Below are 288,358 nucleotides of genomic sequence, written 5' to 3' on the forward strand. Positions count from 1 at the left end.
CATGGAGGTTAAAACCCATGGATCATGAGTCATATGGAAAGTCATGATTTACATGGTGTAACCCTAATAGCCACAATATATAAAGACCCCATAGCTCAAGAAATCAGCCCTAAGGATTCACATGAGACGGCTAGTCGATTTTGAGCATTATAACTTTTCTCTCAAGTTATTCCAATTTGTTGGTGGTGCTGTGTGAGCCATTTGAGGTGTCACATTTGGGGCACTAGGCTCTAAAGCTCCATGGAATCAAGCTACAACAAAGAGGTATGTCATTCTACTAGATTCTTGTATTGTATATACTTCATATTATGTTAGTTAGGATGAAACCTTGGAATATTGAATATTTGCATGTATAATAGAGAAAACATAGATCCAAGGTTTATAAGGTTGTATGTGCACCATAGGATGTTGGTAACATTAGAAAACCCAACAGTGGTATCAGAGCCAAGGCTTGTTTTCAATTATACTTAATGCAAACTGCTGAAAAAATCGATTTTCTGGCTATCTGGACTGTGGACTCGCCAAGTCCATGAACAAATTCATCCTACTCGTCGAGTAGGTTCATACACTCGACGAGTATGAGGCCCAGATTGCAGATTTTCGACTTTTAAGGCTGTAATTGGACTAGGAACATTACCCTAAGCTGTTTTTGAACTAATAAACCTGTTTTTGATGTGGTAATGATCATGCTATTCCAATTTCAAAGATAATTATCATAATTTCAAGATTTGTATTAGTTCATATGTTCATGCTAATTTCTTGAAGATTGATAATTTGAATTATTTTGTTCTTATGAGTTAGTTTAGATTAATAGAAAAATTATGTGATAATTTGTTTTCGATCCAAATTAATCTAAAAGTTGTTGATAATATGTGTTTTTGTAACTTGTCCTCAAGTTATATGAAAAGTCACATTTATGATTTTTAAAACTCATAAAATTTTTCCATAAGTTATGAAAATAAAGAGTCTCATTTTTAAATGTTTTAAAATCTTCCATAACTTGTCCTCAAGTTATGGAACTTGAAGAGTTTTTCATTAAACTACTTTAAACTCATAGGTTATGGAAATCAAAAGTTTTTGAATTGTTCAAAACTTGCCCTCCAGTTTCGAAATTTGTAAAGTCCCCCGCCCCCATGAATACTTTAATTCCAAGTTAAACCCTTAGAATTTTAATAGTTTAAAATTCAACCCTTATACTATTATAATATTATAGGTTTAATATATATATATATATATATATATATATATATATATATATATATATATATATATATATATATATATTGTGTGTGTGTGTGTGTGTGTATAAGAGTAAGTCAGTCTTACCGTTAGTAGGCCTCATTCACGAAGCCGGTCTATAAGGGGGTATAAAGTTACTACCTATAAAATGGCAGTTTAATTGGTGTCCACTCTCACCCACCGCTTCCTTGACTGGTGAAGGGTCGTTAGCCGAACGGGTATGACAGAATTTTAATTCTCCCTTCATTAAAAGTATGATGATAAATACTAAGTAACTAAACACTTATAAATTCCCAATCTTAGTTACTTAGGAAAATGTGAATTTGGTGCTAACCCATGAAATTGCACTTTGCACCTTGTTAAGTCGTTAGTGGAGCGTGTTTGGTTAACCGACACACTAATCTAGAACTGACAAAGTGTGGCAAAGGGTAGCTTCATGTTAATCATAGATCAATGGAGCGTGTGTGGTTAACCGGCACATTGATTAGGTGGTTGTAACATTAAGTGTAGCAAGTTAATTTGCATGTTTATTCACTCCTTGTTTGTGATCCTCGGCATCCCAAACACACACTTGAAGGGCACAATCGAGATTTAAACATACCATTGAATAGTTCAATGAATCTCAAAAGATCTAGGAGTTTCAATTCATTTAAAACCTAATGTTAAATTTTGTTTTTCATGGTGGAAATTGGTAAATCGTCATTTACCTACCTTCAAATATTTTGTAGCTTGGATTACAACATCCCTCTTCCAAGTTATAAAATAATTGTTTTGGTCCTAGCCTTTATATTTCGTATTGGGTGTTGTATTAAGGACTTAAATCAACTAAACTTGAATTCCTCCCACATTGATGTCTAGTTATGACAACTATGGTCTTCCTTATCCTTTTTGGATAAAGCTTTCCTAATGAAGATGATATCTCAAATGACAATCAAGGTGAAAGATTAATCCCTTTGTTGTGCATTAATGGGACTGGAAATCATAATTCACTTCCTCCACCTCCTCCAATTATTCTCCCTAACCCACGAGTTCTTGAATAGTTCAAGGTTACTCAATCCTTATTGGCAAGCAGTGTCTATATGTGCTCACATATTGGAGATGAAGTCTCATATTGACAAGCTGGGAGAGTTGGGTGTCGAAGTCTCAAGGAAGTTGGCTGTTGACTGGGTTCTTCAGTCAATTCCTAAGTCATATAGCGGGTTCTTTAAAGGACTACTATGTGACAGACCACGACATGACCCTTAATGATCTTACCTATTTGCTTGTTGCTGCTGAATCAACAATGATTTGGGGAACTGGTAAAGCAAATTTGATTGGAAGATCTACTTCCCAAACTCTCATTGACATTGACAATGGAAACGTTGGAATTCAAGAAAAGTCTTCTCTTCCCAATGGAAAGAGATCGGCCATAGTCAACCCGGTTGACCAAATGGTAAAGAGAAAGGCTTAGTATGAGAAAGTCCCATCTACCATTACTAAAGAGTCCATAAGTTTCTATTGTTAAAAGAAGGGGCATTAGTTGCGAAGCTGCCTTATTTACCTGAAAGGTCACTAGGATGGTAAAGGTAAAAAAAAAAGTTACTATGCTTCAGGTAAAGTCCACTATCTAACTCTATGAAGTTCCTATTTGGAGATTCTTATTACATGATGTGACTAGGTTGCATTTTGATGTTTTAAGAATCAAAGAAAAGAGAGGAAGCGTAAAGGAAGAGTAAGCTGATTTTGATCGTGAATAGATGGATTTCGATCGCATGGTTCGATGATCAGAATTTTGAGCTGCTGCTTAAGAGTTATGACAGATTGCTTAGGAATGCATAATAACATAATTTTCATATGTATTTGCATTGTAAGGATAAGTTTTTCCGCAATTTTAAAATAAAAAGAGAATTTTTGATTTTATTTATTTTAAGTATCCTTACAATGGAATTTGTGAAAATTATTGTTTATATGATAACATTGATAGCAATATTGGAAAATAGATACGATTCTTTCGTTTGTGGTAGTGTCATAATTTACCAAATAAGGAAAGATTCTCATAACCCAAGTTTCAGTTGGACAGAAACTTGGAATCATGCAACTTGGATTGTATGATGAATGAGAATTTTTTCATCTTTGAGAAATTAAGACTAATTCCTTGTTCATATGTATATGTGAGTCAAGTGAAGGACTAGGAGATCGGGTACACTTGGTTGTGCACTGATCAGGTCCACCAAAAGAACGATAAGGCTATTCGTCATGATTTACTAAAGCTTAGTAGATATGGTTATGCTTACAGGTTTAAGTGTAATTCTGAAACATTTGAAAAATGTCAATGTATGACAGGACGAATGAGTAGAATCAAATTAGGCAGAAAGATAAATGTTTTTCCAATCTGAAAAGATGGGAGAGTAATTTAGTATCATGTTTTATGATCATCCTAATGATTATGAAAACCATGTCACAATTGATCCTCTAAGGACATCTTAGTGCATTTGTTTAACTCAGAAGATGAATCGTGAATTGTTGAAATGGTTAAATCAAAAGATGAATCATACTTCGTTTCCAAAATTGAGTCTGAGAGTAATACTCCAAGATTGTAACTTGAGTGACATAATGTTAAGAAGGTTTGAAACACTTATCAAATGTAGAGTAAAATGTTTCCTACTCTTGTACATTTGAAATTGGTGAGTTGTGATGTTTTGGATAAAACAAAGACCAACTAAGGCCAATTGTGTGAAGTGTTTGTCTTGATAAGAATCTGCACTAACTCTTGAATATTTGCTTTGTCAAGGAATGGTTCTTGACAAGAAAATCTTATATGTCAAGAGTTCAGTGGGAGTCTTAAAGATCTTGAAAAGTTTCAAGAACTAATCAAGGGTATTGTTCATCACTGGCACACGACTTGAGGTTTATAACCTATCGTGTTGACATATTCTTGTTTATGTTCCCATTCAAGTTAAAGTTAACTATGCGTATGAGTTCTATGAGTTCTCAATTGTTTGCATAACAACCTGGAAGCAATGGTAGGCCCTTGTGCTGCCGGGTGGCAAGAAAACTAAGATTAAACAAGTTCAGTCCATATGAGTTTGGATTTGTCACTAACCTTGTCTTGTGATTATGCTTATGAAAAATTTACATGGATAGGAACACATACACCATAAAAATCTAAGTGTCATAAGGTATCTCTCCGATTCATGAAAATGATGGTGAGGAAACGCTTTGACTAAGTAGATTTCAAGTAAGTAATTGTGATATTTGCATTCTCAAAGTCGTTAGTGGAGCGTGTGTGTTTAACCGACACACTAACATGGACTAGTGAGAATGGCAAAAGGTCTAAACATTATGATTACGACATCCCTCTTCATAATTGTTTAGACACACATGTGTGCTATCTAAGGAAAGGTGTATGATTTTTATAAAGTCTTATCAAAGCATCTCGTATCAGAAATCTGAACTTTGGTAAGAAAGTCAATAAGTATTGATTTCTAGAAGTCCAGCTGATTTCTGGATCAATGTCAAAGCTAGTGGGAGCATAAGTGTTATGCTGATAAGAATATAATTATCATGTAAGTGGGAGCATGATTATTATGTTAGTTGTTGCAAGTTAGCAATGTTAATTATAGAAAACAAAAGTGTCAATTTGCAAAGTTGTTTCGCTATAATTAAGGGAGAGGAAATTTTACTTCATTCCAATTCTATAAGCTTAGATTGTGAGTCTTTAATCAAATTTAGTCATGATTACATTATTTGCATTCTAAAATTTGATTATGGTTACGGCATCCCTTTCCGTAATTCGAATTATGAGAACATGGCAAATAGAAATAGAAATATTATAGCAAAAGACTGGTCTAGTATCATGTCTTTATGTGAGACATCATGAATTGTGTCCCATATGCTTTGGATATAGGATCGATTACATGTGCTATAATATTCATCCGTTCTAATTTTTCCAAATTCCTAGGGCATTAAGAAGGAAAAAGGAATAAAACTCGATATGACTAAAACGATTAAGCAATTATTGACGATAATCTGAGGTTTACCAAAGATTGGTTGCTCATGGACAGTTGGAAGTATGGTGTAAATTTTGGAAGGACCATATTGACATATTCTGAAAAAAAGGCAACTCTTGTTCAGAAGTCATAGTCAAAATGGGAATATGGAATTGTTTCCATAGGTGGAAGTTGTTCTTCAAATCTGTGTAAGATTAGAAAAACTTAATCCAAGAAGGATGTTCAAAGGAATATACTTTGAATGTGAGACTTCGTTTCCATGGAATTGCTCTCCATTGGAATACTTTGTAATGTCTGTTGTCGAGTCTTTTTGACTTTTGTGCATAGTCATTACAAAAGGATCAATACATATAAGTTTAGAGTCTAACTGATTTCAGTAAATGGAAAAGAATCTTGTATTCTTACATCTGCGATAAGGATTTGGAATTGTGAAATGAGTATTATTGAAATGTTTTTCAATTGATCTATTTCACAAAGTAAAGACCATAGACAAACATAGTGTGCATGCTTGGAGCATGGTATAACTATTATTTTAATTTAAATATTAAGTTGATAAATCAAAACATTATACAATGAATAATGAGTAATCAATATGACTCAAAAGTGTTTGGGCCATATAGGATTAGTATTATTCTTACGTTTCATTTTGCATGTTTTCACTTCCCGGATAACAAGGTTATTCAAACCATCCACAGTCGATCATACTTTGGAAGTAGGTATTGAGGCAAGACTGTCATGAATGGGTTTGTAGTATGTCTAGATGTTTTAAACATAGTTGCAGTATTCATGAGTGCTCCTGGAATAAGATTCAAGTATTGGATTAAACCCACGCTCATTTGACTCACTTCATGGATTTATCACGAGTGATCATGAGACGATAATATCTTATATTCTTCAAACGGAGAGATATGAGTTACAATCTACAAGTCGGTTGCACATTGATAATGTGAAAACGCACCAGTAACTTGGTGTTATAAAACGCATTGTTGTGTATGATTTGATGAGTAGATAGAGCAATCATATGAGTCGAAGTTTATCCATTCATTTTACCCTTGGAGGGAGAAAAGCGATATATGTGGGCCCCTTGATGATTTAGTGATGACAAACGTAAGTGCTCAGTCGGTCCTAGGCTGATTTGATTTGTTCAATTAGTTGGTCGTCATAAATCGGAAATTGGGAAACAACAGATGCACACAGAGAATGATAAAAATCCATGTCTTAGTCCATATGATATCTAGAATGGAGGAATATATGATCCCTTATCTAATGGACGCGTCATTGATTTGTTCAGAGTTCGACATCGGCTTTTAAGAGCTAGGATTGCTAGTCAGATTGCAGAGTCTGTTGAACTGGTGTCTAAGTCCATAACTATAATTAGTATGTACTTGACCCGATTTGGCATGGTCCATTTGGGTTGCATGGCATCGGAACAATTAGGATAGACTTTTGTGAGAAAATGATATTTATGATTTATTAATATATTAGAAGTTTTAATATATTTATATGAAATCATATTATTTAATTAGTATTGATCAAGAATTAATTTGGAATTAATTCTGTGATCAAAAAAGACTAACTAAATATATGAGGATTGATTATGTAAATCATTCATTCTTATATATATGGGCTTATGATCCATAGTTCTTCATGTTGGGCTAAACCCATGGGGTAACCCATGGATACTCCATGGAGGTTAAAACCCATGGATCATGAGGAATATGGAAAGTCATGAGTTACATGGTGTAACCCTAATAGCCACAATATATAAAGACCCCATAGCTCAAGAAATCGGCCCTGAGGATTTACATGAGAGCGCTAGCCGATTTTGAGCATAAGAACTTTTCTGTCAAGTTATTCCAAGTTGTTGGTGGTGTTGTGTGAGCCATTTGAGGTGTCACATTTAGGGCACTAGGCTCTAAAGCTCCATGGAATCAAGCTACAACAAAGATGTATGCCATTCTACTAGATTCGTGTATTGTATATACTTCATATTATGTTAGTTAGGATGAAACCTTGGAATATTGAATACTTGATTGTATAATAGAGAAAACATAGATCCAAGGTTTATAGGATTGTATGTACACCATAGTATGTTGTAGCATAGAAATCCCAACACCTATATGCTATAGTCTACAGTTAACGTTGAATTGGTTTCCATGAATTGGATTTATTTATTATATTGTGTTATTCCTTTAGGTAAATTAACTGTTTGATAATAAACATCAATGAACAACTGATCTTAATTACTAAATTCATGTATGATTATTGTAGCATCAAAATGGACAAGTCTTGGATAGGATCATACCGAAACACAGAGACTTATATAAAAGGTGTTGCAGAATTTTTCAAATATGCAGTACGTAATTCCAAGATTTCCAGGAATGTCGATCCTTTAGATACCAAAACAAAGACAAAAATTCTATGTCCATGTATAAAGTTTGTAAACCATATATCTCGTTCAGTTGATGTGGTAGATGCTCACTTATTCACTAATGGAATTGATTGAACCTACACAAACTGGACTAAACATGGAGAAAAAGCGGAATCACCAAGTAATTATGTTTATACAGAGGATTTTTCCATGGAAACATCATACGGTGGTTAATACACAAACTTCACAAGAGAAATGCCAACAGATGTTGCAGAAACAGTGGTGATGGTTGAAGATACAGAAGATGATTTCATTGGGGACCCTCACAAGTTTAGAGAACTGATAGATGATGCTGAGAATCCCCTATATAAAGGATGTCCTAAGTTTACAAAGTTACCTACAATCATAAAACTACTCAACTTAAAGAGCAAGTATGGAGTATCAGATAAGTGATTTACAGAATTATTAGTGTTGATCAAAAATATGTTACCAGAAGGAAACGAAATGTACAGTAGTACATATGAGGCCAAGAAATGATTCAAAGCAATGGGTTCAGGGTATACAAAAGGTACATGCATGTGTCAACAACTGTATACTTTATAGGAACAAATATGAACACACCACAGTATGTCCCACTTGTGGTAAATCAAGATGGATGGTGGATGAAAAAAAAATTAAAATTTACAAGAATATTCCAGCAAAAGTGTTGTGGTACTTTCCAATAATTACACGAATGAAACGACTGTGACAACTGGTAGTTCTAGGTTAATCAAAGTCAAAAAGTAAGCTAAAGTCAAACAAGTCAACGAAAGTCAACTGATTAGGACATAAATTTGTGGTTTATACTTAGCTTTTAGAGTTCTCGGTTTAGGACTGAAAACACTATGATCTCGGTGGCACTTGGACCTAAATCACCATGTGATTTCGGTGGGATCAATGATATCTCCGTTGAATAAACAAAAATCCTACTTTTGGATTAGAAACATTAATTTCGATAATTCCAACATATATTATTGTAGTATAAATAATATTTTGAACACATTGTGCTATTATTTTTATTGATACTACTTCCTTTATAATGATTTGAATTTTTATAATTCAAATTAGATAATTAGACATTAGTTTTACCATTTTTTTATAAAACACTCATCTTTTTATTAAAACTCTTAGTTTTTATAAACGATAAAAGGGTTGACTTTGGGTGCATGGAAATCCCCAAAATGAGTCAAATCCTACTCCAATTTCCCAACAAAACTAATACCCAACATACACCCACGTATTATCCAACATGTAACCAAGCAAACATCCCATCACCCAACCCCACCACCCTCCCTTCCCCCTCCCCTATAAATTTCGTCCAACCCCCCACCACCCCCCCCCTCTCATTTCACCATCTTCATCTTCTTCATTCTCTCAATTTCTCTCAAGAACACTCTATTGTTCTCAAGGTTAATTGTCCACAAATTGGTTCTTCAAATTTTGGTAAGCTTTCCTCCATAGATCTACTGTTTTTACACACATTAATACTAGTTTTGTTACATTTACACACATTTACATGTGCTATTATCCATAGGGTAATTCGACATTCAAGTGTTCTTCAAACATTTTTAAGTGTTCTAAGCTTGAAAATCTTCATCTTCATCTCTTTATCCAACCACAAACACACTCAACGCGAGTTCATACCCTTCATTTTCGAGTTTTTCAAAGTTTTAGGGGGGGGGGGGTACAAGTAAACAAATCCTATTTGGGTGATCTAAAGGCTTTGCAAATTAAAAATACAAGTTATGTCACTAAAATATATCTAAGCTTAAAAAAGCTTTTTACAGAAAAGTTGTGGTCTGTTCACCGACTGTTTTTCTCTACTTAAACTTCGTATATTTCAAATCTGTTCAACATGCAAATATTTCAGGTATATACCTTCTTAAGGACTACTCGCACGTGCTCATACGATTTTTCTACAATTTATGGTAATTTTTACAAAACTGCCTATCATTTCAGAACATTTTCGGACCAGTCTGTAAAAATGAACGTTTCCACTCTGGTTAGAAACCACTTAAGGTCAGGGAAAAATATTACGGACGAAGTAGACTCATTTTCTAAGCTCTGAGAGTTCACGAATCAAAATTTCAACTTACGATAATGTTTCTATAATTTTTCTAAAAACAGTGACAGAAAAGTCAAAAACCAGAAATTGTCTTTATTATACTAAATGTTTCATACTTGTGTTTAGATGTAAGTTTATATGTTATAATATTTCAAAACATCTAGACATGATAACTTACATGTGTTTATATATTTGATTATATAAATGGACTTAACAAAACATTCACAATAAACAATAACTGGTATAGTTTACGGGTCAGAAATACTACTTTATCTTTTCGGACGAAAGATATAATTATTTAAAGGTGTAATTATTTCTACATTATGTAACCACTATGGAAGAGTAATACTTTAATTTACAAGAAAACGAGTTTTTAGTACAATAGACGTAAACTGGTTGATACTGGTTGTGAGACAGTTGGCTTCACCGTACCCACCAGAGTACACATACTAAGACCTGCATTATAACCAGAGTCTCTTGTAGGGAGATCATGTCACTTGTATATAGATCTATACGGGATTGACAACCCCGCACCTAAGATGTTAGCTACAGTCAGACCGGCAGGTCTAGGGTGACTGTAGTTGAGAGTTGCGTTTAATCAAGTATGAGAATCAAATCAGAGTAAATGATGAACACGAGATGTAATAAAGTCTGGTTTAGCTCATATTACTTTCAATGAAGAAGAGTACAAAACTGATAGTAAACATGAGAAAAAACTCTAGTATCAACTCTAGTATCAACTCCTATTTATAGGAGGCTGAAAGTACAAAAAATACTAACGTTGGACATTACGCTTCATTAAAAAGAAGCCTTAGCAAATACATAGAAAATATACGAAATAGACAAATACACAGACTTTGACATATTACAAGACATTTCGACTCTACAATCTCCCCCTTTGTAATCATGTCGAACTTCTCAATTCGTGAGAATCTGTGCAGCAAAATACATCATCCTTCGTATATCTGAGTACCATGTCATCACCTTCCTTAACTCAACTTTATCTCCATCATTATTCTTCTTGCAATTATTCATACGAACAATGAAGTTCGTATATTGCGAAGTAGTATATCTTTCTATCTCTGAAGACTGGAATAAAAACCTCTTAGCTTTTCCATTCTTGTCTTTTCCAGCAAAGACCAATCCAAAAGGCGTTAAGCATATCTCCCCATCAGCATATTTCTTCAGTTCAGCTTGAGTCTTCGACAATTCCATAGCCACTTTCACTTCCTTCCGAAGAGTCGTTGACAATGCAACATCAGTCAAGGCTAGACAATTATAATAATTGTCTATGACAATTTTGATATGACCAAGACCTAGTCTCAAAATTTCCTTATTAGTTCCTTGAAGTTGCGAAGCCTCCATGTCTTTCAAAATTAATGCAACTTGAATCAGGTCATTCAAGTTCATTAGAGGAAAATCAGCAATTGAGAAATCACATACTTGATTGTTCGCTCTTACAACATGATACCAAAAATTATGTATCATATTCTCGAACATTACATCTTTTGTTATACTGACAACCTTCTTGATTTTGATGAGTGACCACACTTCTTCTTGTTCCTTTCCCACAATAGCATGAAACCTAAGTTTCATATGAAGAAAGTCATCTTCTTTCTTGAACTTCTCTATCACCTAATACTGAGCAGTAATGAACATCATTTCGTTAACAGGAAAGTCGAGTTGATTCATATCAGAATTTTCGATAGAATAACTCCTTCGTGGTTTCTTCTCGAATGCATACATTTGATTGTATGGCACTCTGACTTCAATGTTTTCGTAACTATGCAACTTCTTTGGATCTCCCTTATCCATACCAGGTGGATCATTCTCACGAAGCCTCATAATGCTTTGAATATGTCTTTGTCTCTCCATTTCAGCTTCTATCTCAGCCTTCTTCTCTTTTTTCGATTTTTCAATCACAATCCCTTCCCTTTTCCATCATCTTCGGAAGGTTTTGGTTTAGAAGAACTTGAACTTCCTCCTCAAGTTGTTTATACAAACACAATCCCTTTCACTATTGGTTTTGTTGTTGTCTTGATGGCTTCTGTTGTATTCACTTTTGGAACTATACGTATTGAGACTTGAGTAGATACAACTTTCGTTAATTCACCAGCAGTAGTAACAATCTTCTCAATCTTTTTCGGCTTATCAACCCTTTTTGTAATTTTCAAAGATTTTCCTTCTTGAATTTTCTTTTCTCCCCCTTGCACCCCTGTGACAACAGTTGGGGTACCAGCAGGCAACATGTTGGCAAATTTCGAAATTGGAGCAACAACCTTCTGAATGGCTTGATCCAAACTATGTAGCTTCTGAGTTAAAAAATCAGGTGTTAAGAACGAAGTTAGAGCTGGTTTCGACACTAACTCCTTCAGTTCACCAAGCAAAACACCCATCTTGTTGAAATTTTGAGCATGTGCTGTATCCTTTGCATCAAACTTGGGAGTTAGTGCTTGATACCATTCAACAACCGTTCTGACTGTAGCCGCTATAGTATCAACATTCGACTTGATTGTTGAATAATTGGAATTCAGATCATTCAGCTCTTTGGATACATCAACCTTCAGCTCTTTAAGTTTGCGATTGACATCTTTTCGTACTGTCTTGACATCTTTAACAAAAAGAACATGTCTTTCTTTTGCTGTCAAACGAAGATCTTTGAGTGCAGAATTAAACGAATCAGTCTGAGATTTGATCCTTAATTCGTTACTTTTATCCATAACATCCAATTGCTTCTGCAGTCGAAGCTCCATTGCCTTCAACATAACATCAACCTCTATTCCTGAAACTGAATTCTTTCCACCAGAATCAGCTTGTGACTGGAGAATAGAGTTAAGCTTCCTGTTCAGAATTTTAAACTGCTTACCAGACATCAACATGTGATCCGGTATATCCTCTTCTTCAGAATCAAAATGAAGATCATCAAACGTTCCTCCGAAACCTCCTCCATCTGTTTTATCATCGGAATTTGGTTTTGGTGGATCGGTGGATTGTGATGGGAAAAGTGTAGTGAAGGGTTGGTGTAATAATTGATCAAACGTTGGTGAAGTAGTGGTATTGGAAATGGGTTTAAGAAAAGGTGGAAGTGAAACAAAAGTGCTTGAAATAGGTGTAGAAGAAGATATAGTAGGAATACCTTGAAATGATGGATCAACACTCACCACAACATGTGCACCCGTATCAGATACGTTTGCAACAACGGGAGAAATTGTAACCTTCTCAGGAACTGATTTGGGTACAACAATTTCGAGTGGAACTGTTGTTGTTGGCAACGAAACATTTGTGAGAATCTGTGGTTGTGAGATTTTTGGGGAATTCGAACCCAAAGGTGATTCTGGTATGACCTCGCCATCTAATGACTCATCTTGAACCACCAGCTTTCATTTCTTTCTCTTCTTATTGATATGCTTCACCATATCCTCAACTCCTTGCTTCTTGGATGATGGTGAAACTGGTGCAGGAATCTCACGAACTTTCACTCCTTTTCTGTTTAGATGAGGTTTGCGAATAGTTGGAGATTGATCTTCTGATGAAGTTCGTTTCTTAAAAGAGAAATTACTTAATCTTTTGAACACACCAGATTTCGAAGGAATCAATTCCCTCGAAGAGTCAGGAACAACCTTCTCCTTAGGCTTCTCAGTTTCGTTTGCAATCTTCTTAGGAGACGTAGACTTAGCTTGTTTCTTGGGGCTTTCGGGAACAACATTATCATCTCCCTTCTTTGACTTCTTGGATGAACCTTCACCACTTATTTTCAGTAAAATCCCAGTTTCGACTGAAGGATTAACATGTTGCAAGTATGCCACCAATACTGAATTTGTTGGATCAACTTTCTTCAACATCCCATCAGGAATTCGAGCAACATTTGGGAATACTTATGAATCATCTGCAACAGTCTTTAGAAAATGATACTTCACGAATTCTGTCTTAGCCTCATCAGCAGGAACTGGAATACCTTCTTTCTCATATACATACTGAAGAACCAAACTCCAGTAACATGCACACGAAATTCTTTTTACCACATCGTGTTTTCCAGGCTCTTGATTAACTCTTTCCAAATCTGAGTAGCATAATCAACATTGAGATCATAGTACAACCCTGCTACCATAGCATAACTTCCATTCTCCCCTTATCAAGCCCTACACTTCGCCCAGTTAAGCAACGAAGCTATATCCCGAACAAAAAATTCCATATGCAAGGAAAACCAGACTTCTTGAAATCACTGATCTTAACGAGTGGTGGCTGATGACCTGTCTCGTTAAACATGAACATAACTTGATCAGCAGTAGGTTTAAAGAATGGAGGGGAATTTGGAATCACCAAGATTTGAGTAAACAACTTCTTCGTGTGTCGAATTCTCTTTTCATTCACCAGATTGAATGTGATTACATCAGTGGCCTTGCTGTAAGAAGCAGTGGAACCGGCCATTGATAACCATGACAACGGGACTTCAAAAGCATGGAACATCGCAGTTGCGAGACCTGAATGTTGAAGAGCAACAATCAGCATCTTGAGTTCTTCAGGATATATTGACACATCTCCTTCAACTTGATAGTTGGTGCTTTGAATCTTCATAAGTGGTTGAGATGCAATTTCGTCAGTAGTGTCTGTTCGAGCAGCAGCCATTGATTAGGGTTTTGAGAAATTCTTGAAGAACAGAGAAATTTAGGGCTTTTTGATCGTCTGAGAATTTAAACGTGTAATGAGAAAAGGAGATTATAACTTCCTTTTATATGTATCCCCAATATAATTCCAAACGGTTTCTTTAAAGAGTAAGCCACGTTTGTCCTTGAATCTCGCACCATTAGATGTAACGTGTACCATGTCAGATAAAGTGCCTTGAAAGTCGGACCGCGTTGCCAAACCGTCACATCAAATTGTTCGTGAGTACCAAGTGTATAAGATCGAAAACCTTCGGCATAGAGGTTAGGCTCTTTCGGCTTTGGGATTAGAGACGAAGTCATATGCCAGACTGTCGAAATCATCAGCCTGAGTTGGTAATACTCAGAACCTCAAGGATTTCGTGAGTGCAGTGAGCCGATAGAATAAGATAAGAAGCAAACTAACGAAAAGTTGGGATCTATGATGTCGAAAAATAAAATTTCGACAGAAAGGCAGTTAAACCCCGGGCAAAGGTTACTTCGTTAATTATCAAGATAGATAATCAACAACTTGTGTGGTTTCCCGTGAATTACAATCGAATACTTATCAAGAAGTATCGAAGGGCTTCTTTTTCAAGGCATCATGGGTGGCTTAAAAATTTCGTTACATATCATCCTAAACATAAGGTGAGTAATTGTAACAAAAATTACTTGTGTGACCAGTGTAATCAGTGACAAGTATGCTTTGGATTAATTTGAAATTGACAATTAAAAGAATTGATACTCCCACGAAAATCATATTCAAAGAAAAATTATTTTCAGTTGGATCCTGTTGGGTAACAAATGTCGTGGGCTTCGAACATTGGATCAAGACCACTCATAACAAAAGAATATGATTTGGAGCATCGAAATTTTGGTACTGAAACAAATGTTTCGTGACAATATGGAACATAGTTCCCCGTCAATTCCTTAAAAAGTTAGAAAATTGGGTTTCACTTTCATCACGGCCTCATGAATGAAGATCATAAACACGGAGTTTTGATATGTCTAAGTCATGATTGGTATGATCAATGACCTCTTGGACATACGTCATTGTTTGTGAAATGTGTTAGAAGTTTGAGATGAAAAAGGTTGTTTCACGAATTCAATTGTACCTCTGTTATGCTTGGACCAAACAGAAAACTCTTAACTCATTTGAGAAGAGTTAGGTATCTCAGTAGACTAATGTGAATGCAAGCCTGATTGGGAAGAAATTTTTGTAATGAAAAATTTCATTAAGGCTTTCGAAATCACACATTGAGTCAATGGAGGCTTGGGTCGACATGTTGTAACATGCTTCTAAGGATATTCTAACTAGTACAAAGTGTCGAAAATTTACCTTACCCTAGAAACGCAAGCTTGACCCTTGTAAAACTTCCTTGGAATCTGCACTCAGAAAGAAAAGACAAAATACAAAATAACAAAAATCTTTTTGGTGTTTTATGTTTTTGAAAAGAAAGAAAATATTTTTGTGTTTTTAAATTTTTCGAAAATTAAAACAAATAACAAAAGAAAATCTTTTTGGTATTTTTGATTTTTCGAAAGAATACAAATTAACGAAAATATTTTTGATTTTTCCAATTTTTCGAAATTAAAAAATAAACGAAAACTTAAGAATGTACCAAATTAACAAAACTTTTCTCTCCTAAATGTCGAAAATGAAGCGTATCGAAGCGCTGAATATGAACATTAACCTCTGAATGGTTAATACTATACGCCTCTGAATCATCCAATGATGCCTCTGAATCGACACTTTTTTATCTTCTTTCTTTGTTATTCTTTCGAAAGTAGTCCTGGAACCGAACTGGCTTCAATCATTCCCAATCCTGTCAAAATTCTAACAAATGATTTTACGTCCAATGCTTTTGTAAAAATATTAGCAAGCTGATCAGTTGTTTTTACAAATGAACTTCAATATTGCCATCTTCCACATGATCTTTAATGAAATGATAACGAAGTGCAATATGTTTGGTTTTCGAATGTTGTACTGGATTATGACAAATGCGTATAGCACTTTGTGAATCACAATACAATGGAAACTTTTTCATATTAATTGCATAGTCACGCAATTGACTCTAGATCCATATGATTTGCAAAGTGCAAGCAGCAGCTGCAACATACTCAGCTTCAGCAGTAGAAATTGCAACACACGTTTGCTTTTTCGATTGCCAACTTACAAGCTTCCCATCTAACAATTGACATCCTCCACTTGTACTTTTTCGATCAAGTGTACATCCTCCCAGATCTGCATCCGAAAAAACTTGAATGAAAAATCCTGATTTCGAAGGATACCATAATCCTAACGAAATTGTTCCCTTGAGATAACGAAAAATATTTTTCACTGCAGTGAAGTGTGGTTCTCTTGGATTTGCTTGATACCTAGCACAATTACATATAGAAAACATGATATCAGGTCGACTTGTTGTTAGATAAAGCAATGAACCTATCATACTCCTGTATAAAGTAAGATCAACAGCAGGTGTGTCTAACGAAGGTGTTAGCCTTGTTCCAACCGCCATTGGTACTCTTAACTTCGTGCTATTCGTCATTCAAAATTTTTCGAGCAAATTCTTGGTATATTTTCCTTGATTGATGAAAATTCCTTCTCTGCTTTGATGAATGTTTAAACCAAGAAAATTATTGATTTTACCCATCATGCTCATTTCAAATTGGCTTTTCATCAAACATTCGAATTCACTAGACAAAGCAGGGTCAGTAGAGCCAAAAATAATATCATCGACATAAATTTGAACAAGCATTAGATGATTCCCAAATTTCTTTGGAAATAATGTGGGGTCAACTGATCCTTGTTTAAATTTCGATTGTTTTAAGAAACTGGTAAGAGTTGCATACCAGGCTCTTGGTGCTTGTTTTAACCCATATACTGCTTTATCTAAAATATAAACATTATCAGGATACTCTTCATTTATGAAACCTGGAGGTTGTTCAACATAAATTGTTTCTTCGAGTTCACCATTGAGAAAAGCACACTTCACATCCATTTGATAAGCATCAAAATCTTTGTGAGCTGCATAGGCCAAAAATATTCGAACAGCCTAGAGTCTTGCGACAGGTGCAAAAGTTTCTTCATAATCGATACCTTCTTGTTGCGAATATCCTTTAACAACTATTTGTGCTTTATTTCGAATAATATTTCCATCCTTGTCGGTTTTGTTTTTGAAAATCCATTTTAATCATTGCTTACCATTTTGACACGTCTTCGAAAAAGTAGAAACATTTTCTTTTATAATCGTGTTTAAACTCTTTGCTACAAAACATAGACCTATGACATTGAAGTTCATTTTATGTGTAAAAGCTTCATTGAATCTTCAAAACACTTTTGTTTGACATTTTTAACAGCTTTCTCATTTAGACATTGTAATTTACTTTAATGTGTTTTCTCGAAACCCAACATGATATTTATGCAAATTTCTACTTCAAACATGTTTATAAGACATCTCTAATACTTGTATTTCAAAACATACCTTATTTGTGTACTTTGCTTCAATATGGTTTTATAATCTATAAAGTTTTTAAAAATTATAGCATTTGAAAACTTAGTGTTCACTTTTAAATTTCCAGTGATACACTCTCAACAATGAATAGCTATTCTTCTAAATATATTCAGTTTTTACCTTATCCATTTTAATCATTGTTGGACTTCCGTTTAAAAAGTCAAAATTGTCAGATTTTCAATTGCCATTTGTAGGGCTTCTTCTTTTTCACAAATGGAGTTTAACTTAATATGTAACTTATGAATTTTTAGCAATCCTTAGCAAACACTTTAGAACTCCTACATGTCTATTTAATCATCAATATACATCAAATATTGAAGTTTGAAATATATCTCAACCTGGTTTTAAATCTACCTATAGGTATTGTTCTTATAATTTTAACAATAGCAATCATTGACGCCGCTACCTTCCTTTTTCTTCCCCCCTAACTTGATTTCTCGCTCTCCTTCTGATTTTAGATCTCGCACGCCCATAATAGTAACATTATACCTTGTCTAACTTTGTTTCTGTCTATTTTGCTTCTCCTGGTATCATGTTCGTATACATAAAGACTAGAAGTCTACCCTTTCGTTTTGAGCGATTAATACGTGTATAGTCATGAGGCATACCTTTGATTTAGTCAACTTTGATATATTTAATTACGCCTTTTATCATATACATCTTGTTTTTATTTTGAAATCTACTATAAACAAGAGATCCTTATTTACATTTGCTCTTTCGTTCTAAATTCGGAAACTTGATTTAAAATGCAAGTTTCATTGTATTTTTCCTTATAATTAATACACAAGATGAATACCCGTGTTCTTATCATTTTTCTATATCTGGAAAAATATACGTGAAGGAGATGTTTTCTTATGTCTCTTCTTTTCTATAAATACATCAAAAGTTTTGAATTTTACGATTATCTATTCTCTAAATGATTGTTTTTGTAGAAATACTAAACTAAGAATGCACTATTTTCAAAGATTGACATTTTTACACCTTTCTTAAAATAGCATTTTACTTTGCAATTTTCAGTGAGTTCCTAAACTCTCAAACTTGTTTCCATAAATATTCCGACTCCTCGTAAACTTGTATTTGGCTTGACTTAGACAATTAGTCAATTTTACAAAACGCGTAATATCAATATTTCTATAAAAAAAAATTCCCTTAATGACGACTTAAACATTTAACTTTAATTTATCATTTTATTATTTTACTAATTCGTTTGATCGCCACACATGTATCTTCATTATCTTGGAATTATTACACATTTTGATAATAGTGAGATTACTTATCATTTCTAATCACTCAAATTGTTATCTAGACAAGGTGATTTAATTTATCATAAACTTGCATCGCCTCCATTTGCGACAATGACTCTCTAAATATATATATTCTTCGAATATTGTTTTATTATAGTAAGAGTAACCTTGGTAGTAAATATTGCTTCGGAAATCCTCGATCGTTTCGTAACTTATTTTATAGACGACACCTAAATAGCCTTTACATTCGAGAGGTACCAAAACTTCGTTGCTTACCCTTAGTGCGTATCTTTAGGAACTTACCTTCGATCGCTTCTTTTTCATTCGTGCTACCCCTTCTTATTTCAGATTATATATATTTTATATATTTAGTAGCCAACCCGGAAGTGAATAAATTGTTCTTAATCCCTTCTTTATTAGATGGCGAATTTACACTTACTGCTAATTTAGAATGCGACTTAAGGATCAATGCGGATTTAACGCTCAGTGCAGTTGGTGCTTCAGCAAAACTTATACCGCTCTCTTAATTCATATAATATCTAACTAGATGATCTTTTTCGACTAGGTCGCCATGGTTGGATCATGATTCCATGAACCAAATTTTCCACAATCTAGACGATAGAACTCGAATTAGGGACGCACTGATTTGATTATAACTAAAGAAGTTGGGCCCTTCCCTTGAGGAATTCACCAAAAGTAATCAAAGAACTCTCAAAGTCACCACCTCTCCATCTAGACAATTATGTTCGGCTAATTTCTAATAAAATACGTCACAAATTGAATTTCGGGGCAAAATTCCTTCAACCGGGGGAGACTGTGACAACCGCCAAAATTCGAGTCGGTTCTAGATTTGAATAAACTTAGTTGCACGTATAGGCACGACACATACTAGACTTAGTAACTAGAAGTTAAGATATAACCTATTAGAAACTTGGAAACAATTAGAAACAATGGATAATGTGCTTGGATTTGACATTGGTATGTGAATTCTACAACTACTTAACTGTAGTGACTATCCATATTCGGTTCACTCTTTGACTCGAACACCTTTTCATGAACCATATACACACATCATTCACTTGACCTATAAGTAGAAATTAGGTCAAAGCCTCATAGAAACTTAAGTCAAAGTTGAAGACAAGGACTAATATACTTGATTCCTCAATTTCACTTGAATCTCGGAATCACTACATAGAATGCCAATAAACCGATAAAATAAGTTACAAACATTACTTATAACTATACAAGAGTTATAATAACATAAGATAATTTGAAGTCTCAAAAATTCTATTGATTTTGATATCCCAAGGATTTACAAACTCTCAAAAACCCTAAATGCCCTAATAACCTAAATTTATAAACTTTAACCTTAAAAATTCTATAAAAATAATTATGAACCTTATAATATTATGTTATAATAATTAAAATTATGAAAATGCATTCAAGGAAAATAAAATTTAATACATTATCATTTACCCTAAATTTATAAGTCAAAAATCAAGGTTTCATGAGCAAAAACTTGGTTAGGGTGTATATTTTATAAAAAGTTTGATATTTTTATAAAAGAAATGAATTTTTTTATAAAAATAAAAGAGAGGGAGGGCATTTTACACTCAAAACCGTCCACCCTCTTCCCAAGACACTTCCCCTCTTCCCAAAACACATAATCACTCCTTCTCTCTCACACTCCATCTCCTTCACTTCTCTCTCTCTCTCTACACTCTCTCTCTCACACTCCACCAATTACCACACTCAAACTCTCTCTTTCTCTCTCTAATACCACGAAATTCTCTAGCCAAGAACATCTCTTAACCTTCAAATCTTCATCTTCTAGGGTTGTTCTTCATGGTAATCACGAAAATCCTTCAATCTCCTTCACTTTTCTTTCTAGTTTTAAAGGTTTTTCTTGCACTTGTCCTTCTTCTACACCATTCTTTGTGAACATTCATGATAATAGCCATGAATTTCGAGTTTGATGATGATGGTGGTAGGGTTTCACCCAAGAACAACATGCATGTTGTTTGATGGTGAAATCCAAGGACCAAAACCTATGTCAATCCCTAAAATACGGATTTTTATAAGTTTTAGAGGTTCATCTACCTTATGCATTCAAGTTTTTCCTTGAAAAACATCACTATGAACAGAATATATCCATGCATGGTCTTCAAACCGTAATGCATGTAATGAACATCATGTTAAGGAGCTTGATGATCAAAGTACATTGTTAATAGTGCATGTAAATGATTTTATTCATAAAAAAATCTAAAAATCATTTTCTGTTCAAAATAAAATTTTCTCAGAATCCCAGTAAGATAATAAGAGGATCTGGAGAATACCAAGAGTTTTTATCATTTCCTTGATTTACTAAAATTGTTACAAGAAAACAAGGCCATAAATCATAAAAAAATACTTTCTTAAGTCTATAAATCCTAGCTAAATTCGTGGATGACCCCTATGCGAAATAATGACTTCTTATTAAGTTTCATCGATTTTTGTTACTGTTTAGTGTGGTTTTGAATTTTCTTTTTGTTTAGTCCCAATAAATCATAAAACCACTTTCTAAAATGTGAAATTGATATATAACAATTTTCGCAGTTGCTACCAGGAGTATAAGACTTAGAACAATATTTTCAGAATTTTTCATAATGGATTTCTATTTGTCCCCGATTTTTGTATTTATAATGGCCTAAAAATAGAAAAAATAGTTATTCTCATCCAAAATTGATGAAAATTTACCAGAACACCTTGTAGTACATTTGGATGCTACATGCAAATTTTGATGATTTTTCTCTTCTGTATACTATTTTTCTTCTATTTTCTAAGATTAAGTACACTTAAATACACAAAATCGGAATCCAGTAGATAAAAACCACCTTTGGGAATTTTCCCAGATTATTTACACTGTAAATGAACTTTACAAAAATTTTGGTAATTTACTTTAACTGTTTAATAATTATTCTCCAATTAATGGTTATTTAAGAGGATAAAACTAAGAAAAATAGAAAGACTAACTGAAAAATATCTTTTATATTTTTCACAGTTTCTACATGTATAATAACAGTGTTACAAAAATGTTGGGCAGTTTTGGAAACTGTTTTCTATTTATTTCATTTTTTATTCGAATAAATTCTCAAAAATCATAAATTTGGGTTAAATAGTTTGGAAAAATCCATTTTTATACTTTTCCCAGCTTAATTATGTTTAATAACAGCATTACAAAAAGTTTGGGGTATTTTCTTATCTGATTGCTATTTTTCATGAGTTTTTATCTATTTAGAGAATTAAATATAAGAAAAATGGTTATACATATCTATAATCCATGAAAATTTATCTGGAAATCTTTTAATACTGTTGGAACCAAAATCCGAAGTTTTGTAATTTTTACTAACCGTTTAGTATTTATCCATGATTTTATGATTATTCAAGAAACTAAAATGGTGAAAAATAGTTAGACAAATCAAAAATTCAAGAAAATTTAACTTAAGGTCTTTAACTTCAATTAAAACTGAAATGCAAAGTTTGGGAAATTTTAGAACTAAATTGACTTAGTTTTTGAATATTTAACCATTGGAACGCCTCTTAAAATGTTAAATATTAGCATTTCAATAATGGGAATTTTCCACTTAAATTGTTATATAACAATTGATTCATTGAAATTTAATTTTCACAGAAAAATGTTTGTAACTTATCAATATTAAATTTTGACACATTATTGGCATAATTCTATTGTAGTAGTAAGTATACTAGTATTAGATTTCAATTAGAGACTCATTAGTGTGTAACATCGTTGTAGGAAAACGATAGTGGTACGAGTGGAGCGTAGATCAAGGCATCATTTGCATCATCTTAATGCATAGTGAGTATTCACCACTCCCCTTTTTTCGGTTTTTACGTTTTGGGGTGGAAAAGCATGTCATAAACTATTTATGTTCGTTATATTTATTTGACTCGTATAAACTTGGTTGCTATATTTTTCATATTGTGAGTATTCACCACTCCCATTTTTTCGGTTTTTACGTTTTAGGGTGGAAAATCATGTCATAAACTATTTATGTTCGTTGTATTTATTTGACTCGTATAAACTTGGTTGCTATATTTTTCATATTGTGAGTATTCACCACTCCCCTATTTTCGGTTTTTATGTTTTCGGATGGAAAAGCATGTCCTAAAAATTGTTTATTGTTTGTTGTATTTAAATTGATTTGTATCAAACTTGATTGCTATATTTTGCATATTGTGAGTATTCACCACTCCCCTATTTTCGGTTTTTATGTTTTGGGGTGGAAAAGCATGTCCTAAAAATTGTTTATTGTTTGTTGTATTTAAATTGATTTGTATCAAACTTGATTGCTATATTTTGCATATTGTGAGTATTCACGCACTCCCCTATTTTCGGTTTTTATGTTTTGGGGTGGAAAAGCATGTCCGAAAAACTATTTATTGTTCGTTGTATTTAAATTGATTTGTATCAAACTTGATTGCTATATTTTGCTATATCTCTCTATGTATGTCTATGCAACACGGAACATAAGAACTTATCGTCTTAAGTCTCTTCCGTTACACTTTTCTCTAAACATTAACTCTTTGAGCCAATGGTCATTATGGATAGCGCTATTAGGAATTGACACCTCCTCACTCGCCCGATTGCTGGAGTGCATGATACCATATAGTCTATGGAACGATAAGCATAAATCTTGATAGGGCATCAGTCATAGGCTTGGTTGGGAACTCATTGTTTGCTCATATACATACAAATTCGTTTATTAATTATAGCAATGAACTCTGTTTCACATTATAGCAATGAACTTTGTTTCTCATTATAGCAACGAACCTTTATTATTGAAAACTTATATACTTGTTTTAGCAATGAAATTGTTTGCTCCTGGTAACAACGAATATTATTTAGATTTTTGAAAACTCATTTTAGCAATATAGTTTTATTTATAGAAACTTTTATCAAAACTTTTATTTCGATTCTTGAAACCAATATTATTTTTAATCTGTGAGTACTCACCACCTATTTTTATAGTTGACGCTCGTTTTACATGCTTTTTCAGGAATCATCGAGTAAGTGGCACTTAGGGACACATCACTTTTAAGAGCATTTTCATGTGTTGTATTTCAATTTACATTGTAATTTCTTTTAAAAGTTGTTCAAATCCATTGTAAATTTGTAATGATTTTTAATACTATGGTTGGTGTTGTCTTTAAACTTTTGCTATGAAACCCTTTGTACTGCCACGCCTCGTGATTCCGCTTTAGCAGGGTGTGACATGCATCTTCGTACATTTCTTCATTTTCGGATCCTGCAACAGAATTATTATCATTTAGTTCATGAAATTCATCATTTTCATCAAGATTTATGGTTTCAGTATCATTATGCTCCCCCTCAACATAATTGTCATTATGATGCTCCCCCTCGAAACGTTTATTTACACTGATATTCTCCCCCTCGAAAGGATGCTCCCCGTCAACAGTTGAAGGTATATTCAAGTGCTCCCCCTCCACTTGAGCATCTAGCATACTTTCGCCATTAGCAGTTGTATCTGATGTGATTGTCGAATCATCATTATGTTTCAAAGATTCAGGAGTTTGATTATCTGCAAGATGAACTTCAGCATCTGCAGCCCTATCTGGAACACAAAAAATTAAATTATAATCAAAATAAGATGAATTATAACTTTCAGACTCCTCATTTGATTCATTAAGAATTGGTTATTGTTCAAATTGTTATTCAACTTGTTTCACATAATAATCATCAAAGGTGAGATTAAACATTTCTTGAACTTTTCTTGTTCGCTTATTCAACACTCTGTATGCAACCAAATTATTTGAATATCCCAAAAATATTCCTTCATCAGCCTTAGATTGAAATTTCGAAAGATTATCTTTGAGGTTCATGATAAAACACCTGCAACCAAACACATGAAATAATTTAACATTTGGTTTTCGGTTATTTATGATTTCATACAGAGTTATATTGAAACGACGATGAATAAAAGATTGATTCTGAATAAAACATGTTGTCGAAACTGCTTCTGCCCATAGATATTGAGAAAGATTCGCATATGTCAACATTGTTCTTGCTGCTTCGCAAAGAGACGTATTCCTCCTTTCAACCACACCATTTTGTTGTGGTGTATATGGCGATGAGAAATTATGCAAAATTCCTTTCTCAGTTAAGAACGAATCAACCACCTTGTTTTTAAACTAGGAACCATTATCACTTTTGATTTTTCGAACATTATTTTTCAGACTTGTCTCAATTTTCTTGATAAATTCAATCATTGTTTGAGCGACTTCAGATTTTAACCTAAGAAAATACACCCAAGTAAATCGTGAAAAATCATCAACAATAACCAAAATGTATCGTTTCTTGTTGAGAGTTTCAACAGTTGATGGTCCACAAAGGTCAATATGAAGAAGTTCCAGCGGTTAAACAATTTTCGAACCTATGACAATTGGATGTCCTTGACGATGCTGTTTTCCTTGTTCGCAAGCTGCACATAAAGTATCATTGTCAAACTTTAGAACAGGTAAACCTCGAATAAGATCATCTACTACCAACTTATTTAGATTTCGAAAGTTTAAATGTGATAAACGTCGATGCCACAACCAGCTAACATCAGATAAAGCTTTCGAAAGTAAACAAAGTGAGGGCTTCCCAACAATAGGTTTGAGGTCAAGAGTGAACATATCGCCAAATCTTTTTGATTTCAGCAAAACTTCGTTCGTCTCAACTTTAGAAATGATACTCCCTTCTTCGTTAAACACAACTTGATTGCCAGTGCCCACAACTAGTTGTGAAACACTTATCAAATTATGTTGAAGAACTTCAACATAAGCAACACGATTCACTGTAAATTGTCCATTTGTTACTTTGCCATAACCTTTAACTTGACACTTGTGTTTATTTCCAAACTTCACTACTCTTGCATTGTCCAAACTTCTAAAATCATGCAAATTCTCCTTCCTTCTAGTCATGTGACGTGAGCAACCACTATCAATGTACCATTTCGCATCATATTGCTCGTCACACAGTACCTACAAACATTAAAAGAATTTAGGTACCCAAGGCTGTTTGGGTCCTTGGTCGTTAGTTTGAAAAAGTGAATGAAATTTAGAACCTAGAGCCCAATTTCGAACTTTGGTTTTGAAAGTGTCAATTAAGTCAACATCATCAGTTAAAGGTATCAAAACATAATTTTTCGATAGTTTTGGACTTTCACTGACTTTCTACTTATGCTTCTCAGTGTGTTTGTCCTTTGAGATTGGTTGCCATTTTTGAACTGGAGTATTTGATTCTTTCGAAGATGAACTTCAAGATGAAGTATCATTCAAATACTGTTCATAGGCCTTCTTGATTTGATGTTGAGAAAACATTCCCGATTGATACTTTTTCCCTTTTTCCTCAAGCCAATGATTGATTGTTTCCACCCCAGATGAACCTTTTGTGTACGAAACTTTAGTTGTTGTGTGTGTGGATGGATTCGGAAAATTTGGTTTTTCTGAAATAAACTTTGAAGATGTTTTGGATTTATCATTCATAAATGTTTGATTGTCTGCAAACTTTCGAACGTTTTCAAATTTTCGAACATTCTCAAATTTTCGAACATTGTCAAATTTTCGAACATTCTCAAATTTTCGAACATTGTCAAATTTTCGAACATTGTCAAATTGACGAACAATAGCAAAATTTCGATTTGTTCTATTTGAAGAAAATATGTTTTGATCATTTGTTGGTTTTGGAAAAAATGAATTTGAAGTTGAAAACTTTTGTTGGCTTTTTGAATGAAAATTCTTTTGTTGCACATTTGTTTGAAAAGTCTTTGAAGTCGTTGATTTTGAAAACTTCGTTGAATTATTTTGATAATCAGACGAAGTTGTTTGAGCGGGATTTTCCTTTTTATCCGAAAGAGTTGAAAACTTTGTTGGTACTGATTTAGACACTCCATTTTCGGACATTTTCTTGGTTGGTATTGTTGATTGCTTTTCATTTGACACTGTTTGCCAAAAAAAATTCTTTCGTGCCTGTCTTTTCGAAATTCCTTTTTCATTCGAAAATTTTTCAACAAGATCCTTAAATTCTTGTGAATTAAGTTTGACATTCTCATTTGTTTCGTTAGATTCTTGTTTCAAAATCTCTTTTGTATTTTCTTATTTTTCATCCCATTTTCGTTGTGGGTTTTGTCTTTGAAAAACACATGAATTTTTTGTTAGATTACTTTCGACAGTGCTTTGGTTTGAAAAGAATCCTTCGTCTGATGTTTTCTTGTTATCTTCTTCGACCATTTTGTTGAACTCTGGTTTGATGTTTTCAACATTTCCTATAGTGACAAACACTTGATTCGGAAATACAACATCATCTGAACACTAAAAATTTGGATACACAACAGTATTTGTTTGCAAATAATGAGCACCTTTTTCAGATTTTTCAGTGTCTCCAAACACTTGTCGGAAATACAACATCATCTGAAGACTTTGTCGAAATTTTCAGTGTCTCCAAACACTTTATCAACAACAAATCGTGGAATGGATGTTTCATTCAAAACATTCTTTTCTGTTTCAGAATTGTTCGACATTTCTTCTTCTTTCTCATCATCACTACTATCCGTTTGACTGTCTCTTACACTCACATGATCAAGGCCATAAACATTCGAAGTAGATGGTTTATCAGTGTCATCCCCAACCATCAAATCATCACAAATTTCTTTACCTTTTGACTTACATGTGACATTAATGACAGATAACTGAGAACAATCGATACTTTCCTCCTCCTCAATTTCACTGATTTCGCTAATGACAGTATCATTCACTATCACAACAACTTCATCAACATTCAAATATTCGTCTATTTTAACAATACCATAAGCAAATCCATTTTCAGTCACTTTATCGAATTCTGCTATGGTTTTCTCACAATCATAGGAAAAACTATCAACTTTCTCTCTTTCGAAAAAAAGAAAAGGCAACAATTTCCTATGTTGTTCTTTGCTTATGTCAGATGAATGATGCAATGAAGTCAATTTAGCATAAAGTCTTTTTGCTGAATTACAGTAAATGTTTCTCTGAGCAAGTAACATTCGAACTTCATTATCTAGACATTCCCTATCATTATTCACATTATTCAATTGCAATTCCAAATACTCTACTCTGCTTCGTTTCGAATCTAGAAATTTTTGGGTCTTTAGCAACTGGATGTTTAGTTTCATAGCTTCATTACTAGCAGACACCACAATTGTATCAAAGTAAGCAACAGTATCATCAAATGCAATTATTTCAGAATCATAAGCTTGTAAAGGAATGTTAAAATATTGAAGAATAGAACGTACCTTCGTTGTCATTGGTGATTTGTCTCCTGATTTGGTCATGAAACAACGACCAGTCACCAATTCGTCCTCATCCTCTTCAAATTGTGCGAACATAGACCCATGCGTCGTATTACGCATTTGTTCGTCATCAGACCCTGAAGACCAGATCTGATACGTGCCATCTTCCTCTCCTTCGCCTCGTGCAACCAAAGACATCCCCTTCGCCTTTACACAAACTTCTTCCAATCTTTCAACATAATAGGCTTCTTCCATGACCCTATTCTCTTTCTCTTATTTCTTACGAAGAATACAATCATTTTCTAAATGATTTGCTCCGTTGCAGTAATGACAGTCAATGCCCGAATCTCCCTTATTTTCTTCTCAATTTTGGCTTCAGTTGCCTTCACATCATTCTTCTCGAATTTCTTCTTCTCCTCACCTACAGACTTATTAACGAAACTTCTTTTCACATCACTCTGCTTCACCTTGGGATTGAAATGTTTCTTCAAAAACTTTTTAACTCGGTTGTTCGAGTAAAAAGCAATCGCTTCATCATCAGATTCATTAGAAAGCCTTCTTCATCAGAATCATCTTTCTCAATAGCTTCTTTCTTAGACACTTTCGAAACAAGAGCTAAAGGACCTCCCAAGCTAAGTTTCGACTCTTCAGCCATCTCATTCACTTCACTTTCGTGAGTTTTCAACTGATTATACAAATAATTCAGAGATGAAGTATCGAAGCTTTCTTGATTCTTCACCATCATGCTAACACTTCTCCACTCCTTACGAAGTCCCATCACAAAAGTGAGATTGAACTCCATTGATGACCTTATGATTCCATAACGATTGCATCTATAGATTAGTTCATTAAGACGATCATAGTAAACTTCAATCGTTTCATTCTCTTTTTGTCTAAACTCTTTCAGCTCCACAAGACACTGCTTAACTGAGTTTATCTTCGTTTTCTCGCTTCCCTGATACTTTTCCTTAAGAGTATTCCAGATTTCCTTTGCAGTTTTACAAACATGGATGTAATTGTAAACAACAGGTGGTAAGGCACCTTGCAATTCTCTCAAACAATGCTTTTCGTTGTTCTTCGGCCTGGTGGATTGATCAGTAACTGCAGCTGTTGATCCAGATGATCCAGTATTTTGAACATTCAATGGAGGTTGAGCGATTCCAGTAATGCAACTCCAGAGTTCCTCGTCCAATCCGTTCAAGTAATCCTCCATTCGATCAACCCACTGATCATAATACTCTGGAATCAACATAGGAATCTTCGTAGAAGATCCTAACAGATGAGAAAATGAAGTCATCGTGTTCATGTTGAAATTCCCCATTAACGTACGAATGATATTTTTCAAAAGAACTGGAAGAAATTTGAAATTGAATGATGAATTGTTTAGAAACTAAAAAACGATTACTCGATTACACAATCAAACGCACAATCAAATCAAAACTATAGACCAATGATGATTTTCAGAATCAAACAGTGCGGAAACTTTTGAGACAAATTCGCGACTCAAAAACTAGAGATTCAATTGAAAATCAGATCTTCACAGTATTGATTCCTACTTTGATACCAATTGTGGTTGAGAGTTGCATTTAATCGAGTATGAGAATCAAATCAAAGTAAATGATGAACACGAGATGTAAATAAAGTCTGGTTTAGCTCATATTACTTTCAATGAACAAGAGTACAAAACTGATAGTAAACATGGGAAAAAACTCTACTATCAACTCTATGTTCAGCTCCTATTTATAGGAGGCTGAAAGTATAAAAAATATTAAGGCTGGACATTACGCTTCGTTAAAAAGAAGCCTTAGCAAATACATAGAAAATATACGAAATAGACAAATACACATACTTCGACATATTACAAGACATTTCGACTCTACTGTGACAAATGTCTAACATTCCGACGCCTGAAGAACGTCGTAGCAGGCCACTAGTCGCTAGCATGGTTATGATAACTCACATTGGGTATTAACAAAACATTTGGTTTACGGGGTTAACATACATTCAAGTAGTTTTATATAAAGATAAAACTTTATAATACTATTTTCCAGTACAACACTACTTACATTTTTAGTCATCGGATTTAAGACTTACAACTCATTTTAAAGAAAATATTGGATTTTCTGAAAGTTCATTCAATCATTTTTTTACAAGGAAAAGTTACCAATCCTTCTCATACAAAAATCTTATGAACTCACGAACTTAATTGTTGATACTTTTCAAAATCACTTGTATTCTCAGGAAATCAGTAAACGTGTACTCAAAAGAGTTTTTGAGGAGAGGGCGTCGCCGCGTCACGTCATTTATTTTTTCCATATGTAGTGATATCAAGTAAACAATATTTCAAGCATATTGTAAACTCTTTAATTATCAATATGATGGTTGTAGTGCTTTGATCACTACTACTAATTTGTATTGATATTGTATATGAAGTCATCCACCCCTAGACGTTTCCGCGGTTCTGGTTTGGGGGTGTGACAGATTGATATCAGGGCATTGTTTATAATGAACTAAGTATCAAGCAATGTAAGATATATAACTATAAATACAATAGGGCTAAAACACTCTGACTAAGAAGCATACTTTTAAAATATAATAGTATTTTTTTATATAAAAGTATACGTACATGCATACATACTAGAACAGTGTCATAATAAGAACCATATAAAAAGTATGTAATCATATTTGGGATAAATATGGCCTGATCAACCATATTTATGCAAGATATGACTAACATGTGTTTGGTAATGGTCGTGGTGAACAACGAATCTAAAGCTTACCAACCCCCCATACAAAGAAACGCTAAGAACCAAGCATAAAGTTTAACATACTATAAGAAAACTTTGTGATACTATAGAACCATACACCTAGATTCTTTATGTGTCTCTTATACCTCCATTCTCGCTCAGACGACATGGCCGGATTTCGCCACGAAGTCCCCTACTACCCTGCTATGATATCTAACGGATGGATCGAGGAGGAGCCAGAAGAGGTTCATGAGGAGGATCCAGAAGAGGATCCTGAGGAGTACCATGAGATGGACTACGAGGAGGAGGATTCTGATGAGGGATCAGACGAGGAGGAAGGCGTTGGGGAGATCGTTAATGAACCTTACCCTATCAGAAGTAGGCCTGAGCCGCTCCCACCTCCCTCCTTCCAGGTATATAGACACCCTAATAGGGGTCCTCCTTGGATGAACATTCCTCGTAAGAGAATATTTCCCATTGAAAGGCAAACTTTGGTGCTGACATCTACCTCTATCCAGGATGCACCCCCACAATGGACAACCCAGCTGCATGCATGGACTAGAGAAGACGACTGACGATCCACATTCGGCATGCACCCACCCTATCATGCTCCGGGCCCCAAAACCCTCACATATCGAGCACTACCTCTGAATGTACCACAAGTGGTCCATTTGGACACTCAGGTTCAGGCTCTCTATCACGAGGTAAAGAGATCGGTGGCGAAGCCCAGAACACGACAATGCAAATTTGACGCATCCACGAGGAACAAGAACACCATACGAGTGTCATGCTGAACCAATAAGCAGAGCAGGAGGAGATCTCGGATCACCTACACTCCTTAGAGGAGGAGATGGCGGCCATGAGACAACAAATCCTTGCAGCTGAAACTAGGGCAGTCATAGCACAAAAAAGAGCAGAGGAGGCCACTCGCGAGATGTGTGAGATGGAGGGGCCCCTTGTGCGTTATTTTGGTATATGATAGACTAGTATAGCCAAGTGAGTTAGTGACTACGCTTCTCATACTATGTGTTAGGCTCATTGTATCTTTTATTACAGCTACTAGTAGTAAATCAAGCGAGGTACGCCCACCAAAATCCAATGTAACCCGAATCAACTTAATGTTTTGACATCAATATTCTATTTTGGTACCTTAACATTAGTACAATGCCTACAACTACTTACTACCATAAGTACATTATGATGATGTTGGTCGAAACATTGGGAATCGTACAACAAAACATGTAATAGATAAGATACAACTATCAACGACCATAGTTACTTACGAACTCGTTTCATACCATACAATCGAATCATGCCACCAAGCGGAAGTAACTAGCCTATCGGCGCAACGCTAGTTCTACAAATGGACCCCGCTACATTCCAAGCCGCCGTAGCAGCCGCCGTGGTAGCAGTCATGGCTCAACTTGGCACTAACAACACAAACGGAAATGGGAATGGTACCAACAGTTCCAATCATGGTGACAACCAAGGACACCAACGAGTGTGCTCCTACAAAGACGTCCCAAACTACAAACCTAAGAACTCCTATGACAATGGTGGAGTACTGCCCAAGAAACGAATGTTCTGGAACATGAAAAGGGGTCGTTCAACTCAAAAGCTTGCCAAAAGACAATAAAATGTAGCAATCCATACCACCATTGTCCCTACTGCCTCAGTGCCGACAAAACCATATGCTGGGAACCTGCCTAAATGCAACAAGTGTAACTTTTATCACAATGGATTCTACCGAGAGAGGCACTGCAACAACTATAGCAAAAGGGGGCACACCGCTCGTTTCTGTAGGGTACCAGCTTAACAGACCACCCAAGCCACTAATGCTAGAGTGGGGCAGGCTTGCTAAAGCTATGGGGAGGCAGGGCATTTCAAAATGGAGTACCCAAAGACTAGAAACAAAAATGTCAGAGGCATAGGGAGAGTGTCAACAGCGGGACATGAGAAAGTGACGACGTACCCCACTGGGATTACCGGTACGTTTTTCCTCAAATAACTCATATGCATGCATACTTTATGATAGCAGTGTGGAGAGGAGTTTCATGAGCCATAAATTTGGACATTTCCTCAAACAAAAACCTCAAACAGTTAATGAAGCATTTACCATGGAAATGGCTAGGGGAAGAACTGAACCCACCAACTGTTGGATTAGGTGTCTAAGCCCATAACTATAATTGGTATGTACTTGACCCGATAATAGTTTGGTCCATTTGGGTTGTAACACTCTGGAACAATTTGATAGGATGGATATTTGAGGAAGAGGTTATTGTGATTTATTAATGTATTATAAGTATAGTATATTAATTGAGAAATCACATTATTTAATTAGTATTGATCAAGAATTAATTTGGTATTAATTTACTGATCAAAAGAAACTAATTAAAGTTACAGAGACTGATTAGGTAAATCAGTAATACTTCTAGTTGGACTCATAACTGATGTTGATTAGAGTTGGACTAAACCTATGTGAGAGTCCAAGAAGGTTTAGCCCAAAAGGACTAAGAAATATGAAGAGTCATTAGGGTTTGCATGGTTGTAATCCTAAGCTATAAAAGAAGTCCCTAACACCTAAAATCGCCCCACCCCAATGCACACTACAGTTTTAGCTAGCAGATTTTGATCTCCCAAGCCTCATTCACAAGTTCATTCTCTTGTTATTGGTTTGTTATAAGACATTTGAGGCATCACACTTGAGGTGTTAGGCTCCTAAAGGTCAGAGATAAGCAAGCTACTACACAAGGTAATCTTCTAACTGTTTTTTATGATTCAAATGTTACCTTGCATGCTAGTTTAGGCTTTATGTTTTGGGAAAACAATGTTGCATGTATAATTAGAGAAAACTTAGATCCAAAGCATTAGGGTTGTATTTGCACTATAGGAATGCTAGAGTACATAAAACCCATCAGTGGTATCAGAGCTTAGCGTGTTTTCTATTATATTGATGCAAATATGTGATTTTCAAAGTTGAAAAAATGACTTTTGTGGCCACTGTCTGATGAACTCGACGAGTCCATAGATGGACTTGACGAGTAGGATGAGTTTTGCCTTGAAATCGACGAGCCCAAAGCTTGGCTCGACGAGTTGGTTCATCAGATGGAAGAATTTTCGAGTTTTTTTCCTGTTTTGGGTTAGGATCATTACTACAAACTGTTTTGGTTCATAAAATTTGATTTTACTAGTATGGTAATGTTTATACCCATACAAAAACATTAAGGTTGTCAAATTTTATGATAATTACTTGATTTTGTGAAAAACTAATTATTTGTAAAATTTGAAGTTATCTTGTAATATGAATCAAATTAGGTCAAATTGGTAAATGATGAATTATGTGATAATTGGATTAGTTAAATTTGATCTATGTGTTTCTTGAAAGGTTCCATAACTTGTCCTCAAGTTATGGAATATGAAAAGTCCTTATTCATGAAACAATTAATTCTTGTAAGTTATAGAATTCAAGAGGTCTTGAAAGGTTTCATAACTTGTCCTCAAGTTTGGAATTTGAAAGGTCTCATTCATGGAACTTAAAATCCATAAGTTATGGAAATCAAATGATTTTGACATGTTACAAAACTTGCCCTCAAGTTTTGGAACTTGAAGAGTCTCATTTATGAGACTTTAATTCCAAATCCTAGAATTTTAAAAGTTTAAAATTCAACCCTTATACTATTATAATATTAAGAGTTTAATACCTATATATATATATATATATATATATATATATATATATATATATATATATATATATATATATATATATATATATGTGTGTGTGTGTGTGTGTGTGTGTGTGTATAAGAGAAGTCGGTCTTACCGTTAGTAGGCCTTATTCACGAAGCTGATCTCTAAGGGGGGTATAAGGTTACTGCCTATAAAATGGTGGTTTAATGGGTATCCACTCTCACCCACCGCTTCCTTGACTGGTGGAAGGTCGTTAGCCGAACGAGTAGGATAGGACATTAATTCTCATTAATAAGTATAATGATAATTATTAAAGTAACTAAACTTTTATAAAGTCCCAATCTTAGTTACTTTAACAAAAATGTGAAAATGGTGCTATTCCATGAAATTGCACTTTACACCTTGTTAAGTCGTTAGTGGAGCGTGTGTGATTAACCGACACACTAATTTGGGACTGACAATGTGTGGAAAAGGGTAGTTGGATGTTAATCATGGATCAATGGAGCGTGTGTGGTTAACCGGCACATTGATTAGGTGATTTGTAACAGTAAGTGTACCAAGCTAATTTGCATGGTTATTCAGACCTTGTTTGTGATCCTCGACATCACAGTCACAAACTTGAAGGGCATAATCGAGATTTAAACATGCCATTGAAAAGTTAAATGAATCTCAAATGAATCTAGGAATTTCAATTAATTTAAAACTTAATAATTAATTTCATTTTTCATGGTGGAAATTGGTAAATCGTCATTTACCTACCTTCAAATATTTTGCAATTGGATTATGGCATCCCTCTTCCGAATTGTAAAATATTGTGTTGGGTCCTAGCCTTAATATATCATTTGGGTTCTATATTAAGGATCATTATATAATCTAAACTTTGTCTTTCTTTTCAGATGTCTTCGAACACTGCTTCAAATCCAAACGTTTCAGGCTCTTTCTCCCTCATGAACTTATGTGGGAGGGTCATATTTGATGGATCGAATTTCAATGATTGGATTCGAAACATCCGAATGGCCATTTGCTATAAGGACAAAGAATATGTTCTCGACAAAGAGCTTAAAGAGATTGATGAATCTACCGCTACTCCCGAACAGAATGTTGAATACAAGGCCCATGAGAGGGACGCGACCAAAGGGTCGTGTATTATGAGTGCTACCATGACTGCTGAGCTTCAGAAGTCCTATGAGGACTTTTGGCCTTATGAAATGCACCAAGACTTGATGGAAAAGTACCATCAAAGTGCTAGGGTGGAAAGGTATGAAATCATAGCCTCCATGATTACAACCAAAATGAAGGATGGAGAGTCTATCACGGCCCACTTACAGAAGATGCAAAGATTTGTGGACCGCTTGCTGAAGTTGAATGTCAACTTCGATGAAGAGTTAGCCATAGATATTATTCTACACTATTTGCCTTCTTGTTATGATCAGTTTCGTATGACCTATCATATGAACAAGGAGGAGGTCACTCTAAGCAAGCTTCAAGGCCTTTTAAGGACTGCTGAAAGTAGTCTTAAAGTAATATATGTTGTTTCTACTCCTACTGCTGCTGCCCCTGTCTTCGCAATTGGACATGGGAAGGGAAAAAAGAGGAAAGCTTCCTCAAAGAGCCACAAGGGAAAGTCCCATGTTGGATCCTCGTCTAGTGGGTCCAAAGGTGGTCCTGCTACACCCTCCTCAAATCCAAAGGAAGCAGAGTGTTTCCATTGTCATGAAAAAGGGCACTGGAAGCGAAGCTGCCCCAAATACTTACAGGACATAAAGGATGGGAAGATCAAACCCTCCTTCGCAGGTGTTTATACTATTATGTCTAATAACTCATCACATGCTAATTCTTGGGTCTTGTATACTGGATGTGGTTTTCACACTTGTTTTGCTTTGCAGGGACTAAAAAGAATTAGGGATGTGGAGCACGGGAAGATGAACTTGATCATGGGGAATAGGAAAAAGTCGTATGTCACCAAGATTGGAGTTTATACTTTATTGCTTAGTAGTGGGTTAAATAAAGAACTGAATAATTTTTCGTACTCGTCTGATATGGCGAGAAATATTATTTCCTTTCATAGTTTGTATAAATAAGGTTTTACCTTTTCTTTTAATAATGAAATTGGTAGTATTAATGCTTATTATAATGATACATTTTATTTTGAAGCATTACCTTGTAATGGTATATATGAAACTGTGATGGTTGTGGATAACTTAGGAAATAATGTGTTGCATATTGATTCGTCCAATGTTTTGGATACATCATGCTTATGGCATTGTCGTCTTGGACATGTTAACAGGAAGCGCATAGCCCAACTCCAAACGGATGGAGTGTTGGAGTCGTTTAACTTAAAGTCGGATGACACTTGTGAATCTTGTTTGCTTGGAAAGATGACCAAGTCACCCTTCACTGGTACTCGTGAAAGGGGTGAAGGTTTGTTGGATCTCATACACACCGATGTGTGTGGACCCTTCAGATCTGCCACAAGGGATGCTAACCGCTTCTATGTGAATTTTACTGATGATTATATTAGATATGGGTATATTTACTTAATCAAGCATAAGTCAGAAACTTTTGAAAAGTTCAAAGAGTTTAAACAAGAAGTGGAGAATCAGCTGGGCAGGAAGATAAAGATGCTTCGATCCGAACGAGGAGGAGAGTATCTTAGCATCGAGTTCCAAGAATATCTTAAAGAATGTGGAATTGTTTCACAATTGACGCCACCTAGGACACCACAGCTTAATGGTGTGGCTGAGAGGCGTAATCGAACATTGCTAGACATGGTTCATTCCATGATGAGTCGAGCTTCATTACCTATCTCATTCTGGGGGTATGCCTTAGAGACTGCCGCCCATATCCTTAATCTAGTCGCAACTAAAAAGGTTTCCAAAACACCTCATGAGATGTGGATAGGGAAAGTTCCCTCGTTAGCACACATCAAGGTTTGGGGCTGCGAGGCTTTTGTGAGAAAAGAAACTCACGACAAGCTCGAACCTCGTAGTGAGCGTTGTATTTTCATCGGCTATCCACAGAAATCCTTTGGATATCTCTTCTATAGACCGAGTGACAATGTTGTCTTCATTGCAAGGAGAGGAGTCTTTCGTGGGAGAGAACTCATATGCCAAGAGGACAGTGGGAGGCAAATTTACCTTGAAGAGCTTCAAGAGTTAAGCGATGAAGGAACCTCAAACACTAGTGCACAACCCGATGAGGAAACTCCTGTTGAACCGATTGACGAGTCCTTACCTCTGAGGCGTTCTAGTAGAGTTAGACAGGCACCTGAGTTTTATGGTTTCCATATTACTACTGAAGGTGACACAATTATCTCTGATAGTACACTGGTAAACTTGGATGAACCTAACAACTATAAGTAGGCCATGGCAGGCCCCGAGTTTGCAAAATTGAAAGAGGCTATGGACAGCGAGATTCAATCCATGTATGACAATCAAGTTTGGAACTTGGTTGACAATGTACCAGGCCGTAAGACAGTCGGGTGCAAATGGATCTTCAAGAAGAAGACGGAAATGGATGACAAAGTACACACTTATAAGGCGCGATTGGTTGCGAAGGGATTTACTCAAACTCCTGGAGTTGACTAGGACGAGACCTTCTCACCAGTAGCGAAGATCAAGTCTATAAGGGTTATGCTAGCCATAGTTGCGTTTCATGATTATGAAATATGGTAGATAGATGTCAAAACCGCTTTCCTTAATGGGAAGTTGGCTGAAGATGTTTACATGAGTCAGCCAGAGGGTTTTGTAGATGCGAAGTACCTTAATATAGTGTGTAAGCTTGATAAATTCGTTTATGGATTAAAGCAAGCATCTCGCAGATGGAATCTTTGTTTCGATGAGAAAGTCAAAGAGTTTGGTTTTTCGATAAGAAAGGATGAGTCATGCATATATGTCAAGCCTAGTGGGAGTATAGTTAGCTTTCTGGTATTGTATGTGGATGACATACTACTCATAGGAAACGACGTTCCAACCTTGCAGGAAGTTAAATCCTGGCTTGGGAAGTGTTTTGCTATGAAGGATCTCGAGGAAGCTGCTTACATTATATGGATAAGGATATTAAGAAATAGGAGTAAAAGACTAATAGGACTTAGTGAAAGTACCTACTTGGACAAGGTGTTGAAACGTTTCAACATGGAGAATTCCTAGAAAGGAGAATTTCCTATCTAGAGAAATACCAAACTGAGTAAGACTCAGAGTCCGAGTACCGATGCCGAAATAGCAGAAATGAGTCGAGTACCATATACTTCCATCGTTGCCTCGATCAAGTATGCTATGACATGTACTCGCCCAGATGTGGCTTTTGCTTTGAGCATGGTTAGTCGATATCAAGGGAATCCTGGTAGAACTCACTAGATAGCAGTAAAGAACATTCTTAAGTATATACGAAGGACTAAGGACTAGGTGCTTACCCTCGGTGGGAGTGATGACTTGACAGTGACAGGGTATAGTGACGCCAACTTTCAGACCGAAAGAGATAATTTCCACTCTCAGTCGGGCTGGGTATTTACCCTAAATAGATGAGCAGTAACATGGAAAAGTTCCAAATAAGAGACTGTAGCTGATTCAACATGCGGATCAGAGTACATAGTAGCAGGAGAAGTAGCAAAGGAGGCAATATGGCCGAAGAACTTCATTGGAGACCTTAAAGTTGTACCAGTTGTAAAGGAGCCTATGGATATTTTCTATGACAATGAAAGTGTAGTTGCCTTAGCCAAGGAACCAAGGGATCGTGGTAGATCTAGGCACATTGATAGAAAATATCACTTTATAAGACATCAAGTTGAAGAAGGACAACTCGTAGTAAATAGGATATCGTCAGCGAAGAACCCGACAGACCCCCTTACAAAGGGACTCAGCAGGGATAAGCAATTGTTGCATGTAGGGAGTATTGGGCTGAAGGACGATATTAGTTTTAATGATTAGATAGATATTTAAAAACTTGTAATAGCTAAAATGTAATTGACATTTGATGATTAAATAAAAGGAGTTTTATTTATAAGTAAAGTTACTATCTTGTGTCAATTATTTACTATTGTTTCATTTTGCATGTTTTGACTTCCAGAATAATAAGATTATTCAAACTATCCACAGTTGATCATACTTTGGGAGTATGTTATGTAAGTAGAATGTCATGAATGGGTTTTGTAAGATTGTCGAAGGTGTTATACATTGCAAAGGTTTGCTACAAGCATTCATGAGTGCTCTTGAAATAAGATTTGAGTATTGGACTAAACCTACATTCCCATGAATCACTTCATGGAATTTATCACGAGTGATTGTGAGATGATAATATCGTATAATTTTCAACCCAAGATAGATGAGTTATTGATTTTGAGTTGGTTGTACATTCACAGTGCGAAACCGCATCAGTAACTTGATGTTATAAAACGTGATGTTGTGTATGATTTAACAAGTAGTTACTACAAGCATATAAGTCGAAGTTTATCTTTTCCTTTTATCTTAAGAGGATTAAAAGCGATATGTTTGGCCCCTCGATGATTTTGTTTTGACTTATGTGTCAGGCCCGGTCAGGACTAAATTGATGTTTTCAATTAAGTTCTATGTCAAATAAATCAGAAATCGGGAAACAAACTGCTGGACAATAAGTATGACTATGTTCCATGTATTTGTCCGCATGATATACTGAAGAACAGAGGATTATATGATCCCTTATAAATGGCGTGTCAGGATTCGACATTGGCTTTTAGAGAGCTACGATTGCTACTCGGATTTTGAAGCTACATTGGCAATTATAGTTATTAGACTTATCCAAGTGGAAGACTGTTGGATTATGTGTCTAAGCCAATAACTATAATTGGTATGTACTTGACCCGATAATAGCATGGTCCATTTGGGTTGTAATACTCTGGAACAATTTGATAGGATGTATATTTGAGGAAGAGGTTATTGTGATTTATTAATGTATTATAAGTATAGTATATTAATTGAGAAATCACATTCTTTAGTTAGTATTGATCACGAATTAATTTGGTATTAATTTAGTGATCAAAAGAAACTGATTAAAGTTACAGGGACTGATTAGGTAAATCAGTAATACTTCTAGTTGGACTCGTGACTCATGTTGATTAGAGTTAGACTAAACCTATGTGAGAGTCCAAGAAGGTTTAGCCCAAAAGGCCTAAGAAATATGAAGAGTCATTAGGTTTTACATGCTTGTAATCCTAAGCTATAAAAGAAGTCCCTAACACCCTAAAATCCTCCCCCCCCCAATGCACACTAGAGTTGTAGCTAGCTGATTTTGATCTCCCAAGCCTATCTCTCAAGTTCATTCTCTTGTTATTGGGTTGTTATTAGATATTTGAGGCATCACACTTGAGGTGCTAGGCTTCTAATGGTAAAAGACAAGCAAGCTACTATACAAGGTAATCTTCTAACTATTTTTTATGATTCAAATGTTACCTTGCATGTTAGTTTAGGCTTTATGCTTTGGAAAAACAATGTCGCATGTATAATTTGAGAAAACTTAGATCCAAAGCATTAGGGTTGTATGTGCACCATAGGAATGTTAGAGTACATAAAACCCATCACCAACGACACACACCTAGGATGCACCCTAACTCTAAACAATCATTCCTTCCAAATCAACCTAATACCGGTGACAATAGGAAACTTCGACGTGATCATTTGCATGCTTTGGTTAAGTCCTCACCATACCAATATCATGTGTTGAGAAAGGCGGATCAACTTAACTTACCAAATAACGAAACCCTTGTTATCTATGATTACAAACCCGACACAAACCTCCGAATCGTCTCTTGCACCAAGGCTTAGAAGTACCTACACAAGAGGTACCACGCCTTCCTAGCCCCCGTTGTGGATGAGAAACAGGAAATGAAAGACATCAAGGATATTCCAGGAGTCTGTAACTTTCGCGATGTATTTGTTGAATCATAAAAGTGACCCTCTTAAACTTGGTCTACCGCAGCCTTAGCAGATCCGCAGTCAACTCTGTTCAGCAACCCCATCCGAAGTCATCATCATCCTCAGTTCACTATCTAGTTGTCTTAGTTTAACTCTTTATCTACTTTTGTTAGAAAACTCTCTATTATCCAGTATGCCTTGCATGGCTATGCTTAGATAGTTGAACCGATGTAATATTTGAGTCTCTATATATAGAGCTCAATCTTTCTTATTAAATACATCTCTCTAATTACGCATCTTGAATCTCTTATCTTGTGTTATTGATCTCATCTCTTTCTTACTCTCAAAGTTCACTTGAATATAACTGATTATTATCTCTCTTCGGAGCAAGCCATTCGTGACTTAATCACTAAGTTTGATCTCACTTACTAACTTGGCCTGAATGCATTCCTTGTTAAGAATCAACTTATGTCTATACTTGATATAACACCTGCTGTCATTTATATTTCCTTACATTTCCGCAACTAACTCTCTAAGTATCTAACTCGTTAACTTATTATTATTGTTGAGCTTTTAGATCCTTTGAGATAAACTATTCCGCAACTATACTTGTTCTAACGTTTTTTCAAGTGTGTCTCAAGTTTTTCTCTAAAAAATTGGTATCAGAGCCATAGTGGTTGCTTTTTGAAGCAAAACTCTGATTTTCAAAAGGCCTTCTATACCACTGGAGCTCATTTCTTAAAAACAAAAAACTTTTCAAAAAACACGGAAATATGGCACAAGCGTTATCTCTAAATGTTTCCAACAGTTTTGGTGGTTCTAACTGAGCCCCAATATTGGTGGCAAATGAATATCATCACTGGTCTCAGAGAATGGAAAGATATTTAAGGAGACTTGGTAGAGATGTATGGCGGTCCGTAGAAGAAGGACCACATGTCCCTGTTCTTACACCAGTTCAAACTGACGGCGCCACAGCCAGACTAGGAGGAGGTCAACCAATCATGAACCGTCCCACCAAAGATGATCTCGATAAAATGGAAAATGATGTTGTTGCTTTTTATGAAATATCTTGTGGAGTTGCTCCTGACAACTTCGACAAGGGCGGAGCCACCCTAGGACCAGGGTAGGCCTAGGCCCCCCCTCAATTTTCATTTTTTTTGTAAGTTATTTCAAAAATTATGTGTACTTCAATTGGCAAGCTGCCTTACTTCTTTCCCAAACCACTGCAAGTTCCATTCCATCACGTTTTCTTAAGGAATTCATTTTTAAAGTTACATATTGCCCCATCATATTTAGAAGTTAAATTCTTTTAGTAATTTAGTTTTCAAATTTTGCATATTTTACACCTTAAACTTTATAAATTTGCACAATTCAATTTTTAGCTAATTTAATTTAGTTTTTAGTTTTTCTTTTTCAATTTATTTTTCTTGTATATAAAAAAATTATATTTAGGGGCCAATTTTCACTTTTTACATAGGGTCTTCAAAATACCATATATATATATATATATATATATATATATATATATATATATATATATATATATATATATATATATATTATTTTATAAGGAACACCCTAAAAAAAAATTTGCCTCCGCCCCTGAACTTCGACATTATCATAAACTGCAAATCAGCAGAAGAGATCTGGGATGTTCTCAAGAATTTATATGAGGGCTCAGAACAAGCTCAAGATAAGAAGCTCACAACTGCACTCAATGAGTTCAACAATTTTAAAGCTCGTACTGGCAATAGTTTGGAAGACTCCTTCAAAAGGTTCAACCTGATAGTCACTAAGTTATCTAATGCTGGCACCATCCGTAGTAACCATGAAACAAATCTCCAGTTTCTCAATGGTTTGGAAAGACACTGGAATACTGCTAAGATGATAGTTCAAGGAGACAGAAATATTCATTCTTTGTCTCTTTACAAGCTCTACGGGGAACTGCAAGCACAAGAATCCACCGTACTCAAAGACTATGCTGGCTTCGGAGGACCACTTGCTCTTATAGCACAAGCTCCACATAATTAATCCTACTCTCCCTCGTATGACACTCCTCCGCAGTCATATGAAGTTGACTCAGAGTATGATGATGAAGAAGAATTTCTGAAGGCTATTGCTCTTGTTAGCCAATAGCTCAACGGCTACCACCTTCTTCATTTCGTAAGAATCAGCAGTTCAACAAACCTCCATTTAACCGCAACTTCAACCCGCGGGATAACCATTCTCGATATCCCAAAAGTTCACCTCAATCTCAAAATACTCAACCAAAGGAGGCAACGAAGTCCATCCAAACCACTGACTCCGGTACTCCCTCAGAAGACAAAAGTGATGTTGTGATTTGTCATAAGTGCAACAAAGAGAATCATTTTGCCAAAGACTGCAAGGCAAATGTAGTGAAAGACAGAGCATTCTACCTGAGAATGGCTCAAGAATTAGAAGAAAAGGAAAAGGCAAGGGCATACGTAGCCCATGTAAAAAGAGACCATCAAGTTTGGTCATCCGGAGATGAAGAAGAAGCCATCAGCAACGTCAAAGGAAAAGGCAAGATCTGCATGCTGGCAACTAAGGATGACGATGGGTCTACAAAGCTTGAACAGAACTACTGCTACATGGCAAAGGATGGAACTCTAAGCATCGTCGAACAGGTAAAACTCATGATTAAAACTCTAAACTATAGCATGCGTGACTGTCAACCCTTTATAGACAATCTTAATGACACATGTGCTGCCGTCCTTACAGACTATAACAAAGCTCTAGATGAGAATAACATAGCGTCCCAAGAAATGTTTCATGTAAGAGGACGACTGGACAACAAAATACTCAAAATGGCTATGTTAGAAAAGGACTTAGAGTTAGAAAAAGATGCAAGAATGTTGAGTGAAACACAACTAGAGATAGCTTTGAACCAGAAAGATTTAGCTCAGAGTGAGATTGTACGCTTAAATCTATTAATAGAAAAAATGTTCAATGAAAGTGAAGCTATTGAAAATTTGGTGAATAATGGAACTGTGGACAATACATACAATTGGGGTTGGTCCAATGGATATCCTACTGCAAAGGATTCCTCACCCCGGTTTAACAAAGATCGACTGTATGTCCCTCCAGACCGGGAATTTCATTTCCCAGTCAATGACAAAACTTTTCCCGAAGACATCAGAACACACTTCGGTAGACTTCATAATCAAATAATAATTGTGTCATTAAGGAAATTGTGCATGAGGTTTCGGGTCACACAGGTGATCATAGAGAGTCCCGAAGTCTCACAGGACTTCCCATCTCTGCCCTCGGAACGTAGTGTCTCTCACTGTAGTCATGAGCCGTAGAAGTCCCACAAAAAATCCACAGAAGTCCCAACTCCGTCTTATTCTACGGTGGTCAAATCATCCTTACCGCATTCCTCAATCAAAAGCTCTGCGACTCTTCAGCCAATTCATCATGAATTACCCATAGAAAACTTTGAAGTGGGTCAATGATCTCAAAACCCTGAATCTTCAAGTTCGGATGAATCTAGCCCTCGTTTTCAAAAATTTTCAAAGGTTTCCAGGAAACCGGAGCTGAACACCAATGACTGCGGTTCTCCAAAAACCTTAGCTAAAAAGGCTTTCAAAGAGGAAATTCGATCCCGAGGCACAAATCAACAAATTTTTTCTAAAAACAAAAGGTATATCAGATTTCCAAAATCTAAGAGTCCAGAAAAGTTTGTTTTCTCGCACTATTTTTCAAAAAACTCTCCCATCAAGAAAACAGACAAAAAAGAATGTACAGTTTCAACAGTCATTCCAAATTCATCTGCCACAACCCAAAAGAAAGTAAAGTCTTTTCAAAGCAATGGTTTTCAAATCTATTCCTCAAATGATCCAAAATGGAAGGGTATGTTACCCACTCCAACACTTTTGAAATCACATCAAAATTTTAACAAGTGGAAGGGTATTTTACCAAACCCAACAAAAAGGTCCAAAAGATCTACACGTGCTAAATCTTTTTCGAAACAAACCTTTTCATATTCCAATAGCACCAATGTCAGATCTTACAACTCTCGGACCGGGCACAAGCCTACCTCATCATTTAGACCGCGGACCAAACAAGGTGTCAGAGTAAAAGACAAAATTTCCACATGTCAGTGTCAATGTAGTTGTCAAAATGGTTCATCTCATGTCAAATCTGGTTCTTTTCAGAAACCTCGTAGCTTTTCTAAAAATCGCAACACTCCAAAAACTCACAACCACACAGGACTAGGCTTAAAAGTTGACACGAAATTTGTCCCTGCAATCTCGGTTCATACATCAATCAGAAACTCATATTTTGTCCCAGGCTCCAAAGTAGTTTGGATGCCTAAACTAACCGTGTAATTCTTAGGCCTTGTGCAAGGAGGAACAAGAAGAAGAATGGTTAATCGACAGTGCCTGCTCCTTGCACATGACCGGAAGGTTAGAATACCTTCAGGATTTCAGGCCAATTTGCAACGGTGGAAATGTCACATTCGGCAACAATGCGAATGGGATAATATGAGGTTATGGTGTTCTTACTACGGGAAACTTGTCTATTCAAAAGGTTGCTTATGTAGAAAGCCTTAAACACAATCTCATCAGTGTAGGCCAACTATGTTTAGGCAGGCCATCGCGTTGAATTTGATGACCAATTATGCTCCATAATGACAAGCGATAGGAGCACTTGCCTGATCAAATCCAGATTCAAAGGTACTATGTATCCTACGGATGTCTCTCTGATCATAGGCAAACCGCAACTATGCTTTCTATCCAAAGCAGTATCCGAAGTCAGCTAGCTATGGCACCGCAAGCTAGCTCATCTCATCTTCAGACACATCAACAATCTGGTCACCGGAGAACTCGTCCGAGGTCTTCCAATCCTCAAGTTCAGCAATGATACTATCTGTCCTGCATGTGAATGTGGAAAACAATCAAAAGCAAGTCACCCTATGGCGATTGATTCTTCAATTTCTTAACCACTGGAACTCGTGCACATTAATCTCTGCGGTCCATCTACCGTAGCCAGTCTTCATCACAAGAAATACATACTGGTTATAGTTGATGACTTCACTCGTTTCACTTGGGTCTTCTTTCTAAGACTCAAATCCGAAACTCCGCAGATACTGATCAATTTTATCACATAAATTGAACTTCAGATCAAGCTACATGTACGCCGCATCCGAAGTGATAATGGAACCGAGTTTACCAACCATCTCTTAAACAGTTTCTTGGTTTCTAAGGGCATCACTCACAATTTCTCAGCTCCCTACACACCTCAACAGAATGTAGTAGTAGAGCGAAGGAACCGCACTCTGGTAGAAGCATCCAGATCTATGCTCAACTTCGCACACCTTCCTCTCTACTTCTGGGCCGAAGCAGTGGACACAACATGCTTTGTGCAGAACCGAAGCATTGTGTGCAAGCGTCTCAGTAAAACTCCTTATGAGGGCCTTAACAACCGCAAGCCAAATGTCCAATTCTTCCATATCATTGGGTGTAGATGTTTTGTAATCAACAACAAAGATCATCTTAACAAATTCGCACTGAAGTCTGTTGAATTCATCTTCCTTGGCTACTCAACAAACAAAGTTGCTTATAGGGTTCTCATTAGACGCACAAGGCTAATAGTGGAAAGCTTCGATGTCAAATTCGATGATTATCACATCTGCAACATTGCTCCATCAACCGAAACCAAAGCAATTATGGAAAGTGATATTCCTGCCTCTTCGGGTCCACTAAACCTAGTTGAAGTAAACTATGACGATCTCTTCGACCCTGTAGAAACAACCAAGTTATCCGAAGTTCTTGTGTCCCCGGAAGCTCAACAGCAGCATGCTGACGTATCTGGTCCTACACCATCCGATGAAGTATCACTAAATACTTCCACCTTGCCGGTTGAGGGGGAAAACTCAACTCCGGACCATACAACAACCATCGAGGTTCCATTACTAGAAGATGCAGCTCCAGTTCCTCTCCGCAGAGGATTTTAACCATCAAACGTTTCTTTGGACTCGGATGATGAAAACATAGAGAACATCGACACAAGAACAGACTCCATAGTTTTCACAATTCCAATAATCCAGGGGGAACCTTCTCAAACTCAAGAGGAACTTCCATCAACAATCTAGGGGGAACCTCTTCAAATTGCTCAAGATGATTCCGCAGGATGTTCTCAAGTCCAGGGGGAACTGCAGTGTCCAACCACAGAGTCTTCTGATATTGAAGACATTCCCTCTACCGCAGCTGCTGATCATCTACAACGCCGTCTACACGTATGGACGAAGGACCACCCACTAGGTCAAATCATCGGCAACCCATCCGCAGGTATCTAGACTCGATCTACCAAGGATTTATCTGATCACTATCACTTCGCAGCGTTTATATCCTCGGTCGAGCTCCGAATGATCAAAGAAGCATTACTTGAACCAGACTGGATATTCGTAATGCAAGAAGAACTAGAAGAATTCAAAAGAAACAAAGTGTGGCAACTCGTTCCGAAGCCGCAAGGTCACACTATTGTTGGTACTAGATGGGTGTACAATAATAAGTTGGATGAATCTGGTGCGGTCGTCAGAAACAAGGCAAGGATAGTTGCCAAGGGATATAGTCAACTTGAAGGTATTGACTATGATGAAATGTATGCTCCAGTGGCACGAATGGAAGCCATCCGAATCTTCTTAGCATACGCAGCTCACAAGAACATCAAAGTACATCAACTGGATGTGAAAAGTGCTTTTCTCAACGGTGAATTAAAAGAGCAGGTTTATCTTCAGCAACCTCAGGGCTTCGAAAGTCTTGAATTCCCAGACTACTGCTACAAGCTTGAAAAAGCAGTCTACGGTCTAAAGCAAGCCCTAAGAGCGTGGTACGAGACTCTCTACGAATTTCTCTCTCGTCCGGATACAAAAGAGGAATGATTGATCCCACTTTATTTAGAAAAGCAAATGGTAATCACCTTATGCTTGTACAAATATATGTGGATGATATCATCTTCGGATCAACCGACCAGGGAATGGTGGATGAATTTGCTAAGCTCATGACCAACAAGTTCCAAATGAGAATGAATAGAGAGATTAACTTCTTTCTAGGACTTCAAGTGAAACAAGTCCCTCAAGGGATATTCATCCATCAGGAGAAATACACCACTGAACTACTAAAGAAATAATCAATGTACAACTGTTCTTTGGCTAAGGTCCTTATGTCCTTCGAATATAAGATATCTGCTGATCCTTCCGGCGAATCAGTGGATCACAAGACTTATAGAGGTATAATCGGTTCATTGATGTACCTCACCGCAAGCCAACCAGACATCATCTTTGCAACAGGTGTATGCGCAAGGTACCAGGCTGATCCAAAAATGTCACTCATGACCGCAGCCAAGCAGATTCTAAGATACTTAAAAGGCAGCAAGACTCTTGGCTTATGGTACCCCGCAGGGAATGACTTCAGCCTACAAGCATTCACTGATGTGGATCATGCCGGATGCAGACTAGATCGAAAAAGCACCTCCGGTGGATGTCAATTTCTGGGTGGAAGACTCGTCAGCTGGTCATCTAGAAAAGAAAATTATGTATCACTGTCTACCGCAGAAGCTGAATATGTGGCCGCAGCCAGCTGTTGTTCACAAGTCTTGTGGATGAAAACACAACTTATGGACTACGGATACAAGATGCTGCGGATACCAATTCTGAGAGTGCTATAGCGATTTCTCACAATCCCATTCAACACTCTAAGACAAAGCATATTGAACTACGATATCACTTCATCAAAGACCACATCCTGAAAGGTAACATTGAACTGATTTTTGTCCATACTCATGAAGAGATTGCTGATGTCTTCACAAAGGCACTTGACTCTACAAAACTCAACAGTTTCTTACAAATGTTAGGAATGATGAATCCGGACCCACAATTCTTTTTGAATTGATAGGTACCGCAGACCATCCTTGGTCTCTCTTGCGGTCCTAATTGAAGTTATTTATGATAGATAGTTTCGGTATATCCTATGTACCGCAATATATCAGACGTACCGCAACTATATATCATATCTATCTTTCAATGGTCCTTATTGTTTGTTGTTACTAATTTTTGTTCAAGTGTTCTCCTCAGATCTTCTACTGCAGTCATCTAACCATCCATCCGCAATTACAAAAGATCCATCCGCAATTACAAAAGATTCATCCGCAATAAAGTCTCAATCCGCAATCACATTGATTGATTTCTCAACTGATTCATAAATTCTTGAAATGTGGTGTGCTATTTAATGATCCTTCATTAAATAAGAAAAACATTCAAAAACATTCTTTGTGTAGCATATCACTGTCTCAGTTCGACATTTTGAATAAACCTTGTGTCAGACCTATTTTGGGTATGATGACAAAAAGAACGATTTTCCATAAAAATCTCCATTAAACTGTCTCTTCCTATTACCCCCAAAACGTCAAATCCATTACATCTTCCTCTTTTGTACAACGGATTAACCCCTCACCACACGTTCTTCAGACGTGATGTTATAGGGACTGACATTTCATTAAATGCTACCCCTTTTGGAAAATTTCAAAAAATAAAATAAACCTCTTATTATCTCATCTATGGCTGAGATTACTTTTCCTAATAAAAAAAAACAAACGGTTTTACCCTTATCCAATTTCACTTAGGGTAAAATCAATAACAGTTTCAAATCCGCCACTATAAAACCCTCTTCTTCTTCCCCAAGAAAGTTTTACGCTTTCTGAACACTCTCAAGACGAACTTCTTCTCCTTCATCTTCTTGCACTCTGTTTTCCTGCAAGTTCTTCAAAATTTTCTAAAAATGGTGAAATCGGATATCTCGAAGAAGCACTCTAAGGCATCTGCCTTTGGTCATCCAACTGGTTCAGATTCTGCTTCAAGGAACCAAATGCCAACAATTGCTTCAAGCAATTTTAGGGCATTGTTCGACGAGCATTCTTCTTACAAGGCTCCGATCAAGTTGATGATCAAGTTTCTGTCAAATCACCCACTATTTGGCCCTTTGATTCATTCACAAATGTGGTACCTCTATCAACACTCTTCAAATGTGCCTTCTCTACATATCGACCCCTCAACAACCTTCAAGAAGTGCATCTGAATCTGGTGAATGATTCTTTGGTTATTCTGACCAAAGAGAAATTTCTCAACGCCATCAATCTGTTAGTCCATCCTTCAACGAAGTTCTTCACCCCAAGCATGGCGGACATTATTTCTGCACTTTACGAAATGGGTTACCAAAAGAAGCTGAAAGACATAAGCGAATTCAAGAAAAATCAGTTGCTTGCGGTATGGCAGTTCGTGTGGCATTTCGTGATCCGCAGTCTATCCGGCAGAACCGGAGGCACTGATAATATGGGCCTCAAGCTGTTAGAGTTGGTGTGGAGTATTTTTACTGGCCACGATGTCAACTACGGTCAGATCCTATGGGATGACTTCTTGCAGTACATCCCCAAGGAAAGTCTAAGAGAAAATCCTACCGAGCTCACCTTTGCAAGATTCTGGTCTCTATGTATCTCAGACCTTCATGCGGATGCTGGACTGAGCATGGCCAACGATATCAACCTCTTCATCACCAGAGATCTAAAAACGTACAACCCCTCTAAAGATCAATCTACTTTTAGACCCATTAGACGGCTACCAGTCCACATATTGTCTTCACTTGGTCTTGAAAACATTGATGTCACAGACCACATTGAGGCTACGGAAGGTATTGACCCATACCTTCCTACCCCGCCTCTTCCTAGTCAGAACATACAAGCCTCATCCGCACCCATCATCCCTGGTAGTACCGCAGTCCCAACCTCCACCACCCTATCCAACACTAGTACAAAAAAGACCTACGATCACACTTTCCGAAAAACGGCCTGTGACACTTTTTATTAAAAGTGTAGCGAAAGGTCACTGAAAAAATTTAGAGATTGTTTTTGGATACATTTAAATTAGTTTGCGTGGCCATTATATATATAATAAAAACTTTAACCACACTTAATTATACCAAATGTGACAAATATTAGTCACACTCGAACACTGAGGCCATAGGTCACAATCAGCCACAGGTATCGATTAAGATTGTCATACTTTTTTTATGAGAGACAGTAGATAAACGTATTGTGACATGAGTCAGTTATATGTGTGTCTATAACCAGGTGCCTTTTTAGCCACATAACAGACAAAGTAGCTAAAAGGTGATACATATGGTCACACTAAATATTTGTGTGTCCATAGGGTGGTTCTATACTAGTTGTACTTTGTTAACGCAAGAAAAGAAAACAAGTTAGTATTGGTTATTTATGGTCATGTACCTTTTATTATGTGTGTCAAATTATGATGAATTGGCTTTTAGAAGAAACAAATATTGTGTGTGTAGGTAGCATTTAGTTATGATTACAACTATTATATGTGTCTATATGTAAATATAGTTATAAAAGAACAATAATGTCTTATCGGTATAAGTTGAAGTTAAGGTAGATTCTGTCATTATGCCTAATCCCAGGGACTAGAATTGACAAGTTTCATAACTTCATTGTCTTCTTCTGTTTACCATCGCAGGAGCGCAACATGTTGTTTTCCCCCATTTTCCCTCTCTCGTACCTATAAGGACTCTACCCGAAAGGCATTCAACTCAACCAAAATTATCGATATAAATATCCTTGCATTAGAGACTTTAGCGTTTAGGGTCAGAGAGAGAGAGAGAGAGCCACTGGAATCTATCAAGAGTGGGTGTGTGTGTGAAAATAATGTTCATCAGCATTGTCACTCAAGTAAGCAGGAACTAATCGATGGTTCAGGTCGATTCCTTCCCAACAATTGAAGAAAAACCTCGAATATGGTTGGGTTTGGACATCGTCGAGCCTTCCTTTTGTTTTGCTACCTCACCGCCGCCTCCATGGGTGTTGTTGAAACATCGATTCTAAGGGAAAGAAGGCAGTCGAAAATTGGAGAATCGTAGATGCAACTTTGGTCGGTTGGTCTTTGCGTTAAGTACTAAGGCAGTGAAATTGTAGGGCTTTTCAATATTACTGAATGATGATGGCGAATTCCATAATTAAATATCTCTTCAAATGTAATAATCGATAGTTTGAAGTTTGAAATTTTGGTGTGGAGAATATTAATATTCGTGTATTGCTAGTCCTTCTTGTTTTCATAATCATCCACTCCACAACAAGTTTAACAAATGTCATTCATTTGTCAACTGAAATCAATTTAGTGTTTGATGAAAAAAACTTATTGATAAACTTATTTGCAGATTTGAATATGGATGTTGTTGTGGAGCCGGTCCAATAAGAAGAGATGGAGTGAAGGAATGAGAAAGAAGGGAGAAAGCAATACAAGATTAGAAGGAGAAATGGAAAACAACATATAAAATTTAGGAAATAATTTTGCCTCTGTAGAGGCGATGAGCAGCAGGGGAAATCGGATTTAGGATTCTATCCAAAATCATGAGGAGTGGATTTGAAATAAATAATGAGAATGAAAGGAGGGAAAACAACAAAAACCGAGGGAGTGTGAATTTGTAAAAAAACTAAAATTCGAAAGATTTTGAATTCATGGAAATTGAATTTTATTTGTTCATTTGCAAAAACAATAAGGATTGTCAATTTACTCATTTTATATAGTTTTTTTTATGGTTTATGAATTTATAAACTTTTTATGGATTTTGCATCCAAAGACCTTTAAATACTAAAAAACAAATACTAAAAATATATATCTTTTTCTTTTTATTTATGATACTCTATAAAGAAACTAAAAAAATAATCATTATGGTTTGTTATATGTTTTCATACGTTTTAGTAGTATTGTTTTCGATTTGATCTCTCTTAAAATTGAAAAGGTTATATTACCCTTCAAATGGCTATCGGACTCGTGTTATAAGTTTGGGTTTAGTGACATGGATCGACCATTTTATCTTTAATTTTTAATATATTAATAATTAATAAAAAAAATTGTACATATTATATGCAGTTTTGCGGTGCGGTTTTTGATAACTAATAATTGCACCGCACCACATATTTGCGGTTTTTGAAAAATAGAAACATCACCGTCGATTTTCATTGTAGTTGCGGCTTATATGGTTTTTTCGGTTGTTTTTAGTTCTATTGCGGTTTTTTGCTCACCCCTAGAGTTAATAAATTGTACCATCTGATGCATGTGTATATGTATGCAGGGCCGACCCATTGATCTTGAAAGCACTGTACAAAAAATAAAAATGACCCTTAAATATATTATTTTATATAAGAAAATGTTATTACCGTCGTTAATTATATTAGTATGCTGTTTAAAAACGGAAAAACTACTATGTACAAATAATCAAAGAAGATAATTAACAACGAAATCCTGACATAATCTATACGACGACTTAATAATACATCGTCGACAGCGAAAATTTCCTTATTCGTAAAAACATTCGGGCCCATGTCGTGTGGTCCCACACCTCGCACTTCCTCTTGGCCGACCCTGTTCCTCCATGTACCTCATATATATATATATATATATATATATATATATATATATATATATATATATATATATATATATATATTGACATATTATATGGTTTCACCATATATTGTTATTAAAAATCTAAATAAAATGTAAACTTTAACATTTCATTTTGTAGAAAAAAACCTAATAAAATGTTCAAATTCTTATTGTCACGTAACTTTTTACATTATTTTATTCAATACAAGCTTATAAGAAAGTTATGATGCAAGGTAAATTAATTTTGTAATATATAAAGTTAAAAACAATTTCTGTTGTAAAAAAAGCCTCAGAAAAAATGTTAAAAAAAGGCCAATTAAATCTAAAATTCAAAAAGTAGTTTGTAAAGGGATAGAAAAGGCGTACAAAAGCATCCTGCGTAAAATAAAAATGTCAACTAAATTTATATTATATAAATAGTTTGTTTTGGAAAATTAAAATTTCATAGAAAAGTAACACCGAAGGAATTGAACCCGTGCTATAGGATTGACGAAGCGCTCATTTACCAAGCGAACAAGATGTGTTATATGTCATATCCTAAACAGTTTGCTAATTATTTAAATGAAAATTACATAATACGGCTAAAACTCGAGCCCTATTTTTTTCGGGGCCCTGTACGATCGCACACATTGAACTCCCCTAGGGCCGGCCTTGTATGTATGTATGTATGTATGTATGTGTATGTATTTTGATGCATATACACATATATGTGTTATGACTTCGAGCTTAAAGCTAATGGTTTAAAACTTATGTTTTATTGTTTATGACTTGTAACTTTGGGCTTATGTTGTATATTTTAGAGCTAATGAGATATGTTGTATGACTTATTACTTAGTGTTTAATGTTTATGGTTTAGTGTTTAATGTTTGTGGCTTAGGGTTCGTGGCTTAAGGCTTATTTCTTATGGAAAATAACTTTAGGCTTATGGCTTATGGGTTAAGGCTTTTGACATATGGCTTATGCTTAGGACTTTTGGTTTATGGCTTATGGTGTTTACAGCTAAGGGCTTTAAGCTTATGACTTAGGACTAATGGCATAGTGTTTATTTCATATGGCTTAGGGTTTATGAATTATGTATTATGGTTTATATATGCTAAGGCCTACCTCATTTCTACCTCACTCCATCTCTACATCACACTTTCAACTCGCTTGACACTCTTACACCACATACCCACCTCACACACCACACCCCACCATCATTCCTATACCCATACCCACAACCAATCCTACATCCCCAACCTACCCTTACATCTACCCAACCCCACTCATCCAGCCACCCTAACACTCACACCCACAACTGGATGCATTACTCTATAAGCACTAATCCCTGACAGATAAGTTCTTATCATTAAGCATTATTCCAGAAATGTAAACATGTAGTCCCTAAGTCCTTATCTTTATGTCATAAACCCTAAATCCTTAGCCTTAAGCCTTATGCCTTAAGCCATAAACCTCAAGTCATTTTCCTTAAGTCTTGATCAACTAACCATAAGCCCTAATCCATAAGCCATAAGTTATAAGTCTTAAAACCAAAAGCCTAAACCCTACACCATAAGTTGTAAGTTGTATGCCCAAATCCCTTAGCCATATCCCTTAAATCCACAAGCATTAACCTACCCACTCCATACCCACCCACTCATCTACCTAATTCTTCCTCACCCGCATGAATACCACCCACATCTTCCTACATCCACGTCCACACTCCCTCCCCCACCCACCATCACCCCATATAACCTACACGACCCACACACATATATATATTTTCATGTTTTAAACTTTTTATAGATTTTGAATCGAAAACCGAGTGTTGGAGATATTTTATTTTATGTACCTTGTATATTTAAGATATATTTAATATATATATATATATATATATATATATATATATATATATATATATATAGTTAATTTATGGAAGATATATTTAATAATATATCTCAAGCATAAACTTTGAGAGTTTGGAAGTTTTAGTTTTTATACAAACTTTCGAAATTAAATCCGAAAATTTCATGTTACTGCTCTTATTTTGATTTCCCCCTTCCCACTTTCAATTTTCCCCCTTTTTAGACCTAATTCAGGGTTTGGACCATATGCCAATACGCTCCTCCTTCTCTTCTACCATCTATCTTCCCTTTAACCTAATATCCATCGTCGTCCATACACAATGTCGGTCGAATCACAATTGTCTATCCACTCACGACAACCTTGCATCTCACACATCTGAGAGTCACCAGCCACTAACCATCGACAACCTTCATACCATATCCCACAAGAATCCACGATGGAATATGCTACACAGACCCGTGACTACCATACGCCACCTACATAAGAACCACTGACATAACCACTAAATGCCTCTCATCCCCATTTCTTGCGCCTCCACCTCTTCTAACCAACGTCACTGCTCCACTCTATATTCTACTTCATTCATCTTAGAAATCGATTGCTAGTGCTACAGGATTTTTCTGAAGTTCATGGGAACCACTTCACCTCTGTTAATTAGGTAGCCACGCAAACACACAAGTGCCTTGCTCTCCGGTTCTATTTTTTCTTCTATAACACGAGCTATCAAGATGTGGGTGTAAGGGGGTCGGCGACGGCTAAAGCATTCCATGTTCTCCAGTAAATCGATTGGTAAAGGAGATATCATATTGTCATAGATATTTTATATACTTTAATTATAAATTCATTGCCAGGTTTTATAATTATGATACGATTTTACTTCCATTTTGTGTATATTTTTGTTTCTAGAGAAATATAGTGTCATGAGGAATATGTATTCCAACTTCAGATTCTATTCTCATTTCTGGATGTTTGTTCTGTCCATCTATTAGTTCAAGTATGATCTACTTACCCCGATTTCTCAAATTTCCGATTATCTTGGATACAAATTGTGAACTCCATGGTGGGAAGATCCACAAGCGACATGCTCATAGGTCCTGATAGGGCCATTATATGCAACCATGATCACGAGTATGCCTTTATCCTCCTTTTAAACTTTCTTTTTCAATTTCCTGTTTATTTGATTACATAATGTGTTGTTATTTCTTAATTCGTCATATATGTTGTAGAAACCACATGTATGTTATGTTACTGAAGACATTGTGCAGTTAAATACACCCATTCTCAGATAAAAATGGATTAATGAGCTTACCAAAAGGACTTAATGTTTAAAGTGAAAGGAAGAAGGGTTTATGTATTCAGACCCTACTCTCTACTACTTCACCTTTACCCCTGTCCATCCTTACTACTTCTACTTTTAACTGATGTATCCTTAGAGAGAAGGGTAAAATAGTCATTTGCTCCATTCAATTAACATATTCGTGTCATACAGATTGCAGGTGTTGCAGTCATGAAAACATTTTGCACTGATGAGCAGATTTTTTCCCACATGAAACTTGATGGTTTTGTTACTGTTGTTGACTCTAAGCATGCCATGCAACATTTGAATGAGGTTACACCTAGATTTATGGTAAATGAAGTAGTATAACAAGTAGCATATGCATATCTTATTACTCTAAAATAAAGCAAGCCTTTCTTTATGACTTTTCTCTAGTGATATATATAATATATATAATATATTCACCTCTAACCAATCACTTTACAATTCTACTTAACAATTTGGCAGATAGATTTGGTAAGCAAAGCTGACTTGGAGGATTTAACAAACAAAATGCAGGTCGAGTTTTTCTTTACTTCACTTTCCTGTTTATGTATGCAAAACTAATTAAAAATTTGATGAATATTAATTGGATGTTGGATTTTTATTTTCAACATTTAAATGGAATGACAAAGATAAAGAAAGCTAAATTTGCCAATGTAGATGGTTGTTGCTGTTTGTGGGGCAAGAAAGAAAGAGCTAGTTGTAGATGGAAAACCATCAACCTTTTTGATGGATTTCTTACGAAATATGTAAGTAGTTAATTGAATTCTTAAATCCATTTCTTAATCTATTACACCATTATATTTCTAACTTTTTTTTATAACGACATTATACTTTTAAAATTCTATCCAATTATAGCATTATACATATATATTTTTTCTTATAAGGACAATTCAATAATAAATGAAAGTATACGCAATAAAAGAGATTAAAGATTACATTGGTCACCCCGACCAATGCATAATTATAACACTAGTTACTTAATTATTCATATTTGTCTTAATGTTTGACACCTACAATTTTTTTTCCTCCAGATACGAAATCCAGCAAGTTTCCCAAATGTATCTATCACATCACAACTCTTTTTCTTAATTATGAAAGTTCCAACCTTCTCACTTGTTGAAACTTTGTAGGAATGAAACAATTGGTTGATAGTTGATACTGGTCTGAATGAAACAGAGGAAGTTTTATCTTTATTGATTTCCAAAAGGTACCCATTAGAAGGTATTCCCTGATAAGGTAAAATCAATTATCATTTGTAACTCTATATGTATTTTTATACAAATAAATTTATGAAGATCCATTTGACTAGTTATCATATATAACTCTATATGTATTTTTATTATTTGTTATACATACATACTTCTCCTTTAAAGTTGCCCAATATGTCGTGATTCTCTTTCATTTTAGAGTAGGAGATAGTGATACATAAGACAGTTGAGTAAAGTGAATTATTTCACAAAGGGATCAGCTAATTTGCTTAGTGAGGCTGGTGAACTTTGTTCTTTTACCTTTCTTCATACTACATTATCCTTGATTTTTGCATTGCTTCATTTTGAATCTGTTCTTGATGTTTATACTAGACATACACAGGAAGCATCCTAATTGTTGTCAACCCGTTCACAAATCTTCCTCATCTGATGCTCTTCTCAAGAAGACAAGGAGCAATACAAAGAAGATGAATGTCTAGTTATGTTTAGGTTTTCGTTTATGATGTGTTTGATTTTTTAACAATTATTTAAATTCTTGAAATGAGGACAATTTTCTTTTCTTTGATATTTTAATTTGGAATGTAATGTATGGATTTGGATTTCAATTTATGAATTTTGTTTTTGTTTCATATTGTTGGGTTTCGTTATTTTAATTTAAATTAATTTGATGTGTCTACAATGTATAAAAAGTAGCAATAAATAGTAAGTTAAAGTGGCTGTAATATAAAATTTGCCATGTTTTATAGGTTTTTAATGTCTTTAAAAATATACAATGGTTACTTTACATCAATTTTTTGTGTGTGGCTAAATGGTTAACAATAGCCATAATATACAAGAATTTTGAGACTAAAATTGATTTAAAATGATGTTTATTCTAAAGTTCTTGTGAGTAAGTTAAACAATAACAACATGAAAAACAATTTATGTGGCAAATAAATACCATAAGTGATTGTTGTTGAGACTAAATACTAGTTAATCGTCACTTACATCATTAATTATATGTGTCCATTTACCGAACATGGACATGTTCACCGTAATTATATGTGTCTAAAATATACCCAATAGTTTTAATACGATACCGAATAGTCCTTAATTTTAACAAAATGTGTGTCTTTATAATACTTATGATTGTATTTCACTTAATTGTGTGTCTCTATACGATTGGTTATAGTCACAAAAATTGATTGTTTTTTGTGACTAATAATTACCAATTTGCCACTTATGGAAGTAATTACATATGGCCATTTAGCAAACATGGTCACACTCACCATAATCACATGTTTACAAAAGATACACAATAGTCTTAATAAAATTTAAACTGTGTGACAATATAGAAGAAAACAACTACACTAAAACATCATGAATGTCGCAAGTTGGTGATATACAGTCACAAGGTTTACTAAATATATGTGACTACTGACGGTTTAACGCTATAATATTGGATATTTAAGGAACAAAATTCTGTATACATTTGCCACACTTTTATAATATGGCCACATGTTTTCATATCATACGGACACCACATTTTAAAGTGACCATAAGAGCCATACGATGGCGTCACCTTTCGTCACACTTTCAGTGAAAAAATAAAATGTCACTATACGCATATGGTCACACTTTTTTGGTGTGACTGTAAGTCATTTTTCTTGTAGTGCAACTTATCTTTATCAAAAAGGCGCAAGCAGTTAGCCTCAGCCCATCAAGGCCCCCGCAACACCATCAAGAAACATGGAACCCTAAAGAAGAAAGATGCTCCCAAAACACTGAACCATCCAAGAAAAGGAAACTCATACAAACTGTGTCCTCAGATGACGAGTCAACTGAAAATCAATCTCATTCTCCCTCTATGAGTGATTCTGATGATGACGCACAACCCATCTCTATCCTCAAGAAAAGAAAGACCAATCCCTCTGACCAAATGCGTGACCGGACTGATGCTGCAGCCTCTCAAAAGGCTCCGGTAGTCATTGGGGTGGCCGCAGACCCATTCAATTCAACCATCGAATTCTACTCAGACACAGAAAGTGTGTCTGTTTTAACTGAACGTGGAGACTCACCACCAGCTCACTCCCAAGGGGATGGAACTGGTTCTCGCCCTAAGGTCTCCAGGGCTTCCCGTCTACATTTCTTTTCACCCGAGGAGTTGAACTCCATCCTTTTGTCTGTAACCCAAACACTTCAAACACCATCCCAACCGCAGGGCAATTCTTCCGCCGTTGCCAGAACTGAGCCGAGGCCAGACTTGACCACGGGTCAAGGAGACCGAGGAAGCTCAGGAAATCCTAATCTGCTTACATCTTTTCCAGGTGGTTTAGGCACGCTGAGCACCATTGTGCAAGGATCCGTGGACCCGAGGGACACCTCGGTGCGTTTTCAAGGATTTAATGGTAATGAATCAAATGATTCATGGCTACACTACAATCCGGTCTCAGAATCCGATATCAAGAAATATTCCGCATTCCGTAGGGCATTTCAGGCAAGTAAGGACCAACAAACCAAGCAGCTTCAACAGAAACAGTAGGAGATTGAAACCGTGGCAAAGTATTGGGCCGACACCATTAACAACGCCAACACTGTCACCACCATTCTCAAAGTACAAGAGTGGATGTCCACAATGGCTGACACAGTCCGCAACGCTCATACCACTCTTGGTGGTGAAGGTACATCAAAACTCCCTCCAACTCCAACTGTTAGAGATTCTCAAGATGATGGCACCGCAACAGAAGTTAGCTCCGCTCCTACATTCAGATTCGATGACTTTGATCTCAATGAGGTAATTCAACCTACCCCTTCTGATAACGATTTAATAATTTTTGATGAGGAAGAAGCTTCGAGTGGCTCTCAACACTCAACCTCCAGGCCGAAAGAGAAAAAGAAGAAAAAGAAGATTGCAGTGTCCAGAAAAGAATTTCTGAGTCTACAAGCCAAAGTTGTCACACCCCAAAACCGGAACGGCGGAAACGTTCTGGGGTGGAGGACGTCATGTACAATATCATAACAATGCATAATAGTAAAGACAAGCAACAACATCCATTGCATTAATAGAATAATTTTAATACAAGCGTGTTTTGTATAGTATGTAAGACACCAAAAGTATGATCAAAATAAAAGATGAGTCTTGTATGTGCTCCATCTTCTCAAAAGCTTCATCGGTACCTGTCTACTGATGACCTGAGAATACAAGTTATTTTAAAAGAGTTTATCAGCATAAAGCTGGTGAGTTCATAAGTATTTAGTGTCATTGCTTGTATGAAAATGTTTGTAGCAACATAGTGTAAATGTAGTAATTGATTTCAAATGTTTGTAAATAGTATACTCCCTAGAAAATCCTATATTTTCCAGTAAAATGTAGTCTTCTAGCAAGACCCGACTGTTTGTATGTTTGTTCTTTGGTAACAGTAAGAGTTTTCCCCAGTGAAACTATCAGTATGAAATTATAGTTTTTAGACTTCACTCATGTAAGGTGATTACAAAATAAATGTAATAGGGGAAAAATAATGTTTTACCCCAGCAGTATCACTGCTGACTAATAATGATAAAAATGCAGACTCCAGGTAGTATTAAATGTACAATACACCTCGAGGAGTCCGTTTTGCCTTTAATTCTTAATTGATTAATTAAGGGTTTGAATGTGAACTCGTATGTAACCGTGCTGATCGACGGCTGAATAACTGATGGCCCTCCACGTCATATATAATGAGGTAACATTTTGTCACCCCTTGGCCTTTCGGTTGGGACTGTAGCTAACAGTCGGGATGTGGGAGTGTCTGTCCCATATAGATCTATACACATAATGCCCGCTCTCCCTCCAGGAGACTCTGGTTACAAAGTGATACCACAATGAAGTGACGTATCGAGAAGTAGTATGTCACATTCTATTTATAGTATTCAAAAGTTTGTATAGTATGTCATAGTGTAGTGATGTTTTCTCTTTACTACTATATAGTATATTCTCTTGTATAGTGTATAGTGTGTTCCCTTATATAGTGTATAGTATGTATTGTTTCTCAATGTAGTACTTATGTAGTGACTTGTAAACGTACTGACTCTTGTATATATCGTTGTAGTAGTAATAGTGAGTAGTAATCCCTTAACTATATCTATTATAGTTAAATAGCAATGATGTTTGTATGCCTTTGTTACACAAAGGTACTGAACTGAAGTGAAAGCTTTTATATCCAACACCTATATATCGGATATATAACTAAGATTTCAACGACATTCGAAAAAATAACAGGATACCCTAAGTCCACAACCAAACAAGGAACATGAAATAAGGTGAGCTATCAGTCCTAAGTCCTTCAAGTCTTACTTATATAAATATATTAGTGTAGATATGAGTTTGAAAATAATGTAAATTTAAGAAAGTTTGAAACAGTTTTAGCAACTAAAATAGTTTGATAAAAGGGTTTTGAAGTGCTTGAAATTCATAATTTTGATAGCAATTTGAAAGTAATAGTAAATCTTTCTGTTTATTCTAGTTATCAATCACCTATGATTAAGAAAATAACTAAATTGTTTCAACTTGTATTCTCTCCCCCCCCCCCCATAAAAGCATTTAAAATCATTTCAAAGGTTGATTAGGGGTATGAACTCACCTTCAGTGAGTGATTTGGATGGAAGTGTCGGATAGGATGCTAAGTGTCAAGTGAGGACTTGAACACACATACGGATCCTATTTAACATGTAATGACACATATATGTATCTAATTAGTCATTTAACAACTAATTAATCAAGTATGGACACCCTAAAACATGAATGACACTTTGATTCAAGTGCTAGGAGTACCAACGGGTTGCATCTAAAGAGAGTATGGCCTCACATTGGAGTTTACCGCCCATATGGTAACACCACATGAGTTTACGACCAATGGTCACTTCCCCCATAAGTTTACGGCCTTAAACTCATGGTAATTAGTACCATTTTGTGTTTTAGGATCTTACAAGTCAAGGTTAAGTACCCTTTGATCAAGTCCACGCCTTAGGAAGTGATAGTGGCACAATTGCACCACCTTTTAGAGTTTACGGCCCAAGGACCAACTCCCATGGAGTTTACAGTTTAGGGTTTACGGTCCTAGTGGGTTTACGGCCGTAAACCCATGGTAACTTCTACCATTTCGTCGTTTAAGGTCCCTAGCTCATGCATGAAGGGATCTAGTCCAATATCCAAGCTCTAGGAAGTAATGGTGGCACATATGCACCACCTAATGGTGTTTACGGTCCAAGGAGATTGCCTTGGCCGTAAACCCATGTGTTCTTGGGGATTCTTGGTGTTTTTCAATGGGTTAACAAGTAATCTAAGCACATAACTAGTTAGGAAGAGTGTACTTACTTATAGGAAACTTGTAAGAGTGTTTAAGGTCCAAGAACACTAGTGTGTATTCTTGGTGTTCTTGGTGAAATGAAGAACACTTGAAGATCTATTAAAAAGAGAAGATTTCATGGATGAAATCATGTATAACTACTAGATGAAGTGTTGTATCAACAAATCAAGAGAAGAAACACTTACATTTTTGGAAGATTTGGAAGAAGATATTATGATACTTGAGAGAGAATGCGGTTGTTCTTGAGCTTGGAAGTGAGAAATGAGGAAGGAAAGGAGTAAACTCATGCCTCAAGCATGAGTTCACGATCAAAGGGGAGTTCACGGCCCAAACCCCTCAAGTTTGGCCGTTAACACCTCATTAAGGTGTTAATTATTTTATTTGTTCCCCTATAATCCTAGAAAATACTTCCGTTCATTTGTTCTCTCTAAGAATTAATATTAAAAATACCCAAACGGACTTTAAACCGAGCTAAAAATTAGCAGAAATGGATTTGACTTTTAATTGAAGTGCATGGTTGTACAGAATAGAAATTTCGGGTTGTCACAAAAGTGGATCAGATTCTTGCTGCGGTTAAGCCCACTCAACCGCAACCTGAAGACCTACCTGGACCGCAGTCACTTATTGAAAGAATTGAACGACTTGAAACTCGTGAACGACTAGCTGCTGAGCGAATTTCTTTAAAAGTTGAAATAGGAATCCGATCCCTAGATACAAGTCATCAGGTTGATCATAATCAGTTTATGGCTACTGCGGAGCGCCTCATCTCTGAGGTATCCGCAATCAAGGCAGATCTTCAAACAGCCATTGCGGATCAGTCAACTCACTCAAAGAAGCTGATAGATGAAACTCATACCGCCTATGAGTCCACCATCTCGGTCCTACAATCTACCATCAACAGACTTCACGCTCTCTATCTTCCAGCTTTCATGGTCCTGAGATTCTTCAACTTACCAAGGAGATTCATCGACTACTCTTCAACACCGCCATCCCAAACATTCAGCAACTGGCTGATGTACTCAAAGCTCAAATCCAAGAGGTGTGTGCTAAAGTCGATGGTCTTAAGCAATGGCTTGAGGAAGCCCCTGTTTGCATTCCTCAAGAGGGGGAAGTGATGAAGACCATCATTCAAACAGCATCTCTCAACATAGGAGCCCCCTTGTCGTAAATGAAAAAGTTCCCTCACCGCAACCATCTCCTCACAAGAATCCAAGCCATCAGTCACCACCGCAACAGGAAATCATTCAAGAATCTAATCCTTCTCATGAGCTACCGGAGAGTCCTCCCCATTTCAAGAACCTAGCATCCAACATGTCATCCGAACATTCCAATGACTCTCCCGCAACAAAACAGAAGAAAACCGATTGGAAAGCAGCCAAATTTGCTGAGCTTATCTGGGTAGAAAACGGATTCGACATCACCATGGATGAATCCTTAGTCAATTCTTGGATTAATCCCCACCGAAGACTGCTGGATGATGATTATAAACCCTATCTTACTTATGCTGAACCCCCATCTGACGGTTAGTAGGATATTCCAATCTCCCCCAATGCAAAATACTTCACTGTACTTGAGCAGTTTGACCGCAGCTTACCTGATCACAAGAGACTTCCCATGGAATTCGAAAGACTCAATCTATTCCATGCTAAACATGCTTCTTCAATAGAGAAAATCTGGTCTAATGATAGACCATCCGCAGTCAAGAACATTAAGCCCCGAAAATTCATGAATGCTGACTTTATCCAGTATACTTTTACAAGAAGGAATCAGGACTACGACCGCACCCAAGATGACTTCCCATGCATGAATCCAGAAGAAGTCTTCCTGATAGCAAAGGTGTTCCAAAACAAATCCGAAAAGTATCCGAAGATGAAGATATCACTTGAAAGGGCAAGCACATTTCTAATGGAAACCGTCTGTGACTTCGCAAAAATTGATGCAGACATTCACCCTGCCCTGGCCAAAAAATTCGATCTACCACCACTTGATCCTGCACCGATGCTTATTGAAGGTTATCAAGAAATATCTTTGGGTGTAACAAGCTTCCCTGATCTTGGAGTCATTTTTAAGTGAAAGCTCAATGAAACAAAATATTTCATTCCTTTGACTTCCATGAATCGTCTCACAAGGAAGCAACTTGAAATTTGTCGAACCGCAGTTCAAAAGTCAAAACACACAACTGCCGAAGTTAAGTTCAAAATTTTATAGAGAATCACCTGGTTGGAGAATGTCAGAAAGTTTTGGTGGATTCTCATCAAGTTCCTAAAACTTGATAACTGAAGAGAAGTTAAAGCGGTCACTTAGGGGGAAATTGTTGAATCATAAAAGTGACCCTCTTAAACTTGGTCTACCGCAGCCTTAGCAGATCCACAAACAACTCTATTCAGTCACCCCATCCGAAGTCATCATCATGCTCAGTTCACTATATAGCTGTCTTAGTTTAACTCTTTATCTACTTTTGTTAGAAAACTCTCTATTATCCAATATGCCTTGCATGGCTATACTTAGATAGCTGAATCGATGTAATATTTGAGTCTCTATATATAGAGCTCAATCTTTCCTATTAAATACATCTCTCTGATTACGCATCTTCAATCTCTTATCTTGTGTTATTGATCTCATCTATTTCTTACTCTCAAAGTTCACTTGAATATAACAGATTATTATCTCTCTTCGGAGCAAGTCATTCATGACTTAATCACTAAGTTTGATCTCACTTACTAACTTGGTCTGAATGCATTCCTTGTTAAGAATCAACTTATGTGTATACTTGATATAACACCTAATGTCATTTATATTTCCTTACATTTCCGCAACTAACTCTGTAATTATCTAACTCGTTAACTTATTATTATAGTTGAGCTTTTACATCCTTTGAGATAAACTATTCTGCAACTATACTTGTTCTAACGTTTGTTCAAGTGTGTCTCAAGTTTTTCTCTCAACAGTATTCCCAGAAGACCTTCCGGGAATACCACCCGTGCGCCAAGTCGAGTTCAGAATTGACTTGATTCCTGGAGTCACTCCCATATCCAAATCCCCATATCGATTAATGTCAGCGGAAATACAGGAATTGTCCAGTCAACTGAATAAACTAATGAGTAAAGGATTTAATAAGACCGAGCTTCTCACCCAGGGGAGCGCCAGTCTCCGTCGTAAAGAAGAAAGGCGGATCATTCCGTATGTGTGTTGGCTATCAAGAGTCGAACAAACTCACCCTCAATGACCGATACCCCTACCCTGAATCGATGATTTGTTCAATCAACTTGAAGGAACGAGCTACTTCTCAGAAAGTTGATCTAAGGTCGGAATACCAACAACTCAGAGTTGCGAAGGAAGATATCTCCAAGACTACTTAAGACTCATAAGATCAACTACACCACACACAACCTTGATTTTGGTGCCAATAGTGTTTTCCTTAAAATACAGAGACACTACCTTTATGGCACAAAGTGCACAATCTTCAGTGACCATAAGAGTCTCCAACACATTCTGAATAAAAAAAACTCAATACGAGACAACGACGATGGGTGGAACTCTAAATAATTACGAATGAGAAGTTCGTTATCATCTGGGCAAGGCTAACATAGTAGCAGATGTTCTAAGGTGAAAAGAGTTCTTGGGCCGCCGAGTAAAATAATTGACCATGACCATCCATTCACACCTAACCACGTAGATCAAGGAGGCGCAACTTGAAGCCTTGAAACCCGAAAATGTTGCAAGTGAAGCCTTACGGGGAATGGATAAAACCCTTGAGGTCAAGGATGACGGAGCTCGTCACCTAATGGACCGAATCTGGACACTGAGATTTGGCGAGTACAGAGACGTTGTCATGAACGAGGCTCATAAGACCAAGTACTCCGTTAATCCCGGGTTGGATAATATGTATCTAGAGAAACTCTATTGGTGGCCAAACATGAAGGCGGAAATCGTTACTTATATGGGCAAGTGCTTGACTTGCGCCAAGGTCAAAGAAGGATACCAAAAGCCCTCGGGTTTGCTTCAACAGCCAGATATACCCGAGTGGAAGTGGGAGAGGATAACCATAGGCATGAAACCAGTTGGGTAGTCATCGATAGATTAACCACATTCGCACACTTCCTTCCAATAAAGGAGAGAGACAAGATGGAGAAACTAACAGGGACTTACATCAAGGAGATTGTACGATTACATGGCGGGCTAATATCCATTATCTCTGACAGAGATAGCAGATTTACCTCACGGTTTTGACAATCACTACAAAAGTCCTTGGGAACCAGACTTGACATGAGTACAACCTACCACCCACAAACCGACGGGCAGAGCAAGGGAACTAATCAAACGTTGGAAGATATGTTGAGAGCTTGTGTGATAGACTTCAGTACAACTTGGGATACCCAGTTACCACTCATCGAGTTCTCATAAAAAAGAACAGTTATCACATTAGCATTAAGGTTGCTCCACGTTGTCGAGGAACCGGTAGAGATCATGGACAAGGAGGTCAAAAGGACGAAGCAAAGCCGCATACCCATTGTGAAGGTTCGTTGGAACGCCAAGTGACGGCCTGAATTCACATGGGAATAAGAAGATCAAATGAAAAAGAAGTACCCACATCTTTTCCCTAGCTCATGAGTATCCACTCTAGAACAAATTTCGAGACGAAATTCCCTCTAACGGGGGAATAATGTGACAACTGGCAGTTATGGGTCAATCAAAGTCAACAAGTCAGCAAAAGTCAAACAAGTCAATGAAAGTCAATTGATTAGGACATAAAATTGTGGTTTATACTTTGCTTTTAGAGTTCTCGGTTTACGACTGAAAACATTATGATCTCGGTGGCACTTGGACCGAAATCACCATGTGATTTTAGTGGGCTTAATGATATTTCCGGTTGAATACAAAAATCCTACTTTTGGATTAGCAGCATTAATTTCGATAATTCCAACATATATTATTTTAGTATAAATATTATTTTGAACACATTGTGCTATTATCTTTATTGATAATACTTCCTTCATAACGATTTGAAATTTTTTAAGTCAAATTAGGTAATTAGACATTGGTTTTACCATTTTTTTTATAAAACACACATCTTTTTATAAAAACTCTTAGTTTTTATAAAAGATAAAAGGGTTGACTTTGGGTGCATGGAAAGCCCCAAAATAAGTCAAATCCTACTCCAATTTCCCAACAAAATTAGTATCCAACATACACCCAGGTATTGTCCAACATGTAACCAAACAAACATCCCATCACCCCACCCCACCCCACCACCCTCCCTTCCCCCTCCCCCATAAATTTTGTCCACCCCCTCCCCCTCTCATTTCACCATCTTCATCTTCTTCATTCTCTTAATTTCTCTCAAGAACACTCCATTTTTCTCAAGGTGAATTCTCCTCAAATTGGTTCTTTAAATTTTGGTAAGCTTTCCTCCATAGATCTACTGTTTTTACACACATTAAAACTAGTTTTGTTACATTTACACGCATTTATATGTGCTATTATCAACAGAGTAATTCGACATTTAAGTGTTCTTCAAGCATTTTCAAGTGTTCTAAGCTTGAAAATCTTCATCTTGATCTCTTTATCCAACCACAAACACACTCAAGGTGAGTTCATACCCCTTTATTTTTGAGTTTTTCCATGTTTTAGGGGGGGGGGGGGGAATACAAGAAAACGAGTTTTCAGTACAATAGACGTAAACCGGTTGATACTCGTTGTGAGACAGTTGACTTCACCGTACCCACCAGGGTACACATACTAAGACATGCATTATAACCAGAGTCTCTTGTTGGGAGAGCGTGACACTTGTGTATATATCTATATGGGATCAACAACCCCGCACCTAAGCTGTTAGCTATAGTGAGACCTCCAGGTCTAGGGTGACAATTGTCTAATATTCCAACGCCTGAAGAACGTCGTAGCAGGCCACTAGTCGCTAGCATGGTTATGATAACTCACATGGGGTATTAACAAAACATTTGGTTTACGGGGTTAACATACATTCAAGTAGTTTTATATAAAGATAAAACTTCATAATACTATTTTCCAGTACAACACTACATACAATTTTAGTCTTTGGATTTAAGACTTACAACTCATTTAAAAAAAAGAAAAAATTGGATTTTCTGAAAGTTCATTCTATCAATATTTTTACAAGGAAAAGTTACCAATCCTTATACAAAACTCTTATGAACTCACAACTTAATTGTTGACACTTTTCAAAATCACTTGTATTCTCAGGAAATCAGTAAACAAGTACTCGAAAGAGTTTTTGAGGATGGGGCGTCGCCGCGTCACGTCATTTATTTTTGCCATATGTATTGATATCAAGTAAACAATACTTCGAGCATAATGTAAACTCTTTGATTATCAATATGATGGTTGTAATGTTTTGGTCACTACTATTCATTTGTTATGATACTATACATGAAGTCATCCACCCCAGACGTTTCCGCCGTTCTGGTTTGGGGGTGTGACAACGACTGTTTCATTCAAAGACTACTGCAAAAGATTTTACATGGCATGCAACTGATAGAAAAGTGGAAATCGGTGTTTTATGTCACCCATCAGATTCACCAGCATGGGCTGCCATAGATGAGAAATTTCCTGACTTTGCTAGCGAACCAAGAAATTTGCGGCTAGGAAATTTGGCTGACGGGTTGGATGTGAATAGAGGAAATAGGAATCATAGTGTATGACCTATTTTAATTGTCATTTACAACCTTCCGCCATGGTTGTGTATGAAGAGAAAGTTTATCACGCTTTCTTTATTTATATCGGGAACACCAGGAAACGATATTGATGTGTTCCTTGCACCTTTGATTGATGATCTACAGATATTATTTGATAATGGAGTTGAAACATATAATGCATATGCACAAGAAGGGTTTAATCTACGTGCAGTTGTGTTATGGACGATTAATGATTACCCTGCTCTTGGTACATTATCTGGTTGTCCTTATAGTGAGTTCAAAGGATGTGTTGTGTGTTGTGAACAAACATACAATATTAGACTCCCTGCATCAAATAAGCAAAGTTATGCTGGTCACAGATGATATCTACCGTATGACCACCCGTTCAGAAGACAAAAGAGGGTGTTCAATGGAGAACAAGATTTCTTACCATCGCCAATACCTATGACTAGGGAGGAAATATATAACAAGGTCAAATTTATAAGTAATAAATAGGGAAAAGTATCTAATGGCAATGGATCAGAATTCCAAAAAGCTTCTGCTAGAAGAAGTGGGAATATACCAAAAAAAGGAAAATCAAAGCAAGTGGGTACTTCAGATGTTAGCCAACAAGATACCACATACTGGATGAAATTTAATATATGGTATAGACGACTGATGTATTGGCAACACAATTTGATTCCACATTGTTTAGATTTTATGCACATTACAAAGAATGTGGGAAAGAGTCTAGTCGGAACAATGTTGAACATTCCGGGGAAGACGAAATATGGTTCTAAAGCTCGATTGGATTTGGTGTATTATGGGTTAAAACCAGAGTTGCATCCTAAGAAAGACGGGAACAACAGCACACTCCCTCCAGCAGGTTGCACAATGACAAAAGAGGAAAAAGACAAGTTCTTAGAAACTTTTTACCACTTAAGGGTTCCATATGGCTATTCTTCTAATTTTTCTAGTTTGGTGAGTCTAAAGGAAAGAAAGCTGATCAGACTCAAGTCACATGACTATCACATGCTCATGCAACAATTTTTGCCCATTTCAATTCGGTCTATTATGCATCCACCCACCATAACTGCTATTACCAGGTTATGTTTCTTTTTCAAAACAATATGTAGCAAAGAAAACAAAGTGAATGAGCTCGATAAGTTGCAAGAAGAGTTATGTTTGACTTTATGCCTTCTTGAGAAACAATTTCCACCATCATTTTTTGATGTGATGATTCACTTAGCCGTTCACCTTACTAGAGAAGTAAAATTATGTGGTTCAATATTTTTTAGATGGATTTACCCGTTTGAAACAAAAATAGACCAGAAGGCTGCATTGCGGAAGAGAATGTTGCAGAAGAGACGATTGAGTTTTTTATTGAATTCACAAAAAAACATGTATACTCTTGGCCTTCCACCCGAGAAGCATAACAGAAGTAGTGGAATTCAAAGAGGTGAAGATACGGATGGCACTCCTCTATCAGCTGCTAAACCAGTAGAAGTTTCTCCACCACTCTTCACCAAAGCACATTTCTTTGTATTTCAAAATACATCTGAAGTACTTCCATATATTATGTAATGGTCACAACATGAAGTTGACTTTGACTAAGTTGATCGTTGACCTTGTAGATTTTGACTGTTGGCTTTTTGACCAGTTTAAGTTTTGGTCAATCTTGGGTAGAATGGAGTATTTGACTAAGGATTGGTCTCAGTTTGGTTTTAGGAAGTTTGGGTTGGCTGTTCTGATGCTGAGGTAGCTGTAGGGCTTCTGTTGAGTAGTTCATGTAAGGTTCCTCCACTATATCTGTGGGTCGAAGGAACCAATGCCGACCCACTAATAATGGGTTGAAAGGTAAGAAAACAAATCCCAAACAGAGCACTACAATCAAAGAGAAAATAAGGAAATATATACATAAGTTTTGTAAGAGTACTACAACAAAGCACAAGTTAACTAATGTTATAATTGTTGTGTAGATTCTCGGAAAGGAAATGATCCATCTAGCTTAAGCTAGCTAATTTTCAAGTTCAAGGAGGTGAGTTACACTAACTCTCCTATTATGTAGGCATTTCTTGTTTTATGTTATTGTTCACGGATACCCTAATCCGGTAGAGTGATCAAGGAAAGGCAGAATGTAGTTTGTTCTCTAGTGAGACAAGCAGGTAAGATTCATTTCCGCGTTCTCATTTCGTTGACTGTGCTCGTGTATTAAATGATATGTGATTATATGATGTAATCACATATAACATATATGCACAAGATTAATTTTTGTGTTTTCGATTCAATATTTGTTCTTTGTCCGTATTAATTGTATGTGATTAAATACATAAAATGACATATGATTAGATACATGATAGCAACTCGATTAAATACATGATAAAAACTTTTGAATTGAGAACACAAATTTGACTCTTATTCACATAAATCATATATGATTACATACGTATAATCACACTCGATTAAATACAGGAGAACAATTATTGAATCAAGAACACGAAAATGAATATTGTCCACATAAATCATATGTAATTAGATATATATAATCACATATGATTATATGTATCTAATCACATATGATTTATGTGGCTAAGATTCATTTTTGCGTTCTCGATTCAACAATTGTGTAACATCCTGTTTCGGATCGTTCTGTGATTTAAGGCTCATGGGCCATAAGCCGGGTATGTGAATGTTTTGAGACTATAAAAGAGAAAGGTTTAATCCCTTTTTGGATATAGATAAGGTAGGTTGTGTGATAAAATAGTCCGGGTGGTGCTTTAGAGCCCAACATTGTCGGTAAAGGAGTTGGCTCGGTCTTTTAAAGATTTTGAGTTTTGTTTGGGAAGTTTTAAGACTATGGTGTGTCATTAGAAGCGTGGGGTTTCTCTTCACCTTTTCGTTGATATAAGGTTCGTTGGAAATGGACCTAAGACGATGAAGTTATGGAAATTTGAAATAGTTGGCAAATTTAGTCCTTAATGAGAAAGGTTTACAAGTAAGTCCCATGCGTGCATGGAGGAGGGCACGTGCCTAAGGTGAGTATGCCCAGCGTAGGCTGGGTGTATGCCCAGCGTAATGAGAAGAGTGTCAATCCCTAATTTTTAGGGTTTGGCACTATTTAAACATCTTTATGAGCTCAAGGCTCTTTTATTCTCAGCCTCGAATGTCCTTGAGACCCATTCTCGAAAACCCTAACCCTCTCTTGAGTGTTGTGAGATTATTTTTGTACTTTTGAGTGCATTTTGGTGCATGTTCTTGAAGAAGGTGATTGGTGCAAGTTTGGAAATCAAGGGTAGGCTTTTAGATCCAGACTCTCTACCCTATTCTCAGCTCATTTGAGGTATAAAGATCTGAACTTGCTCTTTAGAAGTCTAGATCTATGAATATGTAAGAATTGTCCTCTTTTGGATCTCATGGGTCAGATATGTTGGTTATTATAAATTCAAGGGATTTGAGTTGCCACTCTTGGCATTTCTGAGGTTCAAGATCCTTAAAGTTGGCATCTTTGGGTTAAGAGTCATCCATGCATGTGTTAAGATGATTAATGTGAGTCTTAATGGTTATTTTTGGAAGTTGGGTCCCATTAAGACATGGAAACTGATAAAGTCTCCAACTTTATCAGTTAAGGGCTTGTAGTGAAGGTTCCCTGAGGATTGGATGTAATGGGCTGAAGTGATTAAGTCAATATTCAAGTTTTGGTCATGAGCAGTTACGCCCCACGTAAGGTGCAGTACACCCCGCGTACTAATTAAGTTTCCCAATCAGGATTTGCTTGTACGCTGAGCGTACCAATGGAGGTATGCCCCACATAATCTCGTTGTGGGATTTTTGGGCTAGATCTCGTTTTGGGCCTTAAGTGTTTGGGTCTTTGTTTTGGGCTTCCTGTATTGGGGATTTTTGGTCAGAGGAATATATATAGTCTTGGACCCTTGTTTTGGGCTTGTCATTTTAGACATAAGTTTAGGGTTGGGCCTTGGTGGACCTGATGCGGCATCGACCTCCGTCTTCTTCTGGTCTTCTGCTGCGGCGGAGATCTGGACATCACAGTGCAAAGTCGTTAGAGCCGCCCTAGGGACTGTGCCCCGGGAGTAGACTCCGACGGTCATGTTAGATCAGTTGATAGATCTGAGATGGTCCTCCATAGTTGGAGAGAACCATCTTGGTGCTGGTGGTGGTGTATGGTGGCTGACGGCGGCGGGTGGCGGCTGAGCCACCTGGCCGGAGTATAGTCGCGGCTGAGCCATGGGGGAAGAGTCTAGGGTAAGGTCTAGGAGAGGTCCCCCTCCATGGAGGAGGCAATATTCTATTTATAGTGGACAATTAGTTCAAGGGGAATTGGGGCAGGCCTTGGGCCAGCCCAATTCCGGCCCAACTAGCAACGAGCTGGGCAAGGACGCCCAGAGGCGCCGAGCGGGGCTAGTGGGCGCGCCCTAGGCAAGGCAGGCGGGCGCGCACCAGGAAAGGATCGCAGGGGAGCGCCTGACCGGGCCGGCAGGAGAGTCCCCAGTAGGGCTGGCAAGGGAGTCCCCATCAAGGCTGGCAAGGGAGCGCCAGGCAGGGCTGGAAGGAGCGCGCCAGGCCAGGCTGGCGCGCTAGAGCAGTTTGGGCCATGCTAGTGGACCATATATCATCAAGTCCCCCCAGTCTGGTGTTATTGGTATGCGGCCAATGACATCGGACTGGAACTAGTCATATAAATTGTGCGTCGTCAAGTCCCCCTAGTCTGATGCGATTGGGTTGCTGACAATCGGATCGGACTAGATAAAGCACCAAAGCATTAAAATAATAAAGAGAATGACCGAACCTCGCCCACGAGAGCCGTGGGGTTATGCGATGAGCCAAACGTTGCTTATGCAGCTTCAGCTGACTTGATACTCCTTCATTGAGAGGAGTGCGAGCTGATCGGTGCGATGCAACGTAACTCTTGCTGTGATCATGCGGACCGAGGCTGCTAAAGAGTGTTACACGACACTGATGTGGATGGAATGTCGGGTCGGGGTAGCTAAGAAGCGTAAGTTTGCCATTCAGTCTCTGAGTCTGTTATTCTACACGATTGTTGTGGTAGTCATGCGCATATGGAATGTCACCGATATCCATCTACATAGTCTGCATTAATAACCGTCTTGAAGGTATTTCTTGCTTGGGCTACACCTAGCTGGATTCCCCCCCCCAGTCTGATGTGGGTAGCGTAGGTAGCCACATCAGACTATGTTGTCGAACCAATAAACCGTAAGGTTGCTGACCATAATATAAGTGGCAGAGATTCCGAGAGCTGGGCGATTGCTAGCGAGGGTCACGTAGTGAGACTATTGTCAATATGTCACACCCCAAAACCGAGAACGACGGAATACATTCTGGGGTGGAGGACATCATGTACAGTATCATAACAATGCATAATAGTAAATACAAGCAACAACATCCATTGCATTAATATAATAATTGTAATACAAGCGTGTTCTGTACAGTTTGTTAGACACCAAAAGTATAATCAAAATAAATAGGAGTCATGTATATGCTCTATCTTCTCAAAAGCTGCATCTGTACCTGTCTACTGATGACCTGAGAATACAAGTTATTTTGAAAGCGAGTATCAACATAAAGCAGGTGAGTTCATAAGTATTTAGTGTCATTGCTTGTATAAAAAAAATGTTTACAACAATTTAGTATAATAACTGATCTCAATGTTTGAAAATAGTATACTCCCTAGAAAACCCTATGTTTTCCAGTAAAAGTGGTCTTCTACCAAGACCCGGTTGTTTGCATGTTTGATCCTTTGAAAATGTAAAAGTTTTTCCCAGTGAAACTATCGGTATGAAAGTATAGTTTTAGACCTCATTCATGTAAAGTATTTGGGAAAATAATGTTTTACCCCCAACAGTGTCACTGCCGACTGAATGTAATGAAAATGCAGACTTCAGGTAGTATTAAATGTACAATACACCTCGGGGAGTCTGTTTTGCCTTTAATTCTAAAAGTGTTAATTAAAGGTATGAATGTGAACTCGTATGTAACCATGCTGATTGACGATCGAATAACTGATGACCATCCAGGTCACACGTAGTATGGTGACATTTTGTCACCCCTGGGCCTAGTTGGCTCGGACTGTAGCTAGCAGTCGGGATGTGGGAGTGTCTGTCCCATATAGATCTATACACATAATGCCCGCTGTCCCTCCAGGAGACTCTGGTTACACGGTGATAGCACAATGAAGTGTCGTATCGATAAGTAGTGTGCCACATTCTGTTTTATAGTATATTCTCGTGTATAGTGTATAATGTACTTTCTGGTATAATGTATAGAGCGTTCTCATATATAGTGTTCTCTTTGTGTAGTATTTAGTATTCTCTTTTGTATATAGGATAGCGTGTATTAACTCATAACTGAACTGACTCTGATAGTGTCATTGTAGTAGTAGTAATGAGTAATAAATCTTAACTATACCTATTATAGTTAAGTAGTAATGGTAATATGCATGCCTTTGTTACACAAAGGTACTGAACTGAAGTGAAGACTTTTATATCCAACGCAAATATATATGATATATAACTAAGAATTCAACGACCGTCGGACAAATAACAGAATACCCTAAGTCCACAACCAAACAAGGAACAGGAAATAAGGTGAGCTATCAGTCCTAAGTCCTTCAAGTCTTACTTTTATAAATATATTGGTGTAGATATGGTTTTGAAAGTAATGCAAGTTTAAAAGAGTAGAAAACAGTTTTAACATTTAAAATGTTTATTAAAAGGTTTGAAACACTTTGAAAATCCAAGGTTAAGAGAAATCTAAAAGCAGTAGAAAATCTTGTAGTCTGTTCTAGTTATTAATCACATGATTGATATAATAACCATAACAATTCAACTTGTATCCCCCCCCCCCCCCATAAAAGCATTTAAAATCATTTAAAAGGTTGATTTAGGGGTATGACCTCACCTGAAATGAGTGATGCGAATGTAAGATCGGAAAAAGGACGCTAAGTGTCAAGTGAAGTCTTGAGCACACGTACGGATCCTATTTAGCATATAATGACATGTATACGTGTAACATTAGTGCATATTCAACTAATCAAGAAGGATAAAACTCTTGTAGTCTAGGAAACACCCATATGGAAGTGTTATAATCACAAATGATTACATAAAAAGGAGTGTATGGTCACCAAATGGAGCATTCGGTTCAAGTGATATGTTCCTAGGAGCTTTTGGTCTTAATGGCATTCTCGGTCTAAAAAGGTTTTCGGTCCGAAGGGGTTCTCGGTCCAAGAGGTTTTTGGTCCGAAGGGTTTTCGGTTGAGACCGAAAACTCAGGATCTTCGGTGCATGTGGTGTTTTTCGAGTGCTTTCAAACATGCAAAGGGTTTCTAAGCTTTATCCGGAGTATTAAGTGAGTTTTGAGGTCAAAAACGGACCTTTCTTGAGGGGTTTTCGGTTTAAGGAGATGCACTAAACCGAAAACTCCTTTTGTTCTTGGAAAAGACGATTTCAAGGCTTCTAAATCAAGTATCCTTTTTAGATAACAGTATAGGAGATAGATACTTACAATATGGAGCAAAGAAAGGTGTTTTCGGCCACACACACTAGTGTGTGTTCTTGGTGTTCTTGAAGAACACTTGATGATCTAAGAAAAAGAGAAGATTTCATGGATGAAATCATGTAAAAACACTAGATTAAGTGTTGTAGGAAAGAATCTAGGAAGAAAACACTTACATTTTGGCGGATTTGAAGAAATGAACTTATGATACTTGAGAGAAAAAAAGTGGGTGTTCTTTGAGTTTGGAAGTAACAAATGAGGGAAGGAGGTGTAGACTCATGCCTCATGCATGAGTCCTCGGTCAAAGGGGGGTCCTCGGCCCCACCCCTCTTGTTTGGCCGCAACACCCTATCAAGGCGTTTAATTGTTCCCAAACAATCCTAAAAAAATTTTTACTTCCTTTCGTTTATTCTCTCGAAAAATAAATATATAAGAATACCCAAACGGACTTTAAACCGAGCTAAAATTTAGCAGAAATAAATTTGACTTTTAATTGAAGTGCTTGACTGTAGAGATTATACAGATGAAAATTTCGGGTTGTCACATCATCCCCCCGTTAGAGGGAATTTCGTCCCGAAATTAGAGTTCAAGCAACTAAGTTATTACACAATAACTAAGTAAAAAGATGAGGATATTTAAGTTTCATTTGATCCTCACGCTCCCAAGTGAATTCCGGTCCTCTCTTGGCATTCCAGCGGACCTTCACGATTGGGATGCGGCTTTGTTTCGTTCGCTTGACCTCTCAGTCCATGATCTCTACAGGTTCTTCCATGAAATTGAGGCTTTCGTTGATCTCGATCTCGTCGAGTGGAATTACAAGAGTCTCGTCGGATAGGTACTTTTTCATGTTCGAGACGTGGAAGGTAGGATGTACGTTACTAAGCTCGTGGGGTAGATTGAGTTTGTAAGCTACAGGGCCGATTCTAGCGAGAATGTCGAAAGGCCCTATGTATCTTGGATTCAGCTTTCCACGCTTTCTGAAGCGTATCAAGCCTTTCCAGGGTGAAACTTTCAAAAGGACTCGGTCTCCCACCTGGAACTCCAAAGGTTTCCTTTGTTTGTCTGCGTAGCTTTTCTGTCGGTCTCTAGAGGCTTTTAATCGTTCACGAATCTGAACAATCTTCTCTGTCGTTTCCCGAATGATCTCCGGACCCGTGAGAGTGCTATCAGGAACTCGTCCTTTAGCTAACTGAGTGTCACCCACCTCAGCCCAGCACAGAGGGGATCTGCACTTCCGGCCGTAGAGGGCTTCAAATGGGGCAGCCTTGACGCTCGTGTGATAACTGTTGTTGTAGGAAAATTCGACGAGAGGTAAGTGGGTATCCCATGCCTTACCAAAGTCAATCACACAGGCTCGCAGCATATCCTCCAGAGTTTGGATGGTTCTCTCACTTTGTCCGTCGGTCTGTGGATGGTAGGCTGTACTCATGTCCAGCCTTGTTCCAAGGGAGCTTTGTAGTGACTGCCAGAACCTCAAAGTGAATATGCTATCTCTATCGGAGATAATAGATATAGGAACACCATGCAGCCGTACGATCTCCCTAATGTATGTTCTCGTGAGCTTCTCCATCTTGTCGGTTTCTTTGATGGGTAGGAAGTGTGCGGACTTGGTCAATCTATCGACGATGACCCATATGGTATCAAGTCCACCCGATGTCTTGGGTAGTTTGGTTATGAAGTCCATAGTGATCCGCTCCCACTTCCACTCAGGTATTTCCGGTTGTTGGAGTAGACCTGATGGTTTCTGGTATTCGACCTTGACCTTAGCGTAAGTAAGGCATTTACTCACGAAGGTAGCAATCTCTGCTTTCATGTTAGGCCACCAGTATGACTTTTTGAGATCCAGATACATCTTATCTGAACCTGGGTGGACGGAATACCGTGTGTTGTGTGCTTCCTTCATGACCAAGGCTCTGAAGCCACCGTGTTTCGGTGTCCATATCCGGTCCATGAGATATAAGGCTCCGTCACCCTTGGCTTCTAGGTTCTTATCCATTCCTCACAGGGATTCTCCCGCCACGTTTTCAGGTTTCAAGGCTTCGAGCAGAGCCTCCTTAATTTGAGCGGATAGATGCGAATGGATAGTCATTGTTAATGACTTGACTCTTCGACCAGAATATTCCTTCCGACTTAGAGCGTCTGCTACCACGTTGGCCTTGCCCGGATGATAACGAATTTCGCATTCGTAGTCATTGAGTAGTTCGACCCACCGTCGTTGCCTCATGTTGAGCTCTTTCTGGTTGAAGATGTGTTGGAGGCTTTTGTGGTAGATATAGATGGTGCTCTTCGTACCATACAGGTAGTGTCTCCAGATTTTTAGGGCGAACACAACCGCTCCTAATTCGAGGTCATGTGTGGTGTAGTTGACCTCGTGTGTCTTCAGCTGTCTTGAGGCATAGGCGATGACCTTACCTCGTTGCATCATAACACAGCCAAGTCCCTGATTGGATGCATCGCAGTATACCACAAAGTCGTCTATCCCTTCGGGGAGGGATAGTATCGGTGCGTTGCATAAGGCTCGCTTCAGGGTTTGGAATGCCTTCTCTTGCTTCTCTTCCCAGTCAAAGGCCACGCCTTTATGAGTCAATGTTTTAAGGGGTTTCGCGATTCGAGAGAAGTTTTGAATGAACCTGCGGTAGTATCCAGCGAGGCCTAGAAATTGGCGAATTTCCATAGGCGTCTTTGGCGCTGACCAGTTCTCAATAGCTTTAATCTTGGATGGGTCCACGTGGATTCCTTCTTCGCTAACCACGTGTCCTAAGAATTTGACTCTTCGGATCCGAAATTCGCACTTAGAGAACTTCGTGTATAGCTTCTCCGATCGTAGGGTTTCCAGGACTTGTCGTAGATGATCGTGATGGGTTTTGAGCATTCTAACACTTCCTAAGTGTACATGCAACCCTAATAACCTTGAATCTATGTTTTCTCTATATACATGCAAATTTCGTTTTCAAGGTTATTTCCTAACTAGCATGGCATGGGGATTACATAAAACATAATACTAGTAGAAATACATACCTTGTTGTTGCTTGGATTCCTTCAAGACTTTGTGAGCCTAGCACCCCAAATGTTGTGCCTCAAATGCTTCACACAACACCACAAGACTTGGAATAACTTGAGAGAATACTTCTTACACTTGAAAATCGGTTATGCCCTCACTAGAAAAACTAGGTCACGATTTTGCTAGCCATAGGGTTCCTTTTATAGTGTTGTCACAATTAGGGTTTACACAAGAATGCCCTTAATTGTCATGACTCTTGATTTCTCATGACCCATGGGTTTGTAACTCCCATGGACTATCCATGGAGCTCCATATGGTTATAACCAAACCCATAAACCATGGATCATTAATCCACCATAAAAGAATTGATGATTGTCGTAATCAACCCTATATATTTAATTAGTCTCACTTTGATCACCAAATTAATACTAGATTAATACTTGATCAATACTAATTAAATAATACTATTATTAATATATTAGAAGTTATAATATATTAATAATCATAAGTGCCTTATTCTCTCATCTAGTCTATCCAAGTATTGCAATGCCTTGCAACCCAAATGGACCATGCCGGGTCGGGTCAAGTACATACCAAATAAATTTATGGACTTAGACACTATATCCAACAGTCACCCACTTGGATAAGTCTAATAACTATATTTGCAAATATGACTTCAAAATCCGACTAGCAATCGTAGCTCTTTCAAAGTCTCTCGGAACTGAGATGATGATGATACGCCATTTAAGATAAGTGATCATATAATCCTCTGTTCTCATGACATCAGCCAGACAAACACATGGAACATGGTCTTACTTATTGTCCAACATTTGTTTCTCGATCTCTGATTTGTTTCGACATAGAACTAAATTGAACACATCAATTAGGTTCTGACCGGGCCCGGTACATAGGTCAAAACCAAATCATCGAGGGGCCCAGATATCGCTTCTATTTCTAGAAGGAACAGATAAACTTCGACTGATATGCTTGTACTAACTACTTGTTGAATTATTCACAAAGGCACGTTTTATAACATCGAGTTACCAATGCGTTTTCGTACAATCAATGAATAACCAACTCATAGACAACAACTCATATCTCTAGGTTTGAAGATTTATATGATATTACCGTCTCATGATCACTCGAGATAAATTCCATGAAGTGATGCAAGTGAGCGTGGGTTGAATCCAATACTCAGCCCTTATGAGTACTCATGAATGTTGTAGCAACCATTGCATTGTCTAAAGCACTTTAGACAAATCATACAAGCCAAATTCATGACAGTCTTGATTCATATCTACTTCCAACATATGACTGACTGTGGATGGTTTGAATAATATGATATATACCATAACATAATTATTCTGGAAGTCAAAACATGCAAAGTGAAACACAAGAATAATACTAATCTTATATTGCCCCAACACTTTGAGTGTAAATAAAAACACCTTTTATTTAAGCACCATATTGATTACTCATTATTTATGTTTCAATTAATCAACTTTATGCTTGAATTAAAACATTAGTTGTCCCATGCTCCAAGCATGTACACTATGTTTTTCCAAACAACAATTATGCCATACTCCAAGTATGCATACTATGTTTACATATAGATCAATTGACAATATTCCAATGATGCTCATTTCACAATTCCAATCCTCGTTGTAAATGCAAGAATACCAAACTCTTGCCATTTACTGTAATCTGTTAGATTCTAAACTTATATGCAATGATCCCCTTGTATTGACTATACACAGAAGTCACAAAGACTTGGCAACAGACATTACAAAGTATTCCAATGGAAAAAAATTCCATGGAAATGAAGTCTCAAATTCAAAGTACATTCCTTTGAACATCCTTCTTAGCATTAAGTTCTTTAATCTTACACAGATTCAAAGAATATCTTCCACCTATGGAGACAATTCCATATTACCATTTTGACCATCACTTATGAACAAGAGTTGCCTCTTTTCAAAATATGTCAATATGGTCCTTACTCTATACTTCTAATTGTCCATGAGCAACCAATCTTTGGTAAACCTCAGATTGTCCTCGACAACTTTGCTTAATCATTTTAGTCATTTCCAGTTCTATTCCTTTTTCCATCTTAATGCCCTAGGCATTTGGAAAATTTAGAATGGATGAATATTATAGCACATGTAATCAAACCTATACCCAAAGCATATGGGACATGATTTATGCTATAATTTTTTTTTATTTGCCATGCTTTCATAATTCGAACTATGAAGAGGGATGCCGTAATCATAATCGAATTTTGAGAACGCAACATATATAGAATTTCCTTATGTTGAACCATTCCAGCATAACATTCATATATATTCTTGACTAAAGTAGATTAAATTCTCAATCTAAGCTTGTAGAATTGCAGTGAAGTACAAAATCCTCTTCCTTATTTACAGCAAAACAACTTTTTCAAGGCGAATTGAAACTTTTGTTTTCTATAATTAACATCATCCTACCACTAGCATAATGATTATTATCTTACTAGCATAACACTTATGCTCCCACTAGCTTTGACATGTATCTAGAGATCAGCTGGACTTTTTAGAAACCAACACTTTATTGACTTTTCTACCAAAGTTCAGATTTTTTATACGCAATTTCTTTGATAAGACTTTATCAAAACCATACACCTTTCCTTAGATAGCTCACTTGTGTGTCTAAACAATTATGAAGAGGGATGTCGTAATCATAATGTTTAGACCTTTTGTCATTCTCACAATTGCTATCTACTCAAAATCTACTTAGTGAAAGAGTTTCCTTACCATCATTTTCATGAATCGAAGAGAAACCTTATCACACTCAGATTTTTATGGTGTATGTGTTCCTATCCATGTGAATTTGTCATAACCATAATCACAAGACACGGTTAGTGACAAATCCAAACTCATATAGACTGAACTTGTTCAATCTTAATTTCTTGCCACCTGGTAGCACAATGCCCACCATTGCTTCCGGGTTCTTATGCAAACAATTGAGAACTCATAGAACTCACAAGCATAATCAACTTTTAACTGGAATAGACACAGAAATAAGAATATGTCAACACGATAGGTTACAAACCTCAAGTCGTGGGATAGTGATTAACAAAACTCTTGATTAGTTTTTGAAACTATTTCAGAATCTTTTAGACTCCCACTGTCCTCTTGACATATAAGACTTCTCTTTGTCAAGAACCATTTCTTGACAATACAAATATTCAAAAGTTAGTGCGGATTCTTATCAAGTTCAACACTTCTCACTATTGGTCTTAGTTGATCTTTGTTTTATCCAAAACATCACAACTTACCAATCTTAAATGTACAAGAATAGGAAACATCTTACTCTACATTTGACAAGTTTATGAACCTTCTAAAGACTATGTCACTCAAGTTACAATCTTGGAGTATTACTCCAGGATTTGTTTTTGGAACGAAGTATGAATTATCTTTTGATTTAACCATTTCAACAATTCACAATTCCTCTCCTCAGGCAACAAACACACTAAGGTGTCCTTAGAGGATCAATTGTGATATGGTTCCATAATCACTAAGATAATCATAAAACAAAATACACAAGTACTCTCCCATCTCTTTCAGATTGGAGAAACTTTTATCTTTCTGCCTTATTTGATTCTTCTTATTCATTCTGCCATACATTGAAACTTTTCCAATGTTTCAAAATTACACTTAAACTCGTGAGCATAACCATATTTACTAAACTTTAGTAAATCATAACGAATAATCTTATCTACCTTTGTGGCGGACATGACTGGTGCACAACTTAATGTACCCGATCCTTTAGTCCTTCGCTTGACTCACATGCGAATGTGAACAAGGAATTAGTCTTAATTTACCAAAGATGAAAATTCTCATTCATCACACAATACAACTTGCATGATTCCAAGTTTCTATCCAATTGGAACTTGGGTGATGAGAATCTTTCCTTATTTGGTAAATTATGACACTACCACTAATGAAAGAATCAAATCCATTTACCCATATTGCTTATCAATGGAAACATATAAGCAACAACCTTTTTCACAAATGCCATTGTAAGGATACTTAAAATAAAATCAAAACCATTTTCTTTTATTTTTAAAACTTTGCGGAAAACTTATCCTTACAATCCATATGGAAAACTTATCCTTACAATCCATATTTCTTTTATTCCTAAGAAATATATCATAACTTTTAAGTAACAACTCAAAATTCTGATCACCGAACCATGCGATCGAAATCCATCTTCACGATCAGAATCAGCATATACTTCCTTTAAGTTTCTTCACTCTTCTTTGATTCTTAAAACATCAATATGTGACCCAGTCACATCATGCAATAAGAAACTCAGAATAGAAACTTAATAAAGTTAGATAATGGACTTTACCTAAAGCAGAGTCAAACATTTGACTTTACTATCCTTATGGAGTTTTAGGTAAATTTGGCAGCTTCGCAACCAATGCCCTTCCTTTGGCAACAGAAACATATGGACTCTTTGGAAACGGTACACAAACTTAGCCTTTCTCTTTACCATTTGGTCAACCGAGTTGACTATGGTCAATCCCTTTCAATTGGGAAGAAAAAGTTTTTCTGGACCTCCAATGTTACCATTGTCAATGTCCATGGAAGTTTGGGAAGTTGATCTTCCAATTAAATTTTGCTTTACCAATGCTCCAAATCATTGCTGATTCAGCATCATCAAGCAAATAGGTAAGATCATTAAGGGTCATGTCGTGATCTGTCATCAGGGAGTGACTGAAGAACCAAGTCAACAGCCAGCTACCTCGATACTTCGACACCCGACTCTCCCGGCTTGTCAATATGGGACTTAATCTCCAAGACCTAAGCACATATAGACTTTGTTTGCCAATAGGGATTGAGTGACTTAGAACTTATCAGGTCTTGAAACTTGTGGGATAAGGAGATTTATTGGAGGAGGTGGAGGAAGTGAAGTATGATTTCCAGTCCCACTAATGCACAACAAAGGGATTGATCTTTCACCTTGGTTTCCATTTGGGATATCATCTTTATTAGGAAGCTCGTTCCTAAAGATTTGGGAAGACCATAGCTGTCTAAACTAGACATCTATAATGGGAGAAATTCAAGTTAGTTGATTTAAAGTCCTTAATATAACACCCAATATGAAATATTAAGGCTAGGACCCAACAACCTATTTATAACTGGAAGAGGGATGCCGTAATCCAAATTATAAAATAGTTGAAGGTAGGTAAATGACGATTTACCAATTTCCACCATAAAAATGAAATATAATTAAGTTTTTAATTGGATTTGAAACTCCTATATCTTTTGAGATACATTGAACTTTCAATGGCATGTTTGAATCTCGATTGTGCCCTCTCAAGTTTGTGACTGGGATGCCGAGGATCACAAACAAGGTGTGAATAACCATACAAATTGACTTGGTACCCTCAACAATATTACCTAATCGATGTGCCGGTTAACCACACACGCTCCACCGATCTATAATAAAGTCAAGTTACCCTTTGCCACACTTACTAGTCCATGTTAGTGTGCCAGTTAACCACACACGCTCCACTAACGACTTGGTAAGGTACAAAGTGTAATTTTATGGGCTAGCACCAATTTCACATTTTCCTAAAGTAACTAAGATTGGGAATTTATAATGTATAGTTACTTTATAATTCATTATACTTTTAATGAGTATTTAAAGTCGTATCCTACCCGTTCGGCTAACGACCCTCCACCGATCAAGGAAGTGGTGGGTGAGAGTGGACACCCATTAAGTCACCATTTTATAGGCAACAACCTTATACCCCCCTTATAGACCAGCTTCGTGAATGAGGCCTACTAACGGTAAGAATGACATATTCTTATACATATCTATATAATAAAATTATAATAATAGTATAAGTGTTGATTTTTAAACTTTTTAAAAATCTAAGGTTCAATTTGGAATTAAAGTATTAAAGTGTAAGACTTTTCAAATTCCAAAACTTGAGGGCAAGATTTGAAACTATTCCAAGTCTCTTCAATTTGTAACTTATGAGTTTTTAATGGTTCATAAAATGAAGACTCTTCATTTTATGAAACCTCTTTAGTTCTTTAATCACAATTTAAAGAAGTGACTTTTGGTTATCCATAACTTGAGGACAAGTTATGGACACCATCATTGCCATTAAGATCATGAATTAAACACACATGGAGGTTACACATAATTCCTATGATCTTGTAAACTCATATGAACACAAATTCATGTCAAGCAATTTCAAGAAAATCATATAAACATATACAATACTTGAAAATTGATAAAAGTCATGTAAAATAGGTTAACATAATCATTATCATTTTGAAAAACAGATTTTATAAGTCCAAAACAGATTGGGATAATGATCTTAATCCATTTTCAGCAACAAAACTCGAAAAAACTGCCCAGCACGCTCCTACTCGTCGAGTGCATTATTCTACTCGTCGAGTAGGATGAATTTGTTCATGGACTCGGTGAGTCCTCCCCATGGACTCGGCGAGTCCAGTCGTCAGAGTGCAGAATTTTCAATTTTTAAGCAGTTTTGCATCAAGTATACAGAAAACAATCCTAGGCTCTGATACCACTGATGGGTTTTGAGCATTCTAACACTTCCTAAGTGTACATGCAACCCTAATAACCTTGAATCTATGTTTTCTCTATATACATGCAAATTTCGTTTTCAAGGTTATTTCCTAACTAGCATGGCATGGGGATTACATAAAACATAATACTAGTAGAAATACATACCTTGTTGTTGCTTGGATTCCTTCAAGACTTTGTGAGCCTAGCACTCCAAATGTTGTGCCTCAAATGCTTCACACAACACCACAAGACTTGGAATAACTTGAGAGAATACTTCTTACAGTTGAAAATCGGTTATGCCCTCACTAGAAAAACTAGGTCACGATTTTGCTAGCCATAGGGTTCCTTTTATAGTGTTGTCACAATTAGGGTTTACACATGAATGCCCTTAATTTTCATGACTCTTGATTTCTCATGACACATGGGTTTGTAACTCCCATGGACTATCCATGGAGCTCCATATGGTTATAACCAAACCCATAAACCATGGATCATTAATCCACCATAAAAGAATTGATGATTGTCATAATCAACCCTATATATTTAATTAGTCTCACTTTGATCACCAAATTAATACTAGATTAATACTTGATCAATACTAATTAAATAATACTATTATTAATATATTAGAACTTATAATATATTAATAATCATAAGTGCCTTATTCTCTCATCTAGTCTATCCAAGTATTGCAATGTCATGCAACCCAAATGGACGATGTCGGGTCGGGTTAAGTACATACCAAATAAAGTTATGGACTTAGACACTATATCCAACAGATCGCTATGCTCCTCCTTACTTCGATAGTAGATAAGTATATCATCAATGAAGACGATGACGAACTGATCCATGTAAGGACGACATACTCTATTCATCAAGTCCATGAATACTGCGGGCGCATTGGTTAGTCCGAACGGCATCACTACGAACTCGAAGTGTCCGTAACGAGTTCAGAAGGCTGTTTTCGGAACATCCTCCTCAAGTAATCGTAACTGGTGATACCCGGACCTTAGATCGATTTTGTAAAAGTAACTCGCCCCTTGGAGTTGGTCAAATAAATCGTCTATACAAGGAAGAGGGTAACAATTTTTGACCGTCAGCTTGTTGAGTTCCCTGTAATCGATGCACATACGGAACGATCCGTCTTTCCTCTTTACGAACAAGACCGGTGATCCCCAGGGTGAGAAGCTTGGTCTTATAAAGCCCTTGCTGAGCAGTTCGTTAAGTTGACCGGATAGTTCTTTCATCTCAGCAGGCGCTAGACAATACGGATATTTGGCTACGGGGGTAGCTCCTGGGATTAAGTCGATTTGGAACTCGACTTGTCGTTGGGGAGGTAAACCCTGTAGTTCTTCCGGAAAGACGTCGGGGAAGTCGCGTACTACGGGGAAGTCTTTTAGGTCTTTCGTTTTCTGGCTCGTGTCGACGACGTGTGCAAGGAATGCACGATATTCCTTACACAAGTACTTTTGGGCTTGAATACTTGAGATGGTACGAAGGCTCGTACTGGACTTGTCTCCGTAGATCAACAAGGTTCCGTTATTTGGTAGGTTCAGACGGATTGCTTTGTCGAAACACAGAATATCGGTACGATGGAGACTCAACCAGTCCATGCCTATGATGACATCGAAGCTCTTGATTGCTACTGGTATGAGGTCGATAGGAAATGAGTGATTATCTAGTGTGAGGGTACAACCTATGTAGATCTCGTTAGAACTTTCTGTCTTTCCGTTAGCCATTTCTACGATGAAGGTTTCTTTTAGTGGTTGCGGTGATTATTTAAGTAATTGTTTAAAGTTCTGGTTTACGAAACTCCTCTCTGCCCCACTATCAAATAGGATAGAACCATAAGAGTTATCGAGAAGGAACGTACCCGTGACTACTGTGAGGTCTGCTACTGCTTCATTGTGGCCAATAGCAAGTAGTCTGCCTGCTCCTCCCGCATTCCCAACCTTTGGACAGTTTCTTTTGAAATGTCCTACCTTGCTACAGCCGTAACAGGCCTGGCTTACTCTTGAACTAGGGACCTGGGAAATGGGTTTGGGTGGTGTTCGGCAAAACCGGGCGGTATGGCCTTTCCGGTCACAGTTAGTGCAGTGCATTTCCCGGCAGGGGCCGTTGTGATGGAAAGAGCACTTGGTGCACTTGGGTAGACTCCCTGCATATGTTTTGGCTGGTACAGGGGCAGCCGGAGTAGTGGCAGCATGGACGGCCACCGTTTGTTGGTTCTTTGAAGAGGATTGGGCTGATTTATCCTTCTTTCGGTCCCACCACTTCCTTTTGTTGTCGGATGTCTTGGTCGGTGCAGTGGCAACCGTTGCGGTTGCTGATGGGGTGTAAGGAACTTCATGATCAATCAACCTTTGGGCCAATTCCTTGGCACTGTCAAAGGTCATAGGGTGTGATACTAGAACGTTCCCTCGATACGGGGGCACTAAACCCCAGATGTATCGTTCAATTTTCTTGCCCTCAGTGGGGACCATGTTAGGACATAGCGTCACCAGGTCGCAGAACCTGGCTGTATAGGCCACTATGTCGGTGCCTTTCATCTTGAGGTTCCAGAGTTCCTCCTCGAGTTTCTGAATTTCTCCCCTAGGGCAGTACTCCCTTGTCAGCAGGTCCTTCAGTGTGTACCAGCCCATGTCGTTGGCTGTTACTAAAGAGAGTGATTTGACATGGCCATTCCACCACGTCAAGGCCCTTTCGGTGAAGGTGCAAGCTGCGAAATTTATCTTGCTCTCCTCGGGGCACGAGCTCATCTTGAAGATGGCTTCAGTTCTTTCGATCCATTGGGACAGTGCAATGATCCCCCCGGTCCCATTGAAGAATGTTGGTTTGCAGCTCATGAAATCCTTATAGGTACACCCCTGTGTACGTGGGTGGATTTCACTATGTCTAGAGTTGGTGCCCATTCCGGCTCCACTTGCGTCACCAGAATTTACTTGGGCCATAGCTGCGGTCACAGCTGTAGTTACATCTGCCTGAAACATCACCGCATCGAACTGCGGAGGAGGAGGTGGTGGTGGTGGAGTTTGATTCACAGGCGTGCGTCTGTTCGGACGCTTGCGGGGAGGCATCTTTTACTGAAAATTTAAAAGATGATGACAACAGTAAGAATCAATTGTAAGTATGATGAGAGTGTTTCATGGACTGAATCGCCATAGTCCAACTGTCAGATGGAGTCATAACAAAATAGAGTAGGGAAACATAAGAGTATAGACTTTCCCATAGAGTAATCAACTGCCAATGTTACTAGTATTAATGATGTAAAATGAATTCGGGAAAATGACCTAACATTAGGTCTTACATCAAACCATAAGGGAAAATGTTGGCAGTTTAGAAGCCTAGTTAGAGTATTTTCAAAGTTAGGAATGTTTACAGACAAGTGCTCTACCGAGCATAGAAAAGAAAAGGCTATTCCTTAATCAAAAGAGAAGGATGAGTTGACATATCCTACTGGCGACGGGTATCCCTTAGGCGAACCCTAAGATCAGCTAGTTGGCGTACAACTTCCTGTAGATGTCGCTCATACACCCTCTGACGCACTCGGAGTTCCATGACTTCAGCTCGGGATGCATCCAGCTGTTGCTGCAGAGCCTCATTGGTCCTCCTAGTCCTATCCATAGCTCCTTCGAGTTGGCGGATACGGACCGTGTTAAGGTTAGAGTTGGCGTTAATTTCCACAGCTCTGCCGATGGCTGCATGACTTTGTTCGACGTTCCTAGCAATCGTACGGACCATGATGGGCAAGACTCGGTCAGCTGAACCTCCCTCGCTTATGTTGTAAAAGCTTCGGTCTCCATTGAAAGGTAAAGACTGACCCTATTCATCACTCCATCGATTCAAGGTGGTTGCCCACATTGGAGTGGGACCTTGAAATGCCGGACGGGGGTTGGGGTTTGGTGCTACTGGGGGTAGGTTGTTGACTTCTGGTTCGGAGTCGGAGCTATCTGAAAAGCCTTCTGCACGGTGATCATCCAAAGGTATCGGGTGATCATCTTCTGGCTCCTCATCAAGCCATCCTCCAATGCCTTGGTTTGGATAGTACGGATCGCCAGGGAGATGAAAGCCAGCCATGCTATCTATGCGAGAAATGGGGAAAGAATAGTTAATAGGCGTACTAATCTAAGATACTTATAAGATGATCATTACTAGTTGATCCAATACTTGCATAGTGCATACCAATTACATGCAACTGAAACAGGATAGACCTTCGAATAAGTGACCCTAACTCTAAATATACAACCAAACAAGGAACAGGAAGTAAAGCAAAGATCACAGATTCTAAGTCTATAGCACCTTAGTCACATGTAACCGCAGAGTATCCACTTAGCAACTATTGTCCTACCAGTAACGACCTTTTTAGTTCTCACATATGTAATTCATAGTAATGCAGAATACTCCTATAGTATTCTTGTTCTAATGTTCTTGTAGTAGTGTGGGTAAGTTTTTAGACTTGTTGCAACACCACAACCATTATTAGGCACATGCTAGTCACTCCTCGGGAAATGTAGTTGATCAGGCTACATCCCCCAGATTTGACTATATGTCTCTAAGCCTAATCGTGTTGTTCAACAATCTTAATACTTTTGTTCTGTTCTAGTATGATACTGACCCTTTGTATGAATGGATGTATATATATACTTAGTTAAATATTTTATTATTTAAAAGTATATATTCTTGGTCAGAGTGTTTTAATTCCGTTGTGTTTATAGTTCGTATATCTTTTATGGGTTGATATACCTGATTCACTATAAACAATGCTCTGATACCAATCTGTCACACCCCAAAACCGAGAACGGCGGAATACGTTCTGTGGTGGAGGACGTCATGTACAGTATCATAACAATGCATAATAGTAAAGACAAGCAACAACATCCATTGCATTAATATAGTAATTGTAATACAAGCTCTGTACAGTTTGTTAGACACCAAAAGTATAATCAAAATAAACAGGAGTCGTGTATATGCTCCATCTTCTCAAAAGCTGCATCTGTACCTGTCTACTGATAACCTGAGAATACAAGTTATTTTGAAGGCGAGTATCAGCATAAAGCTGGTGAGTTCATAAGTATTTAGTGTCATTGCTTGTATAAAAAAAATGTTTACAACAATTTAGTATAATAATTGATCTCAATGTTTGAAAATAGTATACTCCCTAGAAAACCCTATGTTTTCCAGTAAAAGTGGTCTTCTACCAAGACCCGGTTGTTTGCATGTTTGATCCTTTGAAAATGTAAAAGTTTTTCCCAGTGAAACTATCGGTATGAAAGTATAGTTTTAGACCTCATTCATGTAAAGTATTTGGGAAAATAATGTTTTACCCCCAGCAGTGTCACTGCCGGCTGAATGTGATGAAAATGCAGACTTCAGGTAGTATTAAATGTACAATACACCTCGGGGAGTCTGTTTTGCCTTTAATTCTTAAAGTGTTAATTAAAGGTATGAATGTGAACTCGTATGTATCCATGCTGATTGACGATCGAATAACTGATGACCCTCCAGGTCACACGTAGTATGGTGACATTTTGTCACCCCTGGGCCTAGTTGGCTCGGACTGTAGCTAGCAGTGGGGATGTGGGAGTGTCTGTCCCGTATAGATCTATACACATAATGCCCGCTCTCCCTCCAGGAGACTCTGGTTACACGGTCATAGCACAATGAAGTGTCGTATCGAGAAGTGGTATGCCACATTCTGTTTTATAGTATATTATCTTGTATAGTGTATAATGTACTTTCTGGTATAATGTATAGAGCGTTCTCATATACAGTGTTCTTTTTGTGTAGTATTTAGTATTCTCTTTTGTATATAGGATAGCGTGTATTGACTCATAACTGAACTGACTCTGATAGTGTCATTGTAGTAGTAGTAATGAGTAGTAACTCTTAACTATACCTATTATAGTTAAGTAGTAATGGTAATATGCATGCCTTTGTTACACAAAGGTACTGAACTGAAGTGAAGACTTTTATATCCAACGCAAATATATATGATATATAACTAAGAATTCAACGATCGTCGGACAAATAACAGAATACCCTAAGTCCACAACCAAACAAGGAACAAGAAATAAGGTGAGCTATCAGTCCTAAGTCCTTCAAGTCTTACTTTTATAAATATATTGGTGTAGATATGGTTTTGAAAGTAATGCAAGTTTAAAAGAGTAGAAAACAGTTTTAACATTTAAAATGTTTATTAAAAGGTTTGAAACACTTTGAAAATCCAAGGTTAATAGAAATCTAAAAGCAGTAGAAAATCTTGTAGTCTGTTCTAGTTATTAATCACATGATTGATACAATAACCATAACAGTTCAACTTGTATCCCCCTCCCCCCCCCCCCAATAAAAGCATTTAAAATCATTTAAAAGGTTGATTTAGGGGTATGAACTCACCTGAAATGAGTGATGCGAATGTAAGATCGGAAAAAGGACGCTAAGTGTCAAGTGAAGTCTTGAGCACACGTACGGATCCTATTTAGCATATAATGACATGTATACGTGTAACATTAGTGCATATTCAACTAATCAAGAAGGATAACACTCTTGTAGTCTAGGAAACACCCATATGGAAGTGTTCCAATCACAAATGATTGCATAAAAAGGAGTGTATGGTCACCAAATGGAGCTTTCGGTCCATGTGATATGTTCCTAGGAGCTTTCGGTCTTAATGGCATTCTCGGTCCAAAAAGGTTTTCGGTCCGAAGGGTTCTCGGTCCGAAGGGGTTCTCGGTCCAAGAGGTTTTCGGTCCGAAGGGTTTTCGGTTGAGACCGAAAACTCAGGATCTTCGGTGCATGTGGTGTTTTTCGAGTGCTTTCAAACATGAAAAGGGTTTCTAAGCTTTATCCGGAGTATTAAGTGAGTTTTGAGGTCAAAAAGGGACCTTTCTTTAGGGGTTTTCGGTTTAAGGAGATGCACTAAACCGAAAACTCCTTTTGTTCTTGGAAAAGACGATTTCAAGGCTTCTAAATCAAGTATCCTTTTTAGATAACAGTATAGGAGATAGATACTTACAATATTGAGCAAAGAAAGGTGTTTTCGGCCACACACACTAGTGTGTGTTCTTGGTGTTCTTGAAGAACACTTGATGATCTAAGAAAAAGAGAAGATTTCATGGATGAAATCATGTAAAAACACTAGATTAAGTGTTGTAGGAAAGAATCTAGGAAGAAAACACTCACATTTTGGCGGATTTGAAGAAATGAACTTATGATACTTGAGAGAAAAAAAGTGGGTGTTCTTTGAGTTTGGAAGTAACAAATGAGGGAAGGAGGTGTAGACTCATGCCTCATGCATGAGTCCTCGGTCAAAGTGGGGTCCTCGGCCCTACCCCTCTTGTTTGGTCGCAACACCCTATCAAGGCGTTTAATTGTTCCCAAACAATCCTAAAAAAAAATTTACTTCCTTTTGTTTATTCTCTCGAAAAATAAATATTTAAGAATACCCAAACGGACTTTAAACCGAGCTAAAATTTAGCAGAAATGAATTTGACTTTTAATTGAAGTGTTTGACTGTAGAGATTATACAGATGAAAATTTCGGGTTGTCACACAATAGTCAGACAATAGAGTCATTGAGGGATAGGCAGTGAGGCTATAGGCTGGGGTTGCATAGCAAGACCGTTTCTGAGAGCCAGGAAACAGAGGTGCTGTAGGTTACGCGGCGAGGCTACGGGTAGGGTTGCACAGCGAGACCATTTCCGAGAGCCAGAAACAGAGATGTTGTGGGATACGCGGCGAGGCTACAGGTAGGGTTGCACAGCGAGACCATTTCCGAGAGCCAGGAAACAGAGATGTTGTGGGGTCGTAGGTAGCAGGGCCACTGTCGGGATGACCTTCTTGCTGGAGAGTATCCTCACTATAGCATGATGTAATATAGATAACACTTCATCGATCGTCCGAGCACAAGAGAACCATGATGACTGTGAGAGAGGAAGCACCGAGATCATGGTGTGGAATAAGCTTGTGATGCGCGAATTATGGTGCGCGACGATGTGCGACTTATGTTGCGCGACTTAGGAGAGTAGCTTGAGCTTAACAACCAGCGAACATGGAGATGTCATGCGGGAAGTCCTCGCGTGTAACAGATCGGGTTTGGCTGCTAACGATCGTAGATAGATCACGAGAGAGAGCATCACGTGGAATGGACCGGGCTTGGCTGCCAGCGATCGTAGATAAATCACGCGAGAGAGCATCGCGTGGAATTGTTCAGGCTTGGCTGCCAACGTTCATAGATAAATCACGCGAGAGATCATCGTGTGGAATGGATCGGGCTTGGCGGCCAGCGATCGTAGATAAATCACATGAGAGAGCATCGCGTGGAATGGTCGGAGCATGTTGCTATAATGGATTCGGGCTAAGAAGCCAAGCGACTCGAGGCGAGGGTACTGAACCTCGCATGCGGAGCTTGCCGCTATGATGGAGTCGGGCTGAGAAGCCAGGCGACTCGAGGCAAAGGTACTGAACCTCGCATGCGGAGCTTGCCGCTATAATGGAGTCGGGCTGAGAAGCCAGACGACTCGAGGAAAAGGTACTGAACCTCGCATACGGAGCTTGCCGCTATAATGGAGTCGGGCTGAGAAGCTAGGCGACTCGAGGCGAGGGTGTTGAACCTCGCATGCGGAGCTTGCCGCTATAATGGAGTCGCGCTGAGAAGCCAGGCGACTCGAGGCGAGGCTACTGAACCTCGCATACGGAGCTTACCGCTATGATGGAGTCGGGCTGAGAATCCAGGCGGCTCGAGGCAAAGGTACTGAACCTCGCATGCGGAGCTTGCCGCTATAATGGAGTCGGGCTGAGAAGCCAGGCGACTCGAGGCAAAGGTACTGAACCTCGCATGCTTGGGCGTGGCACCCTACAATATGTGTGTCTAGCTCGTGTGATCAGTTGGCGTTAAAGCGGAATTGTACCTGATGCTTTGTTGCATCGCTAGTCGCACTAATAACTGATGCCTCGCTGTCTTGGCTGTTTGCAGAGAGCTATGTGGTGGTGCTACTTAGAGCTTGATAGTGTAGCTGCTGTTAGGAGGTGCGTAGCGATACTGCTGTCAGGAACTGGTCAGTAGGCCGTTGAGAACTGAGCATCAAGCTGCTAGCAATAGATGAGCAGCATGACCACTGAGAGATGGGCAACGAGACTCCTGAGTGTTGAAATACTATTCTTTCAATCCGGCATACCAATGTCACCTCAGGGATGCACCATTATGCGTAGTGTCAGTTCTTCATGTACTTTAACTCTTCCCTTTGGGAATAAAAAATCACTTCTACATAGTTCCGTACCAACCCTATTCCCCCCCCCCCTTTTTCTTTAGAGGAGGCGAAGAAAGAGAAAGACGGATGTATAGCCGCTGAAAGGCGAGATACATAGATGCTGGAAAGAGCTAGGCCACCCAAGTACTAACAAAACCGGGTAGCACGACTGGCGAGAGCTAAGCAGCACGACTGCTGGGAGTCAGACAAAGTAGCTGCTGATGGTTGGGCTTTGCAGCTACTGAGCTAGGTCATGTCCCTGTTGAAGGTCAAGCTGCGCGACTACTAAGAGCTGGGCAGTGCAGTTGCTGAGAGTTATTTCGAAATCTGTCACGAGTAGTAGTAGCATACTACTCTTCTCCCTCCTTTTTGTTTTGAAAATGTCGCTTGAGTTCGAGTGGCAACACATTATGTTGGTCGGAGCTTGTGGTGCTTATTTATGTCTTGCAAAATTGGACCATTTTTGTTGATGTAGCCCGACAACTTAAAATAGCCCATCTTTAAATAATCAACCCAAATTCCTTTTCCTCTTTTTTTTATATATTTGAAAAGTTGTTAGTTGGATTGCATCTTCTAGAAGCGGTTTTATCTTTATTGAATTGGAGCGCACGAGCTTCAGTTTTTTCTTTTTTCTTTTTTTTTTTGGAAAAGTTGTCGAATGGTTCAGGCCTGGGTCGCAACGCATTTTTTGGAATCTGGTTTGTTGAGCGAAGTCACAACACTTGAGCGTTTGATTAACAGACTAATTTATTTTTGCAAAAAACTGGACCATTCTTCCCTTTTAGCCCATCAGAATTAAGAACTGGAGCCCAAAGTGCCAAAATAGATTCGGCAGTCCATATGCAAATATGTGAGAAGCCCAAATTGTAGTTTTGGTGGTCCATAGCGGATGGTACCGATGCTGATTTTGTTTGGTCCATATAACACTTGCGGGCCCAGTAGTTTATTTTCTCACTTTCGGAAAAAGTAATCCCTAGGTGTCTCATTGTGACGTTCTCAGAATGAGAAACGCGACTGGAGATGGTGGCCCCCTTGCCTGATGACGCTACTTGAATCCCAATTGTTGAAGACGAGATCGGATCTGTGAATTTCCCAACTGCATGGTCTGCTGCGTCTCCTGTTGAGGGTCCGATTGGGAAAGACGGTTGACTGTCGACATTGTAACAGTTGGTTGAAGGAACAGATCGAGGGAAAATGGGATGCAACCGTTGTTGGGGGTGCTGCTTGTTGAGTGTCGACGGCCGGTGATTCCTCACTGGGGGTCGTTGTTTATTGAAGCAGATTGGAGCAGCGGGCTCCTCTGGCGATGTTGGTTGGTTGCTTCGTCGCGGATGACAGTGCGTTACACCTAGACATGAAATCTCAAAGGCGTTGGGAACATTCATCTGATGGGTCGTTGATGGACCTGCGATTGTTGACTGGAAGTGGGGCCTTGGAGTTTAGCTACTGGATATCGTCGATTGGATAGCCTTGCAATCGTCGATTGGATACAGCTGGATGGCGATGGGGTGTTGTTGCTGTGGGCGACTGGAGATGTTATTTCCAGCCGATGGTGATGCTTGGAGCAGTTTTAACAGGTCAGTGAGTACCGCTGGGAAATGTTTTGCTCAAAGGAGGGGCAGCAGACCTGGGTTGCGCCGATAGGTGAATCCGGCGGTGCTGTTGGGTGTGCTTTGTCAGTCGCCGGCTGGAAGGGGTCGACTGGGTGGCGACTAGATAGTACTCGCCTGGGTCCTGGTAAGGTTGCTCGGAGATTCTTTGGTTCCCCCTATGTCCGACGAGGTGGTATGCCCACTGGAGCTACTTTCACAGAGAAGGGACGAACGAGTGGGCCCCAGGTGAATACACCCTTGTGTTTTTTGTATGTTGCCATGGTGGGGCCGACTACCATTCTCCCCCCACCCCTTTGTTTTTTTTATATGAAGGTGAGAGCCACAGTTGGTGGTGCCCGGTTCCGGCGAGAGAAGCTGGGGTTTTAGGAAGGTCTTTGGCCGTCTGGGAAGATGTGTTGATCCGGGGGGTCCCGCTTTCTTGTTTTTTCTGCTCATAAGGGATTGGACCAGATGGGGTCCAGCTTTGTTTCTGACTTTTGTAGACAGCTCTGTCATTTGTCTTGTCATTAGTCTGATGCACTGTGCACCTTTACCCCTTTTTTTGTTGTTTTCGGCAGAAGATAGACACGACATACACCCTTTTGATGTATTTGAGTGATTTGTCATGAATGTGAGCTGTAAATGTGATTTTCTCTGTATACATACTTTTTTTTTATATTATAACCATTAATGAAAATGGTAAAACTATAAAGTAAAAATAACTTTTACTAGTTACAGTACAACTTAAAGAAATTTGTATATTTAGATTGATTACTAAAATTAACTTTTGATAATATGACATCTAAATGATGGTAAAAAGCTCATAAGAATTTTTTTCTTTTTTACAGATATCAGTTCTTCTTATGGAACTCCTCTCCACCCCTTTTTTTTTTTAAAGTTCTGTAAAATGTACAGGCCATATAGCTGTGTGTACAAATAGTTGTTGTAGTGGGAGTGAAGATGCTCACACAAAATCTTTACTAAAAAAGATTTTCTTATAATATATGTATTGAAGTGGGATAAAAACTCATAAAAGTTTCTTTTCTGTTCATGTTTCTGGAAAGATATCAAAACATAAACAAAAAACGAATCTGAAAGAGTTTTTTTTTATATAAACTCTCTTTTCTTCTAAATTGCTGAGAAAACCCCATATCATAAATAGAAAACGGATCTGGTGGAGTGTTTTTCATGAAACTTCATTTTCTTTTCAGCTTGCTCAACAAGCTATTAAGATATGAACAAGGAACAGATCTGAAAAAATTTTCATTTTCTATCTCTAAGCTTTTAGAAAAAACACTAATTAGACAACTCCAGAAGAGCTTTACAAAGAAAATCATAAACTGAAGGTGGTTTCTTTGTAACATAAACTTAAAATAAGGTAAAAAAATCACGAAAATTTTCTTCTCCTCTCAAGTTGCTGGGATAAACACCAAAATATGAACAAAGATGGAGAAATGGTCGAAAGGACCTCTTCTCTGCTCGAAAATACAAGTAAAAACGGGTCTAAATTGGTGTTTTCAAACTTGAAAGTTGAATAAGTGAACAAAAAACATACAGATCTGGAGATCTAAGCTAAAGACGTTGATAGATCTAAAATGTTTTTGCAAGCTTCATAAATGTTCAGATGAGTTAAAAACTCAAAAGATCTTGAGATCTGAGCTTCAAAAGGTAAATAGATCTACAGATCTGAACTTGAAAACAAAAATAGATCTAAATATTTGAACTGAGAAATGGAGTAGATCTTGAGATCTAAATGATGGCTTAACAGATCTGAAGAGATCTTGTCAAGAAACAAATTGATCTGAACAGATCTTGGCAAAAGCCAAACGGATCTGAACAAATTTATGCCAAACATGAACAGATCTGAGCAAATGATACTAGAGATTAACAGATCTGAAGAAACCTGAGATGAAAACACATCAGATCTGAGGAAAAAACGACCTTGAAAGCAACTGAGGCTTTTGCTACTTGCTCGAATCCGGGATGGCGCCAAATAATGCGACATCGACCTCCGTCTTCTTCTGGTCTTCTGCTGCGGCGGAGATCTGGACATCACAGTGCAAAGTCGTTAAAGCCGCCATAGGGACTGTGCCCCGGGAGCGGACTCCGACGGTCAAGTTAGATCAGCTGATAGATCTGAGATGGTCCTCCATAGCTGGAGAGAACCATCTTGGTGTTGGTGGTGGTGTATGGTGTCTGACGGCAGCGGGTGGCGGCTGAGCCACCCGCCCGGAGTATAGTGGCGGCTGAGCCATGGGGGAAGAGTCTAGGGAAAGGTCTAGGAGAGGTCCCCCTCCATGGAGGAGGCACTATTCTATTTATAGTGGACAATTAGGTCAAGGGGAATTGGGGCAGACCTAGGGCCAGCCCAATTGAGGCCCAACTAGCAAGGAGCTGGGCAAGGCCGCCGAGAGGCGCCGGGCGGGCTCGCCCCAGGCAAGGCTGGCGGGCGCGCACCAGGAAAGAATGGCAGGGGAGCGCCAGGCCGGGCCGGCAGGAGAGTCCCCAGCAGGGCTGGCAAGGGAGTCCCCAGCAAGGCTAGCAAGGGAGTCCCCAGCAAGGCTGACAAGGGAGCACCAGGCAGGGCTGGCAGGAGCGCTAGAGCAGTCTGGGCCATGTTAGTGGACCATATATCATCATAGGAATATATATAGTCTTGGACCCTTGTTTTGGGCTTGTCATTTTAGACATAAGTTTAGGGTTGGGCCTTGGTGGACCCATTTGGTATTGGGCCTTGGTGGGCCTAATGGTCTTGGGTTATTTATGGGCCGGATTAGTGGACCATCTTTAGACTTAGTGTGTGGGGGCTTGGTCAGAGATCCCAATTGAGTTTAATTGTAGGTTTGGCTCAGTGTTAGGTGCCAGTGTGTAGCAGCAGCAATTGTAGGATTTGTCCATCATCCGAGGTGAGTCTTCTTACTATACTTACCTGTGTGGTAATGCATTTGTGACCGAAGGTTCTTTTCTTATTACTGTTGGGTTTTAAGCACTATACCACTCTTATGGTCCACATACAACCCTAGGTGCTTTAAATATAAGTTTTCTCTAATTATACATGCAATTTCATTTTTCCAAAACACACTCCCTAACTAGCATACAATTAAAGATATACAACATAAAACAAAGTTAGATGAATACCTCTTAGTGTAGCTTGTAGTTGTTGGCATTCAAAAGATAGCACATCAAATATGATGCCTCTAATGTGTCACAAACACCAAATGCGAGAGGAGGCTTGTGAGAAGTGGCTAGATAGCACAAAATTGGTTATGAATCTTCACAAGAATGCATGGGGCCGATTTTAGGGGTTAAGGGGTTGCTTTTATTGTGTGGCAAAGACTAGGGTTTTATCCATGCAAACCCTAATACACCATGACCCTTCATATTTCGTAGGCCCCATGGGTTAAACCTTCATGGACTATCATATAGATTTAGCCCATCCTACTCAACCATAGATCATTAGCCCATAATATAAGTATCATTGATTTACTTAATCAGTCCCCATAAATTTAATCAGTCTCTTTTGATCACTAAATTAATTCCAAATTAATTATTGATCAATACTAATTAAATAATATGATTTCTCAATTAATATATTATACTTATAAAATATTAATAAATCACAAATAACCTCTTTATCAAAAGTCTATCCTATCAAATTGATCTGGTGAAGGCAACCCAAAAGGACCATGCTACTATCGGGTCAAGTATATACCAATTATAGTTATGGGCTTAGACACTTAATCCAACAGTCTCCTAATTGGATAAGTCTAATAACTATAACTGCCAATGCAACTTCAAAATCTGATTAGCAATTGTAGCTCTCAAAAGCCGTTATCGAACTCTGACCTAGTCAGTGATGCGTCCTTTAGATAAGTGATCACTTAATCCTCTGTTCATCAATATATCATGCGGAAAAATACATGGAACATAGTCATACTTATTGTCCTGCAGTTTGTTTCCCGATTTCTGATTTGTTTGACATAGAACATAATTGAACACATCAATTCAGTCTTGACCAGATATCACTTTTAGTCCTCTTAGGATAAAAGGAACAGATAAACTTCAACTTATATGCTTGTACTAACTACTCGTTAAATCATGCACAACGATATGTTTTATAACATAAAGTAACTGATGCGTTTTCATACAATCAATGCACAACCAACTCGTAGTCTAATGAATCAAAGAATCAAGTATTGAATTAATCTGAGTATGAATTCAGGTAAGAATGTGAGATTGAACACCGGATGTAAATATGATCTTGTTTCAGCTCTATTACGCTTTCGAATGTTTACAGAGTACAATAGACAGGTCTGTAAAAACTCTTATCTAACTCTAGTAAATAACCCTATTTATAGGGAACCGAAAGCGTACAAAAAATATACTAAGGCCTAGACACTTAAGCTTCGAATAAAAGCACCCTAGTAAAATACATTACAAAACATTCGAAGAGTTCAAAATACATTTCGACTAATTACAACAATTCGACCCTTACAATCTCCCCCTTTGTAATCATAGTCGAAGTCCTCAATTAGTAAGAAGCTGGATGGAATACAGCATCACTCTTCAAATCTCCGTGTACCTGGAGATAATCTTTTTCAGTTCTTTCTTATCTCCTTCATTGTTCTTCTTGCAATGATTCATACGAACAATTAAGTTCGTATATTGAGATTTGAATATCTCTCCACTTCGCATGCTTGGAATAAGAACCGTTTAGCTTTTCCAACTTTTTCTTTTCCTGCGAATACCATTCCAAAAGGCTTCAGGCAAATTTCACCATCAGCATACTTCTTCAATTCTGCCTGAGTCTTCGTAGGAGCCATCGGAACTTTAATTTCCATACCTTTAGCCGTAGCTAACTCCACATCTGTAAGAACCAAGCACTCATAGTAATTTTCGATGAAATTTTGATGTGAGCAACCCCAAGCTTGAATTCATCAGGTTCTGTGTTTTGAAGGTATGAAAATGATTTGTCTTTTAAAATTAATGAAACTTGTATAAGATCATACAAGTTCATCAATGGAAAATCTGCAACAGTAAACTCACAAATATTTCCATTTGCCCTGGCAACCACATACTTGAAATTTTGGACTGTGTTTTCGAATAACACATCCTTTTTCATACTGATCACTTTCCTGATTTTAATCAATGACCACACTTCCTCAGGGGCTTTTGCAAGAACAGCATGAAAACGAATTTTCATGTGTGTACCTTCATCCTTTCCTTTAAAATTTCCTTCTGCTTTGAACTGAGGCATGATAAACATCATTTCATTTATTGGGAAATCCAGCTGGCTTGCATCAGTATTCGTGACCAAATAACTTTGTTTTGGTTTCTTCTGAAACGAATACATGTGATTATATGCTACCTTGGCCTCAATTGTTTCGTAATTGTAGTGTTTGGATGGATCACCTTTATCCATACCTATCGGATCACCAGCACGCTGAGCCATAATACTTTGAATCAACCTCAGTTTTTCGATTTCAGCTTCTGCTGCAACCTTCTTTTCTTCTTTTGACAATTCCACTACAATCGATTTCCCTTTATCTTTCAAAGCTGGATTGTCAATTGCCTCTTTTGATTTCGAACCACTCACACCAGTCTCCGTAGATTTACCAATTACAATTCCTTTCGAAATAGGTCTTGTAATAGGTAGCGTTGTAACGACTGTTGAAGTAACCATCCTAGCAGAAACTATAACTGGCTTTGTTGTTGGGATCTTCGAAGAAAAAACTTTTCCTACAACTTTCGCATCTTCACCACTAGTCTTCGACTCTCCAGTTTTTCTTTCTCCCCCTTGCACCCTATGAAAACAGGTGGGGCATTTGTTGTTGGAAGAAGGCTTGTTATGCGAAAGAGAGGAGCAAGTTGCTTGTTGAGAATGGCTTCAAATTGGATAAACTTTTGTGATAAAAATTCAGGAGTAATCAGGGAAGAGGAAACTGGCCTGTCAGAAATTTCTTTTAACTCCTTGAGCAAAGTAATCACCTCCTCAAAGTTTGCACTTTCGGATGTTGAAAGTTGAGTAAGTTGAGGACTCAACCTTTCATACAATTTGACAAATTTGGTGACAGCGTCACAAATTATATCAACCTTTTGATTCAAGGATGCATAATCTTGTTTAACAGAAGCAACTTCTTTTTTCATGTCTTCACGAAGTTCACGAATTTGCAAATTAACATCCTCCCTTACTTTCTTCACTTCCTGAACAAAAAGAACATGCCTTTCCTTTGTGACATTCTTCAATTCTTTCACATCACTTGTAAACTTTGAATTTTGAGAATTGATCCGAAGTTCATTATTTTGATCATTATGATCAACTTTCTCCAAAATTATTGATTCAGAGTCAGTAAGCATTCCAGATACTTTGCTCACAACTCTGGCTTCGAACATCTTCAACATAGTATCAACCTCCAAACTTGAAATAGATGAGCCACCCCCCAAATCAGTTTGAGATTGAATTATCGAATTCAACTTCTGATTCAGAATTTTAAATTGCTTCATGGTCATTAGCATATGATCTGGAAACTGTTCTTCTTCATCTTGAAATTCCAATTCCTCAAACGTGCCTCCAAACCCCTCTATATCAGTTTCTGTCTCCATAAAAATGGTTTCTTGAACATTCGAAGTCGGTTTGGGTGTGTCAGTGGATTGAGAAGAAAAAATAGAAGTGAATGGTTGATTGATAATGTGTTCGAATGTAGGAGAATCAGTGGTTGAAGTAGTGGGAATAATGAATAGTGGTAAAGAAACAAGACTTTTGAAGGAAACAGAAGTATATTGGCCTGGATCTTCATTCTTCGCATCTCCATCACCCATATTGACATTTGCATCCGTATCAGATACGTTTGCAGGGATGCCTGAAGTTCGTACCTCCTCAAAAATTGATTTGGCAACCGAATCTTCGTGTGGTATGACAACTGTCTGCTCAGGAGTTGAACTTTCTTCGTGAGGAGTAAACTCTGGGGTTTCTGGAATTCTTTCCTCATCATCTTCTGTTGACTCAGTAGAAATCACGAGTTTTCGAGTCTTCTTCTTCTTCTTCTTGGACAAATGTTTTGCCATATCCTCAGCCCTTCGTTTCTTGGACACTGGAGAAACAGGTACTGGCACTTCTCTAATTAAAACACCTTGATGAGTGATTTGAGGTTTTCGAACCACTTTATGTATAGGAGACTTGCTCTTATGGGTTGAATTCATTTTTATTCTTCGAAACATACCAGTCTTCGAAGGAATAACTACATTCTCTTGTGTTTCTTCAATAATAGGCTCAATCACTTGAGTTTCATCAACAGACACTTCAACTGTTTCAGGCTTCTTCTTTGGAGATTTCGAAGATTTTAACTCGTTTTCAGTCTTCTTCGTCTTCTTGGATTTCTTATCATCTCTTCCCAATAGAATGCCAGTTTCGAATGTAGAATCAATGGTCTTCAAATATGCCACCAAGACAGAATTCGAAGGATCAACTCGTTTAAGCATTGCATCAGGAATACGAGCAACTGATGGAAAAACTTCAGCACTATCTGTGACATCCTTCGGATAGTGGTACGATTGAAAAACTGTTTTTTCTTCATCATTGGGTACCAAAATCCCTTCCTTGTTGTAAAAGTATTGCAAAATCAAGCTCCAGTATCTGGCACACGAAATACCATGAATAACATTCGTGTGTTCTACACCCTTTTGGAATTCCTTCCATAATTGTGTAGAATAATCCACTTGAAGATCATAATAGATTCCAGCAACCATTGCGTAAACCTCCATTCTTCCTTTATCAAGACCAACTGTTCTCCCAGTTAAACATCTTAGAAAAATTCCAAATAAGAAATTCCATAGTCGTGGAAGACCAGATTTCTTGAAATCACTGATCTTTGATAGTGGAGGCTGATATCCCATCTCATTAAACATATTGACAATTTGAGGGAATGTGAAAGCAATATATGGAGGTGAATTCGGAATTTCAAGAATTTGACAAAATAGTTTCTTGGATAGCCTGACCTTTTTGTCGTTCACCAGATGAAAAGTAATCGTATCAGAAGCTTTGTTGTAAGTAGCAGTTGATCCTGCTTGAGAAAGCCAGGACATTGGAACAGAGAATGAACTGAACATCGCCTTAGACAAAACAGAGTTCTTCAAGGCAACGATTAGCATCTTCAATTCTTCCGGGTATTGAGAAACATCACCCTCCAAGTGATAGTTGGATGCTTGAATCTTCATTATTGGTAATGAAGAGGCATCTTCAGTGGTATGAGAATCAACATGAGCAGAAGTCGCCATTGTTAGGGTTTGAAGAATTTGAAGATCAGAGAATTTGGGAACTGTTCTTTTTGATCGCGTAAACTAATAATGAACCCTTCAATGCCCTTTTATATGTAACCGTGGAGTTTGAATTTGAAGCGGGATAGGTATTTAATGATATCCGACGTGGCACCTTGAAAATCGGACCATTACTGCGTAAAAGTAGCCATGCGTCAAAAAGTAGCTGTCACATCGCCTTGAAAAACGGACAGAATACCATACGTCATTTATAAACAGCCTGTCTTGTTATCCCCATGATGATTGTAACCGTCAGAACTCTTCGTATGGAAGCAAGGCTCTTTCACTTTTGGAATGAAAAGCGAACTCATATGCCAGATGTTTGAAATCATCAGCCTGAGTTGGTATAACTCAGAACCTCAAGGATTTCGTGAGTGCAGTGTTCCAAAGAATGTAGACAAGAAACAAAGATAAGAAAATTTTGGGATATTGTGATGTCAAACAATTGACATAAAAGCAGATGAAATCCCGGGCAAAGATTACTTCATTAATCATTAAGAGAAATGATCAATAGCTTGTGTAGGTTCCCGTAAATTACAATCGAGTACTTGTTGATAAGTATCGAAGGGTTTCTTTAATAATGCTTCGTGGGTAGGAAAAAAATTTCGTTACATATCATCCTAAACATCAGGTGAGAAATTGTAACATAAATTACTTGTTTAACCAGTGTAGTCATTGACAAGTGTGTTTTGGAAAATTTTAAGTGACATGGATTTTCGAATGAAACTCACACGGAAATCATATTCAAGAAAAAATTTGTGCTGGATCTTGTTGGGTAACAAACATCATGGTTTTCGAACGTTTGATCAAGACCACTCATTTGAAATGAATATGATTTGGAGTTTCGAATTTTGATACTGAAACAAATGTTTTGTGAAAATCTGGAACATTGTTCCCCGTCAATTCCTTAAAAGTATATTGAAAATTGGGTTTCACTTTCATCACGGTCTCATGATGTCAGATCATAAACACATATTTTTGATATGTCTAAGTCTCGATGGGTTTGATTAGAGACCTCTCGGACATATGTCTTTGTGTGTGATTTTGTAAGAACTTTATAGATGAAAAAGATTGATGTAAGACACGAAAAGTACCTCTGTTATTTTTGGACCAAACAGTAAATTCTTAACTCATTTTGAGAAGAGTCAGGGAGCTCAGAGACTAATGTGAATATAAGCCTGTTTGGGAAGAAATTTTCGTATGAAAATTTTCATTAAGGCTTTCGTACACACACATTGAGTCATTGGAGGCTTTTGGACAACATGCAGCAGCATGATGAAAAATTTATCGATTCATACGAAAAATGTTCCTGACCCTAGAACTGCAAGCATAATCCACTCTGTATCTTCATGATAATCTGCAACAAAATACTAAAAAGAAATAAGAATCATAATATTTTTGTTGTTTTAAGTTTTCGAAAGTAAAGAGATAACAAATGAAAATCTTTTTGGATTTTTGAATTTTCGAAAATTAAATGACAAAACAAACGAAAATCTTTTTGGATTTTTGAATTTCCAAAAATGAAATGACAAAACAAACGAAAATCTTTTTGGATTTTTGAATTTTCGAAAATGAAATGACAAAACAAAAGAAAATCTTTTTGGATTTTTAATTTTTCGAAAATGAAAATATACTGTACTTGTTGCAAAAATACGAAATTTTATCATTCTCTGATAAGTAACAAATGTACGAATTCGAAGGGGTCGAAGCGTTGACTATGAACAGTAACCTCTGAATCAACCCTTAAAAGAAGTGACAAATGTACGAATTCTAAGGGATCAAAGCGTTGACTATGAACAGTAACCTCTGAATGCTGAATGACTTTGTATTGTCTTTTATTCAGCGCCTCTGATTCATTCCTTGTCAACCATCATTCTCCTTTTTCGCATGGAACAGAATTTCCATCGATCATTCCAAGCCCTTCTATAATTTTCCCAAGGGATTTTTCATCTAAAGGTTTCGTGAAAATATCAGCTAACTGATTAGTTGTTTTCACGAAATGTACTTCAATATTCCCATCCTCCACGTGATCCTTGATGAAATGATAACGAAGTGCAATATGTTTAGTCTTCGAATGTTGCACCAGATTATGACAAATTCTTATTGCACTTTGAGAATCACAATATAATGGAATCTTTTTCATATTGATTGCATAATCACGCAATTGACTTTGAATCCATATAATTTGTGAAGTGCAAGCAGCAGTAGCCACATATTCTGCTTCAGCTGTTGAAATGGATACACATGTTTTCTTTTTCGATTGCCAGCTCACCAATTTGCCATCTAGAAATTGACATCCACCACTTGTGCTTTTTCGATCAAGATTACACCCACCCAAGTCTGCATCCGGTGTTTTTACTAGAGTTAGATAAGAGTTTTTACAGACCTGTCTATTGTACTTTGTAAACATTCGAAAGCGTAATAGAGCTGAAAACATTGTTTCGTTCAAATTCAGACAATTCAGATTGCATTGCAACAACCCAATCAGAGTGTTCCATTGCAACCTTAACTGTTTTTGGCTCAATTTTAGAGATGAAAACATTGAACATGCAAAATTCTTGATGAGTATTCAATACCTCATTCTTTGCACAAATTTGAGCTCTTGTTAAAACACCCTCTTGTGGATTCCCAATCACTTGATTCTTCGGATGATCTCTTGTCCATTTTTCCATTGGTGGATATGTTGGATCAAATTCCAAAGGTGCATCTTCGTATATATCATCATTCTCTGAACCTGCAATCGCACAAACATCATCAAAATCATTATTATTCTCAATGTTTTCTAAATGCTCCCCCTCAACATTATGCTCCCTCTCAACATCATGCTCCCCCTCAACATTATCATTCACTTTTCCATTCTCCCCCTCGAAAGAATGTTCTTCCTCAACTAGAGTATTCGAATCCAATTGCTCCCCCTCCACTGGATTGTTTTGCATGCTTTCGCCTTTATCTGGAGAAGTTCATGTTGAATCATCAGTAAGCTTCGTTAGTTCAGAGAGATGATTATCATTTGCATTTATTTCAGCATCAACTGCATGATCCGAAATTCGAAAAATTAAATCATAATCAATATCTAAGGTTTGTGAGGATTCAGATTCATCTTGTATGTTTTTCAGAATAGGATGATTTTCAAACTGCAATGTAGTTTATTTAATGTAATAATCATCAAATGTAATATTAAAAGTTTCTTCAACTTTTCGTGTTCTTCTGTTTAACACACGATATGCGACTGAATTATGCGAATATCCCAAGAAAATCCATTCATCTGCTTTAGCTTGAAATTTCGTAAGATTATCCTTGAGATTCATAATAAAGCACCTGCATCCGAAAACATGAAAAAATTTGACGTTAGGTTTTCGATTGTTGAGAATTTCATATGGAGTAATGTTAAAACGACGATGAATGAAAGATCTGTTTTGAGTGAAACATGCGGTGGATACTGCTTCAGCCCAAAGGTATTGTGGAAGATTCGCATATGCTAACATAGTCCTTGCCGCTTCGCATAGAGACTTATTTCTTCGTTCAACAACACCATTTTGTTGTGGTGTGTATGGAGATGAAAAGTTATGCGAAATTCCTTTGTCCACCAAAAATGAATCAAGAACCTTGTTCTTAAATTCCGTTCCATAATCACTCTTAATTTTTCGAACAATCCTCTTCAATGTTGTTTCCATCTTTTTGATAAAATAAATCATGATTTGTGCAACTTCGGATTTAAGCCTGAGCAAATAAACCCACGTAAATCTGGAAAAGTCATCAACAATAACTAAAATGTACCTGTTCTTGTTGAGAGTTGAAACGGTTGAAGGACCACACAAATCAATATGTAAGAGCTCCAAACGTGCAACAATTTTCGAATCAATCGTAATTGGATGACCTTGTTTATGTTGCTTTCCAACTTCACAAGCTGCACATAAAGCATCATTGTCAAATTTAAGTACAGGTAAACCTCTTACCAAATCTTGTACCACTAGTTTATTGATGTTTCGAAAATTGAGATGAGAGAGTCTTCGATGCCAAAGCCAACTTAAGTCTGATGTTGCTTTCGAAAGAAGACATATAGTAGGTTTCCCTACTATCGGATTGATGTCCAAAGTGAACATGTCATCTTTCCTTTTGGATTTCAGTAACACTTCTTTTGTGTTGACATTCGAAATAACACTTCCTTCTTCGTTAAAAAGAACTTGATTGTCAGTGCCCACAACAAGTTGGGAAACACTTATCAAGTTATGTTGAAGACCTTCAACATACGCCACACGATTCACTGTGAATTGTCCGTTTGTGATCTTCTCATATCCTTTGACTTGACATTTTTTATTGTTTCCAAACTTCACAACTCCAGCATTTTTTAAACTTCGAAAATCACGTAAATTCTCCTTCTTCCCAGTCATGTGACGAGAGCAACCACTATCGATGTACCATTTATTAACATATTGCTCGTCACATAGTACCTACAATCAATGGAAAAATTTAGGTACCCAAGGCTTTTTGGGTCCTTGGAAATTAGATTTCAATTTCGAATGAAATGAAGAACTTTTAACCCAATCACAAACTTTGGTTTTGAGACTATCAATTAATTTTACATCTTCATTTAAAGGAACCGAAACATAAGTTTTTGATGGTTTCGATTGTTCACTGACATTACCCTTGGAATTCTGAGTTTGTGAATGAACATTCTTTCCTTTTATTATTGGTTTCCAAGCTTTGACTGAAATGTTCGAATCCTTAGAAGATGAACTGCCGTTTGATGAAGTATTCACATACTTCTCATAAGCTTCGTGAATTTGCTCCTTTGAAAATGTATTCGACTGATACATCTTTCCTTTGCCTTCAAGCCAATGATCAATGTTTTTCCTTGAAGTCATTCCTTTTTCTCGTGAAATTTTCATAGTTTCTTTCTTCGATTGATTTGGAAAATTTGACTTTTGAGGAACAAAATCAACTTTTGGTTTTGTTATAAAAGATTGAGCATATGATTTATCAACTGTTGATTTAAAATTTTGACTTTGAAGAAATTTTTGATTTGGATTTGAGTTATTTGAAAATTTTCTTGGAATATTAGTTTTTGAAACTTTTGAAAACCTTGGTTGTTTATTCACTTCAGACTTTGAATGATTTGATTGAGATGAATGTTGAGGTTTTGTTGAAAAAGATGAATTTTTAGCTTTGAAAACATTTTTGGGTGATTGTGATTCAGACACCTTTTGAGACTCAACATTTTGCCAAAATATTTTCTTTCTTGCTTGTCTTTTTGAAATGTTGTTTTCCTTCGAAAATTTGTCAATTTGATCTTTAAATTCCTTGGAGTTTAGTTTGACAGCTTTTTCACTTTCCTTTTCAACTTGTTTTGAATTCTCTTTTTCAATTTTTGATTTTTCAACCCATTTTCTTTGTGGTTTTTGACGTTTGAACACATACGAATTCTTTGTTAAGTTGTTTTCAACTGTGCTTTGATTTGCAAAAAAACCTTCATCAGTTGTTTTTGAATTATCCTCTTCAATTAACTTCTTTAATTCTGGTTTGATTTTCTCAACATTTCCAGTAGTTACGAAAACTTGATTTGGAAAAATGACATCATCTGTACACTTGAAATTTGGATAAACCACTGTATTCGTTTCAAGATAGTGTTCACCTTTTTCATTCATTACTTTTTCGAACTTTTGTGTATCACCATACACTTGATCAACCACTATTCGAGGAGTTTTTTCTTCCTTTGAAGATTTCTTTTCCTTCGAAATTTTCTCTTCATCTTCATCATCACTATCATCAGTTTGACTGTCATTGAGATCCACAAAGTTCATATCATAAACTTTCGAAGTTGAGGGTATATTAGTTTTATTTTCAACCATCAAATCCTTAACTTTTTCTTTCCCTTTAGATGTTGATGCAACATTAACAACAGACAACTGAGAACAATCAACATCTTCAAGTTCACTAATTTCACTAATATTGTCAGAATTATATTCAATATCAGCAAAATTAGATTGAGAATCAGATGTTGAATTCTCAGTCTTTTTCAAAATTTTAATTTGTTCAGATTTAGTCAAAGTATCATTCACTATGTTAACTAATTCATTCGCATCAAGACATTCATCAATTTTGACAATTCCATATTTATATCTATCATCAGGAACTTTGTCAAAATCAGCTATTATTTGCTCACAATCATACGAAATATTATCTACCTTAGCTCTTTCGAATGCTAGAAAAGGTAGTAATTTTCTATGTTGTTCTTTACTTATGTCACATGAATGATGTAAATCAGTTAATTTGCCATAAAGTCTTTTTGCAGAATTACAATAAATGTTTCTTTATGCTAGCAAAAGTTTGACTTCATTCGTTAAAGTATCCTTATCACACATAATATTTGTTATTTGTAATTCCAAACATTCAATTTTGCTTATTTTCATATCTAATCGCTTTTTGGTCTCTAACAACTTCATTGACAACTTGTTGGCCTCATTGCTAGCAGACACAACAATTGAATCAAAATAAGTGACCGTCTCATCAAAAGATATTAGTTCAGAATCATAAGCATGTGTAGGAATATTAAAAGATTCGAGAATTTTACGTACCTTTGTTGTCATTGGAGATTTGTCTGCCGTTTTGGATACGAAGCATCGCCCTTTCACTTCGAATTCCTCATCATCTGAATCCTCCTCCATTTTCGCATACATCGCTCCATGTGTTGGATTTCACATTTCTTCATCGTCTGATCCGGATGACTAGATTTGATAAGTTCCATCTTCATCCTCATGTTCACCCTTTGCAACCAGTGACAAATTCTTGGATTTCGCATGAACCTCCTCAAGCCTCTCTGCATAATTCGCCTCATCCTTGACTTTATTCTTCCTCTCATCCTTCTTTCGAAGCATACAGTCATTCGCAAGATGATTCGCACCATTGCAATAATGACAATCTATTCCTGCATCACCTTTCAGCTTTTTCTCAATCTTTCCTTCATACATTTTCGAATCTTTCTTCTTAACTTTCTTTTTCTCCTCATCAGTAGTTTTATTCACAAGACTTCCTTTTACCTCAGCAAGTTTAGTTTTCGGATTGAACGGCTTTTTGAAAAACTTCTTAATATGATTATTCGAGTAAAAAGCTATTGCTTCATCATCCGAATTCATGATGAATCCTTCTTCTTCCTCAGAATCACCATTTTCAGCTTCTTTCTCAGATATCTTTGATACAAGTGCCAATGGACCTCCCAAATTTAGCTTCGTCTCTTCAGCAATTTCATTAACCTCAGTTTCGTGTGTTTTCAACTGATTGTACAAATCATTGAGAGTTGATGTATCAAAACTTTGCTGATTCTTCACCATCATACTTACGCTTCTCCATTCTTTTCAAAGACCCATCATAAAAATGAGATTGAATTCCATTGAAGTCCTGGTAATTCCATAGCGATTACAACGATAGATTAACTCGTTCAGTCGATCATAGTAGACTTCAATTGTTTCACCTTCTTTTTGTCTGAAATCTTTCAGCTCAACCAAACACTGTTTGACAGAATTGATTTTCGTCTTCTCACTTCCTTGAAACTTATCTTTCAGATTGTTCCAGATCTCCTTTGCAGTTGTACAACTCCTAACGTAATTATACACAACTGGAGGTAAAGCACCTTTATCATCCTACCCAATTGATTCTCCACTTCTTGCTTAAACTCTTTGGACTTTTCAAAGGTTTCTGACTTATGCTTGATTAAGTAGATATAGCCATATCTGTTATAATCATCAATAAAAGTCACATAGAAGCGGCTAGCATCCCTTGTAGCGGATCTGAAGGGTCCACACACATGGGTGTGTATGAGATCCAAAAGACCTTCACCCCTTTCACAAGAACCAATGAAGGGTGACTTGGTCATATTTCCAAGCAAAGAAGATTCGCAAGTGTCATCCGACTTTAAGTCAAATGACTCCAACACACCAGCCTTTTGGAGTTGGCCTATGCGCTTCTTGTTGACATGTCCAAGCAGACAATTCCACAAGGATGCCTTGTCCAAACCATTGGACGAATCAATATTCAACACATTATTTCCTAAGTTATCTACAACCATCACAGTTTGATATATACCATTACAAGGCAATGCTTTAAAATAAAATACACCATTATAGAAAGCATTTACAGAACCAATTTCACTATCAAATGAAAATCTAAAATCTTTTTTATACAAACCATGAAAAAAAATAATGTTTCTCGCCATATCCGACGAGTAACAACAATTATTCAACTCTAAATTTAACCCACTACTAAGCAATAAAGAATAAAATCCAATCTTGGTCACAAGTGACACTTTCATATTCCCCATGATTAAGTTTATCATCCCATGCTCCACATCCCTACTTCCTTTTAGTCCCTGTAAATCAGAACAAATGTGAAATCCACAACCTGTATCAAGGACCCAAGAATTAGCATGTGATGAGTTATTAGATAGAATAATGTAAATACCTGCGAAGGTGGGCTTTATCTTCCCATCCTTAATTTCCTGCAAGTATTTCGGGAAGCTTCGTTTCCAGTGCCCTTTTTCATGACAATGGAAGCACTCTACTTCCTATGGATTGGAAGAGGGCTTAGCGGGACCACCTTTGGTTCCACTAGAAGAGGATCCATCATGGGACTTTCCCTTGTGGCTCTTAAAAGGAGCCTTTTTCTTCTGTCCCTTCCAATGTCTGATTGCCAAGACAGGGGCAGCAATAGTAGGAGTGGGTACAACAGACTTGCCTTTCAAATTACTTTCTGCAGTTCTTAGTAGTCCTTGAAGCTTGCTCAGACTGACTTCCTCCTTGTTCATATGATAAGTCATTATGAACTTTATCATAACAAGAAGGCAAAGAATGTAGGATGATATCAATATCCAACTCTTCATCGAAGTTCACATTCAACTTCAGCATCTTTTGCAAATGGGCGGTGATGGACTCTCCATCCTTCATTTTGGTTTTGATCATGGAGGCAATGATCTCATACCTTTCCTGCCGAGCACTTTGATGGTACCTCTCCAAAAAATCTTGGTGCATCTCGAAGGGCCAGAAGTCCTCATAGGACTTTTGAAGCTCAGCAGTCATGGTAGCAATCATAATGCACGACACCTTTGTCCTCTTAGCGAAGGGCCATACGAATGTTTCGAATCCAATCGTTAAAGTTTGACCCATCGAAGATAGTTCTCCCAACCAGGTTCATGAGGGAGAATGAGCTAGAAGGGTTGGAGCCTGAAGCATTGTTTGTAATAGACATCTGAAAGGAAAAAGAACATAGTTTAGATTAGATAAGAATCCTTAATATAACACCCAAATGAAATATTAAGGCTAGGACCCAACACAATATTTCACAATTCGGAAGAGGGATGTCGTAATCGAATTGCAAAATATATGAAGGTAGGTAAATGACGATTTACCAATTTCCACCATGAAAAACGAAATTGATTATTAAGCTTTAAATGAATTGAAATTCCTAGATTCTTTGAGATTCATTGAACTTTTCAATGGCATGTTTAAATCTCGATTATGCCCTTCAATTTTGTGACCGGGATATCGAGGATCACAAACAAGGTGTGAATGACCATGCAAATTGCTTGGTACTCTTGATGTCACTTATCACCTAATCAATGTTTCGGTTAACCACACACGCTCCATCGATCTATGACAAACATCAAACTACCCTTTGCCACCCTTGTCAGTCCCAAATTAGTGTGCCGGTTAACCACACACGCTCCATTAACGACTTGGCGAGGCGCAAAGTGCAATTTCATGGAATAGCACCATTTTCACATTTTTCCTAAAGTAACTAAGATTGGGAATTTATAAATTGTTAGTTACTTTATAATTTCATTATACTTATTAATCGGGATTAATGTCCTATCCTACCCGTTCGGCTAACGACCCTCCACCAGTCAAGGAAGCGGTGGGTGAGAGTGGACACCCATTAAACCACCATTTTATAGGCAGTATCCTTATACCCCCTTATAGACCGGCTTCGTGAAAAGGCCTACTAACGGTAAGACTGACTTGTCTTATACGTATATATAAGTATTAAACTTTAATATTATAATAGTATAGGGTTGAATTTTAAACTTTTAAAATTCTAGGGTTTAGAATCAAAGTTTCATAAATGTGACTCTTTAAATTTCAAAACTTGAGGGCAAGTTTTGAAACTCTTCAAAACCGCTTGAGTTTTAGAATTTAAGTTACATAAATGAGACTTTCTAAGTTCCATAACTTGAGGACTAATTGTGAACTCATCAAGACCTTTGCAATTCCATAACTTAAAGAGTTTGAAGTTTCATGAATGAGAATTTTCATATTTCATAGCTTGAGGACAAGTTATGAATCTCTTCATGAACCACTTAGATCAAAATATAAACTAATACAATTATCATATAACTTATCATTTACCAATTTGACCTAATTCAACTTTCATTGCAAGACAATTCCAATCAAATAATACAAATAATCGTATTATCATATAATCAAAACATTATCTTAAAATTTAATAATTTTCTTTTTAATTTTGGATGATGGAAATCATTACCTTATCACAAAAACAATTTTTAATAGTTAAAACAGTTTATGGTAATGATTCTAATCCAAAACTTGGCCAAAAAAACTGAAAATAACCGTGCACTAAACAGTCACCACGTCATGGTAACATTTCCCACATCGTGGTTACTAGTCAGAATCCAAAAAAACGATTTTTCTTGCTTTGAAAAATTACCAATGCATCAATATAATAGAAAAGAGTCCTAGGCTCTGATACCACTATTGGGTTTTAAGCACTATAACACTCCTATGGTGCACATGCAACCCTAGATGATTTGGATCTAAGCTTTCTCTAATTATACATGCAATTTCATTTTTCCAAAGCACACACCCTAACTAGCATACAATTGAAGATATACAACATAAAACAAAGTTAGATGAATACCTCTTAGTGTAGCTTGTAGTTCTTGGCCTTTAAAAGATTTAGCACCTCAAATGTGATGCCTCAAATGTGTCACAAACACCAAATGCAAGAGGAGGCTTATGAGAAGTTGCTAGATAGCACAAAATCGGTTATGACTCTTCACAAGAATGCATGGGGCTGATTTTAGGGGTTAAGGAGTTGCTTTTATAGTGTGGCAAAGACTAGGGTTTCATCCATGCAAACCCTAATACACCATGACCCTTCATATTTCTTAGGCCCCATGGGTTAAACCTTCATGGACTATCATATAGGTTTAGCCCCATCCTAATTAACCATGGATCATTAGCTCATACAATAAGGATCATTGATTTACTTAATCAGTCCCCGTAAAATTAATCAGTCTCTTTTCATCACTAAATTAATTCCAAATTAATTCTTGATCAATACTAATTAAATAATATGATTTCTCAATTAATACATTATACTTATAATATATTAATAAATCACAAATAACCTCTTTCTCAAAAGTCCATCCTATAAAATTGCTCTAGTGAAGGCAACCCAAAAAGACCATGCTACTATCGGGTAAGGTACATACCAGTTATAGTTATGGGCTTAAAAACCTAATCCAACAATTATTAACCGGAGGTTCTTCTTTATATTATCGACCGGAGGGTCTTATTAATATCGTTGACTGGAGGGTCTTATTTGCTTATATTGTTACATGTATTATTATGCATTTTGTCTTTGTGACTTATGTTGTTATATTATTCTGTGTGTATATTAAGTTATGACCGGAGGGTCCATACCGAGACGTGAGACCGGAGGGTCTTCACTGAAACACATGACTGGAGGGTCCTTATCGAGATTTAGCCACGAGAGGCTAATTATTAGTGTACGTGATATATTGGGGTACTTGCTAAGCTTCGTGCTTACAGTGTTGATTTAAATGTGTTTCAGGTACTTGTGTAGATTCCGAGAAGGTGGAGGCATGATTGTACACATTCGTCGGCTTATGAGATCTTCTGGATTTTGGGATACTCTGATATTGTCTTTATAATTACTTATAATTTATGTGATAACTTGAAATTATGAGTAATGTTTGGTGAATTGAAAAAGAAAAATATGTCTTGAAATTTGAGGCGTTACAAATTGTTTTTTCCAGTTTAATCACATGTGATTAAATACATTTAATTAGATGTAATTATATGTTTCTAATAGTATATGGCTTTATTTGGAAAAAATGAATCTTGTCTATATAAATCATATGTGATTAGATACATATAACTACACGTGATTATATATACGATAACAAATATTGAATCAAGAACGCAAAAACAAATCTTTATCCACATTAATCATATGTGATTAAATACATCTAATCACATGGGATTATATGGATCTAATCACAAATGATTTATGTGGACACAATTCATTTTTGCTTTTTCGGTTTAATAGTTGTTCTTGTGTATTTTATCGCATGCGATTATATGTATAATCGCATGTGATTAAGTAGAGGAGCAAAACTATTGAATCGAGAAGGCAAAAATAAATCTTCTCCGCCTCAAATCATATGTGATTATATATACTTATAATCACATGTGATTAAATACACAAAACCAATTATTCAATCGAAACCGCAAAAATAAATATTATGTACATAAATCATATCTGATTAAATACATATAATCGCATGTGATTATATGTATCCAATCACATATGATTTATTTTGATAAAATTCATTATCACATTCTCGATTTAGTAATTGTTGTTTGTCAAATTTAATCATATGTGATTAAATACATCTAATCACATGTGATTATATATATATATATATATATATATATATATATATATATATATATATATATATATATATATATATATAATCACATGTGATTAGATGTATATATATATATATATATATATATATATATATATATATATGTATATATATATATATATATATATATATATATATATATATAATCACATATGATTTATATGGACAAGAAAGAATGATGTGTATGTAAATCATATTTGATTAGATACATATAATCACATATGATTATATACACGAGAACAATTATTGAATCGAGAACACAAAGATAAATATTGTCCATATATATCATATGTGATTATACGTATCTAATCACATAGAATTTGTGTGGAAAATATTGATTTTTGCGTTCTCGATTCAGTTGTTGTTCTTGTGTATTTAATCATATGAGATTATATGTATCTAACCAGATATAATTTATATGGACAATATTTGTTTTCTCAATATCATTCAATAGTTGTCCTTTTACATTTAGTCACATATGATTTATGTACCCAATATTCATTTTCGTGTCTTCGATTCAATAGCTGTTCTATTTCCACATTAATCATATGTGATTAAAAACATACAATCACATATGATTAAATACATGAGAAAAAATATCGAATCAAACATGCGAAAAGAAATAGTATCAATATAAATCATATGTGATTTGATACATATAATCACATGTGATTATGTACATGAGTACAAGTATTGAATTGAGAAAGAAGTAATGAATATTGTCCACACAAATCATATGTGATTAGGTACATATAATCACATGTGATTATATGCATTTAATCACATATGATTTATGTGGACAATATTCATTTTTGTGTTTTTAGTTCAATAGTTGGTCTTGTGTATTTAATCACATATGATTATGTATTTAATCACATATGATTTATGTGAAAATGATTTGTTTTCACGTTCTTGATTCAATAGGTGTTCTCGTGTATATAATCACATATGATTAACATGGATAAGATTCGTTTTTCTGGTTTTTATTCAATGGTTAGTCCCATATAACGAATCACATGTGATTGTATGTATTTAATCACATATGATTAATGTGAAGAAAATTCATTTTATTGACCATATATATCATATGTGATTACATACATATAATAACATGGTGGATTGTAGGTGGTGGCGGTAGGTTATATGATGGGGTGGTGGTGGTGGTGGTGGTGAGTTGTGGGGTGTGGTGATGGGTGGTGTTGGTGTTTAGTAGGTGGCGATAGGTGATAAGTGATGGTGTTGGTTGGTGGGTTTTAGTAGGTGGTGGGTAGTGGTGGTGGTGGGCGGTGGGGTGGTATTGGCGGTAGTGTGTAGTGATGTTTGGTGGTGGTAGGTGGTAGGTGGTGGTTGTGGTGTAGGGTGGTGGGGGAGACATATGGGGTGGTGGGTGGTGGTAGGGGTGGTGATTATAGTGGGTGGTGGGTGATGGTGGCAGGTGGTGAAGATGGGTGGTGGAGACGGGTGATGGTGGTGGGTGGGTGGCGATGGTGACGGGTAGTGGTGATGTATGGTGGGTTCGGTGGGTGATCGATGGGATGTTGGTGGCCGGTGGTGGTGGTGATGGGTCGTGGAAGTGGGTGGCAGTGGTGGTGGTGGTGGATGATGGTCGTGGTTGGTGGTGGCGGGTGGTGGTGATGGTGTTGGGCGGTGGTCTTTGTGGGTGGTTGGTGGGGGGTGGTGGTGATGGGTGGTGGAGGTGGGTGGCGATGATGGGTGGTGGTGGTGGGTAGTGGTAGATGGTGTTGTATCGGTGGTGAGTGGTGTTGGTTAGTGAGTTCTTTAATTTTTTTATTTATATTAATATTAATTGATGATTTTAATTTAAAAAATTGTGTGGTCCAATTTTGTTTTCAAATGTACTCGCAATAAGAAAATGATCTCGATTGAACGCTCCTATATATATATATATATATATATATATATATATATATATATATATATATATATATATATATATAAAAGAAACTAGCAAAATCTATGCATCAAACAAATAAACGAGTGCAAAGATGTGCCTGGTATCCAAGGTCTACCAATGCTTTTGGCAACATCCTATAACACCTCTACGAGACGATCAAGATTTGTGGAGCTAGTGTTTCGAGTTAGAACATACATTTGACATAAAAAGGCATAAGCTCCAGACAAGGACGGTTTTGCCTAAGTGCCCGGTGTGGCACCGACAACACCTAGTTCCTATTTATACAATGAAATTTTTTTCTAATTTTTTTTTACCTATTGTGCCACTACGTAAAAAAACCGGCAACTACGTAAAAAAACTGGCAAATACGTAAAAAAAATACCACTCTATTGGATCAACCAAGCCCAAAAATATGCTTACAATTTAAACTTATTAATTAGTTGTCCAAAAATCCTATTAATTCTAGCCCAAAAAATAACTAAAATAGCCCAATGACATTTGGATAATTGGATCTTTTGATCTAATTGGGAGAATGAGAGTTTGGACTAGACACTTAATCACAAAAGCAAAAAGAAAAAAAAAAGGCATCGAGACTAAGGCACTGTGTTCGGGAATCTTTAATCGGCGACTACCTAATTCGAGTCGGCGACTTCGTTGCTAGCTAGCTTGATGCTTCTATGAGTTTCATTGCTAATTCCTTCTAATTTACTGAGTGTCTTGTTCATTGAGTAACAAAAATCGGTTCCCATTTGTTCAATTCGACTCCAAGTAATCTCCAATCCCTAGCTAAGAAAGAAGCAAGTAAGTATTTGAAAATTGAAATTTTACCAATTTGTTTAGGTTGAAATTGAAATTGCTATGTTTTTATCTTGAATTTGTGAAATAGCTATGTTTTTATTGATGTTGTTGACTTATTGATTGGTTTGGTGAAATAAAATTGCTATGTATTATTGTCTTTATTGAAGTTCAATTTTGATTTGGTGTAATTTGTATGTTTTTATTGAAGCTATTGGATGATTTGGTGAAATTATTAGTTATTTAGCTTAATGTTGAATTGTAGGTTACCCTTGCTGGTTTTCTTACCAAAAGACCAAGACTTAATCCTAATGAAAGTGGTCAAGGATCTTCCCAAACACCAATGACCAATCAATCAAGTCCTTCGGTTTCTATTGCAATTCCACAAACACCATGCTCTAATAAAACTTATGATAGTGTTGATTTGAATAATCTTCCAAAGGATCCGGCGGATAGGCCAAAGATTACAAGTTATGCCTCAAATATAAGAGATGATGTAAGAAGAGCGTATTTGCTTCAAGGACCTTGTCAAATAAGGCTACATAAGTTTCCAAAAAAGAAAATAGGTGATATATTAAGAAGCTTCGTTCCTTCATGGTTTAACGATTTTCATTAGTTGGAATATAGTGTGAAAAAGAAAAAATCATTTGTTTATATTGTTATGTGTGTGGAGACCTCATGGGACAAAAAGGAAGGAGAGATGCATTTTTTCCCCAAGGTTTTGATACTTGGAATAAAAAAAATGTATTTCGGACTCATGTGTGTAATGTTGATAGTTTTCACAGCAAATCAAGATAAAAGTGTGATTTTTTATTGAGATAAAAACAAACTATTAATGTAGTCTTGAGGAGGCAAATCGAAGCGGAGGACCGTAAATATAAAGCGCGATTATGTGTTTCTATTATTGTTGTTAGACTTTTATTGTAAACCGATTGATCGTTTCATGGTAATGACGAGTCGGTTAACTCGGAAAATAGAGGGCTTTACATTGAAGTGTTAAAAGCCATTCGAGAGACTAGTCGAGATATTTTTAACAATACTTTAGAAAATGCTCCTAAAAACAATCAAATTATTTGCCCTAAAATTCAAAAAGAACTTGTCCAATTATTTGCACAAGAAGTATTTTTGAGTATTCGTCAAGAGATTGGTCAAGATGTATTCGCTTTATTGGTTGATGAATCTAGCGATGTCTCAAAAAAGAAACAAATGGTTATTGTTTTGTGATATGTCGATAGTCTTGGCTTTGTGAAGGAAAGATTCATTGCAGTTGTGCACGTGAAGGATACATCCTCTTTCACACTCAAAAACACCATAAATGAAGTACTTACAAGTAATAAGCTGATTTTTAGTAAGATAATTTACTCTTTACTTTTTTGGTTATTTCAATTTAATTTAATTAGCTTTATGTGTTATATATATATATATATATATATATATATATATATATATATATATATATATATATATATTAATTTTTTAATAGATAAGAGGACAAGGTTATGATGGGGCTAGCAATATGCGAGGGGAATTCAATGGTTTGAAAGCTTTGATATTACAAGAGAATGACACACTTTTTATGTACATTGATTTGCACACCAACTTCAATTCGTGGTTGTAGCTGTAGCAAAGAAGCATGATAGTGTTAGTGACTTTTTTGAGCAAATTTCGTTGGTAGTTAATGTTGTTTGTGCCTCGTGTAAAAGAAAATACTTACTACGGGAACAAGCAAGAGAAAAGGTGCGAAAAGGCTTGTATAGTGGTGAACTTGAAACGGGAATAGGGTTAAATCAAGAGACTACAATTGTTCGAGAGGGGATACAAGATGGTGTTCACATTTCAACACACTCACAAGTTTGATGAAGTTGTTTGTGGATGTTCTTGTAGTTTAAGAATTTATGAAAGTGGATGGAGGGTCTTTAGCAAACCCTCAATAAGCGTCTGGAATCTTAACATATTTTAAATCTTATGTGTTCGTGTTTTACTTATAAATGATGTATGATATTTTACGTCTCATGTAACATCCCCTAATTTCTCGGCCACAAAAGACCGATTTAATTTATGCTTTTAAAATAAAATCAGAGTAATCCTTTTAAAAGATGTTGCGAAATTTGTTCCCATAAAAATATGATAATTATATTATCAAATCGTTTCCAAAGAATTGTATTTTATTCATTTAAACCATTGGGATGTCATCGTCAATACAGAAACATAAGCATAAACAGAACTTACATTCACTTACACTAGTGATCTACATCTCTTTTAATCTCTCAGTGTAAAGTAACTTTGTATCGATACCTGTGATACAAACAAACTGAGTGGGTCAGGCTTGGGAGTCTCGTGAGCATATAGGGTTTTCAACCCACAATAAATAAATTTATTATGCTTAAACATCAAACAATCAACCAAATTACCCAACCCCATTATCTTATTTATTTCTTAAGGATTTACCCTAAGAATCAACTATCACTCATTCCTAAGGATTCATCCTAAGGAATAGGCACGAAGTCACATCGTCGCCAGAGTTTATACAACATGCACTAAGTCCATAGCTGTCAGGGTTTATACAACATGTGCTAAGTCCATAGCTCTTATTTATCGACAATATTATTCACGGGAATCCCCCCTGCAATACATGTCAATGGGTTTTTAGAGTACAAATGATGAACATATAGTTCACACACTTACAGGTTGCGAGCCTGCTAGTGTTCCACAGATCATCTAGATTAGTGCATGGTTGTCATCCATACTCTGTTGAATGACGGGGGCCAACGTTTGGGTAAGTGATTCTCTCATATTTCACCACTCACCCTCATCTCATGATCTATATCACCGATCATTTCATTTATCCAACTCAACTTTCGTCACATACCAACTATTTCATCTACCCATGTTTTACCCAACATTTTTGTAGATAAAAAAAATACATATACAGTTTAAATTAGTTAAAAACCTGTTTAAACCATTCCTTCAACATCCATCTCAAATAAACAAACAATATATAATCACATAGCACATATTTTATATAAAATACTTTATATCTATGTGTAAGATGCAAGTGACTATACACTTACTTGATTTAATGATAATCGGGCATCACTTGATTTCCTAAAACGATCGTTTCTAATAAAACCAGGAGTTTTATTAAGAAACCGGGCTCTGCAAGGGTTGGGCTTCAAAACCGAAAAGATAAATTTTTCTGGGTCTTCGGGCACTTCGGAACGTATTTTGGGTGTTTGGTATAATACCGGGGCTTTGGGGGAAGTTGGAATGGAAGAAATATTGTTTAAGGGGTGAAAAATGACACTTTTCCAAAATATACCCGGGAGGTCTCGCACCCTTCTATTTAAATAGGCGAGGCTTCTGAGCGTCGACAATAAATATTAGATAAAGCCGATATCTATTAAAAAAGTTGTAGTGGTGCGAGACTCCCGGGTATATTTTGGAAAAGTGTCATTTTTCACCCCTTAAACTGATATAAGATTCACATAATAATTAATTAAATCCTAATAATTAAGCATAAAACACATAATTCACATAATATTCACATAATTCCTTTTCATTTCTTCAAAATGAGTTACCAAAGTTAACCCAGACTATTACGCGAATATTAATGCCTAGCCTAGAAACACGGGCGTTACATCTCATGGGTACATTATCAAAGCAACTTCAAAAAAAAGATCTAGAAATTTTAGAAGCGGCTTCGATGGTTAGAGGGACAATGGACGCATTGCAATCTTTAAGAGACACGGGTTTGATAGCATTTTGCCAAAGGTATCCTCTTTTCCTCAAACACACAATATTGCTACTTTGGAAATGAAGGATTTTTGTGTTGGTGTGAGAAACCGTACGATCACAAACACGGTGGTGGATATGCAACTTACAAAATATCGAGATCGATTTAGTGAAACAAGCACCCCAGTTACTAGAATACATGGGTGCTTTGAGCCCTTATGATTCATTTGCACAATTTGACAAGTCCAAGTTGTTGAAGTTGGCTAAGTTGTACAAGTATGAGTTTGATGATTCGAATTTGATAGATCTTGAAGGACAACTTGAGATATTTTATCACTCTTGCATCAAAGATGAACGTTTTACCACTTTGAAAGGAATTTCCGAGCCTTCTCGTTTGATGGTTAGTACGGGGAAACATCGGTCTTATCCTTTGGTTTTTAAGTTTTAAAGTTGGCTTTGATATTACCCGTAGCGACCACAAGTGTAGAAACATGTTTTTCGAAGATGAAGCTTTTGAAGACCGACTTGCGCAACAAAATCGGGGATGAGTTTTTGAACGACGCGTTGTTTGCTATGTTGAGACCGAAACACTTGTGAAAGTTGAGAATGAAAAGGTAATGAAACGATTTGAAAAGATATATATGCATGAAGTGGACAAATTTAAATTGTAATAGATGATAGATAGTTGTTATGTTTTTAATTTTTATGTAATGGATCGCTTATTTGTATTAGATATAATGAATTATTTTTCGGTTTTATATTATGTTTGACCGAATTTTTTTGGCTCTAGGTGTCCATCGATGCCATGTAAGATGCATAAATGTACGGGATTGTTCGAAAAGAACATCCAGTGTACGAAACAATGCATCAACTAGAACTAGAACATGAATAGTCTAAATATACTCATCATAGGGAACACGAACAATATTTAGCCCGTTTTCAACAACAAAAGCATGAAGTTTTAAAGAAATTCATGCAAGGTGGCGGCAACCCATTAAGCTCATTGTATTAGCTTTATGTATGGTGAATTCTGTATATGAAACTTTCTATCTTTATGTTTATTATTTTTGTTGACATTGAAAAAAAAATCTATAAATTTACAAAAAAAAAAAAAAAAAAACCTTTAAAAAAATAAACTTTATCCATGGCGGATTTGTGAATGCCTTACATCGAAAAAGTTGTCGCCAAACCCTAAACCCTAGTGTTCATGGAAAATCTATCGTTATTCATGATTGTCGCAGATCCTTTGTTCATAAAGTCCCGTTATCAGTATGTGACATAATTGCTCACAATATAACTATTTAATAAATTGTTTCGTGCTTGTTGGGAAATATGTGTTTGATTGACGACGCATATGTCTGATTCGGAAGTTTTGTCACCGAGAGTATCTAAACAAACCTACACAATGGACATCGCTCCGTTGCGATATCCGTGTGTGAAAGTAAGTTTTGTTGTATTGCGAGGCATTTTTTTTTTCTTACATGTAATCACGACATTCTTAGACAATTAAATCTGTCATTGTATAATGTGATTCCATGGCTACTACAATAAAATTTGTGTAACCGTCATATAAAACCATAATAAGAATGTACTGCGGTCTTAGTTGGCATTGGAAGTGTTGATGTCATTCCCTTTTGTTCCCGCCCTACTCAATATCTATATTATTACAATACATGTCTATGATGGATAATGAAAGGATCCTTTCTCTTCAAGTTGTCCAAACTTGAGTAAGCAATAAGCGTACTTGTAAAGCGTAAGGGTACTTCCCCAGGTCGTTCGCCTTGAAAAACAATCGTTGATGTCGTTGTAATCTTCCAGTAGATACTACCTGACTAAATTAAAGCCTAGGATAAGTCGAATAATTTTTACTTCGCACTACATATTAATGGGTAAGACTGATTCATAATTTGAGAAAATAAAAATAAAAAACAATAAAATATATTTGGTAATATGGACGACTTGGAGCGACTTAAAAGAATCTATACATTCTTTGTCGTTTAACCAAACAAAAAGAGAGGATTTATATATTATTTGATCACAGTCTTCAGACATTTCTTTATTCATGGCACAGTCATACAAACAAACTTATATTAATTAAAAAGGTAGGTACCAAATATATAATAGAATGTCATTATCCGAATAATTCCAGTAAACTAATTGAATATTTATAATATCCTCCTAAGAGTAAATTACGTGGTTTCTGAGGGTTTTTTTTTTCTCAAAGAATAACATCCTAATTAATTAAATGTAAGCAAGTGAGATTATAAAATTTCCCCAAAGTAGAACGTGGGCAATATTTTTATAGTAATTTTTTTAAAAAAGATCGTAAAATTATGGAAGAGGGAGTAACTTTTAAAAATGCGGAGAAAATATGAGAAGTAACATGAAAACTTGAGAGAGAGAGAGAGAGAGAGAGAGAGAGAGAGAGAGAGAGAGAGAGAGAGAGAGAGAGAGAGAGAGAGAGAGAGAGACTTGTTTCTGTAACATTATCAAAGAATTCTTTAGTTCACCTAATACCTAATGTGGGTTCCTTTATATATATATATATATATATATATATATATATATATATATATATAGAGAGAGAGAGAGAGAGAGGTGAGTTATTCATGAAGAGAAATCTAACATTAAAAGAAAAAATAAGGAAAGGAAAACATCAAGGGAAAAAAAGGAAAAGAAATTGAAAGTTGATAAGTCCTTAGCATGGGAACATCAAAAATATTAAGATCAACTTCAATTTAAACAAAGAAAAAAAAGCAATTAATGAAAAAAATCAACAACAAAGATACAGAAAAAGAAAGAACAAGAGGGGATGATCTGCAAAGAACAAGAGGACAAAGCCAGAGCCGATGAAAAACAACACCTGGCTGCTGAAGAAGAAGAAAAAATTCACAGAGCTAACAGGAAATAAGAAAATCAAAGAACAAGTGGACAAAGACAAAATGGTTGAAATGAAGAGGATAGAAAATGAAGAAAAGAAGAGTCTTGTTGTTGAACAAGGTGAAGATAGCAGGAATGCTTAAATTGATTCAAGGAGAACTGTGGATGCTGATGAAACAAGAAGAGTTGTAGATACAAAGGCAACTACGTGTCAAAAATAAACTGCTGATCATGCAAACATAACAAAAGGTATGGAAATCCTAACAAAAGGTACAGCTTCTGGTAATATAATCATAGATAAGAAGTACATTTTGGAATTCCTAACAAACTGATTATGAAAGCAGGATCTCATAAAGACCATTTGAATGACAACTTGGAAATGTTCTGCATGAATTTATTCACGACGGAAAGTCATGTTCATCTAATTTAGTTTATAGGAGAAAGAATAAAAAGGAGAATAAAATCAAAAGTAGATCATTGTTGAAAACTGGCTTAAAGAAACAAAAAACCCAGAAGATCGAAATTCAGAATTGGATTTTTTTTTTGTAGAGGGTATGATCGTTGAAAAGAATAAAGAAGCAGAGATAAACAAAAAAGTAGAACGTGAGGATGCTTTGATAAAGGAAGAGGAAGAGAAAATGCGCAGAGAAGAAGAAGAGAAAGCTAAATCAATTGAAATGGATAAGGCTACAAAAACAGAAAGAATGCGTATCGAAGAAGAATAAGAAAAGCAGCGTTTGGCAGCTGAAGAAGAAGAAAATGAAAAGAAGAGTAAAGAAGAAAATGTGTAACACCCAATTTTTCAAAACAATTTTTCATTTCAAAACATACTTTCCACCACATAAAAATCACAAAATCATAATAAATCTCTGTATCATCACAAAACATGTCCCAAGATCTCGTATAAATAAATCCTCTTTGTGTGTGTGTACGAATCATGCCAGCGCCTTCCCGCGATCCTCACTAGTACCTGAAACACATCACACAACAACTGTAAGCATAAAAGCTTAGTGAGTTCCCCAATATACCACATACAACACATACGCCACTCGAGGCTACAATACGACCCTCCGGTCCGATGTGTCTCAGCGGGACCCTCCAGTCCCGTAGCTCGTTGGACCCTCTGGTCCGGTCATAGCTTGTTGGACCCTTCGGTCCGGTCTGTATCGTTGTACCCTTCGGTCCGGTCTGTATCGTTGGACCCTTCGATCCGGTCTATATCGTTGGACCCTTCGGTCCGGTCTATACAATGCACATAATCTCATACATACACATAGCATACAAGACCCTCTGGTCTACACATAAATACAACTCTAGGTAATGTATAGTGAGAAGACTCACCTCGGGTATCTCGGATGATCTCGCACACGAATCTACTGATCTAGCCCCCGCCTAATCACATACGAAATATCCTCAATAAGTAATGGCTCTCAAAGGCTAGATTAAACCCCCTTCTACGATCTCTCAGAAGGGTAACAGACCATTTTACCCCTCCTTGACTCAAAAGTCCAACTGTTGACCGAAACCATAAAAGTCAACGGTCACAGTTGACCCTACTCGCCGAGTGCACTAAGGTGACTCGGCGAGTACACGCATGCCCTCTTCGCCCCTGGTCCTCTCTTGACTCACTGGGTCAACCCTATACTCCACGGGTCGTCACAGATCGCGAGTCGCGGGGCAACCCGACTCAACTCGTCGAGTCCTCTCATGGACTCGGCGAGTACATTCCATGCTCACACTCAAACGACTTTCTGAGGTCAGATCTGTTCCTCTAATCCATAGATCTGGCCTTTCCAACCACTATAATCACGTAAAGTCTCAATCTTGATGCACATACAACATCCATATGACCATATATGATGATTTGGCCCCAAATACCTTAACCCAAGTTCATGACCTCCATTGTTCTTCATAAAGCTTGATGAGTAAGGCTCTCTGGACCTCTATGGATCCAGATCCAAAGCCTCGTCACCAGAAGGGACTATTTGGACATGAAATCAACCTAGCAAAGGGCACAAGAAACCCTAAATCCATATATTCTTCATAAAACAGAAGAAGAGCCGAAGTAATACCTCAAATGCAATAATCTAAGCTCCAAATCCTCAGAATAGCAACCTCCTTTGCTTTCTCTTGGCTAGGACCTCCTTCTTCTTGCTAAACAACACCACAAAAGGTCAAGAATGGCTTCCCTTCTCTCTCAAAACGCTCAAGCACTCTAGGGTTTCTCTCTATGGACTGGTAGCCGCAATTGGAGGCCATAAGGGCCTTTAAATAGGTCACAAACCTGAGAAATTAGGGTTTCATTAAACAGCGTGGACTCGCCGAGTCCACGTATGGACTCGCCGAGTCCCTCCTTAGTCAGGGCACTCGTATCGCGATCCAACTCGGCGAGTCGGGGTTCCTACTCGCCGAGTCCCTCTCTAAAATTCAATATAATGAATAATATCATATATACCTGGGAATCCGGATGTTACAATTCTCCCCCACTAGAATCAGACTTCGCCCTCGAAGTCTCACTCCGCAAACAACTCCGGATGCTGCTCACGCATCTCTCGCTCCGGCTCCCAAGTCAGCTCGGACCCTCTCCGATGTTGCCACTAGACCTGCACCAGGGGCACTTCCTTGTTCCTCAGAACCTTGATCGTTCGATCCACGATCGCAACCGGTCTCTCAACATAGTTCAGGCTCGCATCCACCTGAATATCCTCCAGGGGTACTTCCGCCGACTCGTCGGCTATACACTTCCTCGACTGGGACACATGGAAGGTATCATGAATCTGGCTCAACTCCGCAGGTAGCTCTAACCGATGAGCTACCTTGCCCACTCTCGCGGTCACCCTGAACGGACCGATGTACCGGGGCCCCAGCTTGCCCCTCTTCCTGAATCGGATCACTCCTTTCCAAGGAGATACTTTCAGGAGTACGAAGTCCCCCACCTGGAACTCCAGCTCGGATCGTCGTTGATCCGCATAATTCTTCTGACGACTCTGAGCCGTCAGTAGTCTCTGTTTAATCTGCTGTATCTACTCTGTCGTCTGCAGCACTATCTCAGTGCTACCCATCACACGCTGTCCTACCTCTCCCCAGTAAACGGGAGTCCGACACCTCCTCCTATACAACAGCTCAAAGGGTGGCATACCAATGCTCGAATGATGGCTGTTGTTATAGGAAAACTCAGTCAATGGTAAATACGTGTCCCAACTGGAGATCGGCTCAACCCCAACCTCTATCATCTAATTCTCATCGTTGGACCCTTCGGTCCGGTCTATTCCACACACCACCAGGACTCAACTCAACTCAAGAGTTTGGTCCGACCCGTAGTTGGAATCGCTCGTTCCAATGACTCATTCAACTCATAGCTTGTGACCCGCAACCCATGCGTACTTCACTTATCCAATCCCTTCGGATTGGATGTCCACACTTACTCAGAATATAATGATTCCCAATCATTGAGGAGACCCCGGTCTCACCCCTGGTCCGACCACCAGGCTCCCAAAACTCATGCGTAGGGCTTTTCAAGCCTAAAACCCTCCTGTGTCATACTCTGATCAAGAAGGCTTCCTCATAACAACCTCTCGCTAACTAGTGCGTATTACGGCTCCCCATAACATCACCACAACCTCCCACTGACTAGTGAGTACTACGGCTCCCCGTAGCATCACAATGCCCTGCTTTGACTAGTGAGTACTACGGCTCCCCGTAGCATCACGACACCCTCTCTCTGACTGGTGAGTACTACGGCTCCCCGTAGCATCACAACACCCTCTCTCTGACTGGTGAGTACTACGACTCCCCGTAGCATCACAACACCCTCTCTCTAACTAGTGAGTACTACGGCTCCCCATAGCATCACAACACCCTCTCTCTGACTAGTGAGTACTACGGCTCCCCATAGCATCACAACGCCCTCCTCTGACTGGTGAGTACTACGGCTCCCCGTAGCATCACAACAACCTCTGAGTACTACGGCTTCCCGTAGTATCACAACACTCTCTCTCTGACTGGTGAGTACTACGGCTCCACGTAGCATCACAACACCCTTCCCCAGCAGCTCCTGAAGCTGCGAGGATAACTACTACGTCTCTGGCGGCGCAAGACGATAAGGCGCCTTGGCGATAGGCGCTGCCCCCGGAACCAACTCGATGCGAAACTCTACTTGCCTCTCGGGAGGCACACCCGGCAACTCCTCGGGAAAAACATCTGGGAACTCACGCACTATCAGAACGTCATCCATTGAACTTGGCCTCCCAACGGCCTCTCGTGTGCCCATCACATAGGCTACAAACCCGCTGCAGCCCTGCTGTAAACTCTGTCTCACTCTGGCGGCTGAACAAAACGCCGACCCACATTGGGTACCCTTGCTGTACACCGTGAGTACTCCCCCATTGGGGTCTCGTATCGTCACCAACTGTCGCTCGCAATCTATGACAGCCCCAAATTGGCTCAACCAATCCATGCCCCCCTCATAACACATGCGTCCCCCATCGCTATCGGGACAGATCTATCGGGAACTCAACACCGAAGATCTCAAGTACACATCCCCGAATCACCTCCGTAGCATACTCCGCTCGCTCGTCAGCTATGGAAACTCGTAGAGGTCGACTCAACACCTCTCGTCGGCTACTGATATGTCGACCAAACGCTATTGACACAAATGATCGACTCGCTCCCGAGTCAAATATCACCAAAGCAGGTACAGAACCCACAGAAAGTACCAGCCGCAACATCGGGCGATGTGCGGAACTCCTCCGCTGTCAACTGTAAAGCTCTCCCGCGAGCCTTCGGTGCCTCGACCTTCGCTGGCCGAACCTCGGTAACTCTAGCAGCAGGTACGGATTCCTCAAATAAAATACTCGGTTCTTCCCCGCTTGGGGTTCGAACCATCACCAATTGGTGCACCAACACTCTATCCCCCAGGTTGTCTCCACCAGTAACATCGCACCTAATTCCGCAAGGTGCTACGCAACGCTCGATGATCTCTGTGACAAGGATCAAACAACTCCAGATACCAGGGTCTCGTATGCAACCTTCAGAACTTACCATCGTGACTGCCTCTAGTCATTCAGGATCTCGCACTATACCCTCAGCGGACCTCCCAACTGTCCCGTGTTAACACTAATTCTGGATCTGGAAATAATGAACCATCATACTCCTCATCCTTGACTCCTTGCCCAACGTTCCAACATGCCCCCTATCGTAAGAGCAGAAACCACATTTCCACCCCTTATACCTCTCAAAAACAATAGGAGTCACTGCCCTGATATACCCTTCTTGATCACCCAACACTGCAGCTAACACCTGCCCTATTATACTCAAATAGGGTGTATCCTGATCCTTGACCATTTCAATCTCCACTGTCAACCTGCTCAAGCTATATCACTTTCTCGCGACAGACCTACTGTCGGATACTATGATTGAAAAGTCACCATCCGTGCGATCCCACAGCGCTCACCCCAACTCAGAAACCGAAATCTCATCACCCCTTACGTCTACCGCAAGAAAAGGAAATGGCACCACTCGGGTCACGGAAAGTGACATATCTACTATCGGCCGACTCTCCAGCTCAGACTGTACCCCTCCATAACGCACCGTCCCTACTCATCTCTTAGTCTTGTGACTCCACTGGCATATCACCAACAATCCCTTAGAGCTAACTCGTTTTCCCTATCAAGGGATGCTCCACTAAAACTCGTTCTCCCTGGCCTTCTTGGCCCATACTCCTTCACATCCGACCTTGGACTAGATAATCGTTGCGGAATAACCGACAAAACCAGAAGCACTCACCGCCACATTTCATGGAACTCGAACCATATCCTCTCTTCTCAACCCGCCTCAAATCATGGTACTCGAACCACAAAATCACCCCTCGATCTGCCACCAATCATGGTACTCGAACCATGACATCACCTCTCGATCTGCTACCATTCATGGTACTCGAACCATGACATCACCTCTCGATCTACCACCAATCATGGTACTCGAACCATGACATCACCTCTCGATCTGCTACCATTCATGGTACTCGAACCATGACATCACCTCTCGATCTGCTACCATTCATGGTACTCGAACCATGACATCAACTCTCGATCTGACATCAATCATGGTACTCGAACCATGACATCACCTCTCGATCTGCTACCATTCATGGTACTCGAACCATGACATCAACTCTCGATCTGCCATCAATCATGGTACTCGAACCATGACATCACCTCTCAATCCGCTACTTATCATGGCACTCAAACCATGACATCACTCCTCAATCCGCTACTTATCATGGTACTCGAACCATGACATCACTCCTCAATTCGCTACTCAAAATCCTCCGGATAGCCTTCCGGATCGCCGTGGTCATTTCGTCATAATCATACTGCGAATCTCATCATTGCTAATACTGCTGCCCTCCGGCGTGTGTGGTGTACCAACCATGATGTCTCTGAAACACAACATGAAGATACCAGAGACTCGATCGAGTATACTCGCACTCGATAACTCAACCCTACTTGTTCCTAAGTACCCAATGGATTCTTACTTAGGGTGCGCGCTGCTCCGGTGTCTTCAGTAGTACGGGCCCTATACTACCGTCCACACCGCATCAGCATTCACTCTAAGTCCTCCTCCTTGGATCCCAGATCACAAGTATACTATATCTCACTGGCATAGGCTACCCTTCCGTAGACCTCTCAACAGCTCCTCACTGCTACCTATTCGCTCTCAAGCATCACATAGCAGCAAAATCATTCCTAGGCTAAGGCATCACAAATCAGGCCACTCTAGTCCTAATATGATTACCTAGCCTACTCTAGCATGCATATCATATCACATCATATCTCATAACACATAATGTAAGGGTATTTTGGGAAATCACCGTTCGGGCGCTGGCTGATCGTACACACTGCTTCCTTCTGCCTTTCTCAAAATCTTTTATTCTTTTAGAAAAATTGTTTATTTTATGAAAACCTTCTCATCTCCTCAGTTTGAGTTCGGATTCATCCTAAGATGCACCCGAATCCCTCAAACCAAGGCTCTGATACCAACTTGTAACACCCAATTTTTCAAAACAATTTTTCATTTCAAAACATACTTTCCACCACATAAAAATCACAAAATCATAATAAATCTCTGTATCATCACAAAACATGTCCCAAGATCTCGTATAAATAAATCCTCTGTGTGTGTGTACGAATCATGTCGGCGCCTTCCCGCGATCCTCACTAGTACCTGAAACACATTACACAACAACTGTAAGCATAAAAGCTTAGTGAGTTCCCCAATATACCACATACAACACATACGCCACTCGAGGCTACAATACGACCCTCCGGTCCGATGTGTCTCAACGGGACCCTCCAGTCCCGTAACTCGTTGGACCCTCTGGCCCGGTCATAGCTCGTTGGACCCTTCGGTCCGGTCTGTATCGTTGGACCCTTCGGTCCGGTCTGTATCGTTGGACCCTTCGGTCCGGTCTATATCGTTGGACCCTTCGGTCCGGTCTATACAATGCACATAATCTCATACATACACATAGCATACAAGACCCTCTGGTCTACACATAAATACCACTCTAGGTAATGTATAGTGAGAAGACTCACCTCGGGTATCTCGGATGATCTCGCACACGAATCTACTGATCTAGCCCCCGCCTAATCACATACGAAATATGCTCAATAAGTAATGGCTCTCAAAGGCTAGATTAAACCCCCTTCTACGATCTCTCAGAAGGGTAAAAGACCATTTTACCCTTCCTTGACTCAAAAGTCAAACTGTTGACCGAAACCCTAAAAGTCAACGGAAGTCAACGGTCACAGTTGACCCTACTCGCCGAGTGCACTAAGGTGACTCGGCGAGTACACGCATGCCCTCTTCGCCCCTGGTCCTCTCTTGACTCACTGAGTCAACCCTATACTCCACGGGTCGTCACAGATCGCGAGTCGCGGGGCAACCCGACTCAACTCGTCGAGTCCTCTCATGGACTCGGCGAGTACATTCCATGCTCACACTCAAACGACTTTCTGAGGTCAGATCTGTTCCTTTAATCCATAGATCTGGCCTTTCCAACCACTATAATCACGTAAAGTCTCAATCTTGATGCACATACAACATCCATATGACCATATATGATGATTTGGCCCCAAATACCTTAACCCAAGTTCATGACCTCCATTGTTCTTCATAAAGTTTGATGAGTAAGGCTCTCTGGACCTCTATAGATCCAAATCCAAAGCCTCATCACTAGAAGGGACTATTTGGACATCAAATCAACCTAGCAAAAGGCACAAGAAACCCTAAATCCATATATTCTTCATAAAACAGAAGAAGAGCCGAAGTAATACCTCAAATGCAATGATCTAAGCTTCAAATCCTCAGAATAGCAACCTCCTTTGCTTTCTCTTGGCTAGGACCTCCTTCTTCTTGCTAAACAACACCACAAAGGTCAAGAATTGCTTCCCTTATCTCTCAAAACGCTCAAGCACTCTAGGGTTTCTCTCTATGGACTGGTAGCCGCAATTGGAGGCCATAAGGGCCTTTAAATAGGTCACAAACCCGAGAAATTAGGGTTTCATTAAACAGCGTGGACTCGCCGAGTCCACGTATGGACTCGCCGAGTCCCTCCTTAGTCAGGGCACTCGTATCGCGATCCAACTCGGCGAGTCGGGGTTTCTACTCGCCGAGTCCCTCTCTAAAATTCAATATAATGAATAATATCATATACCTGGGAATACGGATGTTACAAAATGTCAACATTCCTCAAACATCTGTTGTTAATCAGAATAAAATGTGTTTTAAAACAAAAAAGATGTATGCATTAGTAAACATATTGAATGGTATCAACAAGAATCTTTATTCATTGATTAATATGTTTAAAGACCTCAAAGCTTCTCCATCATCTGATATTGTTACTAGGGATGAATTGAAAAAAAATACAATGTGCAGTTACAAGTCTTAAATTTTATCATTCCATCACTTCAAGAAAGAGATCAAAGAATAAAAGATCTCATTTCCCTTAGAGTAGAAGCTACAATTCAAGAGGTTGATTAGAAAAGAGATGCTGATGTTGCAAAACTTTTAGAGCATGAGAAAAGGATGATTGAAATGATCAAGGAAATTGAACATACTCATACAAAACGGTTGCTGACGTAGTTATTGAACAATGTGAAGAATTTGGGAGAGTTCGTTACGAGAACTCCCATGTTATGTCTTGTAATGTCATCTTGATCTCTCTCCTTCACAAGCTGCTGAATGACAAACAAGAAACTCTATGTCCCCTGAATGATAATATGGACATATGTATAAGAGGACTTCGTTTTATATTGATGATCTAAATGAAAAACATGCTCAACTTTCAAAAAAACTAGTTGTGGACCCTATGTCTACGGATGAGCTTAGTAACTAGCTAACAAAAAACTTCATGACAATAACTAATAAAATGGAAGAGGTTAAAAGTAACAAATTCATGTTTTTGAATGCTTCCATCTCCTAAAAAAAGATAGAATAAGAGAATCACAAAAGAGATGAAGTTGTTGAAATACAAGACGATAATGATGAGAAAAAGCCAGACTCTCCTACAAAGTTCAAAGAAAATGAACAACCTTCATCTAGAAATCAGGTTAATTGTTGATGTTGATCTTATTCTGTATAATAATTTAATATTTTCAAGTTTAGACATTTAATCCTTCTAAAATCATTTTACAAATGCACAGCTGTTGATTATCATTTAATTATCCACAATATTATAGAGTTCACCAGGTAGTATTGATCACTACTTATGGATTAATTTCAATAAGCAGTTATCAATATTACTATTGTTTTGGTTAAAAATTGATCAAGTAATATTCAACCAAATTGTATGAGAGGCTATGGTGTTTAAGGTAATACACATATAGAACTGTGATCAAAGTGAGACAAGTGAGTTACAAAGAGAGCCCTTGATCCTTTATAGGGTCTCCTGCACAAAACCTTAGGAGGTGATAATGATCACATGCGTTGTTTTTATTGATTTGAATATGGTATTACATAAATGATGAATATAATACGATTACAAGTGTAGTAATAGAGCTAATTACGTCTGTAGTGTGTGTATTACAGGTGTATTTATAGTCTAGACAAAATAACGATAAGCCTCATATTTTCAGGATCCTCTTGAATGAGCATATGCATGTTGTTTGACTTGGTATTCCCGAGTCTTAAGCCTCGTTGAAGCGATTCATCATTGAGAATGAGTCTTATATTTATCATTTCTACACATCTGATAAAAAGAAATAGAAATATGACCATTAAGAGTGTTAGGAAATAAGAATAACAATAGTCAGGATCCTGAGAAAGGTACGGGATCCAGAAAGATCTTGAAGATCTGGGATCCCGAATAAAGTTGAGGATCTTGGCCCTAACAATTGCCCCCGAATTATACCTGCGAAATATCAAGGTTAATTTCTAAAATTTAAAGGTATAATTTTAAAATAAAAAGTGAGAAATAAATATTCTGAAGTTCTAACAGATAGTGTAATTTGAATTCCAACGTATAGATTTGTAGTCGTTGAAGTCAGTATAGTAATTTGTCAAATCAGCCTTCTACCTTTCCACGATTCTTGTATGAATAGGATATTCAGTCTTTTTTTTCCTTAGTCTTTCAGCTCCCTCCAGACATTTATCGAATACAATCGAAGGTACTACCCTCGTTTTTTTATCTTTCTTCGTCTCTACTTATGGGTAAAAGAGTAACTCGCTCTCGTACAAACGTCATCGCCATTCCTGAGGATGATTTCATCGATCAAAAGGCCTTGTCTTATAAGGAAACTTGTACTTTCGATGATAACGATATCGAAGCCCTGAAATCAGCTGGGGCTTTTCCCGCCGGTACTATTTTTAGACCTTTTGATGCAAGGATCCAACCGGATTTTGTTTATTCCTCTTGGGTGTGTTTTCTCGAATACCCCTTCACCCTAGGTCTTTCTTATCCCTTTCCCAGGATTACTTTTGAGATCTTTGAGATTACCAAAATCTCGTATATTCAAGGCATGCCAGCGGTTTGGAGGATCCTCTACTGGATCGATCGATTGAACTTCTCTATGGATCTTAGTATCAGTGTGACTGAATTAGCTTATTTTTACAATCTTTCTGCCTTTGGAAACTCTTGTTTCTTGCTGAAAATCAAAACTGATAAAGCACCCTTTATTCTAAAATCTAAGCATAATGATGGATCCTGGAAAGGAAAGTACTTCTTCATGAAACGCGACTCCATTCCTGATGGAAATATTTTCCATAGTCCTGGTTTAATAAGGGTAGGGTTTCATATTTTTATGCCAAGGATCTTTCCATTCATACTTCTTATGTTGTTTAATTTTTTCCATCTTTCAAGTTTGAAGAGCTTGTTCCTCCTACTAAAGACACGGGAAATAGGATTGAGAATTTCCTCGCCCTGCCCGAGATTGAGAGAACATTCAAGCTTGATCATCATAGCTAGCAAGAAAGTTCAACTACCATCATCCCCATGTCTATCGGTAAGGATCCTTAAATTTATATCATTTCTTATGAAGGATCCTGAACTGATAAAACTTTTTGCTATGCTTAGGATTCAAATCTACACGTTATGGTGCAATTTTACCCTTTCCGACCTTGATTCTGCCATGTCCGGTGACCAATTGGTGGTTAAGAAAGAAAAGTCCTCTCTTATTTCCAAGAAAGCTCTTGTACATATGTCCGTCAAAACTTCGGGATCCCAAAAAAGGAAATCTACTAAAGTCTTCAACCTGGAGAATCTCAGGGTGGATGAAGCATTGAAGAAGCTGCTCTCCTTCTTTCAATATGTAAGTAACCTTGTAGTCTCTTATATCTGCCTTAAGTTTTCTTATCGTTGCTTCTTATAGGTGCCTAATCATATCTCCCATTCCTATGAGGATCTCAAGTCCAAGCTCAACCAGACAGAGTAAGCTTTAAAGGAACAAGAAACAGCCAACAAAGACCTCTTACAAAGGGTGCAGAGACTGGTCAAGGAGAAAGCGGAAAGAGAAGAGGAGCATGTGGCAGAGATCAAAGAGGTGATAACTGAAACGAAGGCTAGTGTTGTTGTGGCTGTTTGGGAGGCTAAGCTCAAGATGGCAGAAGATGTGGAGAATGCAGGATCCTGGAACGTAGCCGGGTGGCGTGAAGCCGTGGCTATGTTGACTGGAAAGCCTGTTGATGCTGGTCAGGGTCCTACAGAGAAGAAAAAGGAGAATAGGGAGAGACAAAGATACCCCCATCTGGGGATGATCAAACCAAAGTGTAGGTTTGATGTTTTAAAATCAATTTTAAATATTCTGGTTTGTAGACAATATTTCACTCTTTTGGGGTTAGTGGGAAACCCCTTTTTATTTTATGCACTTTGGTTGTTGATGTTTATATCTTCTTTGCTTGCGTGGTTGATATGATTGTAGCAGTAGGATTTATGAGGATCTTCAGGTTGTTAGGATCCTTAATAACATGAAATAGTTCATTTTCTTCTAAACATCCTTATGCAATTAGGATCCTAAAGAGTTCAGGTTTTACAAGAACTCTTAAGATCCGAATAACATGAAATAGTTAGTTATCGATTTGGGATCTTAAAATAGTTAAGATCTTCAAGAGAATAAACACTTCGTCATTACGTAAGAAAAATAACTTAGAACCTGGTGATCTTTAGATTTTGTAATCTTTTTCCTTAGGAGAAGTCTTGCGTTATGATCCCTTTAGTTCCATAAGATCCTTGGAGTTTGCATAGAGAAGGATCCATATTAGGAAATCTTTGAAGATCCTTAATTTTCTTTCCGACTGGGAAAGGTACTATTTAGAAAATGATTGGTGAAGATCATTATTGGGGAAGATCCCACTTTAGATAACAACTGGAGAAAATCCCATAATAACCAAGGAAATCCCATAATAACTGGGGAAAATCTCATAATAACTGGGGAAAATCCTACTTTAAATAATAAATGGGGAAAATCCCATAACAACTGGGAAAACTCCAAACTTTGGATAACATGATAATGTTATAAACCTTAGAATTTTACAGGGGAGGATCCCAACTTAGGATAACATGATAATGTTATAAACCTTAGATTTAAGCTTTATGATCTTAACATATGTTCAGGAGTGGGCGCTAGCTTGGCTAACGACCCTCCGATACTTAAGTCAATAATGGTCTTTGAAAAATCAAATCAAAAAGTTAGATAAAAGTAAATAGTAGAGAGTGTGTACCTTGAGTTTGTTGGAAAATGATGAATACCACTTACGTGAAGTATGCTTTTATATGTATAGCATTCCAAGATCTTGGTAAGACGTTTCCTTCAAGGGTAGCTAGCCAATATGCCCCCTTTCGTTCATCTGAATCGATGAGATATGTTCCTTCACATTTAGGTGCCAATTTACCTGCATTGGGATACTTGGTAGTTTGGAATGTTTTCCTAAGGACCAAGTCACCTATTTGGAATATTCTTTTTTTAATGTTATTATTGTATGCTTTAGTGATCCTTTGTTGATGAGCAGCAATACGGATCCTAGCAAGATCCCTGAGTTCATCGATAGTGTCAAGATCGTAGGGTAGGATCCTATCGTTATTCTCTTGATCCTGTAATTGATATCTTGTCGTTAGGATCACAACTTCAGTAGAGATCATGGCTTCTATTCCAAACACCAAGGAGTATGGAGTTTGGCCAGTGGCTGTTTTTGAAGTGGTCCTATCTGCCCATAGGATGAAAGGGAGTTCCTCTTCCCATCTTCCATTCTTCTCGTCTCACGTTTTATTTAAATTGTTGACTACGATCTTGTTGTTGGATTCAACTTGATCATTAGCTTGAGGATGGACATGAGTGGACATTATCATTTTAATTCCCCAAATAATGAAAAAGTATCTAGTCCTTTTGCTTATGAATTGGGATCCATTATCGCATATGATCTCGGAAGCGATCCCGAACCTGGTTAAGATATTACGTTTGATAAACGAGACTACTTATTTTTCTCGTATTTATAAAAAGGCTTCATCCTCTGTCCATTTTGAGAAATAGTTGTTGGATTAGTGTCTAAGCCCGTAACTATATTTGGTATGTACTTGACCCGGTTGTGCATGGTCCTTTTGGGTTGCCTTCACCAAAGCAACTTGATAGGATGATTTATGGAGAAAGAGAGTTTATTATGGTTTATTAACATATTATATGAATAATATATTAAAAGAGTAATCATATAGTTTAATTAATATTAGACAAGAATTAATTAAGAATTAATTTTGTGGCTGAAAGACATTAATTAATTAAAGGGGACTAGAACTGTCAATTGTGTGATAGTTGATATTTGGGCTGAGAATCCTTATGGATTAGGGCATGAACAAAATTAAGGAGGAGTCCATCCTAATTTCGTCCGAGGGGGCCTCATTCCGAAAGGTTCTCAAGTTACTTAGGGCCTAAGTCATCGAATTAGGGTTTTGACTGAAACCTTAGAAGCTCAAGTATATAAGGACCCTAAGGGCTAGCAAAATCGGCCACTTGATCCCTTGGAAGCTTGGAGCCGATTTTTTAATCTCATTCTCTCTCCTATACATCATTCTCTTTCTTGTGGTGTTTGTGAACCATTTGAGGTGTTACACTTGTGATACTAAGCTTCTTGAAGATCAAAGGATTCTTGCAACTATTGAAAGGTATCATCTAAACTTGTATTGTCTTAGATCTCGATTTCAATGTATGCTAGATTAGGGTTTCAAGTCTTGGATGAATTGCATGTTCAATAGATAAGCCTAGATCCAAGCTTTAGGGTTTTGTATGAGCACATAGAATCGATTTTTTGTGTAAAACCTATCAGCGGTATCAGAGCCTTGATTAGCTTCTATTGTATTTGATGCTTTGTGTTTCATTCATGCTTGAAAATCAATTTTTGGCCCCCTGACTGACAGACTCGTCGAGTCCCAAAGTGGGCTCGACGAGTAGGATGAACTCGACGAGTCCATAAGGGGACTCGGCGAGTCCAACCGTCAGACAGAGGGATTTTCGGGATTTTATGCCTATTTTGTTGTGGGATAATTACCAAATCGTTTTTGACTGATAAAATATGAATTTTATTAATATTGGATGATTATCCTTGCCAAAATAAACGATATTTTCAAATTAATTCAACAATTAATTCCTTATATGATAAATGTTGATTAATTGAATTTATTTGATCATTATCTTGCATAAAATTGGATTAGGTCAAAATCAGATAATCACCATAATTAATTGTTTAATTATTTATTTGAATTTTGATCTAGATAGTTTTGAAATATTTCAAAACTTTCCCTCAAGTTTTGAAATTTGATTTTTTGAATTAAAAGTTTAATTTTAAAATTATTAAATTCCAAACCCTAGAATTTTACAAGTTTAAAAAATTCACCCTATACTATTATAATATTATAAGAATAATAATTATATATATGTATAACTAAATGCTAGTCTTACCGTTAGTAGGTCTCATTCACGAAGCCGATCTATAAGGGGGGTATAAGGTTATGGCCTATAAAATGGTTGTTTAATGGGTGTCCACTCTCACCCACCGCTTCCTTGATTGGTCGAGGGTCGTTAGCCGAACAGGTAGGATAGGGCAAAACCTTCCTCATTAAAAGTATAATGAATTTATAAAGTTACTAAATGTTTTTACAAAATTCTCAATCTTAGTTACTTTAGGAAAAAGTGAATTGATGCGATTCCATGAAATTACGCTTTGTACCGTTGCTAAGACGTTAGTGAAACGTGTGTGGTTAACCGGCACACTAATTGGCTCTAAGCAAAAGTAGCAGACGGTGACTCGATGTTTGTCATAGATTGATGGAGCGTGTGTGGTTAACCGGCACGTCGATTAGGTGACTGTAACATTGGGGGCACCATCTAGATTCGCATGGTTATTCACACCCGGTTGGTGATCCTCGGCATCCCAGTTACAAACTTGTGGGGCATATCGAGATTTAAAAATGCCATTGAAAAGTTCAATAAATCTCAAAAGATCTAGGAGTTTTCAATACATTAAAAACTTAATTCTCTTTTGTTTTTCATGGTGGAAATTAGTGAATCGCCATTCACTTACCTTCAAATTATTTGCAATTTAAATTACGACATCCCTCTTTTAAGTTGTAAATAATGTTGTTGGATCCTAGCCCTAATTTCTCAATTGGGTGTTTAATTAGGGATTCTTATCTAATCAAACTTTGTCTCTTTTCCTTTTTGGATGTTAAACTTGAACAACAACGCTTCCGGCTCAAACGCCTCATGCTCATTCTCACTCATGAATTTGTGTGGGAGGGTGATCTTCGACGGAAACAATTTCAACGATTGGATCCGTAACATAAGGATGGTCACCCGCTACGAGGACAAGGCATATGTCCTCGACAAGGAGCTAAAAGAGGTGGAAATGAACACTGCTACTCCCGAAGAGATTGTTGCCTTCAAGGCCCATGAGCGTGATGCCACGAAAGTCCATTGCATCATGCTGGCGACCATGACTGCTGAACTCTAAAAGTCCTACGAGGACTTCTATCCCTACGAAATGCATCAGGATTTGGTTGAAAGGTATCACCAAAGTGCGAGGCAGGAGAGGTACGAGATCATCACTTCGATGATCACGACCAAGATGAGAGACTGAGAGTCTGCCACTGCTCATCTGCAGAAGATGTAGAGGTATATTGACTGTCTGCTAAAGTTAAATGTTAACTTCGATGAAGAGCTGGCGATTGACATCATCCTTCATTCACTGCCACCCTGCTTCAACCAGTTTTGCATGACCTACCACATAAACAAAGACGAGGTCACGTTGAGCAAGCTGCAAGGTCTATTGAGGACTGCCGAGAGTAACCTCAAAGACAAGTCTGTTGCACAAACTCCTACTCATGCTGCTGCCCCTGTTTTGGCTATTAGGCAAGGAAAGGGTAAGAAGAGGAAGGCTCCCTCAAAGAGCCACCATAAGGGAAAGTCCCATGATGGCACCTCTTCTAGTGGAACCAAGGCTGGTCCTGCTAAACCCAACTCCAACCCCAAGGATGCAGAGTGTCATCACTGCCACGAAATAGGGCATTGGAAACGAAGCTGCCCGAAATATCTGCAAGACATCTTGGATGGGAAGATCAAGTCATCCTACGCAGGTATTTACACTATTCAATCTATTGATTCATCGCCTGCTATTTCGTGGGTACTTGATACAGGATGTGGTTTTCACATTTGTTCTGACTTGCAGGGCCTAAGAAGAAATAGGGATGTGGAGCATGGGAAGATAAACTTAATCATGGGAAACAGAAGATCGTCGCATGTCATCAAGATTGGAGTTTACTCTTTAGTGCTTAGTAATGGATTAGGACTAGATTTGAATAATTGTTGCTATTCGCCAGATATGGCAAGAAACATAATTTCTTTTCATGGTTTGTATAGACAAGGATTTAGATATTCATTTGATAATGAAAAAAGGTTCTATTAATGCTCATCTTAATGGTGTTTTCTATTTTGAAGAATTGCCTTGTAATGGAATATATGAATCTGTGATGGTTGTAGATAATTTAGGAAATGGTGTGTTGTGTATTGATTCTTCCAATAGTTTGGATAAATCATGCTTGTGGCATTGTCGTCTTGGACATGTCAACAAGAAGCGCATAGCCCAACTCCAAAAGGATGGAGTATTGGAGTCATTCGACCTTAGGGACGATGACGTGTGCGAGTCTTGTTTGCTTGGAAAGATGACCAAGTCACCCTTCACTGGTTCTTGTGAAAGGGGTGAGGGTTTATTAGATCTCATACATACAGATGTATGTGAACCCTTTAGATCCACCACAAGGGATGCAAGCCACTTCTACGTGACTTTTACCGATGATTATAACTGATATGGCTATATCTAATTAATCAGGCATAAGTCAGAAACCTTTAAAAAGTTCAAAGAGTTCAAGCAAGAAGTGGAGAATCAATTGGCAGGAAAATCAAGATGCTTCGATCCGATCGAGGTGGAGAGTACCTTAGTCTTGAATTCCATGACTACCTCAAGGAATGCGGAATCGTTTCGCAATTGACACCTCCCAGGACACTGCAGCTGAATGGTATAGCTGAGAGGCGTATTCGAACCTTGCTAGACATGGTTCGTTCCATGATGAGTCGTGCTTCGCTACCTATCTCATTCTGGGGGTATGCCTTAGAGACTACCACATATATCCTTAACTTAGTCCCTATGAAGAACGTTGCCAAAACACCTCACGAGATGTGGACAGGGAAAGCTCCCTCGTTGGCACATATCAAGGTTTGGGGTTGCGAGGCTTTCGTAAGATGAGAGACTCACGACAAGCTCGAACCTCGTAGTGAGCGATGTATTTTCATCGGCTACCCGCAAAAGTCCTTTGGATATCTCTTCTACAAACCGAGTGATAATGTTGTCTTCGTTGCGAGGAGAGGGGTTTTCCGAGAGCGAGAACTCATAAGCCAAGGAGACAGTGGGAGGCAAATCGATCTTGAAGAGCTTCAAGAATCGAACGATGAAGGAACCTCTAACACTGGCATTCAACATGAGGAAGAAACTCCGGTTGAACCGATTGACGAGTCCCTACCTCTTAGACGTTCCAGTAGAGTTAGTGTTCCGCCTGTGTTGTATAGTTTTCATATAACAAGTGAAGGTGATACGTTTATTAGTGACAGTACACTAATAAATTTGGATGAACCTAACAACTACAAGGAAGCCATGGCAGGCCCGGAGTCTGCGAAATGGAAGGAGCCTATGGACAACGAGATTCAGTCAATGTATGACATCCAAGTTTGGAATTTGGTTGACAATGTGCCAGGTCGTAAGACGGTCGGGTGCAAGTGGATCTTCAAAAAGAAGATCGACATGGATGGGAAGGTACACACTTATAAAGCGCGATTGGTTGCGAAGGGCTTACTCAAACTCCAGGAGTTGACTATGATGAGACCTTCTCACCAGTTGCGAAGATAAAGTCTATTAGGGTGATGCTAGCCATTGCTGCATTTTATGACTATGAAATATGGAAGATGGACGTCAAAACCACTTTCCTTAATGGAAAGTTGGCTAAGGCTGTTTACATGAGTCAGCCAGAGGGTTTTGTCGATGCGAAGCATCCCAATATAGTGTGTAAGCTTGAGAAGTCCATTTATGGATTGAAACAAGCATCTCGTAGATGGAATCTTTGTTTCGATGAGAAAGTGAAAGAGTTTGGCTTCCTGCAAAGCGAAGATGAATCATGTGTATATGTCAAAGACAGTGGGAGTATAGTTAGCTTCCTCGTATTGTATGTCAATCACATACTACTCATAGGAAACGACATCCCGACGCTGCAGGAAGTCAAGTCCTGGCTTGGGAAGTGCTTCGCAATGAAGGACCTCGGAGAAGCTGCCTATATTTTGGGAATAAGGATAGTGAGAAACAGAAGTAAAAGACTAATAGGAATTAGTCAAAATAGTTACTTGGATAAAGTACTAAACTGTTTTAGTATGGAGAATACTAAGAAAGGGGAGTTACCTATCCAAAGTAATGCCAAGTTGAGTAAGACTCAAAGTCCGAGTACCGAAGTCGAGATAGCAGAGATGAGCAGAGTACCTTATGCTTCCGTAGTTGGCTCGATCATGTATGCTATGACTTCTACTCGCCCTGATGTGGCCTTCGATTTGAGCATGGTCAGCAGATATCAAGGGAACCCTGGCAAAGCACATTGGACCGCAATCAAGAATATTCTTAAGTACCTTCGGAGGACCAAGGAATGGTTTCTAGTCCTCGGTGGGAGTGATGAATTAAGGGTGCGAGGGTATAGTGACACCAGTTTTCAAACCGACCAAGACAACTACCGCTCGCAGTTGGGCTGGGTCTTTACCCTGAATGGAGGAGCAGTGACTTGGAAAAGTTCGAAGCAGGAGACCGTAGTTGATTCAACATGTGAGTTAGAGTACATAGCAGCCAGCGAAGCATCAAAGTAGGTAATATGGTTGAAGAACTTCATTGGAGACCTTGGAGTTGTGCCAGCCATAAAGGAGCCTATGGAGATATTCTGCGATAATGAAGGAGCGGTTGCCTTGAACAAGGAACCGAGGGATCATGCTAGATCTCGACATATTGACAGGAAATATCATTTTACTCGAAATCGGGTAGAAGAGGGACTCCTCATATTGAAGAGGGTATCGTCAGAGGATAACCCAGCAGATCCCCTTACGAAGGGACTGAGTAGGGTTAAGCACTTGCAACATGCTAGGAGCATTGGGCTGAAGGACGATATTAGTTTAGATTAGATAGTTTTCGAAACATGTAATAGATAAATGTAATTGACATTTGATGATTAAATAAAGGAGTATTATTTATAAGTAAAGTTACTGTCTTATGTTAATTGTTTACCTATTTTTTCACTTTGCATGTTTTGACTTCTTGAATAATAAGATTATTCGAACGTTCCACAGTCGCTCATACTTTGGAAGTAGGTATGAAAGAAGATTGTCATGAATTGGTTTGTAGATTGTCTAAAGTGTATTAGACATAGCAAAGGTTTGCTGCAACGTTCATGAGTGCTTATGAACATGATTTGAGCATTAGATTAGACCCGCGCTTGGTGGAATCACTTCATGGAATTTATCTCGAGTGATCGCAAGACGCTAATATCATGTGGTCTTAAAACCTAGATATATGGTTTATTATTTGCAAGTTGGTTGTGCATTGATAATGCGTGAACGCATCAGTAATTTGATGTTATAAAACGCATTGTTGTGCATGATTTGATGAGTGAATGGTAAATGCATATAAGTCGAAGTTTATCTGTTCCTTTTATCCTAAGAGGGTAAAAGCGATATCTGGGCCCCTCGATGATTTGGTTTGACTTATGTGTCGGGCCTGGTCAAGACTGAATTGATGTGTTAATTTAAGTTCTATGTCAAACGAATCAGAGATCGAGACACAAACTGTTGGACAATAAGTACGACTATGTTCCATGTAATTGTCCGCACAATATCTCGAACGAAGGACTATACGATCCCTTATCTAAAGGACAGGTTACTGATAAGATCAGAGTTCAACAACATCTTTGAGAGCTACGATTGCTAATCGGATTGTACTTTCACTATAGTTACTAGACTTATCCAAGTGGGAGACTGTTGGATTAGTGTCTAAGCCCGTAACTATATTTGGTATGTACTTGACCCGGTTGTGCATGGTCCTTTTGGGGTGCTTTCACCAAAGCAACTTGATAGGATGATTTATGGAGAAAGAGAGGTTATTATGGTTTATTAATATATTATATGAATAATATATTAAAAGAGAAATCATATGGTTTAATTAATATTAGAAAATAATTAATTAAGAATTAATTATGTGGCTAAAAGACATTAATTAATTAGAGGGGGCTAGAACTGTCAATTGTGTGATAGTTGATATTTGGGCTGAGAATGCTTATGGATTAGGGCATGGACGAAATTATGGTGGAGTCCATCCTAATTTCGTCCAAGGGGGGCTCATTCCAGAAGGTTCTCATGTTACTTAGGGCCTAAGTCATCCAATTAGGGTTTTAACTGAAACCCTAGAAGCTCAAGTATATAAGGATCCTTAGGGCTAGCAAAATTGGCCACTTGATCCCTTGGAACCTTGGAGACGATTTTTGCATCTCATTCTCTCTCCTATAGATCATTCTCTTGCTTGTGGTGTTTGTGAGCCATTAGAGGTGTTACACTTATGACACTAAGCTTCTTGAAGATCAAAGGATTCTTGTAACTATTGAAAGGTATCATCTAAACTTGTATTGTCATAGATCTCAATTTCAATGTATGCTAGATTAGGGTTTCAAGTCTTGGATGAATTGCATGTTCAATAGAGAAGCCTAGATCCAAGGTTTTGAGTTTTGTATGAGCACATATGATTGTTCTTTTGTGTAAAACCCATCAATAGTCCATCATCACTAGCATGAAGACCTTTCCACCCGGAGCTTTTGGTGACTTGCCAACTATATCCATTCCCCATTTCATTAATGGCCTAGGGGAATGATAGGATGTAACGGTTCTGCAGGTTGATGAAGGATGTTGATATGCCTTTGACAAGCATCACATTTATGTGTGTATAAGAAAGCGTCTTTCTTCATCCTTGGCCAGCAATACCCCATCCTTAACACTTTGGACCATAAGGATCTGCCCCCAGCATGATTACGACGATCTCCTTCATGTATGTCCTTTATCACTTCGATAGCTTCATGACTTTCCAAGCATCTTAAGTATGGGCCAACCATATATTTCTTATATAGCTTCCCTTGGATCATCACAAAACGCGAGAACCTCATTGGGAACACTCTATCGCTTTTCTCTTCTCTTGCAATCATGCCATTATGGAGACACTCCACAATGGGCTCGATCCAGGATTTCGAGTTTTGAAGAAGATCCTGGATGTTGGGATCCTGACGATTAGGATCTTGAGGAAGTGATTGGGGATCAGGATCTTCGATTGTTGCTATGTTGGTTGTTCGATTATGATAATTCGGATCATCTGCTTTTTTAGAGGGATCTTCTATCGCTAGGATCAGTATATAGGTTATAGGGATCCTGATTTCTGACAAGATCGTGAGGGAAGATCCTAAATTGGGCAATGCGTCCGCCTCGACGTTCTCTTCTCTGGGAACTTGGCTTAGGCTAAAAGCTTCGAATTTCGAGGCTAATTTTTTGAGGAACCGGAGGTATAGTGCTAGTCTTTCTCCTTTTAATGCATATGATCCATTAAAATGATTAGTTAATAATAAGGAATCAATGAATACTTGAATATACTTCGCCACCTGTAATCCCATGATCAATGCTTCGTATTCAGCCTCGTTGTTGGTAACATCGAATTTACAGCCGACTGCCTGGGGTATAATGTCCCCCTGTGGCGATTTTAGTTTAATCCCTAGGCATGTTCCTCTAAAGTTGGAAGCTCCATTAGTGAAGAGTGTCCATTTTACCATGCTTTCTTCTTTTTGGAGTTCCTTGCTTTTTCAATTATGCTTCAGTTTGTAGATCATCACTAAAATCAGACACAAAGTCTGTTAGTGCTAGTGATTTTATTGTTGATCTCGGTTCATATTTTATGTCATTATGCTCAGCTTCACGAACCATTTTTCTATCCTACCTGACATCTCTAGTTTTCGCATAACATTATTAATGGAGTAATTAGTTCTTACATGTATAGAATGTGTTTCAAAATAATGTCTTAATTTTATGGAAGCAGTTTCTAATGCAAGTAATAGATTTTCAAGATGGGAGTACCTGATCTTAGGATCAAAGAGACTTTTACTTACATAGTAGATTAGATGTTGGTCCCCGTTGAGATCCTTGGCTAAAACTGCACTTACAACGTTAGAGGCTATATAAAGGTATAGAATGAGCGGTTCCCCAGCTAATGGTTTCACTAACAAGGGTGCTGAACTTAAATAATTTTTAAGTTACTGAAAAGCATCTTCATGCTCTTTAGTACATTTAAACCTTTTGTTCCTTTTCAAGATGTAATAGAAAGGTTTACACCTCTCTAAGGATCTTGAGATGAAATTGTTTAGGGTCGCTACTCTTCCTGTTAGTCTTTGAACATCCTTTGTCGAGGATAGGGATCTTAAACCGATGATGGACTTTATTTGCTCCGGACTTGCTTCTATTCCTATTTTAGTCACCATGTATCCAAGGAACTTGTATGATCTCCTTCCAAAATGGCATTTGGAAGGATTTACCTTCATGTTGTATTGGTATAGTATGTTGAAATATTCTTCAAGATCCTTGAGTTTATCTTCAGCTTTCTTTGACTTGGCCACCATGATGTGGATGTAGACTTCCATGGTGTCCCCTAGTTTTTCCTTGAACATCCGCTTAACTAGCCTTTTATATGTTGCACCTGCATTTTTAAGACCAAAGGGCCTAACAGTATAGTAATATATACTTGTTGGGCTTATAAATGCAGTATCCTCTTGGTCACATGGTTCCATTTGAAATTTCTGGAACCCTGATGATGCATCCATGAATGTTAATAGTTCATGGAAACACGTTGCATATATCATGGAATCTATATGTGGTAGGGGAAAGGATCCTTAGGAAAAGCCTTGTTAAGATCTGTATAGTCCACACATACTCTCCATTTACCATTCTTCTTTTATATGAAGACCACATTGGCTAGCCACCTTGGGAACTTGGCCACCTTGATCATCCTTGTTTTAAGAAGTTTTTCTACTTCTTCTTGGATGATCTGGTTCCTCTCAGGTGCAAACTTCCTTTTTTTGATGTATGGGTCTGAAAAAATGATGAATTTAAGTTTGTGAGTTATAATATTTTTGTCTATACCTGTCATGTCTTCATTTTTCCATGCGAAGGTTTTCCTTATTTTTTCATGAACTTTATTACATGTTCTTATATGTTATCCGGAAGTGAGGATCCTATGAGTACTTTCATATTAAGATCCTTAAGATCAAGGGGCACTTCTTTTGTATCTTGTTCTTCGGCTTCTAGTACATCTCGTGCCCTTTGCTTAAATTGCTATGCTTATTGTGGGACTGTGGAAGTCTTCATATATGTCTTGTAGCACTCCTTGGATTCTTGGTTTTTGCCTGTAATCTTCACTGTCCCCCATTCGGTGGGCATCTTCACACATTAATGGTATGTTGATGGGACCGCCTGCATTTCCTGGATCCATGGTCTTCCTAATATAACATTATAGGAGGATAATGTATCAATTACGCAAAACCATTGCATAGAGTTTACCCCCTCAATGTAGATAGGAAACTTTGTTTCACCGAACGTATGTTTTGTTTCGCCACTGAATCCTATTAGCACTAAGATTCTTTTGACTATTTTGGATTTTGGGATGTTCATTCTTTTTAAAGCATCCAGGAGTATAACGTTGACTGAGGATCCTCCGTCGAAAATGATCATTCTAACAAAATGGTTAGCGATATAAAGAGTGATCAACAATCCATAATGGTGGGGATCCTAGACGTCTACTCTATCTGCTTCGTCGAAGGTGATCTTTTCTCGTTTGTGATTGGCGTATTCTTATGAGGCCTTTCTTCTTTCTCCATTTTTGACACTTTGGCATGGTATTTTACTACAAAATACGAGGTACCACAAATGTCAGATCCTCCGGAGATAACATTGATTACCTTAGCGTCCGTAGGAGGGGATCCTGATTTTTCTAGGATCTTATGAGGATCTTAATCCTTTTCTTTGGATCATTCTTTTCTTCTTCCAGGGATCTCTTCGAAGTATCCCTCGCTTATTAGGTAACTAATCTCCTTCCTGAGGGCTATGCAATCCTCCGTAACGTGACCAAAGTCCTCGTGGTATGCACATTGACAGAAAAACAATAGTCAGTGATCTTGGGAAATTATTCTTCCTCCCCTTCATTTACAAGGGCATTAACCCTATGATGATCGGGTTTGGAATATGGTTTGGACTTATAGGATATTTGGACCAAGGAGTCGGCCTTCCTAATGGGGTTATTGTATGAGTTTGGAGGGTTGCTCCTCCTCTAGATCTCCTTGTCTTCTTCGAGCCTTTTGAACCTTAGTGCTATGTTTCTCACTTCGTTCATTCTTTTGCATGGATTCATTACAAGGTCTTCGCAGAAAGGAGAGTCCTTATTTAAGCCCATTTTGAAGGCTTTTATGGCAGTTGCCATATCTATGTTGGGGATACTCAGAACCTCCCTACCAAACCTGTTCACAAAATCCCTAAGGGATTCCTTAGGATCCTGAAAAAATCATTAAAGATCATTAGTGATTTTTTCGAATGTTCTGCTATAAGAAAATTGATTGTTAAAAAGACTAACTAAGTGATAAAATGAAGTAATAGAGTAAGGAGGAACATTAAGGAGCCATTTTCAGGTTGATCCTGTAAGGGTCGAACCGAAACCCTTGCATATGCAAGCTTCCTTCAAATGTGTGGGAATGGGGATGATCTCCATTATTTCCTTGTATTGTGCCATGTGTTCTTCATGATCCGTAGACCTATCGTAAGGCTTCATGCTGGGAGTTTGGAAGCACTTTGGGACTTTAGTGTCAACAATTGCAGGAGCAAATCTTGAGATCATGTGGCTCATTGGGGATAATTCCAATAGAGGTTGGACCACTCCGGGCACACTTGAGATCATCCACCTTAACTGCTGAAGTTCCTTGGCCATGACCGGGCTCATTCCTGCATCAAGATCCATAGAGTTAGTATTAAAAGTATTATTATTCATGGAGTTACCAAGATCCTTGTTATTGGGAGTGATGAAGGTTTCGCCAGGATCTTGGATCACATGAGCTCGCTTGTTTGGAGCTGCAACCAAAGAGGGAGCACATGCCGATGTTGAGGATCCTATCTCTCGCGGTTTCCTGAGGATCATGTGTTGTAAAAGTTTAAGATCTTGGGCTACAAGATCAAGGGCACTGCTTCTTGGGGTTTGTGGATCTCCATCCTCATTCTCTCCATTTCCTTGACCACCATCCATTTGTCCTCCTGCTTCTGAGTGACTTGTCGTTCCAATCTCTTCATCATAGCAAAGAGGTCATTATTGGAAATCATTATAGGAGGATCCTTAAATATTTGGGTAGTGACCAGAGAGGTGTTTTCTTTGGTGCCTCAGAGGTCTTCTTGGAAGCTCCACTTGGAGGTGGTGGAAGGTTTTTAGAGGAAATGGGAGGAATGGAGGAAGAGGATAAGGTCGGTTGGGTAGACATGATTCTCAAACGATTGTGAGCACCACAGTCCCACGTTGGGCGCCAAATGTTTTGGTTAAAAATTGATAAATTAATATTCAACCAAATTGTACGAGAGGTTGTGGTGTTTGAAGTAATAAAAATATCGAATAGTGATCAAAGTGAGACAATTAAGTTACAAGGAAAGCCCTTGAACCTTTATAGGATCTCCAGCACAAAACCTTGGGAGGTGATAACCATCACCTGCCTTGTTGTTATTGCTGATTTGAATATGAGATTATAGAAATGAGGAAGATACTAAGATAATAATGTAGTAATAGGGCTAATTGTGTATGTAGTGTGTGTATTACATGTGTATTTATGTCTAGACTAAATAAAAATAAGTCCAATAGTTCTGGCATCCTCTTGAATGAGCATATGCACGTTGTTTGATGTGGTATTCCCTGGTCTTAAGTCTGGTTGAAGCGATTCTTCATTAAGAATGATTCTCATATTGACCATTTCTACACATCTTAGAAAAAGAAATAGAAATATGACCATTAAGAGTGTTAGGAAATAATAATAACAATAGTCAGGATCCTGAGAAAGGTCCAAGATCCTGAAAGATCTTGAAGATCCGGGATCCTGATTAGAGTTGAGGATCTTAGCCCTAAAAACTACATATAATTATTTATATCTATGCACAGTTTGTATAATTATTTAATATTTCCAAGAATAAACCTTCAAAACACAATCAAGCTAAACTACGGACCTTGTAAACAATTTTAAAATGGACAAGTAATGATTATTATTTATTTATTCCTAGTACTATAGACTGCACCAGGTAGTATTGATCACTGCTTATTAACAAAGGTCACCAGTCAAGCAAAACTGTTGACCTTGTAAATATTTCTGCTGACCTTGTAAACATAAATAAACATATTTTACAATACAAAAATAAAATATATAACTAACAAAATATATTGAAAATATTGCAGGAAGATATAATTGAAAAAAGTGAGGAAACTGTGGATGGAGAAAATGTTGAAAAAGGTAAGGAGACTGCACGAAGAAAAAATGTTGAAACAAATAAAGATTTGCTAAGATATGAAGGGACAAATGAATGAAAGAAGGTTAAGAGTGAGAAGGATTTAGTTAGACATGAAAGAAATTTTGAAATAAATCAAAATAAAAATATGTAGATTGTCAAGTACATCAAATTGTCAATTGAAAACATGGTGAATGATGTGCTGAACAAATCAAAAGTAAGGAATAACAATGAAAAAAGAAACTTCAAACGAAACGATCAACATGATACATGAACCAACAACACCATTAAGTCTTTTAAACGAATGATCATATGATCAGTTATCCATGCCAAATATACCGTACTCATCACCTGTATCACCATATTTTTATAAATATGGTTGCAAAGTTTGAATTAAGCCACTACAATAAAAAAGAAGAATAAAAGAAGAGGAAATTACAGTAAGACAGAAACATGGGTTGAAAGAAAAATTCATGATCCTACAATGCCTATTTTTGATCTGGGTTTGTCACAAGAATTTAAGAAAATCAAAGATAAAATGAAAAATCAATTGGATGAAAAAACAAAGAAAGTGAGAAAAACAAGCATGAAGCACAAAATCAAGACTTGGTAAACAAGAGAGTTACAAAGGATTCACTTTACATATGTTCTCCATAGTACAGGCGTCAAGTAGATATCAATGATAACCTGAAACCAATAGAAATTAAAGTACCTAAATGCCTCTTTTCACTATCTGGAGAAACAACGTAACACATATTTTAAATATTCTTTACTCTATTAGCACTTTACCATATTTCAAAAATATGAAAATATAAAGATTTGTTAAATGTCCATGTATGTACATTTGTCTAATAAACATGTATGAAAGTTTATGAAAATACGCATATATGTACATTCGAGAAAATGTGTATGTATGCACATTTAAAAAAATGTGCATATATGAGTATTTATGAAATGCACACTACTATGCTTATATAAAGAAAACATAAAATGTGAGAATATGAACATTTTTTTACTATATTAAAAAAATATGAAAAAATGTTGATTTGTGGAAATTTGGGAAATGTGCTTGTTTGCAAAATTGAGAAAAGATACATATATGTACTTTTATGAAATGTGCTACATGTATGCACATTTATGAAAATATGAAATGTTCAACATGTATCCAATTTTTGAGAATCAATATGGATGTTTAACAAAAACGCCAGTTATGGAAAGTTTTATTCCAGAAGCTTGGGTAACATCTAATGCTATAATTGTTTGGTGTCTTTTACTCAATTATGAAGAAAAATATAAATAAGAAAAATCAACTTCAAGACTGTTCTTGGACATCATGATCATGGTAATAAATGAAAATAAAAAAATAATTATTTAATATTAAATTTTTTTTTATTTTTATTCTTTTTTGCATTTTTGGATTCATACAAAATGAAGAAATGTTAGAACAAAAGAAGGATAAAAAGAAGATGCACTTAAAGTTTTCAACATATGTCAAAGAGTTCATGAAAAAAATCAAAGTCAAACAAGACTTCAAGAAAGTTGATATTGTAAAATTTTGATTCATTTACTAGGAATATAATTGAAACATGTGTTCTTCCCAATAATTCATGCACATCACTATTATGCAATTGTAATTGAGTTAAATAAGATTTATGTTCATCTTCTAGAAAACAGAAATGACTATCATCAAGAGTATTTACCAATTGAACCTTCACTGATTGTAATTATTTTAAAATTAAAAATAATAATTGGAAGACTTGAGCCAATCTTTGCAAAAATAAATGGGAAAATAAATGTCAGTGATCAAGATTGTGGAATATTGGTAATGAGACATTTGGAGACTTTTATGAGAAGTCCAATTTCAATATATAATTGTGGAGTTTTGAAAGAATCACTAGAACAACAATATCAAATAATAAAACTGAGGAAGAACTATGCGGCACAGATTTTAATATGTGAGTTGAACCAAAATGTGCATGTGGTGCATGAACAATCAAATGAGTTTGCAAGGATTACAATAATACAAAAGCATCGGATATTGGTTGATTCTTTTAAGATGAAGGATAAGCGAATGGAGATGCTATTAGGTTTTAAGATTTTGGATGATAAGAGACTGGTAACAAATTTCACTTTAATACATGATCAATTAATTTATTATTTAATTATATTTATGAATATAGTTGACTTTTTGTTGATTTTGAAGGTGGTATGAAAAAAGATTAATATGGGATGAAGATGTTGGACTTGAGAGTTTTGATATTGAAGAACAAGTGGTGATAAAAAAACTGTTGTTTTGATTAGTTAAATTTTGACTTTAATTACTTATTCAACTCTTTATGTTTTTGGATATATGTTTTTATCTTTTAATATAAATATCATAAAGTATGTAATTTTTTGCATGAATGTAATTTTTCTTTGAGATTTTAAGATTTATACTATTTTATTTAATATTTCAAAACTAAAACATTTTTTATGCATATGTACATATTTTGCTATTCACGTATCCATTTTCATAAAATTGTGGATATAGATAGTATTCATGAATGCTTATTTATAAACATCAATCAACAATTATTAATATTATTGCAGATCATAACTTCTTTGTATCCGCAGTTTGCATTCGTATGTAGTGTTTTAAAATCTAAACCTTCAATCAACAGTCAGTTTATACGATTAACTTTGTACACATTTATGAAAAAAAAGAACACATTAATCACTTTCTATAAATGATGTGAATGACGAAGCAATATAAAGGTCTTCTGGAGAACTGTTGATTAGCATTTAACTGACAACAATATTCTATACTGAGCAGATTAATATTCATCACTTCTTATATATCAAGATCAATTAACAGTTATCAATATTACTACGGATCATAATTTATTTGTATATGTAGTTTGTCAGCAGTAAGGTTAAACTGCTGACCTTGCAAACACATTTGTTATAATTTAAAAATATCATGATGACCTTGTAATCTTTTATTACACTTCGGATATACAATTGTTACATATCATAATTTCTTTATATCAGTAGTTTTCATTCTTATCTAATATTTTAAAATCTAAACCTTCAATCAACAGTCTGTTTACACCGTTGTCTTTGTACACATTTATGAAAAAAGGAGGACATTAATCACTTTCTAAAAATGATGTGAATGATGAAGCATAATAAAGGTCTTCCGGAGAACTGTTGATTATCATTTAACTGACAATAGTAGTATATACTAAGCTGGTTAATATTGGTCACTGCTAATTGATCAAGTTGTAGTTGCGATTTAATCGAGTATGAATGTAATCAGAGTAATCAAAGTAGTATGAACAAAGAGAGTACATAAGATCTGGTTTATAATTTAAAAATATATGTAGTTTGTCAGCAGTAAGGTTAAACTGCTGACCTTGCAAACACATTTGTTATAATTTAAAAATATCATGATGACCTTGTAATCTTTTATTACACTTCGGATATACAATTGTTACAGATCATAATTTCTTTATATCAGTAGTTTTCATTCTTATCTAATCTTTTAAAATCTAAACCTTCAATCAACAGTCTGTTTACACCGTTGTCTTTGTACACATTTATGAAAAAAGGAGGACATTAATCACTTTCTAAAAATGATGTGAATGATGAAGCATAATAAAGGTCTTCCGGAGAACTGTTGATTATCATTTAACTGACAATAGTAGTATATACTAAGCTGGTTAATATTGGTCACTGCTAATTGATCAAGTTGTAGTTGCGATTTAATCGAGTATGAATGTAATCAGAGTAATCAAAGTAGTATGAACAAAGAGAGTACATAAGATCTGGTTTATAGGTCAATTATACTTTTGAGTATAAAGCGAATCTAGACAGAATGTCTTGGAAAAGTTCTATCTAACTCTGAGTACAACTCCTATTTATAGGAGAATAAGAAAGTATACAAAAAATACTAAGGACTAAACATCAAGACTTCGAAACTAATATGCCTTAGTAAATAGATAAGATAACTTTCAAAACTGACTCAAATAACTTCGACACATTACAAAAAATTTGACACTAACATTCTCCCCTTTTGTAATCAGTGTTGAACTCAGTTTGTGAGAATTTGAGCAACCATATGCATTGATCTTCGAATCTCTGTATACTAGCTCATAACCTTCCTCAGCTCAGCCTTATCTCCTTCGTTGTTTTTTTTACAATTATTCATACGAACAATAAAGTTCGTATATTGAGCAGTTGTATACCATTCCACTTCCGAAGCTTGAAATAAGAACCTCTTAGCTTTTCCTTTCTTGTCTTTTCCTGAAAACACTAAGCCCAATGGCTTCAAACAAATTTCTCCATCAGCAAACTTCTTCAGTTCTTCTTGACTCTTTACAGATTCTGGAGCTACTTTTACTTCCTTTCCCAATGTCGAACACAACTCAATATCAGTAAAGGCTAGACAATCATAGTAATTATCTATATAGATTTTGATGTGGCCTAGACCAAGTCTCAGAATCTCTTTGCCTGTCCCTTGATGTTTCGAAATGTCCATATCTTTGAGAATCATTGCTACTTCAATAAGATCATTCAAGTTCATCAGCGGAAAGTTAGCAACTGAAAAATCACATAACACATTGTTTGCCCTTACAACATGAAATCGAAAATTCTGAATCATGTTCTCAAACAATACATCCTTAGTCACACTTATCACACGCACAATCTTGATAAGGGACCAAACCTCTTCCTGATTCTTTCCCACCACAGCATGAAACCTCAGCTTCATATGTAGAAAGTCATCTTCACTTTTGAATTTCTCAATAATTTTGTATTGAGCTATGATGAACATCATTTCATTGATTGGGAAATCAAGTTGATTCATATCGTTGTTCTCTATTGCATAGCTTTTCCTTGGCTTTTTCTCGAATGCATACATTTCATTGTATGACACTCTTGCTTCAATATTTTCATAACTGTGTAACTTTATAGGATCAAATTTGTTCATTGTAGGAGGATCATCTTTACCAAGCATCAAAATACTCTGAATTTGACTTTGTTTCTCCATTTCCGCTTCAATTTCAGCTTTTCTTTCTTCCTTAGACTTTTCTACAACAATCACTTTCCTTTTTTCTTTATCTGCTTCATTTTGATTGGCTTTCGAATAACTCCCTCCACCAGTAGACTCAATCACAATGCCTTTAACAATTGGCCTTGTAGTAACTGTAGTTGCCATCACTAGTTCAGCCTTTGAAAAAGTTGGTTTTGTTGTAGGAATTTGAGTTTTGAAGACTTTTCCAACAACCTTTGTTTCTTCATTTGTTTTCTCAAAAACATTTTCTCCTTTACCAACACCTTACTTTTCTCCCCCTTGCACCCCTGTGATAACAGGCGGGGCATTCATTGGTAAGATAGTGACAAACTGAGACAATAGAGCCAACATTTGTTGAATTGTAGTCTCGAAGGAACGAAACTTTTGATCGACAAACTCAGGAGTGAAGATAGATGATGAGCCAGACTTCGAAACAAGACCCTTCAATTCTTCAAGCATGGTGTTAAGTTTATCAAAACTTGTAACATCAGCAGTTGCTTTCTCATCAAACTTGGGATTAAAAGATTGATGGGTTTTAACAAACGAAGTAACACCATCAGCAATAATATCAACTTTCTCAAGAAGAGAAGAATACTTGTTATCCAACTCACGGAGCTCTGAAGACACACTCACTTTCATCTCTTCAAGCTTTTGATTCACATTTTCACGAACAGTTTTTACATCTTGCACAAAAAGAACATGACGTTCCTTGGCAACACGTTGCAAGTCCTTGAGGTCATCATTGAAAGTCGAGGACATAGACTTCATTCATGAGTCATTCGTTTTATCCATAATATCCAGCTTGTCTTGAATTCGAGATTCTGAATCTTGTATCAACACATTCAATTTATTCCGAAGACGAAGCTCTTGTGCTTTGACCATCACATCATGTCACAATTGGCATTTTTTCTAGGAAATTATGTGATCATGTGAACGTCATCTATGATAATATTTGTAACTCTAACTTGATATCATACATTATGTCCATTCTATGACAACAAACTTAGTCAAGATTTAAAATTGAAATTCAAAACTCTTTGCAAAACATTTCAGAAAGTCAATTTGGAGTTGAAAACCCTACAAGTCCCGGTTCAAGTTCTTTATGGATTAGGATTTTCTTATTGGGCCTAATGGACAATAAGCTTTCAAGTCGACTATTTTGGGCTTAGAAGCCCTATTTGTATTCTAAATGGACCCAATTCATAAATCTATAACATTTTGGACCATATGGGCCTAGTATGATTCATTCTAACCTTAATGGGCCTTAATGGGCCATAAACTCCATCTCTTTTATTCAAATGGGCCGTGAACCATCCTAAGGGCCCAATAGGCCGAAAAATAATATTGGTCCTATGAAATTCGATCAAAGCCAAGGATTTGAGCCCAAAGCTAATTCACCTTCATTCATTGAGCCCATTCTCGGCCCAATGGGTTTATAAAAAAAAGAAAAGAAAAGATTGTGCATGGAGTTAAATGGTGCCACCTCAAGTTTACCTTGTGGTTCTCCATGCTAATTACCCACTAAACAAAAATATAAGTTCACATACATCTAAGCACCCATCTCATCTTCACCTCTCTCTTCTCTCTCTCTTCTTATCCCTTCGTCCGAGAGCAAGAAACCCACACACATACAATATCCAACTCTCTCCAAATACACTTTCAAGAACATCTCTCCCCTTTCATCAAGAATTTTCGAGATTTAGAGCATTCCAAGGAGGTTTTCATCCAAAAATCACTTCAAGTTACACTCTAGTGGTAAGATCTCACAAACCTAAGTAACATACTTTTTTTAAACTCATTCACTCTTCTTACCACTTTAATTTCATGATCATACTCTTAGAAAACCCCATAAGCTTAAAATCTAGGCAAGGAAAGCTTGCTAGAACCAAAACCTCTCTCTTTTCTTCACCAAACTGAGATAAAAAAAGCAAGGTGAGTTCATACCCCCTTGTTTTCGGTTTTTTACATGTTTTTGGGGGAGAATACAAGTGTTTATGTGTAGATCTATGTATATATGCATGTTATGTGTGATTTTCTTGGTTTATGTTGTGATTAAGTGATAAAACTTGATGAATCTCGAAAACTCTAACTAAAATGGGTGAGATTCATAAACTAAAACACTCTAAACATCATACTACAAAGATAAAAGTATTATACATGCTTTAGATGTGAAAAGCAAAACAAAAATCTTGTATAAGGACCATTTTTGACAAGTAAACAAAAGATTGGGATAATTTTTACCACTCACAGTTTTTGTAAGGATCAAAAGGGCCACATTTGTATTAAAATGAGTTTTTATAACAACAATACTTTCCAAAGGACCAACAGTGTAATATTTTGCATTATGGGCCACAATTTGGGCCTTACGGCTTTCTGGGCCCAAATTGCAAAAATATCAATTTTTGGGGATTAAAATGTTATTTAATCAAAACTTGAGCCAAAAATGAGAATTAACGAAAATAAGCGCTGAAAATGACACTTATTTCAAAATTGGGCTAAAAATGTTAATTTTATAAAATTTGGGCCGAAAATGTCATTTTATTCAAATAAGGGCTGAAAATGTAATTTTTTGCAAAAATAGGCTGAAAATGTCAATATACGTATTTTTGGGCCAAATCCGTCAATTACTAAACATTTGGGGCGAAAATATAAATTTTTATAATTATGTGGGCTAAAATGTTAAATTTTAACTAAAATAGACCAAAAATGACATCTTTGTAAAAATAAGCCTTAAATGTTTAATTTAGTTCCTAAGGGACCTGAAGGGTAATTGTAGTAACCACGAGTTCAAATTATAGAATTTCGACGTAACGAACTAAAAGTATCATTACAACAAAACGCAGGACTTTTTATAATATTATGGATAAATGTTTTGACTTAATGAACTATACTATAACAAACAAACGAAATACAATAATGGTACGAATATTGGGCTTAGCACTTGCTATACATGCTTATTGGGCCTTCGGGATCCATTTGCATATTTATTGGACCCAATATATTCATTACAAATCTATTGGGCCTCAGTGACCCAATTATATGCTTAATGGGCGTAAATTAGCCTTTACATGTCATTGGGCCTTAGTGGCCCATTTACATGCTAATTTAGCCTGGAATAATTCATTGTATGCTTAACGGGCTTTAATGTGTCCATGACATACTTAACAAGCCTGGAAATAACTTACATGTCTAATGGGCCATAATTGTCTTTTCTTCATGTTTGTTGGGCCTTATCCTTTCACGTTCATGTATCACCTGGTGTTCGAAATTCTAATTATATACAACGTTATACATATTCATGTGGCAATAATTGGGATCTAGTGAGACTTGTCGGTTGACAACATTGAGTGTATGGTCGTAGCCTGTAGTTATAATCAGAGTCTTTTGGAGGGAGAGCGAGAGTTTGTGTATAGACCTATACGGGGGTGACTCCCCCACACCTGAGCTGTTCGCTACAGTTAGACTAGGCCAGTCTAGGGTCACAAAACCTTGATCAAAATCTGGCGTTTGAAAAAATGCCAAGACAGGCAATTCAGTCACTATCATGCATGGTTATAATGACTCGTATAGAGATCCAATACCATCACGATTTTACGGGAATCAAAAATTTGTAAATGATATTGATACAAAATAAATCATACTATAATGCAAGAACTACAACATTTGTTTATAAATCAGAAAATATCGGATTTTCTGGGGAAATACTATTATTCATCACCTTCTATTTACAACGGATATAATACAAGGGAATTTTGGATCGTTCACTTATACATGTTTTTACTATAAAATTCATGCATGCATCTGTACTCAATTTTCACATCATTTTTCAAACTTTTTTTTACAGAAAATATCAGATTTTCTGGATTTTACAAACAATACAAAATCTTTCATTCAAATATGCTTATGAACTCACCAACATTATATATCTTGACCGTTTTCAAAATAACTTGTATTCTCAGGTAACCGTTAAGCAGAAGAATCTTCAAGTGTGTGGATTTATTTTATGTAATATCAATCATCGTACAATTAATATTTTGGAATATGTAATCTAAGACAATGTACTTGATGTGGACAATACCAGTTGTAATATGCAATGTTGGTGATGAATGTGTTATGTTTCATGTATATTCATTGTGATGATATTTCAATTGATAGTCACACGAGCCCTCGGACGTTTCCGCCGTCTGGTTCGAGGGTGTGACAGGTTGGTATCAGAGCATTGTTTATAGTGAACTGACATATCTAACCATACTTGATATGCAACTATAAATACAATGGGACTAAAACACTTTGAATAAAGTACATACATTAAAACAATAACATTAAAAGTCTCTAGAGGAAATGGAACGCTGTGATTAAACCCGGGCAGTTATGTAGTTATATTGGGGGTAAATATAGCCTCGTCAACAATATTTATTCAAAATGTGACCAACATGTGTTTGGGGTAATTATGGCGGGAAATTGACCTAGAAACTTACCACATATCCAAAACTTCTCAGGAATTCTGTAACGCCCCGATTCTTAGGTATTGTTTAAATAAGAGGTAAATTGGTTTCAAGGGCTACTCGACGAGTTGGTTGCCCTACTCGTCGAGTAGCAACGGGCTTGGTACGCGTGTTTAGTGACCTACTCGCCAAGTCCATGAAGGGACTCGACGAGTAGGAGCTGGCAGAGGAAACCCTAAATCCCGGGGTTTTGTACCCTATTTAAGGAAACATAAGCCTCCTTTGGCCTCTTTGCAGTCCTTTGAGAGCTCAGAAAACCCTAATTCGTGTGGTATTTCATTCTTGTGTGTCTAAAGCTTTGGAGAGGAGATCTTTTGAGAAGAGAAGCTTGGGGAACAAAAGGCTAGGAGCAAGGAGGTGTGGGAAATCAGAAATCTACCTCAGATAGCATCATTTGGAGGTATCAAGTCGTCACCTTTTCTCCTTTTTCTTTCTAGACCTCTTTTGGTTGAGATCTAGGGTTTTTTTGGTTTGGTTGAGATGGTAGTGTGGGATATGAGTTAGATCTGAAGTTGTAACTTCAGATCTGTAACCTTCTTGGGTTCTAGAGTCATAAAGCCCCGAATTTGGTCATGTATGAAGCCTCTTTGAGTATGAAACCCCCATTGTGAGCTTGGATTTGGCATTAAGAGCCTTTGTAGCTATGCATGCACGTAAAGTTTGCAACTTTACGTGAAAAGCATGCCTTAGAAGCTTGGATATGTAGTTTGGAGCCGCTGCATGGCTCAAATGAGTCTGTATGGCAAAAAGGACTGAAGGGACTCGGCGAGTCGCATAGTCGACTCGGCGAGTCATATGAAGATAGGCATGAACTCAACGAGTTGGAAGAACAACTCGGTGAGTCCAATGAATATTGCCGTAGACTCGACGATTAGATGAACAACTCGGCGAGTCGGATGAGGTTGCCCCAAATTATGTATGCACGGGTAACTGTCGAGTTGCAAGAAGGAAGCTCGACGAGTGGCCTTAGGGTCTCGATCGTAAGCCAAAGGAACACGACGAGTCACTCAGGTGACTCGGCGAGTGGGCTAGTACTTCAAGGAACTCGGCGAGTAGCGGGGGGTACTCGGCGAGTCAAGGTCAACATGGACTGCTGACCTTGACTGATGACTTTGATTTTGACCAGGGTTTGTTTCTTTGGCTTATCGGTATGATCACACTATGGTAATAGGTGGTGGAGTTTGTGGCAGTGATCCGAGGGTTGAAGTTTACCTACCGAGTCGACATCTGCAAGGTGAGTTATCGTCACTATATCGATAGGGTCTAAGGCACCAAGGCCGGCCCTTTTAGTTGTTATCGTTATGGTATGCTACATGTGGATATGATATGTTAGATCAGAGTCAGGATAGACAGTATGTTATGCTCTTATGATCCGTAGGGATTGATATGTTAGTGACCTGCTAGGTCAATGCTCTAGTTATGAGAGATTGCTATGTTTGGTGCCCAGTGAGATAGATATGTTTGATGGTTATATATGCCAGTATATGTTAGTTATGCACACATAGTTATTTGCTTGTTGTTTGGGTTGAGGCGGTCCTGCTTTGTGCTGAAGGCCAACACACCCTATGAGCGGTCCGTGAAGACTATAGGCCCATGTGGCGGTCCAGTCATGCCGAAGGCTCCGTTTAGATTTAGTTGGACTGTAGGCCCTGTAGGGCGGTCCAGTCAGGCTGATGGCCCAGTATGCATGTTGATTGATTGGTTATTACGGATATCGTATTATCAATGTGGTATTGGTATTTTGGGGGTAGCTCACTAAGCCCTCGGGCTTACAGTTTTCAGTTTATTGTTTCAGGTACTTCAGGAGTTCATGGCAAGGCGAAGGCATAACCGTACCGCTCCTCATCCTTATGATCTGGCTTTTGGGACACTCTGATTGAATAATGAATTGAAAACATTTTTGTAAACAATACTATTGGGTTTTATTTATGCTTGAAAAGTTTAAATTTGGCGTAAAATTTTGGATGTTACAAGTTGGTATCGGAGCCTTGGTTTGAGTGAATTGGGGGAAACACACGTGTGAACCCAGTCTCAAATCAAGGAAATTTTTGGAATAAAATTTTAAAATGGTTTTCAAAATAAAGGATGGAAGATGGAGAGGGTATGATCAGCAAGAGCCTGTAAGTAAACCCCAAAATACCATACAGTTATTGATATTATGTTATGTTAGAATCGCATGCTAGTGCTAGGCTAGGGATCTTCAGGAATCACATGATAAACTTGCCTGATTATATGATGCCTACTAGCCTAGGGTTTCTTGTATATGGAATTGACATCATTACTGTAGTCGATAGTGTAGGCATCACGGATGTGCGTAATCAAGATCTTATAGCCTGAGAATGTTTGATCCAGCCTTCGGATAAGATTGGGTATTCGAAAGTTTATTGGGTCCATTGTTATGTGCGACTAGCCTGCACTAGCACTGCAGGGGTTGATGAAAGTTTCATGGATGTGTGGGTTGTGAGGAGCTGTGAGATCAGTTGTGGGATAAGCGATGTTTCCCTAGGAGTAAGGGTTGAGCGCATGTTATGTTGATGATAGTGTTAGGGTGTTGTGGTGATACTTGAGACAAATATGGGTAGGTGTGGAAGGTAGTATGGGCCCGTACTACTGAAACCGCAGGACCCATACGCGTAGCAAGGAAGTCACAACCCCTAGGGTTTGTGGGTTTTGGCCTCCCGATATTATGTTATTTATCTGATGACTTGAGTATATATATATTTCAGTATGGTGGTGACGAGACGTGTTGCTACTAGATCTGGGACAGGATCAGGATCAGGATCAGGTTCAGGATCGGGAGACGGAGGGTCGGAGGTGCCGATAGCACCTGAGCCCGTGGTACAGATAGGGACAGAGGAGTTGGATGCCAGGATCCGGGAGATTATGCACGACGCGATTGTTGCAGCATTCCGAGCGCAGCTGCCAGAGATATTTGGATCGATTAAGATCGCGATGGTTGAGTACTTTGATGAGCGATATGCAGCTCTAGCAGAGACAGCAGCCGCTGCAGCCACTTCGGCTGTAACTACGGCAGGGGTTGGAGGAGGAGCCAGCAGGGCTTTCCAGTACCAGGACTTCGATAACACGAAGCCCCCGACGTTTGATGGTACACAGGATGCGATCAGGGCTATGAGGTGGTTATCTGACGTGGAGGGATGTTTCTTCACGTGTTCATGTCCTACTGACCAGAAGGTCAGGTTTTCCCTGAACCTGCTGAGGCTTGGGGCAAAGGACTGGTGGAGATTGACGACAGGGTCGTACATGGATGATCAGCGAGCTGCTATTACTAGGGAGCAGTTCCGGGATATGTTCCGCACCAGCTACGTTCCACGTGTTGAGCGGGAGCGGCTTGCTCAGGAGTTTTTGACATTGAGACAGGATGGGGAGTCAGTGATGGAGATCACTCGTATGTTCACGGAGAGGGCTATGTTCTGCCCGGAGTTTGCTTTAGAGCAGTCTCAGATGACTCGTTATCTGAGTATGCTCAAGACTGATATTCGTCAGTTTGTTGCTACGCAACGTTGTGAGACTCTTTTGGATCTTCAGGAAGCCGCGAGGCGGCGCGAGTTGGAGATAGAGCTGCAGTTGAAGGAGCAGTGTCAGGTTCCGACACAGTCTCAGCCGGCACCTAAGCGGTCCAAGACCGCTGATACTCGGACCGGGGGTCAGCAGAGCCACACTTGTGGAAAGTGTGGCAGGTGTCATTCTAGGATTTGTCGAGCAAGAGGTGGTTGCCACAAATGTGGCAAGGAGAGGCACTATGCCAGGGACTGTCGCCAGTCCGCCCCTCCAGCAGATATGAGGATTTGTTATCATTGTCATCAGGTTGGTCACGTGGAGACCAACTGCCCGCAGCTCGCCGCCAAGCCGGCGCAGGGATCCGCACTGGCTACTCTGAGGATTGGGGATGGGAGGCCAGTCAAGGCGGAGCCTCCGAAGGCTCAGGGGCGCGCCTTCCAGCTCACGGCCGAGGAGGCCAAGGCAGCACCGGATGTGGTTGCTGGTATGTTTCTATTTTCTGTTTCAGTCATTTTATCTATGTTTTTTGCTTATCATTGGTACCTGTGTTTAGGTACGTTTTTAGTAAACTCTTTGCCTGCATTGGTTTTATTTGACTCGGGGGCGAGTCGGTCGTTTGTATCTCAGACTTTCAGTAGAGAGTTCAGTATGTCGGTAGATGAGCTTGAGTGTCCGTTGCGAGTTTCGATCGCCAACGAGCACGAAATTTCTGCTTCTTCGGTTTACCGGGGATGCGAGCTGGAGATTTTCGGGGTATCATTCCCGATAGATTTGATTCCTATTCCCATGGGGGAAGTATGTGTGATCGTAGGGATGGATTGGCTCAGCCGGTTTGGCGCCATGATCGACTGTGAGGGACAGCGAGTAGTAGTTCGAACCCCAAGTGGGTGAGAACTGGTGGTATATGGTGAGGGAACTAGAGTAGGATCAGGGTTTTGTTCGGCCGCCAGGGCTCGGCAGTATATTTAGCACGGATGTGCAGGCTATTTAGCGTGTGTGGTGGACACGCGGGTCAGGGATCAGACTTCAGTTTCAGAGGTCCCGGTGGTTAGAGAGTTTGCTGACGTGTTTCCAGAGGAGTTACCTGGAGTGCCCCCGGAGAGGCAGGTGGAGTTCAGGATTGATCTGGTGTTGGGTGAGGCCCCTATCGCTAAGGTGTTGTACCGACTGGCACCGCCAGAGATGCAGGAGTTGTCATCTCAGTTGCAGGAGCTGCTGGGTAAGCAGTTTATTTGTCCGAGTAGTTCCCCATGGGTAGCACCGATCCTCTTCGTCAGGAAGAAGGACGGTTCGCACAGGATGTGCATCGACTACAGGGAGTTGAACAAGCTGACGATGAAGAACCGTTAGCCACTCCCAAGGATAGATGATCTTTTCGATCAGCTGCAGGGTGCATCTTGGTTTTCCAAGATCGACTTGAGATCTGGGTATCACCAGGTCAGGGTGAGGGAGGAAGACGTGGAGAAGACCGCGTTTCAGACTCGTTATGGTCATTACGAGTTTTTGGTGATGCCGTTTGGGCTCACCAACGCGCCAGCAGTATTCATGGATTTGATGAATCGTGTCTGCAGACCGATGCTCGATCGCTCGGTCATTGTGTTCATAGATGATATCTTGGTGTATTCCAAGACCCGAGAGCAGCACGAGGAGCACCTCAGGGAGCTGCTGGAGGTTCTACGACGAGAACGGCTATATGCCAAGTTCTCGAAGTGTGAGTTTTGGTTACGAGAGGTCCAGTTCCTCGGACCTCTCGTTAACCAGGAGGAGATTTTGGTCGACCCGGCCAAAGTCGAGGCGGTTATGTAGTGGGAGATTCTGAAATCTCCCTCAGACATCAGGAGTTTCTTGGGATTAGTTGGGTACTACCGGAGATTTATTCGAGATTTTTCCAAGGTTGCAGTACTCCTCACTCGTCTAACGAGGAAAGGGGTGGATTTCCGGTGGGGCCCTGAGTAGTAGAGGGCGTTTGAGACCCTCCGGCAATGTTTATGTGAGGCGCCAGTGTTGACGCTCCCCGAGGGAGTCGAGGATTTCGTAGTTTTTTATGATACGTCCATCACAGGTCTGGGGGCGCTCCTCGTGCAGAGAGGACGAATGATAGCCTATGCATCGCGGCAGCTGAAGCCGCATGAGACAAGATACCCCACACACGATCTTGAGTTGGGAGCGGTGGTATTCGCTCTCAACATTTGGAGGCATTACCTGTACGGGGTCTGATGTACTATATACACGGATCACAAGAGTTTGAGGCACATCATGGATCAGCCGAACCTGAATATGAGGCAGCGCAGGTGGCTGGATGTAGTCAAGAACTATGATTGTGAGATCCTTTACCATCCTGGTAAAGCGAATGTGGTTGCGGACGCTTTGAGCCGCAAGCCAGCTGGGTCTTCTACCCCGGAAAGGTGTATGAGGATAGCGGTAGATTCCCCGCTTGTGAGCTTGATTAGGGATGTTCAGGTCGAGGGCATGAGACAAGAGAACTGGAAGGTGGAGCGGATTAAGGGCGAGAACGCCCGGTTTGTTCAGGATAGCCGCAGATTATTGACCCGACACGGTCGGGTTTGGGTTCCGATGTCCGGAGGGGTCCGGCAGACAGTGATGGAGGAGGCTCATAAGTCTCACTTTTCTATACACCCGGGGGCCACTAAGATGTACCGGGATTTGAGTTTGAGCTACTGATGGCCGTGCATGAAGCGAGAAATCGCTTGGTACGTCGAGAGGTGCTTGACTTGTAGGATGGTCAAGGCCGAGCATCAGAGACCGCATGGTAAACTGCAGCCCCTGGAGATTCCCATGTGGAAATGGGAACATATCACGATGGACTTTATTACCAAGTTGCCGAGAACGGCGACGGGGCTTGATGCTATATGGGTCATCGTGGATCGATTGACCAAGAGTGCCCATTTCTTGGCCATACGGGAGAGTTCGTCGGCCGAGAGATTAGCCGATATGTACGTCAGCGAGATTGTATCTCGCCATGGGGTTCCAGTCTCCGATCGGGATGTTAGGTTTACTTCCCGTTTTTGGCAGAAGTTCCAGGAGGAACTGGGTACGCGGCTGCACTTTAGTACAACATTCCATCCGCAAACCGATGGTCAGAGCGAGCGGACCATTCAGACCCTCGAGGATATGTTGAGGGCATGTGTTATTGATTTCGGTGGGAGCTGGGATTCTCACCTACCGCTGACAGAGTTTGCCTACAACAACAGCTATCATTCTAGTATTGGCGTCGTGCCTTTTGAGCTGTTGTATGGTCGGAGATGTAGAACCCCCGTCTATTAGGGTGAAGTGGGACACAGAGTGATGGGTCAGACGGAGGTAGTCTTGCAAACTACCGAAAAAATCCAGCAGATCAGACAGCGGCTGCAGACCTCTCAGAGTCGGCAAAAGAGTTACGCTGATAGACGCCGATCGAATTTAGAGTTTCAGGTTGGTGACATGGTACTTCTGAAGGTCTCGCCCTGGAAGGGTGTGATCCACTTCAGGAAGAGGGGAAAATTGGGTCCCCGTTATATTAGGCCGTTCAGGATCTTTGCCAGGGTTGACAGAGTGGCTTATAGGCTAGAGCTACCTGAGGAGCTCAGCCGAATTCATAGAACGTTCCATGTTTCGCAGTTGCGAAAGTGTATTACGGATCAGGAGGCAGTAGTATCGCTGGATGATATACAGGTCGATGAGCGCCTGAATTACGTGGAGAGGCCTGTAGCCATCTTGGAAAGGAAGAAGAAGATTTTTCGGAACAAATAAATACCCTTGGTAAAAGTGCAGTGGGAGCATCGAAGAGGATCCGAGTAGACGTGGGAGCCGGAGGCGAAAATGCGGGAGCATTACCCGGCGTTGTTTATTCCAGCAGACTTCGAGGGCGAAGTCTAGTTCAAGTGTGGGAGAATTATAACGCCCCGATTCTCAGGTTTTGTTTAAATAAGAATTTAATTGGTTTCAAAGCCTACTCGACGAGTTGGTTGCCCTACTCGTCGAGTAGCAACGGGCTTGGTACGTGTGTTTAGTGACCTACTGGCCGACTCCATGATGGGACTCGAAGAGTAGGAGCTGGCAGAGGAAAACCTAAATCCCGGGGTTTTGCACCCTATTTAAGGAAACATAAGCCTCCTTTGGCCACTTTGTAGTCCTTTGAGCACTCAGAAAACCCTAATTCGTGTGGTATTTCACTCTTGTGTGTGTAAAGCTTTGGAGAGGAGATCTTTTGAGAAGAGAAGCTTGGGGAACAAAAGACTAGGAGCAAGGAGGTCTGGGAAATCAGAAATCTACCTCAGATAGCATCATTTGGAGGTATCAAGTCGTCACCTTTTCTCCTTTTTCTTTCTAGACCTCTTTTGGTTGAGATCTAGGGTTTTTATGGTTTGGTTAAGATGGTAGTGTCGGATATGAGTTAGATCTGAAGTTGTAACTTCAGATCTGTAACCTTCTTGGGTTCTAGAGTCATAAAGCCCCGAATTTGGTCATGTATGAAGCCTCTTTGAGTATGAAACCCCCATTGTGAGCTTGGATTTGACATTAAGTGCCTTTATAGCTATGCATGCATGTAAAGTTTGTAACTTTACGTGAAAAGCATGCCTTATAAGCTTGGATCTGTAGGTAGGAGCTGCTGCATGGCTCAAATGTGTCTATATGGCAAAAAGGACTGAAGGGACTCGGCGAGTCGCATGGTCAACTCGGCGAGTCATATGAAGATAGGCATGAACTCGGCGAGTTGGAAGAACAACTCGGCGAGTCCAATGAAGATTGCCGTAGACTCGACGAGTGGATGAACAACTCGGCGAGTCGGATGCGGTTGCCCCAAATTATGTATGCGCGGGTAACTGTCGAGTTGCAAGAAGGAAGCTCGACGAGTGGCCTTAGGGTCTCGATCGTAAGCCAAAGGAACACGACGAGTCACTCAGGTGACTCGGCGAGTGGGCTAGTATTTCAAGGAACTCGGCGAGTAGCGGGGGGTACTCGGCGAGTCAAGGTCAACATGGACTGTTGACCTTGACTGATGACTTTGACTTTGACTAGGGTTTGTTTAGTTGGCTTATGGGTATGATCATACTATGGTAATAGGTGGTTGAGTTTGTGGCAGTGATCTGAGGGTTGAAGTTTACCTACCGAGTCGACATCTGCAAGGTGAGTTATCCTCACTATATCGATAGGGTCTAAGGCACCAAGGCCGGCCCTTTTAGTTGTTATCGTTATAGTATGCTACATGTGGATATGATCTGTTAGATCAGAGTCAGGATGGACAGTATGTTATGCTCTTATGATCCGTAGGGATTGATATGTTAGTGACCTGCTAGGTCAGTGCTCTAGTTATGAGAGATTGCTATGTTTGGTGCTCGGTGAGATAGATATGTTTGATGGTTGTATATGCCAGTATATGTTAGTTATGCGCACATGGTTATTTGCTTGTTGTTTGGGTTGAGGCGGTCCTGCTTTGTGTTGAAGGCCAACACACCCTATGAGCGGTCCGGGAAGACTGTAGGCCCACGTGGCGGTCCAGTCATGCCGAAGGCTCCGTATAGATTAAGTTGGACTGTAGGCCCTGTAGGGCGGTCCAGTTACGCCGATGGCCCAATATGCATGTTGATTGATTGGTTATTACGGATATCGTATGATCAATGTGGTATTGGTATTTTGGGGGTATCTCACTAAGCCCTCGGGCTTACAGTTTTCAGTTTATTGTTTCAGGTACTTCAGGAGTTCATGTCAAGGCGAAGGCGTGACCGTACCGCTCCTCATCCTTATGATCTGGCTTTTGGGACACTCTGATTGAATAATGAATTGAAAACATTTTTGTAAAGAATACTATTGGGTTTTATTTATGCTTGAAAAGTTTAAATTTGGCGTAAAATTTTGGATGTTACAAATTGAAACATAAATAATGAAAACACTATAGGAATAATCTAAATATGATTTACTTATACGCGTTCGTGCAGATATCATGGCTGGTTTTCACCACCCTGGGGATCCTTATTTTCCCAATCAGGGAAATAACGGGTGGCTGGAAGAACCGAAAGAGGAACCTGAAGAGGAACCCGAAGAAGACCCAGAAGAAGAGGAAGAACAGGAAGAAGAAATCGAAGGTGGACCTGCAAAACCCATGGCAGATGTTGGAGGACAAGAGTCTAGTGACGACAGCGAGGGTGATTCGGACGCAGAGTCCGTAGTCATCAATCCACCATTCCCAGTGAGAGTGCCAGCTCATCGAATGGGCCCAAATGGCCCTACACCTCCATGGGGTGTCGATATTTGGAGGTGGAGCAGACAGCAGGGATAGCGGCCCCCGTTTGGCATGGCGAGAGAATTTTACGACCTGAGGGATGGAGGGCCAGCTGATAGAGCACTTCCGGTCATGGTAAGATGAGTGAGGGATACTGGTAATTTGGCTCAGAACACGGCTGACCAAATGCACCAAATGCGAGCTGCGGTTGCGAAAGCGGAGCAGGAAACGCAGGAGGTTATCAGGGATTTTCACATGAGACAGGAGATGTGGGAGGCCCGACTGCGGGACGCCGAGCGACAGGTGGCTCGACTTTAGGGTGCATCCACTTCTTCAGCACCACCTCTTGACACATCTCGTCATGACTAGGATTCGCCCCCTCACTTACTAGTATTGTTATGTTTCCTTTTATATGTATGATACTTTATGTACTATTGACCTTATGTTTAAGTGATTACACTACTCATAGGGTCGTCATGCTGCCAGATTATATGTTTCCCCATGTACTGTATGCCTTTTGGCAAATTTTCACGTATTAAAAACAATTAGTATTAATGGGAATGCTTTATGTTTTATCTTGATGTTGTTATCTGCTATGTGTTTTATTTCCTTGTTTTATGTTAATGCATGGAATCACTTAAGTGCACACTCGATACGCCGAGTCTATGGAATTCTAAACTCGGAATACGATATGTACTCAACATCTTTACGTTCTTTGACAGAAAGATGCCTCAAAGACCCAACCGTGGAAACAACGCAACACCGATCCTGCCGGAAATAAACTCAGTTGCATTCCAAGCAACAGTGTTCGCTGCGGTCACTGCGGCACTTGCGCATATTCACAATGGAAACAACGGAGAAGGCAACAGACAGGGAACTGGAAGCACAAATCAAGGAACAAACCACGGAGCCACACGAACCTGCACCTACAACGACTTCACCAACGCCAAATCTCGAACCTTCAATGGAACAGGAGGCGTAATAGCCCTGAAGCGATGGATTGAGAAAGTGGAATCAGTTTTTGAAATTTGCGGGTGTCCGGATGGGTGCAAGGTCAAGTTTGGGGCCTGGACATTCATTGATCAAGCTCTCTCCTGGTGGAATGGCCACGTAGAGGCCATGACACTCCCGGTGGCGAACGCGATTCCATGGGAAGAGCTTAAAGAAATGATGTTGGCTGAATACTATCCAAGAGGTGAAATTCAGAAGATGGAACAAGAGTTGTGGAACCTCACGGTTCAAAACTCCGATATCGATGCATACATATCCAAGTTTAGTGAGCTATCTCTCTTGTGTCCCGGAATGACCACCTCAGAAGGGAAAAATATTGAGAGGTTTATCTGGGGATTGACTGCACCTATCCAAGGGAATGTTATTGCGGCAAACCCTGAGATGTTTGATAGTGCCAAGAGGCTGGCCAAGAAATTGTACGATCATGGCAACAAAAAAGGTGCCAAAGCAGGAGAAGCGGAAGTTATGAAAGAAGGTGAGAACAAGAAAGGGAAAAAGAACAAGGGGAAGGGAAAGCAAAACCCCGAATCATCATAGAAAGAACAAACTGTGACTGTCCATGCTGCAACTCAAGCTACCACCACACCACATGCTCCAACATCATCCATGCCAAATGCTCCAAAGCAGTACTTAGGAAATCTCCCCAAATGTAACAAATGCAACTTCCATCATCAGGGGGAATGCAGAGAGATGATTTGCACAAGGTGCAACCGGAAAGGCCATACAACAAAGTACTGTAGGACTCAGCTTCAACAAAACCAGATGCCAAAAAATAACAACAATAACAACAATAACAACCATAGCAACAACAACAACAACACCAATGCTGGGGCCAGTCATACATGTTACGTATGTGGGAGAACCGGGCATTTCAGGCGTAATTGCCCCAATGTTAACAATCAAGGAGCTGGGGGATCAGGAAGAGTTTTGACTTTGGGACAAGGTGAAGCAGTCTAGGACCCTACCATTGTCACCGGTACGTTCCTACTTAACAACACATATGCATGCATCTTATTCGACAGTGGAGCAGAGCGAAGTTTCGTTAGTAACAAGTTTAAACATTTACTAAAACAATGACCCCAGAAGCTCAATGAAACCTTCACGGTGGAAATGGCTAATGGGAAGACTGAATCAACTAAAGATATCTATATAGGATGCACGTTAATACTAAACAACCACTCTTTCCAAATAGATTTGATGCCTGTAAATGTTAGGAGTTTTGATGTGATAATTGGCATGGATTAGTTAAGCCCCCATCATGTTGATATTATGTGTCATGAGAAGGCCGTTCGCCTTCATTGTCACACCCCCGACCAGACGGCGGAAATGTCCGGGGGCTCGTGTGACTAACAATTTAATAATCATCACAATGAATATACATGAATCATAACACGATCATCACCAAAATTACATAATACAACTGACATTGTTTACATCAAGTACATTGTTAAAATATATAAGTTCATATTGTTAAAAGTACGATAAGTGATGTTACATAAAACCAAACGCTACACACTTGCATATCTTCCAGCTTAACGATTACATGAGGATACAAGTTATTTTGAAAATGGTCAACATATATAATGTTGGTGAGTTCATAAGTATGTTTGAGTAAAAGTCTTTGTATCTTTCATAAAACCCAGAAAATCCGATATTTTCTGTAAAATGTCTGAAAATGTTGTGAAAATCAAGTATAAATGCATGTGTGAATTTCATAGTTATAGTTTATAAAAGAGTAGTTTAGTTTCATTGTATTGTGAACAAGTGCTGAATGTATATGAATAATTTCCCCCAGAAAATCCGACATTTTCTGTTTTACAACATTGTCTAGATTCTTGTATCGTTAAATAAGTTGTTTTGCATTGACACAATCGAAGAGTTTATCTTCGAAAGTTTACTTTTGGTATTGAATCCCTATATGAGCTGTTATAACCATGCATGATAATGACTAGGTCGCCCATCTTGGTATTTTTCCAAATGTCGGTCTTCCTAAGGATGTTGTCGCCGTAAACTGGCCTAGTCTAGCTGTAGCGAACAGCTAAGGCGTGGGGGGTCACCCCGTATAGATCTATACACAAACTCTCGCTTTCCTACCAGGAAACTCTGATTATAACTACAGGCTACGATTGTACACTCAGAGGTGCCAATCGACATGCCTCACTAGATTATCAACCCCTTTTTGTATTGTGTTTAATGTTTACGTATATGTAATATGTTTTTGTATTCGAAAGGTACATATATAAGTATACGATGTTTAATGATTACACAAAGGTATAGTTACGGCCTACTAACATGTGAAATTTCCATTCCAAGCCCTACTAATATGAAATTTGGCCACAAAGGCCCAATCACATGTAAAAGGGTAATTTAGGCCCAATAGGCATGCAAATGGGCCACAAAAGCTCAATAAACATGTAATCCATAACTTAGGCCCAAATTAACATGTAAGTGGGCCACAAAGCCCAATAAACATGTCATGGAAAACATTGGGCTCAATACACACTTAATTGGGCCCTTCGGGCCCAATGGCCAAGTAATGTGAATATTAGGCCCAATAAATAGTTATTGACGTATTTTGTTCGTTCGTTTTTATTCTGTTGTTTGTTTAGGTTGAGGTTTGCTAGATTGATGAAAAGAAATCTTTCATTTTGTAAAAATGACATTTTTGGCCAATAATCCTCCAATTTTTAATTAAGGCCCAAAGTTTTATAAAAATGACACTTTAGTCCAAAATTTAAAAAAATTTGTAATTTTGTCCCAAATGTCTAGAAACTTACGGTTTTAACCCAAAATGTTATATTTTCACATTTAGAATCCTGTTTTGCAGGAAAATACATTTTCAGCCCCTTGTTTGTAAAAGTTTACACTTTCGGCCCAATTTTGGAAAACTTTACATTTTTGGTCCGATTTGAAAATAAATGATATTTTTACCTCTAAATTTGGTTTATTTACATTTATGACTCAAACTTTGGCCAAATAACATTTTTAAACCTCAAATCTCCATTTGTTTCGCAAATTGGGCCCAAAGGCCGTGAGGCCTAAAAGTTTGGCCCAATAAGCTTAAATTTGCATTTTTGACCCTTTTAAAAGTATGTTTAGCATAAAAATACCTTTTTATACATGTAGGACCTGTTTGGCGCTTTTAAAAACAGAATTTTCACTTTTTACCCTTATCTTTTGTTTTCTTGACAAATTTTGACCTTTAACAAGGTTTTTGTTGAATTCTTTTGCATCTTAAACATGTGTTCACCTTTGGCTTGATAATATGATATATATAGTGTTGTATTTCTTAGATCTTTACTATATAATACTTAAAATTTCGAGCTTCACTGAGATCTAACATATTTTTGCCAAATAAACTAAGGATTTACACAAAACATGCATGTAACACATAGATCTACACATTTTACTTGCATTCTCCCCCAAGAATCATACGAAAACCGAAAATAAAGGGGGTATGAACTCACCTTTGCTTGATGTTTCGTTTTTTGGAAAAAGAAGAGGAAAGATGAAGTGATTTTAGGCCCTAGCAACTCCCTTTAGTAGATCTCGAACCTAAGAAGATTTCTAGGAGTATGATCACCAAAAACTTTGTTTAAAAGAGTGATCTATCATGAAGATGGAGTTATAAAACTGGAGTGTGTAAAGGCTTACCAAGAATGATGATTATCTTGTGAAAATCCTCTTGAAACCTAAGCTAAATCTTGAGAATTTTGGGGGAAGAAGATGGATGATCCTTGAGAGAATGGAGAGAATTTGGTGTAGTGTGTGTGTGTGTTGCATTCGGCCGAGAAGAAGAAGAGAGGGGAGAGAGAGAGATGAAGTGACTAGTATGGATACATATTAGTCCTTGCATGGATATATGACGTATAAAATAGAGGTGACACCTCCCAAATTCAACCCTCCCCATTTCACTTCTTTCCCTTTTTTTTGTTTTATACATGGGCCGAGATTTTTGGGCCAAGAAGAAAGAGTAGATTGGGCCCATTAACTTTAGCTAGGATACTTGGACCCTAAACATAAGGTTTTTCACCCTATTTGGCTCTTGGAAGCATTCACGGCCCAATTAGAATAAAAGAATGTGCTTATGGCTCACTAATGGTTAATTGGATTAGTTATGGCCCAATAAGGTCCATTAGGGTTAGAATGAATCATTCTAGACGCAAATGGTCCAAAATGATTTAGATTTATGAATTGGGTCCAAATAGGATCCAGTTAGGGCTTCTAAGTCCAATAAGTTTGAATTGAGTGCTTATTGGTCCATTAGGCCCAATAAGGAACTCCTAGTCCAATATGGACTTAAACCATGGATCTTAGGGCTGCAGACTCTTTGATGAATCTAACTGACTATTGAGTGAGATTTAATTAAAGTATATGTTTTACAATTGATGAATGGTTACACACGAATAGAATTTCCTAGCTGAAATGCCAGTTGTGACATCATCCCCCTGTTAGAGGGAATTTCGTCCCGAAATTCTTTTGAAAAATAGGATCGTGAATGAAGGAATAAGTGAGGGTACTTCTGCTTCATCTGATCTTCACGTTCCCACTTGAATTCCGGTCCGCGTTTCGCGCTCCATCGAACGTTCACGATCGGGATGCGACTTTGCTTTGTACGCTTCACCTCCCTATCCATGATCTCGACTAGTTCTTCGACGAACAGGAGGTTCTCGTTTAGCTCAATCTCTTCCAAAGGGACGACAAGGGTTTCATCTGGTAGACACTTTTTCAGATTCGAGACGTGGAACACTGGGTGCACGTTGCTGAGCTCGATGGGTAGCTGCAGCTTGTAAGCCACTAGACCAATCCGAGCAAGAATCTCGAACGGTCCAATGTACCACGGGTTCAATTTTACTCTTTTCCCAAATCGAATCATTCCCTTCCATGGAGAGACCTTTAATAGCACGCGATCCCCGACTTGAAATTCTAGTGGCTTTCGCCGCTTGTCAGCATAACTCTTCTGTCGGTCTTGCGATACCTGAATTCGAGCTTTGATTTGGACTATCTTCTCGGTTGTTTCACGAATGATTTCGGGTCCTGTAAGAGTACTGGCTGGCGATTGCCCTTTTGCTAGTTGAGTGTCACCCACCTCGGCTCAGCATAGGGGCGATCTACATTTACGACCATAGAGAGCCTCGAAGGGAGCAACCTTGATGCTCGTATGGTAACTGTTGTTATAAGAGAATTCGATCGGAGGCAAGTGGGCATCCCATGATTTGCTGAAGTCAATCACGAAAGCTCGGAGCATATCCTCAAGTGTCTGGATGGTACCCTCACTCTGACCATCCGTCTGAGGGTGGTAGGCGGTGCTCATATCTGGTTGTGTTCCCATTGCCTTCTGAAGAGATTGCCAGAATCTTGAAGTAAATCTGCTATCTCGATCCGAGATAATAGATACTGGCACTCCATGGACTTTCACGACCTCCTTGATGTAGATTCGGATCAACTTTTCCATCTTGTAGGATTCTTTTATTGGCAGGAAATGAGCGGATTTTGTCAATCCATCGACAATTACCCAGATAGCATCCAATCCGTCTGCTGTCTTTGGCAATTTGGTCACGAAGTCCATAGTAATCCTTTCCCATTTTCACTCGGGTATCATTGGTTGTTGCAATAGTCCCAAGGGCTTTTGGTATTCCACTTTCACCTTGGCGCAAGTGAGACACTTGCCCACGAAAGTAGCTATCTCTGTCTTCGTATTAGGCCACCAATATTGCTGCTTGATATCCAAATACATTTTATCTGACCCCGGATGAATGGAATATCGTGTCTTTTTGGCTTCATGCATGAGTTTCTCTCTGAATCCCCCAATTTTTGGAACCCAGATTCTATTCATGAAGTAGTGGGTTCCATCGTCTTTAACTTCAAGCTCCTTCTCCATTCCTCGTAGCGATTCACTAGCGACATTCTCCGGCTTCAATGCGTCCAATTGAGCTTCCTTGATTTGTGAAGCCAGATGAGATTGGATGGTGATTGACAGAGTCTTCACACGCCGATTTGAATACTCCTTTCTGCTCAGGGCATCGGCTACCACATTATCCTTGCCTCGATGATATTTGATCTCACATTCATAATCGTTTAACAGCTCAACCCATCTTCGCTGCCTCATGTTTAACTCCTTTTGATTGAGAATGTGTTGGAGGCTCTTGTGGTCTGTAAAGATGGTGCACTTGGTACCATACAGGTAGTGCCTCCAAATTTTTAGGGCGAAGACCACCGCCCCCAGTTCTAGATCATGCGTGGTGTAATTTACTTCATGCGTTTTCAGTTGTCTGGATGCATAAGCAATTACTTTCTCTCGTTGCATGAGGACACAACCTAAACCCTGATTCGAAGCATCACAGTAATCTATGAAGTCTTCGGTTCCCTCCGGTAAGGATAGCACTGGAGCACTACAGAGGGCTTGCTTCAAGGTTTGGAAGGCAAGCTCTTGCTTTTCGGTTCATTTGAAGGGTATGCCTTTTTGGGTTAACGTGGTGAGGGGTTTGGCTATCTTGGAAAAGTTTTAAATGAATCTTCGGTAGTAGCCTGCGAGACCCAAGAATTGGCGAATGTATAATGGCATTGAAGGAATTGCCCAATTTTCGATCGCTTTGATCTTGGAAGGGTCCACATGTATTCCTTCCTGACTGACTACATGGCCCAGGAAGTCCACATTGCGGAGCCAGAACTCGCACTTGGAGAGTTTTACATACAACTTTTCAGCCCGTAGGGTTTCTAAAATCTGTCGAAGGTGTTGGCTATAATCTTCTTCGCTTCGAGAGTACACGAGAATATCGTTGATGAAAACGATGACGAATTTATCAAGGAACGGGCGACAGACTCGATTCATGAGGTCCATAAATGCAGCGGGGGCATTTGTTAGACCGGAGGGCATTACGACAAATTCGTAGTGACCGTATCGAGTTCGGAAAGCAGTCTTAGGAATATCCTCATCTCGGACTTTGAGTTGATGATAACCGGATCTCAGATCTATCTTTGAAAAGTAACTAGCTCCTTGAAGCTGGTCAAATAGATCATCAATTTGTGGAAGTGGATACCGGTTTTTTATGGTGAGTTTGTTTAATTCCCTATAGTCGATGCACATCCTGATAGATCCGTCTTTCATTTTAACGAAAAGAACCGAAGCTCCCTATGGCGAGAAGTTGGGTCTAATGAATCCTTTATCCAGGAGTTCGTTTAGTTGGCTTGATAACTCTTGTATTTCTGCAGGAGCCAACGTATAGGGTGATTTGGCTATTGGAGTGGCTCCAGGCACTAGGTCGATTCGGAAATCGATTTGTCGCTCTGGGGGTATTCCCGGAAGATCTTATGGAAACACGTCCGGGAAGTCACATGCCACTGGGATGTTGCGAATTCTCGCTTCCTCTTTGCTCTTGTCCACCACGTGAGCAAGGAATGCGTAGTTCTTCTTTTGTAGACACTTTTGTACCTTGATGCATGAGATAAGTCGAAGGTTTGCACCGGGTTTATCTCCGTAGATTATTAGGGTTTCATGATTAGGAAGATGAAGGCGAACGACCTTCTCGTGACACATAATATCGGCATGATGGGGGCTTAACCAATCCATGCCGATGATCACATCAAAACTCCTAATATTTACAGGCATTAAGGTTATTTGGAATGTGTAATTGTTTAGTGCTAACGTACATCCTATATAGATATCTTCTGTTGTTTCTGATTTCCCATTAACCATTTCCACCATAAAGGCTTTGTTGAGCTTCCGGGGTTGTTGATTTAGCAAGTCTTTGAATTTATTACTAACAAAACTCCGTTCCGCCCCACTATCAAATAGGATGCATGCATACGAGTTGTTAAGTAGGAACGTACCGGTGACAACGGCTGGGTCCTGGACTGCTTCACCCTGACCCATTGTCAGCACTCTCCCTGCTGCTCCTGTCCCTTGATTGTTCGCGTTGGGGCAGTTTCGCCTGAAATGCCCGGTCTTCCCACATCCGTAACAGGTATAGCTGGCTGCAACATTGTTGTTGTTGTTATTGTTGTTGTTATTGTTGTTGTTGTTTTTTGTCATCTGGTTCTGTGGAAGCTGAGTCCTACAATACTTCACTGTATGGCCTTTCCTATTGCACCTTGTGCAACTCATCTCTCTGCACTCCCCGTGATGGTGGAAGTTGCATTTGTTACACTTGGGAAGAATTCCTGAATACTATTTCGAAGCGTTTGGCGTGGATGAGGCTGGAGCATGTGGTGTGGTCGTAGCTTGTGTTGCAGCATGGACAGACACCGTTTGTTGCTTCTTAGATGATTCCGAGTTTTGCTTTCCCTTCCTCTTGTTGTTTCTCCCCTTCTTCTTATCTTCTTCCTTCCTAACCTCCGCTTCCATAGTTTTGGCACCCTTCTTATTGTCGTGATCATACAGTTTCTTTGCCATTTACTTGGCGCTATCAAACGTCTCAGGGTTTGCCACAATGACATTCCCTTGGATAGGTGTAGTCAATCCCCAGATAAACCTCACGATCTTTTTCCCTTCTGAGGTGATCATTCCCGGACACAGAAGAGATGGCTCACTGAACCGGGATATGTAGTCGATGTTGGAGTTTTGAACTGTGAGACTCCACATCTCTTGTTCCATCTTTTGAATCTCACCTCTAGGACAGTATTCTGCTAACAACATCTCCTTCAGCTCTTCCCAGGGCATCGTGTTTGCCACCGGGAGTGTCATGGCCTCTACGCGCCCATTCCACCAGGAGAGAGCTTGGTCAATGAACGTGCAGGCTGCGAACTTGACCTTACACTCATCCGGACATCCGCAGATTTCGAAGACGGATTCTACCTTCTCGATCCATCTCTTCAGGGCTATTACGCCTCCTGTCCCATTAAAGGTCCGAGGTTTGGCGTTGGTGAAGTCCTTGTAGGTGCATGCTCTTGCGGCTCCGTGGTTTGTCCCTTGATTGGTGCTTCCGGCTCCCTGCCCGTTGCCTTCTCCGTTGTTTCCATTGCGTATATGCGCAAGTTCTGTAGTGACCGCAGCGGACACTACTGCCTGGAATGCAACCGAGTTTGTCTCAGGTGGGGTCGGTGTTGCGTTGTTTCCACGGTTGGGTCTTTGAGGCATCTTTCTGTCATGGAATGGAAAGATGTTGAGTGCCTATTGTTTTGCGTGTTTGTGATCCTATAGACTAGGGGCATAGTGTGTGTATTTAAGTACTTTCGTCCATTAACATTAAAAGAAGGAAAATAAAACACATAGCAGGCGACAAGTCATGATAAAACATAAAGCATTTTCATTAATACTAATAGTTTTGATACATGAAAATTTGCCAAAAGGCATGCAGTACATGAGAAAATATAAAATCCGGCAGCATAACGATTCTATGAGTACTGTGATCACTTAAACATAGAGTCGATAGGACATAGCATAGAATGCCTAAGAGAAACCTAATACTAACGAGGTACACTACTAATCCTGATCATACTGAGAAATGTCTAAAGGTGGTAGCGAAATCATATCACAAAATGATGTGCCAACAACTGGGCCATCTCGGTCATTTCTCCGATGACCTCATCCCTATCCTGCTCAACTTGCACAACTCGTGCCTCCATAGCAAACAGCTGCTGCCGAAGGGTGGCGACCTCTGCTTCTGGAGAACGGTCCTCACCAACGGCGTCCGTTACCGGAGTAGGGTGGTCCTGGTGTGTCTCATTGGTAGGTGGTTCGACAGGGGCCTCATTTGTGTCACTATCTTCCTCCATGTCCTCGTCAGTCCCCTCAAACTCGTAGTCGCTGTCGGTGTACTCGTCGGGTCCAACGTCATGGGATCCTCCCTGTTCCTCTTCGGGACCCTCCTCTTCAGGTTCCTCGTCGGATTCCTCTAGCCATCCGTTATTTCCCTGATTAGGAAAGTAGGGATCTCCAGGGTGGTGGAAACCAGCCATACAGACTGCACGAGGGTGCGTAAATAAATCACGTCTTGAATATTTCCTATAGTATATTTTTAATTATTTAGATTTGAGTTCCCTAGAGTTTTGGAGAGTAAGGTAAGCTCTTGGATTCATTTCCCGCTATAATTACTCTTGAACACATGTTGGTCATATTCTGAATAAATATAGTTGATCAGGCTATATTCATCCCTAATATGACTACATAACTGCCCAGGTTTAATCATAGTGTTCAATTTCCTCCACAAGCTTTTATTAGATGTTGTTGGATTATTATCCTAGTATGCGAACATAAGTGTGAAAATTTTGTTTTGTTCAGAGTTATATAGTCCCATTGTGTTTATAGTTGCATATCATGTATGGTTAGATATGCTAGTTCACTATAAACATTGCTCTGATACCAACCTGTCACACCCGCGAACCAGACGGCGGAAACGTCCGGGGGCTCGTGTGACTAACAATTGAATAATCATCACAATGAATATACATGAATCATACCACGATCATCACCAACATTACATAATACAACTGGCATTGTTTACATCAAGTACATTGTTAGAATACATAAATTCATATTGCTAAAAGTACGATAAGTGTTGTTACATAAAACAAAACCCTATACACTTGCATATCTTCCAGCTTAACGATTACCTGAGAATACAAGTACGATAATGTTGGTTATTTCATAAGTATGTTTGAGTAAAAGTCTTTGTATCTTTCATAAAAACCCAGAAAATCCGATATTTTCTGTAAAATGTCTGAAAATGTTGTAAAAATCAAGTATAAATGCATGTGTGAATTTCATAGTTATAGTTTATAAAAGAGTAGTTTAGTTTCATTGTATTGTGAATAAGTGCTGAATGTATATAAATAATTTCCCCCAGAAAATCCGATATTTTCTGTTTTACAACATTGTCTAGATTCTTGTATCGTTAAATAAGTTGTTTTGCATTGACACAATCGAAGAGTTTATCTTCGAAAGTTTACTTTTGGTATTGAATCCCTATATGAGCCGTTATAACCATGCATGATAATGACTAGCTCGCCCGTCTTGGTATTTTCCCAAATGCCGGTCTTGCTAAGGATGTTGTCGCCCTACACTGGCCTAGTCTAGCAGTAGCGAACAGCTAAGGCGTGGGGGGGGGGGGGGTCACCCCGTATAGATCTATACACAAACTCCCGCTTTCCTACCAGGAAACTCTGATTATAACTATAGGCTACGATTGTACACTCAGAGGTGCCAACCGACATGTCTCACTAGATTCTCAACCCTTTTTTGTATTGTGTTTAATGTTTACGTATATGTAATATGTTTTTGTATTCGAAAGGTACATATATAAGTATACGATGTTTAATGATTACACAAAGATATAGTTACGGCCTACTAACATGTGAAATTTCCATTCCAAGACCTACTAATATGAAATTTGGCCACAAAGGCCCAATCACATGTAAAAGGGTAATTTAGGCCCAATAGGCATGCAAGTGGGCCACAAAAGCCCAATAAACATGTAATCCATAACTTAGGCCCAAATTAACATGTAAGTGGGCCACAAAGCCCAATAAACATGTCATGGAAAGCATTGGGCTCAATACACACTTAATTGGGCCCTTAGGGCCCAATGGCCAAGTAATGTGAATATTAGGCCCACTAAATAGTTATCGACGTATTTTGTTCGTTCGTTTTTATTCCGTTGTTTGTTTATCTTGAGGTTTGCTAGATTGATGAAAAGAAATCTTTCATTTTGTAAAAATGACATTTTTGGCCAATAATCCTCTAATTTTTAATTAAGGCCCAAAGTTTTATAAAAATGACACTTTAGTCCAAAATTTATAAAAATTTGTAATTTTGTCCCAAATGTCTAGAAACTTACGGTTTTAACCCAAAATGTTATATTTTCACATTTAGAATCCTGTTTTGCAGAAAAATACATTTTCAACCCCTTGTTTGTAAAAGTTTACACTTTCGGCCCAATTTTGGAAAACTTTACATTTTTGGTCCGATTTGAAAATAAATGATATTTTCACCTCTAAATTTGGTTTATTTACATTTATGACTCAAACTTTGGCCAAATAAGATTTTGAAACCTCAAATCTCCATTTGTTTCGCAAATTGGGCCCAAAGGCCGTGAGGCCTTAAAGTTTGGCCCAATAAGCTTAAATTAGCAAAACAAGGGGCTTAAAAGTATGTTTAGCATAAAAATACCTTTTTATACATGTAGGACCTGTTTGGCCCATTTAAAAACAGAATTTTCACTTTTTACCCTTATCTTTTGTTTTCTTGACAAATTTTGACCTTTAACATGGTTTTTGTTGAATTCTTTTGCATCTTAAACATGTGTTCACCTTTGGCTTGATAATATGATATATATAGTGTTGTATTTCTTAGATCTTTGCTACATAATACTTAAAATTTTGAGATTCACTAAGATCTAACACATTTTTTCCAAATAAACTAAGGATTCACACAAAACATGCATATAACACATATCTACACATTTTACTTGCATTCTCCCCCAAAAATCATATGAAAACCGAAAATAAAGGGGGTATGAACTCACATTTGCTTGATGTTTAGTTTTTTGGAAGAAGAAGTGGAAAGATGAAGTGATTTTCGGCCCTAGCAACTCCCTTGAGTAGATCTCGAACTTAAGAAGATTTCTAGGAGTATGATCACCAAAAGCTTTGTTTAAAAGAGTGATCTATCATGAAGATGGAGTTATAAAACTTGAGTGTGTAAAGCCTTACAAAGAATGATGATTATCTTGTGAAAAATCCTCTTGAAACCTAAGCTAAATCTTGAGAATTTTGGGGGAACAGGATGGATGATCCTTGAGAGAATGGGGAGAATTTGGTGTAGTATGTGTGTGTGTTGCATTCGGACGAGAAGAAGAAGAGAGGGGAGAGAGAGAGAGATGAAGTGACTAGTATGGATACATGTTGGTCCTTGCATGGATATATGATGTATAAAATAGAGGTGGCACCTCCCAAAGTCAACCCTCCCCATTTCACTTCTTTCCCTTTTTTTTTTTTTTATACATGGGCCGAGATTTTTGGGCAAAAAAGAAAGAGTAGATTGGGCCCATTAACTTTAGTTAGGATACTTGGACCCTAAACATAAGGTTTTTCAGCCCATTGGTCTCTTGGAAGCATTCACGGCCCAATTAGAATAAAAGAATGGGCTTATGGCTCACTAATGGTTAATTGGATTAGTTATGGCCCAATAAGGCCCATTAGGGTTCGAATGAATCATTCTAGACCCAAATGGTCGAAAATGTTTTAGAATTATGAATTGGGTCCAAATAGGATCCAATTAGGGCTTCTAAGTCCAATAAGGTTGAATTGGGTGCTTATTGGTCCATTAGGCCCAATAAGGAACTCCTAGTCAAATATGGACTTAAACCATGGATCTTAGGGCTGCAGACTCTTTGATGAATATAATTGATGAATCTAACTGAGCATTGAGTGAGATTTACTTAAAGTATATGTTTTACAATTGATGAATGGTTACACAGGAATAGAATTTCCTAACTAAAATTCCAGTTGTGACATTCATCTTACCAATCACGAAACCCTAATAATCTATGGAGATAAACCTGACACAAATCTTCACCTTATCTCGTGTATCAAGGCACAAAAGTGTCTACACAAGAAGAACTACGCATTCCTCGCTCACGTCGTAGATAAAACCAAGGAAGAGATAAACATTCATAACATCCCAGTGGCGTGCGACTTTCTAGATGTATTTCCTGAAGAACTTCTAGGAATACGCCCAGAAAGGCAAGTCGAATTTCGAATCGACCTCGTGCCTGGAGCCACTTCGATCGCCAAATCACCCTATATGGTGGCTCCCGCTGAAATGCTAGAATTATCAAGCAAATTGAGTGAACTCCTGGATAAAGGATTCATAAGACCAAGCTTCTCTCCATGGGGAGCTCCGGTTCTTTTCGTTAAAAATAAAGACGGGGCCTTCAGGATGTGCATTGAATATAGGGAACCAAATAAGCTCACCATCAAAAACCGATATCCACTTCCACGAATCGATGATCTATTTGACCAGCTTCAAGGGGCTAGTTACCTTTCGAAGATAGATCTAAGATCCGGTTATCATCAACTCAAAGTCGGAGATGAGGACATTCCTAAGACTGCTTTCCGAACTCGCTACGGTCATTACGAATTTGTCGTGATGCCCTTCGGTCTAACAAATGCCCCCGCTGCATTTATGGACCTCATGAATCGAGTCTGCCGCCCATTCCTTAACAATTTTGTGATCGTTTTCATCGATGATATTCTTATTTACTGTAGAAGCGAAGAAGAGCATAGCCAACATCTCCGACAGATCTTAGAGACCATGTGTGCTGAAAAGTTGTAAGCGAAACTCTCCAAATGTGAGTTTTGGCTCCGCAGTGTAAATTTCTTGGGTCATGTTGTCAGCAAGGAAGGAATTCATGTAGATCCTTCCAAGGTCAAAGCCATTGAAGGCTGGGAAAATCCGACAACACTAACAGAAATTTGCCAATTCTTGGGTCTTGCAGGCTACTACCGAAGGATCATTCAAAACTTCTCCAAGATAGCCAAACCTCTCACCATATTGACACAAAAAGGCATACCTTTCAACTGGACTGAGAAGCAAGAGATTGCCTTCCAAAACTTCAAGCAAGCCCTATGTAGTGCACCAGTGTTATCCTTACCGGAGGGAACTGAAGACTTCGTAGTCTACTGTGTTGCTTCGAATCAAGGTTTAGATTGTGTCCTTATGCAACGCGGGAAGGTAATTGCGTATGCGTCCAGGCAACTAAAAACTCATGAAGTGAATTACACCACCCATGATCTCGAGATGGGAGTTGTGGTCTTCGCCTTGAAGATTTGGAGGCACTACCTTTATGGTACCAAATGCACCATTTTCACCGATCATAAAAGCCTCCAGCACATTTTAAATCAAAAGGAACTAAACATGAGGCAGCGGAGATGGGTTGAGCTGCTAGATGAATACGAGTGTGAGATCAAGTACCACCCAGGCAAGGCTAACGTGGTAGCCAATGCCCTGAGCCGAAAGGAGTATTCAAGTCGTCGCGTGAAAACTCTATAAATCACCATTCAATCTCACTTAACCTCACAGATCAAGGAAGCCCAATTGGACGCATTGAAACCGGAGAATGTCGCTAGTGAATCACTGCGGGGAATGGATAAGGGATTTGAAGTTAAAGAGGACGGAACTCACTACTTCATGAACAAAATTTGGGTCCCTAAGATTGGGGGATTCAGAGAAGTAGTCATTCATGAAGCCTACAAGACGCGATACTCTATTCATCCTGGGTCAGATAAGATGTATCTGGATATCAACCAACAATATTGGTGGCCAAATATGAAGGCAGAGATAGCCACTTACGTGGGCAAGTGTCTTACTTGCGCCAAGGTGAAAGTGGAATACCAAAAGCCCTCAGGATTATTGAAACAACCAACGATACCCGAGTGGAAATAGGAAAGTTTCACACCCCAAAATCGGAATGGCGGAAACGTTCGGGGGTGGAGAACGTCATGTACAGTATCACAACAATGCAAAGTAGTAAACAAGCAACAACATCATCCATTGCATTAATAATATAATTTCATACAAGTGTGTTCTGTCAAGTTATATAGACACCAAAAATAATATACATCAAAATAAAGATGAGTCTTGAACGAGCTCCATCTTCGCAAAAACCTGGCTCCGGTACCTGTCTACTGGCGACCTGAGAATACAAGTTATTTTGAAAGAGTTTATCAGCTTTAAAGCTGGTGAGATCATAAGTATATTGGTGTATGTAGTTGTATGAAAGTGTTTTGTAAGTTGTAATTGTATATGTTTGTAAAAGTTTGTAATTGTTTGAACTCTCCTAGAAAACCCTATGTTTCCTACTAAAAGTAGCCTTCTACCAAGGCATCTAGTATTTGTGTGTGTGTCTCTTGTAAGAGTGTGTATTTTCCCAAATTCGACTATCATTAACCAAAAATATAGTTTTTACATTATCGTTTATTGTGTAAATATCACAAAGTAAATGTAATGGGAAAATGATATAGTACTGTAGTGTTGTATTAAGTAACTACTGCTGTACTAACTACTTTAAACCAATTGTTATTTAAAGTACAATGTGATCGGCCTGTATCCTGCTACCGACTCAATAGAAAAACGACGATGTAAGACGTCGTAAGAAATGACGTTTGGCACCCGTAGACTTGCAAGTCCCACTGTAGCGAGCAGCAAGGTGTAGGATAGTCAATCCAGTATAGATCTATACACAAACTCAAACGCTCCCCATTTAAGGAGATTCTGGATACAAAAACGGTCATGGCAGGTAGTGCCATGCCCCGTTAGGTGGCTCACATAGCTGTAATAATGTATATGTAATGAATGTGCTAGTTGTATTGTATGTTCTACCTCTGTCTAGCCTGTATGTTCTCTCTGTGTGGTATTGTTTGTTATCTCTTTCTCTGTATGGTATTGTTTGTTATCTCTTTCTCTATATGGTATTGTTTGTTATCTCTTTCTCTGTATGGTATTGTTTGTTATCTACTCTGTATGGTATTGTTTGTTATCTCTTTCTCTGTATGGTATTGTTTCATGTATGAACTGACTCTTTGTATGTTTCATTGTTCTAGTAATAGTATTAGTATCTTCCTAAACTACTCCTATAGTAGCTTACTAGTAATGTATGAACATGTATGTATACCCTTGCTACCCAAAGGTCTGGAGCTGAATGAAAGAAGGAACCTTTGTATCTATATACATATACATAATATATAACTAGGATTCAAACGACCTTCGGACAGATAACCCTAACACCCTAAGTCCACAACCAAACGAGGAACAGGAAGTAAGGTGAGCTATCAGTCCTAAGTCCTTTCAATCCTACTTATATAACTATATCTATATAGATACACATTTAACAGAATATAAGTTTAAAAGAGTTTAAGTAAAAGTATTTGACATGAAAAGGAGTTTGTAAAACAGTTTGAAGTAAAACAGTTTGGTAACACAGTTTGAAAAGTAAGAAATCCACTTGTTTGGTAGTTATTAATCACATGTGATTGATATTGTTAGAACTAAGTTCTCTTAGGATCGTATGATTCTCTGCAAGCTAATGATTAAGAATGTAATAAAGAACACAAGAATGGCATTGAATATGTCGTATGATTAACACTTCAACACCTCAGAAGAGCTCGATGAAGAACTTCGACTGTAGAGGTGTTTAGGGTTCCAATAATAAACGTAATGATCGACTCTTTAATACGCATACATGCATGCATATTTATAGTAAAACCCTATTAACTAATCTAGACGCAACACAAATGGACTCAACAATCTCCCCCTTTGCGTCTTTGGAACCGAGACCTCAATCCTGTTTAATAACAGAAGCCTTCTTCACAGTTCTAAACACCTTCAGTATAACGGCTAAAAGATGGTAACGAAACGTAATATACCACTGAAGCATGTCTGTAAAATTCTTCTTATCAACCTCTGAATTCTGCTTGCATCTATGAATGATGTTGATGATATGCTCCAAGCAGTCTGTTGAAAATAGATGCTTATCAACCAGAGCAAACAAAAACCTGTGAGCTTCACCTTTCGTGAACATGACAGTAAGATTTGTTGAATCTATCTGTCCCATTTTCATCTTGTTCACATCCCCTGGTTTCGGTGTAGGCTTGACAGTCGGCTTCTTGTTCATAACTCTTGCTATCTCCTGATCCATAGTAGCAACTTCATGGATGTAGGAGGCCAACATTCTCTTTAGATGTTCTAAAATAGGCTCATATTCCTTAGGATTAGTGAGCAGAATGTTGAACAGCAAAATCCAGTCATGGGGATTGAGATTAGGAAGATCTGCTAGAAAGATAGTTGACACCGTGTTCGCTGAACCAAATCTCCCAGCAGGTGAGGGTTTAAGTACCTTGACTGTAATGATCTTCTGTGCGCTCCAAGTCAGGTACTGCGGTTGCCCATACTTCAAGTAGAAGTCTATCAACTCTCGGTCAACCTTAGGATGGGGAAAAGGAACCTCAGCAGTCGCATGAAAGCAATGAAACATGAAAGCTTTTCTGGTAATCGGCATGTCGAACTGCGAGTCCTTGGAGTTATCACAATCAAACGAAGCAACCGGTTCCAACCAATAGACAGAAGGAAACTCAATCGCCTGATTGATAAGTGTCTCTTTTGTCCACAAGGGAAACAAAGCCTTCTTGCAGTTCAAGGCATCTTCTTCTTCTTTGTTTCTCCTTTCCCTCTCCTCTGCTTCTTTAGTAATTTTCAGAGTTTCATCCAGCTCTCTGTCTCTTTTCTTTCGTTGGAGAGCTTCAGCAATGGTTTCTTCTACATCACTATCACTTTTATCAATGGTCTCCTTTGGCTTTGCTCGTGAACCAGAACCTGAAGCTACATTACCCTTCAATTCGGTTGTTACTTTCGGTTGAGCACCTTCTATTTTCACAATGACTCTCGGTTGAACAACACGAGCACTACTTTCTCCCCTTGTTTTGGAGGTACGAATCCCTCCGAAACACCCTTCATTTCATGCAGTATTCTAAGGGCAGGAAGGAGTTTGAATGTGAGATGATTGCGAATTGTAAGAGTAAGAATAGGATCATGAGCACCAAGAAAATTTGTCAACATGTCCTTCACCTCACCTGCACAACTCTTATACACAGCCCGTTGTGTCTTCAATAAAGAGATTTCTTTCTCAGCATGGGCTAGCTGGACCTTCTGGACTTCAATGGTGTCTTTGTGTTTGGCCAGATCCTCCTTCAAGGCACTTTCGGTTGCCAGATTAGCATGAAGAGCATCAAAACGAGAATCCACTGATTGTAAAAAAGAAGTGGTCTCGGTTTGGAGTCCACAGAGGATGAGCGTACAGCTTCAAACTTAGTGCTTTCTTCTTGAAGGGACTTAGCATAGGAGTCCATAGAGGATTGTACCTTTGCTGCATTAGTGTCAGCATGAGCTTTCAAAGAGTCAAGAAAGATTTGAGTTGTGTGAACAACCTCAGTAACCTCTGTTGTTGCCTTTTTACAGGAAGAGGTGGACGTATCAACTGCCTTAGTAGATTTCTCAATGGCATTTGTGTATTGGTCGATGGCAGTTTCTAAAAAAGCTTTAAGAACCACACCACCATAAGCTTTGCTATCTTCAAGCAATCGGTCCAGCTTGTCATGAATGCTCTGTAAATCTTGACTTGTGACTGGAGCATCATTATCATCATCAGTCGGAAGCCTGTAAGGACTGAAGTAGGTAGAGTCAAATTCCTCATTCTCTCCTCCAAGAGTAGCACCAGAATCAGTTGAGTGTGTTGGTGAAAGAGGTTTAGTGATGATAGGAGTTTTTGTTGCAGTAGTAGCCCCCGTATCAAATACGTGGACGCCTACTATAGGGTTAGGAATGGTAGTGGTTGTGGATTCTGTAATGATTGGAGATGATAAAGGAAGGGTGGAAATAGGAACATATGTAATGGGAGGTGGTGGTGGTAAAGTCGTTTCGTGAGATGTAACTGGTGGAGTAACAACAGGAACAGAGAGAGGAATGGTCAGTTTTGGTGATTGAGGTAGTGCGGGAATTCTGTTGTAATTGGGAGATTCTGTTGGAGTAGGGGAACGGGGAGGAGTGTTCCCTCTCGGTGAGTCATGGTGAATCTCTTCTTCCTCATTTTCCTCATCGGCATGATCTGTGCTTGGAGGAGTGGGACTCTTAGACCTTCGAGCCATCTTCTTTATCTTCTTCTTCTTATGTTTAGAAGAATCCCCTTCAGTAGACTTTCGTTTTGAAGACTTGGAGGACTTAGACTTTCTTTCCTCAGTGGGTTCTTTCTTTGAGATCCTCTTCCCTCGGTTAGTAGGTTTGTCCAAGGCATCCAGGGCAGCCTGCTGTTCTTGAGAAAGTACCCTTGGTCCAGAGGGAGGGAGTTTCCGATAGTCAGCCATAACATTGCTCTTTTCTGCAACACTTCGATACATAGATTCAGGAATAGATCCATTATGAGGAAACTTGATTGGGTCTGAGATGATGATCTTCTTTGTGTGGAAAGTAGCGATAGATGCAAGTAGAGCATCCTTCATCACCGGAATCTCCAAAGAATTAATCACTTTCCTCGTAATCAGAGTCCAAAATCTTCCACAAGAGATTTCAGAATGCCTCGTTGATGTGTTGAGGCTCTGCACCACCTGAGACCAGATTATTGACCCATAATCAAGATTGATCCCGTTGTAAAGGCCATAAAGAAGGGTAAGGAAACCCTTGCTGGTACCGTCTAAACCACCACATCGTTCTGCTAATCCCTTAATCAGTAGAGTGAGAAGACCATTCCATTGAGACGGTAAACATGACTTCTTCACTTTGGTAATCGTGGTGAGCACATCAGTATACCCCATCTCATAGAGCATTGAAAATAAGTGTGTCGTCGTTATAAAGTCCGGCGAGATGACAGAAGAATCGACAACAAGATTCAAAATCGAACAAAACTTCACCTTCGAAATAGATGCCTTCTTATCGTGGATGTCAAAGTAAATATGTTCTTTGTTTTTGTCATAAGACGCTGTAGAATAGACCTGCGATAATAACGACATTGGAACAGCTTCAACCTGGGTTAGGGCTAAAACCAGGGGTGAATACTTCAAACATTCCACCACGTGCAACATATATGCATCATACAAGAACGGGTTAAGTTCGATGATCATATTTTGGTTTGAAATGAACGAATTAAACATGCAAAATTCAACTTTTGAGAATAATGCAGTTTGTTTCGCTTTCAGTTGAGAACGAGTAAGAACTTTCTCAGAAGTTTCACCAATGATCTGTGCTTTGGGATGGTCTTTGGTCCATTTTGCTAATGGTGGATAGTTTGGATCATATGATGGATTCAGTTCAGCCTCCACTTCTACTTCAAATTCTGATTGATCGTCATCACCTTCGACAGTTGTATCTTCTTTCTCCCCCTCGACTGGCGAAGTGTAACCTGAGGCAGCATCAGAGTTTGTATTTCCTGTGGAAGTTGGTTTCTCCCCCTCAATTGAACTACTACTTGTTGATTTTGGATCTGTACTTTCTCCTTCACCCGGACCTTTATGTGTTGGGGAGGGAATTGGATTCTCCCCCTCAACCGAGACTTGGGTTGTCTTTGGTGTTGTCGAGCTCTCCCCCTTGAACATTGAATTATTGTTTGGAGAGTCAGTTGATGACGTAGCACCCTTAGGGTCACTTTCCATCTCTTTAGCAGCTTCGTCTATGATCTTTTTGAGATTATCGATTTTGTTATTTGCTGCTTTCGCCTCGGAGTGAATTGCTTTCTCCGGTTCATCAAATAGCCGAATGTATTCCTCGAACAAGTTGGATATTGGAACCGAGACTTGGCCAGATTCTGGGAATATTTCACCTAGGTCACTTTCAGTCCTCTGAACCTTCTTCATATAATTATCATCAAAGGTGACATAATAAGTCTCTTCAATCCTTTTGGAGCGTTTATTCAGCACTCTGTATGCTTTTGATGACAGAGAATAACCCAGAAATATTCCTTCATCGTCTTTGACATCGAACTTGTTTCGGTTCTCCTTTGAATTGAAAATAAAGCATCTTGAACCGAAAATGTGGAAAAATTTAACATTCGGTTTCATATTGTTTAAGATCTCATATGGAGTTAATGAGAATCTCTTATTGAGCAAGGACCGATTCTGAGTATAACAGGCAGTGGCAATTGCATCGGCCCAGAAGTATAATGGTAGGGAAGCGAAACTGAGCAAGGTTCTGGCTGCCTCGCATAACGAACGGTTTCGTCTTTCAACAATCCTGTTCTGCTGTGGTGTATAAGGGGCCGAAAAATTGTGAGTTATCCCCTTATCAGCCAGAAAGTCCTCAAAATCCTTGTTCTTGAATTCCAGACCATGGTCACTTCTGATGTTCCTCACCATCTTCCTCAGTTGTACTTCCACTTGCTTGATGAATGTCTTCAACTTGGGATTTGCATCTGATTTCTGCTTAAGAAAGAAAACCCAAGTGAAGCGTGAAAAATCATCTACAATGACTAGAATGTACTTACTACCACCAGTGCTCTCAATAGCCGAAGGTCCACACTAGTCAATGTGCAATAGTTCAAGAGCTTCAACTATCTTTGTATTTATGTGTGTGGGGTGGCTCTTTCTACTCTATTTGCCCATTTCACATGCAGCACATAAATGCTCTTTATCGAATTTGAGAAGGGGAAGGCCTCGAACGTGATCACCATGCACCAATTTGTTGATGTCTTTGAAGTTTAGATGCTAGAGGCGTCGATGCCATAACCAGCTTTCATCGGTATTTGCCTTTGACAGCAGACAAATAGCTGGTGTACCTCGAACTGGGTTTAGATTCAGAGGGTACATTTCTCCCTTACGTTCAGATTTTAGCAGAACCTTCTTGGATTGTTTTTCAATTATCTCAGACCCCTCATCATCAAATGATACCTTCAAACCTGTGCCCACAACTAATTGTGACAAGCTGATGAGGTTGTGCTGCAATCCTTCTACATACGCTACTTGCCTAATTGAGAATTCGCCATTGGTTATCATGCCATACCCTTTGATTGTTCCATAGGAATTGTTTCCATACTTTACACACCCACCATCTTTCAGGGACCGAAACTCCCTCAGCTCTTCCTTCCTCCATGTCATGTGACGCGATCAGCCACTATCTATGTACCATTCATCATTGAACTGCTCGTAACTGATTACCTGCAGATTCAAGCGGATTTAGGAACCCTAAGTTTCTTGGGTCCTGGTGAATCTTTCACAGAAAAAAGAATTACATCAGAAATATCAACCAAATATGTTCTTTTTACTAAAGTGGTTTGATCTTTTCTTTTAATTGTATACACCTTGATTTTAGTTTTCTCTTCTTTAATGTTCGGTGCATTGGTTGGTGTGTTGTTAGATGGTTTATGATTTTTCTTTTGACTTCTAGGGTTAGCTGATGATTTCTTATTACCCAACTCAGAGTTTGGTACTAGCTTTCCCTTTCCTTTCATGTCCTTCAATGAATTTGTTTTGCTTTGGGACTTGGAGGGACCGAAACTAGGTTTATGACCGAAACTTGGTTTAGGACCGAAACTGGGTTTAGGACCGAAACTGGATTTAGGACCGAAACTGGGTTTAGGACCGAAACAGGACTTGGAATAGTAGGAGTTTGGACTGAAATTTTCGTTTAATTTCTCCTTTCCTTTTTCCATTGATCCTTTCTTGGAAGGATCATAGTTGGAGTTTTGAGAATTCTAGTGCCTTTTTCGTTCATTTAGATTCTTAGCATATCTTTGATTTCTCAAGCGTTTCTGCTCAGCATGCTCCCTCTGAGATTTGTGGATATTGAAGCTGGCCATTGGCTTCTCCTTTTGAGTTTCGGTTGTCTTGTCGGACATTTTTGATTCTTCACCTTTCTTGGTTAGAACATTCGGTTCTTCAACCCTCTTGGGTAGAACTTTTGGTTCTTCCATTGTTTTGATTGGAGCTTTCGGTTCTTCTATTGGTTCCTCAGGGATTTCTTTGGTTCCACTTGTGCTTGGTTTGTCGAAATTGGAGGGTGTGTTGATGGGTTCAGCAATGTATCTTCCTCTAACCCTCCATGTAGTCTTCTCAGATAGACCCACAGTTTCGTCTGCGTTGTCAATGGGGGCAGACCAGAAGTAGTCTTCGCACCCTTCAACATTATCTTTATCGACCAAGATCCTTAACTCTGCAGTTTGCTTTGGAGTGACACCTGTAATTGTGTATACCTGATTTGGCACAGTCTGAACCTTTTGATAGACCATGGCCTTTTCCTTGAGTTTCTGTTTCTGATCTTTTGACAGACGAGCGAATTCAACCGAGTTTTCTGATATTAATGGTTTTTCATTCTCGGTTTCATTCCTCATAAACTCAGAGCAGTCAACTTCGTCCTCTACTGAGATTACACTCATCTTGCTTTCCTCATCAAATTCAGACGTATTACCTAAGTCTATTTTATTTTCATCGACAAGTTTGGCGTTTGAACGATCAAATGTTTGAATAGTTTCAGATTTAATTTTTAGCCTATCATTTTCATCTAAGATATATTTTAGCATACTTTTGTGTTCCTTAGAATCAATGAAGGATTCTATCTTGTCCAGACCAAGCCTATAAGACATGGATGTCTCTTCGGAGGACACTTCTGATTCACATTCTGCTATGATCTCATCTTCCTTAAATTCAAGAAAGGGAAATATCATTTTATGAATTTTCTTTCCAATTTCACAACTTAAATGTAATTGAGCAATATTAGTATATAAACGCTTAGCTATTAAACAAAAAATATTTCTTTGTTTTTAAAACTTTAAATTGTCTCTTTGTAAATAAATACTTTCGTCCCTAGCTCTAACTAACTCTGCTTCCTTCAGCTCAATCCACATTCTTCTTTCCTCACTTTTTGAAGACACCCTGCTGAGTTGGTCAGTTAGGTTAGAATTCGCTAAGCGAGTTTGCATGAGGCTGCTACTTAGGTTAGAAAATTTAAAGTTTAATTCATTTAATTCTTCTACATAATATGTTTTTGGAATTTTAAGAGATTCAAGAATAGATTGTACCTTTTTGATCAGCCGGTCGCAGTCGTTGATCTTCTCACTCACTGGTTTGGCTGCAAAACACTTGTTCTCGGTTAGATTTGGTTCCTTATCTGCACTTTCGGTTGATGGCCCAGCAGTGACAATTAAACACCTTCCAGCCGAACCTTCTTCTTTTACCACAAAAGCCTTTCCAGGAGTGGGCCTTCTAACCTCTTCATCTTCAGAGTCGGTTGACCACACTTCTACGCCACCGAACTCATCTTCCCCAGCATTCTCCTGTACAATCAAGGCATTCATTGAGCTGTTAGTTGCCTTCTTCTTCTTGACTTCTTCTAACTTGTGTATATAGTACGCCTCATCATCTTCACCCTCTCTCTTTTCAGCCATTTTTCTTAACATGCAATCTTTGGCAAAATGGTTCTTGCCGTGACAGTAATTGCAGTCGTATCCAGAGTTTCCTGCAAGCTTACTCTCCTTCTTTTCATCATCCTTTTGAGAGGAGTTCTTTGCTTCATCTTTCACCTTCTCAGAGCTATAACTTCCCTGCCAGTTTCGGTTCTTGTTGACGGGGAATTTTCTTCTTGCAAACTTCTTCGGATTGGATATCATCAAAGCATATTCCTCGCTAGTCAGATCACACTCAGACATATCAGTCTCTTCTTCATCTTCTGGGATACTTTTGCCTTTTACTTTTGCCTTTTGAGACAAGAGCCAGAGATCCCATGCCAGAAACAACTTTCGCTTCTTTCGTTACCACACTTTCATGGGACTTGAGTATTCCCACCAGTTTCGCCAGAGAGTAGGATTTGAACTGTTCATGTGCTTTCACAGTTGATACAACAGCCATCCATTCTGGTCTCAGCCCGTTCATAAAAGTTACTTTCTGCTCAATTAACTTCCTCTCTATACCATGCTTGATCATCTTACTCAGAAGATGATTGAACCGATCAAAAGTCTGTATGAGCTTCTCTTCAGGTTTCTGTTCAAAGACTCCAAATTCTGACAGCAGCAGAGTTTGAATGGAGTGTTCCAAATCTTCATCAGTCGAATAGAGTTCTTTCAACCTATCCCAGATTTCTTTGGCCGTTGTGCATGAACCAACCAACCGAAAGGTGTCAGATTGCAAGGCGAATCTGATCATCCTCATAGCCTTCACATTACATAGCAGCTTATCTTTCTCATCCTGTGGCATCTTCTCTACATCCGTCACCAGCTTGTTATAGTCCTTTTGGGACTTGACAGTTGTGTTTGTTGCTGAATGAACAAATGGCCCAAGTGTGATTGCTTCCCAGATAAGATAGCCATTATCTTCAGATCCAACCACGTAGTCTTCGAAGTGATGAGCCCATACTTCGTAGTCTTGAGTGTAAAGAATAGGTATTCTGGTCGTGGCTCCAATGCTGTTTGAGATGTTGATTGGGTTCGTTTGTGAATCTTCGTGAGACATGGTGGGCTGCTAGAATCAAACCTGTAAACTAGAGATTAGGGTTTTATCTAAAACAGAGTAGCCGTCGATATGAAGAAGATGACTTCTATTTGTACGATAAAAGCGGAAACCCTAAAGTATTCTGAATACAGAAGGAATGTGTATTGATCACACAGTCTCCTGCTCTGATACCAATTGTTAGAACTAAGTTCTCTTAGGATCGTATGATTCTATGCAAGCTAATGATTAAGAATGTAATAAAGAACACAAGAATGGCACTGAATATGTCGTATGATTAACACTTCAACACCTCAGAAGAGCTCGATGAAGAACTTCGACTGTAGAGGTGTTTAGGGTTCCAATAATAAACGTAATGATCGACTCTTTAATACGCATACATGCATGCATATTTATAGTAAAACCCCGTTAACTAATCTAGATAATCACAGATGGACAGGCCCAATCCGGATACTAAACTTAAGATCCAAGACGCAACACAAATGGACTCAACAGATATAATAACTATAATAATTCAACTTGTATTCCCCCCCATAAAAGCATTTAAAAACATTTAAAAGGTTAATTAAGGGGTATGAACTCACCTGTAGTGAGTGGTTTGGATGAACTGATGATATAGGATTGCTAGGTGTCAAGTGAAGACTTGTACATACACAATGATCCTAGTTAACATATAATAACACATATATGTATCCAATTAGTCTTTAAACAACTAATTAACAAAGTTAAGACATCCTAGGGCATGAAAAACACCTTATATAAGCGTTATAAGTGCTAAGGATTGCATCTAAATGTTGTAGGACATTGCTATTGAGTTTAGGGTTCAAGGGAACCCTTTATATGAGTTTACGATTTTGTGACCATAACTCTTTGAGTTTACGGTCGTAAACCCATGAGTTTACGGCCGTAAACTCATGCTTCTTTGACCATGTGTTGTTTTGAAGCTCTACAAGTCCTTAGAAGCATTTCCACTTGAAGTATAAGCCTATGGAAGTGATTAGGGCACCATTTCACTCCTAAATGGAGTTTACGGTCCTTGGACCATTTTCCTTTGGGTTTACGGCCGTAAACCCAAATGGTTTATGGTCTTTTGATGTTTTCATGTACTTAACTCATTAGGGAAGGGATCTATGCAAGATTCCAAGTCTTAGAAGGGACTAGAGCACACTTTGGCACCCTTTTTAGGGTTTACGGTCCAAGGTATTCTTGGACCGTAAACACCTTTGATCCTTGGTTTCCTTAGTGTTTTCTTGATGTATATAAGTGTAACAAGCCTTATTATACTCTAGGATAGAAGTACTTACAAGATAGAGGCTTGAAAAGGTGCTAAAAGTCCAACAACACTAGTGTGTGTTCTTGGTGTTCTTGGTGAAACTTGAAGATCTAACCTTTTGGAATGATTTCACGGATGGAAGTGTGTTAAATCACTAGATTAAGTAATATATCAACTTAATAGGGCTAGAAACACTTACAAGTTGAAGATCTTGAAGAATTGTTGGATGATACTTGAGAGAGAATTGAGTTTGGATCTTGAATTTGTGAAAAATGGTAAATAATGACTAAGTGTCATATATATACCCTCAATTTAGGGTTTACGGCCGTAAACACCTTTGTTTAGGCCGTAAACTCCAAACTCTTGGAGCTTTGGGACTTTATTGTTGCACAATAAACCCTAGAGCATCCTCTCTTCTGGTATCTCCTGAAGTACTAACTTAAAAAGACTCGAACTTATTCCAAAAAGCTTGAAAGTTAGCAGAAACTGTTCTGACTTCTATTGAATTGAAATGTTGTACAGAATAGAAATTTCGGGTTGTCACATCATCCCCCCCTTAGAAGGAATTTCGTCCCGAAATTAGAGTTTTAAGCAAATAAGTAGTTATAAATAACTAAGTAAAAATAAGAGGATATTTCAGCTTCATCTGATCCTCTCGCTGGCAAGTGAATTCAGGTCCTCGCTTGGCGTTCCAGCGAACCTTCACTATCGGGATACGGCTTTGCTTTGTTTGCTTGACCTCCCGGTCCATGATCTCTACTGGTTCATCCACGAAGTTGAGGCTCTCGTTGATCTCGATCTCGTCGAGTGGGATTACAAGAGTCTCGTCGGACAGACACTTTTTCAAGTTCGAGACATGGAAAGTAGAATGTACGTTACTGAGCTCGCGCGGTAAGTTAAGTTTGTAAGCTACATGGCCGATTCTTGCGAGAATCTCAAAAGGCCTTATGTACCTTGGATTTAGCTTTCCACGCTTTCCGAAGCGTATCAAGCCCTTACAGGGTGAGACCTTCAATAGAACACGGTCGCCCACCTGGAATTCCAATGGTTTCCTTCGTTTATCAGCGTAGCTTTTCTGTCGGTCTCTAGAGGCTTTCAATCGTTCACGAATTTGAACGATCTTCTCTGTCGTTTCCCGAATGATCTCCGGACCTGTGAAAGTGCTTTCAGGAACTCGTACTTTAGTTAACTGGGTATCACCCACCTCAGCCCAGCACAGAGGGGATCTGCACTTGCGGCCATAGAGGGCCTCGAATGGAGCAGCCTTTATGCTCGTGTGATAACTGTTGTTGTAGGAAAATTCTACAAGGGGTAAATGAGTATCCCACACTTTCCCAAAGTCGATCACACAGGCTCTCAGCATATCTTCCAAGGTTTGGATAGTCCTCTCACTTTGACCGTCTGTCTGTGGATGGTAGGCTGTACTCATGTCCACCCTAGTTCCTAGGGAACTTTGTAACGACTGCCAGAACCTCGAAGTGAATCTACTATCTCTATTTGAGATAATGGATATGGGAACACCGTGCAGTCGTACAATCTCCCTAATGTAAGTTCTTGTAAGCTTCTCCATATTGTCTGTTTCTTTGATAGGCAGGAAGTGTGCGGACTTGGTAAATCTGTCGACGATGACCCATATGGTATCAAGTCCACCCGTTGTCTTGGGAAACTTGGTTATGAAATCCATAGTGATCCGCTCCCACTTCCATTCCGGTATCTCTGGCTGTTGTAGTAGACCGGAGGGTTTCTGGTATTCGACCTTGACCTTGGCGCAAGTAAGGCATTTACTTACGAAGGTAGAAATCTCCGCTTTCATGTTAGGGCATCGGTATAACTTTTTAAGATCCAGATACATCTTATCTGAACCTGGGTGGATGGAATAACAAGTGTTGTGCGCCTCGTTCATGACCAAGTCTCTGAAACCACCAAGTTTCGGGGTCCAGATCCGATCCATGAGATAATAAGCTCCGCCACCCTTAACCTCTAAGTTCTTATCCATTCCTCTCAGGGATTCACCTGCCACATTTTCAGGTTTCAAAGCGTCGAGCTGAGCCTCCTTAATTTGTGTGGACAAGTGTGAATGTATAGTCATAGTCAATGACTTGACTCTACGACCGAAATATTCTTTCCAACTTAGGGCGTCAGCTACTACATTGGCTTTACCCGGATGATAACGAATTTCGCATTCGTAATCACTGAGTAGCTCGACCCACCGTCGTTGTCTCATGTTGAGCTCCTTCTGGTTGAATATATGTTGTAGGCTTTTGTGATCTGTAAAGATTGTGCTTTTTCTACCATATAGGTAGTGTCTCCAGATCTTCAGAGCAAACACAACTGCTCCTAGTTCCAGATCGTGGGCAGTGTAGTTGACCTCGTGTGTCTTCAGCTGTCTCGAGGCATAGGCAATGACCTTACCTCGCTGCATCAGAACAAATCCGAGTCCTTGATTTGACGCATCGCAATAGACGGCGAAGTCTTCTATCCCTTCGGGGAGGGATAGTATTGGTGCGGTGCACAAGGCTCGCTTGAGCGTTTGGAACGCTCTCTCCTGCTTCTCTTCCCAGTCAAAGGCCACGCCTTTCTAGGTCAGTGTTGTAAGAGGTTTCGCTATGCGGGAAAAGTTCTGAATGAACCTGCGGTAGTAGCCAGCGAGGCCTAGAAATTGACGAATTTTTGTAGGCGTCTTCGGTGCTGACCAGCTCTCAATGGCTTTAATTTTGGAAGGGTCCACGTGTATTCCCTCTTCGCTAACCACGTGCCCTAAGAATTCGACTCGTCGGATCCAAAATTCGCATTTTGAGAACTTCGCATAGACCTTCTCCGAACGTAGAGTTTCTAAGACTTGTCGCAGATGTTGACTATGTTCCTCCTTACTACGAGAGTAGATAAGTATGTCATCGATGAAGACGATGACGAACTGATCCAAGTAAGGACGACACACCCTCTTCATTAAGTCCATGAATACAGCAGGTGCGTTTGTTAATCCGAACGGCATCACTACGAATTCGTAGTGCCCATAACGAGTTCGGAAGGCTGTCTTCGGAACATCCTCCCCTAGCACTCGTAGTTGGTGATATCCGGATCTTAAGTCGATTTTTGAAAAGAAATTCGCCCCTTGAAGTTGGTCAAATAAATCGTCGATACGAGGCAAGGGATAACGATTTTTGACGGTCAGTTTGTTGAGCTCCCTGTAGTCGATGCACATACGAAACTATCCGTCTTTCTTCTTGACGAACAAGACTGGAGCTCCCCAAGGTGAGAAGCTTGGTCTTATAAAGCCCTTGCTGAGCAGTTCGTTAAGTTGACAGGACAGTTCTTGCATCTCTGCAGGTGCTAGACGATAGGGCGATTTTGCTATGGGGGTAGGCCCTGGAACTAAGTCGATTCTGAACTCGACTTGTCGTTGCGGAGGTAATCCTGGGAGTTCTTCTGGAAAGATGTCGGGAAAGTCGCATACCATTGGAATGTTCTGAATGTCTTTCGTTTCTTGGCTCACATCGACCACATGAGCAAGGAATGCACGACATTCCTTTCACAAGAATTTCTGAGCTTGAATGCTCGAGATGATACGGAGGTTCGTGCCGGGTTTGTTGCCATATACTACTAGAGTTTCGCCAGACGACAGATTAAGGCAGACAGCCTTTTCATAACACATGATGTCGGCACGATGAAGACTCAACCAATCCATGCCGATGATGACGTCGAAACTTTTATTAGATACCGACATGAGATCGATCGAGAATGAATGGCTATCTAAAGTTAGGGTACACCCTATGAATACTCTGGTTGTGCTCTCTGTCTTTCCATTAGCCATTTCTATAGTGAACGGTTCTTTGAGTGCTCGTGATTTTTGCTTAAGTAAATGAGCAAATCTTTGGTTCACGAAGCTCCTCTCCGCTCCACTATCAAATAGTATACATGCATATGAGTTATCGAGGAGAAACATACCAGTGACCACTATGGGGTCGGCAACCGCTTCCTCGTGGCCTATGGCCTGAACTCTTCCAACTCTACCAGAATTCCCTCCCTTTGGGCAGTCCCTCTTGTAGTGGCCCACGTCGCTACAATTGTAGCAAGCCTGGCCACACCAGCGTCGGGGACTTGGTTGAGTGGTCTCGCCAGAGCTTTACAAAAACAGGCGGTGTGCCCCTTCCTGTTGCAGTTCGAGCACTGCATTTCCCGGCAGGCTCCTGTGTGGTGGAAGTTGCACTTGTTACACATAGGCAAACTTCCGGCGTATTGCCTTACTGGAGCAGCAGCAGCAGGTGCTATTGCAGCATGTACTGCCACGATCTGCTGCTTTTTGGCAGCCTTCTTCTTTTTCTTGTCATCCCAAAACTTCCGCTTGGAATCAGCGGTTCTGGCGGGTTCTGAGATGGCGAGGGTTGTTGTTGCGGCCGGGGTAAGAACCCCATGGTCTATGAGCCGCTGTGCCAATCGCTTGGCACTATCAAATGTAGTGGGGTGTGATGCCAAAACATTTCCCTGGTATGGTGGCATCAGCCCCCATATATATCTCTCGATTTTCTTTCCCTCAGTATGAACCATGTTGGGACAGAGGGCCACCAGTTCACAGAACCTGGCGGTATAAGAGACTACGTCGGAGTCCTTCATGGTTAGGCTCCACAGTTCCTCCTCCAGCTTTTGGATCTCGCCCCTCGGGCAGTACTCTTCAATCATTAGATCTCTCAGAGTTTCCCATCCCATAGCATTAGCCACTATTAGAGATAGTGACTTGACATGGCTATTCCACCATGTCAGGGCTTTTTCTTCGAAGGTGCAAGCAGCGAACTTGACCTTGCTTCCTTCTGGGCAGGAGCAGATCTTGAAAACCGATTCGGTTTTCTCGAACCATTACGAGAGGGCAATGACTCCGCCAGTCCCTCTGAAAGACTTGGGCTTGCAGTTGGTGAAGTCCTTATAGGAGCACTCTCTCAAGCGCACCGGGATTTCACCATGAGTAGATAGGACAGGGGTTCTTCCTCCAGTGGAACCTGAGTAATGATATTGAGCCATGGCTGTAGCCGCAGCCGCAGCTACAACAACATTTAGAGCTGTTGTATCGAATTGAGGAGCAGGTGGTGTCGGTGCGGGAGGATCGCGTCTTGTTGATTTACGTGGGGGCATCTTTTAACTATAAGTTTAGAAAGATGAAGATATTGATAAGAATTCAATAGGAAGTAGATAAGAATGACTCATGGACTAACTCTCCATAGCCCAACAGCACAAGTGAATAACACGATTGAATAGTATGATTGAATGAAGATCTAGTACTAACAGATGATAGCAATTGGATATTGATTTCCATAAGATTAGATATCTGTCAATTATACTGGGATTACAGATGTAATGAGTTCGGGAAAAATGACCTAGAAGTAGGTCTTACATCAACCAAGATGGAAAATTTTGACAGACTACTACCAAATCAAGACCTAAAGGGTCTAAGATTTACCAAGATAGGAAATTAGACTAGAGTTTTTACACAAACTAGGTTATATCCAAAAGAGAAGTCGGTGAGACTCTAACGGCGACGAGAACTACTATAGTGAGTTCTTGAATCCGACAGAAGGCGTTCTATGTCTCTCACGCGCCTATCAGATCTTGCTTGCTGAGCTCGAAGTTCCCTGACTTCAGCTTGGGTTTCAGCAAGTTCCCTCTGTAGAACTGCATTGCGGACCTGAGTCCTTTCATGAGTAGACTCTAGTTGGCGAATGCGGACAGTGTTAACGCCAGAGTTGGCGTCAATCTCCACTACTCGGTCAATAGCTGCTCGACCTTGCTCGGTGTTTCGAGCAATCCTACGGACCATTATGGGTAGGACCCTGTCAGCTGAACCTCCGTCAGTGAGGTTGTAGAAGCTTCTGTCTCCATGGTAGGGCATGGGCTGCCCCTGTTCCTGACTCCACCTATTCAAGTTTGTGGCCCACAGAGGCGTGGGTCCTTGAAATGCTGGACGAGGGTTTGGGTTTTGGACAGCTGGGGGTTGGTTGTTGACTTCAGGCTCTGAGTCAGAACCATCAGAAAAGCCTTCATCTTCGTGATCATCCAAAGGGATTGGGTGATCATCTTCTGGCTCTTCTCCAAGCCATCCAGCATTGCCGTTGTTGGGATAGTACGGGTCTCCGGGAAAATGGAATCCATCCATTATATCTACGCGAGAAAAGGGATAAGGAAATAATCAATAGACGAACTAACTAGATAATTATAGGATGATGTTTATCAGTTACTCCAACATTTGTGTAGTGCATACCAGTCATAGGTAAAGACGTTTAGTTCTCAGGAAGTAAAGCAAAGATCACAGATTCTAAGTCTATGATATCCTAGACACATATAACCTTAGCCTATCCACTCCGCAACTATTGACATACTTAATAAAGACCTTTAGTTCTCAGGTAAGTAATTTATAGCGACACAAAATACTCCTATAGTATTTTAAGTTTATGTTCTGTTCTACTGTTCTTGTTGTAGAAGTGTTGGTAAGTTTTTAGACTTGTTACAACCTCACAACCACACTTAGGCACATGCTAATCACTCCTCGGATAATGTAGTTGATCAGGCTACATCTTCCCAGGGTTGACCATATGTCTCTAAGTCTACTTGTGCTGTCCAACAATCGTAATACTTTTGTTCTATCCTAGTGACACTGATTTTAGTATGAATGCAGGTATGTATACTTGGTTAAATATTTTATTATTTAAAAGTATAAACTCTTTATCAGAGTATTTTAATCCCGCTTGTGTTTATAGTTCGTATATCTTTTATGGGTTGATACACTCGATTCACTATAAACAATGCTCTGATACCAATCTGTCACACCCCAAAACCGGAACGGCGGAAACGTTCGGGGGTGGAGGACGTCATGTACAGTATCACAACAATGCAAAGTAGTAAACAAGCAACACCATCATCCATTGCATTAATAATATAATTTCATACAAGTGTGTTCTGTTAAGTTATATAGACACCAAAAATAACATACATCAAAATAAAGATGAGTCTTGAACGAGCTCCATCTTCGCAAAAACCTGGCTCCGGTACCTGTCTACTGGCGACCTGAGAATACAAGTTATTTTGAAAAAGTTTATCAGCTTTAAAGCTGGTGAGATCATAAGTATATTGGTGTTTGTAGTTGTATGAAAGTGTTTTGTAAGTTGTAATTGTATATGTTTGTAAAAGTTTGTAATTGTTTGAACTCTCCTAGAAAACCCTATGTTTCCTACTAAAAGTAGCCTTCAACCAAGGCATCTAGTATCTGTGTGTGTGTCTCTTGTAAGAGTGTGTATTTTCCCAAATCCGAAATATAGTTTTTACATTATTGTTTATTGTGTAAATATCACAAAGTAAATGTAATGGGAAAATGATATAGTACTGTAGTGTTGTATTAAGTAACTACTGTTGTACTAACTACTTTAAACCAATTGTTATTTAAAGTACCATGTGATCGGCCTGTATCCTGCTACCGACTCAATAGAAAAACGACAATGTAAGACGTCGTAAGAAATGACGTTTGGCACCCGTAGACTTGCAAGCCCCACTGTAGCGAGCAGCAAGGTGTAGGATAGTCAATCCAGTATAGATCTATACACAAACTCAAACGCTCCCCATTTAAGGAGATTCAGGATACAAAAACGGTCATGGACTTAGTGTCATGCCCCGTTAGGTGGCTCACATAACTGTAATAATGTATATGTAATGAATGTGCTAGCTGTATTGTATGTTCTACCTCTGTCTAGCCTGTATGTTCTCTCTGTATGGTATTGTTTGTTATCTCTTTCTCTGTATGGTATTGTTTGTTATCTCTTTCTCTGTATGGTATTGTTTGTTATCTACTCTGTATGGTATTGTTTCGTTATCTCTTTCTCTGTATGGTATTGTTTCATGTATGAACTGACTCTTTGTATGTTTCATTGTTCTAGTAATAGTATTAGTATCTTCCTAAACTACTCCTATAGTAGCTTACTAGTAATGTATGAACATGTATGTATACCCTTGCTACCCAAAGGTATGGAGCTGAATGAAAGAAGGAACCTTTGTATCTATATACATAAACATAATATATAACTAGGATTCAAACGACCTTCGGACAGATAACCCTAATACCCTAAGTCCACAACCAAACAAGGAACAGGAAGTAAGGTGAGCTATCAGTCCTAAGTCCTTTCAATCCTACTTATATAACTATATCTATATAGATACACATTTAACAGAATATAAGTTTAAAAGAGTTTAAGTAAAAGTATTTGACATGAAAAGGAGTTTGTAAAACAGTTTGAAGTAAAACAGTTTGGTAACACACTTTGAAAAGTAAGAAATCCACTTGTTTGGTAGTTATTAATCACATGTGATTGATATAATAACTATAATAATTCAACTTGTATTCCCCCCCATAAAAGCATTTAAAAACATTTAAAAGGTTAATTAAGGGGTATGAACTCACCTGTAGTGAGTGGTTTGGATGAACTGATGATATAGGATTGCTAGGTGTCAAGTGAAGACTTGTACATACACAATGATCCTAGTTAACATATAATAACACATATATGTATCCAATTAGTCTTTAAACAACTAATTAACAAAGTTAATACATCCTAGGGCATGAAAAACGCCTTATATAAGTGTTATAAGCGCTAAGGATTGCATCTAAATGTTGTAGGAAATTGCTACTGAGTTTAGGGTTCAAGGGAACCCTTTATATGAGTTTACGGTTTTGTGACCATAACTCTTTGAGTTTACGGTCGTAAACCCATGAGTTTACGGCCGTAAACTCATGCTTCTTTGACCATGTGTTGTTTTGAAGCTCTACAAGTCCTTAGAAGCATTTCCACTTGAAGTATAAGCCTATGGAAGTGATTAGGGCACCATTTCACTCCTAAATGGAGTTTACGGTCCTTGGACCATTTGCCTTTGGGTTTACGGCCGTAAACCCAAATGGTTTATGGTCTTTTGATGTTTTCATGTACTTAACTCATTAGGGAAGGGATCTATGGAAGATTCCAAGTCTTAGAAGGGACTAGAGCACACTTTGGCACCCTTTTTAGGGTTTACGGTCCAAGGTATTCTTGGACCGTAAACACCTTTGATCCTTGGTTTCCTTAGTGTTTTCTTGATGTATAGAAGTGTAACAAGCCTTATTATACTCTAGGATAGAAGTACTTACAAGATAGAGGCTTGAAAAGGTGCTAAAAGTCCAAGAACACTAGTGTGTGTTCTTGGTGTTCTTGGTGAAACTTGAAGATCTAACCTTTTGGAATGATTTCATGGATGGAAGTGTGTTAAATCACTAGATTAAGTAATATATCAACTTAATAGGGCTAGAAACACTTACAAGTTGAAGATCTTGAAGAATTGTTGGATGATACTTGAGAGAGAATTGAGTTTGGATCTTGAATTTGTGAAAAATGGTAAATAATGACTAAGTGTCGTATATATACCCCCAATTTAGGGTTTACGGCCGTAAACACCTTTGTTTAGGCCGTAAACTCCAAACTCTTGGAGCTTTGGGACTTTATTGTTGCACAATAAACCCTAGAGCATCCTCTCTTCTGGTATCTCCTGAAGTACTAACTTAAAAAGACTCAAACTTATTCCAAAAAGCTTGAAAGTTAGCAGAAACTGTTCTGATTTCTATTGAATTGAAATGTTGTACAGAATAGAAATTTCGGGTTGTCACAGAAAGTATTACTATGGACTTCGTGACCAAATTACCAAAGACTGTAGACGGGTTGGATGCTATCTGGGTAATTATCGATAGGTTAACAAAATCCGCTCATTTCCTACCAATAAAAGAATCCTACAAGATGGAAAAGCTGACCCGAATTTACATCAAAGAGATCGTGAGACTCCATGGAGTGCCAGTGTCTATTATCACAGATCGAGATAGTAGGTTCACTTCAAGATTCTGGCAATCTCTTCAGAAGGCAATGGGAACACAGTTAGATATGAGCACTGTCTGTCACCCACACACGGATGGTCAGAGCGAGCATACCATGCAGACACTTGAGGACATGCTCCGAGCTTGCGTGATTGACTTCGGCAAGTCATGGGATGCTCACTTGCCTCTGATCAAATTCTCATAAAACAACAATTATCACACGAGCATCAAGGTTGCTCCTTTCGAGGCTCTTTATGGTCGTAAATGCAGATCGCCTCTATGTTGGGCTGAGGTGGGTGACACCCAACTAGCGAAAGGGCAATCACCGAACAGTCGTTTAACAGGGCCAATAATTATTCGTGAGATGACAGAGAAGATAATCCAAATCAAAGCTCGACTCCAAGCATCGCGAGACCGACAGAAGAGCTATGCTGACAAGCGAAGAAAGCCATTAGAATTTCAAGTCAGGGATCAAGTGTTATTGAAGGTCTCTCCTTGGAAAGGAATGATCTGCTTTGGGAAACAGAGAAAACTAAACCCGCGATACATTGGACCGTTCGAGATTCTTGCCCGGATTGGTCCAGTAGCTTACAAGCTGTAGCTCCCTGCCGAGCTCAGCAGCATACACCCCGTGTCCCACGTCTCGAATCTGAAGAAGTGCCTATCTGATGAAACCCTTGTCATTCCTCTAGAAGAGATCGAGATCAACAAGAATCTCCTGTTCGTCGAAGAACCAGTCGAGATATTGGATATGGAAGTGAAGCGTACGAAGCAGAGCCGCATTCCGATTGTGAAGGTTCGATGGAACGCCAAGCGTGGACCAGAATTCACATGGGAATGTGAAGATCAAATGAAGCAGAAGTACCCTCACTTATTCTCTCCTTCATAATCCTAGTTTTCAAAAGAATTTCGGGAAGAAATTCCCCCTAATGGGGGGCTGATGTCACAACTGGCATTTTTGCCAGGAAATTCTGTGATCATGTAAATGTCATCTATGATAATATTTGTAACTCTAACTTGATATCATACACTATGTTCATTCTATGACAACAAACTTAGTCAAGATTTACAATTGAAATTCAAAACTCTATGCAAAACATATCAGAAAGTCAATTGTGAGTTGAAAACCCTAAAAATCCTGGTTCAAGTTCTTTATGGATTAGGATTTTCTTATTGGGCCTAATGGACAATAAGCATTCAATTCGACTATTCAAAAGCCTTATTTGGATTCTAAATGGACCCAATTCATAAATCTATAACATTTTGTACCATATGGGCCTAGTATGATTCATTCTAACCCTAATGGGCCTTAATGGGCCATAAACTCCATCTCTTTTATTGAAATGGGCCGTGAACCATCCTAAGGGCCCAATGGGCCGAAAAATAATATTGGGCCTATGGAATTCGATAAAAGCCAAGGATTGGAGCCCAAAGCTAATTCACCTTCATTCATTGAGCCCATTCTTGGCCCAATGAGTTTATAAAAAAAAAAGATTGTGCATGGAGTTAAATGGTGCCAGCTCAAGTTTACCTTGTGGTTCTCCATGCTAATTACCCACTAAAAAAAAATATAAGTTCACATACATCTAAGCACCCATCTCATCTTCAACTCTCTCTTCTCTCTCTCTTCTTATCCCTTCGGCCGAGAGCAAGAAACACACACACACACACAATATCCAACTCTCTCCAAATATACTTTCAAGAACATCTCTCCCTTTCATCAAGAATTTTTGAGATTTAGACCATTCCAAGGAGGGTTTTCATCCAAAAATCACTTCAAGTTACACTCTAGTGGTAAGATCTCACAAACCTAAGTAACATATTTTTTTATAAACTCATTCACTCTTCTTACCACCTTAATTTCGTGATCATGCTCTTAGAAAACCCCATAAGCTCAAGATCTACTCAAGGAAAGCTTGTTAGACCCAAAACCTCTCTCTTTTCTTCACCAAACCGAGATCAAACAAGCAAGGTGAGTTCATACCCCCTTGTTTTCGGTTTTTACATGCTTTTGGGGGAGAATACAAGTGTTTATGTATAGATCTATGTATATATGCTTGTTATGTGTGATTTTCTTGGTTTATGTTGTGATTAAGTGATAAAACTTGATGAATCTCGAAAACTCTAACTAAAATGGGTGATATTCATAAACTAAAACACTCTAAACATCATACTACAAAGATAAAAGTGTTATACAAGCTTTAGATTTGAAAAACAAAACAAAAATCTTGTATAAGGACCATTTTTGACAAGTAAACAAAAGATTGGGATAATTTTTACCACTCACGGTTTTTGTAAGGATCAAAAGGGTCACATTTGTATAAAAATGAGTTTTTATAACAACAATACTTTCCAAAGGACCAACAGTGTAATATTTTGCATTATGGGCCACAAGTTGGGCCTTACGGCTTTCTGGGCCCAAATTGCAAAAAATATCAATTTTTGGGGATTAAAATGTTATTTAATCAAAACTTGAGCCAAAAATGAGAATAAACGAAAATAAGGGCTGAAAATGACACTTATTTCAAAATTGGGCCAAAAATGTTAATTGTATAAATTTGGGCCTAAAATGTCATTTTATTCAAATAAGGGCTGAAAATGTAATTTTCTGCAAAAATAGGTTGAAAATGTCAATATACGTATTTTTGGGCCAAATCCGTCAATTACTAAACATTTGGGGCGAAATTATAAATTTTTATAATTATGTGGGCTAAAATGTTAAATTTTAACTAAAATAGACCAAAAATGACATCTTTGTAAAAATAAGCCTTAAATGTTTAATTTAGTTCCTAAGGGGCCTAAAGTGTAATTGTAGTAAACACGAGTTCAAATTATAGAATTTCGACGTAACGACCTAAAAGTATCATTACAACAAAACGCAGGACTTTTTATACTATCATGGATAAATGTTTCGACTTAATGAACTATACTATAACAAACAAACGAAATACAACAATGATATGAATATTGGGCCTAACACTTGCTATACATGCTTATTGGGCCTTCGGAATCCATTTGCACGTTTATTGGGCCCAATATATTCATTACATGTCTATTGGGCATCAATGACTCAATTACATGCTTAATGAGCCTAAATTAGCCTTTACATGTCATTGGGACTTAGTGGCCCATTTACATGCTAATTTAGCCTGAAATAATTCATCGTATGGTTAATGGGCTTTAATGTGTCCATGGCATACTTTACAAGCCTGGAAATAACTTACATGTCTAATGGGCCATAATTGTCTTTTCTTCATGTTTGTTGGGCCTTATCCTTTCACGTTCATGTATCACCTGGTGTTCGAAATTCTAATTATATACAACATTATACATATTCATGTGGAAATAATTGGGATCTAGTGAGACTTGTCGGTTGACACCATTGAGTGTATGGTCGTAGCCTGTAGTTATAATCAGAGTCTCCTGGAGGGAGAGCGAGAGTTTGTGTATAGATCTATACGGGGGTGACTCCCCCACACCTGAGCTGTTCGCTACAGTTAGACTAGGCCAGTCTAGGGTGACAAAACCTTGATCAAAATCCGGCGTTTGAAAAAATGCCAAGTCAGGCAATTCAGTCACTATCATGCATGCTTTTAACGATTCATATAGAGATCCAATACCATCACGATTTTACGGGAATCAAAAATCTATAAATCATATTGATACAAAATAAATCATAATATAATGCAAGAACTACAACATTTTTTTATAAATCAGAAAATATCGGATTTTCTGGGGAAATACTATTATTCATGACCTTCTATTTACAACGAATATAATACAAGGAAATTTTGGATCGTTAACTTATACATGTCTTTACTATAAAATTCATGCATGCATCTGTACTCGATTTTCACATAATTTTCCAGACCTTTTTTACAGAAAATATCGGATTTTCGGGGTTTTACAAACAATACAAAATCTTTCATTCAAATATGCTTATGACCTCAACAACATTATATATGTTGACCATTTTCAAAATAACTTGTATTCTCATTTAACCGTTAAGCAGAAGAATCTTCAAGTGTGTGGATTTATTTTGTGTAATATCAATCCTCGTACAATTAATATTTTGGAATATGTAATCTAAGACAATGTACTTGATGTGAACAATACCAGTTGTAATATGCAATGTTGCTGATGATTGTGTTATGTTTCATGTATATTCATTGTGATGATATTTCAATTGATAGTCACATGAGCCCTCGGACATTTTCGCTGTCTGGTTTGAGGGTGTGACACATCAACTTCAATACCAGAAACAAAATTCCTACCCCCTGCATCTGCTTGTGATTGCAACAAGGAATTAAACTTTCTGTTGAGAATCTTGAATTGTTTTCCCGACATAAGCATATGATCCGGAATGTTTTCTTCTTCATGATCAAATCCCAAATCAGCAAAGGATCCTCGAAACCCTCCATCATCAGTATCATCATCATTTATGGGCTTGGGTGGGTCAGTGGATTGAGACGAAAATAGAGAAGTAATGGGATGATTCATGACCGAATCGAAAGTAGGGGAATGAGTGGTTGTAGGAATAGTGGTGAAAAATGGTGGTAACAAAGTATTAGTGAGAGTAATGGAAGGTTCAAGAATACCTTGAGTAGCAACTGGATGTTCATTATTCGAGACTCCTTCACCCATGTTGACATTCACATCCGTATGAGATACGTGTGTGGAAATGCCTAAGGTTAGAAACTCCTCATAAAATGACTTAGTTAACGAAACCTTGGGTGGTATGACAAAAGTTTGCATAGGAGTCGATACTTTTGTTGATTCACCAAGAATAGTAGATGTGTCCACTATCGAAGTTTCCACAGAGCTACATAAAATTCCTATCATTTCCAAAGTCGACTTGACAGGTGATTTCTGCTGAGGTGAAAAATTACCTATTGGAGAATCGGGAACAATTTTGTCTTCTTCGTCTTCCTGAAGGATCAACATTCTCTTCTTTGGCTTCTTTGTCTTCTTGGAAATATGCTTTGCAACATCCTCACCCTTGCGCTTCTTCGATGACGGTGACACTGGCATGGGAACTTCACGAAGAACAACTCCTTTCCGAGTGACATGGGGCTTACGAACCATCGATGGTAAGAAACTAGATGACCTCTCAGGAGATTTTCTGGATCGATGAGACATCTTTTTGAGACGCTTTAACACACCTGACTTCGTAGGAATAATCTGCTTTGTAGGATCATATTGTTCAGTCTCCTGAGTCTTTACAAATTGCTTCGAAACTTTTACTACCTCTGCAGACTTTTTCTTTGGTGACTTAGAGACAGTTGTCTCTTGAACATGTTTCTCAGGAGTGGATTTATCAACAATCTTTGACTTCCGAGATTTCTTTGAAGAGCCTTCATCACGTTTTGTCAACTAAATGCCAATTCCATCATTTGTGTGGATAGTAAGCAAATAACCGTCCAACACAGGATTCGAAGGATTAACCTTATTGAGCATCCCATCAGGAATCCTAGCAACTGTTGGAAAAATACTCACATCACCTTCAAGTGACTTTGGATAATGATACTTCAAAAATTCTGCTCTAGGCTCATCAGCAGACACCAAAATACTTTCCTTGTCATAAGCATATTGAAGAATTAGACTCCAATACCTTGCACATGAAATCCCATCTACTGCATTCGTGTTTTCGATACTCTTCAAAAATTCTTTCCACATCTGAGTCGCATAGTCAACAGGGAGATCATAGTAAATACCTGCGACCATAGCATACACTGTTGGATTAGTGTCTAACTCCATAACTATAATTGGTATGTACTTGACCCGATTTGGCATGGTCCATTTGGGTTTCATGGCATCGGAACAATTTGGATTGACTTTTGTGAGAAAAGGATATTAATGATTTGTTAATATATTATAAGTTCTAATATATTAATATGAAATCATATTATTTAATTTGTATTGATCAAGAATTAATTTGGAATTAATTTTGTGATCAAAAGGAGACTAATTAAATATATGGGGATTGATTGTATAAATCAATCAATCTTATATATGTGGGCTTATGATCCATAGTTCTTCACGTTGGGCTAAACCCATGGAGTAACCCATGGATACTCCATGGAGGTTTTAACACATGGAGCATGAAAAATATGGAAAGACATGAGTTACATGGTGTAACCCTAATAGCCACAATATATAAGGACCCCATGGCTCAAGAAATTGGCACTAAGGTGTGTACACATGAGGGCTAGCCGATTTGAGTATAAGAACCTTTTCTCCCAAGTTATTCAAAGATGTTGGTGATGTTGTGTGAACCATTTGAGGTGTCACACTTGAGGCACTAGGCTCTTAATCTCCATGGAATCAAGCTACAACAAAAGGTATGTATTCTAACATGTTTTATTACCCATGTATCAAAGATTGTATGCTAGTTCATATATGTATAAGTATATATAAATAAGACTTAAAGGGCGTAGGACTAATGAGTTGCCTTATATCCTTTTCCTTGGTTGTTAGTTAATTCTTGATCTAAATGTATTTTAATGGAGTCCATAATTTATCCTCAAGTTATGGATTACCAAAAGACATTTCTTTTAAAGATTCATTAAAATGCATTGGTTTCACAATTGAAGAGTCTTTTTGTTTTATGAACTTCATGACTTGTCCTCATGCTATGGATGTTCAAGAGTCTCTTCATTAAAGTTTTTAAAACCATAATTAAACTCATAAGTTATGAAAATCCAAAAGTTTTTGAATAATTCAAAACTTGCCCTCAAGTTTTGGAATTTGTAAAGTTTCCCCTCATGAATACTTTAATTCCAAGTTAAACCCTTAGAATTTTAATAGTTAAAATTCAACCCTTATACTTTATAGTATTATAAGTTAATAATATATATATGTATAAGATCAAAGTTAGTCTTACCGTTAGTAGGCCTCATTCACGAAGTCGGTCTATAAGGGGGGTATATGGTTGCTTCCTATAAAATGGCAGCTTAATGGGTGTCCACTCTCACCCACCGCTTCCTTGACTGGTGGAGGGTCGTTAGCCGAACTGGTAGGACAAGGAATATAATTCTCCCTTCATTATAAGTATAATGATAAGTATAAAGTAACTAAACCTTTTATAAATTCCCAATGTTAGTTACTTTAGGAAAATGTGAATTTGGTGCTAACCCATGAAATTACACTTTGCACCTTGCTTAAGTCGTTAGTGGAGCGCGTGTGGTTAACCGTGTGACAACTCAGAAATTTTTACCTTGTAAATCCAGCCAACCAACCAATAGTCAGACTAAATTCCATTGACTTCTAGCCTTGATAAGGGTCATTCTAAGGAGTTCTAAGCCTAGCACACTTAAGGATTGAGTGTTAGGAAGTATTGGCTCGAGATCAGAAGGCTTCACCCGAACCAGAGAACCAAACACTTGAGGTTCACGACCGCAAACCTAGTTTACAGCCGTGAACTCTCTTCTGACCGTGATCTTTTCCCCTATATATATAAGATCACTTCACTCTTCTTCATTTCTTTCCCCCTTGGCCGCAAACTCTGTCAAACTCTCTCAAGTATCATCCACCAAGAACTCTTATGTCATCTCCAAGAAGGTTAGTAACACATCTATTCTTGTCTATGCTTGAAACCCCCATTGTTTACACCTTAGATTCACCACTTTCATCACCATCTTCATGAGCTTGAAGTGTTCGCGGCCATGAACCCTTCATAGGGACGTGAACCCTTCATAAGTTCATGAATGGCCGTGAACCACTTATCAAGATGGGCCGTGAACTCCAATGGGCCGTGAACCATGCATCCATTTGAGCCGTCAACACTTCCCTTTTACCGTAAACTCCCTTTTAATCAATCACATGTGATTTTAACACTTCATTCCAAGTGTTTCCTAGTCCCTAAGCTTGCTTCCTTGCATGTTAGTTGTTATAAACACTAATTACATGCCTATATATGCCATTATATGTCATTTAGGACTCGTTTGTGTCTCGGGAATTCATTCGTGGAACTTCTCATCCTTACGCGAACCTTCAATTGAATCACCCACATAAGGTGAGTTCATACCCCTTTAATCTACCTTTTAAATGTTTGTAAATGCTTTTAAGGGGGGGAATACAAGTTGAACACAATCTAAATTGTGTTAATAATTGTATGTGATATCAATCACACAAAGGATTTCCTTATGCTTTTAAGGATTACCAAATACTACCAAAATGATTTTAAGTCATGCTAAATATTTAAAGTCATGTAAACTCTTTTTGAAATACTCTTAAAACTCTTTTAATACTGTTAAACTCTTTGAAAAAGGTCTTATATACTATTTCATATTATAATTGTCAAAATCATGTTCATATATGTATAAGTATATAAATAAGACTTAAAGGGCATAAGACTAATGAGTTGCCTTATATCCTTTTCCTTGTTTGGATGTGGTCTACGGTGAGGATATTTGTCCGAAGGTCATTTCCTTCTTAATTATATACATTATACATATGGGAATATAAAAGGTTATTTCAGTCGGTATCATTACCTTTGTATCATGTTGAGCAAATGGATACTTTCAGGATAGATCATGCTAATCAGATAGAACATATAAATTATAATAGGTATAATTTATGAAACAAACAAGAAATCTATTTTCCTAGATAAGTATACGAGGTCCAAATTACTTTATCAAGAAAAGGATATAATTCGATTTTTATTCAAAGTAAAATGTGATGTTACGTATTTAGGACATAGCAATACTTGCTATGTTACATTCTTGTAACCAGAGTCTCCTGGAGGGAGAGCGGGCATTGTGTGTATTGATCTATATGGGACTGACAATCCCACATCCTGACTACTAGCTACAGTCAGGCAGACCAGCCGTGGGGTGACAAATGTCACATATTCAGTTTCGACACCAGTAGGTCGTCGTGCTCATTCTAGTCCCGCATGGTTACAACTTTATCTCATTTTAAACCCTAATTAACCAGGTTAATATTAGGGTAGTTATTCACCAGTAGTTTATTCTTTTTAAGAAATACTACTTTAGTATTCACTTTCCATAATCAAAACGGAACGGTGTTATAGGGATTTAAAACTACTTATCAGAACGGTTTTATGGGGATTTAAAACTACTTATCAGAACGGTTTTATAGGGATTTAAAACTACTTATCAGAACGGTTTTTATGGGGATTTAAAACCACTTTTCACCAACAAGAAGGAAGACATCCTTCTTATAATGTTATGGATAGTTAAAATTATGTTAAACCTTATTATAAGTACAATATTACTTAAATGGAACAGTTTTATAGAATTAAAACTACTTATCAGTTGTAAAACAGAAAATATAGAATTTTCTGGAACGTCATCATTCATTCTCTTAAAACTAGTATAACATAAAGGACATTAAATGGTTAATTTTAGAATTACTTACTTTATACACACCAGAGTTATACATAATTAATATCCGACTGACAGTGGAATGTGTGACTTCCGCCTTATTTCCTGTTCCTTGTTTGGTTGTGGGCTTAGGGAAGATACACACATTTAACTGTCAGTTCGATAGTAGGTTATATATAACTAGTATAAACTAAGTAATTGTAGAGGGAACTATTATGGTTATCATATTGTCACGTCAGAAAATATAGGATTTTCTGGAGGAACCAGTTAACTTTTCCAAGAACTTAGAGTATACTTCATATAACTAAAATACTTATGAACTCACCAGCTTAAATGCTGATCTACTCTTTCAAAATAACTTGTATTCTCAGGAATCCAGTAGACAGGTACACTTTCGGAGCTTTTGAGAAGACAGCCTAGTACCGTGCTGCGTCTTTTGTCTTCTACTGTATCTACTTTGTTGTTTAAATATGTTATGTTTAAACACTTATGTAAAACTTATACTTATTAATGCAATGGTTGTTTGTACTTTGATTACTATAATGCATGTGTTGTGATACTTACATGACGTCCTCCGCCTCCGAACGTTTCCGCCGTTCTGGTTTGGGGGTGTGACAAACCGGCACGCTAACTTGGATTTAACAAGGTAGGCAAAGGGTAACTTAATGTTTATCATAGGATCGGTAGAGCGCGTGTGGTTAATCGGCACATCGATTAAGTGATAAATATTAACGGTACCAAGTATATTTGCATGGTTATTCACACCTTGTTTTGTGATCCTCGGCATCCCAGTCACAAAACTTGAGAGGGCACAATCGAGATTGAAACATTCCATTGAAAAGTTCAATGAATCTCAAAAGATCTAGGAATTTCAAATCTAATTAAGAGCTAATAAATTATTTCGTTTTTCATGGTGGAAATTGGTCAATCGTCATTCGCCTACCTTCAAATATTTTATAGCTTGGATTACAACATCCCTCTTCCAAGTTATAAAATATTGTGTTGGGTCCTAGCCTTAATCTTTCATATTGGGTGTTATATTAAGGACTTAATTCAGCTGACTTGAATATCTTCCATATTAGATGTCTGGTTTAGACATCTATGATCTTCCCAAATCCCTTGGAACAAGCTTTCCTAATGAATATGATGTTCCATGGTTGGATAATTGAAATCATACTTCACTTCCTCCACCTCCTCCAATTATTCTCCCTAACCCACAAGTTCTTGAATAGTTCAAGGTCACTAAAGCCCTATTGGCAAGCAAGGTCTATGTGAGATCACATCTTGGTGATGAAGTCACATATTGACAAGCCAGGAGAGTTGGGTGTCAAAGTCTTAAGAAAGTTGGTTGTTCAATCACTTTCTAATTCACATAGTGAGTTTCCTTTGGGACTACTATGAAACAGACTATGACATGACCCTTAATGATCTTATCTATTTACTTGGTACTGCTGAATCAACAATGATATGGAGGACTGGTAAATCAAATTTGATTAGAAGATCAACTTCCCAAGCCTCTATGGACTTTGACAATCGTAACATTGGATATCCAGAAAAGCCTTCTTTTCCCAATGGAAAAGGATTGGCCATAGTCAACTCGGTTGACCAAATGGTAAAGAGAAAGGCTGAGTCTGAGATAGTCTTGTGTACCATGACTAAAGAGTCCATAAGTTTCTATTGCCAAAAGAAGGGACATTGGCTGCGAAGCTGCCCTATTTACCTGAAAGTTCACTAGGATGGTAAAAGTCAAAGTTTAACTCTACTTCGGGTAAAGTCCACTATCTAACTCTGATAAGTTCCATAGTGAGTGTCCTTTTGGGAGTACTATGTAGAATACTATGACATGACCCTTAATGATCTTATCTGGTCTTTTAGGTAGTTAGATAGTGGACTTACCTACCTGAAAGGAAGAAATGAAATATAAAGTCCTTAATATAACACCCAATATGAAATATTAAGGCTAGGACCCAACACAATATTTTATAACTTGGAATAGGGATGCCGTAATCCAAACTATAGAATATTTGAAGGTAGGCGAATGACGATTCACCAATTTCCACCATGAAAAACAAAATAAATTATTAGGTTTTAATTGGATTTGAAACTCCTAGATCTTTTGAGATTCATTGAACTTTTAAATGGCATGTTTCAATCTCGAGTGTGCCCTTCAGGTTTTGTGATTGGGATGCCGAGGATCACAAAACAAGGTGTGAAGTAACCATGCAAATTACTTGGTACCCTTAATGTTTACCCCTCAATCGATGTGCCGGTTCACCACACGCGCTCCACTAACCAACTTAAGCAAAGTGCAAAGTGTAATTTCATGGGTTAGCACCTTATTCACATTTTTCCTAAAGTAACTAAGATTGGGAATTTATAAAAACATTTAGTTACTTTATATTCATCATTAATACTTTTAATGAAGATTTAAAGTCCTTGTCTTACCCGTTCGGCTAACGACCCTCCACCGATCAAGGAAGCGGTGGGTAAGAGTGGACACCCATTAAGCTGTCATTTTATAGGCAGCAACCTTATACCCCCCTTATAGACCGACTTCGTGAATGAGGCCTACTAACGGTAAAACGACTTGTTCTTATACATATATAATTATTATTAACTTATAATATTATAAAGTATAAGGGTTGAATTTTAACTTTTAAAATTCTAGGGGTTGGAACTAAAGTTTTTTAAAGTGACTTTACATGTTCCAAAACTTGAGGGCAAGTTTTGTAACTTTCAAAACTTTTCATCTTTCATAACTTATGAGTTAATGGATTAATAAATTAGTGACTTTTCATTTTATGTAACCTATGTGTTTCTTTAATGGACTTTAAAAGAAAGACTTTTGGTAATCCATAACTTGAGGACAAATTATGGATTCCATTAAAACACATAATGATCATGAATCAAACATTAAACAATTTTAACAAGTAATTCCTATGATCTATCAAGAACTCATAAGAACATGAATATTCCTATCAAAATTTCAAGAACATATTAACACATGTAAACATGAAATTTTGATATTTGCCATTGTAAATGGATTAGATCAACCATTACACCATATAAAACAACATTTAAAACACCAAAAAAGTTTAGGGTAATGTTTCTAGTCCATTTCTAGCAGCAAAAGTCGAAAATCTGCAGTCAGAGGCTCCTACTCGTCGAGTGCATGAACCTACTCGACGGGTAGGATGATTTTGTGCTTGGACTCGCCGAGTCCCCCCATGGACTCGGCGAGTCCACTATCCAGACAGCAAGTTTTTCAGCTTTTTTCACAATTTTGCATCAAGTATCAAACAAACAAGCAAGCCTAGGCTCTGATACCACTGAAGGGATTTATGCATTCTAGCACACCTACGGTGTACATGCAACCCTAGAAACCTTGGATCTATGTTTTATCTATGATACATGCAAAATTGATTTTCCAAGGTTCTTAATCTATCTAGCATACATGGGGAACTTTTAAACATAAAAGTTAGTAGGAAATACATACCTTGTAGTAGTTAGGATTCCTTGAAAACCTTGTGAGCCTAGCACCTCAAGTGTGATGCCTCAAATGTCTCACACAACACCAAATACACTTGGAATAACCTTGAGAGAAATAGAACACTTCTAATATCATCTATGCCCTCTTGTTCTCACACTAGTGCCGATTTTGGTTGCTCACATATTCTTTTTATAGTGTGTCATAAGTAGGGTTACACCATGTAAACCCTAACTTGACATGTCTTCATTTCCATGATCCATGGGTTCAAAGACACCATGGAGCATGGATGGATTATCCTATGGGTTTTAGCCCAACTTGATAATCCATGGTGCATTAGCCCACTATACAAGTAATTGGTGATTTATACAATCAACCCATATATTTAATTAGTCTTCTTTTGATCACTTAATTAATTCCAAACTAATTGTTGATCAATAACAATTAAATAATACTATTAATATATTAGAACTTATAATATATTAATAAACCTTAAGTGTTATTTCTCTCATTTTAGTCTATCCAAATGCATGATGCCATGCAACCCAAATTGACCATGCTAATCGGTCAAGTACATTCCAGAAATAGTTATGAACTTAGACACCTAATCCAACAGGGACATCTTAGTGCATTCTTATGGCTAAGAAGAGGAGTCATGAATTATTGAAATGGTTAAATCAAGAAGGTGATACATACTTCGTTCCAAAACAAGTCTTAGAGTCATACTCCCATATTGTAACTTGAGTGACACATCATAAAGAAGGTTTATAACACTTGTTAAATGAAAGAGTAAAATGTGTTCTACTCTTGTACATTTGAAATTGGTAAATTGTGATGTTTTGGATAAAACAAAGACCAACTAAGGCCAATTGTGTGAAGTGTTTGTCTTGATAACAATCTGCACTATCTCTTGAATATTTGTTTTGTCAAGGAATGGTTCTTGGCAAGAGAGTCTTATATGTCAAGAGGACATTGGGAGTCTAAAAGATCTTGAAAGAGTCTAAAGAAGAATAAAACCTGTAGTTTATCACTAGCACACGACTTGAGGTTTCTAACCTTTCGTGTTGACATATTCCTATTTCTGTGCCCATTCTAGTTAAAGTTGGCTTTGCATATGAGTTCTAAGAGTTCTCAATTGGTTGCATAACAACTTGGAAGCAATGGCAGGCCCTTGTGCTGCCAGGTGGCAAGAAGTTAAGACTGCACAAGTTCAGTCCATATGAATTTGTCACTAACCGTGTCTTGTGATTATGGTTTTGACAAACTCACATGGAAAGGAACACATACACCATAATATCTAAGTGTCATAAGGTTTCTCTCCGATTCATGAAAATGATGGTGAGGAAACGCTTTCACTAAGAGGTTTTAAGTAGATAGCAATTGTGATATTTGCATTCTCACTAACATGGACTTGTGAGGAATGGCAAAGGTCTAAACAATTGAGACTATGATTACGACATCCCTTTTCATAGTTCTGAAATTGTTTAGATACACATGTGTGCTATCTAAGGAAAGGTGTATGTTTTTGATAAAGTTTTATCAAAGCATCTCGTATCAAAAATCTGAACTTTAGTAAGAAAGTCAATAAAGTATTGATTTCTAGAAGTCCAGCTGAATTCTGAGTACATGTCAAAGCTAGTGGGAGCATAAGTGTTATGCTAATAATCATCATGTTAGTGGGAGCATGATAATTATAATAAGTGTTGCAAGTTAGCAATGCTAATTATAGAAAACAAAAGTTTCAATTGGGAAAAAGTTGTTATGCTATAATTAAGGGAGAGGAAATTATACTTCATTTTAATCCTAAAAGCTTAGATTGAGGTTTTAATCATATTTAGTCAAGGATATATATGAATTTTATGTTGGAATGGCTCAACATAAGGAAATTCTATATATGGGTCTATAATTTGCGTTCTAAAATTCGATTATGATTACGGCATCCCTTTTCATAATCTGAATTATGAGAACTTGGCAAATAGAAATAGAAATATTATAGCAAAAAGGCTAGTCTAGTCTCATGTCTTTATGTTAGACATCATGAATCATATCCCATATGCTTCGGATATAGGATCGATTGCATGTGTTATAATATTCATCCTTTCTAAATTTTCCAAATGCTCAGGGCATTAAGAGAGGAAAAGCCTAGGATTGGATATGACTAAAATGATTAAGCAATTGTCGAGGACAATCTAAGGTTTACCAAAGATTTGTTGCTCATGGACAGTTGGAAGTTTGGTGTAAATTTTTGGAAGGACCATATTGACATTCTGAAAGGAGGGAACTCTTGTTCAGAAGTGATCGTCAAAATGGGAATATGGAAATGTTTTCCATAGGTGGAAACTATTCAATCTGTGTAAGATTCGAAAACTTAATGCAAGAAGGATGTTCAAAGCAATGTACTTTAAATATGAGACATCGTTTCCATGGAGTAGATCTCCATTGGAATACTCTGTAATGTCTGTTGACAAGTCTTTGTGACTTTGTGCATAATCATTACAGAGGATCAGTGCATATAAGTTTAAAATCTAATAGATTTCAGTAAATGGCAGGAATTTGGAATTCTTGCATTTGCGGTAAGGATTTGGGACTGTTAAATGAGAATCATTGGAATTATGTTCAAGCGATCTGTTTCACAAAGTAAAGATCATAGACAAACTTAGTGTACATACTTGGTGTATGGCATAACTAATGTTTAGAGAAACATAGTGTGCATACTTGGTGTATGGCATAACTATTGTTTAGAAAACATAGTGTACATGCTTGGAGCATGGGACACCTATTGTTTTAATTCAAATATTAATTTGATAAATCTGAAACATTATACAATGAATAATGTGTAATCAATATGGTGATAAAGAAAAGGTGTTCTATTTATATTCGTAAGTTCTGAGACCATATTGGATTCGATTATTCTTGTGTTTCACTTTGCATGTTTTGACTTCCAGAATAACTAGGTCATTCTTCCTGAATGACTAAATTGTTCAAACCATCCACAGTCGATAATACGTTGGAAGTAGGTATTAAGGCAAGACTGTTATGAAGCTACTTTGTAGATGTCCAAGGTATTGGACATAGCAAGAGTTGCTACAACATTCATGAGTGCTCATAAGTTCTAAGTATTGGATTAAACCCACGCTCATTTGAATCACTTCATGTATTTTATCACGAGTGATCATGAGACGATAATATCTTATATTCTTCAAACCTAGAGATATGAGTTGTTGCCTATGAGTTGGTTATACATTGATTGTACAAAAACGCATTGGTAACTCGATGTTATAAAACGTTCCTTTGTGTATGATTCAACAAGTAGTAGAGCAAGGATATGAGTCGAAGTTTATCCATTCCGTTTACCCTTAATAGGATAAAAGCGATATCTCTGGGCCCCTCGATGATTTAGTGATGACACCCCAAAGTGCTTGGCCAAGCCTGGACAAATTTGATTTGTTCAATTAGTCAGTCGTCATAAATCGGAAATCGGGAAACAACAAATGGACAGAGAGAATGATTATAATCCATGTCTCAGTCTATATGATATGTAGAATGGAGGAATATATGATCCCTTATCTAATGGACGCGTCATTGATTTGTTCAGAGTACTACAGCGACTTTAAGAGCTACGATTGCTAGTTGGGTTTTGGAGTCATACGCAATAATAGTTTTAGACTTATCCAAGTGGGATACTGTTGGATTAGTGTCTAAGTCCATAACTATAATTGGTATGTACTTGAACCGATTTGCCATGGTCCATTTGGGTTGCATGGCATCAGAACAATTTGGATAGACTTTTGTGAGAAAATGTTATTTATGATTTGTTAATATATTATAAGTTCTAGTATATTAATATGAAATCATATTATTTAATTAGTATTGATCAAGAATTAATTTGGAATTAATTTTGTGATCAAAAGGAGACTAATTAAATATATGGGTATTGATTGTGTAAATCAATCAATCTTATATATGTGGGCTTATGATCCATAGTTCTTCATGTTGGGCTAAACCCATGGAGTAACCCATGGATACTCCATGGAGGTTTTAACCCATGGAGCATGAAGAATATGGAAAGACATGAGTTACATGGTGTAACCCTAATAGCCATAATATATAAGGACCCCATGGCTCAAGAAATTGGCACTAAGGTGTGTACACATGAGGGCTAGCCGATTTGAGCATAAGAACCTTTTCTCCTGAGTTATTCCAAGATGTTTGTGATGTTGTGTGAACCATTTGAGGTGTCACACTTGAGGAACTAGGCTCTTAAGCTCCATGGAATCAAGCTACAAAAAAAGGTATGTATTCTAACTTGTTTTATTACGCATGTATCAAAGATTGTATGCTAGTTAGGGTAATACCTTGGAAACTTCAAGTTTGCATGTATAATAGAGAAAACATAGATCCAAGGTATTTAGGGTTGCATGTACACCATAGGAATGTTAGAATGATCAAAACCCTTCATACACCTCCATACGTCCTTTGTCTAAACAAACACTTCGACCTGTGAGACATCGAAAGTGAATCCCAAAACAAAATTCCATAAACTTGGAAGACCAGACTTCTTGAATTCACTAATATTTAAGAGAGTAGGTTGATAACCTATCTTTTTGAACATGTGTAACACCTGTTCATTAGTGACTTTTTAGAAAGGTGGAGAATTAGGGATTTCAAGAATCTTGACAAACAACTTCTTGGTAAGACGAAACTTCTTATCATTGATCAAATTGAAGGTCACAGTATCCATCGTCTTGCTGTATGAAGCAGTAGAAACCGCCATTGACAACCAGGACATTGGTACTGCAAATGCACTGAACATCGCAGTCGAAAAAACAAAATGTTTTAAAGCAACAATGAGCATCTTGATTTCTTCAGGGTACACTGTGACATCACCATCCACTTGATAATTGTTACTCTGGATCTTCATGATGGGTTGAGAAGATGCATCGTCAGTTGTGTTCGATTGAAGAGTGTCCATGATTAGGGTTTGTTTGAAAAGAATGAAGAACAGAGAGATAAAGAGAGCACATATCGTGTTGAGAATTTGTAGTACGCGTAAACTTGAAATGACGACCCAATTGCCCCTTTTATATGTATCCCCGTTTTGAATTTCGAACGGTTACCATTAATGATCGTGACATGTGGCCCTTGAAAGTTGCACCATTAGCCGTCATATACGCCATGTTAGAAAAAGTATGGGACACGATCTCCGAGAAAGACGCCCAGTAACCAAACCGTCACATCAAAAGTCTCTTCGTGAGTACTTGTGGATAAGGACCAAAACCTTCGGAATGGAGGTTGGGCTCTTTCGTTTTTGGGTTTGAAAACGAAGTTATGTACCAGATTTTCGAAATCATCAGCCTGAGTTGGTAATACCCAGAACCTCAAGGATTTCGTGAGTGCAGTGAGTCAAGGAAAAGGATAAGAAGCAAAGTAAAAAAAATTTGGATCTGTGATGTCAAAAATATAATTTCGACATAAAGGCATGTAAATCTCGGGAAAAGATTGCTTCGCGAATTATCAAGAGAGATGATCAACAGCTTGTGTGGTTTCCCGTGAATTACAATCAAATACTTATCGAGAAGTATCGAAGGGATTCTTTTAATATGGTTTCAAAGGTGGTTTAAAATTTCGTTACAAAACATACTCAACATAAGTATGACATGTTGTAAACGAAACTACCTGTTTAACCAGTGTAGTCAGTGACAAGTAAGCTTTGAAAATTTTATTAAGTAACAAAGGTTGAGAAAGATACTCAAAAGGAAATCATATTCTTGAAATCAAAATGAAACCTAAATCGTGTTGGGAAACAAATGTCATGGGTGTCGAACATTTGATTGAGAGTACTAATCAAGAAAAGAACTTTAGAATTGGTTATACCAGAAATCTCTCGGACATATGTCATTGTGTGTGAAAGTGTAAGAACTTTAGGATGAAAAAGATTTAGTAAAAGATGCGTAAGTACCTCTGCTATGTATGGACCAAGCAGTAAACTATTAACACAATTGAGAAGAGTAAGGTAGTTCAAGGATTAATGTGAAGATATCCTGATTGGGAAGAAATTTTCGTGATGAAAACTTCATTAAGGCTTTGAAAACACACATTACGTCAAATGAGGCTTAGCTCAACATGCTGCAGCATGCTTCTAGGGACAACCTAACTAGTGCAAATTTTTTCGAAAAATATACCTGACCCTAGAACTGCAAGCATGAACCATGAATGATCTTTACTAAAATCTGCATTTAGAAAATAGAACACAAAATCCAAAAAAAAAAGAAAATCTTTTTATAGTTTTTGATTTTTCGAAATTGAAAAGACAAAACAAAAGTAAAATCTTTTTGATCTTTTTGATTTTTCAAAAATGGAAAGACAAAACAAATATAAATTTTTTTTTTCTTTATGATTTTTCTAAAATGAAAAGACAAAACAAATATAAAATCTTTTTGTACTTTTTGATTTTTCGAAACAAACAAAAACAAATCAAAAAAAATATTTTTGCTATTTTTAGATTTTTCGACATAAAAGAAAAGATTATGTACAAAACTCACGAAAATTTGTGATTAAGCAGTGTGTACAAAATGTCGAAATCGAAGCGTATAGAAGTGCTAAACGTGAACAGTAACCTCTGAATGACAAGCTATTGCCACTGAATGAACACTCAGCACCTCTGAATCGACACTTTAACACCTTTTTCCTTTGTCATGCTTTCGAAATTAACCCAGGAACTGAATTTCCTTCGATCATTCCTAGACGTCCCAAAATTCTCACAAATGATTTTTCATCCAATGGCTTTCTGAAAATATCAGCAAGTTGATCCGTGGTCTTCACAAAGTGAACTTCGATATTGCCATCCTCAACATGATCTTTTATAAAGTGATAGCGAAGAGCAATATGCTTGGTTTTTGAATGTTGCACATGATTGTGACAAATGCGTATGGCACTTTGTGAATCACAATACAACATAATTTTATTCATGTTGATTGCATAATCACACAGTTGGCTTTGAATCCATATGATTTGTGAAGTGCAAGCTGCAGCAACAACATACTCTGCTTCTGCTGTGGAAATTGAAACACATGTTTGCTTTTTCGATTTCCAGCTTACTAACATCCCATCCAGTAGTTGACATCCGCCACTTGTGCGTTTTCTATCAAGATTGCAACCTCCTAAATCAGCATCTAAAAACGCTTGAATAAAGAATCCAGTTTTTGAAGGATACCACAATCCTAACGAAATTGAGCCTTTGAGATATCGAAAAATATTCTTCACAGCTGTTAAGTGTGGTTCTCTGCGATTCGACTGATATCTAGCACAATTACAAATAGAAAACATAATGTTCGGTCGACTTGCCGTAAGGTAAAGTAACGAACCTATCATGCTCCTGTATAAAGTAAGATCAACAGCAGGTTTATCTAACGAAGGTGAGAGCCTTGTTCCAACTGCCATTGGTACTCGTAATTTCGTGCTATTCGTCAAACCAAATTTTTCATGCAGATTCTTTGTGTATTTTTCTTGATTAATAAAGATTTCATCTCTGCTTTGACGAATATTCAATCCCAGAAAGTTGTTTATTTTGCCCATCATGCTCATCTCAAATTGGCTTTTCATCAGATTTTTGAAATCTCTAGACAAAGCAGGGCCAGTCGAGCCAAATATTATATCATCGGCATATATTTGAACAAGCATAAGATGATTCCCAACTTTCTTTCGAAAGAGTGTGGGATCAACGGATCCCTGTTTAAATTTCAATTGTTTTAAAAAAGAGGTAAGAGTTGCATACCATGCTCTTGGTGCTTGCTTTAACCCATATACATCTTTATCTAAGATATAACAATGATTAGGAAATTCTTCATTAACAAAACCTGGAGGTTGTTCAACGTAAACTGTTTCTTCAAGTTCTGCATTGAGAAAAGCACATTTGACATCCATCTGATAGACATAAAAATCTTTTCGTGTTGCATAGGCCAAAAATATTTGAACAGCCTCGAGTCTTGCGACAGGGGCAAAGGTTTCCTCATAGTTGATACCTTCTTGTTGCGAATAGCCTTTAACTACAAGCCTAGCCTTATTTCGAACAATATTACCCTCTTTGTCTGTTTTATTTTTAAAAATCCATTTTAATCCAACAATCGAAACATCTTTTGGTTTAGGAATTAATCTCCAAACCTTGTTTCTTTCGAATTCAAACAATTCAGATTGCATTGCAACAACCCATTCTGAGTGTTCCATTGCAGCCTACACTGATTTTGGTTCGATTTTCGAAATAAAGACACTAAACATGAAAAAGTCCTGATGAGCATTTAGTACCACATTCTTTGCACGAAGTTGAGCTCTTGTCAACACTCAATCTTGAGGATTTCCAAGCACTTGTTCTTTTGGATGATTTCTTGTCCACTTCTCCAATGGTGGATATGCTGGATCAAAATCCAATGGTGCATCTTCGAACATTTCTTCATACTCTGAACCTGCAACAGAATTATTATCATTTAGATCATGAAAGATATCATATTGTTCATTATTCGACACATTGAGCTCCCTCTCAACAATTTCATTTTCAGGTTGCTCCCCCTCGACATCATCATTCACTCTCCTATTCTCCCCCTCGAAAGAATGCTCCCCCTCAACACAAGAAGTCGAATGCAAGTGCTCCCCCTCCACTGGATCATTTGTCATACTTTCGCTATTTCAAGGAGAAGGTGATGTAGAGTTTTCATCAACAGCATCTTAAATAAGTGTCGAATAATCAGAATGCTTTGATGATTCCGGAAGATGATTATCCGGAGCATTGATTTCAGCATCAACAGCCCTATCTGGAACACCAAAAATTAAATCATAATCAAAATCAGTCGAATTAAAACTTTCAGATTCATTTGTTGATTCTTTAAGGATTGTTTTTTGTTCGAAACACTTTTCAACTTGTTTGTTATAATAATCATCGAATGTAAGTTTGAATGTTTCTTCAATCTTCCTTGTTCGTCTATTCAACACTCGATATGCAACTGAATTATGAGAATAACCCAAGAAAATTCCTTTGTCAGCTTTGGACTGAAATTTCGAAAGATTATCCTTGAGATGCATGATAAAACACCTGCAACCAAGAACATGAAAGAATTTGACATTAGGCTTTCGGTTATTGATTATTTCATAAGGAGTAATGTTGAATCAGCGATGAATGAATGATCTATTTTGTGTAAAACATGCAGTTGAGACTGCCTCTGCCTAAAGGTATTGAGGAAGATTTGCATATGTGAGCATCGTTCTTGCTGCTTCACAAAGATAACGATTTCGCCTTTCAACCACCCCATTCTACTGAGGGGTATAGGTTGAAGAAAAATTATGCAAAATAGCTTCTTCTATCAAATACGAATCAAGAAAATTGTTCTTAAATTCAGCACCATTGTCACTTTTGATTTTTTGAACTTTCTTCTTCACACTTGTTTCCATCTTCTTGATAAAATCAATCATTATTTGAACTACTTCTGATTTTAACCTGAGAAAATAAACCCAAGTAAATCGAGAAAAATCATCAACAATGACTAAAATGTACCGCTTCTTGTGGAGAGTTTCAACAGTTGATGGTCCACAAATATCAATATGAAGAAGTTCCAATGGTTCGATAATTTTTGAATCTATGACAATTGGATGTCCTTGACGATGTTGTTTCCCTTGTTTGCAAGATGCACATAAAGTATCATTATCAAATTTTAATACCGGTAAGCCTCAAACAAGATCATTTACCACAAATTTATTGATATTTCGAAAGTTCAAGTGAGATAGACGTCGATGCCAAAGCCAACTAACATCAGATGAAGCTTTCGAAAGTAAACACACAGAGGGAATGCCAACAATTGGCTTTATGTCGGGAGTGAACATATCTCCCTTTCTTTTGGATTTGAGCAAGACTTCTTTTGTATTGACATTTGAAATAATGCTTCCTTCTTCATTAAATACCACTTGATTTCCATTGCCCACAACAAGTTGTGAGACACTAATCAAACTATGTTGAAGACCTTCGACATAAGCAACACGGTTTACAGTAAATTTCCCATTTGTGACATTACCATATCCCTTGACTTGACATTTTTGATTGTTCCCAAACTTCACAACACCAACATTTTCCAAACTTCGATAATCACACAAATTCTCTTTCCTTCCAGTCATGTGACGAGAGCATCCACTATCGATATATCATTTTTCATCATATTGCTCATCACATAAAACCTGCAATCAGTGGAAAATTGTAGGTACCCAAGGTTGTTTGGGTCCTTTATGATCAGTTTGAAACACATTATGAAATGAAGAACCTAAAATCCAATTACGAAGTTTAGTTTTGATACTATCAATTAAGTCTACTTCATTTGGTAAAGGATCAGAAATATAACTTTTCGAAAGTTTTGGACATTCACTAACTTTCGCCTTTTTCTTTTCAGATTGTGTTTCTTTTGCTTTTTCTTTCGAAACAGGGCACCATGCCTTGACTGAAGATGTCGAGTCTTTCGATGATGAACTGACATTCGGCATTTCGTTCAAATACTTTTCATAAGCATTTTTAATTTGTTGTTGAGAGTATTTTCGTGTTTGATACAACTTCCCTTTGCCTTCAAGCCAATGATCGATATTTTGCACATTTGATCTTCCCTTGACATACGAAACTTTGAAAGCTTTTTTTGCTGGTGGATTGGGAAATTTTGGTTTTTGAGGTGTGAACCTGACATTGTGTTGGGAATGAACTTGAGCAAACTTTTGATTAAACTTTTGATTTTCAACTTTGGACTCAGACTTTTGCTAAGAAAAATTTCGATGTTGAAAAGATGATGAATTGGTTTTAGATGGGAATGATTTTGAAAAACCATTATGTGAAAACTTTGTTCGATTGTTAGAATTAGACTTCTTAATGGGTGGTAAATTTGACAAATTTGAAAATTTCTTTTCATGAAATGTTGGTTTATTATTTCGTGACAAAAACTTTGGATCTTGATTTTTTATTTTCAAAAAGTCTTTGTTTGAAGTTGATTGAGACAAATGCTTTTCAGACAGAGGGGGATTTTTCTTTGTAACTGAACTTGTTGAAGACTTTGTCTTAACTTGTTGAAGACTTTGTCTTAACTTGTTGAAGACTTTGTCTTAACTTGTTTAGACAATTTCTTTTTAGTTGGTTTCTTTTTCAAATCATTTTGTTTCTTTCGAGATTCAACAAATTGCCAAAAGATTTTCTTTCTAGCTTGTCTCTTGGAAATGCCATTTTCTTTCGAAAAAGTTTCAATTTTTTCTTTAAATTCTTTTGAATTTATTTTCACATTTTGTGAGTCAGCTTCCAAGTTCATTTCAACTTCATTCGACATTTTTGATTTTTCAACTCATGTGCGTTGAGATTTTGATCTTTGAAAAGTATATGAATTCTTTGTTAGATTATTTTCAACAGTGCTTTGATTAGACAAAAAACCCTTATTTCGAAGTTTGCTTATTATCTTCTTCTACCAATTTGTTAAATTATGGCTTGATGTTATCAACATTTCCAGTAGTAACAAATACTTGATTTGGAAATATGACATCATCAGAACATTTGAAATTAGGATAAATAACCGTATTTGTTTCGAGATAATGAGCACCCTTTTCTTTGAACACTTTGTCGAAATTTTCTGTTTCACCATACACTTGATCAACAACAACTCTTGGAATTTCATTTTCTTTCGAATCGTCAGTTTTTGAGGTTGTATTTTTCGAAATTTCATCATAGTCCTTCTCATCATCACTACTGTCAGTATCGCTTTCTCTAACACTCACATTATCAAAATCACAATCTTTCGAAGTGGAGGCGTGATCAATGTCAGTCTTAACGAACGAATCATTACATTTTTCTTTGCCTTTACTCAAAGATGTGACATTAATGACAGCCAACTGAGAATAGTCGACAATTTCTTCTTCCTCAATTTCACTAATGTCGCTAATATTATCAGAATTATCTTCAATATCAACAAAATTAGTTTGAGAACCAGATGTCGAATTCTCAGTTCTTTTCAAAATCTTCATTTGTTCATTCTTGGTTAAGGTTTCATTCATAATGTCAACTAATTCATTAGCATCCAAACATTCATCAATTTTCACAATTCCATATTTATATCTATTATCTGGAGCTTTGTCAAAATCGGAAATATTCTTCTCACAATCAGAAGAAGTCTCGTCTACTTTTTCTCTTTCAAAAGCTAAAAATGGTAGAAGCTTCCTATGTTGTTCTTTACTAATTTCACACAAATGATGTAATTCAGTTAATTTTCCATAGAGTCTCTTAGCAGAATTACAATATCAGAGCTAAGATTATCTCTATTTACCATAATATTCGTTATCTGCAGTTCTAAACAATCTATCTCTTCTTTATATCCAAGATTCTTTGAGTTTCTAGTAACTAAGTACTAGATTTCTTAGCTTCATTGCTAGCAGAAATAACAAGATTATTCACATAAGTAACAGAAGCATCAAAATCAGTTAATACATCATCATATTCAGATGAAGGAATGCTAAAAGATTGAAGTAGAGAACGTACCTTTGCAGTCATTGGTGCATTATCTCCAGACTTCGAAACAAAGCATCTGCCTGTCACATTTTCTTCTTCGACATCCTCATACCTTGCATACATGGCCCCATGGGTCGGATTCCTCATTTCTTCATCATCAGACCCCGATAACCATATCTGATATTTTCCCTCATCTTCATCTTCTCCTCTAGCCACAAGTGAAAGATTTTTCGACTTTTTCTTGACTTCCTCCAGCTTTCAGAGTAATAAGCCTCATCCTTCACTTTATTCTTCTTCTCTTCTTTCTTTCTGAGCATACAATCAGTAGCCATGTTGTTTGCTCCATGACAATAATGACAATCTATCCCTGAATCACCCTTCAACTTCTTCTCTTGTTTCGAATCCTCAGCCTTTACCTCCTTCTTCTCAAACCTCTTCTCCTCACTTAATTTCCCAAAATAACTTCCATTTGTTTCTCCAGACTTCATCTTCGCATTGAATGGTTTCTTGTAGAACTTCTTCAAGTTGTTGTTGGAGTAAAATGCACCAGCTTCATCATCCGAGTTGACAATAAGACCTTATTCATCAGAACCTTCATTCTCAACAACTTCCTTCTCACTTTCTCTACCACTGACCTTCGAACCTAGAGCTAACGGACCACCCAGACTGATCCTTGACTCTTCTGCTGTGACATCCCCATTTTCACGGCCAGAAAAGACCGATTTTGTTTATGCTTTTATAAAAATCAGAGTACCTCTTTTAATAAAAATGTTGCGGAATTTGTTCCCAGTAAAACATGACAAATACGTTATCAAAGCATTTCTGAAGAAATGTATTTTTATTCATTTTAAAACATTTGGGATGTCATCGTCAATACAGAAACATAAGCATAAACAGAACTTACATTCATTATCACTAGTGATTTATATCTCCTTAATCTCTCAGTGTAATGTAACTTCATATCGACACCTGTGATACAAATAAACTGAGTGGGTCAGGTTGGGAAACCTGGTGAGTACATAGGGTTTTCAACCCACAATAATATAATTATTATGTTTAATCATCAAACAGTTAACCCAATTACCCATCCCCATTATCTTCTTTATTCTTAAGGATCTACCCTAAGAATCAGCTATTTCTTGTTCATTCATTCCGAAGGATTATCCTAAGGAATAGGTACGAATTTCATCGTTGTCAATGACACATCTATCAAGCACAGCTGCTAGTTCTATCACTTAGGCGCATCTGCCAAAATTGTGACATTCTCTACGAGGCGCATCTGCCGGTATTGTCCTTTAGGCGCAGCTGCCAGGCTTATCTCGTTTATCGACAGTATCGTTTCCGAGAATCCACTCGCAATACATGTCAATGGGTTTTTAGAGTACACCGGTGAACACATCGTTCACAACACCTACAAGTTGCGAGCCTGCTAGTGTTCCATTGGACTGTCTAGAATAGTCCGTGGTTGTCATCCATACTCTGCTAGATGACGGGGCCATCGCTTGGGTCATCGTTTGGCTCATCGCTTTGGCTCATCGCTTAGGTCATCACTTTGGCTCATCGCTTAGGTCATCGCTTCGCACCATATTTTATCACTCATATATCATCACTCATCATTCATCTCATCTTTCATCACTCATCATTTATCTCATCTTTCATCGCTCATCATTTATCTCACCTCTAATCTACCCATGTTTTACCCAACACATTTTGTAGATATAAAATACATATACAGTTTATATCATTTAAAACATATATAAAACGTTTCATCCAGCATAGACAGCAAGTATTCAGACAGTATACACATAGCACATAATTTATATAAAATACTTCATATCTATGTGTAAGATGAAAGTAACTATGCACTCACTTGGTAAGGTGGTGACTCGGTACTCGGACAACGCTTCGTTAATCTTAAAACAATTTCCCTCGGACAAAACCTAGTATCATTACCACTAGAGTTTAGTCTAACGTTACCCGCGACTAATTAATAGTCTGGCTATTATTACTATTATATAAGCGTTAAGCAGCACTTTTATATAACTCGTAATAATAGCCCAAATAATTATTTTAAGGACCTAATAAAATTACTATAATTATTTAAAAGCTATATTAAAAATTGCATAGGCGTAGCTCACTTACAGCGAGTTTTATTAAAAACCGGGCTTTGCTCGGAGCAGCATTTCCGAACCGAAAGACCCTTTTTCTCGGGACTCCGAGAGCCTCGGGGCTTCCTTTGGGTGCTAGGGATTTTTCCTAGGGTTTAGGGGGGTTCAAAACCATAGAGATAGAAAGTAGTGTGAGAAGAAATGAAGAAAGGTGTGAAAATTTCGGAAGGGCTTGCATGCTATTTATAGCCTCCAGCAACCTCGGACTACGCTGCGCGTCCAGCAGCTACGTTGGGCGTAGTCTCGGATAGGGTTGCAAGGCGTGTTCCAGCTGGCTCGCACTCGGATAGGACCCGGATAAGACCGAAGGTACGCGGGGCGTACCGGACCTTGTACGCGGGGCATAGTGAGAAGCGATGTGGCGTGATCTGAAGGGTGCTCTACGATCAGCGATGGACGGCTGCGATGAGGCCACGTCATCCATCTCTCATCAGACTTCATGATTTCGATTCCAAACTTCAAAAATCCGTATCTTCCTCATACGAGATCCGTTTTTGATGTTCTTTTTATCCACGCGTAGGCGGGAACGTACTCTACAACTTTCGTTTAGTCTTCGTCGGCTAATTTTGATTTTATTTTAAAAGTTATATTTTTAACAGGCCGGGACATTATTCGTCCGTTAAAAATTCATAACTTCTTCATCCGACGTCCGTTTTCGACTGTATTTTTATCGTTATGCTACTATTAACGAGATCTTCGAATCTAGTTTAGGTTGTGTCTGCTAAAAACCACTCGATCTAATATTCGAACTTCGGGCTGTACACTACTAAGCCGAAACTTCGAAAAATCATAACTTCCTCATACGAAGTCAGATTTGGGCGTTCTTTTTATGGACGCTCTCGGTTTAACGTTTTCTACGACTTTCGTTTAGATCGCTAAGGCTAAAACTCGCTCTATCATAAATTCACTATTTACGTCTCCCGGTGTCGTGCCGGTTTTGCCGTAAAACTTCGGCGGGTCATAACTTCTTCGTTATAACTCGGATTTCGGCGTTCTTTATATGTACGGAAACCTTGAGACATATTCTAAAAATTGGTTAAGATTATTTATTCTAAATAATCTTTTGTCGAAAAGTCGTTTTTGACCCCTATTATCTCTAAATTGACTAGCCCGGATCTATGGGCGTTATAATTATCTCCCCCTTAGGATGATTACGTCCCGGAATCATCAAGGAAACATGGCTCACATGATGACTCCATCCATTATCTCTTCATCCTAAGTGATAACCATAACTTTGATGTTTCTTCGAACGAGTATCTAACTCTTAGACTCCTCGACTACAGGCGGTGCCCGATCTTGCATCCGCTCTCTATCTCATGTTAGACTTCCAATCATGATCTTCATGTTCTTATGTGATTTAGTCACGTCGTAGTACTTCTAACTACAAGTTTCTTACTTTAACAACGATCACAATCGCTTTGACTATCTTCAATCTTCTGGCTTAAGTTGGATGCTACATCAAACTTGGTTCTCTGAACCACGTATCATACTCATCTTAGTCGGACTCAATTTGATATGACCACTAGGGTCGGAATAACAATCATATTCTTAGTCATTACCGAAACGATGGTAACGACACACATGAACAAAACATAATCAATTACTAGCTTCTTGGTAACCTTGTGACTTTCCCTAATCCAAGCGTGAGTCCTGTGCTTCCGGTAGTATATGCATCTACTACCTTTCACACCTACTCATACTCGTCCCAAGTATTGTCTCACAGTCCCCAAGTCCTAAAATCACAAAACAATTTAACACATACGAGAGTGTCCAAAAAAAATTTCCTTAGACTCTACTAGGACTTCTTCCATGCACATCTTCAATCATCAATTCTACTTCAACTCGGTTGGTATTGGAAATTCAAGACCATGGGATAACTTTATGGATTATACCAAAAATTCTTTCTTTCTGCCAATCGAAAGTGTACTTCTCCCGTAGTAGACGTATTATTTATTAGACGCATTCTAAAGGCAAGATACCTCTCTTACGATATCTGCTGATATGTATCATTCACTATCGTAAGCCTTATTATTTCCTCTATTTTATCAGTCTATCATGGTTCGCATCACTTCCTGAACTTCTGCCATTGTGATAGGTTCGGGTGCAGGCGCAACGACCGATGCGTGACCCATCACATTCTTTGGCTCAGGTTGTTATCTTCCTCGGATATTTCCTAGTCTGTCTTCACCATGACGTTTTGTACACCAAAGCAGACATTTGGTATACCGAGGCGAGAATTTAAGATAGGAATAGTTTTATTTACGATAGACGTATAGATCTCCCTATTACTCCGAAAAGTTACATGCCAGTTCTAATATCGTAATTAAACGTTTACAAATCTGAACACATAAAATTTCCAGATCCGGTCGGCAATAGACCATAGATGCAAACAAATAATAGCATATAAGGCATCTTTATAGCTATAACATAAAACATTTAGCACATAAAACATTTTAGGCATCTTTCCTAAAATAAACTAGTGCTCGTGTCTAAAATATAGCAGACACTCATCTCACAATCATCGCTTAGCATTCTAAGTTTAATTCTAGAAATTTCCTACAAATTCCTAGTTCGCTTAAACTAATGCTCTGATACCAACTGTGACATCCCTATTTTCACGGCCAGAAAATACCGATTTTGTTTATGCTTTATAAAAATCAAAGTACCTCTTTTAATAAAAATGTTGCGGAATTTGTTCCCAGTAAAACATGATAAATACGTTATCAAAGCATTTCTGAAGATATTTTTCTTTATTCATTTTAAAACATTTGGGATGTCATCGGCAATACAGAAACATAAGCATAAACAGAACTTACATTCATTATCACTAGTGATTTATATCTCCTTAATCTCTCAGTGTAATGTAACTTCATATCGACACCTGTGATACAAATAAACTGAGTGGGTCAGGTTGGGAAACCTGGTGAGTACATAGGGTTTTCAACCCACAATAATGTAATTATTATGTTTAATCATCAAACAGTTAACCCAATTACCCATCCCCATTATCTTCTTTATTCTTAAGGATCTACCCTAAGAATCAGCTATTTCTTGTTCATTCATTCCTAAGGATTATCCTAAGGAATAGGTACGAATTTGATCGTTGTCAATGACACATCTATCAAGCACAGCTACTAGTTCTATCACTTAGGCGCATCTGCCAAAATTATGACATTCTCTACGAGGCGCATCTGCCGGTATTGTCCTTTAGGCGCAGCTGCCAGGGTTATCTCGTTTATCGACAGTATCGTTTCCGAGAATCCACTCGCAATACATGTCAATGGGTTTTTAGAGTACACCGGTGAACACATCGTTCACAACACCTACAGGTTGCGAGCCTGCTAGTGTTCCATTGGACTGTCTAGAATAGTCTGTGGTTGTCATCCATACTCTGCTAGATGACGGGGCCATCGCTTGGGTCATCGTTTGGCTCATCGCTTTGGCTCATCGCTTAGGTCATCACTTTGGCTCATCGCTTACGTCATCGCTTTGGCTCATCGCTTAGGTCATCGCTTCGCACCATATTTTATCACTCATATATCATCGCTCATCATTCATCTCATCTTTCATCACTCATCATTTATCTCATCTTTCATCGCTCATCATTTATCTCACCTCTAATCTACCCATGTTTTACCCAACACATTTTGTAGATATAAAATACATATACAGTTTATATCATTTAAAACATATATAAAACGTTTCATCCAGCATAGACAACAAGTATTCAGACAGTATACACATAGCACGTAATTTATATAAAATACTTCATATCTATGTGTAAGATGAAAGTAACTATGCACTCACTTGGTAAGGTGGTGACTCGGTACTCGGACAACGCTTCGTTAATCTTAAAACAATTTCCCTCGGACAAAACCTAGTATCATTACCACTAGAGTTTAGTCTAACGTTACCCGCGACTAACTAATAGTCTGGCTATTATTACTACTATATAAGCGTTAAGCAGCACTCTTATATAACTCGTAATAATAGCCCAAATAATTATTTTAAGGACCTAATAACATTACTATAATTATTTGAAAGCTATATTAAAAATTGCATAGGCGTAGCTCACTTACAACGAGTTTTATTAAAAACCGGGCTTTGCTCGGAGCAGCATTTCCGAACCGAAAGACCCTTTTTCTCGGGACTCCGAGAGCCTCGGGGCTTCCTTTGGGTGCTAGGGATTTTTCCTAGGGTTTAGGGGGGTTCAAAACCGTAGAGATAGAAAGTAGTGTGAGAAGAAATGAAGAAAGGTGTGAAAATTTCGGAAGGGCTCGCATGCTATTTATAGCCTCCAGCAACCTCGGACTACGCTGCGCGTCCAGCAGCTACGCTGGGCGTAGTCTCGGATAGGGTTGCCAGGCGTGTTCCAGCTGGCTCGCACTCGGATAGGACCCGGATAAGACCGAAGGTACGCGGGGCGTACCAGACCTTGTACGCGGGGCATAGTGAGAAGCGACGTGGCGTGATCTGAAGGGTGCTCTACGATCAGCGATGGACGGCTGCGATGAGGCCACGTCATCCATCTCTCATCAAACTTCATGATTTCGATTCCAAACTTCAAAAATTCGTATCTTCCTCATACGAGATCCGTTTTTGATGTTCTTTATATCCACGCGTAGGCGGGAACGTACTCTACAACTTTAGTTTAGACTTCGTCGACTAATTTTGATTTTATTTTAAAAGTTATATTTTTAACAGGCCGGGACATTATTCGTCCGTTAAAAATTCATAACTTCTTCATCCGACGTCCGTTTTCGTCTGTATTTTTATCGTTATGCTACTATTAACGAGATATTCGAATCTAGTTTAGGTTGTGTCTGCTAAAACCGCTCGATCTAATATTCGAACTTCGGGTTGTACAATACTAAGCCGAAACTTTCAAAAATCATAACTTCCTCATACGAAGTCAGATTTGGGCGTTCTTTTTATGGACGCTCTCGGTTTAACGTTTTCTACGACTTTCGTTTAGATCGCTAAGGCTAAAACTCGCTCTATCATAAATTCACTATTTACGTCTCCCGGTGCCGTGCCGGTTTTGCCGTAAAACTTCGGCGGGTCATAACTTCTTCGTTATAACTCGGATTTCGGCGTTCTTTATATGTACGGAAACCTTGAGACATATTCTACAACTTGGTTAAGATTATTTATTCTAAATAATCTTTTGTCGAAAAGTCGTTTTCGACCCCTATTATCTCTAAATTGACTAGCCCGGATCTACGGGCGTTATAATTATCTCCCCCTTAGGATGATTACGTCCCGGAATCATCAAGGAAACAGGGCTCACATGATGACTCGATCCGTTATCTCTTCATCCTAAGTGATAACCATAACTTTGATGTTTCTTCGAACAAGTATCTAACTCTTAGACTCCTCGACTACAGGCGGTGCCCGATCTTGCATCCGCTCTCTATCTCATGTTAGACTTCCAATCATGATCTTCATGTTCTTATGTGATTTAGTCACGTCGTAGTACTTCTAACAACAAGTTTCTTACTTTAACAACGATCACAATCGCTTTGACTATCTTCAATCTTCTGGCTTAAGTTGGATGCTACATCAAACTTGGTTCTCTGAACCACGTATCATACTCATCTTAGTCGGACTCAATTTGATATGACCACTAGGGTCGGAATAACAATCATATTCTTAGTCATTACCGAAACGATGGTAACGACACACATGAACAAAACATAATCAATTACTAGCTTCTTGGTAACCTTGTGACTTTCCCTAATCCAAGCGTGAGTCCTGTGCTTCCGGTAGTATATGCATCTACTACCTTTTACACCTACTCATACTCGTCCCAAGTATTGTCTCACAGTCCCCAAGTCCAAAAATCACAAAACAATTTAACACATACGAGTGTGTCCAAAAATAATTTCCTTAGACTCTACTAGGACTTCTTCCATGCACATCTTCAATCATCAATTCTACTTCAACTCGGTTGGTATTGGAAATTTAAGACCATGGGATAACTTTATGGATTATACCAAAAATTCTTTCTTTCTGCCAATCGAAAGTGTACTTCTCCCGTAGTAGACGTATTATTTATTAGACGCATTCTAAAGGCAAGATACCTCTCTTACGATATCTTCTGATAGGTATCATTCACTATCGTAAGCCTTATTATTTCCTCTATTTTATCAGTCTATCATGGTTCGCATCACTTCCTGAACTTCTGCCATTGTGATAGGTTCGGGTGCAGGCGCAACGACCGATGCGTGACCCATCACATTCTTTGGCTCAGGTTGTTATCTTCCTCGGATATTTCCTAGTCTGTCTTCACCATGACGTTTTGTACACCAAAGCAGACATTTGGTATACCGAGGCGAGAATTTAAGGTAGGAATAGTTTTATTTACGATAGACGTATAGATCTCCCTATTACTCCGAAAAGTTACATGCCAGTTCTAATATCGTAATTAAACGTTTACAAATCTGAACACATAAAATTTCCAGATCCGGTCGGCAATAGACCATAGATCCGAACAAATAATAGCATATAAGGCATCTTTATAGCTATAACATAAAACATTTAGCACATAAAACATTTTAGGCATCTTTCCTAAAATAAACTAGTGCTCGTGTCTAAAATATAGCAGACACTCATCTCACAATCATCGCTTAGCATTCTAAGTTTAATTCTAGAAATTTCCTACAAATTCCTAGTTCGCTTAAACTAATGCTCTGATACCAACTGTGACATCCCCATTTTCACGGCCAGAAAAGACCGATTTTGTTTATGCTTTATAAAAATCAAAGTACCTCTTTTAATAAAAATGTTGCGGAATTTGTTCCCAGTAAAACATGATAAATACGTTATCAAAGCATTTCTGAAGATATGTATTTTTATTCATTTTAAAACATTTGGGATGTCATCGTCAATACAGAAACATAAGCATAAACAGAACTTACATTCATTATCACTAGTGATTTATATCTCCTTAATCTCTCAGTGTAATGTAACTTCATATCGACACCTGTGATACAAATAAACTGAGTGGGTCAGGTTGGGAAACCTGGTGAGTACATAGGGTTTTCAACCCACAATAATATAATTATTATGTTTAATCATCAAACAGTTAACCCAATTACCCATCCCCATTATCTTCTTTATTCTTAAGGATCTACCCTAAGAATCAGCTATTTGTTGTTCATTCATTCCTAAGGATTATCCTAAGGAAGAGGTACGAATTTCATCGTTGTCAATGACACATCTATCAAGCACAGCTGCTAGTTCTATCACTTAGGCGCATCTGCCAAAATTGTGACATTCTCTACGAGGCGCATCTGCCGGTATTGTCCTTTAGGCGCAGCTGCCAGGGTTATCTCGTTTATCGACAGTATCGTTTCCGAGAATCCACTCGCAATACATGTCAATGGGTTTTTAGAGTACACCGGTGAACACATCGTTCACAACACCTACAGGTTGCGAGCCTGCTAGTGTTCTACTGGACTGTCTAGAATAGTCTGTGGTTGTCATCCATACTCTGCTAGATGACGGGGCCATCGCTTGGGTCATCGTTTGGCTCATCGCTTTGGCTCATCGCTTAGGTCATCACTTTGGCTCATCGCTTAGGTCATCGCTTTGGCTCATCGCTTCGCACCATATTTTATCACTCATATATCATCGCTCATCATTCATCTCATCTTTCATCGCTCATCATTTATCTCATCTTTCATCGCTCATCGTTTATCTCACCTCTAATCTACCCATGTTTTACACAACACATTTTGTAGATATAAAATACATATATAGTTTATATCATTTAAAACATGTATAAAACGTTTCATCCAGTATAGACAGCAAGTATTCAGACAGTATACACACATAGCATGTAATTTATATAAAATACTTCATATCTATGTGTAAGATGAAAGTAACTATGCACTCACTTGGTAAGGTGGTGACTCGGTACTCGGACAACGCCTCGTTAATCTTAAAACAATTTCCCTTGGACAAAACCTAGTATCATTACCACTAGAGTTTAGTCTAACGTTACCCGCGACTAATTAATAGTCTAGCTATTATTACTATTATATAAGCGTTAAGCAGCACTCTTATATAACTCGTAATAATAGCCCAAATAATTATTTTAAGGACCTAATAACATTACTATAATTATTTAAAAGCTATATTAAAAATTGCATAGGCGTAGCTCACTTACAACGGGTTTTATTAAAACCGGGCTTTGCTCGGAGCAACGTTTATGAACCGAAAGACCCTTTTTCTTGGGACTCCGGGAGCCTCGGGGCTTCCTTTGGGTGCTAGGGATTTTTCCTAGGGTTTAGGGGGGGTTCAAAACCCCTAGAGAGAGAAAGTAGTGTGAGAAGAAATTAAGAAAGGTGTGAAAATTTCGAAAAGGCTCGCATGCTATTTATAGCCTCCAGTAGCCTCGGACTACGCTGCGCCTCCAGCAGCTACGCTGGGCGTAGTCTCGGATAGGGTTGCCAGGCGTGTTCCAGCTGGCTCGCACTCGGACAGGACCCGGATAAGACCGAAGGTACGCGGGGCGTACCGGACCTCGTACGCGGGGCGTAGTGCGAATCGACGTGGCGTGATCCGAAGGGTGCTCTGCGATCAGCGATGGACGGCTGCGGTGAAGCCACGTCATCCATCTCTCATCAGACTTCATGATTTCGATTCCAAACTTCAAAAATTCGTATCTTCCTCATACGAGATCCGTTTTTGATGTTCTTTATATCCACGCGTATGCGGGAACGTACTCTACAACTTTCATTTAGACTTCGTCCGCTAATTTTGACTTTATTTTAAAAGTTATATTTTTAACAGGTCGGGACAAGATTGGTCCGTTAAAAATTCATAACTTCTTCATCTGACGTCCGTTTTCGTCTGTCTTTTTATCGTTATGCTACTATTAACGAGATCTTCGAATCTCATTTAGGTTGTGTCGGCTAAAAACCGCTCGATCTAATATTCGAACTTCGGGCTGTACACTTCTAAGCCGAAACTTCGAAAAATCATAACTTCCTCATACGAAGTCAGATTTGGGCGTTCTTTTTATGGACGCTCTCGGTTTAACGTTTTCTACGACTTTTGTTTAAATTGCTAAGGCTAAAACTCGCTCTATCGTAAATTCACTATTTACGTCTCCCGGTGCCATGCCGGTTTTGTCATAAAACTTCGGCGGGTCATAACTTCTTCGTTATAACTCGGATTTCGGCATTCTTTATATGTACGGAAACCTTGAGACATATTATACAACTTGGTTAAGATTATTTATTCTAAATAATCTTTTGTCGAAAAGTCGTTTTTGACCCCTATTATCTCTAAATTGACTAGCCCGGAGCTACGGGCGTTACATCTGCCATTTCATTCACTTCAGTTTCATGAGTTTTTAGCTGATTGTAAACATCATTCAATGTAGAAAAATTGAAGACATGCTGTGTCTTAATCATCAAACTAACACTCCTCCATTCTTTACGAAGACCCATAACAAAAGAAATGTTGTATTCCATGTTAGTCCTTTTAATTCCATACCTTGTGCACTTGTAGATAAGCTTGTTCAGACGATCGTAATACATTTCAATCGTTTCTCCATCTTTCTGCTTGAATTCTCTTAATTCAATCAGACATTGTTTGACAGAGCTGATTTTAGTCTTCTCACTCCCCTGGTACTTTTCCTTTAACGTATTCTAGAGAACTTTTGAGGTTTTGCAAGTGCGAACATGATTATACACCATCGAAGGAATAGCACCGCGAAGCTCTCTCATGCATCTCTTCTGATAATTCTTCAGCCTATCATTTTGTTCAGTTACACTTGGAGTTGATGAAGAAGTACCCAAGCTTTCAACAGAAGAATGTGGAATTACATCATTTGTAATGCATTTCCATAGCTCTTCATCTATGTCATTGAAGTAATCCTCCATCTGATCAGCCCACTCATTGTAATACTCTGGAATCAGCATTGGAATCTTCGTAGACGATCCAAGGAGATGAGAATACGTTGTCATCGTGTTCATGTTGAAATTCGCCATGGATGTATGGATTAATTTTTTTAGAAGAACTTCAGAAAATTTGAGAATTAATGGGTGAATTGAACAGAAAGAACAAGAAGAATACTCGATTAAACAAACAAGTGATATAGGATGAAACAAACAAGTGATATCGAATCACAACTTAAGATCAAGGATGAATGTAATCAGAATAATCAAAGTAGTATGAACAACAATAGTAAATAAGATCTGGTTTGTATCTCAATTATACTTTCGAGTACAAAGAGAATCTAGACAGAATGTCTTAGAAAAGTTCTATCTAACTTTGAGTACAACTCCTATTTATAGGAGAATAAGAAAGTATACAAAAAATACTAAGGACTAAACATCAAGACTTCGAAACTATTATCCCTTAGTAAATAGATAAGATAACTTTCGAAACTAACTCAAATAAGTTCGACACATTACAAAAAATTTGACACTAACACAAGTTTAACCAACATTTATCAACATTACTACGGACCGTAAATTCTATTTATCAGAATTTTGCATCCGTAAATAATAATTTTAAGACTTATACTATTTTATTTTATCTTACAAATGTATCTTTTTTCATATATGCACATATTGATATTCACATATGCATCTTCATAATTTGTGGATATATATATATATATATATATATATATATATATATATATATATATATCTTTACTATATATCTTTACTATATTATTAAACATATTGCCCATTTCTTGAAAATTAAGAGGTACATCTATTATATATATATATATATATATATATATATATATATATATATATATATATATATATATATATATATATATATATATATATATATATAATGAAAACGTACCTTCTCCCTATATCTAAACGTCCCTATGTCTAAACGTGGAAAACTCTAATCATCTACATACCATCTTTTCTCCCAAATCTCTTCTGTCTCTATATTTGCTCTCTTGAATCTTCAGCAAGCCTCTGTTACCACCACCCTCATGATGTCGTCGCTACAACCTAGAAGTATGTCACCAGCCACCCAAATGTTCTTCCCTCTCAGCTAGATGATCGACCAGGTAGTCCACCTTTTCCGCCACCGGCCTTTACCACCCCGTCTGTCATGACGCTTCTACCTTCTGTAGAGACGAGAAAATGTAACCCTATCCCACCGTCCCCATTAACGCCAATGTCACACACCCCTAACCCCAAACCCTAAGTCGTGACGAACCACACCACAAGAAAATGGAATTTTGGTATCTCAACTATGGGGTGTTTCTTCTTTATTTTTCCATTAGTCTCAATTATAATTTCTTTGTTTTTCTTTATGTTGTTCCAATTAGGGTTTTATTTTTCTTATTTGGTACCATCACCAGATTTAGTTGCGTTAATTTGCAGAGAAAGAGTAAGTTCTGCAAACTTGAATTTCTATTGATATGTTGCTCTAAGATGATATTGTTTATGTATTTTGACATTGATGATCTATTATGTTCAATATTTTTCATTGATCCCAATAATCAAAACTGACCAATTTTTGTAGATAATTTTGATTTTTGATTGCATGAGGTTGAAGAATGGGGTTTTTAGTAAGTTGAAAATTACTTTGGTTAGTAAACCTAATCAAGAGACCCTTATGTTTTTTGTAGATCTGCAGACACAAGGTTGATGAATAAGAAAACTTTTTTGCCATCACCACTACCTCTACAAGTAAGATCGATGTCTTATTCTTTTTAAATCTTTTCTACATGTTTAGGATTATATATTTTCTTTAACGTTCTCATTAATCAACTCTTGTTTTGGTTGAATTGAAGAATCCTGAACAAGAAACTCGCATCCTGTAGGTTTAATATTTAATATTGTTATGTATTTTTACACAAAAATTCTATTTTTATTGGTTTTATTACTGATTTTGTATATGTATGTTTGAATTGAAGAAGCTTGAACAAAGAACTTCTAGAGCTCCCATGTTCCCTGGCCACGAACACCAAGAAGCCCTATTATGGTAAGATCTTTGATATCTTTTTATGTATATTCTAGATTTATGTGTGTGTCTATGTGTGTTATTAAACCCTTAATGTGTTTGTTATTGTCTTTTGTTTGTGTATTTTTTCTATATCTTATACTATTTTTTTTTACAAAACTCAGAATTAGAGCAGGGAAGCACATTCAGATTCTAGACATTTGAACCTTTAGCTCATTATACATCAGTTTTGAAGCTCAAATGTAGCTTTGTATCTTTCCAGATTTTTAATATTAAATGGTTATGAATTCAGATCACACATTCACCAATAGTGTCTAATGGTTGTTCAAATTAATATTAACACTTGACCTGATAGGTGAACACAAAGTGGTTATTGAGATATAAAACCCTTGTGTGTGTGGTTGTGTGTATGTTATTATGAATTGAATGTGTGTGACACTGCTTTATTATGAATTGAATGTGTGGTTGTGTGTGCTTTATAGTAGGTGTAGATCATATGGTGTGCAGAAATGAGTCAACAGAATAGAAGAGGGAAGCGACGTAGCCTAGACAAAGAATATAAATGGAGGTAACTTAGTTATAGGAAAACATACTTATAATATGTTTTTTTTACAAATGCACTCTTTTCCCTCCTCCGATCAGCTTACTATATTCTGAATATGCAGGGATTTGAAAGTTCTAAATATAGCATGTGGGAGAACATACGCTGTCAGTTGATCTCATTAACAAGGAATTCCCTTCCATTTGAAAGTTTTCATCATTTCTCTTTGTGTGCCTATTTTCATATTTATTGCAATGATGTAATTAATGTGCTCTAAGTTTACATAAGCAACATATAATATAGTCAAATATTCATTTTTCTTTTCTTAATTTGTAGGTCTCATGGCATTAAATTTTTGATGTCAAGTTAAATAGGATGGTTTTTATGAACCATGACCGCATAACAAAAAGAACCTTAGACCGAGATATATAACCCCCCGTCTTCCCGATTTGCCACCAAAAGTAAAAAAATACCCAAAAAATAAGGGTAGTACATTGAATCTATCTTCCTAACAGATGTCTACCATATTAAGAGAAACTCACACCGAACTCATGCAAGCTGCTGCAATCTCACCCAACACCAAAAAACACCATAGTTTGAATTACCCCACACCCCTACCCCTGTTTCTGTAATGAATAAATCCCAAGACAAATGAGACTCAACAGCCAAAACAAAAAAAACCACCACTACAATGATTTGCATCAACATACGTTTAATCAGATTTGCACACATTATATCAGGTAACACAATGAAAAGAAACACATACTAAGAGCTTTTACCCCACCCCTTTTATAACCACATGAAATAAAAAACTCATCAAAAAGGATCGAAGAATACAGCCATAATCCTAATTGATGTATATACTCTAGAAAAAAAAACACACCCTAGACACGCGCAAACTACAATCTTGATCAACACCAAGACACACCAAAGTTTTGAAAAAATCAATCTCCCCTTTTATTTTAGCTTGTACAGTTTCTCATTGCCCTTTGCAATAAAGGGGAACTCTGAAACATGTGTATTGCTCATAAGAGCTGGATAGAAAGAGGATTTGATGGTGACTGATAACAGTTGTAGTCTCACACATGCACAACTTAAACTTGCTTCTTACAAGGTATTTTCTTAATATTGGCAAGCTTTTGACTGGTATCTTTTCAACAATGTAGTTGGTATATGCTATAGTTAATTTTTGATATTCATATTGCTTCTGGATAATAATTTTAATAGTTCGACTGATGGCTGCACTTTTTTTTGTATTAGAGGTCCAGTTGATTTCGGAAAAGTAAACAATGGTACAAATCTGGCAAAGTAAATTTCATCCCAACTATCTGTTATTACTTTCTTTTTATACATTTGTAGCTGTATCACATTATTTTCATTGGCCATTAATCTATTAGAGCATCCAAATTCCTACATTTAATTTTATCATATCACCTTATTTTACTTTGAAAATTTCACTTAGTTATTCCATGTTATGTGAATGGGATGGTGTTGTTGATTTAGTTCTATACATACAGACACAACACTGCATCTTGAATTGATGGTGTTTCAAATTTTATGTGAAAAATGTTTTTTTTTTGCATGTTACATGTTCTTTCATGAAACCTATCCATTTTGCCCTCAATCAGTAGCTTTTTGCTGAGATAGGAATATTTAATATATGCCAAAATTAAGCAATCATAAACCAAAGTGCTTTGAGTATTGAATGCCTCTGTTTATTCCTTCCAAGATTACAAGTCATCCATAAATACCTATGTAAGAAGTGATTTTGGATCTGATCACTTAATTTTGCGGTTATTGAGGTACGTTCTATCCTCTATTTTTCCAACTTTAACACAAATTTGATTTTATCATTTTAGTGTCCGGATAGTGAGCTAAATCTTACATTTCCTATAAAGTTCTTTTTTTATAACTTAAACTAGATTTAATAAAAAATAAATGAAAATTTATGAGGGTTAACAAATTTGAAAAATATTTATTTTAAAAGAACTAATCATTTACGTGATTGGCTATATATTTCTGGTGAACTGAGATAAAATACAAAGTTCAATATTGTTTTCAAATTTCAAGTTGGTTTAAGTTTTATGCCATTTTTTTATTAAAGTTTTGTATTTTGAAAGTACAATGCTATAATGCTATTAAGGTTAGAATCCGAGTTTAATCTTCATAATTGAGAATTTTGTGTAGCAATACCAATTTTACTATTATGGTCCTTCAAGTATTGATCACTTTATAATTTTGGAGACACATATATGGTTCTTTGAGTATTACTGATTGAGAATTTTAAATTTCTTTATATATAAAAAAAAACAAACAAATGATCAAATAACATCGTTTTCATTGGCTATTAACCTCAAATATGGTCAAATAACATCATTTGGAATCGGTTTGAAAAACCAGTTTTCACCCCTGTAAAAATTGATTTTTTTATATTAAATAAATATTTTTTTCATTAACTATTTCTTCAATTTGTTGTTGATACAAAGTTTGAGAGGTTTAAGAAGACCAGTTTTCACCCCTTGTATTATCCCAGATGCCCAGAAAATATTTTTCTAGACATTAAAAGTTAAAAAAAAAAAATACCATTTTAAACCCCCTAAACAGTCCCAAATGACCGAAAAATAGCTTAGCTCATGGTGTAGCCATAATTTTTACTTATTTGCCCACCCTATTGTACGGATATTAACTTAGCTAGAAATTATCGGTTGAAATAAACTCTCCGACGCAAAACTGTCCGCCTAATGGAAACTAATCGTCTCTAGACACTAATTTTGAAAAAAACTATTCGCACCCGTCGCTTGGCGCGGGTAAACGGCTAGTATATATATATATATATATATATATATATATATATATATATATTATTCATCATTGTTTATTTATCAAGATCAATGATCAATTATCAATATTACTACATATCATAATTTCTTTGTATCCGCAGTTTGTCAGCAGTAAGGTTAAACTGCTGACCTTGTACACACTTCTGTTATAATTTGAAAGTATCCTACTGACATTGTAATATATTATTACACTTCTAATAAAAAATTATTATGGATCATAATTTCTTTGTATCTGCAGTTTGCATTCTTATGTAATCTTTTAAAATCTAAAGCTTCAATCAGTAGTCAGTTTAAACTACTGACTTTGTACACATTGATGAAAAAAAGGACATTAATCACTTTCTAAAAATGATGCGGATGATGAAACAATATAAAGGTCTTCCAGAGAAATGATGATTATCATTTAACTGGCACCAATAGTATATACTAAGCATGTTCATATTCATCACTACTTATTGATCAAGTTTCATCAACATTTATCAATATTACTATGGATTATGAATTCTATTTATCAGAAGTATGCATCTTTAACTAATAATTTTAAGACATATACTATTTTATTTAATATTACAAATGTAAAGTATATTTTTGCATATATGCACATCTTGATATTCACATATGCATCTTGAGAATTTGTGGACATATATATATATATATATATATATATATATATATATATATATATATATATATATATATATATATATATATATAGTATTCATCACTACTTATTTATAAATATCAATCAATAGTTATCAATACTACTACGAATAATAATTTTTTGTATCTGCAGTTTGCACTCTTATGTAATCTTCTAAAAACAAAAGCTTCAATTAGTAATAAGGTTAAACTACTGATCATGTACATACTTCTCTTATAATTTAAAACATCTTGCTGTTATCATTACAAATTATAAATCATTATCAAAACCTTCAGAACACTCTAAAAAAAGAGGAATTTAACTGACAAGAGTAGTCTATAGTGAACATGGTCATATTTATCATTGCTTATTGATCAAGTTTAATAAACATTTATCAATATTACTACGGTTTGTCAATTTTATTTATCAGCAGTTTGCATCCCTTGTTAATAATTTCAAATCTAAAACTTTAATCCACAGGTTGCATCCTTAATACTTTTATATTCATATCAAAAAAATAAACATGTTTTTAATGTCACATAATTCTGATAAAAATTATTCAAAATGTGTAAAAATATGGTTTGCATGCACTATGCATAGGGCGTGATACAAGAATACATAATAAACATCTGGTTTTTGAGGACCTATGTCTTATAATGGAAACAACTTCCTTAACAAATATTACAAATGTTTCACATTTAAAAAACAGAGAACGTATGGACGTGTCAGTCATGGTGACGGTCGCGCTTTAACGGGTTCAATTATGCTTCATCATATGTTGTAGAAAATAAGTCTACATGTTTTTAGACATACAAATTGAGAATAATTTACTTTTATTATTGTTTTACCTGAAGAGGTCAAGCATCTGCTGGCTTTTGGGAGCTCATGTGCTAGACTTGTTGTAGATTGATCAACAACATTTGTGGTGGTGATAGCAACAAATTTGAACTGCTTTCTCTCCGTGGTTGAAGTCATTATTATCTGTAGGAAAAACTTGTTAGTGTGATCCTTGAACAACTTTAACATCGGTGGAAGTGTTTCCTTATTATGTACCCCATATCGCAAGACTAGTGTTTCTGCTGAGACTGAAACCATCTTCTGAACTGTATCATTATAAAGATGAGACTTTGGCTGTTTTTGCATTGAGTTTGTAGCTGTTAAAAATTAAAGGTAAGTAATAACTCTTATTTTGACTTATAAAATTATTCAAACATTGCAGTTAATTACTTACAAGAACATGGGGTGAACAGATTTTCCATTAATCAAGCAAAACCAGTCATCACCTTCCTTGTTTACTTTTGATGCACATGTTGGACTTCTGTTGTAATACCAAATTTCATTGCTGTTGTCTTAATCTATATTGGCCATCAAAACAAACACCTTTCTCTATTTTGTTTAATATGAGATATAATGTAATGTTGGATGGTAGTGTATCTAGAATTCTGTTTAGAGAACTTACAATCAATTTCGAGAGGTTCTTCTCAATGATATTATGTATAGTGCTCAGAATGTGTGGCCATAAAGCTAGAGAAAATGGTATTTTTTCCAACGTGGATTCAATAGAGAGTAATATATATAACTACTAGTTAGTTTATAAATGTAGAAAATAGGGTTTAATAGTACATACCTATCTCTCAAATATTTTGTCTTTATGACACTTGGATTAACATACACATGAGTTCAAGAAGTGAAACATAGTTCATAGTTCCTATGAGTTTATCATTACAGTTTTATATGAGTAAAGTTTCTATATATGTATGCATTGAAAAAAAAAAGATAATGCATTGATTGTACCTCCAAGTACAAAAGGATTGACATTAGTGATACCAAAAATGAGTGGAGCTGATGTGTTGTTGAACGAGTTACGGTTGAATTTCTCAGGATAATCTATGCATTCCTTCAATATCATAATGGATATTTCTTCAGCACTGTTTATTTCATCAATATTAGATTGTAGATAATAATCATATTGTAAATTAAAGCTTACATGTATCTTACTTTGCATCCACAACGGTCAATGTTATGCATGGCTCATCACATTAGAAACTAGATGGGGGGGGGGGGGAATGCTAGACTGAAACTAGACGAGTTACGAACATTAGAAAATCATTATTATAAACATGGGAATACGTGAAGCATTCGAAAGATAGGGTAGGGCACGTATCATGCAAAAAAAATCGAATTACTAAGAAAAATAATCACCAATCACATTGGCATCGAATGTAATCCCAAACTAAAATCAAGATAACCAAACCTACAAAATGATAAGAATATAATTTTAATTTTAATTCTTGAAAATTATATTATTTTATTTGTTATTAAGAAAAAGAACTATTTGTAAAATGACTTTAATTTTCGCTGCTTTTTAATAGTATCTATAACTTAAATAAAGTTTTGATATTACAATTGAAAAATAAATTGTTTGAATAAATAAATTATTAGTAAGAAACATATATAGGCAATAGTAAACAAACAATTTTATTGTTCATATTAAAAAATACAAATGTTTATATTTTAAGATAATATTTAAATTATATATTTTATAAAATAAATTTACATGTATGTATATATATATATATATATATATATATATATATATATATATATATATATATATATATATATATATATAAACAAAACAAATAAACAGTATACATAAATACATACATACACACACAAAAAATGCATAGGTACACATAAAAACAATCATCACATTCATTGAAAAGAAAAAAAACGACAGGAAACGTGTAGATTGTAATAAACGCATAGGTATGTGTGAAAAGTCATAATAACATATTAGACATTTGATTGACAGGAAGTTATTGCAGTCAGCATATTTTTTTCTTTAAATTGACATTTAGATCAAAACATATTTATCCTTGCAGTCTATATAAATTTCTCACAAAAACAAATGTTTTTTAAAAAGATATGATAATGGCGATCAACGCAGATTCTTGGATCATCCGACACATAAATGCAGTATTTGATATTCGAGAAGAGTATGACGATTACAATGTGATGTATTTCAGGTTAAAATTACACCACGGAAGGAAGTTTACTCCAACGCCTTCAAAATGTTACAACAAAGGACGAGTAATTTATATAGACAACGTAAACATCTACAAGTTTTGTCTTCAAACTCTTAAAGATATTGTCTTTAATTTTTCTTACGAAATCTACACTTTAAACCCATAAAAGGACATGGTATTTGGGATAATAAAACTTGAATCAGAATATGGTTTCTTTCGTTTTAAGATGAAATCAGAAAAGATTTCAAAAGTTTTCAACATGTGTATGTTGTAAAAGATAATGAAGCAGTCGCTTCCTTTTTCCCAAACTCTCTCAAATAAGCACCACCAATGAGAACCTAAGAACAACGTTGGAAGAAGCCATACAATTAATGGAAGAAAAGTATGGGGTCAAAATGCGTAGAAGGTTAATGAAAGAGGGATTGCAACGTGCAAGGAAAATGCACTTATATATATATATATACATATATATATATATATATATATATATATATATATATATATATATGAATATTTGTAATAGAAATTATGATATGTAAATAATATATTATGATATATAGTGAAATATTTAATATTAAAATTATTATGTGTTGTTATGAAATGTTCTAATTATTATCATATTTTGTTGTTATAATAATATAATATTAGAGATGATCAAATAAATAATTTGTAACACTAGTCAAAATAGGTCAATAACAATCACATGTGATTATACCAATCATGTAATCTGATTTTGTTAAACTAGTAATGTGATAAAGATACTATGTATTTTATGATAAATTCTAATACAAATAGAACTTTGTTTTTGATAAAACTCAAAGTATACGTCCATACGATTCCAAAAATATACAGAACGTCGAAATCTGGCTTCGCGTGAAGAAGTAATGATAAACTCTAACACTATAAAATCTAGATAACAAGAGAAATTTAAAATAGGCTTAGAATTAGCTATTGGAATCTAATAGAGAGTTGTAGTACTCAGAATTACCTACGCGTGGATATAGAGAACGTCAAAAACGGAGTTTGTATGAAAAAGTTACGACCTTCCGAAGTTACAGCTGTCTTAGAGCATGACACGTGGCAGAAAACCATAGCTGTCTGGATTCACGACGTGAACATTAAATTCAAAACGTGAAAGTAGTCCAGGACATTAATCGGAGCTAGAAAACACGTGCTAAGGCTATGGGATGACTCATGGAAGTTAACGACGTGAACCTATCATGTTCACGACGTGAATGAGCCCAGAACACCCTATAAATAGCGATGAAAGCTCATTCAATCCTTACACCTTCTCCTTTCATTCTCTCTCATTTCCGAAGGCCGTTTCCCTTCTCGAGCCTGACAATGACGAGCCTCTGACCGTTTAGATTCTATAGATCACGCTAGTAGGGTGAGTTTCACGGCCCCACTTTCTAATATTTTTGGGGGAAAAGGCATGCAAAATATTGTATATACGTTACTATTATGTCTATATGATAGTATATTAGTATCAACGTAGATAGTTATTATAACCGGGATATAGTTGTTCTAAATATAATATTTTGAAAATATACAACTATTATCAACTTGTTAGCATGTTCTTGTATTAATGTAGATCTTGAGTTATACTTAGGATTCTATATATATGTTGTGTGCGATATAGTTCCAGAGTTGTACTCGGAAGTTCTATATGTTAATTAATAGGTACGTTGTTATTGTTGGTTTTATGTCAAGATAAAACTAGGAACGTTATATATTGTTATTGTTGGTTTTATGTCAAGATAAAACCTATTATGTTATTAATATAACCCTGAAGGTATATTCAGGAGTTCTATATATACTTGTTAAGTATGTTGCTATTGTTGGTTTTATGTCAAGATAAAACCTGTTTTTAACTCAAATTATAGTTGTTGTACTGCCTAAGTATTATAAATATTAGGAGTAACGCTTAAAGCATAGTCTAATAACTTTTGGTGTTAGACACGAATATGTTTCTACTACTAGAACTAACGGAACTCGACAAGTCTACATGAGTTATTGTATTCATCAACTAAGATTGGAAATCTTAGGGAAAATCCTCTGACCTGTAACCGCTAATCCCATGTGAGCGAGGAAGTCGTGTATCAATAAGATATGGGTTGACAACCCCACTCGTGGTTGCTAGCTACAACACAACGGTTTGCGAGTGACGAACTGTCCTTTCATTTGTTTATTGTTCCGACATTGATGAAGCGTGTGGAACCTATATTAAGATGCGAAACTTGTAGCATCAAGCAGAGGTTTGAAACTAGTCATATAGCTGCGGTTATGGACTCATGGTAGCAAATTGTTAGAAGCATTATACTTTATCGTTATACAAGTATTAATGTTAAGTATAAGTTTCCCAAACACTTATACTCTAAGTACAAGAAACTGGTAGGTATACTACTTGTATATTAAGTAGATAATTGTACCTAGCACACATACTCGTATAGAATTGAAATAGATTTATATGTAGCGGTTTTACTCGTATAGAATTGAAATAGATTTATACGTAGCGGTTTTACTCGTATAGAATTGAAATAGATTTATACATAGCGGTTTTACTCGTATAGAATTGAAATAGATTTATATGTAGCGGTTTTTACTCGTATAAAATTGAAATAAGATTTATATGTAGCAACTTTCGTTTGTATGAAATTACAAACACTTATATTCATAGTATATGAGACTTATAGGTAAACTACTAAATTGGTAAGTAAAGTTTTATACCTAGGATATATATACTAAATGTTGGAGAGTCAAAATTATAATTTCAAAACTAAACTTTTGTACTTAGAAAAAGTATTATTTTCATATGGAGTCAAAACCTGTGAACTCACCAACTTTATGTTGATGTATTGTAAAATGCATGTGTTTTCAGGAAGCTGATAACTATGATACAAGAAATGACGTTACACTGCCCGGTGTTTTCGCCGACGGCCGGGGTGTGACAGATTGGTATCAGAACTATTAGCTAAAGTGAATTAGTACTTTCTTAGGAAAGCACGAGTATATTTTAGGGCTTAGTCTGTTAGGTTTAGGTATATCCCTTAGCCTATAATATAAAGTATTATTAATTATACTACTAAAGGACTACTTACGGGAGCGGTGACAGGATAGACATGTCGCTTGGGTTGCTGGATTTCAGAACGGCTATATGCTAAAGCGATCCTGCCCTCCGACTGTCCTGACTGGCCGGTGCCTTATCAGCTAGACCTGAAGTAACAAACAATAATTAAAAGAGCATGAATACAACAAATAACAAATATAGAGTCATATATGAAGACTAAGACCCGCGATGATAATACACCTAAATACCCGGAATGTTTTTGATGTCAAGGATTTAGATCAGATATTCCAACTAAAGTTCATATGTGCATAGATCTTATCACAACTAGGTGTAGGTGTACAACTATAGTTTATTATGATCAGCTCATATGAACTATTTAAATTGGGAGTAATATTTGATAGACTAAACACTTGGTGATCCAAAATGTATAGGAACTAAACAAAATGCCTAGAAGAAGTAGCGCTCGTCTAAACCTTAACCAACGACCAGAACTACACCAACAACAACCGCAACCACCACCACCAGAAACAAACCCTCCAATAAGTTCAGCAGAACTTGAATAAATCATAGCTCAGAGAATCGATGCAGCTCTTGCTAATGTCACAAGAGCAGGAGTTAGAAATGAAGGCAATGTAGGGACCGCCAGAATGGGTACCTACAAGGATTTTATGAATTGCAAACCTAAGAGTTTCCATGGAACGGAAGGGGTTGTTAGCTTGACCCGGTGGATTGAAAAGGCAGAATCAGTATTTCAAATAAGCTTCTGTCCAGAGGACTGTAAAGTACGATTTGCTGCATGTACTGTCGCTGATGCAACGTTAACATGGTGGAACAATCATGTTAACATAATGGGAATTGATGCTGCAAACTCCATGCAATGGGAAGAGCTGAAGAGGATGCTAGTAGAGGAGTATTGTCCTAGGGAGGAAATACATAAGCTGGAACAAGAATTGTGGACCCTAACCATGAAGGGTTCAGAGATAAATTCTTATACCGCCAGATTGAATGACCTTGTGGTGATGTGTCCGACACTTGTAACCCCGGAGTACAAGAAGATTGAGCGATATATCTGGGGTCTAGCATCACAAATCAACGGAATGGTGATCGCATCAAAGCCTTCAACATATGACAGTACCAAGCGAATAGCTCATCAACTAACCAGCATAGAAATCCAAGTGGGATTTATAGCTGAGTCTCCCGAATCTGGAACGAGCAAGCACAAATTTAATGGGAAGAATCCCAGACAATCATCTGAGGAGACACAAGATGTGGCACCTAATTATGCAGCCACAACAACAATACCCATACAACCAAGGAAGTATGCTGGAAAAATCTCATGGTGCACTCAGTGTAATCGTCATCACCTAGGTAACTGTTCATGGTGCAGTCAATGTAACCATCAGCACACAGGTGACTGTTATATTTGCATAAAGTGCACAAAGAGGGGACAAACTGCTAGTTACTGCAGGAGCACAACACCTATAACATAAAATCAAGGAACATACACTGGAACAGGATATGATGGAGGAAGAGTGTGTTTTGAGTGTGGTGAAATTAGACATACGAAGAAGGAATGTCCAAAGTTAAGGAGTCAAGGAAGTTAGGCCGTGGTAAGACATTGGTAATAGGAAGCAGGGAAGATATCCAGGACTCTTCGGTGGTATCTAGTACAAAATAAATTTTGGGACGAAATTACTTTAACGGGGGGAGAATGTAACACTAGTCAAAATAGGTCAATAACAATCACATGCGATCATACCAATCATGTAATGTGATTTTGTTAAACTAGTAATGTGATAAACATATTATGTATTTCATGATAAATTCTAATACAAATATGAACTTTGTTTATGATAAAACTCAATGTATACGTCCATACAATTCCAAAAATATAAAGATCGTCAAAATTTGGCTTCGCGTGAAGAAGTTATGATAAACTCAAACACTATAAAATCTCTATAACAAGAGGAATTTAAAATAGGCTTAGAATTAGATATTGGAATCTAATAGAGAGTTGTAGTACTCGGAATTACCTACGTGTGGATATAAAGAACGTCAAAAACGGAGTTCGTATGAAAAGTTACGACCTTCCGAAGTTACAGCTGTCTTAGAGCATGACACGTGGCAGAAAACCATAGCTGTCTGGATTCACGACGTGAACATTAAATTCAAAACGTGAAAGTAGTCCAGGACATTAATCGGAGCTAGAAAACACGTGCTAAGGCTATGGGATGACTCATGGAAGTTAACGACGTGAACCTATCATGTTCACGACGTGAATGAGCCCATAACACCCTATAAATAGCGATCAAAGCTCATTCAATCCTTACACCTTCTCCTTTCATTCTCTCTCATTTCCGAAGGCCGTTTCCCTTCTCGAGCCTGACAATGACGAGCCTCTGACCGTTTAGATTCTATAGATCACGCTAGTAGGGTGAGTTTCACGGCCCCACTTTCTCATATTTTTGGGGGAAAGGCATGCAAAATATTGTATATACGTTACTATTATGTCTATATGATAGTATATTAGTATCAACGTAGATAGTTATAATAACCGGGATATAGTTGTTCTAAATATAATATTTTGAAAATATACAACTATTATCAACTTGTTAGCATGTTCTTGTATTAATGTAGATCTTGAGTTATACTTAGGATTCTATATATATGTTGTGTGCGATATAGTTCCAGAGTTGTACTCGGAAGTTCTATATGTTAATTAATAGGTACGTTGTTATTGTTGGTTTTATGTCAAGATAAAACTAGGAACGTTATATATTGTTATTGTTGGTTTTATGTCAAGATAAAACCTATTATGTTATTAATATAACCCTGAAGGTATATTCAGGAGTTCTATATATACTTGTTAAGTATGTTGCTATTGTTGGTTTTATATCAAGATAAAACCTGTTTTTAACTCAAATTATAGTTGTTGTACTGCCTAAATATTATAAATATTAGGAGTAACGCTTAAAGCATAGTCTAATAACTTTTGGTGTTAGACACGAATATGTTTCTACTACTAGAACTAACGGAACTCGACAAGTCTACATGAGTTATTGTATTCATCAACTAAGATTGGAAATCTTAGGGAAAATCCTCTGACCTGTAACCGCTAATCCCGTGTGAGTGAGGAAGTCGTGTATGAATAAGATACGGGTTGAAAACCCCACTCGTGGTTGCTAGCTACAACACAACGGTTTGCGAGTGACGAACTTTCCTTTTATTTGTTTATTGTTCTGACGTTGATGAAGCGTGTGGAACCTATCTTAAGATGCAAAACTTGTAGCATCAAGCAGAGGTTTGAAACTAGTCATATAGCCGTGGTTACGGACTCATGGTAGCAAATTTTTAGAAGCATTATACTTTGACGTTATACAAGTATTAATGTTAAGTATAAGTTTCCCAAACATTTATACTATAATTACAAGAAACTGGTTGGTATACTGCTTGTATATTAAGTAGATAATTATACCTAGCACACATACTCGTATAGAATTGAAATAGATTTATACGTAGCGGTTTTACTCGTATAGAATTGAAATAGATTTATACGTAGCGGTTTTACTCGTATAGAATTGAAATAGATTTATACGTAGCGGTTTTACTCGTATAGAATTGAAATAGATCTATACGTAGCGGTTTTTACTCGTATAGAATTGAAATAAGATTTATACGTCGCAACTTTCGTTTGTATGAAATTACAAACACTTATATTCATAGTATATGAGACTTATATGTAAACTACTTATTTGGTAAGTTAACTTTTATACCTAGGATATATATACTAAATGTTGGAGAGTCAAAATGATACTTTCAAAACTAAACTTTTGAACTTAGAAAAAGTATTATTTTCATATGGAGTCAAAACCTATGAACTCACCAATTTTATGTTGACGTATTTTATAATGCATGTGTTTTCAGGATGTTGATAACTATGATACAAGAAATGACGTTACATCGCCTGGTGCTTCCGCCGACGGCTGGGGTGTGACATAATTTTTTTTTGATATATGAACATGTATATCCTCTTACTTTGTGCATTTATGAATATATAAAATTACTACTAAAAATACATATATTTTTTATGCATATATGCATATTTTAATAATATCTTCTATGTGCAAAATCTTGAAAATTTGGGAATATCAACCATTATTAACGAAATGATCCATTTTACTAACAATGCTTTCCTTTTTAACCAGAAGCATACCCGAAGTTTGAATAAATTTATATACCATCCAACATCGTTTCTTTCAATCCTTACGCGCTCAAAAATCATACTTCTTTTCTATCTCTCTGAAAAAAGTCTCTAATCTTAGGTAAACAATTTTTACTTACTACTCTTTCAAAATGGAAACATCCTCGAAGATTGTTACTTTCTCATCAACAAATTACAAATTTTTCTATTGTAATTACGCTGTCGTAATTACGTTGTTGATTTTAATCTCTCTCACTGCAAAGAGAAACTCCACATTGTAACTGAGATCATCAAAAATTCAAATCTCCATAGACCTTTCACAAAATACACTAAAAACTGCTCAATCCGTTCTCTACAAAAGGCATATTCATCTTTATACGTTGATAAGAAAAATGAAAGTGATTTTCGAGAAGATAGACAACGAAAAATAGAGCTTACAAGGAAGAAATTTCTCAAAGTCATAGGGTTTCCTCTTCAAAAACCTAAACCTACTTCTTTAGTACACTCTTTAGAACAACTGAAATCGATGATGAAACATATGAGATATGACGACGAAGATCCAATTCCAACCAAATACAACAAAAAGCTATGTTCCCTACTATTTCACACTTTCTTATTCATTTTATGCTTCGTTGTTTGACTGGCAAAATTGGAGGAACTGATTCTCCCAGTTCCTTACGGCTAAACGTCATTTGGGGTCTTTTTGTACGACAAACTTGTGGATGTTGAAAAAATTATGTGGAACGATTTATAACAATATATCAAACCGGAGAAGACATCTATTCAAAGCGCCAGATTCTGGTCTCTCTGCAAGAAAAGATTATGTGGAACTGCAAAATCCAATGAAAATGAAGAAATATTTGAACCAAGATTTCTAAACACTACAGTCCTAATGACAAGTCTACCAAAGAATCGTTCAAACTTCCATCACAAATCCTAACTCTTATGGATAATACTTGTGCATTATTGAGGAAATACATCAAAGAATCAAAAGATATCAAGGAACCAAGTGTAGATCCAATCATTGAGAAAGAAGTGCTTGAAGAACAAGATAATAACTCTACGGATGATGATGATAAAATTCTACTTAAACGAAAGGCTGTGAAAGGTCCTTCTTGTGCTCCTAAGAAAAAGAAGACTGCTCATGTTAATCTTTCTACTAAAGAAGGCCATTCCTCCAAAGATAATGAAGACATAACAATAGGTATGCTTTTTTATAACAAGTCTATGTATGTATAAGTGACAATATTGATTTAAGTTTTCAATTTTATATGTCTGTTTAGTTGGATGGAATAGAATCAAAAAGAAAAAAAATACACAAGGCAATGAAATGAATTATTAAATTGTGAAATTATGTTTCGTTGAAACTTAACGTAATGTAATTTCATATCAATTTTTTTATATATTCTATATAAATAGTAAATACGATGTATAGTATTAACTTTAGTCTATATATATAATTTGAAGATCATGTAGCCCTTACAGACAAGGCTATGACAGGTCCTTCACGTGCTCCAAAGAAAAAGAAGATTGTTGATGTTAATCTTCCTATCAGAAACACAAAAAACAAGAGACAAATTGCTACTGAAGAAGACCATTCCTCCATAGATAATGAAGACATAACAAAAGGTATGCTTTCTGACAACAAGTCTATGCATGTATAAGTGATAGTATTGATTTAGGTTTTCATTTTTATATGTTTGTTTGGTTGGATGGAATATAATCACAAAGAAAATAATATACACAAGGTCATGAAAGGAATCATTAAATGGTATAATGGTTTTTGTTTGAGCTTAATTAATGGAATTTCATATGAAATTTTTTTATATATTCTACATAAATAGTAAATAAAATGTATAGTTTTAACTTTATTCTATATATCATTTGAAGATTATGTTGCCCTTACAGACAAGGCTGTGAAAGGTCCTTCCACTACTCCCATGAAAAAGAAGACTGTTGATGTGAATCTTCCTATCAGAAATAGAAAAACAAAGAGACACATTGTTACCGAAGAAGACCATTCCTCCACAGATAATGAAAACATAACAAAAGGTATGCTTTCTAATAACAAGTCAATGTATGTATAAGTGATAATATTGATTTAGTTTTTCAATTTTATATGTTTGTTTGGTTGGATGTAAAAGAATCACATAGTAAATAATATACACAAGGTAATGAAATGAATCATTAAATGGTATAATAATGTTTTGTTTGAACTTAATGTAATGGAATTTCAAACGAATATTTTATATATTCTATATAGATAGTATATAAAATGGATAGTATTAAATTTAGTCTATATATCATTTGAAGACCATGTAGCCCTTACAGACAAGGCTGTGAAAGGTGTCACACCCCCAAACCAGAACGGAGGAAACGTTCGGGGGTGGAGGACGTCATGTACAGTATCATAACAATGCATAATAGTAAAACAAGCAACAACATCATCCATTGCATTAATAATATAATTTAATACAAGTGTGTTCTATGTAAAGTTTGAAAGACACCAAAGTATGAATCAAAATAAAAGACGAGCCTTCAACATGCACCGTCTTCTCAAAACCTGGTCCAGTGTACCTGTCTACTGGTGACCTGATAATACAAGTTATTTTGAAAGTGTAGATCAGCATTTAAGCTGGTGAGTTCATAAGTATTTTAGTGTCAAATGATTTCATTAGTTTGATGAAAATGTTTGTATGTGTTTTGATGTAAAAGTTTGTAAGTGTTTTGATGTAAATGTTTGTATACTTCCTAGAAAATCCTATATCTTCTACTAAAATGGAAAGTAGTCTTCTACCAAGACCCAACTGTTTTGTATGTTTGTTCTTTTGTAAAAATGTATGTTTTCCCAAGTTTATGACTATCTTTACTAGAAAATAGTTTGCATTACCTTTTATGTGAGAATATCACTATATGAATGTATTGGGAAAATGAAAGTGTACAGTAGTATTGTATAAAGTAACTATAGATGTACTAACTACCTTAAAACCAATAAGTTAAATTAAGGTAAAATGTGATGAGGTTATAACCATGCTCGATTGACTAGTATATAAAACACGACGATCAAAAGACGTCGAAATGGTATGACATTTTTCACCCCTAGACCTGCAGGTCCTACTGTAGCTAGCAGCAAGGTGTGGGATGGTCAATCACATATAGATCTATACACAAACTCACGCTCTCCCTCCAGGAGACTCTGGTTACAAAACGTGACACAACAAGTATTTTGCTATGCCATGAAGTAGTGGCTCACAATAATGTTATCTTGTTCTTGTAATAGTATGTTCCTTCCTTTTCTAGTTATAGTATGTTCCTTCTGTTCTAGTTATATTATGTTCCTTATGTTCTAGTTATAGTATGTTCCTTCTTGTTCTAGTTATAGTATGTTCCTTCTTGTTCTAGTTATAGTATGTTTTAAATGACTCATGTATGAACTGACTCTTGTAAGTTTCACTGTTCTAGAAGTAGTAAGTAGTAATCCTCTAAACTATACCTATTATACTTTACTAGTATGATTGTTTGACTACTACTGATGTATAGAAAAGACTCAATTACTCACCAAGCAACTAAGTTAAGAATGAACCTTAAAAATGGGTTTAATATTCACAAATGTATTTAATAAGTATAACTATGATTTAAACGAAATTCAGACTAGTGATCCTACCCCGAGCCTACAACCAAACAAGGAACTGGAGTCAAGTTATCTAGAAATAGTCCTAAGTCTGTTAAAGCATATTCATACGTAAATAGATAGACGAACATGCTTTTCATATAAAATAAGTTTATAAAAGATTTAAAAGAGTTTTCAACAAGTTTTGAGTATAAGAAATCCTTTTTGAATGTTGTTTTTCAAATGTAAGGGTAAAACAATATCATTGTATTCTACTTGTATCCCCCCTAAAAGCATTTAAAAACATTTAAAAGATAGATTATAGGGGTATGAACTCACCTGTAGTGAGTGATTCGAATGAAAGATTGATATAGGATGCTAAGAATGCCAAGTGAAGTCTCGAGCACAAACGGATCCTATTAAGCATATAATGACGCATATATGTACACAATTAGTGTATATAAAAACTAATCATGTAAGGGAAACAACCTTAGGAACTATGAAACACTCTTAATGGAGTGTTAGAATCACATATGATTGGTTGAATGGAGTTCACGGCCACACAAGGAAGTGTTCAAGGCCTTAGAAGGGTTCACGGTCACAGAACACATGATGTGTTCACGACCCAATATTGTTCTTATGAAGGTTTTACGACCATGGAAGGAGGGGTCACGGCCAAACCTTGATCTTATGATGGGTTCATGGCCGAATGAAGGGTTCACGGCCGTGAACTCTTGAAGATTCATGCAAAAGAGGTGTTTGTTTCATGGGGATGCTAGTGTTTCTAATGGACAACAAGAAGATGAATGAGATACTTACTTATTGGAAGTCTTTGTAGTGTTCACGGCCCAAAAACAAGTGTGTGTTCACGGCCGAAGAACAAGTGTGTGTTATTGTTGTTCTTGGTGAAAAAGATGGTGATTTGAAGATCTAAATGAAAAGTGTTGAATTCATGGATGAAATCAAAGGCTTCACATGAATAAGAAGGATAACAAGTAAAAAGGATGAATCACTTACGCTTTTGAAGAGAAAGGAGGGTTTCCCTTGATGATACTTGAGAGAGTTTGAGAGTTTTTGGCTGAAGTATGTGAGAAATGAAGGAAAAATGAAGGAAATCTATATATGTAGTGAGGGGTTCACGGCCAAACATGGGTTCACGGCTGTGAACCTAGTTTGCGGCCGTGAACATCCCTTGTTGATGTTCTTGGCTCGAATGTATTCCATAGATCCATTACTCACACTTCTTAGTATCAAATCCTAAGTGTACAAGGCTTAAAAACTCATAGAATAACCCTTAACATAGCTAAAAGATAACAGAAACAAGTCTAACTTTTGATTGATTTGCTTGACTTACAAGATAGAAATTTCGGGTTGTCACATCATCCCCCCGTTAAAGGGAATTTTGTCCAAAAATTAGAGTTTAAGCAATTACAAATATACTAAGGGAAAAGATGAGGATATTTCAGTTTCATTTGATCCTCGCGCTCCCAAGTGAATTCAGGTCCCCGCTTTGAATTCCAACGAACCTTCACTATAGGGATACGGATTTGCTTCGTTTGCTTGACCTCACGGTCCATGATCTCTACGGGTTCTTCCACAAAGTTAAGGCTCTCGTTGATCTCGATTTCATCGAGTGGGATAACAAGAGTCTCATCGGATAGACACTTTTTCAGGTTCGAAACGTGGAAAGTAGGGTGTACGTTACTAAGTTCTTGAGGTAGTTTGAGTTTGTAAGCTGCATGGCCAATTCTAGCGATAATCTCAAAAGGCCCTATGTACCTTGGATTTAGCTTCCCACGCTTTCTGAAGCGTATCAAGCCCTTCTAGGATGAGACCTTCGATAAAACACGGTCACTAACCTAGAATTCCAAAGGTTTCCATCTCTTGTCAACGTAGCTTTTCTGTCGGTCTCTAGAGGCTTTCAATCGTTCACGAATTTGAACAATCTTCTCTGTCATTTCCCGAATGATTTCCGGACCTGTGAGAGTGCTTTCAGGAACTCGTCCTTTAGCGAACTGTGTATCACCTACTTCAGCCCAACACATAGGAGATCTGCACTTTCGGCCATAGAGGGCTTCAAATGGAGCCGCCTTTATGCTTGTGTGGTAACTGTTATTGTAGGAGAACTCGACAAGGGGTAAATGAGTATCCCATGCCTTTCCAAAGTCTATCGCACAGGCTCGCAACATATCTTCCATAGTTTGAATAGTCCTCTCACTTTGTCCGTCGGTTTATGGATGGTAGGTTGTACTCATGTCCAGCCTAGTTCCTAGGGAACTTTGTAGTGACTGCAAAAATCTTGAAGTGAATCTACTATTTCTACCAGAGATAATAGACATGGGAACACCATGCAGTCATACAATCTCCCTAATGTAGGTTCTTTTTAGTTTCTCCATCTTGTCGGTTTCTTTGATAGGAAGGAAGTGTCCGGACTAGATTAACCATCCTACGATCACCCATATGGTATCGAGACCACCCGTCGTCTTGGGCAATTTGATTATGAAGTCCATCGTGATCCGCTCCCACTTCCACTCAGGTATCTCTGGTTGTTGTAGTAAAACTGAGGGTTCTAGTATTCGACCTTAACATTGACGCAAGCAAGACACTTACTTACGAAGGTAGCAATCTCAGCTTTCATGTTAGGCCACCAGTATAACTTTTTGAGATCCAGATACATCTTATCTGAACCTGGGCGAACAGAATATCGAGTATTGTGCATTTCGGTCATGACCATGTCTCTGAAACCACCGAGCTACGGTGTCCAGATCCGATCCATTAGGTGCAAGGCTCCGTTACCCTTGACTTCCAAGTTCTTATCCATTCCTCTAAGGAATTCACCCACCACATTTTCAGGCATCAAGGCTTCCTATTGAGCCTCCTTAATATGTGTGGACAGATGTGAATGGATCGTCATAGTCAATGATTTGACTCTACGACCTGAGTATTCTTTCCGACTTAGGGCGTCAGCTACTACGTTGGCTTTACCGGGATGATAACGAATTTCGCATTCGTAGTCATTGAGTAGTTCGACCCACCGTCGTTGTCTCATGTTGAGCTCCTTCTGATCGAAAATATGTTGAAGGCTTTTGTGGTCTGTAAAGACAGTGCTTTTTGTACCATACAGGTAGTGTCTCCAGATCTTCAGAGCAAATACCACTGCTCCTAACTCAAGATCATGTGTGGTATAGTTGACTTAGTGCGTCTTAAGCTGTTTTAAGGAATAAGTGATGACCTTTCCTCGTTGCATAAGAACACAACCAAGCCCTTGGTTGGATGCATCGCAATAAACCACGAAGTCTTCTATCCGTTCTAGGAGGGATAGTATCAGTGCGCTGCATAAGGCTCGCTTCAGCGTTTGGAACGCCTTCTCTTGTTTCTCTTCCCAGTCAAAGGTTACACCTTTCTGGGTCAATGTAGTAAGCGGTTTCGCGATCCTAGAGAAGTTCTGAATAAACTTGCGATAGTAGCTAGCGAGGCCTAGAAATTGACGAATTTATATAGGCGTCTTCGGAGCTGACCAGTTCTCAATGGCCTTAATTTTGGAAGGGTCCACGTGAATTCCTTCTTCGCTAACCACGTGACCCAAGAATTCGACTCTTCGAATCCAAAATTTGTACTTAGAGAACTTCGTATGAAGCTTCTCTGCTCGTAGGGTTTCTAAAATCTGACGTAAATGTTGACTATGTTCCTCCTTACTACGAGAATAGATAAGAATGTCATCGATGAATACAATAACGAATTGATCTAAGTAAGGACGGCACACCCGATTCATTAAGTCCATGAACACTGCGGGCGCATTGGTTAATCCGAATGGAATCACTACAAACTCGTTGTGTCCATAACGAGTTCGGAAGGCTGTCTTGAGAACATCTTCCTCTAAAACTCGTAACTGGTGATAGCCGGATCTCATCTAAATATTTGAAATGTAATTCGCCCCTTGCAGTTGTTCGAACAAGTCGTCTATGCGAGGTAGAGGGTATCGGTTTTTGACAGTAAGCTTGTTTAGTTCTTTGTAGTCGATGCACATACGGAACGATCCGTCTTTCTTCTTTACGAACAATACCGGTGCTCCCCAGGGTGAGAAGCTTGGTTTTATAAATCCCTTGCTAAGCATTTCGTTCAGTTGACGGAATATCTCCTGCATCTCAGCTGGTGCAAGACGATAGGGCAATTTGGCTACTGGGGTAGCTCCTAGAACTAAGTCGAGTCTGAACTCGACTTGACGTTTTGGTGGTAATCCTGGTAGTTCTTCTAGAAAGATGTCGAGAAAGTCGTGTACTTATGGGATGTTCTTTATCTCTTTCGTCTCTTGGCTCACATCAACTACATGAGCGAGGAATGCATGACATTCCTTTCGTAAGTACTTCTGGGCTTGTATACTCGAAATGATTCAAAGGTTGGTACCTGGTTCGTCGCCGTAGATAACGTTAGACAGTAGATTAAGACGAACGGCCTTCTCAAAACACATGATGTCAGCACGATGAAGACTCAACCAATCCATGCCAATAATGATGTTGAAAATTTTAATTGAGACAAGCATGAGGTCGATTGGAAAAGAATGGCTATCTAGGGTTAGGGTACATCCTATGTATATACAACTAGTGCTCTCAGTCTTTCCATTAGTCATTTCTACTGTGAACGGTTCTTTCAGTGCTCGTGGTTTTTGTTCAAGTAAGTGTGCAAATGTTTGGATTACGAAACTCCTCTCTGCTACACTATCAAATAGAATGCATGCATAAGAGTTATCGAGGAGAAACGCACCAGTGACCACTATAGGGTCTGCTACCGCTTCCTCGTGGCCTATCGCCAAAACCATTCCCACTCCGCCAGTGTTCCCTGCCTTCGGGCAGTTCCTTGTGAAGTGTGCCACTTCACCACACCCGTAGCAGGCCTGGCCTACTCCAGCACCAGGGACGTGGGTGATTAGCCTACCCGGAGCAGGTATGGTGGAAGTTTCACTTGTTACACTTAGGCAGGCTTCTGGCGTATTGCTTCACGGGCGTAGTGGCAGTAGGTGCTATTGCGGCATGAACAGACACGACCTGCTGCTTCTTGGTAGAGTTTTGTGCCGTGTTGTTCTTCTTCTTGTTGTCCCAAAACTTTCGCTTGTTGTCGGCGGTTTTGGATGGTTATGGGACCGTAAAGGTTGTTGTTGTCAGTGTGCGGACTCCTTGATCAATGAGCCGTTGTGCCAACCGCTTGGCACTGTCGAAGGTAGTGGGGTTTAAAACTAAGACATTCCCTTGAAATGGAGGCACCAGCCCCTATATACACCTCTCGATTTTCTTCCCCTCAGTGGGGACCATTCCCAAACATAGAGCTACCAGATCACTGAACCTGGCAGTGTAGGCTACTATGTCGGAGCCCTTCATGGTTAGGCTCCAGAGTTCCTGTTCAAGTTTCTGAACCTCGCCCCTCGGGCAATATTCCTCAATGATAAGCTCCTTCAGAGCTTCCCAGCCCATTGCATTAGCCACTATTAGAGTAAGTGACTTGACATGGCTATTCCACCATATTAGGGCTCTATCCAAGAAGGTGCAGGAAGTCAATTTCACTGTGCTTCCTTCCGGACAGGAGCAGATCTCAAAGATCGACTCAGTTTTGTCGAACTATTGCGATAGAGCAATGATTCCTCCAGTTCCGTTAAAGGTTCTGGGTTTGCAGCTGGTGAAGTACTTATACGAACACTCTCTAGAGCGCCCGTGAGCATCACCTTGAGTGGAGTTAACACTCGATCCACTCCCGCTAGTACCGGTAGTGTTGAATTGAGCTAGGGCTGCCGTAACAGCCGTAGCCACTGCAGCTTGGAGAGCTGTTGGATCATATTGTGGAGGAGGTAGTGGTGGTTGATTTGGAGTTATTGGATTAGTGTGTCTGTTTGATCTACGAGGAGGCATCTTGTAGCTATAAGTTCACAAAGGTGAAGGAAATTGTAAGCATTGAATAGTGAGAATAATGAGAGTGATCCATGGACTAAATCACCACAGCCCAACAAATAGATGAGAGTATGATTGTAATGGAGATCTAACAATAGAAGGATGAAAGCATTTGGATAAAGATTTCCCCAGGAGATTAGATGTCTGTCAATATCACTACTATTTAAAGGTGTAATAAGTTCGGGAAAAATTACCTTGGAGTAGGTCTTACATCACACCAGAATTGAGAAAATTTTGACAGAACATAGACCTATCAGACTGAAAGTTCAAGGCCTTTACATAAGAAGGAAATTAATACGAGAGTCTATACATAGACCTAAGTTATATCCAAAAGACAGAGTAGAGTTTGCTCTACTCGCGAGGAGAGTTGTTTTGGTTGGTACTTGATTTAGCCGTGGATTCAGCCATCTGCTGCTCCGTTTCCCAAACACGCCTTTACAGAACCACTTTGTTCTGACGAAGATCCCTAACTTCAGATTGGCAGGCATTCAGCTCTACCAGTAGGGCATCAGTGCGAGTCCTTTCCAAGTTCTGGTCATCGGTCAGTTGACGAACACGAACTGTATTGACTCCGTAGTTTGCACAGTTCTCCATGACTTGGTCGAAGTTTCCTCTTCCCTGCTCAGCATTGCGAGCAACTCGACGCACCAAGACAGGAAGAACTTTGTCTGCTGAGCCTCCCTCATTCAGGTTGTAGAAGCTTCGGTCGCCATTGTAGGGAGGTGGTTCTCCCTGCTCACGGCTCCACCTTCCCAAGTTCACCGCCCACAGAGGCATCGCGCCTTGAAAAGCCGGTCGTGGGTTAGGATTCTGAGCAACTTCGGGTGGATTATAGACCTCAGGGTATGAGTCGGAGTCTTCAGATTCATCCTCGTTCTCTTCATCGAAATTATCCTCGGGGTCTTCTTCTGCTGGGACCACCAGGTTCTCTTCTTCAGGCTGTACATCAAGCCATCCACCTTGCCCTTGATCGGGAAAGTACGGGTCGCCAGAGTGTTTTAATCCCGATGTTTTTATAGTTGTATATCTTTTATGGGTTGATATACTCAATTTACTATAAACAAGGCTCTGATACCAATCTGTCACACCCCCAAACCAGAACGGCGGAAATGTTCGGGGGCGGAGGACGTTATGTACAGTATCATAACAATGCACAATAGTAAAACAAGCAACAACATCATCCATTGCATTAATAATATAATTTAATACAAGTGTGTTCTATGTAAAGTTTGAAAGACACCAAAATATGAATCAAAATAAAAGACGAGTCTTGAACATGCTCCGTCTTCACAAAACCTGGTCCAGTGTACCTGTCTACTGGTGATCTGAGAATACAAGTTATTTTGAAAGAGTAGATCAACATTTAAACTGGTGAGTTCATAAGTATTTTAGTGTCAAATGATTTCATTAGTTCGATGAAAATGTTTGTATGTGTTTTGATGTAAAAGTTTGTAAGTGTTTTAATGTAATTGTTTGTATACTTCCTAGAAAATCCTATATTTTCTACTAAAATGGAAAGTAGTCTTCTACCAAGACCCTACTGTTTTGTATGACTATCTTTACTAGAAAAGAGTTTGCATTACCTTTTATGTTAGAATATCACTATATGAATGTAATGGGAAAATGAAAGTGTACACTAGTATTGTATAAAGTAACTACAGATGTACTAACTACCTTAAAACCAATAAGTTAAATTAAGGTGACATGTGATGAGGTTATAACGATGCTTGATTGACTAGTATAAAACACGACGATCAAAAGACGTCGAAATGGTATGACATTTGTCACCCGTAGACCTGCAGGTCCCACTGTAGCTAGTAGCAAGGTATAGGATGGGAAATCCCGTATAGATCTATACACAAACTCACGTTCTCCCTCCATGAGACTCTGGTTACAAAACGTGACAAAACAAGTATTTTGCTATGCCATGAACTAGTGGCTCACAGTAATGTTATCTTGTTCTAGTTATAGTATGTTCCTTCTGTTTTAGTTATAGTATGTTCCTTCTGTTCTAGTTATAGTATGTTCCTTCTTGTTCTAGTTATAGTATGTTCCTGCTTGTTCTAGTTATAGTATGTTTGAACTGACTCATGTATGAACTGACTCTTGTTAGTTTCACTGTTCTAGAAGTAGTAAGTAGTAATGCTCTAAACTATACCTATTATAGTTTACTAGTATGATTGTTTAATTGTTACGGATGTATAGCAAAGACTTAATTACTCACCAAGCAACTAAGTTAAGAATGAACCTTAAAAAAGGGTTTAATATTCACATATGTATTTAATAAGTATAACTATGATTTAACCGACATTCGGACTAGTGATCCTACCCCAAGCCCACAACCAAACAAGGAACAGAAGTCAAGGTATCTAGCAATAGTACTAAGTCTGATAAAGCATATTTATACGTAAATAGATAGACGAACATGATTTTGATTTAAAAGAAGTTTATAAAAGATTTAAAAGAGTTTTCAACAAGTTTTGAGTATAAGAAATCCTTTTTGAATGTTGTTTTCACATGTATATGGTTAACACAATATCATTGTGTTCTACTTGTATTCCAACCCTTAAAAGCATTTAAAAACATTTAAAAGATAGATTATAGGGGTATGAACTCACATGTAGTGAGTGATTCGAATGAAAGATCGATATATGATGATAAGTATGCCAAGTGAAGTCTCGAGCACAAATGGATCCTATTAAGCATATAATGACACATATATGTACACAATTAGTGTATATAACAACTAATCATGTAAGGGAAACAACCTTAGGAACTAGGAAACACTCTTAATGGAGTGTTAGAATCGCATATGATTGATTGAATGGAGTTCACGGCCACACAAGGAAGTGTTCACGGCCTTAGAAGGGTTCACGGCCATAGAACACATGATGTGTTCACGGCCCAACCTTGTTCTTATGAAGGGTTTACGGCCATGGAAGGAGGGTTCACGGCCAAACCTTTATCTTATGAAGGGTTCACGGCCCAATGAAGGGTTCACGGCCGTGAACTCTTGAAGATTCATGCAAAAGAGGTGTTTGTTTCATGGGGATGCTAGTGTTTCTAATGGACAACAAGAAGATGAATGAGATACTTACTTATTGGAAGTCTTTGTAGTGTTCACGGCCCAAAAACAAGTGTGTGTGTGTTCTTGGTGTTCTTGATGAAAAAGATGGTGATTTGAAGATCTAAATGAAAAGCGTTGAATTCATGGATGAAATCAAAGGCTTCACATGAATCAGAGGGATAACAAGTAAAAGGGATGAATCACTTACGTTTTTGAAGAGAAATGTGGGTTTCCCTTGATGATACTTGAGAGAGTTTGAGAGTTTTTGGCTGAAGTATGTGAGAAATGTAGGAAAGATGAAGGAAATCTATATATGTAGTGAGGGGTTCACGGCCAAACATGGGTTCACGGCCGTGAACCTAGTTTGCGGCCGTAAACACCCCTTGTTGATGTTCTTGGCTAGAATGTATTCCATAGATCCATTACTCACACTTCTTAGTATCAAATCCTCAGTGTACAAGGCTTAAAAACGCATAGAATAACCCTTAACATAGCTAAAAGATAACAGAAACAAGTCTAATTGTTGATTGTTTGCTTGACTTACAAGATAGAAATTTCGGGTTGTTACAAAAGGTCCTTCCACTGCTCCCAAGAAAATGAAGACTGATGACGTTAATATTCCTATTAGAAATAAAAAAAACAAAGAGACACATGAAGAAGACCATTCCTCCACATATAATGAAGACATAACAAAAGGTATGCTTTCTGATAATAAGTCTTTGTATGTATAAGTTATAGTATTGATTTAAATTTTCAATTTTATATGTTTGTTTGGTTGGATGGAATAGAATCATCAGAAAAATAAAATACACAAGGTAATGAAATGAATCATTAAAATGTATAATGAAGTTTCATTGGAACTTAACGTAATGGAATTTCATATGATTTTTTTATTTATTATATATAATTTTGTTCTTTTTTTTAACTTTATTTTATATATCATTTGAAGATCACGTACCCCTTAAAGACAAGGTTGTGAAAGGTCCTTCCCCTGATCCCAAGAAAAAAAACATTGTTGATGTTAATTATTCTTTTGGTCCTCCAAGAATAAAGAGTAAGGTTGCTACTGAAATGGCCTATATTTCTAAAAATAATGCAGACAAAACTAAAGGTATGCCTTTTGATAATAAAATACTGGCTAAAAAGATAATTACAAGAACTAACAAAATGCATACAAAAATAGGTTCAAATAAAGACATCATGAGTAATGAACTTGAAACTGCTGATGATGAAACTAGGATCTGCGGAGGCTCATTTTCTGGTAACGAACAAGTTTTCTTAGGACCTATATCCATTTTATCAGAAAATTAACTAAAAGAAAGGAATTTTATCAAAACAAAGCAGAAATGGCTAAAGAAAAATCCGTAGATAAGAAACAGTTAAAAAAGAACATGCAAAAAGAAGCCTTGCTGAAAGCTATAAAAAAGAATCAAAAAGCTCAGAAGTTGGAAGAAGAAAAAGAGAAAATCTGCAGAGAAAAAAGAAGAGAGGATCCGCAAAGAAAAAGAGAACAAAGCCAAAGCAGATGTGTTGAGTCAAATTGGTTGTAATGTGTCGAAGTTTGTTGAGTCAATTTTGAATATTATGTAATCTATTTACTAAGGCACTTTAGTAACAAAGTCTAAATGTCGATTCCTTAGTATTTTTTTGTGTACTTTCAGTTTTCCTATAAATAGGAGATGTACTCTGAGATAGATAGAACTTTTGCCTGTAATTTTATCTAACACTCTCTCTGTATGTTGAAAGTACAAATGAGCTGAAACAAGATCTTATTTACGCTGGTAAACCGATTACGTTGTTTTACTCTGATTTCTTTCATACACTCGATTAATCACTTCTACAATTGGTATCAGCGCAGGAATCATACTGCAATGATCTGATTTTCATTCTGAATCATAAGTTTTTGAGTCGCGATTTTGATTCAAAAGTTTCCGCACTTTTTGGTTCTGAAAATCATCTCTGATCTTCAGTTGTGATTTGATTCTGCAATTGTTTTGTTTATTCAAGTGATCGATTTGGAATTCCGGATCAATTCATTCATTCATCTATGAAATTCATCAAGTTTTTCTGAAAATCACGTCCGTACTTTCATGGCGAACTTTAACATGAATATGATGACCTCTTTTTCTCATCTGCTAGGATCTTCAACGAAGATTCTTATGCTAATTCCAGATTATTATGATCAGTGGGCTAATCGAATGGAGGATTATCTGAATGGACTGGATGAGGAACTTTGGAATTGCATTAATGGAAATGTTCAACTCCTTCAAATGTTCAGAACATTGGTTCAAATGGTACAACTCAAGCTGTTAGTGAACAATCTACGAGGCTGAAGAACAATGAGAAAAGATGCATGAGGGAACTGCGAGGTGCTTTGCCACCTGTTGTTTACAACTATGTACGTGGTTGTAAAACTGCTAAAGAAATGTGGAATACACTCAAAGAGAAGTTTCAAGGAAGTGAGAAAATGAAGATTAATTATGTGAAGCAATGCTTGGTTGAGTTGAAAGAGTTCAAACAAAAAGATGGTGAATCCATTGAAGGATACTATGATCGCTTCAACGAACTCATTTACAGATGCAATCGTTATGGAGTCACAAGGTCAACCATGGAGTTCAATCTCACATTCATTATGGGACTTCGTAATGAATGGAGAAGTGTTAGCATGATGGTTAAAAGCAGCAGAGTTTCGATAATTCAACGTTGAATGATCTATACAACTTGTTGAAGACTCACGAAGGAGAAGTTAATGAAATAGCTGAGGAGACAAAAATGAGTCTGGGAGGTCCATTAGCTTTGGTTTCAAAAGTTGCTGAGAAGGAGACACTTGAGAAAGAGAAGTCTGATGAAGAAGGATTTTTGATGAATTATGATGAGGCTGTTGCGTTTTACTCTAATAACAGAGTAAAGAAGTTTTTCAAGAAACCTTTTAATCCAAAGTCGAAACCAAATGATAGTAAAGGAAGTTTTGTCAACAAAGTTGTGAGTGATGATAAGAAAAAGGTCGAAAAAAATGATGTGAAGACTAATGATACAAAAGTTGAACAGAAGCTTAAAGGAGACTCTGGAATTGATTGTCAAACTGCCACGATGCAAATCACATGGCTAATGACTGTATGCTTCGAAAGAAGGATGAAAAGAAGAACAAGGTGAAAGACGAAGCGTACTATGTCGAACGTCTGGAGGAAGTTCGAGCAAAAGCAAAGGGTATCACTTTGGTTGCTAGAGGTGAAGGTGAAGATGATGGAACTTATCAAATCTGTTCGTCTGGATCAGATGATGAGGAAATGCGTAATCCTACGCATGGAGCAATGTATGCAAGGTTCGTGGAAAAAGATGAAGAAGTGGTGACTCGTCATTGTTTCGTGACAAAGAGTGGAGATAAATCACTGATGACTACCAAGGTACGTTCTATTCTTCATTCTTTTAATATTACTTTACAAGCTTATGATAATGAGATAACTGCTTTTGATGATGTTGTTGCTTATTTTAATACTCTTCTTGTGTCTGCTAGTAATGAGGCTAAGAAATATAGTAATCAATTGCTAGAGACTCAAAAGCTGTTGGATTCAAAAAGAGGGAGGGTTGAGTATCTAGAACTTCAATTGAAAAATGTTAGTTGTGATAGGGAAAAATTAGACAATGATGTAAGGATGTTATTAGCTCAAAGAAACATCTATTGTAATTCTGCTAAACGTCTATATGCAAAATTAACTGCATTGCATCATTCATCTGATATAAGCAAAGAACAACATAGGAAGTTATTACCTTTTCTAGCTTTCGAAAGAGAAAAGGTTGATAGCATATCTTATGTTTGTGAAAAACCATAGCAGAATTGGATAGAGTTCCTGATAATCGATTTGCTTATGGCATTGTTAAAATAGATGAATATCTTGATGCTGATGAACTTGTTAAAATTGTGAATGACACATTGATCAAAAGTGAACAAATAAAATTTTTGAAAAGAACTGAGAATTCAAAATCTAACTCTCAATCTAATTTCGCTGATATTAATGATAATTCTCATAGTTTTAGCGAAATCGGTGAAATTGAGGAAGAGGAAAGTGTCGATTGTTTTCAGTTGTCTGTCATTAACGTCACATCTAAGTCTAAAGGCAAAGAAATATGTAATAAATCGATGGTTAAGATTGACACTGACAAACCCTCTACTTCGAAAGTCAGAAAAGATATTAGTGATGATGAGGACGAGGATGAGGTTCTGAAAACTTCAAAGTCAGAAAAGAATGTTTCGAAAGAAACAATCATTCCACGAATTGTTGTTTATCAAGTGTATGGAGATACTGAAAATTTCGACAAAGTGATGACTGAAAAAGGTGCTCATTATCTTGAAACAAATACGGTTGTGTATCCAAATTTCAAGTGCACAGATGATATCATCTTTCCCAATCAAGTGTTTGTCACTACTAGGAATGTTGACAACATTAAACCGGAATTTAACAAGATGGTTAAAGAAGATAACAAGAAAACATCAGATGAAGGATTCTTTTCAAATCAAAGCACTATCGAAAATAGAATTCTTACATTTTTCAAAGACAAAAACCACAACGGAATTGGGTTGAAAAAAAAATTCAGAAGAAGTTTCAAAAGAAAATGTTGTTGAAACAAATCAAATGGTTAAAATCAATTCGCAAGATTTTAAGGAACTAATTGAAAAATTTTCGAAAGAAAATGGAATTTCGAAAAGACAAGCAAGAAAGAAAATCTTTTGGCAAGTTGTAGATAATCGTAAGAAATCATATTCAGAAAAATCATGCTCAAAAACAAAAGTCTTTGTCTCAATCATTACCAACAGAAAATTCCACGAAATTTAAATCACAAACACCCAAATCTTTGTCTCGGAATCTTAATCAAAATGATCACACCAAGAAGTTTCCAACATCTCGTTCATCAAGGAATTTTAGAACCCACAATCAACAAAGGTGTTCACAAAATCATTTTTCAAAACACAATTCTTTTACACCACAATCATCGAACAGATGTTAGTTGGTTATGGCATCGAACAACCCAATCTGAGTGATTACTTTCGAAAGCTCCAACAGATGTTAGTTGGTTATGGCATCGAAGGCTTTCTCATTTGAATTTTCGAAATCTAAACAAATTAGTGGTAAATGACCTTGTTTGAGGTTTACCTGTTTTAAAATTTGACAATGATACTTTATGTGCAGCTTGCGAACAAGGTAAACAACATCGTCAAGGACATCCAATTGTCATAGATTCGAACATTGTTGAACCGTTGGAACTTCTTCATATCGACTTATGTGGACCATCAACTGTTGAAACATTTAACAAGAAACAGTACATTTTAGTCATTGTTAATGATTTTTCACGATTCACTTGAGTTTATTTTCTTAGGTTAAAATCTGAAGTAGCTCAAACAATGATTGATTTCATCAAGCAAATAGAAACAAGCTTAAGGAAGAAAGTTCGAAAAATCAAGGTTGATAATGGCTCTGAATTTAAGAACAATGTTCTTGATTCGTTCTTAACGGATGAAGGAATTTCGCATAATTTTTCATCACCATATACACCACAACAAAATGGTGTAGTTGAAAGATGAAATCGTTCTCTTTGTGAAGCAGCAAGAACGATGCTCACATATGCGAATCTTCCTCAATATCTTTGGGCTGAAGTAGTTTCAACAACATGTTTTACTCAAAATCGATCGTTCATTCATCGTCGTTTCAATATTACTCCTTATGAAATTATCAATAACCGAAAGCCTAATGTCAAATTCTTTCATGATTTTGGTTGCAGGTGTTTTATAATGAATCTCAAGGACAATATTTCAAAATTTCAGTCCAAAGCTGACGAAGGAATTTTCTTGGGTTATTCTCATAATTCGGTTGCATATCGAGTGTTGAATAGACGAACAACAAAAATTGAAGAAACATTAAATCTTACGTTCGATGATTATTATCTCAAACAAGTTGAAAAGTCTTTTCAACAAGAGCTCAAATTCGTGCAAAGAACGAGGTACTTAATACTCATCAAGAGTTTTGCATGTTTAATGTTTTTATTTCGAAAATAGAGCCTAAGACAGTTTAGGTTGCAATGGAACACTCAGATTGGGTTGTTCTATGTAATCTGAACTAGCTGAATTCGAAAGAAACAAGTTTTGGAGATTAATTCCAAAACCTGAAGATGTTTTAATTGTTGGTTTAAAATGTATTTTTAAAAATAAAACCGACAAAGATGGCAATATTGTTCGAAATAAAGCTAGGCTTGTAGCTAAAGGTTATTCGCAACAAGAATGTATCGATTATGAAGAAACCTTTGCCCCTATCGCAAGACTTGTGGCAGTTCGAATATTTTTAGCCTATGCAGCTCATAAGGATTTTGATGTATATCAAATGGATGTCAAATGTGCTTTTCTCAACGGTGGACTTGAAGAAACAGTTTACGTTGAACAACCTCCAGGTTTTGTAAATGAAGAATATATTGATCATTTTTATATCTTAGATAAAGTTGTTTATGGGTTAAAACAAGCACCAAGAGCCTGGTATGTGTAACACCCGTGTTTCTAGGCTAGGCATTAATATTGACATAATGGTCTAGGTTAACCTTTGAAACTCATTTAGAAGAAATGAAAAGGAATTATGTGAATTTTATGTGAATTATGTGTTTTATGCTTAATTATTAGGGTTTAAATAATTAAGAATAAAAATGAGCGTCAAAAATTAAATTTTAGATAAAGCCGATATCTACTAAGAAACTTGTAGTGGGCGTGACAAGGATTACAGATATATAAAGAATGCCGAAACCCGAGTTATAACGAAGAAGTTATGACCTGTCGAAGTTTCACGATAAACCGACACGGGGCCGAATGTCGTAAAAAGTGAGTTTTCGATAAACTACTTTTTGACCTTAGTGATCTAAACGAAACTCGTAGTATTCGTTAAACCGAGAAGTTCGATAAAAAGAACGCCCAAATCTGACTTCGTATGAGGAAGTTATGATTTTTCGAAGTTTCAGCTTAGTGGTAGAGAGCTAAAAACTCGAATTTTAGATCGAGTGATTTTTTGCCGACATGACCTAAACGAGAATCGAAGGTCTCGTCATTAGGAGCACAACGGTAAAAAGTCTGACGAAAACGGACGTCGGATGAAGAAGTTATGAATTTTTAACGGATTTCCACTCCCGGTCTGTTAAAAATAATAATATAAAATTTAAAGTCAAAATTAGCCGACGAAGTCTAAACGGAAGTTGTAGAGTGTAATTTTAGCTATGCGTGCATATAAAGAACGTCAAAAACGGAGCTCGTATGCGAAAGTTATGGATTTTAGAAGTTTTTGCACAAAAACCGAGAAAATTCGCATAGTCACAATTGCCACGTCACCCTCGCTTAGAATGTGACACATGTCCGAAATCAGTGACTCATGCGAAGCCACGTGGCGAAGCTGCTGAGTCATCCGAGCCCATGGCCTTATCCGAAGCGGTCCAGTAGCAATGCGACACGTACCCTCTTAGCACGAGACCGAACCCTCGCTGACTGCCACGGTGCCTAGGCTTCGGACCAGTAGACCTCGGTCCAATAGGAGACTGCCAGCGAGCCTTCGCAGGTGCGACCCACGTGCAGCCCTCGTGCGAGCCTCCTCTGCGAGCCGTCGGATCCGCGGAGCGTGGCCACTTCTCAGCCGTTGGATCAAGACTTCGGACCCTATATATAGAAGGGGACCTGCGAGCCTTCCCGGTTAGATTTGGATTTTTGCCATTTTTAGCCCCTTTCTTCATCTTTTCTTCACCTTAACCTTCCCCGAAGCCCCGGTATCGATTCTATACCCCGGAATACACCACGGAGTGCCCGTGAAGCCCGGAAAATTTATCTTTTCGGTTTTGAAGCCCGACCCTTCGTAGAGCCCGTTTTCTTAATAAAACTCCCGGTTTTATTAGAAACGATCGTTTTAGGAAACGAATTGCTGCCCGATTTTCATTAAATCAAGTGAGTGTGTAGTTATTTTCACCTTACACATAGATCCAAAGTATTTTACATAAAGTACGTGTTATGT

The sequence above is a fragment of the Lactuca virosa genome, chromosome 5 (assembly GCF_052849685.1).
Source record: "Lactuca virosa cultivar CGN04683 chromosome 5, Lactuca_virosa_CGN04683_v6, whole genome shotgun sequence".
NCBI lineage: Eukaryota > Viridiplantae > Streptophyta > Magnoliopsida > Asterales > Asteraceae > Lactuca > Lactuca virosa.